The following is a 288,358-nucleotide window of genomic DNA, read 5'->3' as shown; positions in this document are numbered from 1 at the left end:
ATCAATCGGGTCTTACGCTCGCGCCTTTACCTCATACGTACTACCTTAAATATTGATTTTATCAAAAAAAAATGAAAGAGATCAAAATTGTACAAAATTTAATTCTCTTCATTTTTGTATAGGTTAAAATTTGTTGTAAAAGTAATAATAAACGAGATAATTCAATAAATCAATAATTATGCTTTATTTGTCACTGTTTTTCCCCATAACTCGGAAAATATGGACCGCACGAAAAAAATTATAATAGACGAAATTATACAAAATCGCATTTTCAACCATTTCAGTTTGTATATTTTTTGTTGAAAATGGCGGAGATATTGAGCAAAAACGCTTCTCGTTTAAAATCAAGATGGCGGCTAACGCAACGGTCAAATTCAGTCGAGATGTTAAATTTATACTACTATTGACCCCCCCCCCTAAAGATTAGAAAAATAAAATTTGGGGCAGCTCCTAATGCAAGGTCAAACGGTATCCCGACTGGGCTAATAGTCCACATCTCGGCCCCGCGTATCATTGTGGGTCTAATTATCGTTTTGTATACTCTTTGTATTACGCGAAATTTCTTTAGCCTGAATTATTTTGTTCATAGGCCCAGCGAATCTATTACTCTTGGTCAGTCTTAACTGAATTTATATTTCTTGCTTACATGTCTGATAGGCAAATACATAATATTCGTTCACCCTCTCAAATTCTACCTCAGATCGATCCACCATGCACCCCCAACTTAAAGTGTCTCATGGTGTTTATTTCTTTTTTCCTCGCAATTTCCATGTACTTTTTTTTTGAGTGAATTTGATGGCCTTGGCCGAGCCAATTAGCCAGACATTTTGTTATTTTAAAAACAAACAAATTTGATTTTTCATCAGAGGAATTTTTTCTGTATTTCTAACTTTAAATACATAACAAACTAACATTATTATCTACAATTATTATCTAAATAATACTCTATTTTGGTTGTTCATTTTTTTTTGTAAATTTTTATTTTTTTTTGTATTTTTTTTTGCATTTTTTTTATATTGTTAATTTGTTTTTTTTTTATTAATTTTTTTATTGTTATTTTTTATAAATTGTTTTTTTTTTTGTACTACGCTAAGACGTAAACCCGATTCATCCTCGCGGAGGTTTACATCTTCTTAGTTTTTTTTTTTTTGCTTTTTTTTTTTTATTTTTTCTGTTTTTTTTCTTTTTTTTTCTTTTCTTTTTCTCTTTTTTTTGTTCTTTTCTTTTTTCAATTATAATATACAATAATTACTTAAATCTACAGGATTATTTAAAACAAAATAACAACAAAACAAACATGTTTGTTTTGTTTTAACAAACATGCCTGCTTTGTTTTAACAAAATTTCTTAAATACAGGGTAAATTTTATTGCTACAATCTATATTTACAATTTTTGATATGTTCGTAAATTGTTTTTAATATATTAATATCTTCAGAAAATATCAAATTGTTCAGGTAGACGGGAAGTGGAATTTTTAATATATTAAGATTATCTTAAAATTTGTTTATATTTACTGATTGATGTGAACATTCGAGGAGAATATGTAGTAGATTACCTTCTTTTCCACACTCACAGTTAGGTGACTCTGTGAGACCCAGAATGTACATATGAAGGGGGGTAAGAGCATGATTACATCTCAATCTATTTATAACTCTTATAAAATGGCGATTTGATACAGAATGAAACCATCTTTTAATGAGAATTTCAGGTCGCATTTGTTTGTAATTACTACCAGTTCTCGTGTTTCGATAATACCTTTGCCAATTTTCTTTTTGGTGTCGTCTACTAATAATATCAATATCCGAAATGGGTAGTAAGTTCATGGGAAGTTCTTCGCCTATTTCTAGGGCGGATTTGGCTAGCCTGTCTACTATTTCGTTACCCCTAATGCCTGCGTGTCCCTTTATCCATGATATAATGATGTTTTTTCCTAAATTTGCAATTTTATTATAAAGAGTCATAATTTCCAGTTCTATATGATTGAGTTGTTGGTACTTATGTACGTTAGTTAGTCTATCAACGACACTCTTACTGTCTGTAAATAGTATGCAGCTATAGGGTTCGTTACTAAATATGTGTCTTATAAAGCAAAAAGTATCGCTATCATTTCAGCGGTGTATATCGATGATTCACAAGGCAATTTGAATAATTTTTTAAATCCACTTTGAATATTTATTATTGCACATCCTACTTTGTTTTGTACTTTGGATCCATCTGTATAGTAAAACTGATAATGTGGCCATTTATGAAGTATAAATGATTGAAAAACGGCTGGATTTAAATTAATATCCATAAAAAAGTATTAATTTGTTTTGAGAAAATTTCTTCTAATACATGGGAATACATAGGTGAAACTTGATTTTCATAAGTATAGAAAGTACTTCGGTATTGAGATATTTTCAAGTAACTATCTACAAGAAGGGGACATTTTTTCTTTGTCCAATATTTATGAGTTAGATCTAAAATTGATAACTTATGTATATCCTGCAGATAGTTTGTATTTTTTCCTATGGTTCTAGTAATAAATTTATCACTTAAAAACTGTCGTCGAAATTCCAGGGGTGGTTCTATCGCCTCAACTTCCATTATATTAACGGGTGTAGACTTCAAATATCCAAGACAAAGTCGAAGACATTTATTTTTTTGTATTTCTAATTTATTCAAATGTGTGTTTGCAGCAGTTCCATACAGATGACAACTGTAATCGAAAATAGGACGAATCATAGTACGGTAAAATAAAAGTGCTATATTTGGATCGGCACCCCTATTAGTTCTACAAAAGGCTCGTAGAATATTCATTGCATTTTCAGACTTTTTTATGATATGATGCATGTGATCCTTCCATAGAAGTTTTCTATCCAAATAAGTACCGAGATATTTTATACAATTTTTAATAGGATATTGAATTTGACCTACTGCCAAATGACCTTGTGGAATTTGACGATTTCTGGAGAAAATGCAAATTTCTGTTTTAGATTCTGATATTGCTAAACCAATATTTTGATAGTGATTAAGAACAGCCTTAATTGAGACATTAAAATTATTTTTACATATATCCAATGATTTGTGGGATGTGTAAACTACTACATCATCAGCATATTGAATAATCTTTGTTGTGCTATTAATACAATTTTCTAAATCAATATTATATAAAATATATAACATTGGACTTAATATGCTACCCTGTGGTAGTCCTATATTTGTAAGACGTGACCCAGGCAACCAAGTGACGTCAACAACGTCGAGGAAACGTCAGTATTTGGTGGAATATATACACGTGGTTGAACATTACGTCATATCGACGTCTTTTGTAGGTGATTTTAAATACGTAAGATTAATGACGTTAAAATAACGTTTAAAATACGTTTTCATTTCAGCCAGCCTAAGTCTGACGTCACGAAATTGGGAGGAGCTTGGAACTTAAAAGTTACAAAACTAAGGTTATGTTTGTATCGTCGTTGTCGTTTCATTTCATTTCATTGTTTGTTTGTCCTAGTATTTAGTATTTTGTTTTGGATTCATTTGGATTTTGTTGGCTGTTTTGTGTGTATTTTTTAAAACTTTTGTTTGTCATTTGTAAATTTTATAAATTTACCACAATGCAAACCGCAGATGTTTTAGAAAGGTAGGTGAAACAATTTTTATTTACTATTCATTTTTCCCTGATATTTATCAATAATGATGAATTTTGCAAGCAATAACATTATTTCTTTTATTGTTTTAGATATTCATTGAAGCTGAAAATAATTAGAGATTTAGATCCATATACAATTCAGTCATCAGAATTGGATTTTACAGTGCATTCCATCAATTACCTACTGTTATAATGCTATTCTAGATAGACTGGTACAGTCTCACACAGCAGATGAAAGCATACAAAAGCCTTCAGGCACATAAAAGCCTTCACAACTGGATTTGTTTTGAAACATTTGATGTTTTGATGATTTCTATATTATTGTTGAAAAGGTAAGTCTTTATTTTATTTATTCACCATTAAGAAATATATGGATAACAGTATTAGTGTCTTTCGGATAAATGGGTTTTAAATATTAGATTTATTTACGTTTATATATCTGTATGAAACCAGACATATTGTCGTCCTAATTTGTAAACTGTGTAACTCCATATTTCTCTGAAAATGAGTTATTACTGCCATTTATTTGAAAAAATCCCTACTCGTTTAAAAAAAGTATGCACATGCATATTTTTACCAGAAGAGTAAATAGTGACATCTTCGTATACACCGTATCTCCCTTGCAGCAAATTTAGTACAAAAAATATGTAACTCCCCAGTTTGTCATACCACACGATTGACCTCACTGTTTAGAAAGTGATATTTTCAAGAAAGAGTTGGTGGTAAATAATATTAATACACTCATTAAACAATATAGGTACAAACGTTAGTACATATCTATAAAATATTCCATTTTAGCATTCTATCTTTTAAAATGGGAGATACGTAGCATTCGCATTAGTCATATTTAGAGAAATAATTTTTTGTGCCTCTGTAAAATTTGGATAAATGGAGTTACGCAGTTTACAGATTAGGTCAATGACATGTAATTGCTATGATAGAAAAGAGAATAATAAACAGTCATGACTCAATCATTGTAAAGAACGCAAATACTCTAATAAAAATAAATTTTTGTAGTTGAAGCATTCCCACAAAGATAAAATATTTTTTTTAGGTGAAGAATTCCCAAAAATCTAAAGCTAAACCACTAGATGCTTGGGTGATAGCCAGTTCCAATGGCATAGCAAATGCACATTGTATGCGGATGGCCGGTAATAGTGAAGTTTGCAGCCATATTGCAGCAATCTTATTTGCATCTGAGTATGCCCACAGCAAGACAGAAGAAGAAGAACCCAATGCATGTACAGATGTTACAGCTATGTACATTCTCTGGTGAAAAACTAATTAGTTTTCAAACTGTTCGGTCAGAGTGCTTGTTGCGCTCTCTAAACGAACTGAAATGATAAGATGGCTTTGGCTTCATGTTGCAGTGATATGAAAATGGTTAGTCATTTTTAATTATAATGTACTTCTTCATCATGAGTATTTATGTATAGGGCTTTTCATTCACAGTCATTTGTTTCGAGCTTCTGTCATGTGTCACATAATATTAATATATCTACGTCATACGTTATTGGTATATACCAATTTATTTATTTATTTATCGTATGGCACCTGACACATTTACATTTACATACACACCAAAGACATATGGCGTAGATATATTAATATTATGTGACACATGAGATGCTCGAAACAAATGACAGTCGATAAAAAGCCCTATTAGTCTTTTAAGTGTGTATTATCAGATATACATGTAAATTGTTTTTATCATTTTAATTTGGTCATTACAGTCCCTTAATCAAAAAATATATTTTTCAGGTGTCTGTGGATCTTTTTGTATGCAAAAATTTGTAATAATTATTTGAAATCGTTTTGAGGATTATAAGAGTATGGAAATATATGTGAGAACACAGACTATTATAGTTTTGTCCTATTTTTTATCATTCAATTGTCTTCTTTAAAACTTATAAATATAAAGCAGATAGTTTTCATTGAAATTCAATATACCTATTGGGTCTTATTTGTATGTATTCATTTTTGACGAAAGGTACGATTCTGATAACGACTGCAGACAGCAACTGCAAACATCAGTTGCAGTTCTCGGCGTTATGGACGTTACTACTTTGCACTATTTATCTGTATGAGACTGATTCCGACATCTGACTGCAACTGCTGTCCGGCAGAACGTCAGTTGCTAATAATTATGCAAATTATTAGTGCAAAATAATGACGTCTGTCACGGTGACAACTGTAACTGCCATCTGCAGTCGTTGTCGGAATCGTACCTTTAAAGTGTGTGGTATAATTATAATAATTATATATATTATATAACTTAAAGACATACCTCGACACCGTAAGGTACAAGAGGGCGGCTTAAGTAAGTAAGTAAGTATATAACTTAAATGGTTTAAACTTAAGTTTGTTATTACATTGTGACTTAAATGTTTAATTTGTTAATAAATGATTTATTAGTTTATATGTTGTTTCACTTTTGACACAGTAAATACTTATAATATAAAAAGTGAAAATTCTATGTATGTTATATATGTTGCATTGAGGATATTGTAATTCTATGCATTTTAACAAGCCTTCCATTTGGTTTTACTTAAATGGAAAAATTGCAATTCTAACAATGCCCATACGAATAATTGAATGGGTCTGCCGAATAACGTTGTAAGCGCCACATGGTTTGTTTTTGAGAAGTCAAAGAAAAAGTTTTAATATTGTGATGATGGTGAGTTTATACATTTTAAGGGTTAGTAATACAGTTTTTAAATACAAAATACAAACTGTATTACTCACCTTTAAAATGTATAAACTCACCATTATCACAATATAAAACTTTTTCTTTGACTTCTCAAAAACAAACCATGTGGTGGACCCATTCAATTATTGTGTATTTCTAAAACCATAAAATGAAAATTAAATCTAAAAAACGACGCAAAATCGACGTAAAAAATACGTTTTTCATATCACGTATTTAAAACGTGATAAAAATGACGTGATTTATGGTGGGACATATTCACGTGATGTTCGACGTCTAAAAAACGTGATAAACTGACGTCGTTTGGTGATAATTATGACGTTTTTTCAACGTTTTATAAACGTTATTTGGTTGCCTGGGGAAGTGGAGATGGAGTTGTTGATTTTTAAAACCGTCCATCTATTAGTGTACAGTGTCCTCAGAAATCTAGCTAAGTTGATGGGAAAACCAATGTCTACTAGTTTTTTATACATAATGTCCAAATTAACGGTATCGAATGCAGAAGAGACATCTAGAAAAGCAGCCATAGTATACGCATTATCAGTAAAGTTTATTAGTATAGATGAGACTAAGGAAGTTATCGCATCTTGAGTTGATTTTGATTTTCGAAATCCATACTGCGATTTTGGGAAAATATCTTCTTGCTCTAACCAGTGTTCAATTCTATTTTTTATTAATCTTTCTAACGTCTTTAGGAAGCAAGAAGCTAGCGATATTGGTCTATATGAACTATAAGAATTTTCTGGTTTTCCAGGTTTTTTAATAGGTATTAGAATATATTCCTTCCAACTCTCTGGAATTTGTGACGTGTCATTCCAAATTTCATTAAAAATATGTAATAATGATATTTTATATTGAAGTGGTATATGTTATATCATGGAATATGAAATATTGTCTTTACCTGGAGCACTGCTATTTTGTTGACTAAGTACTCGATCTAACTCCCACAATTTAGATGGTTGTTCTAAGCCAAACTTATCCCTTGAAACTGTTTCGCTGTATTCTGGAAAATATTGGGAAGGTACCCACTGAGGAGATATTTTATTATGAAATTCATCTAGCCAGCTTGAATTTGGATTTATTGGAAACTTGTTGGACTGTTTGCGGTTTTTAAAGGAGTTTACTTTCTTCCATACTTCACTGATTTTTGTTTTGGAGTTAAGGCTTTCGCAGTACTCTATCCAATTCTGTTTTTTCTTTTGCTTGAAGAGTTTTTTTGCGACAGCATCAAGTCTCTTAAATTCAAATAAATTATTCCTTGTAGGGTTTTGTTTATATTTTCCGTATGCAATTTTACGGTTATCAGCAGCAGTTTTACATGTACTTAGTACTTAAATTTCCATGTACTTAGATTTATTTATATTCACTCGCAGTCCAATCTTAGCGCTAGCCCGAAACATTCTTTTTGCCGTACTTGTCAGTTCTTCTCCACTTCTTGCAATATCATCAGCATACGCCAGGAATTGGTGTTCCTTGTAGAAAAGCGTTCCGGACCTATTTATTCCACTATCCCTCAATTTTTTCCAGTCATATTGAATAACACAGTGGGCAATGTTGAGTCTCCTTGACGAACCCCTTTTTTCACTTCTTTCTTCTGAGACTGTACCATTGAATTTCCCAGCACAAATGGTTTTTTGAGTTTCATTTTTACTAATACTTGTACTGGAATATTGTTCCTCCTAGACCCTTCTCCACATATTTTTTCAGTCGTTTTTTACTAATACAGCAAGCACCTTGTATATTACCTGTAACAAGGATATGCCTCTATAGTTTGCGCATTCAGTTATATCTCCCTTTTTGTCTATGGGCATTATAATGGACTTGTTCTAATTTTTTCGGCTTTCCATACTTCTACGATTAACTCACTAATTTGTTTTCGTAAGGCCTCTCCTCCGTGTTAAGTTCTCTGTCACAATGCCACTCTCACTGGGGCTTTTGTGATTTGTCATGTTTTATTTTTCTTTTGTGGGATTTCCTTTCCTCCTATTTGGGACACTCAGTCATTTAGAAGCTCCTCGAAATATTCTGTCAATCTTTCACATATTTGGTCTTCGTCTACCACTAAGTTTCCTTTTTTACCTTTTACACTCATGGTTCTTCCCTGGTACCCAGTGTATTTTTCCTCTTTGTAAAAATTTTTATCATTTTTCTTGTAGTTGTCTTCAATACATTTTACTTTATCCTCCATATACTTTCTTTTTCGTGCCCTTAGAATTTTCTTTACTTTTCTTCGTTGTTTCGCATACTTTGCTAGGTCGCTTCGTTTTTGTGATCGCTGACATTTTAATCTTTACTCTGATCTTTTTTCAACTCTGTTTTACATTCGTCACCGAACCAGTGTTTTTTTAATCTTCTTTTCTTGGTATATTCTTCGACGTTGCTTCCTTTATAGTTTTTGTCATTTTCAAGAGTTTTGTTCATAGTAATCTTACTCTTTAATAAAATGAATACACATATTGTCAGAACATATTTTTATTGAATTTACGCAATAAATAAATGTTTTTAAACAAACAAAAATATAAAAAATAACTATATTTTATATTGCAAACGTATGGTATTTTTCATGGAATTGAAGTTTAAATGAATGATCGAAATAATATTTAACAACTGTAAAACTTAATGGTGTCAAATCAAATAGTCACATCGAGGACCAATAATTTTGTATAAAGATGCGTATAGATATGCGAGCCGCGCACTTCACGCCGTGTGTTCGCCGCGCGTTTCTGGCGCCGACAGAAGTTGGATCGTGGTGCGCTGTGTACACGCAGTTTGTGTGCCCCTTAAAAACGCGTACAGCTTACAAAGTGCGCGGCGCGTTTATCTACATATACATACCTTTAGCAGTAAAAATAGATTCGTGTTGATCAGCAAACAGTTTTGATATTAAAGAACACAGAAATTACTTTAATATTATTTTTAGTATTATTTAATATTATTTTGGTAGGCAATAGGGAAAGTACTCTCCCGTATAGCGGAAAAATAATCCCTGGACAAATAATCCCGGACAAAAAATCCCGGTCAAATAATCACCACACATTTTTTTGGACAAAATGTCCCCAAGAAATGTTTGCTGCCGAATAGTTTTCAAAAGTTTTCTCGTGAGCACAATCGAAGCAAATGTTTTTCAGCCTTAATGCATGAGAGTATATCAATCGCCCTGAAACCACTTTTATTGCACGAAAATCATGATTAGCAATTATTAAGATTAAACATGCAGGGCCGCCGCTACCATGTGTGCTAAGTGTGCATCGCACACGGGCGGCAAACAATAGGGGCGGCCAAAAGCAGGCCACTGATGATAATACTTTTTTTAAAACGAAAATAAATTGAAATAATTAATAATAATGATTCAAATAATTCTGTAAACTATTATTATTATTACCTGATAATACTAAAATGAGTTTCATTTATCATTTGTAGTTCCTTTTTCATCCCAATCTAAACAAAAATATCAGAAAATATTATTTATTGTATGCACTGCCCTTTTGCAAGTACATATGGTCATAAAGCAGTTCCGGGAATACTTTTTCATTCAAAGCGGCTGGCGGCTTTCGGACTTTTTTAGATATTTTTCTCGTCCCCGTGTGGAGGCGGGCCGCTTAAGTAGAATACCTCCACAGCTTCTCCTGCTCATCGTAAAAGGCAACAAATTGGAGCAGCTGTCCGCTCTCCAATAGCCAAAGTCATAACCTGTCCCTGTGACATAGCTTTAATACTCCCAACTATCATACGACGCCTACCCCTACCCATCACGTACACGTCCCGATACCCAAACCTATACCCGAGGAGAAAACCTCTGAGATCAGTTGAGGAAACCACTAAAACAAACGGATATGCATAGGGATGACGGCTATATGTATCATCCTAATATACCGCCACCCCAACCTCAAGGTGTAACACTATCATGCCGAAGGGGTGATGGCCCAAGGGTAACATAGTGGGTTACAAGCGATGCCTAAGGGAAATAGCGAGCCCGAGTGGAAAATAGCCTTGGAGGGGCAAGGGCGCACTGACCCACTGAACTGAACAGCACGACCCATCTCGTGGGAAGAAAAATGGGACAAAAAAGAAAACAATAAAGGCGGAAGAGAGCAGCGGGGGCGAAAGGGACGAAATTCGAGGGGAGAAAAGCTGGAGGCGAGAAGTGGAAGAAAAGGAATAAATCGGATCTAGAACCAGTGTAATCAAAAGCAATGGAAAAGACAGAGAAGATAAGAGGGAAAAGAGGGAAGGAAGAGAGTAACAGAAAACCAAGAGAGAGGAAGAAAGAAAGAGAACGGGAAGAGAAAAAGAGGGAGAAGAGAACAGACAGACAGACATTTCATTTATTAAAAATAATAGGTGAAAATAGTTTCTACCCTTGTGGAATCGGTACTCACCGGAAGGACAGCATACGTTCAGATACAATTAGCGTCTCTTTGGAAAGACAATGAAGTCGAATTTTCAAAGTAACAAGACATTTACTCAACACATTACTTCTGCACATTTCTTTAAATACTAGTAAGGTACATTTTTCTAAAGTGTTGAAATTGGAAGAGGGCGGCAAATATTAAGTTGCACAAGGGCGGCCAACACCTTAGCGGCGGCCCTGTAAACATGCATTGTAATTTCGAATTCCAATTTCGTACTCCAACTGGTTTTCTCCAGTACTTCAAATTACAGTAAAGAAACTTCGTGGCGATTGATATATACTCTCATGCACTGATAGTCGAGGAAATGAAGCATTTTGGCTCGCAATTATTTCGTCCAGCATGGATTTACTTGAAATTTTCACAGAAGGTAGGGAATAGTCCAAGGATCATTTTCTATACCATGCCACTGTACGCTAAACCCTTGGGGGTGGTTGCCACCCCATCTCGGGGGCGGTAATTTTTTATAACATTTTATCCATGTAAATCGATGTAAAAAGTAATTCTTAAAAAAAAATGTTTTTTACATTTTCTTCGTAAAACTAATATTTTTCGAGTTATTCGCGCTTGAAAGTAACAGTTATTCGATGAAAAAATCGACTTTTTTAGAGGGGTTTTTGAGAATACCTCGAAAAATATGCATTTAATCAAAAAAACTGTAGATATCAAAATTGTATCTTTTAGTAACACAAACCAATTTCTTTTTCTGAAATATCTTTAAGACCAATACAAACCGAGATACGGCATGTTAAAAGTTAGGTTTTTTCGTCAAATGCATAATTTGAAATATTCAAAGTAAAATAACGGAAAAACTTTGCATTTTTCGAGGAAAATTTAAATAATCTGTTTTTAAGAATACAGTATACCCTTTCAAAAAATAATAATAAAAAGTTTCTAGCCTGAAAATTAAGCGACTTATGATCAAAAAAAGGTCGGTACCTGCTTTTCTCTATCAAAAAATCAGTGAAAACAACCCCCTATCTATCCTCCTAATTAAAAATTGGTCTCTACCTTTCTGTAATTCTTTTTATATTTGTATTATCAATACACCCAAGAAGATTGACTTATTTAAAAATCCTAATTTTAAAAAAATTGGAGTTTAAAGGAAAATTAATTTTTTGGAATTTCCCATTTTTTACCTTTTACTTCAAAATATCTCCGAAAAAAATGATGGATTACTAAATTGTAGCTTTTTTAATAACTAAAATTTCTTTGTGCATAGATTTTCGTTACAGTGAACAGTTAGCGAGATATAGCTATTTAAAACCTCTATTTACGAGCAAACACCCTCTGATTCGAGCCCTTTAAACCCACCCTAATTAAAAACTAAGGGATCTCACGGAATTTAGTTTACACAGTCTTATAACTCGTCAAAAATCCTACAAAGTCATTTTTGAAAAAACTTTTTATCGCCAATATAAAGGAGCTATGTTTATAAAACGAATTTTGTTTTTCGAAAAATTCGGATGGTCCTCTTATGGATAGCACAGAACCGGTTCGTATACTGTAAGATGACTAAAAAACTATTCGTATTTGTACATATTTGTAAATTGGTACTTTTGTGTAAATAAATGTTTTTGTAATTCTTTAATTCAATTTTTTTTTTGTATAGATCTATTAAAGTATCTACTTATAAAAACTGTAATGTTTTTATATGGGTGTTTTTTTTAATATTTTTATATGATGGGTGGTTTTTTAGGGTTGAAATATTATGATATTATGTATATCCTAAAGTATAAAAAATCATTATTTAACCAATCAAAACCAAATTTTATCCATATTAAAGTTTACAATGTTTTTATATAATTTTTGACAATAAGGGGTAGTTTACAACCCTAAAAATAATTAACGCCCTTAAGCATAATATAGATAGAATATGAAATACAGGGTAAGATGATCCTAATCCCAAATTTTTATGTAAATCGATGCAAGCCGAAATTATTTTTTTAGGATAAGTAAATTTTTTTTATATAGCTCCAACAAGAGTGGTTTTAAGGGTTGAAATATTATGATAGTGGGGTGTATTCTGTAACACTTCCGTTAAATTTTAGTGGCCTCTAAAATTTTAGCGCCCGCTAAAAATATTTTGGTATTCTGTAAATCATACTTCCGTTAAAATCATAACCTAAACCGTTAAAACTCCCTCTAAATAAAAATATTTTAGAGGATGTCAAAACGTACCCGCTAAATTTTTAGCAGTCCGTTAAATGTGGTTTGATTATTTTTGTTGGGTTATATTTGTATGAATAGTAGTTTGTTATTCTTGTATTATACTGGAGATAAATATTTAAAAATGGAAAATTGCTTTTTATAATGTATTTGGTGAAGAAGTACTTAATAAATAATAATAAAAGGTAAGTCTCATTTTTTACTTTACATTGACACACTACACCTATAAGTAACAAAATTCAAATGTTTGTTTCTTTTTGTAGAGCTGATTTCAGATTATAACATAAACACAAAGTAAATAATTGACCTGAAAGTAAATAACTACAATTACCATTTCAAAGGAAGTAGGTACCTAACTAAGTACCTAGAAATGTTATTGAAAAAGTGTTGGAAGTCAAAGATGTTTGTCAAAGCAATTAAATCCTATTAATGCAGGTAAAATTATTTAAAGTTATTGTGGAACAAAACGTACCAAATGATTACAAAGGTAAAGTTTCAGAAGGTTTATAACCAGATGCAGATTAACCGTAATGTTATTGAAAATAGACCATTTGACCAAAATTAGTGTCGAAGGGGAGAAGAAAAAATAAGATATGCATTTTTTCAGCAGTATTTTAATGTATACCTTTATAAATAAAAATGTTTAATTGGAAACTATGAGTTTTACTAAAAAATAATTAAATATAATAAATATTATTTTCTAGGAAACTGTCATTTTCTTCTTCTTCTTAAGGTTTTTGGCCTCTAACAGTCAGTTTTCGGTCAATTTCTAGGTTAAAAGTAGTTCAAAACGATCAACGTGCGACGTTGCCGTATTTGTTCCAAAACCTTTTAGAGGATTCCTCTAAAATAATATTATTTTAGCGGTCCTCTATAATATGTGTTTACAGAATGACGATCTAACCGAAAAGTTTTAGAGGACCGTTAAAAGTTAAATTTTAGAGGCCTCTTAAATTTAACGGAGATGTTACAGAATACACCCCATCTTAAAGCATAAAACAATCATTATGTAACTAATAAGAACCAAATGTTGGCAATATTAAAGTTTAAAATGGCATTTTATAATTTTTTACAATTAGGGGTAGTTTTCACCCTTAAAAAACCAAAAGCGTACAACGGCTCAATATAGAAAATGAACTAGATGGTGTAATGAGCCGAAACCCAAATTTTTGTACAAATCGATACTGGACGAAAAAATTGCGAGGTTTTGCCATTTTTTCAGCTTCATTTCCTCGACTATGAGGTCGAAAAACATTTGCGTCGATTGGGTTCACGGGAAAATTTTGGAAAATTATTCGGCAGCATAATATATTTCTTGGGGATTTTTTGTACGGAATTTCTTGTGGGGATTATTTGACGGGAATTTTTTGTGTTGATTCCTTGACCGGGGATTAATTATTTGTCTGGAAATTATTTGTAGTGATTTTTTAGGGTTTTTTTTGTCCAAGAATAATTTGTGAACATTTTTTGTTTGGGATTGTCGTAGGTTCGAAAAAAGCGGAACCCGACTCTTTTGAGGGCTAGAAATTAATCACTAACTGTGGAAATTACTAACTGTGGAAATATGGAATATTGGCAAACTTGTATAAACATAAGCCATCAGTACAGATTTTTAAAATAATTAAATCGCTTCGGATATATTGCACATGTAGCCTGAACTAAAGAAATTAATATGACAAGAAGAAAAATACGATGTACAGTAGAACAGGTTATCACTCACTGTTTGCTTCAACCATGAAAAACATTAAGAACTTAATATTACAAATGGGCCATTTCTACATAAAAAACATACGAGGTAATATTATTAGTATCTAGATATTTTCGATTAACAATTGGCAGTTACAAGAAAACTGAAGAGTGTAATTAAATAATGTTAAATAACAACTAAATATTTAAAAATTGTTCGAAAATTATTTTCTTGTGACATTTTAATATTATTTACTACCATTGCTGAGAATAAACCATAATTTGAATCGGAAATTCGTTTATTTTGGCGTTTCGATTTCGGAAATCGTCGGTGGGATCACAGCTCGTTATGAGTCAAAGCCTTCTTCAGAACAATCTTCCATTTTAGTATGGTATAACTAGACCCAAACCCAGACATCCAAAGTGAAAGTTATCCTCCAACACAGAGTTGTTCTATATGGTCCACATAATGTTCAGAAAAGTCACACCATTTTGAGCGTCGGGTTGGGGTGGGGCGGGGGGGGGGGGGGGAAGAGAAATCGGTAAATTCGTAGTTTTTTACGTTTTTCGTCAATCTTTTTAAAACTATGCGGTTTAGCATGAACAACCTTCGATACAAAAACTATACATTAAATTTGAAATAAAAAAGGCCCTATGCATAATCCTTCTAAAATGAACGGTTCCAAAGTTACGGAAGTAGTATAGTATAATTGGACCAAAAAAAGGCCTAACCCAAACATCCAAAGTAAAAGTTTTCTACCAACACCAAATTGTTCTATACGGTCCACATATTGTTCAGTAAGAAGTTACACCATTTTGAGCGTCCGGTTTGGGGGGGGGGGGGGGAGATGGGGGAGAAGTTGGTAAATTAGTAGTTTTTTACGTTTTTCGTTAATATTTCTAAAACTATGCTTTAGCGTAAACAATATTCTATACAAAAATATTCTACATAAAATTTAAAACAAAAAAGTTCCTATCCATAATTATTGTTGTAAAATCAACGGTTCCAGAGTTACGGAGGGTGAAAAGTGGAAGTTTTCGAGACTTTTTTTATTTTTTGGGCAATTTATATTATTACTGATTAAAGAAATTTTCTTCAACAGGATTGTGTTTTGTAATCAAAATTTGCTATTTCAGTGGCCGATGGTATTTTAGTGATAAGCCCTTGAAGAAACGTCAACCTCACCACCCAAAAACATCATCAATTGCCGAAAAAATATAAAAAGTATCGAAAACATCCACTTTTCACCCTCCGTAACTCTGGAACCGTTGATTTTACAACAATAATTATGGATAGGAACTTTTTTGTTTTAAATTTTATGTAGAATATTTTTGTATAGAATATTGTTTACGCTAAAGCATAGTTTTAGAAATAATGACGAAAAACGTAAAAAAACTACTAATTTACCGACTTCTCCCCCATCTCCCCCCCCCCAAACCGGACGCTCAAAATGGTGTAACTTTTTACTGAACAATATCTGCACCATATAGAACAATTTGGTGTTGGAGGAAAACTTTTACTTTGGATGTCTGGGTTAGACCTTTTTTTGGACCAATTATAATATACTATCTCCGTAACTTTGGAACCTTTCATTTTAGAAGGATTATGCATAGGGCCTTTTTTATTTCAAATTTTATGTAGAATATTTTTGTATAGAAGGTTGTTCATGCTAAACTGCATGGTTTTAGAAATATTGACGAAAAACGTAAAAAACTACGAATTTACCGATTTCTCTCCCCTCTCCCCCCCCCCCCCAAACCCGACGCTCAAAATGGTGTGACTTTTTTCTGAAGATTATGTGGACCATATAGAACAATTAGGTGTTGGAGGATAACTTTTACTTTGGATGTCTGGGTTATGCCATCTTTTGGATCAATTGTATCACACTATTTGTCCATGTCTCTGGTAAATCTTCTCCATGCTTTAACTCCAATCGATTTTAAATCGATACATAGACCAACACCATTTACCATTCGCTTATGCACATTTCATCCTCTTGGATTCCTCAGAGCGATCCGTGGTCTGCTCTCTCAGAGATTCACCAAAATGGGTAAAGGGTGTCACATTATATAATAAAGAAAATGTTTGCTTTCCAAAACTAAAAGGTATTGTGGAGAAGTCATATTTTAGTCATTTTATTACACTCTTGAATTATACTTAAAAATATACTTATAAGAATAACCATGAGACCAGTTCTCCTTATACAAGAAAGAAACTAAACAGTTTTCATGTTGTGGAAAAAGTTGTAGTTCTAAAATTGCCGCATATATACAAATTTTATTATCTACGAGATAGGTAAACACACGAATGAAAAGGTGGAAAGCAAAATAAAGGATAAATGGACAAGACAAGGGAAAACCTCATCATAAAAAATGTACGAGATATGACTCAAAAGTAGCGTTCATAAATAACTTCGTCAAAATGTTCCAGCGGCCTCTGTGATGGTATATTCATAAATAAATTACGTAGAGATTATTGTTCTTTTGTGCTACCACAAATTAAAAAAATATTAAAATCAGTTCATTTTTCACTGAGATATTACAAATTTTTCCGAGCTCCTCCGAATTAAAGTTTCGAACTTTATTTTTCTTGAAAAAAAGCTCGGCTCCTATTGGTGTCATAGAAACTTTTTTTAATAGTAGGTCTTGAAGATAGCAAACAATCTGTGAGTGGCAAACTCACAGATTATGAGCAGGGGCGTTCAAGCTCTAAATGTTCATAAAAAAAAAGTTTTAACTATATTTTTAATGTAATAAATAAGTATAAAAACCTTTTTTAGGTTCTGTTTTCAGTTAGGTGATAAGATATATACCCTTAAGAAGGGAATGTACCTTATATTAGATCTCTGATTTTTTTTTTTAAAAACTTATTTACTTTTTTTTATCTTGGGATAAATAAATTATATCTTAGCAACATGTCGTTGGTTTGGAAGAACACTGTCACGAGTCGAAAAGTTCTAATTTTCAGGAGCGACGTTTTAAAATTTTAATGTGCTAGTTTTCATTATAATTTTGGTAAGGTAAAAAATAAGAGGTAAAATCTTTTACAATATTAAAGAGCCCATTATTATCATTTAAACATAAATAGAAAGACCTTTCTTGTTCTCACCTTCCTACATGTAATTAACATTTATTCGTTTCATTCGTTTTTCCCAAAATTTGTTCGAGATGTTAAGGGAAAATAGTAGCGATCAACAGGTAGCAAAAACGCGTTCCAAGATTGCGGCTGTAATTTTAAATATTTTTTCGAGATATTTGGCACACGTATTCGTAATATAATAAAGAATGGCGGTACAGAGCCCGATTTGAAAAATATATTAATATGTGGAAATTACTCTGTAATTAAATACAATATTAAAAAAACGAGCCTGTACCGCCATTAAGAAGAACAAAAAATACCCTTTCTTCAAATAAACTTTTTTATCCGATGCCTAGATTTTGTGTCATTTTGGAACTACTAATGAAATAAAAAATTTTAGTAGTTCCAAAATGACACAAAATCTAGGCATCGGATAAAAAAGTTTATTTGAAGAAAGTGTATTTTTTTGTTCTTCTTAATGGCGGTACAGGCTCGTTTTTTTAATATTGTATTTAATTACAGAGTAATTTCCACATATTAATATATTTTTTAAATTGGGCTCTGAACCGCCATTCTTTATTATATTACGAATACGTGTGCCAAATATCTCGAAAAAATATTCAAAATTACAGCCGCAATCTTGAAACGCGTTTTTGCTACCTGTTGATCGCTACTGTTTCCTCTTAATGTATTGCTCATAATAATTCTATATAAGCGTACGACATATCCTATAAGGAATACTTAGATACCTAAGACGAAATGTAACTGTCTTGCATTAAATATTCAATACAAAAGCCCAAAAAAATACGTTCCCTTTTTAACTTGTAACACTGTTCTCCAAAAAACACGTGGTAACTTCCACAACAATTGAAACACAACTATATTGCGCCGCTCTTCCATAAAATGTAGTGCATGGGTTTGACGAAGTCAAACTGTCAGAAGTCGCCATCTAGCGGAAATTATATGAGTGCAACTTGTGTCAATTTTTCCCATAATAAAGTTTAACATTTAGAGTTGGTTAGAGGGTAAACCTCAAAAATGGCAATTTTTTAGTTGTGACATTCTTCCTCCAAACCAACGATATGAACGGATGCAGTTTTACAAAATCTTATTTTGTTGGGAATTAAAGGTGCTTCAATAATTAAAAATTATTATACAAGCATTTTTACAAAAACAACTGGTTACGGTTATGGCTACATTTTATTAAGTCAAGTACTTTAGCACGTTGACTGCATTATTATTTAAAAAAAGTAGGTCTCCGAGGCCATGAGGCTCACGCGGCTATACTCTCGAGACAACTACGGTGTGTCAGGCGGATGTTATCGAAAACAACATGAGACACAACATTTAGTGTATTTCAAAGTATCATAAATGCTGATTTTCAGAACTGCTTAAAGCACCGATGAAAGGCAAGTACACAGAGTTATTAATGATGTTCAGATACTTTTGAGACTTATCTCATATATTCATTAAACTAATACTAACAATACACATATAAAACCTAAATACGGATTTATTAAGAATATAGAAGTACATAATCATATATGTCACACACACATACCTATATATTTTATACAGAGTGAGTTTTTTGTATGGAACACCTCAATTATCTAAGAAACGGCTTGCACGATTTTTATAGATTTTGGTGGGTAACGGTCTTCTAATGTGGCCGATATTATACTGCTATTTACATTGTTGCCACATCTTCCGTTTTTCTAGAAATGTAATGAACTTTCTTATTTCAAATGGAACACCTTGTATATTTTTTACGTTTTTAAGACAAATACTGATTATTTTTCATGTTATATTCACTAAACCTAAATGCCGTAATTTCTTTACTGTTGAGTTACTACTACATTTATTAAAAAAAAAATTTAAAACAAATTACAAAAATAATTTTCTTTAGGCCCTGGCACACATTATTTTAGGTTCTTTGGATCATTGTTAACAAAAAAGGTCTGTTGTAATTTTTCTCTAAATTGATCGTTTTTTGGTTTATAAACAATTTAAAACTGAAAAAAAAACTGAAATTTATTTTGGAAATTACCAAGCGCTTAAATTCAAGATCAAACCTGATTTTACCAATTCCTGTTAAGTAATTTGAACTTATTTCATTTTACAACATTGTTTTTTAGTTGTTAATGCATCCCGATCGCCCGTCTTCTCTATAAGCGCTTCATTAAAATAAATATTCTAAAGAATAAATGATTTTGAATAAACATGCCAAAAATTCTTATAAGGAATTGATACAGAAGATTTGACCTTGCATTTAGACACTTCGCAATTTAAAAAATTATATCTTTTACTTGTATTTTTAAGCCTTGAAAATCGTCATTTTTCGTTTTTTCCGGTTTTAAATTGTTTAAAACTGAAAAACGATCAACTTAACAGAAAAATTACAAAAGATTTATATTCCCAACGATCCAAAATACCTAAAATAATGTCTGCCCACACAGAAAAAACTAGTTTTTATAATTTGTTAAAATTTTTAAAAATAAATGTAGCAATAACTCTGAAATTACGGCATTTATGTATAGGGAATATTACATGAAAGATATTCAGTATTTCTTCAAAGCGCAAAGAATATAGGTACAGGGTGTCCCATTTCAAATAAGAAAGTTCATTAGATTTACAGAAAAACGGAAGATCTGACAACCATGCAAATACCGCAGTGACGTCAGCCGCGTTACAAGACCCTTACTCACTAAAATCTATTAAAAGCGTGCAACCCGTTTCCGAGATAATTGAGGCATTCCATACATTAAAACTCACTCTGTATAAATTGTTATATGTAAACAGCATAAAAAGCTTTTTTGATGCAATTTGTATTACTTCTACTTTATCGTTTTTGTTTACTGGTATTTAAAACCAAAATAAATGTCGGGACATAAACACAAAAGAAACTTCTTATATTTTACAAACTATACAGTAATATACGAGTACATTCAAGCTTATGATCAAACACACTCTGAAGTGACAGAAACCTAAAAGTAAAGAACGTAGGAAAAATTATAATATTCAAATATTTAATTCTAATTAAACGTAAACATACATTTAATTCTAAACTAATTGCTCAAATATTAGTTCCCATTATTTAAGAAACGTGGTATACTCCGTCCCAAACGCTTTTTTCAGTGCGTCACTGATTATCGAATTCTCTCTAACGCATTACAGTTGGAAGCGACAGAAAAAAACGTACCTCTGTGATTACCTCTGTGATTATTATACATTGAACATAGAAAATTATGTATTCCTTGACGGGTATTTGCATATTTCAACGGATTTATACTTATATATGTATAATTGGTTGGCGATTACAATACTCAGATAACCAATCAATAGGACTTTTCATTCACAGTCATTTGTTCCGAGCTTCTGTCAAATTTCGTATAATCCGTGTATATTAATACAAGAATAAAAAACCGCTAAACGCCGTAAAAATGAGTGGCGCATAAAATATTCCAGCTACAAAAGATCTGATATGAATATTACGTGGCGCGAAAATGGATTTTCATTTGATGCAAAACAAAATTCTAGTTTTATTTTAAAATATTTTTCCATAATATTTGCTAAATTTGAAGTAAACGCGCCACAAAAGAGTGACTTTGATACAGTTTGAATTTTGAAACTCTTTTGTGGCGCGTTTACTTCAAATTTAGCAAATATTATGGAAAAATCTTTTAAAATAAAACTAGAATTTTGTTTTGCATCAAATGAAAATCCATTTTCGCGCCACGTAATATTCATATCAGATCTTTTGTAGCTGGAATATTTTATGCGCCACTCATTTTTACGGCGTTTAGCGGTTTTTTATTCTTGTATCAGGAGTTTTTCAAAGTTATTTATAAATTAAATGCATGAAGTTGAATACAATGTTCCTCTATTACACGTCAAGCTTTAGAAATGGTCACCTTTGTTGCATTATCTCCCAAATGATCTAGTGTCCATCGAATGTACACTAGATTTTTTTTATTCAAAATAGATTGAAAAAAAAATATTGAGATGGCCGGTAAATGAAGTCGGACTGCCCGTTGCCAGATCAAATTTAGCGTCGTAACCACTACAACTACATAAACCATTTCGGGAATAATCGTTAATTGGATTATACTTTTGTAGCTTAATAACTTCTAAACGGCTTAACCGATTTTGATTAGTAAACATGAGTTTGAAACGTATTGACCAGTAATATCTGATGGATCTAAGGTCAAGTATGATAACTGAAGCTATTACAGGAATTATTGAGCTTGAGAAACCGTTTTTCCCACAGGAAATAGATTTTATCATACTTATGAAGCCTATAACCTAAAAATTTCAAATTTTCCGGGATATGAGGTATACACCGTTAAATTCGTCTTGAGTCCTTCTACAAACGCTAAGTTATTGGCGCAATTCGTAGGTTGAAATGTTGAGTAATTGTCGAAAAACCAAAATTTTCAAAGTTTAGTTTTTCAGTTTTTCAGCTATACCGAGCCGTGTGTATGTCTGATCCTGACGGCTTAAACACCATTTGAAAGCTTAAGTCAACACTATTAATTTGATGTATTTGCGGTTCTCCTGGCTCTTCTTGATCCGAATATATATACCCCCAAAACATATGCCGTTTTGTACCTACTAAGTCCTATAGCTGGCTTATGGGTGGTCAAAAGTCACAAACTACACCGGTTCTAAATCGGCCCTGACCCCCTCTTCAAACACAGAGGAAAAATATCAAATCGGTTTAACTTTCACATACGGTTTAACACATACATAATATATATCCACAAACATTTTCCCTTTTTTAAATAAAAATTAAGTCACATTTCTAAGCTCTATAACTTTTGAATGGTATAACCGATTTTCAAAATTAGACATGCGTTGGAAAGGTAATGATCAGTTTTATTAGAAGCCGCAAAGGTTGGATTTAAAATTTTAAAGTTTTTGGGAGTTGTGGGGACGAGAACGAAAAACAGACCCTAAAGAGGAAGGGCCGTAAAATCTACACTCTTTGACCAAAATCGATGGTTGACATATAAATGGGTGACTTTTTTTTCTGAACTTTAAGATGGAAGTTGGCCCAATTTTCAATTCAGTCAGATTTAGAAAATCTAAAATTTCGTGTATATATAGTGTTACGTGTAGGGGGTGTGGGTGTGCGCTACTGGCGAGAACTGCCGTTCTCTGGTAATGTTCAAAATTAGACATGCGTTGGAAAGGTAATGATCAGTACTGTTAGAAGCCGCAAAGGTCGGACTTAAATTTTCGAAGTTTTTGGGAGTTTTGGGGACCAGAACGAAAAACAGACCCTAAATAGGAAGGGCCGTAAAATCGACACCCTTGGACCAAAATGGATGGTTGACATATGAATAGGTGAGTCTTTTTCTGAACTTGAAGATGGGAGTTGGCACAATTTTCAATTCAGTCAGATTTAGAAAATTGAAAATTTCGTGTATATAATAGTGTCGCGTGTAGGGGGGTGTATTTCTGCGCCACTGGCGAGAACTGCCGTTCTCTGGTAATTTTTTCGATATAAAACTAACAGCTTCGATAACCAATAAATCGAAAACTATTAATTTTATCAAAAAAGTGTATAATGAACATTTTTTGCTTATAATTAATATTTTTACCAGCATTTGCGGTCAAAATATAATAAAAAATTTCCACCCTCGAGATGAGGTGGCAACCACCCCATGGTAAAAGCGTCTTTCGGCATCATATAGATTTTGATCCTTGGACTATCCACTACTTGTTGTCAAATTTTCAAGCAAATCTATCCATTCTGTAAAAATTGCGAAGTGAAAAATTTCAGTTCCTGGACTAATTATACTTTTGGAGCTCTATAACTTCTGAACGGTTTACCTGATGTTGATCACTAGACATGAATTTGAAACGTATTGACAAGTAGTATCTGACGCATCCAAGATCGAGTATGATAACTGAACGTATTACAGGAATTATTGAGCTTGAAAAACCGTTTTTCCCATAAGAAATAGATTTGATTATACTTATGAAGCCTATAACTTAAAAATTCGAATTTTCCCAGATATGAGGTATACACCGTTAGACGCGTCCTGAGTTCTTCTATGAACGCTCAGTTATTGGCGCAATTCGTAGGTTGAAATTTTGAGTAATTGTCGAAAAGCCAAAATTTTCAAAGTTTAATTTTTCAGTTTTTTGGCTCTGGTGAGCAGTGTGTATGTCTCAGCTTGATCGGTTAGGCGCCATTTGAAAGCTTAACTCAACCCTATTGATTTGGTGTATTTGTGGTTTTCCTGTCTTTCCTTGAACCTAAGATATATACGCCCAAAAAATATGCTATTTTGTATCTACCTAGTCCTCTAGCTGGCTTACGGGTAGTCAGAAGTCAAAAATTAGACCGGTTCTGAATCGGCCCTCACACCTTCTTGAAACACAGAAAAAAAATTCAGATCGGTTTAACTTTTCCACACACATACATACATACATACATACATATCCACAAACATTTTCCATTTTTTAAATAAAAATTAAGTCATATTTCTGAGCTCGATAACTTTTGAATGGATTAACCGATTTTTAAAATTAAACATGCGTTGGAAAGGAAATGATCTGTGCTATCAGAAGCCGTAAAGATCGGGCTTAAATTTTTGAAATTTTTGGGAGTTTTGGGGACGAGAACGAAAAACAGCCCACTTGAAAATCCACACCCTTGGACCAAAATGGAGAGGTAACATATGGATGGACGAATCTTTTCCTAAACTTTAAGATGGGATTTGGCCCAATTTTCAATTCAGTCAGGTTTAGAAAATCGAAACTTTCGTGTATATATAGTGTCGCTTGTAGGGGTGTTGTGCGCCACTGGTGAGAACTGTCGTTCTCTGTGGATTATACACAGATTATACAACATATGACAGAAGCTCGAAACAAATGACAATCGATGAAAAGCCCTATGAGGCGAGTAAGATAATTTGACACAAAAATAATGGATCATATGGTAATATGACAATAATTGTAATTTCTAGGTTAGAAATTTGTCAACTACGTAAATATATGTAAATATTTTATGTCATTGGTATATTCGGGTGATATTTGGTACTATATTTATTTAATTTTACATTAAACGATTTTAAATATCAATATTGTGGGAAATATTTGTATAAATATTGATGTTTATATAAATATAAATATTCTGACAACTGTCAGTGTCATATTTAACTAAAATGTCATGTAATGATTTGCGACATTTTTAAAATCCTATATGACATCAAAGTTAATGACGCACGAAAAAAAGGGTTTGGGACGGAGTATATACAGTATTTGAGAACTTTGGTTTGCGTTGAAGGACAAAATAGTCAATTCTCTACCAAAATTCTAGCGCAGTTGATTGCAAGTAATAAATCAATTTCAAATCGTTTGAACCCATCCAGCTTCGCTTTAATATTTCCAACCTCAGCTCCTGTGCAGGCAGAAATAATTTCGTTCGATTATAATACAAAAAAAACGCACTTACGCGTCCAACGGCACTAATATATACTTCCCTACTAAACTGAAAGGTCCTAACTGACAAAATCGCAGGTTTGATCCTAACGGTACTGGACCTCGATTTTTGACCCTTCGCTTCGTTATCGAACGTATTCGCTTCGTATCTGTTTAGTGTACAGATAGCGAATGATCGATAACGAAGCGAAGGGTCAAAAATCGAGGTCCTGGTCCTGGGTGGTAGGGAAAAGCATTATTTATCTTCCTTTCAAAGCTGAGCTGTCATATCTATCATTAAACAGCTGTTCTGAAGTAATGTTTGTTGTTCTAAGTTCAAAGTAAAACCTGATTACTTAGCATTACGTCCTATCTGATCTTTACAAAGCTGAAGTGTCCTATTGTAACAGATAGGACAATACTGCAATATGTTATGCTACCCAAAATCAACTATGTCCTAAGTGACAGATAGTACATATTCAGCAATGCACCTTAACACAACAATATCAACTAAAATCATGAGATCTCATAGTTTCAGCAGATCTTCGGAAAGTGATAACGCTTCCAAGAGCAGATATGTTTAAAGAAGTCATTTTTACTAGGCGCATACTTATTGGTTTTAATCAAAGTTTTGTTGCTGTCGGGATAGGTAGAAACGTCCGTCCTTTTGGAATTCTTTGGCACAAAGGAATATCAGCAAGAAAAAAGAAGATATAGTGTCTACTTACTACGCATTCTTCCTAAAGAAACAGGGATAAAGAATCCGTAACAATTTAGTTGGATAATTGCTCGGGACAGAACAAGAATTGGTGTTTGTTCAGCTTTTCTGTCTATATAGTAAATGCTACAGAAGGGGTTACATAGGTCTTGCGGGTAAAAAAAGTGACTATTTAAAAAAATTATATCTCGAAAACTAAAAATTATTTTTATTAACAATTGGAACATGTAAAAGTATAGTACTTAAGGTACTCTCAAAAAAAATAATCATTTTTGTAGAGTTGACTACAATTTTTCGACAACAGCCCTTTTTTTGCGGTGGGCCGCATAACTAAGTCCAGTCTCATCTGAAATCAAAAAGTGTCTTGTAGTTTATACCTCTGGCTAGTGAATGAACGAAGGAATTAAAAAAAAATGAAATTTCAAGATTTTACATAGGTTTAAACATATTTTCGACACCAATTTTTCTCATTTTTCAAAAATGACTGTTTTTAAAGTAGTTTTTTTTATAAAACAAAAACAACTTTACCTAATAAAAATTCCTTCGTTCATTCACCAGCCAGAGGTATAAACTACAAGAAACTTTTTGATTTTTTGATTTCAGATGAGACTGGACTTAGTTATGCTGCCCACCGCAAAAAAGGGCTGTTATCGAAAAATTGCAGTCAACTCTACAAAAATGAATATTTTTGGCTGAAAATTTTTTTGAGAGTACATTAAGTACTATACTTTTACATGTTCCAATTATAAATCAAAATAATTTTTAGTTTTCGAGATATAATTTTTTTAAAAAGTCACTTTTTTAACCCGCAAGACCTATGTAACCCCTAAAGTTAAAACAATTATCCATAAAATCCTTTCAGCGCGGACACAGATTTATGACCGCGGACCATTTTCACCACCAGGTAGAAAAATCATTAAAGAGCGCCAAAACTGTTTGGGATTTTAATGACTATGTTTAATGTGTTCTAAATTCAATAAATCATAGCGATATTGTGGCATTAGAGATTAGAAATTTCTATGAGTGGACAGATTTCAGTTCAAAATACAATTTACAAAAGTTAACACCACGCTGCTATCTCCATAATATTTCGCTCGCAATTTTTACGAGGGCGAGAAAACATTGAAATATAAAAATTCGTATGACAGAAGAGATTTTACAGAACTGAACTTTTTAACTGCGGGTGCATTTAAAACTGGTGTGACACTTCCACCTCCACGAACATCTAACCGAGGAATTAGTCAAGGCAGAAAGCAAAAGTTGCTGAATAACCTGCAAGCTGTAATTCCAGCCAACAGGAGAAACTTTTGGAAAGAATTACCGGTAGGTGACGTAGCTGAAGAAGACGAAAATGGAGAATTTTAAGTTTTTTTTACATTAGAGGGCTATATTAAGTTTTTTGTATATGTAAAACAATGTGTCGTTATAAGTGCAATAATAGTTCGTTATAAAAAATCTTGTCAAATCTGAGATTTTTAATAAAATCCGCTAAACCGTCATATCTATCAAAACTCATGTAAGCTTTAAACTAATTACTTCCGTGGATTATCCCAAAAATTGTATACAGGGTGTTTCATTAATAATTATCCATATAGTAACTGGAGAAACCTTAGCACACAATACGAAGATTTAACCTAAAACACTTAAATAAAATGTGATTCTTTACTGAGTTACAGGGTGTTTTTCTAAAAATTTAAAAACTATTTTTACTTAGCATTTTAAAACTATTTGACGTATGCTTTTCATACTTGGCAGAAAGTGCGACTACTATACACCCTACTAAATTATGATAAACAAAGGTTTCTAGCTACTACCAGAGGCGTACGACAGGTAAAAGAGGCTGGTTGACCCTTCCCAAATTCTACGCCACTGACGAAATTGCTATTTTAGTGTAATTTTTTGATTTTCCAATACTTATTATTATTTAAATAATATACTCTTCATTCGTAACGATAAAATGATTAGTTTTTGAGATATTTGAAATTAAAAATGAAGCGAGACAATACATTAATCAAAATAACCATGTCGTTTCATTTTTTAACTTCAAAGATCTCGAAAACTAATGACTTTATCGTTACGAATGAAGAGTATATTATTTTCACAGAAAGTATTGGAGAATCCAAAAATTGGACTAAAATAGCAATTCCGCCAGTGACGTAGAATTTGAGAAGGGTCAACCATTCATTTTCCCCGCCGTACCCTCTGGTAATAGCCAGAAACGTTTGTTTAACATAATTTAGTAGTCTGTGCAGTAACTATACTTCCTGCCAAGTATGGGATACGTCAAATAGTTTTAAAATGCTGAGCAAAAATATTTTTTAAATTTTTAGATAAAACACCCTGTAACTCAGTAAGGAACCACATTGTATTTAAGTGTTTTAGGTTAAATCTTCGTATTTTGTGCTAAGGTTTCTCCAGTTACTATATGGACAATTATTAATGAAACACCCTGTATACACAAATCAACTTCATTCAAAATTACAGTTTGATATCATTTATATTACGGATGGCGCAGCAAACTAAAGTTAATTGCATTTTTCTCAAAATCGCACAATCGGTAAATAGGACCTTTCAGCTTAGCAGGGCAGTATAGTCATATTTGAACGCCTACCGGAGCTGAAAGGGTTAAGTCTTTTTCAACTAAATCTACAAGTTCAAAAATTTGTGGTTCCATTTAAAATTATGTTACAATATGGAAACTGTCTGCATTTTTTTATGGATTACGCCATTGTGCCATTATTTTAAACTAAATAAAGCCATCGTCCTTTTAAACGGACACTTTATGTCCATAATGTCTGTAATTTGGTTATACTGCTACTTGTTTAAGGCGATAACACATACTATTTTATAATATTTAGCCTTTGATTATGCTACCGCGCTTTTAAAAAGACATACTTTTTTGAAAAAAGTACCACATTTTTAGCAAAATCTCTTCTATACTATACTTTTTTAAGCACTAATAAGTCTAAAAATGAAATATTTCAAAAATTCAACAAAAAACTGGCCTTATCTGAGTTAACCAATAATATTACTGGAAATGAATAGGTTTTCATAATTTTGTAGGTGTCGCTGAAAAGGATTTGAAACGAGCCTTCAAATAATGTATTACTTGCCATATCATTCCAATAAAATCATTACCCGTTCGTCATTTTTTCTGATTGTCACTGACATAAAATAGTCCAAGAGGCAGAGCTGAAAAATCTCTTTGAATTTACTAAAGCTAGATTTTTCACAGTTGATTACTGTGATTGTGTAGAGAAACATACTGCGGTCGGTCAAGCGAAACGTAGAACAGGGGTTACTGAGAGGGTATCAAAGTTGCTTTCCTACGAAGGTAATTAAATCAATTTACTAAGGCTGAAAATCAGTAAACACATTCTAAATTAAATATAAATAAAAGTTATTATAGTCGGTCAGCTGTATGACGGGACAGAGCCGGTCGGTCGGCCCCAGTGAATGTACAGGATTATTCACTATATTTTGACCCCCTTGTAAACTGCTTTATTTAAAGAATTAGAAAAAAATGTAAAATACAAAAGTTATTCGATTTTTAAATTGATTTTTTGACATATATATCGTACTAGTGACGTCATCCATTTGGGCGTGATGACGTAATCGACTATTTTTTTTAAATAGGAATAGGGGTCGAGTGCTAGCTCATTTGAAAGGTTATTCAATTCCCTATTCAGTAATATAAATACTAACATGATTAACTGTACAGGGTGTCCAAAAATTTTTTTTTAAATAAATAATTGTTTAATTAATAATTCAAATTCTTTTTTGACACCCTGTATAAATAATGATCCTAATGTGAATAACCTTTGAAATGAGCTAGCACACGACCCTATTCCCATTTAAAAAAAATAGTCGATTACGTCATCACGCCCAGATGGACGACGTCACTAGTACGATATATATGTCAAAAAATCATAATTAAGAAATCGAACAACTTTTGTATTTTACATTTTTTTCTAATTCTGTAAATAAAGCAGTTTACAAGGGGGTCAAAATATAGTGAATAACCCTGTACATTCGTTGGGGCCGACCGACCGGCTCTGTCCCATCATACAGCTGACCGACTATAATCACTTTTATTTATATTCAATTTAGAATGTGTGTACTGATTTTCAGCCTTAGTAAATGGATTTAATTACCTTCGTATGAAACCAACTTTGATACCCTCTCAGTAACCCCTGTTCTACGTTTCGCTTGACCGACCGCAGTATGTTTCTCTACAGAATCACAGTAATCAACTGTGAAAAATTTAGCTTTAGTAAATTCAAAGAGATTTTTCAGCGCTGCCTCTCCGTCTAAAATCTAAGAATAGTCATTTACGTTTCCAAATAATTGAAGCATTTTACAAGTTAGCCTCGATCTGTAAATAGTAATCACAACTCTTTATATGCATATATTTCATTATTTTACAAATGAAAATAAAACTTAAAGTAATTTAACTAGTCATCGAAAATTTCCAATATGTTAATCTAGAAAAACGTGTCAAAATGGCCCAACATAAAAAGAGCTGCACATTACTCACTTTCTGATATGCGACACACAGTATCCAACGATTTAACAAGAGTATTGAGCTTTTCATCAGCCTTCCTCTTCTTTCTCTTCTGTTTGTCCTTCTTTTTCCTGTTCTTACTGTGGCACTCCATCTTTGACGAGCCTGCATCATCTAGGTACTTTCTTTTTTTAAGATTAATGTCTTTATCTTCTTCAAAGTCAACTACATCCTCGTCATCGCGTGGATCTATATTCAATTGTTGTAAAAATAAAACAGTGGGAGTATTCTTTTTGGCTTCTAATTTTCGTTTCTTCTTTAGTTTTTTTCGTTCTGCTTTTGAGAGATCATTTATGTTAAATTGTCCAACTTCGAAACTTCTGTGGTTGTCCGAATAGTCATTATTATTGTTGTTATTGTTATTATTTTCAATGTCTTGTTCAATACCTAAAAATTTAAACTTAAATTAGACACTTGGTCTTTCCCAATAATTATTGATAGTTTACAAATATATATTTACACTAGTTTACAAATATATATTTTTTCTTTTACCCAAAAACAATTCATACATAATTTGTTTTCTGACTGCCCTCGTATAACTAAAACCTATCTCACAAATTTTTATCACGTCAAGTTTTTGCGATATTCCCCCATGAAGTTTTTCAGTCATTTTTTCCTTGCGTCCAGTTTGATCTTCGCTATTGTTGTATTAAGAGGATGGGTACGTACTTTCGGCTGCAGTGGTATTTAAATGGGGATTCATTTTTTTTCGAATCCTGAGAAAACTAATAAGTATTTTTGAAAAATTTAAACGCAGAATGAAAGATTACGTTCTCACCGAGGGCCGAAAGTCCCTGAAAACTTCTATCTTTATTTTAATAAGTTACAGGGGTGAAAAACTAAGAGAAAATGTAGCGTGATTTTTAATTTCAAATATCTCATTCAAAAGAAACTTTTTATACATTCTAAGGGACTTTCGGCCCTCGGTAATAAAGTAATCTTTCATTCTGCGTTTAAATTTTTCAAAAATACTTATTAGTTTTCTCAGGATTCGAAAAAAATGATTACATTTAAAATACATTAAAAATTTTGACAGGCGTCAAAATGATCCTTTCTTCTTAAAGTGATTATCGACATTTGAATTAATTTCAAAATGTCATCAAAGGAGTGTAAATTAAGCCCAAACAACTTTTGCCATGTTTGTGGTAAAATAATCCTAACAAAAAAGAAGAGACCGATCTCAGAAGCAGTAAAACAGGCATATTTTCAATATGTACTTCCAAATATCGATAAAAAATCTTGATAAAAAATGGGTTCCTGGTGTAGTACATGAAAATTGTAGAAGTATTTTAACAAACTGGGCTACAGGTAATAAAAAATACTTGCAATTCGGAGTCCCAATGTTGTGGAGAGAACCAACAAATCACGCCACGGACTGTTACTTTTGCCTTACAAAAACCTTACAAAAACAAGAGGCTTTAACAACAAAAACAAAAAGCATATACAACACCCTGATGTTGCATCGGTGACACAGCCTATATTGATTCATTTTTTACACTCGCACCTAGATTTTTTTCCTGAAAATCTGGGAAGCGTAAGTGACGAACACGGCGAGCGTTTTCATCAAGACTTGAAGACTTTTGAAGAGAGATACCAAGGCATTTGGGACAAAAATATGCTAGCCGACTACTGCTGGTCTACATTAAGAGAAATTGATACAAATCAGTATAAAAGAAAAAGTATTCTGTGTCATTTTTAGTTTTTTTGTTTAACATAATATGAATAATTATGAAAAACTTAAAAAATAAATATAAAAAAAACTTGACGTCCTAATTTTTTTTCACTATCTAAGGATTGATTATACTACTTATACACGTTGGTTCCATGGCTGGGTAAAAAACGTTGTAAACTAGTGAATCATACGAATAATAAATACCCGCTAGAAAAGCCTACACATCTTAATAAGATCTACCTATGTCTGCTGATAACGAGAATATGCCACTGTCATACTAAATACCGAGGATTAGGTCAATAAAATGAAAGAGCTACTGGATATGAACACCTGCATAAAGAAACCTCACTAAAGCTATGTCCAGGAAAGTTAATTATTGATAGACCATGATAACATCTATTTGCAGTCCTTTTGATGCTCCTTTTTATAATAAAACGAGAAATAAAAAGAGTAAAAAAATCATGACTGATGGAGAAATGTATGGAAAATGAAACACTACAACACAAACATGATGATTTCCAAGGGGAAAGGTAGTTTTTGTTTTTATTTGATTCAGGGTTGGACCACCATCTCCAGATAGCTATTTCTGCCTCTCGGGCGTCATCGGTGAAGCTATCCAGTCACAACTCTGAATCAATCATCAACAAGCCTGCCTTATTTAAGGGAAATTACCGCGAATGCAATAATTCCACCTTTGAGACGCAAATCAGCGACATCTTTCGTAAAACGAGAAAGACGAAAAGTCTCAGATAAAAAGTTTACTGTAATAAAATAATTAAAATAAAATAATAAACAATATTTTAAATCTAAACTTTTAGATTTCCAAATCACAGCTCTTACCAAGCTGTTGAACAACATACTCTGAGACTGGTCACTTACCAAAAGACTGGCTACTATCAATATTCATTCCACTTCCCAAAAAAGCCAACACCTAAAGAAGTAATTTGAACTTACCCTCATCTGATCCGCTGGCAATTGCCTCTAAATGTGGTTCAATGTTATCGCCTCTAACCGAACCAAGTTCACTTTCAAAACTAGTATCAAGATCTACAGTATAAATTGGAGTTACAATAACAGTCTCACTAAAAGACACACTTTTGCGTTTTTTCTTCTTTTTCAGTCCATTTGAGGATGTGCTTTCCATACTATCCTCCATTATCGGGATATATTTTTCTCTAGATTCTTCTTTTTGTTTCTTTAATTTTTTTAATTTCTTTTCTGTTGAAGTCTTTTCTGAATCGTTGTCTGATATAGAAACTTTTCTCATTTTTTTAAGTAATAGTTTTTCTTGTTTTTGTATTCTGGATAATTTCCCCCCTATTAATAGAAACAAAAAATGTAGTGCCTATAATACAATATAAATTTAGTAATATGGACATTTATTCAATTTGACAAGAAAAATGGTACATGGTAGTTTTTAGTGCGATATTGATCGATAATAATTCAATTATTGTACAAAATACATGTTATGTATACAAAAGTTTTATGATTAATCCTTAAACAGTATCAGTAAACAACAGTATCAAAAAACAACAATAGTATCAAAAAACAACAATAGTATCAATAAAAATACACTCACTAGCAAAATTAACCGCACACCTTAAAAATGGGTCATTTTCGATGTCTCGAATTTCCTAAACCTGTTGTCCAATTTAAGTGATTTTTTTAGTATGTTATGGCCTTATTCTTTAAGAACATCGCTGCAATAATATTGTTGCTAAACAGGTACGGTTTGTTCAACAGTAAATGGTTGAGTTCAATTAGTGCGGTCGTAAATATTATTAAATTTATCTGACCTGGCCCATTGCTAAGACCCACCCGGAGCGATAAGCCACCGAGGTAGACAGAGTTCGTCTTTTGCAATTAACACTGACTAGACGGTACTCCCATAATAAAGCCTGAAATAAATTTTACCTGAAACCGGGCCTTTTATACTATTATCGGTTAACCCAGGATGTTTATAGTGGTAACTAATTGAACTCAACCATTTACTGTTAAGCATACCATAAATTTTTATTGTATACCGGGTGTACCAATCAAACTATATTTTTTTCTCAAAGTTGGCATCACTGGGTGGAATATTACAGCTTTTATAAAATACTGAAATTAAAACCCAACTATAGGCTCATGTTTTCTCAACATTCTGTTTTTTGATTCAATCGCTTATGTTGGACCAAAAAAAAAGTTACGTACTTTAACAACTAGCAATGTTTTTCATCAATACAGGCTGTTTTTAAATAAGTATAAGAAACTTTAAGGGTTATTATAGTCCAAGTAATGAAGCTTAAAATAGGACAAAACCTCGCAATTTTAACAGAATGGATCGATTTGCATGCAAATTTGGAATTAAATTGGCCTTACCCTTTACTTCAAACTCTATATTGTGCTGACAAGCGTTTTTTATTTTTTAAGGGTGAAAACTACCCCTTATTGCTAAAACCTATAAAAAAGTTTAAAAAGGGTGAATTTGTTCAGATGCATTACATAACGATTGTCTAATAATATCCTAACCATAATTATTGACTATTTCGACCCTTTAAAAGTTAATTTTTAAGAGTGCAAACCAGTGGCGGCTCGTGACCTCAGTATCCGGGTAGGCGACACATATAGTGTATAATAATATGTACCGGGTGTCCCAATAAGAATAGCTCTCGGCCATATCTCAGGAACCGTTTATAGTAGAGCTTTGAAATAAAAAATTTTATAACAAAAGTTGCCGCAGGAAAAGCCTGGAAATTATTTTCATAATTGTGGGTCCACCGCTAGAGGGCGTAATTGAATATCAAAAATAAAAAAATCTAAATTTTACAAAATTTTCCTAATAAAGGGGCACTGGAAATCCGATTATTGTATTCTTCATCAAATTCTGCGCATATTTGATTTAACAAGTTTAACTCTACCTTTGCAAATAAGAGGTGGGGGTGAGTGGGAACCTTGTTATGAAAAAATGGCTGTAAGTCCGGTTCTGCTAAATCAAATTTTGAAAACTGGGTCTTGTTGAAGACAGATCTTTTTCTTCAATGTAAGCGTGATAATTTTGAACCATCCTAATAAGTAATAAGCCAGCTGGGAGGCGTTATTTAATTTTTTTCAGAAATCTAGTTTTCTTTGGAAAATATTAAATACAAGTATGCATTTTTAATCATACTTTATAAAATTAGATTAAATTAGCAATAGAATAGCGAAAACCGCATGTCGATACCTTTTTTCTATCTCAAGATATCTCGAGAAACGTGTAAATTTTATACATAACTGTTACTATCACCGGTAAACTAAGTTAATGAAAAGTAGTGTGCTGTGGAAAAAAACAAAATAACATTTTCCAGATGTCAACGTATAAAAATATAATTAATTAAAACAACAATATAAAGAGAAGCAATACTATTAAAATTAAATATAACACAGAACAAAAAGAACTACTTAGTGACGACCTAAATATTCAAATTGTTGCCCATCATACACTACTCTAGAATACATTATCCAGAGAATACTAAACGCCATTCAAAGCATATCGAGAGCAGAAATTGAGACTGCTGTTCAATCTACTCTTGAAAGAGTAAATGTTTGCAACGAAAATGATGGGCAAAAATTTGAATGTTTATGTCCTCACTAAATAGTTGTTTTTATTTCTTTGTAATAGGGCTTTTCAACGCTTCTCATTTGTTTCGAGCCTCTGTCATATGCCGTATAATCCGTGTATAATATTAATATACGAGATATGAACGAGGCTCGAAACAAATGAGAAGCGTTGAAAAGACCTAATATACGTTGAGAGCTGGAAAATGTTTCTTTGTTGTTTCCATAGCACACTACTTTTAATGAATTATTTCGTTTACCGGTGACAGTAACAGTTATGTTTTAAAATTTACACGTTTTGTAAGATATCTCGAGATAGAAAAAAGGTATTAACATGCGGTTTTCGCTATTCTGTTGTTAATTTTGTCTAATTTTGTAATATGGTATTAAAAATGCATGTTTGTATTTAATATTTTCCAAGGAACACTAGATTTCTGAAAAAAATTAAATAACGCCTTCTAGCTGGCATATTACTCAGTAAGTTGATTCGAAATCATAACTTTTACATTGATGAAAAAGATCTATCTTCAACAAGACCAAGTTTGAAAAATTTGATTAAGCAGAACCGGACTCACAGCCAGTTTTTCATAACAAGGTTCCCACTCACCCCTACCTCTTATTTCCAAAGGTAGACCTAAACTTGTCAAATCAAGTATGCGTAGAATTTTATGAAGAATACGACGATCGGATTTCCAGTGCCCCTTCATTAGGAAAATTTTGTAAAATTTAGATTTTTTAATTTTTGATATTCAATTACGCCCTCTAGCGGTGGTCCCACAATTATGAAAATAATTTCCAGGCTTTTCCTGAGGCAACTTTTGTTATAAATTTTTTTATTTCAAAGCTCTACTATAAACGGTTCCTGAGATATAGCCGAGAGCCATTCTTATTGGGACACCCGGTACATACCTATATAGGTACAGGGTGTTTGGTAAAGAATGGGCCATAGCTTAACCTTACATTCCCGAGCTTAAAATTGGTCGATTTAAGCTAACTTACCTTAGTACCAAAGTTGATAATAACCGAAATACAGGGTGTCAAACTTAAACTTTTATTTTATTTATTCTTGAATATTTCCTGACAGACATGGGATAACAACACGAAATTTGGTAGGTAAGCGGGTTTTTTTTGGGATTAGAAATCTAAATTTGCCACCAAAAATGATCTATTACCCAGAGGGCGCTACATACGTCTTTCAGCGCTCATTTAATACGTTTAATTTTTTTATCTCCCACGCCACGTAGTTTTTGAATCAACATTTTTATTCTCTTAATATTTTTACTTTAAAAAGGTACACTACATTCATCTCGCTAAGCTCAACTGTTTTCGAGATAAACGCATTTTAAGTCTGCGATACAACATAATTTTTGCATATCATTGTAGTTAGACCCGAAAAATAAACTTGAAACCATAATAATTGTGCCAGTTCTCATATTTATGTCATTGCATCGCAAATTCCATTTGAATAAATTTGAGATACATTTTTGTAAATTTTTATGATTTTAACTTATTTTTCGGGTGTAACTGTAACTACAATGATATGCAAAAAATTATGTTGCCTCCCAGATTTAAAATGTGTTTATCTCGAAAACGGTCGAGTTTAGCGAGATGAATGTAGTATACCTTTTTTAAGTAAAAATATTAACAGAATAAAATATTTTATTTAGAAAGTATGTAGAGTGGGTAATAAAGAAATTGAACATATTAAATGAGCGCTGAAAGGCGTATGTGGCGCCCTCTGGATAATACATCATTTTTGGTGGCGAATTTAGATTTCTCGTCTCAAAAAATCCCCGCTTACCAAATGTTGTGTTATTATCCCATGTCTGTTAGGAAATATTCAAGAATAAATAAAATAAAAGTTTTAACTTTGACACCCTGTATTTCGGATATTATCAACTTTCGTACTAAGGTAAGTTAGCTCAAATCGACACCTCAGGAATCTAGTGTTAAGCTATGGCCCATTCTTTACCAAACACCCTGTATACAGTGTGTCGCATTTAAGATGAAAACACCCTTATATTTCGGCTATCAAAATAAATACAGATTTGAAATTTTGCAGTCATTCATTTTGATGGTTTACACTTTTTAAGATAGTCAACTGAAATTTAAATTTTAAATGCGGCCTACTGCGAATTCACAAACAGGACGAATTTTCAATATTTTGTTTCGCGTTAGAGATATCGCAAAAAGTTATTTGGAAAAATTGTTAGAAATATTATTCTAACCACACATACCAAATTTCAGGACAAAATTCGAACTTTTCGTTTTTTTCAGAATTGGTAGTCAAGATCCTAAAACATGCAATTGGCAGTTCCGAGATGCAGCTTGGCACAACCAATGTCAAAGGCTCAAAAAAATCTAGCCTACCTATAGCCCAAAAATACACGGCCAGGCAAGCGACAATACAACCGCTGTGCTTAGCGTAAAGAGTGAGACAAATGCAAATTCTGTTCGGCTACTTTTTAGAGAGCCTGCCCTAGGGTAAAGCCGTCGTAGTAATGCTACGCTACGGGGAGCGTACAATAATTATTACAACTTCAGAGATGAATTAAAAAGTAGCTTTGTATTATTTTAGATTTTTAGATACTTAGGTATTGTATCAAAATTTATAAATTACAGTTTTGAAATAAGTAATTTATATTAATAAATAATTTATTATTGTACATTTGAAGAGGTTAGCCGGCGCCTACCTTGCCTACCCCGACGGGCCGCCCCTGGTGCAAACTACCCCTAATTGCTCAAATTTGCTTAAAATTGCTCAAAAATGCTTAAGGAGGATACAATTTGATTCGGATGATTTATGTAATAATGGCTTGATATTCTTAATATAATTTCTGAGTATTTCAACCCCTAAAAATTTATTTTTGAATGGTGAAAACTACCCATTATTGCTAAAACCTATAAAAAAGCTTAAAAGAGTGAAATTTGTTCATATGCATTACATAATGATAGTCTAATACTCTATCAATATTTTTATTGACTATTTCGATCCTTTAAAAGTTCATTTTTAAGGGTGAAAACTACCCCTAATTGCCCAAATTTGCTCAAAAAATGCTTAAGAGGATAAAATTTGATTCGTATGATTTATGTAATAATTATATTCATTTATATTCGTCCCGCTTAAAATTTATGGATATAGTCCATTCTTTCACGGTTTTTGCTCTAAATTTTAAAGAACCGCTGGGGGTGACTTTCACCCCCTCTCGGGGGTGAAAAAATATATGTCCAAAACAACTCCGGAAATGGGTAAACTGACTAATTTTAAGTAACTTTTGTTCTATAGAGCTTTTTCGAAAAGTCAACACTTTTCGAGTTAGTTGCGAGTGAATATGTTCATTTTTCAACAAAATAACCACATTTTTAGACGGTTTTTCGCAAATAACTCAAAAAGTAAGTATTTTGTCGAAAAAACCGTTCTTAGCAAAAATATAGCCTATAAAAAAGTAAAAAAATGGTGTACGCGTTAGGTCTCTGGATCTCGTAGAACCAGAGTTATAGCCAATGAAATATAGATTCATATTCACCAAATTTCAAATAGAATATTTCGACGTGAAATATCCAAAAAATTAAGCACTTTTTGGGGAAAACCCATTTTAACTTTTTTAAAGTGTTTAAAAAAAGCTTTATTTCTGTTTTTACGAAAAGTTTCTAGCATTAAATTTAAGCAAGTTACGCTCAAAATAAAGTTAGTCCCTTTTGTTTTTGCAAAAAAAAATCGGGAAGACCACCCCCTAATTAGCAACTTAAATGAAATTAATCGTTGCCGCTCCATAAATTATTTTACTTATATTGTGTTTATATGATCTGTAAGTTTCATCGATTCAAAGTGTTTATTTTTGAAAAAATTTGGTTTCAAAGTAAAATTTTTAAAAATTTAAATTTTGAAAAATATGCTTTTTTTCAAAATAACTTAAAAATTGTTAGAGATACCAAAAGTCTCGAAATACAAAGAAAGTCAGATTTGCTTTTCTGAATATCATGAATTTTTTTGTTTTTCTGTTAGACAAAAATTGATCAAGATTTGGTGTTTCTAAATTTGCATACATTCGTGATCAGTGACTCGTTCAACTCCTTTTAACTACAGACGTTTCAATAATAAGGACTTTGAACCGATGAAACTTACAGATCGTATAAACAATATATACATGAGTCAAGAAACTTGTGAAGTCGTAACGATTAAGTTCATTTAAGATACTAATTAGGGGGTGATTTTCTCGATTTTTTTTACCAAAACCAAAAGGGACTAACTTTATTTTGAGCGTAACTTGTTTAATTTTGATGCTAGAAATTTTTTTTATAAAACCAAAATGAAGCTTTTTTTAAACACTTTAAATAAGTTTAAATGAGTTTTCCCCGAAATGTGCTTAATTTTTGGTTATTTCACGTTAAAATATTTCACTTGGAATTTGACGAATATGAACCTATATTTCATTAGCTATAACTCTGCTTCTACTAAATAAAAAAACGTGATATATTCACTATTTTTTTAAATTTTTTATAGGCTATATTTTTGCTAAGAATGCTTTTTCGACAAAATACTTACAATTTGAGTTATTTGCGAAAAACCGTCTAAAAGCGTGGTTATTTTGTTGAAAAAATGAACATATTCACTGCCAAATAACTCGAAAAGTATTGACTTAGTGAAAAAACTCTATAGAACAAAAGTTACTTTAAATTAGCCAGTTTACCCATTTCCTGACTTTGTTTGGACGAATATTTTTTAACCCCCAAGAGGGGATGAAAACCACCCCCAGGGCAAAAGCACATATCGGCACAATATCACTTTTTTCTTTGACTTGTTAGCTGTGTGTATGCCAAATTTCATGTCAATCCAAGCGGTTCTTTAAAATTTAAAGGTTTTGCAATATTTTACCGTTAATGAATGGACTAATACACGCATAGACAAAATATGTATATGTTACAGTTGAAGTTGATTATCCAGTTGGAGTTGACTTTTCCTAGTTCGAGTCGACTCAAACGGCTGGTTTTAGTAAAAGTTGATTATAAATATAAAATGAAGATTTTTATTCAACATTTACTATAGGGATGGACACAAGCTCGAGCTTAGCTCGGCTCGGCTCGTTTGACGAGCCGAGCTTCGAGCTCAAGCCTGTTTGTTTCTTGCGAGCCGAGCTTCGAGCCGAGCCAAATTTTTTTCGAGCCGAGCCGAGCTGAATTGGAAACGAGCCGAGCTTTCCTTAACGAGCTTGTCAATATTTTAGCTAATACTCTAATATTTTTTCTATTTATTTTTGATACCACTGATACTTTTGTTTGAGAATAAGTAATTTAGACGACAAATATGTATTTGCAATATACAGTGTGTCCGTAATGTATTAAATAAATGGGATATTTCCTAAACTAAAAGTCTTTTGAAAAAAATCTAAAACACGTCGATTTTTAATTTTAATGATCTACATTTTACAACCAAATTTAATTACACAGAGTGATACACATAAAGGTGATGACGCCATCGGATTTTTTGTAAATATAACAGCTTCATACACAATACCTGCAAAAGGTAAATATGTGGGCTAACAATTATCGGACCCTACTTTTCAAAGGTAATTGAAACGAGTCGCATAACATCAGTCTTTAACGGGGTATCTCGCACCTACTTTAATTTATTTATTTCCCAGTAGAATTAATCCTGGAGGTTTTGATGAAAGTTTATGGTTTCAATAGGATATTGCGCCTCCGCATTATGCTGTAGATGTTCCAAGGTACGTAGACGAAATTTTTCCGAACAGGTGGATTGGAAGACGTGGGAGTGTGAAAATTTAAGATAAAGTCATGTATCAATTACTGGATTACTTTCAAATTCTTAGATTAATAATTTGAAATCAATAAAATTTATTTTCATAGCGCATATCTTTGAAATTCTGTCCGTTAGACCCCAAGTATCATACCTTTTTAACATCAGCTCATTTTTTCGATCTAAAAATGTCACAACGTAGGTACAGAGTGTACATTTACCTCATACATATCAGCTTAATGTATATCACCCTGTATAATCAAATTTTATGGTAGAAGGTAGAACATTAAAATTAAAACTCCACGAATTCCAGATATTTTTAAAAAGGATTAAGGAAGTATCTAATTTATTACATATTTTACGGACACTCTGTATAAATTCCTTTTTAAATAATATTCTTGCATTTCGATTATCCCTAATATCGTCACTAAATATTTGAATAGGATTTATAAAATGCAGTTATGTACTTCTCATTTTTACTATAGTTACTCGGAAGAGGTAAAAATTTTAATGAACATATTTTTTTGTTATGGTAAAATGTAAATATTCGCATTCCTAGAAGTTAGTCTTTTTGATAAACAAATTCTTAAGAAGGTTACAAGAGGCAGTTTAAGTTTATGGAGGATTATAAAATTGGGATTCTACCTCGTACCTCCATACTTGAATGGTTTTGGACATAATGATATGAATTTAACAATAGAAATTTACTGTTAATCTGTACAGTTGAATGTTTTATTGTAACTTATTTCTCAGTATAAACTTTGCTAAATCTGTAGGTATTAAGAAAATAATTCCGATTTTAAGAAAACTAGCACGTTTGTATTTTACGGGTAGTAGGAAAGAAATCTAATAGTTATTACAATCTTTTCAGTCTTGAGAAAGAAGTTGAAGTTGCTGTTCGTCCATTTCTGTTTAGGAACCTAATTCCAAATTTTTCGCGTTTTTAAAATGTTTAATTACGATAGTGATGATAGTTTTATGGACACAAATCTTCCTTCTCCAAGTCCAAGTGAAAATAGTGAAGTGTCAACTAAGTCGACTGAAAGCGTTAGCGGCGATTATACTCTTGACGAAACTTCGACATTTCGGAGCAAGTTTACATGCTTTTTTGAGTTTAAAATTATTGACAAAATAAACAAATTAGCGACATGCAAATTATGTAACAAACGAAAAATTAAAAGTGAGTTTAAAGTAAAACTTTCCGTTACAACTACTTTAAAAAGGCACTTATTAAGTAAACATCCAAAGGAATATGGTACTATTTTTCCAAAGCTCTCTCAACCTGGAACTAGCAAAGCTGGACCACTTCATAATTTCTTAACAATTAAGGTAAGAACACATTTTACTATTGTAATGTCAATATTCAAAGTATTAACGCCAAAGTTTTCGATGTGCCAAAACAATGCAAATATTCAAAAATAATATTTTATTATTTTTTTGCATGATGTTTCAGTTTTTATTTATTATTGTTGGAAAAAAAAGTGTAATAAAATTTTTTGTTCATAACCAGTTTTTTTGGGAATTTTCTTAATAAAATTTTGGTCGATGTAATAATCTGATAAATATTTGGCATTAAATAATTGCTTAACGTTAAACAATGTTGTCAAACTGAGTAAAATTATAAAATTTTAAGCTGTTAGTTTTCAGTACTAACAATTGCATTAATTATAATGAAAATTGATATACCTACTTAACCTAAAATGCAAATCCGAGATCCATTGTCTAGTCGCAACAGAGGGGGTCCCGTGGGAAAATTCGAGCTCCCCGTGATTTAATGGTGGTATTATAAGTTTTTTGGGTCGCTGAATCCAATGGAAGTGGTCTGGAAGCCCAAATATGGTCCGTTTAATTGTTATTAACAAATTATGGTAAAATAAGGGCTTTATGAGAAGCCCTGTAAAGAAATTGATAGTATTAAGGTCTTTTTAGATTCTTTGGATAATTCTGAGCAAAAAAGGTCTCTTGTGATATTTGTCTAAAATTAGTTGTTGTCGAGTTATAAGCGATGACCTCTGCCAAACGTCATTTTAAAGAGGAAGGATGAATTTGCATTTTTTTATTATATTTTTTAAAAAACACTTTTAAACTTTAAAAGGTGATAATTCAATAGTAAATTTAATTTCGAACAATTTTGCTGTAGAAATGTATGTACTAAAAGGGCATAGAACTCATACTATGCACCTTAGTTCATAGGGGTTAATTCACCCCTTTCTCAAAAACGCACCCCTGTAAATGGAAGCACTCCGCGGTGTTTTCATATTTAGAGGTCCATTGACCATATGAAACAAGAAACAATAAAACCCCGTGAACGTTGTAGTTCCTTTTAGCCATCTTATTTTGAACATAATCAATAGCCTAATATATTCTCTTCTATTACATCATCATCATTATACATATTTGCCTTTTTTGTCTTGAGCCACATCAGAATAAATATTCTTTACCGCCATGTCATTCCTAACTTTACCATAACGGCTTCTTCTTCCTCTCTTACTAGCTCCAGGTGCGACACACATTTTCGCTTTTTGGATGAAATGGTACCTTTGCGCATTGTACGCGCCATAACCACCTTAAACTTATCTCATTTTATCTTTAATAATTGGTACCACACCCAAACTCCCTTTTATGTTTTTTACCATGTTTTATCACTTTCATTTTACTTTTATAAAACTTTTCCGTCTGCGACAAGTAATTCTTGCCGTTTTCGTCCATAATTTAGTTTTTAATTACTTCTATTTTTGTGTTGTTTGAAACCAAAGCTTACAAAAGTCTGAAAGGAACCAAAAATTAAAATATAAAATACGTAAAGAACATTTAACACTTAACAACCATTGTCTCCTTATTCTTGCTAATATTCTTGTTGGTTCAATTGCCGTAAAGTTGGTAAAAATAATTTTGTTTACCCGCTGGGCTGCTATAATAATTCTAAACAATTAGATAATTTCTCATTATCTATTACTACTTTTCTCAATGATTTAGTTTTTTAACAATGTAAATGATATTGACTTAAAGAACAAATAAAAGTTATAATTAAAATATTTTATATTTCATAATTTTCTAAAAGACTAGGTCAATTTAATTTGTTTATTTATGGAAAAACAAAAAAAAAAGTTCAAAAAATTCAGCGCCCAATTCGGTAATCCCTTTAATGTGCAGTTCATTGTACCTACCCAACGACCTCCAATCCTATTTTAACTATTAGCGGGCTCTGGTAATTTAGTGTGAATTCATGTTGGCTGGGAAATAATAAATAGCAAAATAAATACAATAAAATAATAGCTTTATTTTAAAAATAATTCAAATTTACATTCAAATATCAAGTAATTTACACTCGTTTATGTTTATTGCAGAAATCCGTGAATGAACCTAAAGATGAAAACTTTATCGTTGATTGGGTGGCCACTAAATACCTACCTTTTTCGTTTTTTGACGACGAAGCAACAAGGAACTTCTTCGATCAAATCAAGCCTGGAATAAACCTGCCTGGACGAAAAGCTTTAAAGAGAATGGTTGTGTCCCGTTTTGAACAGGATCAAAAAAAAGTTATGCATATACTACAACAAAACACATCAAGAATATCTTTTACCATTGATGGCTGGACGGCAATTAATGGAAAATCTTATTATGGGATCACCGCCCACTTTATTGATGACCATTGGCAACTCCAGTCTGTAGTTATCGATTTCTCACCTTCACATGGGCTTCATACTGGGAGAGATATTGCCAAGTTGTTTTATGAATCTTTGCAGAGCTATGGCATCACATCGAAAATTCAAGGCATAACTGTTGACAACACTGCAGCAAATACAACGTTCATGCAGGAGTTAAAAAAGCTTATTCCTTCTTTTGATGACGTTAATCAACATTTTAAATGTGTAGCACATATTCTGAACTTGGCTGTTCAAGATTGCTTAAAATCTCTGAAAATAGAAGAAGACGTAGGAGGGGAGGCTGAAGATGAAGAAAGCAGTAACGTAGATGAAGAGGTTGAGTTCGAACACAACGATGTTCTAGATGAAGATATTCAAACACCAACTAACTGTTTGGATAAAATTCGTTATATATTTAAGAAAATAAAAAAATCTGAAAAATTACGGATCCGTTTTAAAAGTGCGTGCCAAACTGCTGGGGCATCTACACAGATTTCACCTATTCTGGATGTTCCAACAAGATGGAACTCCACTCATGATATGTTGGATGTCGCATTAAAGTTAAAAAAGGGGATCGACTGTCTATGTGCAAGCGACAGTGTCAATAAATTAAACAATTTTCGACTACACCAAAACGAATGGCAGATGTTAGCTTCCGTCTGTAAATTTTTAAAGATGTTTAAAATAGTAAGCGAAAACCTTGGAGGAGACAAATACGCAACGCTTCCATCAGTGATAGTCAGTTTAAATATACTGTTAGACAAAATCGAATTACAATCAAAGTTGCTTGACGATAAACCGAATCGTTCCTGTGTAGATGAACAACTTTTAACTGCATTTCAAAAGGCCAGAGATAAAATTTTAAAACATTACAGACAAACAAATTGGATTTACTGTGCAGTACTTATTTTAGACCCAAGACATAAACTTGAAGCATTTGATAACTCACTTTGGGGAAGGGACTTAAAGAACGAATCGTATTCAGTGTTTAAAAAACTGTTAAAAAAGTATGAAGGAAATCAGCAAGCTGTAGAAAATATAACGCAAAGTACATCTGAATCGTCGGTGGTCATGGAAGTACAAGATGAGCTTGAAATCAATTTCGAAAGCTATTATCAATCAAAGGTCATAACAAAACCAAAAGACTTAAGTACTGAATTCTATGACTACATAGCACTCCCGCAAAGTACTGGCAACGAAGATATTTTAAAGTGGTGGCAGGTAAATAAAGGAAGATTTCCTGTTCTTGCTGAAATGGCCAGAGACTTACTAAGTATTCCTGCTACGTCCGTACCATCTGAGCGATTGTTTTCGAAAGCTGGCTTAATTATTCGAAAACAACGCAATAGAATGACTAATGAATCGGCTAAGTGCCTCTTATGTCTAAACTCTTGGGTAGAAAACCCAATTTTGAAAAATGTGTAAAACAATTTTTTTTTTATTTTAATCGTTTAAATTAGTTCTAGGTTTAATTTTATTTATTGTTGAAGTAGAGTCGTATATGTATAATTTGGTAAGAATAGAGTTATAATGTTATTTTTAAATATATACCTACACTTTCCTCCTTTCCTCTTGTAAATGATTTTTATTAACAATGTAATTTTTTTTTAAATAGTATCTCCGATATAAAATGTTAATGGAGATACTATGTACCTATTTATAATTGACTGTAAGTGTACAAAAATATTTTTCAGGTGACACAGGTTTTTTAGTTACTTAAATTAAAAAAAAAAGAGTTACAACTCATCTGTATTAAGTTTAGTGAAAGATTTATTTTATGCGAATCTAGTAATATAAGACAATAAAATACTTGATACTTTTTATTTATATTTTTTATTTATTTATGCAGGCCTTTTAGGTGGTAGGTACTACATTACAATATTACCAATAGTATTATACAGTGTGGCAAAGCCAAATGGAATAAATTCATTATTTCGTGAATGAGCGATTTTGGAAAAAGATCTCAAAACAGGTCGATTTTTATTTTTAAATTACGATTTTTTGGCATATATAATACCTACATATATCATACTAATGACGTCATCCATCTGGGCGTCATGACGTAATCGATTATTTTTTTAAATGGGAATAGGGGTCATGTGCTAGCTCATTTGAAAGGTTATTAAATTCTCTATTCAGTAATATCAATATTAACATAATTATGTATACAGTGTGTCCAAAAAAAAATTCGAATTAAATTAATTAACACAAAAAGAAGAATGTATGTAATTTATTTAATTCACAATACATTTTACTGCTGTCAGAAAACATAAAAAATGTTTATTTGACAAATAAACACAGCTTTTCGCTTAAATTAAATGTTCAAACTACCAAGAGGCAGGTGAGTGGCATCTTGAACATTGAATTTAAGTGAAAAGCTATGTTTATTTGTCAAATGAACATTCTTTCTGTTTACTGACAGTAGCAAAATGTATTTTGAATTAAATAAATTACATATACATTCTCATTTTTGTGTCAATTAATTTAATTAAAAAAAATTGGACACCCTGTATATTATGTTAATATTTATATTACTGAATAGAGAATTTCATAACCGTTCAAATGAGCTACTATCATATACGAGTATATGCCAAAAAATTGTAATTTAAAAATAAAAACCGACCTGTTTCGGATTTTTTTTCCAAAAGCGCTTATTCACGAAATAATAAATTTATTCCATTTGGCTTGGCCACACTGTATGTACATATGAATATTGATATTTAAAAAAATGTTTTCATAAAATATGCTGCTTTTTCCTACTCCGATTATTTATGGATTAGTCTGGTCGTATTAGACTTTACTTTTTATTGTTATTTGTATTATTTATTATCACTACACTATACGAAATCCGGGTGTTATCAAACAATTCATCCACTATCTTGTCATAATACTTAATACAAATATGCCATCTTATTTGAAATTTATATTAAACTATCGTAATATATCTACCTATATAGTTTCTCAGCGATAAAACTATTTTCTTGGCTTCCTTTAAATCCGGTTATTTTAAAAAGACTGACATTATTTCAGGACGAACACTAAAATCATACATTATCATAGTTTTTTAAACAGAAATTAAGACAAACTGTGAAATAAACATTTTTAATTTCTCCTATTTGTTCATTAATCTAAGAAAAAAAATATCTCGCTCTTCTTGTCTCCTAACGTTACTATGACAGAGTATGTAGCTATTATGTGAAAAGCATTTAGTGAATTTCTTATTATTTCTTATATTTGACTATTATAAGTAAAAAAAATTACTACGAATGTTATATTTTACATTCATTATTATGTTTTTGAGCTCGGCTCGGCTCGGCTCGAACTATTCGAGCCGAGCCGGCACGAGCCACGAGCTCAACCTGCAAGCTCGAAGTTCAAGCCGAGCTTCTATCTCGAGCTCGGCTCGAAATTTCGAGCCGAGCACAAGCTTTTCAAAAGCTCGGCTTGGCTCGGCTCGAGTCCATCCCTAATTTACTAGTAAAAGTAGACTCCAACTAGTTAAAGTATACTCTTCCCAATGCCATTTAGTAAAAGTTGATTCACACAAACAACCGATTCTAGAAATTAAATGTTACTGTATATTATGTTCAAATCGTGATATTTATAGTCCAGGCTGTATCGTCGCCCCCGTTAGGTAAATTATTCCAGTTCGATTTTTTTGCACAAACTTACTCAAAAAGAGGTCCTTATAACGAATCCACAGGGTGTCAGGTGGTACCGTAATCGAAAAATTGTTTAAACAATTTTTCTTAAACAAATTCACAAAAAAAATTCACTTCGGACATTTTTTTTACATCATTAATTTGGGTCATTCGGAGCAAAAGAGGTCTTTTGTGATTTTTCTGTAAAATTTATTGTTCTCGAGTTATACGCGATTTAAAATTTGAAAAATGCGAAAATGACCATTTTCAAGTCTTAATAACTCGGTTAAAAATTATTATTATGAAAGTCACCAAATCAAATTTTAACGACCCCCCTACAAGGTACGGAAGAAACATTTGTCATTATTGTATTACTAAGCTGTTATTTTTAATTATTAATAATGAGCGCTAGGAGCGTATTGATGCGGCTGTCAATGTGAGTGCGACTGAGATGCACCATTGGACGGTCGGAATGGAGGATCTTACTCGCACTCACATTGACGGCCGCCTCAATACGCTTTTAGCGCTCATTGTTGATAATTAAAAATAACAGCTTAGTAATAAAATAATGACAAAAATTTCTTCAGGATCTTGTAGGGGGGGCTTTAAACTTTGATTAGGTGACTTTCTGACTTTCATAATAATAGTTTTTAATCGAGTTATTAAGCCTTAAAAATGGTCATTTCGCATTTTTCAAATTTTAAATCGTGTATAACTCGAAAACTATAAATTTTAGAGAAAAATCACAAGAGACCTTTTTTGCTCCGAATGACCAAAATAATCTAAAAAAATTTGTCCAGAGTGAAATACTTAGTTATTTATAAAACACTTCATGAAGCATGCTTTTTGCGCACGCACGCGATGTTTAGAGCACGAGCGGGCCGAGTGCTATACATCGCCTAAGTGCGCAAAAAGTACTTCACGCACAGTTTCATACAATATTTTATCTACCAAAAAACAAATAAAAAAACTGCAACTCTTCGTCACTGGAATACATTCCTATTTTACAATTTTTTAGAACTTTGACATTTAAAAATTCAAACTTCTGTCAAACCACAAAACTGTCAAAACTTTTTTTGTAATTTATTGCTCACATGTATCACCATGACAATGAGAAAGTTAAGGATATTTGATTATATGAAAGTGTGCTAAAAAACAGTGCAAAAAAGTAAATCCCATTTAAAATACATTATTACTTCAGGCACACTTTAAACCCTTCATGTACTGCTATCTATATTTACAATTTTCACAAATAAAAACTTATACATAATGTGAGGTAGAGTAGATAAGAATTATTTTTGTGAATTTGGTTAACAAAAATTGGTTAAACAATTTTTCGACCGCGGTACCGCCTGACACTGTGTATTTGTTATACGGATTAAGGATGTATTTGTTTGAGTAAGTTTGTGCAAAAAAATCGAATCAGAATAATTTACCTAACGGGGGCGACGTTATAGCCTGGACTAATAAGTAGCTGAAACGGTCAAAACAAAGAGACACACACTCATCAAAAATGCACGTGAGATTATACTCGTATAAATTGTATAATCTACTTTTATTAACAAGAGTTAGGAAGAGTCAACTTCAACTAGTAAAAGTTGATTTAAATTTTTCAAATCAACTTTTACTGCTCGTTTCAGTTGGAGTTGACTCGAACTAGGAAAAGTCAACTCCAACTGAGAATCAACTTGAACTGTAACATATACACGTATTCATATGTATTATATAGTTCCATGAGACGAGTATGAATCAATGTATGCGTATACATAAGTTTCTAACGTACACCATACAAAAAACACCGCTAACTTACATTATTATGCTTCCAACTGGATTTTTTTTTTCAAAAAAATATATTTAACCGTAACTTTTTTATTTTCTATCTTAGAAAGTTTGGTAAACAAGAATTTTGTAGGTTTTTACAAGATCTATAAAGCTATTAATATTAAATCCTTTTAAAACCCTCGGTCACAAAAAGAGGCGACTTTCAAAGGGTTGGTAAAGGTGGTTTTTGCATGTTAGTACAAGATTTAATTGTAATAGCTCACTCAATTTGTGTCGTAGAAAAAATGTTTGCAAACCAAGTTCTTGGAAATTAAATAACCTATAATTTCACATGTAAACATTTTTTCTTCACAATTCTGAAGAAAAGGGCATTTTTATCAAACTACAAAAATTCGTTATTCGCTTTTAACTCCAATTTTTTAAAAACTAATCATTCTAGCCAGTCAAACTTCTAGAATCTATTAATAATACATAAATAAAGAAGACTGATTAAGGCCAATGCCTAAAAATATCGCTAAGTTACATTATTATGCTTCCAGTTGGATTTGCCCATTTGTTTTTTCAAAAAAATATATTGGTATTTTAACCGTAACTTTTTTATTTTTTTATCTAAGAAAGTTTGGTAAAACAGTTTTTTGTAGGCTTTTATAAGATATATAAGGCTATTAATATTAAATCCTTCTAAAATCCTCAGTCGCAAAAAGAGGTGACTTTGAAATGGTTGGTAAAGGTGGTTTTTGCACGTTAGTACAAGATTTAATTGTCTCAAATTTTGCCACAGAAAAAATTTTCGCCGCAAACCAAATTCTTGGGAATAAAATGAGCTACAATTTCATATTTAAACATTTTTTCATATCTCTGATGCTAATCTTTCTATTCTGAAGAAAAATGCATTTTTTACCAAACTACAAAAATTCGTTATTCGCTTTTAACTCCATTTTTTTTAAAAACTGATCATTCTAAGCCGGTCAAACTTCTACAATCTATTAATAATACATAAATGAAGAAGACCCAATAAGGTCAATGACTAATTTTAATTAGGGTGGTAATTAGGGGGTTGTCTCCAATCACTTTTTCACTGAAAAAAATAGGGACTGACATTGGTCGCGTTCACCAGAATAATCCGAGTGCAATCCGATTAATTTGCGCTGAAACGCTGACAGTTTTTTTACTAGTGAACGACTGACGTTTGACATTCGATTGAGAGTGTTCTGTGTTCCATTTGTTTATGTTTTTATTCTTTGTTTATATAATTTATAACCTAGACAGTTTTGTCTTTAAATAAAACTGAAACTATGTCTAAGCTAAAATGGATAATATTCTTGAAGAATTTTTGTTTGGGGACGAAATTAGCAAATGCCGTTATACATTTAGCAGATGTACCTGCCTCACAATTATTCCAGAAGGATGAGATGAAATTAAATATATATAAACCATAATTCAATATCCAATTTAGAGAACATTTTCGTATGTCCAGAACTACTTTCCAGGTAAAATTGTATAACAAATTAATAACATCATGTATATTATATTGTTATATTTCCAGGAACTATTTAATTGTATTGGTCATATCCACCAATTTGAAAACAGAATAATTCTATTGGAAAAAATTAATGTTTATGATGTGGATGCTAAGTAAACCAGAGAATTTGTTGCTGGGGATACGTTTGGTTTGCCAAAGAGCTCTGGACATAAGATTTTCACCCAAATAATATAGAATTACAAAAAATTGGAAATAACTAATCTTGAATATCAATGTGTATATTGAGTTTAATTTTATTGTAAATATTCTATAATATAATTTTATTGTAAATATTGTATTAACACATCTTCATATGCAGACAGTAATTTCCCTTTGTAAGTACATGCATATTAGTCGTATCTGCGAATGGGTTAATTGTAAATCGTAATCAATAAAAATTTTTTGTGAATCAATAAAAAACTGGTTTGTTTGAAAATAAATGTAGTACAAATGTGGTCATAATATTTATTTTCATGCTTAGATAAAAACTAAATGTATTGTATATATAACACAACCTTTCATATATCTTCCTCTTCCATTGTTAAGCAGAATTTGTTAACAAGAATTGTCCCTCCATTCTTTTTTTAATAAGAGGAATTTCTTCCTTAGCGTTCCTAGTATTTGGTTGTGGCTCTAAAATTGCATTTGTTTCACTGAGAGCATCTAAAAGGTCTCTCAATCCTTATTTCGTTGGACATAGCCATACTCGTAGAAATAATTCTACCTGTATTGATGGTATTATCAGAGAACAACGAACACATGGTGGTCTTCAGAGTGCTCCCAACCAACAGTACCTTATGCTGCTGCGTTTTCTTTTACTGTTTTAACCCTTATCCGGGCAAGTGGGGCTCAATAGGCCCGAAATGCCATGTCTTTTATATGGAAGTAAAATGTCTTGCCCGGATAAGTATTAAAGTGAGCTTTCTCGTTTCAGAATTTTTTATCGAATACAGCTTCAAGATAACGTAACCATGCAAAATAATTATTTTTTCCCTTTATAGGATGCCAGCAACAACTTTGTAATGTAAGATTGCTTGGAAATGTGCTTCTGTATGAGCATCATAAAGGGATGTCTACTGCATTCCCAGTTTATCTCAAGAGTTAGTTGGTTGTGATCAAAGAATCGTATTAAAAAATAGATTATATCTCCCTCTAGTTCTTTTTTCATAGTACTTATATTAAATTTGGATTATGCCTAATTCCATGAAATGACAACAAATAATATGATTGTAAATAGTTTTGAAAAAGCTGTTTAAACTGTATAATTAAATTTTTTTTAAAACGTCTACTTTTAAAAATTTCGTACCTAGGCCTGGATCCCGCATACCAAAAAAAAGTTGATTAATAGCAAGCTCAAATTTGTTAATAGCTTAACGGTGTCTAGTTGGACACACTTTGATGTATAGAAACACTGGAACAGGGGAAGCCTTAATTGTGGAACGTGCCATCCTGACAAGTTTATGATTGTGAAAACTAGCAGGTTGTTTTTAAGTTTATTCAATAGCAAACTTTGTATATTATAATATATGAAAAAATTTTTGTCCGAAAAATATGTTGGGCAGTTGGCTGAAAGACTTTGGTCGATGGCCTTTTGGTACATTGTATCAATAAAGTATGTCTCTCTCTATGTTGGGCATTTTAATAATTCCGACACGTAGAACATGTCAGAGGATAGGAATTATATTGGTGATAAATAGCAGTCTAATTTTGCATGCTAATGAAAGAGTAGCAAATCAATTGGAAGTTCTGTCCGACACAACACATGAGACGTTTTTGTAGTCTGACGTTCGAAACCTGTAACCTGTTCAACAATTAAAACTTCCCGTTCCAGTGTTTGTTTTAAATTAAAACATCAAAGTTTGTCCGACTAGACACCGTTAAGCTAATAACAAATTTTCAGCTTGCTATTAATAAACTTTCTTTTGGTATGCAGGATCCAGGCCTATTAACTATTTAACTCGAGCAGATTCCATTTTACCAGCGAATATAAATCTCATTCAAAATTCGGCATATCTAGATACTTAACTTAATGAAATCTTACCAGAATAATAAACGTTTACTACAAGAACAAGAAAATTTTGATAATAAATTAAAGATTCGGTCAGCTGTAGAAAGGTTTGAACTAATAAAATGCAAATTTAGAGGATTAAAATTTGATACAGAAAATATTCGATTAACGAACATTGTGTTTTACACAATTTTATAATATAGAAGGCAATAATGTTCTGGATAAATGCAATATTGAGTAGGTATGCTAAATAAAGAAATTAATAACATAACGGTGGGTGAAGAAGAATAAAAAATTGGAAATATTATTGAAAATAACTAATATGGAGTATTATTGTATAGGTACCTACCTACCTATATTAAATTTAATTTTATTGTAGGTAAATATTAATTACAAATAGTTGGTATGCAATCAATACCAATTTTTATAAGATTTGTGAATCAATCAAAAACTGGATTGTTGGAAAATAAATGAGGTAGGTAGGTACCTACTATACAGATATTGTGTTAAGAGGATCGGTACGTATTTTCGGCTGCAATGCTATTCAAATGGGGATTCATTTTTTTCAAATCCTGAGAAAACTAATAAGTATTTTTGAAAAATTTAAACGCAGAATGAAAGATTACGTTATTAGCGAGGGCCGAAAGTCCCTGAGAACTTCTATAATGTTTATTTTAATAAGTTACAGGGGTGAAAAAACTAAGAGAAAATTTAGTGTGATTTTTAATTTCAAATATCTCATTCAAAATAAACTTTTTATTTATTCTAAGGGACTTTCGGCCCTCGGTAATAATTTAGTCTTTCATTCTGCGTTTAAATTTTTCAAAAATATTTATTGGTTTTTTCAGAATTTGAAAAAAATGAACACAATGCCGTGGTTCCAAATCTGTCTTTGTCTTACAACGCACTCAACCGAATATAATATTGTCAGCATATATTGTCAGTAAGACACTGACAATCAGTGACAATTTTAAATATTTGACAATGCATCGGGAATATTTTGAGAAATTGATTAAATATTATTGATATACGCTGTGAGCTCGTACGTAGAAGGGATATTTACAAATTCGCGAGCGCCAGTAGTGACAAGTCTGTAAACGATTACTGGAAATTTGACATAAATGTCAAAGTGATTAATTTAAAATTAAAATTAAAAACATTAATTATAAAAAGTATTAGTTTGTCAAAGCTGTGTTATATATTTTACCTTAAATATACAATACGTTTTAAATACTGAATTTAAGTTTTTTTAATGTTCCATAATATCTAATTATAAATTAATATATTAATCTTACCGCCATCTACATGATAATTGTGAAAGTATCCGAAGTATGAAATCCATATTTTATCAATAGAACGTCAAAATGATTAGCAAAATCTTAAAAAAATCGATTATAATTTAATTACTTTTTTGCGTTGTAAATATTAAGCGATAACAATTAAATAATAAATTTAAAAATTACCAGTGAAAGTTGATTAGTAATCCGCCAGGAGCGACACCAGCGAAGCTCACAGCGTATATAGTGTATCTGATAAATAATTGATTTAAGACGTGAACTTAATAAAAGGTTATTTATTGTGTATTATTTGTAGAAGATCCAAGCAGAGAATACATCAGATATATCCTGTGATCCAAGTATTTTGTTGTTAGAGATGTTCAAAATTGTAAGCGTTCCAAAATAACAACATATTATTAAAAAATCACTTTAACACTTTTCCTCTTTTCTCGATTGATTATTAGTTTTTGTTGTACAAATAAATTATTACAATCACTGAAAACATAGTTAGTGAAAAAATTATCACATTTATTAACTGAATTAATAATTTGCAATTATAAAAATAACAGTTATCCAAGAACATTCAAAAGCCATCTCTTTAAATTAATTATGACATTTTCAAGTAGAATGACATTCTAGTAATGTTTACATATCCACACCAGTGTGAATTTTACTACACGTAATTTGCCGTGTAAAGACAGAAAAATTAGGGATACACGTAAAATATTTGCGAATTATGTACCCATAGCCTTAATATTTCTAGTAACTATATAAATAAAAAAACACAAATATTTCTAACTTAATTTAGATAATAACTATATATAGGATACATATTAATAATACTAAAATAAGAACTACAAATATTTACAATAAATTACATACAATAATTATTGTATTTATATTCAATTTTAATTAAATTATCCATTTTACTTTGAACTTAATTTTAAAGTTGGCGGGATTCAGCTATCACAGCACAATAACAAATTTAAGGCTGAATAAAATGGCGAGCGCTTCCAATCCGATTAATTCAGCGCACCGTTCACTAGTAAAAGAGCTTCCAATCCGATTGCAATCCGATTCCAAGCTCTCTGTTTGATGAACGCAACAATTCTTTTCAGTATAAGTCACCTAATTTTTTGAGATAGAGATTTTTTTATTTTTGGTGATAGATCTTTTTAAATACTTTAAATTAGTTTCCATAAGTTATCCTCGAAAAATGCATAGTTTTCCCGTCTTTTGACTTTGAAACTACAATATGTAGCATTTGAAAGACAATTAAAAAACCCGTTTTGTTTACTTTTTTAAAAGGTAAATTTTTGTTTAGTAAAGTTGTTTTGATAAAACGAAAACTTTTTGAGTTATTAGCAGAAAACTTATTAAAAACATTGATTTTTTCGATATAAAACTAACATTTTCGATAGCGAATAAATCAAAAACTATTAATTTTATCAAAAAAACGTATAGAACATTTTTTGCTTAGAATTAATGTTTTTACCTTCGGTCAAAGTATAATACAAAATTTCCACCCTCTAGACGGGGTGGCAACCACCCCCATGGTAAAAGCGCCTTTCGGCATCATATAGATTTTGATCATTGGACTATCCACTATTTATTCTCAAATTTTCAAGCAAATCGATCCATTCTGTAAAAATTGCGAGGTGAAAACCTCCTGTTCCTGGACTAGTAATTCTGCATGAAAAATAATGACAGTTTGCTTTATAAACGTATGTCCGCAAATGCTTCGTTTCCGAGAGAAGATGTTGAAATTTTACAAAATGATGATTTATTTATTGCTCTCAAACAGGTTGGGATATGCAATTGGGATATGAAATTTGGTGGGTTTTAAGACATATTAATTGCGCATCTTTTGCATTTTGGCATGCAATTTTATGTAAAAAAAACGCTCAATAACTACGTCTTAAAACTCACCAAAATAAATAAATTGTCCGATTGTAAGAAAAATTTCAACATCCCCTCTCGGAAACGAAGCATTTGCGGACATATGTTTATAAAGTAAACTGTCATTATTTTTTCATGCAGAATTACCCCTTAAAGTTTGCCATACTTATTAAAAAACACGCTGTATTGATGAAAAACATGGCTAGTTGTTAAAGTATATAACTTTTATTTGGTCCAACAAAAGCGAATGAATCAAAAAACAGAATGTTGAGAAAACATGAGGCTATTGTTGGGTTTTAATTTCAGTATTTTATAAATGATACAATACTCCACAGGGCGATGCGAACTGAGGAAAAAACACAGTTTGATTGGTACACCCGGTATACAACGAAAATTTACCTGTTTAGCAACAATATTATTACAGCGATATTGTTAAAGAATAAGGCTATCACATATTAAAAAAAAAAACACTTAAGTCGGACAACAGTTCGAGACATCAAAAATGACCCCTTTTTAAGGTTGGTGGTTAATTTTGTCGGTGAGTGTATAACTTTTTCAATAACACCATGGTCTGTTTTTAAACCAGGAGGAGTAATTCAAATTTACAGCACCATAATGCTTGTTTGTAGCTGGTCCAACCTCAGGCCAGTTTAATCCACTGTTATGAAATTTTGACACTAATGACAATTATAAAATTATGACATTCATGGGTTAATTAAGTTATATCAGCGATTTTTTGTATTTTCGGCGTTATTCCTTTAATTTTTTGATTTTAGTCTGCTTTTATATAAACAAACAGTTGTTTTTACAGCTCTTTAGCGACATATTATGGTCTGTTTTTAAACCAGGAAGAGTAATTCAAATTTACAGTGTTGTAATGCTTGTTTGTAATTGGTTCAACCGCAGGCAAGTTTATTCCACTGTTATGAAATTTTGACACTAATGACATTTATTAAATTTTCACACTTCTGGAATTTCATAGGTTAATTAAGTTATATTGGCGATTGTTTGTGTTTTCTGCCTTATTCCTTTAATTTTTAGATTTTTAACCTACTTTTATATAAAAAAACTGTAGTTATTTTTAGATTTTTTTAGCGACATATTAAGCTTTGTTATTAAACCAAGAGGAGTAAACTAAAAAGACAGATTCACACATAAGAAAGTCACTAGAAATATCACCAACTTCTTATTTTTTGGTTGATCATATCGGCCTTTGACGGTAATCCATAAATATTATATTATACTAATACGTTGCTAAAGAGTTCTAAAAACAACTGTTTTTATATAAAAACAGACTAAAAATTTAAAAATTAAAGAAATAAGCAGATAATACAAAAAATCGCTGATATAACTTAATTAACCTATAAAATGCTAAAAGTGTCAAAATTTTATAAATGTAATTAGTTTCAAAATTTGATAACAGTGGAGTAAACCATACACTTATATATTATCATAGATAGAGTGTCATTCAGAGCGAAGTGACGACACCAACTTTTTATTTGGCTTAGTGCTGTTTCACTATTACGCATAGTAAAGTTGCGATAGTAGTCCTCTCCTTCCGTACCTACGCTCACACTTAATGTCATCTTAGTTTAACGATACGATGTGCTATAAAGAGATACCGCAAACCAGTGCAAGAGATCTTGTCGTCAGGAAGCGCGGGGGGTAGGCTCACTCTATGTTAATATTTACCTCTATGGAGCAAACTTGCCTGAGGTTGGACCAATTACAAATAAGCATTACGGCGCGGGAAATTTGAATTACTCCTCTTGGTTTAAAAACACACTATAGTATAATATAATATGCATTGATTACAGTCGAAGGCGAAATGATCAACCAAAAAAGAAGATGTACTTATTTGGTGATTTGTCTAGTGACTTTCTTGGGTGTGAATCTGTCTTTTTAGTTTACTCCTCTTGGTTTAAAAACAAACCCTATATAGTATAATATTTAGATATACTGTACCAAATAATCCGCAACAATTTTGGTTTTACTTTAATTCAGTTAACAAAAATATTGATATACCAGATTTTATGTCTTTTGACAACGAAGATGGTTTCGGTGGTAAATCTATCACCACATTGTTTGCAAAGTGCTTTGCAAATAACTACTCTAACGATAATGTTAATTTGAATAACTTCTCTTTTATATCCAACTCTTTTGTTGACATTCCATTCATATCGTTTAACCTTGAAGAGATTTTTACTGGAATTTGTTCTCTAAAATATAAATTGAGCTCTGGTCCTGATGGCATTCCTTCGTTTCTTTTAAAACGCTTTATTTATTCCTTGTCGAAGCCTTTGCAACTATTATTTAATTGTTCTCTTGAAACTCAACAATGTCCTAACTTCTGGAAACACAGTTATGTTATTCTTCTTGTGGTGCCTATCCGTTACGGATGTTGGACACTCACATGGCTATTCTGACTTTGTTGACTGCTGCCCTGAAAAGTCCGGTAGTGGTTAAGTTAAACCATTTTCGCAGGTTATGCAGCCAGGATATTCTTCTTCGTCCTGGACCTCTTTTCCCATGCACTTTACCTTGAAGTTATGTTATACTAATTCACAAAAGTGGTTCGAAACAAGATGTAAGAAATTACAGACCAGTTTCGATCCAATCAGCAGTTCCGAAATTGCTTGATAAATTAATTGCTCAAAAATTATCTTAGTATTGCAAAAATTTATTCATTGATCAGCAACATGGCTTCGTAAGTGGAAAATCTACAATTTCAAATCTCATATACATATTTACAATCATCTAATTACTTCAGTCGAAAATGGACAACAAGTTGATGTTATATATTCAGATTTTTCAAAAGCTTTTGACCGGGTTAATCATGACTCATGAGCTATTATTATTCAAGTTGGATGTCTATGGATTTCCGTCTTACCTCATATCTTGGTTGCGCAGCTTTTTTGTTGGTAGAACACAGAAAGTCAAAATAGAGAATTATTTTTCAAATAATATACAGGTTTCTTCTGGTGTTCCTCAGGATGCCCATCTAGCCCCGATTCTTTTTAATTTTTCATTAATGATGTTAATTCTATTTTTAATTACTGCTCTTTTTTATTATTTGCTGATGATTTGAAAATGTTTATAACAGTTCAAGACATAACTAGCTGTTTTCATCTCCAGAACGACTTTGATGCATTAAGCAATTGGACATATCTTAACCTTCTCCCATTAAGTCCCAATAAATGTCATTGCATAAGTTTCTCAAGAAAACAAACTCAATTAAGTTACGACTACTATTATGTGAACAATCATGTGTCTTTAATTCGTGTTACTGAAAGAAAGGACTTAGGGATTCAAATGATGAAAGGGTTGCCAATGCGAGTCCATTATACAATTGGATATAGTAATTGAGTCAATACTCGCAATCTTAAGTTTGTATTTTATTAGTTGTTATATAATCATGGGGCAACCGGTTTCGAGTCTTACAATATATGACTCATTATCACGCCCAGTACAAAAAGTCTTCTCAATACAAACTACAAGCTAAAATCACAAAACGAGAGACATGTACATATACATATATAAAACATAAAAAACAACTTTGTCTTGGTTTTTATCACATACAATAAAGCCAAACAACTGTATAGTATTGAACTCTATAGTCTATAAGTCTATAGCATGTAAAAATGAGACACTTTGTCATTGGGAGCGACCAATCTGATGAGAATTGCTTGGTATATAATTTAATATATACTACCATCAATCCTTAACTAGTTAAGGGTTGATTGAGTCTTGACAAGATGGTATGCGATCAAACGACATAATATAAAGTTATTAGTAATCGGTATGTACTTACATAACAGCCACTGAAACTGTTCTACAGCTAAAGATGTACCTGGAAGTCACCAGCCCCATAAGAAAAGTTGACCAGTCAAACAGCCCTTAGTCTCTTAAATTGTTTGTTATGTTCAATGTGGAACCTGGCATAAATTCCTGTGTGGAACCTGTAACACAGGAATTTATGCCAGGTTCCACATTGAACATAACAAACAATTTAAGAGACTAAGGGCTGTTTGACTGGTCAACTTTTCTCATGGGGCTGGTGACTTCCAGGTACATCTTTAGCTGTAGAACAGTTTCAGTGGCTGTTATGTAAGTACATACCGATTACTAATAACTTTATATTATGTCGTTTGATCGCATACCATCTTGTCAAGACTCCATCAACCCTTAACTAGTTAAGGATTGATGGTAGTATATATTAAATTATACCAAGCAATTCTCATCAGATTGGTCGCTCCCAATGACAAAGTGTCTCATTTTTACATGCTATAGACTATAGAGTTCAATACTATTGAGTTGTTTGGCTTTATTGTATGTGATAAAAACCAAGACAAAGTTGTTTCTTATGTTTTATATATGTATATGTACATGTCTCTCGTTTTGTGATTTTAGCTTGTAGTTTGTATTGAGAAGACTTTTTGTACTGGGCCTGATGATGAGTCATATATTGTAAGACTCGAAACCGGTTGCCCCATGATTATATAACAACTAATAAAATACAAACTTAAGATTGCGAGTATTGACTCAATTACTATATCCAATTGGCTTAGGGATTCTTTTCAATTATGATTTAACTTTTAACAACCATATTAACCAGATTGTGAATAGAGGAATGAGAATGTTGGAATTTATAATTTGTAATACTCGGTCCTTGTCAGCTTATGCATCTAAAGTAGTTTTTACAGCCTGTCAGATCTATTTTAGAATATGGGTCTGTTATATGGAACCCACACTATTACGATTCAGTTAAACGACTGGAATCAGTTCAGCATAAATTCTTTAGATATATTGCATTTAAACTTGGATATGCTAGAGGTACATATAGTTACGCAGAATTACAAAATCTTCTGAAACTGACATCTCTGGCAAACCGCAGATTGTCAGCAGACTTAATTTTTTTGTTTAAAGTTATATCCGGAATTGTTGGTTCAGAAGAACTGTTATCCTTGTTTAGATTTCGTGTGCCTTTAAGAGTTACAAGGAACAATGTTTTGTTTGCCCCTAATAGTCATATAACCAACTACGAATACCATGCTCTATTGCCACGGCTCTTGAGATTGGGTAATTGTTATAATCTAGATGTAACAGGGGTTTCTTTAGCGAAATTTCGTAGACAGGTGGACAATCTACTAGATTGACTGTTTTTTGTGTTTTTTTTTCTCTTATTCTTTATGAATCATTAGGTTTGTTCTAGCAAACAGTTGGTCAGTGAGAGAACATAATACAGTCACCAGTGCTATCCCCTCTACTCGCGCTGGTCCACTATTCGCTGATGGTTTCAAACCGTTTGAAACTGATGCTAGAACAAACCTAATAAAATGTATAGTTGTTGTGACATGGTTTTAAGTAGGTTACATTTATTTAAGTAGGTTAAATATTTTTACTTCTAATTGTGTAATTTTTATTACTTTTGACATGTGTAAATATCAAATATTTCTATATGTTCTAATTTAACTATTTTTGTATGTTCTATTTCAGTATTTTATGTATGATTGTAAAAAAAGGTTTTGCCGTTTAATAAATAAATATTTATGGATAACCGTCAAAGGCTGACATGATCAATCAACAAAGATGTATTTGGTGATTTTTCTAATGACTTTCTTGGGTATGGATCTGTCTTCTTAGTTTACTCCTCTTGGTTTAAAACAGAGCTTAGTTGTCCTATCTATCAAATCTTTATTATAGATAGCACTATCATCATAAGCTAATTAAAATTGATTTCAATATATGTAGAGTTACTCACCTAATTTAAGGCCATGCCGAGCACCTTTGTGGGCAGTTCTACCTCCACAAGCAGCAAACAACTCTTCGTCAGTCAATGATTGAAAATTACTTTTGATTTCTGGTAAATTTGGAACATCGTGTATTTTTACATCATTTCCAGTCATTGTGGCAGTTTTAAGAAAGGAACCATATTCTAAGTTACTATTCTGTTTAAAGGCTTTTACTGAATAGTTTTTAGTAGTAATTTCTACAGCATCTTTACATTTTACATTCATTTTTATGTCATTATTGTCATCCATTTGTACATTGACGTTATCAGCTGCATTGTTGAACAATTTTTCCCACCAATTATTTGTGAATTGTTCCCCAACATTATGCCCAACTCCTGAATTGTCAAATTTAAGTTTGGGTTTAATTGCTGTTGAAATTCCATCTTCATTTCTGCCCAATCCTTTGCCTAAAGAAATTATTAAATAAACTATTAATCAACGGGATTGAATTATTACAAAAGCAACAATTATCTAACAACACCACTCAAGTAGTAGTTTTTAATTTTTAACGCCATTGGATAAAATTACTTTTCCTATGTAAAACTGCATTACAATATTTGTGTTATTCCACTAAATTTATAAAATATTCTTCTTTATTCTTTTATATAGGCAGTACTGCCTGTCTTTCTTTAACGGTGCCTTTCATTCTGCCCCTAAATTGTCATTCCATCTTTTCCTTAGGCGTCCTAGACTTCTTCTGCCTAACGCTGACTTGTCCCTGGCTATTCTTACTATCCTTGATTCAGACATCCTGCTTATGTGTTGATTCCCCTCTTCTTTTCTGTTCTTTACCCAGGTATTTATATTGTCTACCCCACATATGCGTCTGATTTCCTCACTTCGTATTCTGTCCTGTAGTCCCTTTCCAACATCCCTTCTTAAGATCTTCATTTCGTTAGTCCCCAGTGTCTTCGTGTTTTGCTTGTATCTGATCTTGTTTCAGCCGTGTAAGTCGTAACTGGCCTAATAACTGACATATATTCGGGCCTTTGTTTCTAATCTTAGGTGTTTGTTTTTCCAAATTGTGTCATTTAGGCATCCGGCCGTTCTACTGGCTTTAATTATTTGGTCTTTTACCTCTTCTTCGATATTGTTGTCGGCTGATAGATTATTTCCCAGGTATTTGAAAGTCATTACTTGTTGTATAATTTGACTGTCTAACTCCAATTTGCACCTTATTGGTTCTTTGGCTATTACTAAGCTTTTTGTTTTTTGGGCTGATATTTTCATATTCATTTCTTTTGCGTTAATGTTGAATTCGTGCAGTAATCTTTGTAGGTCGTCTTCGCACCCTGCTACTACCACGGTGTCATCAGCGTAACAGAGTATTTTTATCTCTCTATCGCCCATTTTGTACCCTCTTTTTTTCTTCACTTGTTTTATTATTGCATCCAACATTATGTTAAACAGTAGAGGACTTAGTGAATCTCCTTGCCTGACTCATGTGTTTGTTTCTATGGGTTCTGTTATTATTCCATTGACTTTCATTTCTGTTTTATTTCTTACATATATGTTTTCTATCAGTTTTATGATATCCAGTGGTAAATTTTTATCATATAGTAGGTGTATCACATCTTTTAATTGTATTCTATCAAACGCTTCTCTAGGTCTATGAAACAGAAAAAGGCTGGTTTGTTATATTCTAATGATTTCTCCGCTATTTGCCTTATCACAAAAACTGCATCGTTACATAATCTTCCACTTCTAAATCCTTGTTGTTCATTCGATATATTTGTGCACGCCATTATTTTCTCCATCAGTATTTTTGTTGTGAGTTTCAGTATAGTGCTCAGTAAATTTATCCCTCTATATTTACTGGGGTCTGCCCTATCACCTTTCTTAAATAACACTATCATTTGAGTGGTTCTCCATTCTTCTGGAATTCTTCCTGTATTTATTATTTTACTTATAAGGATATTCAGTTCTTTGTGAAGTCTATCTCCTCCGTATTTTAAAAGTTCATTAGCTATTCTATCTTTCCCAGGAGCTTTTCGATTTTTCATCTTCTTTAAGGCATTCTTTATATCTGCCTCTTTAATTTCTGTTTGCTCATCCAATTCTAATCCTGGTGTTTCCAGTTCTTCATGATTAGCTGTTTGATACAAGTTTTTTAGGTAAGCTGTCCATGTATTTGTATCAATATGTTTTACTTCTATCAATTTCTTCATCTCTTCTTTTCCACATTTCTTTCTGCATCTCATACAAGTTGTGCTCCATCTCTTTTGAAAATGCTTCCCAATGTTCTGTTTTCTTCTTTCTTAATATTAATAAAATATTAATTTTTAAAATTAATTAATTACAATCAATTAATTCATTACATGTTAATTAATTTTTTATTAAAAAAGATAAATATTACCATTATTACATTTAATCTATTATAAAAACATTTTTAAATAAAAATTACAAACTCTCAGAAATAATAAAATTATTCAGTTTTTTAAAATTAGTCAAAATGACTTGGGCAGTGTTGTTAGGTAAGCAACAAAATTAGTCCAGGAACCGAAGCTTTTCACCTCGCAATTTTTACAGAATGGATCGATTTGCTTGAAAATTTGAGAATAGGTAGTGGATAGTCGAAGGATCAAAATCTATATGATACCGAAAGGCGTTTTTACCATGGGGGTAGTTGCCACCCATCTCGGGGGTGGAATTTTTTTATTATATTTTGACCGCAAAAGTTGATAAAAACATTCATTCTAAACAAAAAATGTTCTATATATTTTTTTGATAAAATTAACAGTTTTCGATTTATTCGTTATCGAAATTGTTAGTTTTATATCGAAAAAATCAATGTTTTTCGATAATACTCATTTACGGTTCACTCAATTTTTGCCGTAGAAAAAATTTTTTCAAACCGAATTCTTGGGAATTAAATAACCTACAAATTCATATTTAAAGACTTTTTCGTATCTCTGGTGCTAATCTTTCTATTCTGAAGAAAAGGGCATTTTTTACCAAACTACAAAAATTCGTTATTTGCTTTAACTCCAGTTATTTAAAAACTAATTATTCTAAGCAAGTCAAACTTCTAGAATCTATAACTAATACATACATAAAGAAGAATGAATAAGGTTTAAGGAATAAGACTAAAGACATCGCTAACTTACATTATTATGCCTCCAATTGGATTTCTCCTTTTTTTTTTTCAAAAAAATATATTGATTTTTTAACGGTAACTTTTTTATTTTTTAACCTAAAAAGTCTATTAAAAAAGAATTTTGTAGGATTTTACAAGGTCTATAAGATTATTAATATTAAATATTTTTAAAATCGTGGGTCGCAAAAAGCGGTGACTTTGAAAGGATTGGTAAACGTGGTTTTTGCATGTTATTACAAGTTTTAATTGTCAATAGCTCACTCAATTTTTGCGGTAGAAAAAATTTGTGCAAACCAGGTTCTTGAGAATTAAATAAACTACAATTTAATATTTAAACGTTTTTTCGTATCTCTGATAGTAGTCTTTCTAATCTGAAGAGAATGACATTTTTTTCCAAACTACAAAAATTCGTTATTCGCTTTTGACTCCATTTTTTTAAAAACTCAATAATCTAAGCCGGTCAAACTTCGATAACCTATTAATAATACATAAATAAAGAAGGCCAAATAAGGCCAATGACTAATTTTAATACGGGTGGTGATTAGGAGGTTGCATCCGATCACTTTTTCGCTGAAAAAAATAGGGAATCACATTCTTTTCATTATAAGTCACTTTAATTTTTGAGCTAGAGATTTTTCTTTATTTTTGGAGATAGATATTCTTAAATTATTTAAATTAGTTTAACAAGTTAACCTCGAAAAATGCATAGTTTTCCCGTCTTATGACTTTGAAACTACAATATTTAGCATTTGACGAAGAAGAGCTAACATATAATAAAGTATAGCTCGATTACTGTTGGTCTTAAAGAAAATTTAAAAAAATGGTTTTGTTTATTCTTTTAAAAGGTACATTTTTGTTAAGTAAAGTTGTTTTGATAAAACGAAAACTTTTGGGGTTATTAGCAGAAAACTTATTAAAAACATTGATTTTTTCGATATAAAACTAACACTGTCGATAGCGAATAAATCGAAAACTATTAATTTTATCAAAAAAATGTATAGAATGTTTTTTGCTTAGAATGAAGTTTTTACCAACTTTTAAGGTCAAAATATAATAAAAAATTTCCACCCCCCGAGATGGGGCGGCAACCACCCCCATGGTAAAAGCGCCTTTCGGCATCATATAGATCTTGTTCCTTAGACTATCCACTACTTATTCTCAAATTTTCAAGCAAATCGATCCATTCTGTAAAAATTGCGAGGTTTTGTCCTATTTTATGCTTCATTACTTGGACTAAATGTAAATATGGTAAATAAACAATTCATGCAAACTGTTAACAATAAACATTTTAACCTTCATCGGACTGGCCAGGGTCTATGTTGACCCCAAATCACAATTTTTGGCTGTTACTTTATAGATCTTAATAATCGGCACTCTTCCGTCTATCTGCAGTTTATATATTTTATTGATAAAAAATCACGCATACAAGAACATTTAACAGTTAGATTCGGTTAGAAAAGATTAAAAAGCGTCATATTGCAGACGTATTCCCAGAACTTTTGGATATTACTGAGCTCAGATGAAACAAAAAAATAAAAGGGAGCAGTGCCATTTGTGTTGTAGAGGCAAAAACAGAAAAACAAGTAGAATATGCGTAAAGTGTAATAATTTTGAATGCCTAGAACACGTGAAATCAGAAACAGTTTCTGTATATTGTACAAATAGTATGTACTCGTAGTTACAGTGGAACGTCGATTATCCGTCTCTCCATTAACCATCACCTCTATTAACCGCCAGGGTCCATTCACAAGTTGTATTGACTACATAAGCAAAAATTTAGTCATCAGTTCATTTTGTTTAGGTACATATTGCTATAAGCCAAACGAAATTCGCTGATTGCTGACATAAAATCATTGAAATGGCAACAGAAGTGGACGAAACAGATTCAGTTCACAAGCTAACACAGACTTGGAATTTGACGGTGGTGCTCGATGATGCTATTGCAACTGACAGAGATTTGCGTAAAAAAGCTAGAGAAGCTGCATCGCACATGCAACAATTCATCCAGTGATATTATTGACAAGAGGAAGCCAATAAAGTAGATTACATGTCCTTAGGCCGATTAAGAAATTCAGTGGTTGCAAAATGTGAGGCAACAGTAAAACAAAAAAAGATTACAGAATATTTTAAACCGAATCGATTAGATTGTACGAATACAAATCCCTCTTATACTGTAGAACAAAGCATGCAAATAAAATTTGAAAATTGTAATATGAATTTTTAATCTTTTTTTAATGCTCTGTTAATCGTCTTTTCAATTATCCGTCATACCCTTGGTCCGGTGTCCTTACGGATAATCAAGGTTTCACTGTGTTTAGTATGTTAGTATCAATCAGTAGAATGTATTTTGTAGTAATGTATATGCTTTAGTCTAATAAATGTTCAATACTATAAAAATATGGTGTTATTGTTATAGTTTTTTTTTCGTATAGGCATAGTTGATGCATTATCAGAATTCAGACGTCAGCCTGTCTTTTGTGTAATATTTTGAGGCGTGTCCGATGAAGGTTAACAGAACAACAAAATGAATACAAGAAAACCAATATGCTGATTAAACAAGGTATTAACCCTAGAAAGATAGTCTGCGTAAAATTGACGCATGCATTGTCAAAGTATTGCTCTCTTTCTAAATAGCACGAATCTGTCACTGAGCGTTTAGGACAGCTAAGTCGTCGCTAGGAGCTCCCAGGAAACGTAGCTGTTGCTAAGGTAAGTGTCACCCATTTTGAAATATGATGACAAAACTATGTATGAGTAACTTTTTTCGTGACCTAAGACCTTTTTCTTTTGGTTATTTGAAATTCTTCCAAAATAACAATGTCCCTAACAATCGTAATGTATTTTTAGATTTAGTTTTTTCTAACGTTAGGGAACTGAATGTCATCAAAGCGGGAGATCCACTTGTTGATCCAAGTTTACACCATGTAGGGTATGAATGTTCCATAGCTCTCAACTTAAATGACACTAACACTACAAAATTGATTTATGAAGATTTTTTTTATGATTTTAGGAACGGTAATTATTTTGAACTGAATAACTTTCTTTCATTCATTAATTGGGATGGGTGTTTGGATAATAACGTTGATGATGCAACGTGTCTCTTCTATGATATCCTTTTAACAGGGATTTCTCTCTTTATTCCTCTGAAAAAATATAGAACATCTACCTTTCCTAAATGGTTCTCCTCAGACCTAAGAAAATTAACAAGGGAAAAAAGGTATGCGCACCTTCCTTATCTTAAAAATCATTCTGACACTGAGTATATGAAGTTTTCACGTCTTCGAGCTGAATGTAAACGTTTATCTGAAATATGTCTTAACACCTATATTAGAGGGATTGAGTCCTAATTAATAATCCTAAATCCTTTTGGAAGTATGTTAATGACAAAAGGTCAGGTCATCATTTACCTAATTCCTTATTTTACCAGGAACATACAGCTTGTAATGGTCTAGATATAGCCAAGTTGTTTATGAATTTTTTTCAGACAGTGTACATACCTAACAACAATCACTCTCAATTGCCTACAATTTCCGAAATTAAAAACTCTAATGTAAGTATTCATACACATCCTATTTCTGTTCCTGATATTTTTAATTGTATTAGCTCGATTCCCAATAAGCTCACTACTGGTCCTGATGGCATCCCAAATTTCCTGCTGAAAAAGTGTGTTTGTACGATTGTTGTACCATTATTTTTATTATTTAATAAATCGTTGGAAACTTCGACGTTCCGATAGCCTGGAAGGAAAGTTATATTGTACCTGTATTTAAGAGTGGTCTGAAGGATAATGTTGAAAACTACCGTGGTATCTGCATCCAATCTGCTATTCCTAAGAAAACTGCTGTTTGACTGCCTTGTAGCTAAGCAGCTTTCTTGGTCTTGTCGAAATTTACTATCTGAGTCACAACATGGTTTTTGCAAAAATAAGTCAACTGCGACAAATTTGGTATGCTATCAGTCTGACCTTCTAACTCAGATCGAGGATGGTAGGCAAATCGATGCAATATACACAGATTTCTCTAAGGACTTTGATCGTGTGGATCATCAAGTTCTTTTGTGTAAGTTGGTCTTGTTTGGTTTTCATGCTGGATTTGTGGAGTGGATAAAAAATTACTTAACAGGTCACAGTCAAAGGGTGAAGATTGGTAGTTATCTCTCCGATGAAATAAAAGTAAGTTCTGGAGTTCCTCAGGGTGGTCATACTTCACCTCTCCTTTTTAACATCTTTGTTAATGATATAACTGACAGCTTTCGTAGTAGTAAGTGTAATGTTTGCTGATGATTTAAAATTCTGGAGAGTTATAGAAACAATTAGAGACCAAGATTTGCTGCAGGAGGATTTAGACTGTTTACATGCCTGGTGTGTTCAAAATAGACTTAATTTAAATACCAATAAGTGCTCTTTCATAAGTTTTACACATAAGATTGGGAGGGTTGAAACGAGTTATACTATTTTAACTATTTAGAATGGGAAATAAGCCACAATATTATTAAAAAATGATTTTTATTAACGTTTTTATTTGGGCGTCGAAACGTTAATAAAAATCATTTTTTAATAATATTGTGGCTTATTTCCCATTCTAAATAGTTAAAATTGTAAAAATGCCACAAGAAAATAACTTCAGAACAACATTGAGTTATACTATATGTAACCAACAACTCAATCGCGTTTCTTCCATTAAGGACTTAGGTGTCATTATGGATGAAAAACTTTCTTTTATAGAACACATTAATTCTATTTCTGTAAAGGCATCTAAGCTTCTAGGTTTTATTATGAGAAATTGTAAGTGTTTTTCTGTGGTAGCAACGAGATTGGTTTATTGCTCAATTGTTAGATCCTTGTTGGAGTACTGTTCGGTAGTTTGGTCCCCTTACTATCAAAACCATATCGATACGGTCGAGAGGATCCAACATAAATTTGTACGTTACTGCGCATTCAAATCTTATCTAACTATAGCTAACCATGATTACTCAACTGTAGAGTCCCATCTCTCTCTACTTCCTCTCAGATTACGTCGTGACATCTCTGGTGCAGTCTTTCTGCATAAGTTGATTAACGCACAAATTGATTGTCCAAGTCTCTTGCGCCAAATTGATTTTAATGTTCCCAATCGACCCCTTTGCTATCATAAAACATTCAATGTCTCTTACCACAGAACGTCCTATGGTTTTCATAGCCCAGTCGATAGGTATATGGGATTATTGAATGTTAGTAATGTTTTCAATATTTCATTGGATCAACTGAAGAGATCTCTGGCTTTATGATGTTCATTGTTGCAAAAATGTCTGTTTCATTATTGTTAATACGCCTTGTTAAATTTAGTGTTGTATGTTAGATATATTTGTTACATCTTATATTTTAGGTATATTGTGATTGCTTGTATTATTGTATTGTATCTTCTTATGTGTACTACTTTTTTGTGTTGATGCTAGTTATTATTATTATTGACTTTATAATTACACTTTTAATGGGGTTTTCCCGTATGATTAATAATAAATAAAATAAAAATAAATAAAAAATAAAAGATTTTGATTTATATAATAAAATTATATTATTTTTATTTATTTATTTATTAACGGGATAAACCCAATACATACAAAATACAATAAAGCAGAGCTTTGTCATAATAATGAAAATATAAAAATTAAATATATGTAAAACTACAACTATAAAACACAAACATAAAAATAAAAAAGAATATAAATTACAACAGTTAAATCTATTTAATTTTTTTTTAATTCCAAATTCAAGACGCCTGAGTTCTTGTTTAATAGAGAAGACTGAAGAACCAAAGAACCAAAGAGATCTATTAGATGACTAAATTAACTTTTATGTAAGTTTATGTTCTTATTATATATAATATACAGTAGAGCGTCGATTATCCAAACGTCGATCAACCAAATGACCCCTTATCGGAACTCCAGACTTCTCATGTAAAAACTCGATTGAAAATTTCTAAATGTAAGCCTATTGTCCTTCCTAAGAAAAATAAACACGAGATCAACAAATGGTTAGAAGGAGGTGAATCTGCAACCAATTTATTCAATGAATACAAAGTTGGTAGGCTGGTAAGACAGATAAAAAAACAAAAGAGGGACATAAGTAACTTTATGTTCCAGCTTAGTTCTTCTGACGGATCCACAAATCGTAATGCGATAAAACTTGCCTTAAACACGGATTTAGATGATGCTGTATATGAGCGGTTTACTCAAAAAAGATCCCGGGAGGAACCTATTTCTCCTCCCTAGATTCCAGAGAGTTTTAGCTTCATTACCTATACTTTCTGATGCCAAACTGACGCCGAAAATCAAATTTCATATTTTTTAATCCATTCTGAAATACTTTCCAGACACATGGTTAAAAAACATGTAACCCAGCCGAACATGGTAGGATTGCTTTGGCAGAAGAAAATTGAAAAAAATCTTCATTTTGTTGCAAATTTGTTTATGTATCGAAAGTAGTAGTGGCGATTAATTGGTAGTTAACTTTCTCAATGTAACTCTCAAGTAAATTTATTATTAATTTGCTGGGCCACAATCACCAAGGAGAAATACAAAGGAGAGGATGTCTTTGTCCCGCGTATTCCGATGATTCCAACAGATTTGCCATTTGATTTCAGATATCTACAATGTGCCGTGCCCTTGACTTTTGCCATGACGATAAACAAAGCGCAATTTTTTGGAACTAAAAAGCATGTGAACTTTAGTAAATTTTATATATTTCTAAGGTGGTACGAAATTCGCCGGGTCAGCTAGTTTATAATAAAAGCTTAGATATTGATTTTTTTAATAAATAAATAATATAAAATGTATTTATTTGTATAATTTATTATTTGTATATGTGTGTAAATCAACGAACTGTCAATACTGATGGAATGGCCCCGTCCCATTCAAACAGTTAAGCGAGATTGTGGCAAACATACGAGAGAGAGGTCCTAGAGAGACAGAGAATTTGTCAGGGAAAATTTGTACAACTACAACCAGAGTTGCCAGATCTGATTTTATAAATCCCACACTTAGAAACTGAAATTCTCTCAAATTGAAGCTCAAATCCCCCAGATTTAAATTTTTGCCACATTTTAATAAATTAGTACCTAATCAAATGTAGAGAACAGTAAACCAAAATTATACTACTTATCAACAGAGGGCCCTGGAAATAATTCATTGGTCCTATCATATTCAATTATATTCGCAAATTTAATTTACGACGACCCCTTAAAATCTTCCATAATTCTCCAACCATTTCTGCTCAGAAGAATTCCCCTAGACGCTTTCAAATTACTCCAAAATTGTGGGAAAATACCCCAATCTGGCAACCCTGACTACCACTATCAATTTTTTTGTTTACGAAAGATGGCGATTAGCTTTCCTCCTTCCCTGACATAGCTCTCTCATCCTAGCCGCATTAAATTCCTTCATGTCCATTCCATCAGTATTGACAGCTCGTTGGTGTAAATACATAATAACGTACAGTTTATTTTAATTATTAATGTATAAACCTCGAAAAATATTGACATTAGTCAATTTTACTCATGCTTATCTTTTATGTACAGCTGGTTCCTAAAAAAACTGATACAACTCTTAGTAAGATTTGATCATTTTGAGGAGTGTATTTGATTGGTTTGACATTATATTATATTTATTATGACAGACAAATAATAAAATAAACAAACAACTGATTACATATGTTATCTAATTCATAAATTGTCATGATTATTAAGGTCTAAATTTTGATATTATTTTGAATTCCTGCATTTATAAAGAGTATATAAAAGGATTCTCTTCTAATCTCTCCAAAAGCGTATGATCTTCATGAGCGGTAGATATTTTTGGTGTTCCAGAACCTTGCTTTCTTTCGAGATTTTCTTGTTCTCTCCATTTTTTATTGATATTAAAAACTGTTGTTCTGCTCACGTTAAAATGGTTCGCTACGGCAGATAGTGACCAACAATCTTCTAATTTCATTACAATTCTTGCTTTTAGTTCTTTGCTAGCATGTGGAGGTTGAGCAGAATAAGTTATCTGACGAATTTTAAGATTTGGCAGTGACAGTGACAGTATGAAAATAATAAGTATTTATCCTTCAAAATACACATAATTTACATATCAGTTTTTTTAGGAACCAGCTGTACATCACAATATGAATATCTTTCTAGGGTTAAAGTCAATAAACAGATATAACAAACTGCAAAAAATGTTGAAGATTGAGAAGACTAGAGATTTTTTGGGGACTATTGGAATATCTAGATTATATGGACATTTGGTTACTATTGGCTAATTTAGTTTATCTATAAACCCATTCTGTATGAAATCTCAGGAAGAGATTCTTCATGTAGTTATAGACCTGGAGACGAATCAAATCCCAATTAACAACCAAATAAATGGGGTAAATACCCCATAGTTTACAGAAACTGTAATAATTAAACATATAAACATTATATCGGATGTATGTATACTGTAGGTAGTATAAAAATTGGTTTAGTGACTAGTTTTTGAAGTATTAAAGTCCCATAAAATAAAAACATGAATTCAATACCTTACCTTCCGACCAACCATACTTTTCTAATTGCTTACGAGCAAAATCCATTTTAGAAAATATGTGTTTCACTTTTTAATTTATTTATCATACTAAAAATATTGTAGTTTTTAACAATTTTTAGTAAATAAAGTCATATGAGATTAAGACATGCTTCTGTCAAACTGTCAATGTCACTTCACCTTCACAATCACAAACTTCTCTTCTTTTAAATCTGTACTGTTACACAGTCTGTGGCGTGGTGAGTCTGTGGCAAACATAACGTATAGGGCTTTTCATTCACAGTCATTTGTTTCGAGCTTCTGTCATATGTCGTATAATCCGTGCATATTAATATTATACACAGATTATACAACATATGACAGAAGCTCGAAACAAATGACAATCGATGAAAAGCCCTATGATCACAACCACAATACAACTGGATCACAATCACAAGTATGATAATAGGACTTTTCATTCACAGTCATTTGTTTCGAGCTTCTGTCATGTGTCACATAATATTAATATATCTACGTCATACGTTATTGGTATATGTATATACCAATGATACAAACCCAAGACGTATGGCGTAGATATATTAATATTATGTGACACATGACAGTAGCTCGAAACAAATGACAATCGATGAAAAGCCCTATACATACATACGGAACACAAACAAAACTGAAAATTTCAGTGGGTTATGACGTTCCAGCCATGATACGCCCAGGACAAAGCTGAAATCAATTTAATCAAGATTTAATTGATTTAATTTAAAGGAATGTAATTTATTTATTGTGATATTTAAAACAAATCAATTAGTCTTTGAGCTTATAATTCTTTGGACGCGATTGGGAAAAATGTTGAGAGTGAATTTTTATAAAATCGACAGTATGAAGTACGCGCATACCAACAGTATGAAGTTAGTTGCTAAATCTTTCGAGTTATGTGTGTATCAATGCAAATAAAGTGTGAAAAAAATATATTGATGTTTTTAATAAATATATTTATTATAATTTTTGTGTCTTTGGATTTGTCTTCGTTGGGAACAGGATTAATAATTATTAGTATTAAAATATGATAAAAAAAATTAAATTTGTGTAGACAATTTGACGTTTTTTAGGTTCGATTCGGTTTAGTTACAATTTATAAAGGGAAAAGTAATTGCGGAGAGACTAACTAAAAAATGACGTATTAAACTTATTTTTAATTTGTGGTATTATTTTAAGTATTAAAATTAGTTTAATATTTAAATAGAAATACAATTAAACTGTTTAAAATATATTTATTTCGCTGAAATCATAATAATAGAAGTATAACTTCTTACGTGCGTACTCACCTAGTGCCATCACAAAACCCATCAAAAGAGGCATCTAATTATTGTGAATAAGATTAGATTCGAAAACGGGATACGTGACGTGTATGTGTATACTTGTGGCTTGTGGCATGATACTATAAATAAATAACTATAACGTTATTTATAGTATCATGGCTTGTGGTAAGGAAGAACAAACATCTGCAGGAACATTCGGCGAAAGAGTTGTAATACGCTGTTCAGTTCAATGTTGCTTTATGCATTGATAGATTTTTACACCAACTACTCTTTTAAAACAGGTTTTGCTGTAACCTGCATAAAAAATGTTCCAAAATTCAGTTCCAAATCCTCTAGAGGATAAATGAAAAATTGTGAAAAGAAAGATTTTACATGCTCAGAAGTAATATTATGTTATAATCAATTTATGGGTAGACCACACTGATTAAATACATAGTAGACTTGTACTTACGACATAGATAAAAATAATTGAAATGATGGCGTAAAGTTTTTTATAAACCGGTGATGACAGCGTAGGTGATGATGAAGAGATGATCTCTTCATAGTGTAGGGTAAGCAGCTACACTAAGGAATACTAGCTGATATACGAGCGTTGCTGCCACTACTAACGGAGAAATCCGTGGCAAATCAAAAGAAGTAAACCTCAATGAAAAATCCGCAATCTCGGTTCGTGATACACAGGGGATGAATGGCTAACATGGAAGATGAAGATTCCACAAACAAACAAATAACTACACACGAAGATAAAAATGGAGAGGATATAATATTCATTATTATCATAGGAACAGAAACATGTGGCCAAAGCGATGATGAGGAAGTAAAAGTCTGTGAAGAAGAAGAGGAGTGTAAAAGTCGAGAACTTATATCCATCAGATAGCACTGGATCTAGTGCAGGAAAAAGACGGATTCTCATGGAAGTCATCCACCCCACAATTTTCAATTTTCTACCTGGCACACCAATCTGGCATCAACTACTGAAAAAAAAAACGAAAATATTTATTAATATTAGAAAAAAAAATACAAAGGATAGCTTTGTTAAGGCTCACCTGCGCAAACAGGACGTCCTAGGTTGTAGCTTTTGCATATCATAGGGATTATCACAAATATATACCTACTTGCAGACGAAAGAAAGATGAAGAGCATACGGCAAGAATAGCCAGGAAAAGAAAGAAGGAGGCACACAATAAGAATGTGGCAACAAGAATGGAAAAATGGATCATTCAGAGCCTGTTTCGAAAGAATAGGCAATGCAAATGGCAACAGTGGCGTACTGAACATGGTTCCGCGGGTTCCGCGGAACCAGGGCCCGGGCCCCGCAGGGGCTCTCTCTAATATGCTTTTTGTTTCTTTTTTTTTATAATTTGATGCGGACATTTTGAACTACACAAGTACACACTAGGAAATGTAACTGCTTACTAAACTTTTATTTTTGTGTAGGTACAGTGGAACCTCGATAACTCGGATTAATCGGGACCGCGGCCGTTCCGGGTTATCGAAAATCCGGGTTAGCCGGAGAATATAATAAAAATTAATAAAATACGGTATACTTACAGATAAACTACGTTATAATTGAAATAACATGAAATATATATGCACAGTACACATCTAAATTACGTATAGTTGTATCCCTAATAGCACAAGGACGTCCAATGGACGTCCATTGGACGTCCTTCACGGACTTTAGGGACGTCCGTTTTCGTCCGAGGAACGTCCTTTATACGTCCTATTTTGGTCCAAATGTCGCGCTACCGAACGTCCATTGGACGTCCATCTAAGGTCCGAGGGGACGTATATTGGACCTTAATCGGACGTAATTTGGACCTTGATCGGACGTCCTAGGGGACGTAAATTGGACCTTAATCGGACGTAAATTGGACCTTAATCGGACGTAAATTTGACCTTAATCGGACGTAAATTGGAGCTTAATCGGACGTAAATTGGACCTTAATCGGACATAAATTGGACCTTAATCGGACGTAAATTGGACCTTAATCGGACGAAAATTGGACCTTAATCGGACGTAAATTGGACCTTAATAGGACGTAAATTGGACCTTAATGGGACGTAAATGGGACCTTAATCGGACGTAAATTGGACCTTAACCGGATGTAAATTGGACCTTAATAGGACGTAAATTGGACGGTAATCGGACGTAAATGGGACCTTAATCGGACGTATATTGGACCTTAATCGGACGTAAATTGGACCTTAATCGGACATAAATTGGACCTTAATAGGACGTAAATTGGACCTTAATCGGACGTAAATGGGACCTTAATCGGACGTAAATTGGACCTTAATCGGAAGTAAATTGGACCTTAACCGGACGTTCTATGGGACGTGAATTGGACCTTAACAGGACGTCCAATTTTGGTCCAAATGCCACGTTGCCAAACGCCCAATGGAGGTCCACTTAACATCCGAAGGGATGTTCAGTGGACGTCAATTGGGCCTTCATAGGACGTCCCAGTTTGGTCCAATGTCTTGCTGCCGAACATCCATCTAATGTCGTGGGAAATAAAAAATATATTTTTTAAGGAACTTATATTACATCTTATATTAAATTACAATTATTGGATATTACATTATTTACATTAAATTACAATACACTTCTCCAAGAAATTAACGCGCCACCTTAAATATGGGATATTTTTGATGTCTCGTATTTCCTAAACCTGTTGTTTCATCTAAGTGATTTTTTTATAATATTATAGCCTAGGCTATAGGTTACCTCCTTAAGCTTGTCATGCACAGGGAGCTATGCTGTAATATATGTACATTATATCATATCGCTCTCTATAGTAATGAGTGAGCCTGCAGACAGGAAACAAATGGAACCGTATGTGCAGGCTCACTCATTACTATAGAGTGCGATGTGATATATATTACAGTATAGCTCCTCGTGCATGACAAGCATAAGGAGGTACTTAACCTATAGCCTAGGGCCTAGGCTAGAATATTATAAAAAAATCACTTAGATGCAACAACAGGTTTAGGAAATTCGAGACATCAAAAATGCCCAATTTTTAAGGTGGTGCGTAATCGGCTGTATATACAGGGTGTAACAAAAATACACGTCATAAATTAAATCACATATTCTGGAACCAAAAATAGTTTGAATGACCTTATATGTCATAAATTTATATATGTCATATAATAGTTTTGAACTTACCTTAGTACAAATATGCACATAAAAAAAGTTACAGCCCTTTGAAATTACAAAATGAAAATAGACTTTTTCGATTATATCGAAAACTATTAGCGATTTTTTATTGAAAATGGACATGTGGCAGTATTATGGCAGGAATATCTTAAAGAAAAATTATGGTGAAATTTGTGCACCCCATAAAAATTTTATGGGGGTTTTGATCCCTTAGATCCTCCCAAACTTTTGTGTACGTTCCAATTCAATTTTATTATTGTGGTACCATTAGTTAAATTCAATATTTTTGTTTCTTAGTATTTTTCAGATAAGGCAGTTTTTATCGAGTTGCGACTTCTTTTTTAACATGTCTACATAAAAATTTTATGGGGGTTTTGTTCCTTTAAACCCCCCAAATGTTTGTGTACGTTCCAATTAAACTATTACTGAGGTACCATTAGTTAAACAGAATGTTTTTAAAACTTTTTTGCCTCTTTGTATTTTTTCGATAAGGCACATTTTATCGAGATCTGGCTTCTTTTTTAATATGGTTCAAAATATACCTAAAAATGTAAAGCATAAATAAGTCTGCATATTATTACCAAGTCTCCATAATCGTACTTAACCATATACAAATATGTGGTTAATTTGACAAATATTCAAAATATTTCGATAAAAATTGACTTTTCGAAAAAGCAATAAGAGGCAAAAAAGTTTTTAAAACGTTGTGTTTAAATGGTACTACAATAATAATTAAATTGAAACGTGCACAAAAGTTTGGGGGGGTTTAAAGGAACAAAACCCCCATAAAATTTTTATGGGGTGTCCAAATTTTACTATAGTTTTTTCGTAAGATACTGCTGCCATAATAATGCCACATGTCCATTTTCAATAAAAAATCTCTAATAGTTTTCGATATATTGGAAAAAATCACTTCATCTTGTAACTTCAAATGAGTGATAAAGGCACAGAGACTTAGATGGCGAGGTCACATTGAAAGGATGCCAAACACGAGGACTCCAAAAATGGTACTAAACTACACTACAGCTTCAAGAAAGAGAAGAGGATGGCCGAAAAATAGATGGAAGCAAGAGGTCGAAAAAGATTTGGAAAGAATGGTGCTACAGGGTCAGAAACGAAAAATGAATAACAGGAAGGAATGGAGAAAAATCACATATCAAGCCAGAGAAGATCTCAGTACATAAAGAAACGTGAAAATGAAGAAAAAAAACAAACTTTTCAAGCCATGGGCCTCTAAAGCCCTTAGTGCTATTATATATATATAACTTCAAGGGGCTGTAACTTTTCTTGTGTGCACATTTGTACTAAGGTAAGTTAGGTCCAATCAAACTATTTTTGGTCCCAAAATATGTGATTAAATTTATGACCTGTATTTTTGTTACACCCTGTATATATCTACATACTTCGTCTAATTTACTAACTGTTGCGCGTCATCCGCGTCGTAGCCTGTGAGGTCGCATGATACCAACACGAAATATTTAGGCGGTAGGTGTGTTCTTTTTTAGAATCACTTTGCCGAGTACACTGGAATTACAGCCACTAGACATATTTTATTATATACGCGTAGAAATATTATTTGAAGATTTCTATTAATGTTAACCTAAAGAAATACACAATAATATGTTTCATTTAATTTGTATAAATGGATTATAAAGCGTTTTTATGAAGCAGATTTGTTCGGATCACACTGTAACTGTAATCGAACGAAGGTAACATTTTAGAATAAATTGGTAACATTTATTTGACAGTTACGGTGATGACACTTCATATTTGTTTATATTCTTTACTATAAGTATCTGTTTTATTTATTATATTTACTGTTTTTATTATTTACTTTACTATAAAAAGATCCTCTACTATAAAAATATAAATTTCACCTAATTTTATAACGACTTGGAATAATCGAGGTATCTGACAACTTTTTTAGTTGTTATTGTAGACATACTTATACAAAGAAACCTACCGGCTTTTTGCCAAGAGTTCGGAGCCGTTTTTTAATTATTAACAATGCAGTGCAAAAACTCTTGCACTGCAAATCTTAAAAGATTATAACTTAATTCTTGTTCTCTATTTCTTAAGTTTTTACTTATTTACATTGAATATTAATTTGTTTTGTTGTATAATCCACGTTTACAATAATTATGTGATATATTTGATTTAAAATGGATTCAGGATCTTTTTATACTTTGGCAACTATGTCAACTTAGATCTCTGGCATAGATAATGACGTGCAACAGTAAGTAAATTAGATGGACTGTAGGTTATATTTGGTTCTTACGACATCAAAGTATATTTTTTAGACATTCCCTAGATATAGTCACTGATGTGACATACCTCCGATTTGTTTTTTCATGAGTTTTGTAAGAGAGACTAAAAACTTTTTTTATAGTCACCTCCTGTTTTCATATATTTTTTGACATGTTTTGTAGTAAATTCAACTATCTATTTACTACAAAACATGTCAAAATTTACATGTGAAAGCAGATGATCCTAAAAATGGTTTTTCGTCTCCTACAAAATTCATGAAAAAGCAGATAGGAGAATTATTGTACATTACAATTCTCTGATGTTTGGGAAAAAGGGCTTAAGTCAGAATTGCACATCGATAATGTTTTGATGATTTCTACAGTACTGTAGTAGATTCTACTGTACATACAGTTTACATCTACAACAGTTTTTTTCTGGTCCAGAAATCATCAAAACATTATCAATGTGCAATTCTGACTTAAGTCCTTTTTGCCAAACATAAAAAAACAATCTGGTCATAACTGACCAATGAGCAATTTTAATTTAACCTAAATTACTACTGTTTCTTAAAATGAAGAGCTTACCCCATAGCGTCTCTTATCTAATCTAACAAGATCGTGCACTATTCTAACATACACAGGCACAGCACACAAGCACTATGCTCCGTTTTTCACTATCACCTATCACTCAAACTAGTTCAAAAGGCTTTGTCCTCTTCAATCTTCTAGTTTGCCCAGTAGTATCGAGGAGCTGGATTTCCTCGATATTCTTGAACTTATGAAGTTGTTGCTCCTGATCCTGCTATCTTCTTGATATTTGTTGATAAAGTAATAACTTATTATGCATGGACAATGTGGACTTTCTTCCAACTAGCCAATACACTTTTTATATCTCTCTTTTGCCTTTCATAGCCACAAGGCTATACATTTCCTTCTTGGTTTTTTTTGTAGGGCCACTTTCAGCTGATTCTAAAAAAAATTAAAATGAACGGTAATTTTTCTATTCTTTACAATTAAAAATCAAAAGAAATACATAGGTACTATTTACAGGTAATAATATGCATGCATAAATGATTCGTTTCATAAAGAATAAAGAAAATTGAAAACGGATTTTATAATACTTACAAAATTGTTTAAACAAGAGATTAAGCCAGAGCCCAGAGCAAAAACTAGGAGACAGTACAGCAAAAAAGCCACTAATTTCCATTTCCCACACCCCCTTATCGATGCATTTTTTTCCAATCAAAATTTTTACTAAATTTTTAGGTTATCGGTTATCTTATGAAAATAGTGATGACCAATGACCACGCGACGCTTCATAGATACTCGCGCGGCAAATTTGAAAATGAACGCAAATTGAACAGTAAATGGCCTCTCTTAAAACCTTGTAATGGAAAATTTTACCCCTCCAGGAAGACATTGTACTATGTTCATAGAATATCTTGTGGTAACTTTCCACCCATAATTTAATCAGATAGATGTTCACGGAATAGAACGGTAGTACCTACCTACATTCCTGGAATGTTTTGTGTTGTTAGGATTAAACTTTTATTTTATTTATTCTTGAATATTTCCTATTGTTAAACATTGTAACCAATAATTTACAAATAAGATTTTCATTACATTACATAAAATCAAAAACATGTTTTGGATATTAAACTATATAGTTTGTTTATAATTCTAATAATTGTATATACAATTTTGAATTAAGATTTAATCTTTTCGATTTAAACTACAGTAAAACCTGTGTTACCGGCCCCCTGCAAACACCGGCCACCTGTACTAACGGTCAGTTTAAAAATTCCCCAAACCAATTACAGTAAAACCTGTCAGTAACGGCCACTAAAAATGAAAAAGCTATTGGCCGATATAGAAAGGTGACCGGTATTGCCAGTTTTTGTAGTCTAAATATAATTGGTTTGGGGAATATTTAAACTGACCGTTAGTACAGGTGGCCGATTTTATCAGGTGGCCAGTAACACAAGTTTTACTGTATATCTAGACTACAAAAACTGGCAATAACGGCCACCTTTCTATATCGGCCAATAGTTCTTTCATTTGAGTGGCCGTTACTGACAGGTTTGACTGTATTTCATTAACGTAAAGTTAACGCGTAAGTTAATATTTTATTGAATTATTTTGCTATTTGATCCCGTAATTGGTATAATGTGTCCAATATAATATATAAGCGTTCATAAAACGTCCGTATTTCGTCCAGTATGGACGTCCAAAGGACGTTCAACGTCGGACGTCCAAAGGACGTCCATATTTATTCCGTCCGAAGGACGTCCAACGTCGGACGTCCAAAGGACGTCCATATTTATTCCGTCCGAAGGACGTCCAACGTCGGACGTCCAAAGGACGTCCATATTTATTCCTTCCGAAGGACGTCCAACATGGGACGTCCAAAGGACGTCCGTTTATAGTCCATGGACGTAAGGACCAAAAATGGACCTATTTTGGACGTCCAAAGGACGTCGTGTGCTATTAGGGATAGAGTATTGTTCATTTCTTGGTAAAAAACTCATGCATAGACAAAAAACACGCAAACACAAACCTATCTGAAGCACGATTACAGAACGGAAGCGAAAAATACGACTGTACTACACACAATACGGTCAGAATCGTAACAATGTTAAGTTATTTAAGAACAGTGGAGACTAAGACCAATGTTTAAAAAAGAATTAAATAGTCTTTTAGTCTTTTTTGAACAATGCTAAGACACTTTGAAATAAATAAAGGAATGCACGTGCCTGTTGTTTCCGATAATCCGAGACAATGAACGACGCTCTGGCGCCGCGTGCCATGATTCATTTTTACTATCGTATAGTTCAAATTACACAAATACACATTATCTCTCAAATATTATATTACATACATTTTTATTAAAATGATTGTCTGATGAAAATCGGTCCGGGTTAGCCGGACTTCCGGGTTATCGGGGGCCGACTTATTGGGGTTCCACTGTACTTATAAATAAAAACGAAGAATACCTATACTATTCATAACAAAATTTGAAAACAACATTTATTAAGAAACACAGGGATTGCTTTTGTAAGGATAGAGATTGTAGGGATCTTCCTAGGGGTTTGATTCCGATATTCATTTTTTAAAAGCTGTTTTAGTTTTCCAATAACGGTTTTTAATTATGACTAGAGATTTAGATGTAGAAAATGTTTGTGTTTCATTGTTTATAAAAACGGCTGGCGTAAAGTGATCAGTCATGTCAGTATGAAAAACGATAGGGTTAATATTAACTTACTGTTTAATAGTACATTGTTTGTTTAAGTGTTTCTAATATGAAAAGTAGGTAAGTTACAATCAAAATAATGTTGCTATCTTTTTTTTTTGGTTGGTAAAAAAAATCGTGAAAATCACCCTATAATTAGCATCCGAAATTAAATTAATCGTTACCGCTTCACAAATTACTTTACTTATGTATTGTTTACATATGTCAGATTTGTTGGTTCAATGGGCTTAAACGAATCACTAATCACGAGTGTATGCAAATTTTGAACAGCCATATCTTATACATATAGTTATTTTTTGTCTTCAGAAAAACAAAAAGTCCAAAATATTCACAATTGCAAAATTTATTTTTTTTTACTTGTTGAGATTTTTGGTATCACCAATAATTTTTAAGTTATTTTGAAAAAAAAATTCAAAATAATTTTTTTAAATTTAAAACCAATTTTTTTCAAAAATGAGCACTTTGAACCGATAAAACTTACAGATCATATAAACAATACATAAGTCATGTAAGTTGTGGAGCGGTAACAATTAATTTTATTTGGGATGCTAATTAGGGGGTGATTTTAACGATTTTTTTAACCAAAAAAGTGACCAACTTTATTTTGAGTGTTACATAATACTTAATATTGATGGTAGACTGCTAACTCAAACACTTGTATTTTTTATATTAGCACGATTCATGAATTAGTTGTAAGTAAATTACAAAGTTGCAGAAATTCGGAAACTGAGATATTAAATGCAAGTTTTATACGGTGGGTCATAAAAATAATCCCAATACAATAGGCTAGATGCTCGATACTCATGTTATACAATGTGAGTTTTAATTGGGCGGGTGGACCCGCATCCCAACTGGAACCAGGGCCCGCTGATCTATCGGTACGCCACTGAATGGTAACTGTGCTGGCTGTGGACTTAATGAGATAGAGCCGAAATGTATATAAAAGTAGGCATATTCAGAGCGCAAGACGGTTATGGGAAGAGTAAAGAACGATCTGCAAGGATGCAAGAACCAGCAAGGATCAATATTAAATCAAAATTTAATATAAAAATTTAAACATAAACATAAATAACAAAACAGAAAATAAATATATTATGGTAGGCTGTGCGAACGATTGAACGGCATGGGAAAACTTGCAACGCGCATAAGCCGAAGGTGGTTTTAGTTGGTAGGCATGGGTACTATCAGTGGCGTAGCTAGGGTGGGGCGGAGTGGGCGGTCCGCCCCGGGTGTCACCCTTTTGGGGGTGACACCCGAGAGACCCGCTCACAAAAGAATGAATCGTTAATTTGTAACTCTACCCACTTTATAATCAAAATACAATTCGATATTATTTTGTATACACACGAAACCGAGAAAAGTCGAGGTCAAAGAGGCATTTCTTTGATTTTTCCGTTAAAAGGAAAAAACAGTTATTGATCTAAATAACGATATTCTCAAGAAGCTTGAAATTGATGATTGAAGCTTGATATATGAAGTGCCGTTCACAGGGATACAATAATGCAGCTGTGAAGAGCGGCGTACATGGAGGAATACAAGCTATTATTAAGGGCGTAGGCGCAAAATTTCGCGCAAATTTGTTTTAAATGTTTTAAAAAACATTTTGTTTCGAGTCCTGAGAAAACGAATAAGTATTTTTGGAAAATTTACACGCAGAATGAAAGATTGCATTATTTCCCGGGGCCGAAAGTCCCTGAAAACTTCTATAATGTTTTTAATAAGTTACAGGGGTGAAAAAAAAAAGAGAAAATTTAGTGTGATTTTTAATTTTAAATATCTCATTCCAAAGAAACTTTTTGGTTATTTCGAAAGATTTTCGGCCCTAGGTACCTAATAATGTAATCTTTGATTACGCGTTTAAATTTTTCAAAAATACTTGTTAGTTTTCTAAGGATTCGAAAAAAATGAATTCATTTAAAACACATTGGCGCGAAAATTTGCGCCTACACCCTTAAAGCAAAAAACAAAAAGAACATTTTCGTTGGATGTATTGATCATACCAATGATTTTTGTGGCCAGCACTCTTTTGCGAACAATACATCCTGAGTAACTTTTATTAGAACTGTAGAGGAAAATTTTTAATTTTTTTTCTGCTTCCACTAGCTGCTGGGATGGGAAGTGCTTATTTAACACAGCAAAGCATCTATTAAACGACTTTCCACAACGCGTTTGAGTACTCACTATGCTGCAGTTAAAGTGTTTGGAGAATATTTTGATAGTTTTATTGCTGCAATTGAGGAACTATGTCATCAAAAAGAAAATTTAGACACCAGAAGTGCATATAGACATACCCTATTGATGCCAGACGTGTGTAATTTCACATTTCTTTGTCATCTTTTCCTTTGGAATGATGTTCTAAGAGGAACCAATTTTTGTCAAATTTAATTTCAAAGTTAAGGCATAACCATTGATCAATCTGCGACCAAAATAGTTGCATTTTACATTGAAGAAAAACGTGAGCATATTATAGATGAAGCAATAGATGTTGCCACGAAAAAATATGAGGACGACGATATTCCCACCGAAAAACGAATTCGACGTCAAAGACGAATGGATGGTGACCTAGCTACCGATACAGGACTGACACTTCGAGTCGAACTTCAACAGGATATGTAGGATTGTTTTGACCTATTCAATTTTGAACTCGAAACCTGATCAAAGTCTATTCATAATGTGGCTTCATTGTTCGATGTTGTGCAGACACACACACTTTGATTTTCACGAACAGTTAACAATTGAAGTTAGCTGTTTCAACATTTTTTGACTTTACCATGAAGAAGTATCAGAAGCAGACCTTGTGCTAGAAATATCAAGGCTCAGAACACATTTACAAGCGACCATTATCACAGCATCTAAATGGTTAGTTGTAGACTTTTTAACGTTCCTTTTGTGGAGTGGGTTTTCATGGAATATCTCCCAAACTTAATGGTCGCATTAAAATTAATATAACCATTTGTGTATCGGTTACTTCATGTGAGAGATGTTTTAGTAAGCTAAAATTAATCAAGAAATACTTGCGAGCAAAACTGGCGCAAACAAGGCTAAATAACCTCGGTTTATTAACTATAATTCTTAATTTTTTCATTATTCAAAACATACGTTTATAGTATTTCCGTTGATTTTAACAATCCTTAGATATTTTTAGGATTTGGGGTGACACCATGGATTACCGCCCCGGGTGTCACCCATGCTAGCTACGCCACTGGGTACTATGGATGCATCTGGAGACTGATCCGGAGGCAAGACTCGCAAGACCTTTCAAAAGGGGACATCCGAGTCGTTGATGTATTCTTTGGTTCGGATGTACTCCACCTACTGAACTAACGTCAGGTACACCTAATAGGTACTGTCTTTAGATTTCCACTCTCACAAACAAATATTAGATTGGAACATGGATTTAATAATCATAGGTATACATATTTCGTTGCATTGGAATAACAAAGTTCTAACTACTTCAGGTGCCATTTTTCGTTATGACTGTTTAAAGTTTCTTTATTATGTATTGATTTTACTACTATGGCTACTTGTATGTTTTAGGAGTGTAAATTAAAAAAATATATATATAATTGAAATAATATGAAGTAAAAGATTATTTCAATACTACAATACAAAGGAGTTCTGATTTGAGAAATGATTGAACTTATTCAATAAAGTTCTGTCTACTATATACAGGGTGTAACGAAAATACAGGTCATAAATTTAATCACATATTCTGGGACCAAAAATAGTTTGATTGAACCTAACTTACCTTAGTACAAATGTGCATATAAAAAAAGTTACAACCCTTTGAAGTTACAAAATGAAAATCGATTTTTTCCAATATATCGAAAACTATTAAAGATTTTTTATTGAAAATGGACATATGGCATTTTTATGACAGTAGCATCTTAAGAAAAAATTATAGTGAAATTTGGACACCCTATAAAAATTTTATGGGGGTTTAGTTCCTTTAAACCCCCCAAACTTTTGTGTACGTTCCAAATAAATTGTTATTGTAGTACCATTACTTAAACACAATATTTTTAAAACTTTTTTGGCTCTTAGTACTTTTTCGAAAATTCAGTTTTTATCGAGATATTTTAAATATTTGTCAAATCCACCACATATTTGTATATGGTTAAGTACGATTATGGAGACTTGGTAAAAATATGAAAATTTATGTATGATTTACATTTTTAGGTATATTTTGAACCGTATTAAAAGAGAAGCCATATCTCGATAAAAGTTGCCTTCTTGAAAAAATACAAAGAGGCAAAAAAGTTTTAAAAACATTTTGTTTAACTAATGGTATCGCAGTAATAGTTTAATTGGAGCGTACACAAACATTTGGGGGGTTTAAAGGAACAAAACCCCCATAAAATTTTTATGTAAACATATTAAAAAAGAAGCCGCAACTCGATAAAAACAGCCTTATCGAAAAAATACTAAGAGCCAAAAAAGTTTTAAAAATATTGAATTTAACTAATGGTACCACAATAATAATTTAATTTGAACGTACAGAAAAGTTTGGGGGGGTTTAAGGGAACAAAACCCCTACAAAATTTTTATGGGGAGCACAAATTTCACTATAATTTTTCTTTAAGATGCTCCTGCCGTAAGAATGCCACATATCTACTTTCAATAAAAAATCTCTAATAGTTTTCGACATATTCGAAAAAATCGATTTTCATTTTGTAACTTCAAAGGGCTATAACTTTTTTTATGTGCATATTTGTACTAAGGTAAGTTAGGTTCATTCGAACTATTTTTGGTCCCAGAATAAGTGATTTAATTTATGACCTGTATTTTTGTTACACCCTGTATACACTAAGCACCAAAATTAACGCACCACCTTAAAAATGGGACATTTTTGATGTCTTGTATTTCCTAAACATGTTGTCCGATTTTAGTGATTTTTTTAATATGTTATAGCTTTGTTCTTCAAAAATATCGACGTAATAATATTGTTGCTAAACAGATAAGTGTAATTGTATACCGGGTGTAACACTGACAGTGTGTTTTTCCTCAAAGTTTAGAACCACCTGTGGAATATTCTGGCGTATATAAAATATTGAAATTAAAACTTAACTGTAGCCTTATGCTTTCTTAACATTATGCTTTGTGTTTCATTAGCTTATGTTGGATAATAAAAAAGTTAGGTACTTTAACAACTAGCCATGTTCTTCATCAATACAGGGTGTTTCTAAATAAGTGCGACAAACTTTAAGGGGTAATTCTCCATAAAAAAATAATGACCATTTGTTTTATAAACATATGTCCGCAAATGCTTCGTTCCCGAGATACGGGATGTTGAATTTTTTCTTACAAACTGACGATTTATTTATTGCTCTAAAACCGGATGAGATATGCAAATGAAATTTGGTAGGTTTTAAGAGGTAGTTATTGCGCATTTTTTAACATACAATTAAGAATTTTATATTCACCATTGGCGTGCATACGGGTCATATTACCCAGTCATATTACCCGTATGTACGCCAATGGTGAATATACAATTCTTAATCGTATGCCAAAAATGCGCAATAACTACCTCTTAAAACCTACCAAATTTCATTTGCATATCGCAACCGGTTTTAGAGCAATAAATAAATCGTCAGTTTGTAAGAAAAAATTCAACATCTTGTATCTCGGAAACGAAGCATCTGCGGACATATGTTTATAAAGCAAACGGTCATTATTTTTTCATGCAGAATGCACTTAAAGTTTGTAGCACTTATTTAGAAACACCCTGTATTGATGAAGAACGTTGCTAGTTGTTAAAGTACCTAACTTTTTTATTATCCAACATAACCCTATCAAAAATTTATATAAATAGTAATAATATTAATAACTTTTTTAAATGTATTAATTATTTAATAGAAATATAGTTGCACCAAAAATTTAAATTTTTAAGATTGCAATTTTTAATTAATAAAAATTTTAATATTTAATATTGCAATAAATAAAATTTATATTTCAATAATTAAACATTGTTTGAAGTGCAAAAACTACCGTAGAGTTTCTCTATACTATGTACAGCATATAAAGTCCTCACGTAAATTATTAGAGAGTTTCAGACGGGCTTCAGACGGGGAAGATCGACAATGGACCAAATATTTACAGTCAAGCAGGTTTTTAGCAAAACATGGGAACACGACATTGATGTTCACAACGTGTTTGTAGACTTCAAACAGGCATACGACTTAGTCGAAAGGAAAAGACTATACTTTGGCTGAATTCGCAATACCACACAAGCTAATTAGGCTCATTAAGGACACAATGGATGAGACTCAGGCATGTGTACGAATACAAAACCACCGGACAGACTTTTTCAAAATTTCGCAGGGACTAAAGCAGGGAGATGGGTTGGCCCCAACATTGTTTAACCTGGCACTGGAGTATGCGGTTAGGCAAATGCAGACTGGACGAGGAAACCTACTGACTGGCCGCTTATGCCGATGATATTATTATTATGAGTAGTGCGTTAAAAACGCAAACGAAAAGGTTGGGTTTGGAAATTAACACAGACAAAAAAACAAAAATAATGATACAGACGAGAAGAAATATAGTCCCACAAAGCATTATACATGAAGATGACATTGAAACGGTTGGAAAGTTTACATACCTGGGAGTAGAAATATATGCCGATGGATTAGAAGATAGAGAAATACGGAGGAGAATAACACAGGCAAACAGAGCTTATTTTGCCCTCTCCCATATATTTCGTTTTAAAAGTGTCCACCGAAATACAAGGATGAGAATCTATAAAACCTTAATTCGACCAATAGCATGCTATGGCAGTGAAGCATGGATCTTGAAAGAAACATCCAAAAACAAACTCGACACATTCGAAGGTAAAGTACTGAGGAGAAAACGAGGACCTGTGAATTCGATACAACAACCAGCTTTATCAACTTTATAAGGAAACGCCCCGTCAAACTTCATCAGAATACAAAGATTGCAATGGGCTGGACATGTGATAAGAATAGGAGAGGTTAGGCTACCAAAAAGAGCACTGAACGCTTGGATGAAGGGAAAGAGAGCGGTTGGAAAGTAAAGAAAGCGCTGGGAAGACACAGTAAGCAGCCATGCACAAGCATTTTTAGGAGTCCATGTATGGAGAGAAGCAGCGACAGATAAACAATGCTGGAGGCGAAAAATAAAGGAGGCCAAGGCTCAATTTGGGCTGTACTGCCATAGAAGAAGAAGAACAGGACGAAAGGACGAACTTCCTTTTTGCACACTGTTGTGGGTTGTAAAATATGATAATATTGCATCTTTTTGTGCCTGGCGTTCCTGTTCTCTTGATTTTTGGTTTTTTCCTTTTTCACTGCTACTTAAATGTTTGTAACTCATGATAATAACGAAACGATTACTTAGTTAAGAAAAATAAGTGTTCAAAGAAATTTAATAAAACGACTATTTAGGTACTCATTAATGAATAGATTAGTTGAGCTAACTTAAAAAGAACAGGACTGAAAACTAATACAAGCAAGCAAAACTTTATCTTTGCAAAAAACGGCATCAAACATCAAACTATATATTAAATTTAAAAGTGCATTTTGAATAAATATTATGACAATAATATATCTTGTAATAGTATCTTGTAATTCGTACCTCTTGTTAATCCTTCGGAGGGGTGTTTAAATTTTGCTTATTTTTAAAATGCCGACAAGGCAATCTACCTACTCCCTACTCTTATTGCAGTTTTATGATAAGAGTGGTTTATGGTTTATGAACTTTATGAATATAACTCTAACCAAATTTGTTATCATTTTCTGTTCTTAAAATTAAATAATTTTGAAATATTAATTTGTTTTTTCAATAAAAATATTCTTTTGGTGATCTATTCGGGCCCCATTAAAATGCGGGCCCGAGGCAGGGGCCTCATGGGCCTAGTGGTAAAATAGGCCCTGACGGTGATAACGTAATCCCACACCTTAATGTAGTTGGGATCAATATATCCCAGCCCTGTTAAGAAATTCGTATCGAGAGGGTTAAAATATATTTTATTTATATACTTGGTTTATAAAAATAAAAATGAAATACAATACAAAGGTTATACTTTTGATTTTGATATGGGTAGCCCACATTTAGGCAATTTACATGGCGTAAAAAACAGTTTCAGAACTACTGAAATAAAAGTCGCGTGAGCGTATGTGCTGCCTACAGATCGCGCCACTAATTTATTAGTCATTCCTTTTTTATAACTGTCACTGTCACTTTTTGTTGGTCGTCCAAAATGATATGACATAGAGGGGTGTTGTTCGGCAAAATTAAGTCAAAAGAATCTGGAGAATTTTGAACGTAGTTGTGTGATTAATATGAACATAGTGTTTTAATCGGAATAGAATTTAACAGAAAAGATTAAAAATGGCCTATTACTATAGAACTTTCATGGAAACGTTTTGGTGTGAGCACGTTTGGTTACCCCCTAACACCACTTGGAAAGACATAGCTCCTGATGCGGATCCTAATGTTCGTCATGCTGATCCAAAACACTTATTTTATCCTTTGCCGATGGCATTTGTACTGTTATTTTTACGATATATATTAGAAAAGTAAGTGAGGTTAATACCATTTTAGAATTAACATAGTAATATGAACTTCTTGTTAGGTACTGGTTTGCTCCTGTTGGAGTATCATTAGGAATAAAAAATAATAGACCAAAAAAGACACCCGATAATCCTGTTCTCGAAAAAGCATATACACAGTCAAAAAAGTGGAAACATAAACAGGTACTTTTTAGTTTTATTTATAAAAACAAAACAACCTTATAAATGACTAAACCATTAACCCCCTCATCCGTAACACTCATACATATTTATTTTAGATTTTAAATTAGTATTTTTTTTTATAAATATTTGTATTAACCCATTACTTAATGCCAAAGTTATTTTTTTTTTCAAATTTCAAAATTATAATTACTTATTACTTTTATCTTCTAAATAATGATAAAGTAATATTGTTCTTAATATGAAACTATTCATTGTTTTATTTATTTGCATTTAATTTTGACCCATCCTATAAGTAGATCACTGGTCCTTAGTTTTATCATAATTGCAATTATGTATGAATGAGCGAAAAACAATTATGGAAGTTCACATTTTTATTTACGTTTAATAAAAATAAGTGTGTGTTTACATTTTATAAATAATGCAGTCACTGAAGGTGGACATGAGCTATTAGCCTCTGATTTCGTTGATCCTCCATCCATTTGCATGAAAATTGGTGAGTAGTTAGAGGATACTTCAAGAAACAAAAGTGATATGGTGCCAACTTAAGCTTTTATCTTGAGGGTGGATCCCACCCCTTCTCAAGGGTGAAAATTATTTTATTAAAAATAACTCCATAAATCAATAGAGGGATAAACTCTTAGCAAAATTTGTTATATCAAGTTATTAAGGCCATCGGTACATAATTCGCAAATATTTTACGGCTATCCCTACTTTTTCTGTCTTTACACTGCAAATTACGTGTAGTAAAATTCACACTGGTATGGACATGTAAACATTACTAGAATACTACGCGAAATTCTACGTCATTCTACTTGAAAATGTCATCATTAACTTAAAGAGCTGGCTTTTGAATGTTCTTGGATAACTGTTATTTGTATTTGCAATTCAGTTAATAAATGTGATAATTTTTTCACTAACTATGAATATAAAAATATATGTGAATATAAAATTCTTAATTGTATGTCAAAAAATGTGCAATAACTATGTCTTAAAACTCACCAAATTTGATTTGCATATCTAAACTGGTTTTAAAGCAATAAATAAATGAGTCAGTTTGTAAAAAAAATTGAACATCCCGTATCTCGGAAACGAAGCGTTTCCAGACATATGATTATAAAGTAAACTTTCATTATTTTCTCATGTAAAATTACCCCTTAAAGTTTGTCGCACTTATTTAGAAACACCCTGTACTGATAACGAACATGGCCAGTTGTTAAAGTGCCTAACTTTTTTATTATCCAACATAAGCGAATGAATCTAAAAACAAAATATTAAGAACACCTGAGGCTATAGTTGGGTTTTAATTTCAGTATTTTATAAATGCTAGAATAGTCCACAGGGTGATGCAAACTTTGAGAAAAAAACACAGTTTGATTCGTACACCTGGTATACAACAACAGTTTACTTGTCTAGTAACAATATTATTACAGCAATATTGTTAATGAATAAGACTATAACATGGTAAAAAATCACTTAAATCGGACAACAGGTTTAGGAAATTCGAGATATTAAAAATGGCCAAATTTTCAGTGGATCGATTTTTTTGCACCTGAGTGTAAAAGGTTAAAAGGACCCGGTCATAAGGTCTCGCAGTAATAAAACTTAAGATTTAAACATTTCTATCTCGGTTATTTTTTATCCTCTTCTTCTTGTTCTTCTAACGGCGCTACAACGCTTTTTGAGTCTTGGTCTGCTTAATGTGCTTAACAATGTTCTTCTATTCTACCCTGTCAGATACTTTTATTCGCCACTGTCTGATGTTCATGTTTTATCCTACAAAAATAAAAAACAAGTAAATTTTTTGCTAACAAAAAAACTCAAATTTCGTCCTCTATCATTTTTTACGTATATAGAGTTTTTTATTGGAGTTATTATCCAAAGAAATTAAAATTACAAAATTTAAAAAATTCTGATTTTTTGAATAATTTTTTTTAAATATGCATTCTAAACAGTGTTGCCAATCGCATTTCTCTAGATTATCCGATGATCGCTCGAAAAATATCCGATATGTCACGAAAAGGTACGCTAGGTCCAAAATTATTCTGTTATTAAAATCAATGTTGCCAATGTTATTCTTTTAGTCCCCTTAACAACCATCAAATAACAAAATCCGTTCGTACGCCAATCAGTTGATTGTAATCAATTATCATTATGATAATTAACATAACTAATTGATTAATTAATTATTAATTATCAATTAACGTAACAATTATTAACATAATTGATTAATTAATCAATTAATCTCATAATTGTAATCAATTATGCTTTCAGCAACCCAATCAAAGTTGACATTGACAGTAATTAAATATTTGATAATGATCAGTTGATTCCATTTCTGATTAGCGTTCGAACAACTGGCCCTTTAATCTGCTGGATTCTCTGTTTCACAGTTTAAAAAATTTCGTTTATAGATGAAAATCTCGTATCCTAGCTGATTACCTAATTCATGTATGTAAATACTATTTACTTACTATTATTATATTATTCGTATTTTGTATTATCGTAAGTGTTAAATTCTAAATAAATAAATAAATCTAAATATTTGATTATTTGGATCGTTATATTTATTATAATTATTTAAGTTTAAAAAAAGCACTTTTAAATATTATTTTATTAAAACGTAATAACTACCTAAAACTAGGTACTAGAAAAATAAATAATAAATAAATCAATACAAAAAAAACTACAGCTACATTAATAGCATAGGCGCAAAATTTCTGGTCAATGCTTTTAAAATGCATTATTTTTTTCGAGTTCTGAGAAAGCTAATAAGTAGTATTTAAAAATTTAAACGCAGAATGAAATATTACATTATTACCGAGGGCTGAAAATCCCTGAAGATAATTTTTATTATAATAAGTTACAGGGGTGAAAGAAAAAGAGAATATTGAGTGTGATTTTTAATTTCAAATACCTCATTTAAAAGAAACATTTTGTTTATTCTAAGGGACTTTCGGCCCTCGGTAAAAATGTAATCTTTCATTCTGCGTTCAAATTTTTCAAAAATATTTATTAGTTTTCTCAGGATTTGAAAAAAAATATGTTTAAAGATTATTTCAAACAGACGTCTACTTAAGCACTGCACTACATAAAATGAAAATAAAACTAAATCGTGCGTGAATTAGCTTTCATAAGTTTAAAGACTAAAAACTAAAAACTCATAAATAACATCGGAGGGCAGACGGTTTCTGAAATTTGGATTGGATTAGTATGCCTTAAGTGGAGGCACTTGTGCATTTAAATTCTAAACAAAAGAATTAGCACATGTCCCTTTTGTCAAAAGATGAAAAGTATCGGATGTCGGATGTCACTAACATTCATCCAGTATTAAAATTTGGGTGGAACCAAAGAAAATTAATGTGTTGTTGGTGTTGGCAATGTATGGATGAGAAAGATTTGGTGGATGGTAGATACACTGAAAAATATACGCAAATATCCGATTTATTTAAAGGTACGAAGAAGATACGACAACTCTCAAAAAGGTACGCAAATCGGATAATTATCCGCCGATTGGCAACGCTGATTCTAAACCATTCAAAATGTTTGTGGTCATTCCTTATGATAAAGTAAAGAGAGTCTTATAGGGATTAGGTACTAAAAATTTTAAGAGAGAAAGAGAGAGAGAGAGAGAGAGAGAGAGAGAGAGAGAATTATTATACTTTATTGATACAATGTACCAAAAGGCCATCGACTGAAGTCTTTCAGCTAATTTACACAATTAATATACATTAATACACTAAATATTTTTTGTTAAGAGTAAACAGTAGCGATCAACAGGTAGCAACAAAATATAACTTCGGGAAATAGTATCATAAACTTTGGCAACAGTGGTAATCTTTGAGATTATATAAGATTAATATTTTGACAATATCATAGTTGCGCTAAATGGAAGTAATAGGAAACGATTTTATTATTAAGAAATAGATATTTATAAAAATAAACCAAAATGGGTGAAAATTTTATGTTAAGATAGGTACAGTAGAACCCCGATTATCCGGGTGCGGATTATCCGTGCTATGATTTTCTATTACTCAAGTTGCGTTTTTGAGGTTTTATCAAAATAGCGTCATCATAAATCACTTGACGGAAACTCTATATGACGAAAGAGAGACTCATAATGAAAGATTTATTTTTTTCTGTTATTTTTTATGGTAGGTACTATGTATGTGTATACGTACATATGTATTATACATAAGAAATACATGTTCGGATTATCCATGCTTTTCAATTATCCGTGCCACCCTTCGGTCCCGACGAGCACGGATAATCGGGGTTCTACTGTACTTAGAAAGGTATTGGCATGAAATATCTAATAATAAAACAATAATAAATAATCATTTTTTGTTGTGAAGAGAAACAAATTTCGATTTTCGCATAATTTTGGCATGGTTTTTAATGGACTTTTTCTTGAAAGGTTTCACTTTATTTTTCGTTTGATTTACTTTTTCCCTTTTGTTAAACTATTGATAATATCTTTACGATATTACGATATATTGATAATATTATCATGGTCACAGTCGAAGTGAGTTGATGTGTAAAAAGTGCTCCTCAAAATCCTGTCTTCTGTTGGTAAATACTTTAAAATAAATATTGATTTTTATATCAAAGGAAACTGTATGAAATTCTGTACAAGATCCATTGTTGAATTTTCCAAATTGTGTCTTCTGTGCATCAATTTGATGTAATTACTTCCTGCAGAATTTATAAACATATAACAAAAACTGTAAAACCTCATTAGCAGACAAAAACTCGATTTATTCAAGTTCCATAGGCCAGTAGTTGAATATAATTAAACAGTAACAATTATGGTCAGTAAATGTTCAACTTGTAAAAATACTTGTGATAGCTGTCATTTAACAATGCATGCCACCGATAATTGCACTGGTCTATGTGCATCAGAATTGAGAGCTGTAGTTATCCAGAAAAAGACTAGTATATTTTTGTCTTGAATGTCGATCGGCATTTAAGAAAATACCTGTTTTATTGCAACAGATTGACAAACTAAACATAGAAGTGAATCCATCAAAAATGATATTAAGCAGTTGAGGAAAGAAAAAGATAAGGAAACCAAGGAACTAAAAAATGAACTTGAAATATTAAAAAGCAATTTAAAAGGGAATAGTTCGTCGGATGAAAATACTCTTGCAGAAATTTATGAACGTCAACAACGCTCAAATAATTTGATGATCTTTAATATGCCTGAATCCAACAACGATATGGAAGCAGTAAAGTCAGTTTTTATGAAAATTACCAATGAGCCCATACCTATTCAAAAGGCTGTTAGAGTAGGAAAGAAGAATAAGTCTGGTAACAGAAGCCTTAAAGTTGTCTTACCCAGTAATTATGATGTCCAAACTATATTAAAGGGCCGTTCAGCATTAAAAGGTTCGCACGTATTCATAACTCCTGATCTAACTCCAAAACAGCAAGCTTATGAGAAAAATATGAAGACGCAACTACAAGACCGGACTTCCAAGGGCGAACAAAATTTAATAATTAAGTATATTCGTGGTGTACCTCAAATTGTTACAAAAAACTAAGTTTTAACCATCTTCGTAAGTCTCCTTTTTCTATCTTTTATCAAAATTGTCGTGGATTGCGCACTAAACTTGTGTTATTAGAAACAATTCGCAGGGAGTTTGTTATGATATAATTATATTTACTGAAACTTGGTTAAATGACCAAATATTTGACTCAGAACTTGATCTTACTGATTATGTAATATATAGAAAGGACCGTTCTCACCTCACTACGCTCATCTATCCCTAGTAGACTGCTGGAATCTTTTCCAGGTATAGAGCAAATATATGTGGCTGTTGGCAGTACTAATTGTCCGCTTATTGTGGGAGCGCTTTATTTTCCTCCTAAGTCTGCTTTAGAAAAATATATCTCTTTCAATAACAGTATCGATAATCTTTCAAATACATTTCCCACCTCTCATTTCTGTATTGCAGGGGACTTCAACCTACACTGTACTTGGTCTCATGATAATTTTTGTTCTATGGCAATTCCTGCTCCAGACATTCCTTTAATCGAAGAAGATGCTATAAATATTATGAATCATATATGTTCCTATCAAAATCTTTTCCAACGCAATAACATCTATAATAATGTAAATTCATTACTTGATCTAGTTTTGGTTCATGATGAAAATTGCATTGTCGCAGAAGCTGATGAGGGATTAGTTGACTCCGATAGTTTCCACCCTCCTTTATGCTTTAATTTAAACCGCGGAGATGTTTTAACTGATGAAATGAAAGCTGACGGCTTTTTCTACGACTTTAAATCAGCAAATTTTCAAGGTATTTCTGATTACTTAGACACAATATACTGGGATGAAATTTTCAGAAACAAAAGTTTAGATGATATGGTCAATATACTTTATGATGTCTTATATGGCGCTATCGATGTTTATGTACCAATGAAAAAGTTTTATACCGGCAATTTTCCTAAATGGTATACCCGAGAGTTAAGAAACTGCATCATTGCTAAAAAGAAAGCTCATAAGAAATTTAAAGTGACCAGGTTACCTCAAGACTATAATGAATTTTCTAGATTGAGGTCGATATGCAAGTCCTTATCAGGTCAAGCATACAATCAGTTTGTAGCAAACGTTGAACATACACTTCCTAGTAACATTAAAAGCTTCTGGAGGTTCGTAAATTCTAAAAGGAACAATAATAGCATTCCGAACACTTTAAACCATAATGGCCAAACCAGTTCCGATGGTCCTACCATAGCCAAGATGTTTGCTCAGTACTTTGCTGCAGTATATAGTGAGGACGAATGTCCTATTCCAAATAGTGCAAGGGCTAACACTAGTTTCAACATTACTGGTTGTGACTTATCTATTTCAGAGGTATATACCAAATTATCCCAGCTAAACATACATAAGGGTCCAGGGCCTGATGGAATCCCACCCAAGTTACTGAAATACTGTAGTTTTAATCTTGCTCGTCCCTTATTCTTTATTTTTCAAAAATCATTACAAACGAGTGAATTCCCTCCTGTTTGGAAAGTTAGTTTTATATCACCGATATTCAAGAATGGAGATAGAAGCAGAGTACAGAGCTACAGACCTATTAGTATCCTTAATACTATATGGGCCATTCCACGAACATACACCTGTTTTGGATTACTTCGACAACGAATATTTTACTGTGCAACATAAGAAGTACGAAAGTAAATGGCGCTAATAATTATTCCAATAAACAACAATGTAATTTGCAATTTACTTTCGGTCTTCTTATTTTGCACAGTAAAATATTCGTTGTCGAAGTAATCCAAAACAGGCGTATGTTCGTGGAATAGGGTATACCTAAACTATTCGAGAGTTTAATATGTGACAAAATTAAGCCTACTATACAAAATGTAATCATTGAACAACAGTATGGTTTTGTTATGGGGAGATCAACTGAAATGAACTTGTTAAATTATACCTCCTTCTTAAATGAAGCATTGGAAAGTAAACAACAGGTAGATGCGATTTATACAGATTTTTCCAAGGCATTCGATAGAGTCAACCATACGTTATTCTTACATAAGATCGAACAGTTGGGTTTCTCTCATCCTCTGCTTAGTTGGATTCGAAATTATCTATTAGATAGAAGGCAGATAGTTCGTATTAAGAATTATTTCTCTAATGAAATTGTAGTTACATCGGGTGTACCTCAAGGCTCCCACTTAGGACCTATCCTTTTTAATTTATTTATAAATGACATAAAAAAAACTTCAATTTTGCTCAATTTCTTCTATTTGCTGATGACCTTAAATTATTTCACATAATTACCTCTGATTTGGATCACTACAATTTGCAATCAGATCTTAATGGTCTTGTGGAATGGTGCTCACTTAATGGTATGGACCTAAATGCAAACAAATGCCATGCTATAACTTTTACTCGACTAAGACACTTTGAGAATAATTCTTACTTTATACGGGACACTAGGTTACAATTAGTTGACTCAGTTATAGATCTGGGTGTTATTCTTGATACTAACTTGAATTTCAACCTACACATTAATAGCATGGTTTCTAAGTCATTGCTTGGCTTTGTTAAAAGATGCAGCTATGACTTTACGACTGGTCGTTGTTTAAAATTTCTTTATTGTTCTTTGGTTAGACCACATTTAGATTATGCATCATGTGTTTGGTCACCTCAATATAACTGTCATATTAATAAAATCGAACAAGTTCAGCGTAAATTCTTACGTTATTATGCTTATAAGATGCATCTCACTGGTCAAAGTTATGAGTCTTTACTGCAAATTATTCGACTTGACTCATTACAGAGTCGTCGTCAACATAAAGATCTTTGCTTCTTATATAACTTAATTCATGGTCATAAATTCTGTATCCCACTTTTAAATAAAATTGGTCTACATGTACCTTCAAGAACCACCCGTTCTGTGACCACCTTCCACGAGGTCATTAACCGCACAAATTATGGTTCAAGTTCCTATCTCTCTAAAACTATTAAATTAGCAAACACATTATCTCCGCAAATTGATTTCTTTGTGAACGACTTTACTGCGTTTTCCACACAATTACATTTATACTTAACTTAATGTTCTTTCAAGACTGATTTGTCAACTACTGTTATTGTCTTTGTTCTAGGATAAGTTGTATTTGTCAATTTCAAAATGTGATCAATTGTTAAATGAGAGCAAGTAATTTTATTCTTTATTATTGTTTGTTATGTATTTACCAATTTTGTACCTACTAGATCTTATTTTTCTAATTTGTGTGACATTTTAATTTAATTGTATCATGTACTAATGGACTTCGGTCCGTAAATAAATAATAAATCTTTAGAATAAAAAATTCTCCTAAAACTTTATATACTCGCATTAGAATTCGAAATATTTTTACGTAAAATATACTTACCTACCTACATATAACTAAAACTCACAATTAACAACAATCTATTCTTTCAAAGAGGCCAACAACTTATACAACAACAAATATATAATAAATTAACTATCAATAAACACTGCTTTCCTATGAAACAACAATAACGAATTCTTAAATTAACACACTACTGCACTGAACAAATATCGATAAAGATGACAGAACAGATTAGAGAAAATCTGACTCAGGTTTGTCAAAATGACAGTGATAATTTCTCTATGTTGCCTAATTAGTTATTTAGTTATAATATGTTCGATTTCTTGTTAAAAATAAAAAATTTTAGTAGTTCCAAGATTACACAAAATCTAGGCATGGGATAAAAAAGTTTATTTGAAGAAAGTTTATTTTTTTTTTCTTCTTAATGGCGGTACAGGCTCCTTTTTTCAATATTTTATTTAGTTATAGAGTAATTTCCACGTACTAACATATTTCTGAAATTGGGCTCTGTACCGCCATTCTTTATTATATTACGAATATGTGTGCCAAATATCTCGACAAAATATTCAAAATTAGAGCCGCAATCTTGGAACGCGTTTGTTGCTACCTGTTGATCGCTACTGTAGCCTTTTAATATTAATACAATACAATAATTAAAAAAAAAGTATTTGTATGTTGCGGTAATTACAATATTATCAGACAATTAGTTACAATAACAGAGGATGATTTAAAGAGAGTTGTTTATTGTCTTGATGTGTAGCAGATTTCTTCAAATAGAGTTCTCCCTGGATATCTAAGGGCACTGTCCTCTGGTATCTTCATAATGTGGGGCTCAATCAAATTTTTGTTTTTGTCATTAATAGAGAAATATTTAAACAACCTATTGAGTCTCTCATTAAAAGGTTCAATTCCAGTTTTATTATCAGGATGACACACTCTAGTAATTTGTAGGAGGCTAGCTGTTTCACCCACTTTTATATTATTTTTGGCAGGACCTTTAGAATCATAGAAAATTGTAGAACCATATTCCACCATGGGCTTGCAAATCATTTTATAAATATTTTCCACGGTTTCAATCATAATTCCCCCATTCTTGTATGTTAAACTTCTGAAGTGTTTTGCTCTAGTTATAATTTTCCTTTTTATAACTGCTGTGTGGTGATTGAACTTCAATTTGTTGTCTATTTTTATTCCCAAATACTTGACAGTTTGGGAGGGCTAATAATATTGTCACATATGTTTATAGTTGGTGTATCTTGGATTCTATGGTTAAATATTATTAGTGTTTTAGAGGGATTTATTGTTAATCTCTATTTATTTGTCCAAGATATTGTGTCATCCACCTGCCTCTGCAATAAGTCAATTGTCTTAAATGTTTTCCATATGATATCACTGCAATGTCATCAGCAAATTGTAACAAATTAGTATTGGTTAGTCTATTGTCACATATGTCACTGCAATAGAGATTATACAATAGAGGGGAGAGTGGTGAACCTTGTGGAACTCCTGGTTGCATTGAAAATGAATGAGAATATGTTTCATTGATTTTAACTATACACCTGCGTCTTTTAAGAAATTCGTAAACAATCCATTTTAGAGAAGGGGATCATTTCATTCTGTGGAGTTTATACAGTGAGCACGTAAAGGTTGGAATAAATTCATTTTCCCGAGAATTGACGATTTTGGAAAAAAAATCCCAAAACAGGTCAATTTTTATTTTTAAATTACGACTTTTTGGCATATACATCATACTAGGGATGTCACCCATCTGGGAGTGATGACGTCATCGATGATTTTTTTTAAATGGGAATAGGTGTTGTGTGATAGCTCATTTGAAAAGTAATTTAATTCTCTATTTAGTAATATAAAAATTTACATAATTATTTATACCGAGTGTCTAAAAAGAATTTTTTTGAAACAAATTTATTGTCATAAAAAGAAGAATGCATGTATTTATTTAGTTCAAAATACATTTTACTGCTCTCAGAAAACAGAAAAAAAATGTTTATTTGAAAAATAGTCATTGCTTTTCGCTTAAATTAAATGTTCAAACTGTAAAGAGGAAGGTGGGTGGCGGCTTTAATATTGAATTTAAGCAAAAAACAATATTTATTTGTCAAATAAACATTATTTCCTGTTTTCTGATAGCAGTAAAATGTATTTTGAGTTAAATAAATTTCACACAGTATCCATTTTGTCAATAAATTTAATTAAAAAAAATTTTTTTTTGGACACCTTGTATAAATAATTATGTTAATGTTTATATTACTGAATACAGAATTTAATTACCTTTCAAATGAGCTATCACACGACCCCTATTCTCATTTAAAAAATATAATCACGCCCAGATGGGTGACGTCACTAGTATGATACATATGCCAAAAAGTCGCAATATAAAAATAAAAATTGACCTGTTTCGGGATATTTTTCCAAAATCGTCCATTCTCGAGAAAGTGAATTTATTCCAACCTTTATGTGCTCACTGTATAATAATCCTTTATGCCATATGGAGTCAAAAGCCTTCTTGATGTCCAAGAAAACTCCAGCGGCCTTTAGTCCTTGCAATCTTGCGCCTGTATATTGGATGTTACTATTGTTGATTGTTGATAATTTTTCTCTGAATCCAAACTGGTGTGCTGGAATATGTTGGTTTAATTCATTATAAAATCTTCCTTGGATCATTTTCTCAAATTTTTTCCAATTACTGGGAGAAGTGTGATTGGACAGTAATTTTGAGGTAGTTGATGGTTAGTATAAGGTTTAGGAATAACTATTACAATACCTGTCTTGATGGTCTATAGTCTATACTATGACAATACCTCAAATGATTCATGATACAATAATTATGTATGCTCATTATCTCCTTATGAATAGCTGGATCTAGTTGTCTAAGGATTTTATGATTAATGGAATCTTTGCCTGGAGCTGTGTTTTTTCCTTTATGTAGAGGCTCGTCATATTCATCTTCTGTGATAAAAATTATGTTTTCACTGCCTTATTCACTCTTTTACTGTAAAATAACTAAAGTATTGGACTGCTTGGATAATCTTGATACTAGTAAAGGCCCTGGCGCTGATATCATCGAACTTGTTTTTAAGGAATTATTCATTTTCTTTGTGTAGACCATTATGGCTTATTTTTAACAGATCCTTGGCAGAGGGCAATTTTCCATCACAGTTTAAGAAAGCCTATGTGAAACCCATACACAAATCTGGTGATAAGTCATTTGTTTGTAATTATCGTTCCATAACAATTCTTTCTGCCATTCCTGAGATTTTTGAAGCCCTGGTAACTGATTTCTTGACGGATAATTTGAAAAATCAACTACATACCGCTTAACATGGTTTTCTGCCTGGCCGTTCTATTTCGACCAACCTTCTTCTTACACGGATCATATTGTAAATACTTTCGTGGATGGTTTACATGTGGATTCCATTTATACTGATCTGTCCAAAGCGTTCGATAAGGTAGATCATTGCCTTTTATTGCATAATTTGGAATGTTTTGGTGTGAGTGGAAAACTTCTTTCCTGGTTGAAAACTTACTTGCGGGACAGATCTTTATGTGTCAAACTGAATGGTTTCACTTCTAATGAGTATTTTCCACTCTCAGGAGTGCCTCAGGGGTCCCACTTGGGACCTTTATTGTTTGCAGTTTTTATTGACGATCCTATTAAATCATTGACTGACTGCGAAGTGTTGGCATATGCCGATGACATAAAGTTGTCTTGTTCTGTTCGGAATTACTCTGATTGTGAATTGGTGTGATAATAACAGATTCGTCATTAATCGTGACAAGTGTCAGGTTGTCCAGTTTCATCGATCAGTGGAAATGGTAGATTTTGTTTACAATTTGGATGGTTTTTTGATTGAGAGAGTCACTAGCGTCAAGGATCTTGGTGCCATTTTTCAGAGAGACTTATCCTTTAATTTGCATATTATACAATATGCAATATGCAACAATATTATTTTCGATTATATGATTGTGAAAATTATAATCCCTAATAAAGTGTTAGCGAAAAAATTTATTTTTTGAGGAGTATCAGCAAAAAACATAATTTCTGTTTGTGGGTTCACGAAAATTATAATTACTAAAAAGTTCTCAGAAATAATTGTTTTCGTCGGCAGAAACAGAAACAGAAAGGGAAATAATTGTTTTCGTCGGCATCTATTATGAACTAAATCTTTTCATTATAAATATTTTGGGAGTTATAATCTTCGCGGACACGCATATAAAAAAAGTTCATTATTTTCACGAAAAATTAAAATTTTTGATCTTTTATAACGCAAACAGTATTGATTTATTTTGAGGTAACAAGTGAGTGGCATTCATCCCCAGGGTCAAAGCGCAAGTTGGCACCATATCACTTTTTTTTCTTAAGGTATCCTCTAACTACTCATAAATTTTCATGAAAATCGATGAAGGTTCAACGAAATTGTACTTCGGTCATTGCATTAAAAACAATGTTTACACAATGTTATAGTACATTTTTCACGATATGTTAGTGCCTTGTCTTTACAATTTTCTTCGGGACATAGTCTCTGCTCTTCACTATTCTCCATGAAATGTTCTTTCCCATTTTATTTTATGTCTGATACTTTAGATGTGGATGTTCTCAATCTTCCTACTATATTTCTTGTAATAAGAATCAAGTTTATGTAGGGAGTTCTACTCTACAGATTGACCAAAATCTAATAAAGCAATATTTGACATATTGGCTCATATTTAAAGAAGACATGAATTCACTAATGTAATCTCAAATCAGTAGTGTGAATATTGACCAATATCACTTCTGAGGTCTGATTTTAGTTGCATATTGTACTATACTTGCTGTTAAAAATAAACATTTTCCTTTGAGTTTGTGATTCCATCTACTAGCTTGTACAGAAGGTTCTATATTATCAAAATTAGATGCTATAGTAACACCCTTATTACAGTTCCATTTTACAAAAAGTATATCTTGTATAGACACTTCTCTAATCTATTTTCCCCCAAGGTTCTTGTTGCTAGATATTCATATTTTTGTAAACGAAATAATAAATCTCTGCTATAGTTTATTTTTTAACCAGGAGGAGTAAACTAAAAAGACATATTCACACCCAAGAAAGTCACTAGAATAATAACCAAATACATCTTCTATTTTGGTTGATCTAGTCGGCCCTCAACGGTAATCCATAAATATTATATTAAATTAATACGTCGCTAAAGAGTTCCAAAAACAACTGCTTTTTATATAAAAGCGTGATGTACCTTATGAGAAAGTTGAAAAACAACTCAATAAATTATTATATCTATTCCAAAATTATAATGCTATTCCAAAATCTAATGGTTGTGTGAAACTTTGTGTTGATTACATTTGGTGTTTGTTTTATAGAAATCCCTTGGATATTCATAGCATTTTCGGTTTTTCTGACGATATGTTGTATATGACCTTTCCACAAAAGTTTTCTGTCTAAGTAAAGTAAGGTCCAAGATATCTGAAACAGTTTTTAATTGGACATTTGAATTGATCACAATTTATATATCCATACGGAATTCTATGTTTTATAGAAAAAAGCAGATTTATGTCGTAGATTCTGATATTGTCAATCCATTTGATTCATGATATGTATGTAGATACTGATAAAATAGCTGATGTTAAATTATATTTATTTAGACAGATGAATTGATTTGTCTGTAGAATAGAGTATAACATTATCTGAGAATTGGAGCATTTTTATGTTAGTTGGCACAATATGTTCCAAATCCATATTATTAAAATATATAAAAGTGTACTTAAAGTACGTACTACCTTGCAGCAAGCCTATATTCGACAGTCAAGGAGATAAAATTTTCTGATTGATTTTTAAATAAATCAACCTCTCTGAGTATAAGGTTTTCAAAAACAGGATGATATCCAACCGACAATAACTTTTGGTCAAGGATATCCAAATTTATATTGTCAAAAGCAGATGATTCATCCAGAATTTATATATTTTAATATTATTAATGTCCGACTGGTATATTATTTGACAAATAATGACATGATTTCGAAGTCAGTTAAGTATGATATAATGCCCTAGGGCGTTATTTTAAAAAATAACGCCCTATTAAATTTAAATTTAAAGTTGTAAACTAGGAATAATTTGTTAATTTGATTTGAAAAAATTTAAAAGAAATAAAATAATACATATATAAAAAAAGGACATATAATAAAATAATAATAACAAAAATAAATAAATAAATAAAAAAACAAAAATAGAAACAAAAAAGAAAAGAAAAATAAAAAAACAAGCAAAACAAAAATAACAAAAAAAATATAATAATATGTTGTAACAAAAAAAAAAGAATATTATAGTACTTACGTTATGAAATAAGAAATTTATGATCTGCAATCAATCACAAACAAGTCTGACTAATTGGCTCTGCCAAAGCCATTTTTCAAGCAAAAAAACTAGTTAAATACTGTCAAGTTGACAAATAACAACCTAAGTAAAACTATGGTTACCACTACCACAATTACGTTACGACTATTGCTGGTAAATGTACTCAGTTGAAAACTAATTAATTTAAAATTCATTCATTTTTTTTTTAATTAAAGAATAATTTAGTCGGACATTAAACGTTGAAGGCACCACGGGTATTATAGATACAGTAGAACCCCGCTAATCCGAACGTTCGGCAAATCCGAACCAACGGAAAGTGAAAAAAATTTAAAAATTCAAGACAAAAACTTAAAAACATGTTTATTATACAGAGCTAAACTATAAAATTGAACAATAGGACTTTGACATTTAAAATTTCTTAAAAATAAATACGTACTTTAATATGTAGTGCTTATACAGGTTAAACATAAACTTACTTTGGTTCTCTCGTAGTCAACTTGAGTCCAAAATTATTGTCCACACTCTTGTGAGAACGTTTTGCGACTCAAAGTCAACGACAATGAAAGCTTTGAATTACCAGTTAGGCTAACTTTCGGATAATCCGAACTTTTCGGAATCCGAACAGGCTGTTCCACCTATTAGTTCGGATTTTCGGGGTTCCACTGTAATAATGCTTTCGGTCAACGTATATCCCTCGGGCCAAAGGCCCTCGGTATATACACCATTGAACTCAAGCGTTATTATCCTGATAATACCCTTGGTACCTTAATAAATATAACAATATTGAGTTATCGGCTCATTGACTATACAGTATTTTTATTTGGAAAACAAAATTACGTTGCTTAGTCATGGACGTAAAATTTTTTGCCAGGGGTTATCAGTAATGTCTGTATAATCATTCTGTTCACATCAATCATCAGTCCATCACGTTCTAACAGGTTAAAATTCGACAAAATATTAAATTTGTATATTTCATTGACTTTTATGACTATTATTCTTGGCAAAAGAAACAATAAGTCTCACATTCTTATAGACAATGAAAAGTCCATGGTTATATTTCATTTCCTTGTCCACTTCTCAGTTTATTTACATCTTCGTTTGTCTATTTGTTTATGTTGTTGATATGTCATTTGTATTTTTTTTTCAATGTGGAATCCATGTGTTGTAAAACCGATCGCAATGCTGGAGATTTCAACTGATTTGCTATGTTTAAACTACCTGCCACCACCCAATATACAGGGTGTAACAAAAATACAGGTCATAAATTAAACCACATATTCTGGAACCAAAAATAGTTCGATTTAACCTAACTTACCTTAGTACAAATGTGCACACAAAAAAAGTTATCGCCCTTTGAAGTTACAAAATAAAAATCGATTTTTTCCAATATATCGAAAACTATTTAAGGTTTCTAATTGAAAACGGGCATGTGGCATTCTTATGACAGGACTATCTCAAAAAAAAGTTATAGTGAAATTTGTGCACCCCATAAAAAATTTATGGGGGTTTTGTTCCCTTAAACCCCCCCAAACTTTTGTCTACGTTTCAATTAAATTATCATTGTGACACCATTGGTTAAACACAATATTTTTAAAACTTTTTTGCCTCTTAGTACTTTTTCGAAAAGCTAGTTTTTATCGAGATATTTTGAATATTTGTCAAATCCACCACATATTTGCATACTGTTAAGTACGATTATGAGACCTGGTAATAATATGCATTTATTTATAAATTATTACAGTTTGAGGTATATTTTGAACCATATTAAAAATGAATCCATATCTCGATAAAAGGTGCCTTATCGGAAAAATACTAAGAGACAAAAAAGTTTTAAAAATACTGTGTTTAACTAATGGTACCGCAATAATAGTTTTATTGGAACGTACACAAACATTTGGGGGTTTAAAGGCACAAAACCTCAATAAATTTTTTTTTATATTTATATGTATATTATCTATATTTATATGTATATTAAAGAATTCTATTTATTATTAATGTAAGATTGACAACGTTTGGATCGTAAATGTATTGAGTAATTATTGTGTATGTTAGAATTTGATTGTGCAGTTGTAAAATGATTATTTTAAGGTCAAAACCAGATCTGTGACGTGTACTGCTCGTGTGGGACTATTGTTCTAATAAGAGGAGTAGGGTGATCGAAAGCTTATTAATTGTAGTTAAAATGCCATATCGGCAGTCAAATAATAAATAGCAATACAAAGTAAAAAAGGTGGATTTAAATTAAATTAAAAATTAAAACAGCAATGTAGGCAAACAAAACATTACAATTTAATGGTGGAGAATTGGAATAGAAATTAAATAGAAATATAACTGTATTAGGAAGTAATTGTTTGTGAATAGCAACTATGTTTTAAGTGATATAAGCTATGGATAGATATTAATAAACTATTGAACCAGATAATGGAAATTGGTAGTAAATTATACTTTCATGGTATACCTACATTGTGCTATAAAATTTTGGTCAATAAATAAATACTTGCTAGTTATGTAAATTCACCTCACATAGAAACACACAGGACAAAGGACGATACAACAAAAAGAGGGATTGTTTAGGTCTGGAGCACTACATTTGATTATTTTACTACATTTATTTTTTAATTTCTTAAAATCTTTCTTCAGGTGTCAGTTTTTTAAATTTTACACAGTCTATGTAAACATATTAAAAAAGAAGGCACATCTCGAATAAAACTGGTTTATCGAAAAAATACTAAGAGGCAAAAAAGTTTTAAAAATATTGTGTTTAAGTAATGGTACCACAATAATAATTTGATTGTAACGTACATAAAAGTTTGGGGGGGTTTAAGGGAACAAAACCCCCATAAAATTTTTATGGGGTCCACAAATTTCACTATAATTTCTTTTTAAGATGTTCCTGACATAAGAATGCCACATGTTCATTTTCATTAAAAAATCTCTTATAGTTTTCGATATATCGGAAAAAATCGATTTTCATTTTGTAACTTTAAAGGGCTATAACTTTTTTTGTGTGCATATTTGTACTAAGGTAACTTAGGTTCAATCGAACTATTTTTATTCCCAGAATATGTGATTTAATTTATGACCTGTATTTTTGTTACACCCTGTATAATTTATTTAGACCGGATACACCAGGGCCTAGATTCCGTGCACTGTAGATATCTACATGTCGCTTTCTATCGATATTTGAATATCAAAATATATGAATTTTTAGCTTTATTTGAATTATTTTCTAGTTTTGCTCTAGTTTATCAATTAGAGTATAACCTAGCAAAACTATAAATAAAATAATTCAATTAAAGCTAAAAATTCAAATATTTTGATATTCAAATATCGATAGAAAGCGACATGTAGATATCTACAGTGCACGGAATCTAGGCCCAGGACTCTTTATCTGACTCTTATGTAACCAATATGGTGGGACGTCTGCCAGTAGGAAGACTAAAGAAGAGGTGGACAACTGGAGGAGAGCAGTCAGGGACAGAGATACTTTGAGAAGGAGCTGGGGGAGACCAGGGTCCGACTTGGGCAGTAGCGCCGTAGGAGAGAGTGAACGTAACCAATAATTGCGAAACATGACAAACGTGTACAACGTACAAAGAACGAGCAGACGGACTATACATTTTGTCTAATTTGATACTAAAGTCCTCAGTGAATTCTTTATACACACAACAAAATAATCGAAAAAAAAATTAAGGAAAACGTTAATGTTAAAAAAAGTTCCAATATAAATTATCATTTTCTTATACATCCTACAAAGATGTTTATTTACTATACTATTTTTACTGGAAATAAGCCACAATGTTACTTTAAAATACGTTCATTTCACGTTTAATAAGAAAATAGCTTCAGAAAAAAAATTTTTATGTGATTTTTTTTAATTTCAGAAATCCTATTGCGTCTTTTAATATTCATCTTAATTTTCTCCAGCGACGGATATCGTCATTTCTTAATGAACATCTGTTGATACTTTTATTAAATCAAATAAAAACTATTAGATAAGATAAATAATTTAATTTAACATCATTTCTTATTAAAAAGATACTAATTAGAGGAGATACTAGGTACATTATATTACATTTTTTTAAACATAAGTATGTCAACAAAACATTACTCAATATTTGAATACTTAAATTATATATATTATAATTTGAATACATATATGTAAGGAAGTCTGACGGTATAATAATTACTATAATTAAGAATTTTTTTACATTTATTACGAATAGTCTAGTCGTAACATAAGGGGTCCCGTGGGAAATTCTAGCTCGCCGTGATTTAATGGTGGTATTATAGGTTTTTTGGGTCGCTGAATCCAATGGAAGTCGTCTGGAAGCCCAAATATTACCCGTTTATTTGTAATTAACAAATTATGGTAAAATTAGGTATTTTTCAGGTATTATTAGAAGCCCTGTGAAGAAATTGATAGTTTTAAGGCCTTCTCTGGTGTATTTTTAGTCACGATTACTCAAAATATGTTCTTATTTTGTTAATAACCAAATATGTAATTGTTTATACGCCGAAAAGCTCAAAATAATGCACAGCAAGTTTGTAGTCTTTTTCATAGTATTTTTATACGCTAAATCAATTGCCACTAGTCGTGATAGCTTAAACCACGTTCCGACTTTGTTATTAATAAATTATTGCAAAAATATCGGTTTATAGTACGTTTACTCACGGTTTTTGCTCTAAATTTAAAAAAACGACTTGGATTGACATGAAATTTGGCAAACACGTAGCTAACATGTCAAACAAAACAAGTGACATTGTGCCGATGGGTGCTTTCACCCTGGGGGTGAGTTTCACCCCCTTTCGGGGTGAAAAAAGACTCCTCTAAAACAATCTAGTCCGGAAGTGGATAAACTGATTAGTTCTAAGCAACTTTTGTTCTATAGAGTTTTTTCACTAAGTCAATACTTTTCGAGTTATTTGCGAGTAAATATGTTCATTTTTCAACAAAAAATCCACGTTTTTAGTGGTTTTATAAGCACTTTCGAAGCGATGTAACTTACAGATCATATAAATAAAACATAAGTAAAGCATTTTGTGAAGCGGTAACGATTAATTTCATTTGAGGTGCTAATTAGGGGGTGATTTTCCCGATTTTTATTACCAAAAAAAAGGAACCAACCTTATTTTGAGCGTAACTTGCTTGTTTTTGATACTAGATACTTTTTGAAAAAACCAGAATAAAGTTTTTTTTAAAAGCTTTAAAAAAGTTTTAATGAGCTTTCCACAAAAAGTGCTTCATTTTTTCGTTATTTTATGTTACAATATTCGATTTGGAATTTGACGAATATGAACCTGTTGTTCAGTAGCTACAACTCCGCTTCTACTGGGTCTAAGGACATCACACATACACCATTTTTTTTCACTTTTTTATAGTCTATATTTTTTGATAAGAAAATTTTTTTGAAAAAATACTTACCTTTTGAATGTTTTTATTTGCGAAAACCGTCTAAAAACGTGGGTTTTTTGTTGAAAAATGAACATATTCACTTGCAAATAACGCGAAAAGTATTGACGTGAAAAAACTATGTAGAATAAAAGTTGCTTAGAATTAATCAGTTTATCTATTTCTGGACTTATTTTAAAGGTTTCTTTTTTCACCCCCGAAAAAGGGTGAAACTCACCCCCAGGGTAAAAGCACATCGGCACAATATCACTTGTTTTGTTTGACATGTTAGCTACGTGCATGCCAAATTTCATGTCAATCCAAGTGGTTTTTTAAAATGTAGAGCAAAAACAGTGAGGAAACGTACTATAAACCGTTTTTTTGCAATAATTTATTAATAACAGTCGGAACGTGGTTTAAGCTGTTACGACTAGTGGCATCGATTTAGCGGATAAAAATACTATGAAAATGACTACAAAATTGCTATAGCGCATTATTTCGAGCTTTTCGGCGAATAAACAATTGAAGACACAAGTGCATGAAATGTGACAAATTTTTCAAAACATGTTTTTTATGTTAAAAGTAAGTTGTTTGAATCTAAAAATCTTTCAAATAAGCCAAACACGTTTTAAAATGTAAGTGCATAAAGGATCTATGTACACTTTTTATATATAAAAAATATATATAATAAATATTTTTTTTAAGTTTTTTTCAATAGTGTTCATAAATATATAAGTTTTAGGACTACCTATCCTATAAATTTAGTCTATTTAGATCTTATAGTAAAAAAGTTCTAGTATAAAAACTTTAACTTCATTTTTCTCAATAACTTGCAAATGTCACATAGACGTTTCACGCACTTGTGTCATCAATTATTTTATTATTAACAAAATAAGACCATATTTTGAGCAATCGTGACTAGTCGCATTCGATTCAGCGACCAAAAATACACCAGAGAAGACCTTAACACTATTAATTTCTTTACAGGGCTTCTAATAATACCACAAAAATACATAATTTTACCATAATTTGTTAATAACAATTAAACTGACCATATTTGGGCTTCCGGACCACTTCCATTGGATTCAGCGACCCAAAATACCTGTAATACCAAAATCAAATCACGGTGAGCTAGAATTTCCCACGGGAGCCCTTATGTTGCGACTAGACTAGAAGAGTTCTTGCAAAAACTGCAATATGTGCATAAAAAACGTTAGCTTTAAAATATCAACAAACCTTGATTATAAATAACTTTTATCTACTCTAATCTCATATTATGTATAAGTTTTTAGTTTGTGAAAACTGTCATAGATAGCAGTGCGTGAAGTAACAATGTATTTTAAATGGGATTTACTTTTTCGCACTGTTTTTTGGCACACTTTCATAATATAATCAAATATTCTTAACTTTTCCGTGGTCATGGTGATGACACGTGAGCAATAAATTACAACAGAAGTTTTGACAGTTTTGTGGGATGAAAGAAGTTAGAATTTTTAAATGTCAAAGTTCTAAAAATTGTAGAATAGAAATGAATTCCAGTGACGAAGAGTTACAGTTTATTTGTTTATCGTATAACTTTTTAATAAGTAGAAGAAAAATTATAACCTTTTTAAACCATTAAAAAACTTTAAAATTCTTTCTTCTAAACATTGTATCTTCTTCTTGTAGTGCCATTATGGCAATCTGTACTTTGCACAATGCTGCTCTGAAAAGATTTGTGGTTATTGCGTTAACCACGTACCGGATGTCCCAATAAGAATGGCGCTCGGCAATATCTCAGGAACCGTTTATAGTACAGCTTTGGGAAAAAAATTGTATAACAAAAGTTGGCTTGAGAAAAGCCTGGAAATTATTTTCATAATTGTAAGTCCACCGCTAGAGGGCGTAATTGAATATCAAAAATTAAAAAATCGAAATTTTACAAAACTTGACTAATGAAAGGGCACTGGAAATCCGATTATCGTATTCTTCATAAAATTCTGCGCATATTTTATTTCACAAGTTTAAGTCTACCTGTGCAAATAAGAGGTGGGGGTGAGTGGGAACCTTGTTATGAAAAAATCGCTGTAAGTCCGGTTCTGCTTAATCGATTTTTGCAAACTTGGTCTTGTTGAAAACAGCTCTTTTTCGTCAATGTAATAGTTATAAATTGGAAACAGCCTATTACGTAATATGCCGGCTAGGAGGCGCTATTTATTTTCTTTTTAGAAATCTAGTTTTCTTTGGAAAATATTAAATACAAGTATGTATTTTTTTCCTGTATTACAAAATTAGACCAAATTAGCAACAGAATACCGAAAACCGCATGTCTATACCTTTTTTCTATCTCGAGATATCTTAAGAAACGTGTAAATTTTAAACATAACTGTTGCTGTCATATAAGTTGAAATATATAGAAGCAAGTAGTGTGCTATGAAAAAAAACAAAGAAACATTTTCCAGATGTCACCGTATATAATAAATCAAAACAAACTATGAAAAACTCTACTACTGGGGTGACGTATTTGGGGATATTTCGTTGCATATATTCTAGCCGCAACAGTTGCATTTCTTATGCATTCAAAGAATGTGGCTATCATGTCAAATGCTTCTTAGTTTGTAAGAATCATCTTGAATTTCACTCTTTATAAATTTTATATAAAATGTAATAGAAACAAACCGCAACAAACCATCAATGAACAAATTTTTATGTTTTACTGATTTGACACATAATTTGACACATGAGGACTTTTTGAAGTTAATACTTCTAATAGTTCTATTTTTTCCATAGCACACTACTTGTTTCCACTTTGACTTCCTAACTTAGTTTACCGGTGACAATAATAGTTATGTATTTATAGTTGGAAATAGGATAATTGATATTAAAATATAATGAAATAAAAATTAAAAATTTGTTTAGAAAATCTGACGTTTTTACATTTTCTAAGATTCATCGAGAGAAAATTAAATGCGCGGAGGCAACAATTCATAAAAATTTACATATTAACGCTATTTTTTGGTATTATTTTAAGTATTAAAATTAGTGTAATATTTAAATAAAAATAAAATTAAACTGTTTAAAATATATTTATTTCGTTAAAATCATAATAATAGAAGTATAACTTCTTACTCGCGTACAAAGTACACACACTCTTTTTTTGTTATATTTTATAATGTTATTTGTCTTATTGTTGTTTTGATTTACTATATACGGTGACATCTGGACAATGTTCCTTTGTTTTTTTTTTCATAGCACACTACGTGCTTCTATATATTTCCACTTATATGACAGCAACAGTTATGTTTAAAATTTACACGTTTCTTAAGATATCTCGAGATAGAAAAAAGGTATAGACATGCGGTTTTCGGTATTCTGTTGCTAATTTGGTCTAATTTTGTAATACAAGAAAAAAATACATAATTGTATTTAATATTTTCCAAAGAAAACTAGATTTCTAAAAAAAAATAAATAGCGCTTTCTAGCCGGCACATTACGTAATAGGCTGTTTCCAAATTATAACATTCCAAATGAATTACATTCACGAAAAAGAGCTGTTTTCAACAAGACCAAGTTTGTAAAAATCGATTAAGCAGAACCGGACTTACAGCGATTTTTTCATAACAAGGTTCCCACTCACCCCCACCTCTTATTTGCACAGGTAGACTTAAACTTGTCAAATAAAATATGCACAGAATTGTATGAATAATATGATAATTGGATTTTCAGTGCCCTTTCATTATAGGTCTGGATCCCGCGTATGAAAAAAAAGTTGATTAATAGCAAGCTGAAAATTTGTTAATAGCTTAAGGGTGTCTAGTCAAATAAACTTTGATATATGGGAACACTGAAACAGGGGCAGTTTTAATTGTGGAACAGGTTAAAAATTTGGAACGGCCAGAGCACGAAAACGGCACATTTATTTTGTCCGACAGAACAGACTTAAACTCTCCGAACAGAGATTAAACTCTCATGAAAAAATCAGACTGCTATTTATTACCTGTCATAATTCCTGTCATTTGACATATTCTACATGTTCCACTCATTAAAACGCCCATTTGGTGATAAATAGCAGTCTGATTTTTGCATGAGAGTTTAATCTCTGTTCGAAGAGTTTAAGTCTGTTCTGTCGGACAAAATAAATGTGCCGTTTTCGTGCTGTGACTGTTCCAAATTTTTAACCTGTTCCACAATTAAAACTGCCCCTGTTCCAGTGTTCACACTTATCAAAGTTTATTCGACTAGACACCCTTAAGCTATTAACAAATTTTCAGCTTGCTATTAATCAACTTTTTTTTCATACGCGGGATCCAGACCTATTAGGCAAATTCTGTAAAATTTCGATTTTTTAATTTTCGATATTCAATTACGCCCTCTAGCGGTGGACTTACAATTATTATGAAAATAATTTCCAAGCTTTTCTCGGGGCAACTTTTGTTATAAATTTTTTTTTCCAAAGCTGTAGTATAAACGGTTCCTGAGATATGGCCGAGAGCCATTCTTATTGGGACACCCGGTCGGGACGGTACATAGATTTTTCAGCCAGTAAATCCTTCGCCATCATGATCATCGTTTTCCTTCTACTTTCCCCTATAAAATTTGTTGCAACAGTCCATATCTCTAGCTGTTCCTCATGATGTAGCTCATGTTTTTATTATTGTTAACAGCTCTTTTTCTTTTTGTATTCTAACGTGGTTGATTTAAGATATTTTCAAGATTCGACGATAAAGTCACATTTCGAAAACCTCAATTTTCTTGCAGGTGTCGTCTGTTAGAGTCCACGACTCAACTCCGTAGAGCAGTATAGAAAGATATAACTTCGTAGTAACCTGATTTTATGGGTATTAATAAATATTTGAATAGCTTAGCCATTTTTTGAAATGCAGATCCTGCTTTCTTTATCCTACATTTGATTTCTAAGAATGGTCCCAATTTTCATATCAGCTTGTCTTTGGTGAATGGATTTAGTGTCCCCAGTCATATAAACCCAAACAAAACTTTGTCTCCACTGTTCCAGTTTTTGTTCTAAATCACTTTCTTTATGTCGTACTAACATGTCACATATCAAGCACTAGGGAATGTTACTCTTCCGTTTCTCTGTTCTGATCTTTACTGATCCAACATTAATGAAAATATCTCAGTACCAAGATCTGATGCAATCCTACTTTCACACGACATTAGTCTCTCCCACTCCTTTCATAATAGTAATATTTTTTCACGGTAATATTTATTTCTTGTTGTCACTGTTGTCAGTAATTTCATATTATTATCATATTATAATACGTAATTGTTCACTTTATATACCTAATAGTTGTAGACATATGAGATAAGGTATGAGTGAGCACGTTACATACACTCAAATTATGAAGATAAAAGTCACATAACTACTATGTAAAACTAAAACGACCAATTAACTAAATATTCTCGTTAAACTAAGATGAGACAAACAAAAATAACAAAGATAGACGATTCTTACAATAAAAAAATTCTAAAGAAGAAAAATGTGTGATAAAACATTTTATCTTAAATTTTGTAGTAATGTAGCTTTTTTATTATTTATGTAATTACAGCATTAAAACTATTATTCACGCAATTTATGTTGATTAAATGAGATAGGTAATTTATATCAATCTATAGTATCTGCAGTATGTATAGTAGTAGTCAATGTGCACGCTTAGACCAGGGCATTTAGCACTAAAAACACCGGAATAAATCTATTTTTAAATACAGCACCTAGAAACTTGCAACTTGTTGCTTATGTTCAGGATGTCAGGAAAAAATCTACAGTAGAGAAATGGGTGGAAATGCATAATTGCAATTTAAACAGCATAAATGCATCCAAAAGTGCATAAACATGTCAAAATAAGCACATTAATGGTCAGATTTTGTTACTCGGGAGGTTTTTGGAGTCGCTGAACCAGACTACGGCATCAGAACCGACCCCCCGGAGCACCTGGTGCCCAGTGTCACTGCTAAGGCACGTCATCTTCTGAAGTTTCTAGGGCTTTCGGCATTAAATTGATGCAAACAGATTACTCAGGAGGTTTTTTGGGATTGCTGATAACGATTATGCCATCAGAACGACACCCAGAGCACCTAGTATCTAGGGTCACGTCATCTTCTGTAGTTTCGAGTGATTTTGGCACTAAATTGATGCACACAGATGACACGGAGGGTTGTTAAGGCTGCTGAGTACGCCATCAGAACCGACTCTCGGAGCACCTGCTGCCCACGAAGGTAGGCACCTGGTGTTTCGAAGGTTTTCGGCACTGAACGCATGCAAATAGATTACTAGGCGGTTTTTGGGTCTTTGAAAACGAATACGTCATCAGAACTGATCCCCCGGGCCACCTGGTTACGCTTAAGATATGTTAGCTCCTGGAACTTGAAGAGTTTTTTTTCTTATGGCGTATTCTTGTTCAACAACCCCAAAAATCACCGAGTAATCTGTTTGCATCAATTTAATGCCAAAAACCCTCGGAACCTCCAGATGACGTGCCGTAGCAGTGAACCTGGGCACCAGGTGCTCCAGTGGTCGGTTCTGATTTCGTACTCGTCTTCAGCGACCCCAAAACCGCCGGAGTATCAAAATCTTACCCTTAATATACTTATTTTGAGATGTTTATGCACTTTTGGATGCAGTTCATGCACATTAACATGCAACTATGCATTTGCACCAATTTTCCTATTGTAGGCTTTTTTCTTAACATCATCCTAAACTCAATGCAAAAGTTGTAAGTTTCTAGGTGCTGTATTTAAAAATCGATTTATTTTGTGCTAAATGTCCTGGTCTCGCTGTTCAACTTTAATCATAATATCCTTACGAGATCAAAAACTTATTCCATTCTTTTTCTTTCTTCTGTTCAGTCATCATTTTTTGCTTTGAAATCTGAAATCACGATCAATTTCCATTGTGTTATTCGAACTTTGCTAAACTTATAGTCTAAGATCCGAAGATAGGTCGATCTGCACCCATCTGCTTTCCGGATGAAACTTTTTTTTTTATTAAATTTCATACATAGACAAATATTTCTAGCATGGGTTGCCTATCAAAATCGTGTCATAGCTATCCTTAAGGGGGGGGGGGCGTAGGGGTTGAAATCAATATTTCAAGCACTTTTTTTTAAGTGGTAGAATTATTTTATTTTTAAATTAAATAGGCATATTCAGTACAATTCATAGATTGTTCAAGAAAAAATTCAAGGAAAAATAAGCCATTGGTGGCAAATTTTTGAAGACACCTCAAAATTTAATGAATTTTGCGATGGACATCAGAACTCATCATTGGATCATGGTAAACAAAAAATTCAAAAAGATTTTATTAGCTTATGAGTTTTTCGAGGTAACGCTATCGAGTTCTTTTAGTTTTATCCACTTTTGACTTTTTGATATCACTCGGAAGTCAAAACAACGAATTTTTTTTCAAAAAAAAAAGGGTGAAAATCGACATATTTATTATTGTTAAATAAAAAATAAGCATAAAACAAAAAATATCTCGACAGCGTTACCTCAACGAATGTCTAAAGAAATATTTACAAAATTCCAGGTGGGTTGGTCAAGTTGTTTTTGAGTTACAATTTCTACAGCCTTTGATTGAAAAAAGCAGTTTTGAGGAAAAAGCGTTTAAAGTATTGTCATTTTTATTTTCAGTTTCTGTTTTGTCTATCAAATCGTAAAATGATGCGCACCGGAATACCTTTTTGAATCGCGGAGTAATTTACAAAAGAAAATGAGAACAACTGTTGACCGTTGTTCAAGCGTGCTGGCGCGAACCTGCTGCAAAGCGAGTCGAAGGTAGGGATATTCAACACTATCTTCGTATCTTCCTACCTCCCTACCTTCGACTCGCTTTGCAGCAAGTTCGTGGCAGCGCGCTTGAGTGTAGTGAAAAACGGTCAACAACTGTTCTTATTTTCTCTTGTAAATTACTCCGCGATTCAAAAACATATTCCGGTGTGCATCACTTTACGATTTGACAGACAAAAAGAAAGTGAAAATAAACGTTACAATACTTTAAACGCATTTTTCTCAAAACTGCTTTTTTCAAAGGCTTTAGACATTGTAACTCGAGAACTACTGGACCAACCCACCTAGAATTTTGTATATATTTTCATTAGACATTCCTTGAGCTAACGCTGTTGAGATATTTTTGTTTTATGCTTATTTTTCGTTTAACAATCATAAATATGTTGATTTTCGCACTTTTTGCAAAAAAATATTCGTTGTTTTGATTTCTGAGTGATATCAAAAAGACAATATTCGATAAAACTAAAAAATCTTGACAGCGTTACCTCGAGAAACTCGTAAGCTAATAAAATATTTTTCAATTTTTTGTTTACTATGATCCAATGATGAGTTCTGCTGTGGGAGCACGCAAAATATAATTCTATTTTGCTGACGTCACAAAACGAATTTCACAATGCAAGAATCGACGGTTCTAGGCAACGTGACGTCACTAAAATAGAATTCTATTTTGCGTGCTCCCACTACTGATGTCCACCGCAAAATTCATTATATTTTGAGGTGTCTTTAAAAATTTGCCACCGTTGGCTTATTTTTCAGTATTTTTCCTTGAATTTTTTCTTGAATAATCTATGAATTGTATTGAATATGCCTTTTTAATAATTTAAAAATAAAATAATTCTACCATACTTTAAAAAAAATGTGCTTGAAATATTGATTTCAACCCCTATAGACTAAGAGCCGCTATAATAGGTGAAAATTCTTAATCATTTTAGGCACGACGGGAACCTATAACTTAAATAGTAGAACCTAAAAGAAAACGTTTGAGCACTGTGCCGTCACTTTTCAGTGGCACATGCGTCTACAGTGGCGCATCAAACTTTCCACTTATGGACGGGATACATAAATTAAAAAATACCCTCCTTCATTACCAGAATTTAATTTTTTTCATTTTTTTAAGTTTTATGTGATTAAGACATAGATTCATCGTAATTTTAACCCACCACCCCCTTCTCCCTGCCGCCACCATCAAAAACTTTATTTTTCGATTTTATTTTTTTTGGTGGGATGCAATCAATTTTAAAATTTCAAAAAATTTACACGCATAGTTAAGGCTTTTATAAAACACGTCTATTTTTCATAGACCTGTAGGTTGAGTGTACATAACCTCAAAAAAATTTTAAAATTTTTTTTTTGAAAAAAAGTATATAACTTTTTTTGGGGATAGCTGGAGATTTAATTTTTTCTTAGTCTTGTGTATTTTATCAAACACTATATTTCTAATTTTTTTCAGATTTTTCTGTGACGTTAGTCACCTTCAAAAATCCAAAAAACTGTTTTTTAAAGGGGTTTTGGGGGGTTTGAACGTGTTTTTCTGATTTTTAAATATTCTAAAGAACTCAGTTACTTCAAGTTACATATAACCTATAAAAACAAAATTGATTTGATATATTATGAAGTCTATAAAATAGGGAAAATCCCCCAAAACCCCCTAAAAAACAGTTTTTCGGATTTTTTAAGGTGGGGAGACTTACGGAAAAATCTGAAAAAAATTAAAAATATAGTGTTTGATAAAACACATAAGATTAAGAAAAAATTAGACCTGCAGCTATTCCTCAAAAAAAGTTATACGCTTTTTTGAAAAAAAAAAAATTCTTTTAATTTTTTGAGGTTATGTACACTCTACCTATGGGTCTATAAAAAATAGGCATGTTTTATAAAAGCCTCAACTATGCGTGTGAATTTTTTGAAATTTAAAAATTGATTGCATCCCACCAAAAAAAAATAAAAACGAAAAATGAAGTTTTTGATAGTGGGCACAGGGGGAAGGGGGTGGTGGGTTAAAATCACGATAAATCCTATGTGTTAATCACATAGAACTTAAAAAAATAAAAAAAAATTAATTCTGTTAGTAGGTTCTGTTAACTTTTAATTTATTTATACCGTCCATAAGTGGAAAGTTTGATGCGCCACTGTCGACGCATGTGCCACTGAAAAGTGACGGCACAGTGTTCAAACGTTTTCTTTTAGATTCTACTATTTAAGTTATAGGGTCCCATCGTGCCTAAAGTGATTAAGAAATTTCACCTATAGCGGCTCTTACGCCCGGTTTCCGAAAGGATGATCATCTCAAAAATTATGTAATCGACGATTAACAATAGATTAAATGCGTCAGAAACGTCAACCAAACTAGTTTTAACAACAGTCGATCACCTGACAAAAGATTAATCGTTAGTTAACAGCCGATCATGAGTGTTTTGAGTCTCTGAAAGGTCGATTAACCAGTTTCGCTTGTCAAACGGCGGTAAAAATGGACTGTTACCTAATCTGCGACTATCCGTCGATTAACGGGCTGTTAAGAGTTTTTTTTAGTTTTTTAATTACTGTGATTAACAAATACCGGGAAAAATTTGTCAAATAACACATATATAAATGATATAAATCATATTGTTCAATAAAAATAAGATTTTTTTATGGAAGAAGTAATTTAAAATATTTATTTAACTTGCAGAACATGGATATCTCGGACATTTTTTATATTTGATTATATAATTTATATTTTTTTCTTTTAAAAATTTAAGATAACAAGGATGCTAGACTCATAGAGCTATTTTTTGAGAGGCCAGAGCTCTAAAAAGCAGAACATAATGATTATAGCGATGTAAATAAGAGGGAAAACGTGTGAGAAATTATAGCAGCTAACTTTGAAGAAAATAAAACAGCCGGTAGATAAATTAAAAATAAATATAAAAAGTAAATAAATAGACCAAAAATAAAAATACGATTATAAAATATTATAGATCATAAATAAACTGTTTTATATCTCCAACTCTCGTCACATTACCTAGCCTCATTTTTAAAATGCTCTCGTTCAATTCTTGCTTCAAACAAAAGTGTCAGTACGTAAGAGAGAATGCACCTTTAGAATCTAAAGATACAAGTTTGGATTTAGAGGTTAATATAATTGAAATTTTGAAGGATAACAGCCAATTGTGACAGTATCGCTACCAAATTGTATGTCAGATCATCGATTACATGATCTATGATCATGCAATTTTACAATAATTGGCGTTTGAGAAACCCATCACAGGTTAACAGTTGATCAAATCTGACAGCCGATTATATGATCGGAGATTTGAATAACGTTTCGGAAACCGGCTGTTAGTCTACTACGGCTCCGCCTTAAGGATAGCTATTTAGGGTGGTTCGAAAAAAACTTTTTTTCTTATTTCAGATCGCTATAGTGCGCAAACTTTGCCATTGGTATAGACTTGAAAAAAGCACTAATTATAATTTTTTTATTAATTTGTTTTCCGGTCGCGCAATTCCATCGAAGTTAGCAAAAATTGTGAAAAACCTAAATTTTCCAAATTTTTTTTAAACAGGCCAGATGGTTTTAATTGCGTTCCTATACCATGAATTAACTAATAAAAGTATGTAAAATCAATATAAATGCACTTATTATACATTTGTTTCATATCTTCCGGTCGCGCAACGTAATACAAAATGAGTAAAATTAGTAGTTTTTCCAAAATTTCAAAGTTTGACTGTTTAGTACAATTTAATCATACGACTTTTAGAGATGCTATAGTTTAATTAAATTACAATAATATATTTAAAATCCAAGCATCTAACTAAGATATATTTTGATATTCAAGTGGAATTAGGTCGCGCAGCTTCGTCAAAAACAGCAGACTACCGAGAGGCGAGGCGAAAGTGACGAATGCCAGCGAAGCTCGCGCAGCCACAAATAGAGATACATGTGGGAAGACCTCTACAATGGAGTATTTGTCTTCTCCATTACAACGAACTGCCATTCCGCCACCTTTTCCAACACTTAGATGGAAATACAACAGGCACTATAGGATATCCGGACCGATTGGAAAGGCCCTACCTGATTGTGAAAGACTACCATTTGTTGTTGATTTTAATCGTTGGCATCGCTGAGCGGTGCAATAATGTGGTTCTAATATAGCCGTCTCTGGAACTGTGTCCACACACTTTACTTGAAGCTACGGTCACTAGTTTAACGCATCTTTCAAATGCCTGTGTATGGCATGGCAAAGTATCTATACTCATAACAGGCTTGAAGTCATTGCTCACACACTGTTTTATCTCTTCATTAGTCAATGTTCTTAGCAGTAGAGGGAAGTCAGTGTACTGGTGTCCCATTTGATAATTTCGTAATACTATTTAGCTTCAAAGTTTAAGTTTGGTGGTTTAAAGATTCTGATAGTCACTTTCAGATATTGCTTGCTTTTTCATCCTGATACGCCTAAAGCCCAGCTCTCGGATATGGTTTCTGTCATCAGGTACCATACCCAAAAGTAAATTTTCGTAATGGGCAAAGTAAGCATTCCGTTGTAAAACGGGATCAACAACTTGAAGAAGCTCTTCTGGTAAGTACCTTGAATATTCAATGATTTTGTAATCATGTCTAGGCCCACCTGTGAATTTGTGGTTTATTTTTGTGCCAAACCACATAGGCATATTATAACAATTGAGAATGAATGTGACAATCTCTCTGACAGGCGAGGCGAAAGTGAGGAATGCCAGCGAAGCTCGCGCAGCCACAAATAGAGATACATGTGGGAAGACCTCTACAATGGAGTATTTGTCTTCTCCATTACAACGAACTGCCATTCCGCCACCTTTTCCAACACTTAGATGGAAATACAACAGGCACTATAGGATATCCGGACCGATTGGAAAGGCCCTACCTGATTGTGAAAGACTACCATTTGTTGTTGATTTTAATCGTTGGCATCGCTGAGCGGTGCAATAATGTGGTTCTAATATAGCCGTCTCTGGAACTGTGTCCACACACTTTACTTGAAGCTACGGTCACTAGTTTAACGCATCTTTCAACTGCCTGTGTATGGCATGGCAAAGTATCTATACTCATAACAGGCTTGAAGTCATTGCTCACATACTGTTTTATCTCTTCATTAGTCAATGTTCTTAGCAGTAGAGGGAAGTCAGTGTACTGGTGTCCCATTTGATAATTTCGTAATACTATTTCGCTTCAAAGTTTAAGTTTGGTGGTTTAAAGATTCTGATAGAGTCACTTTCAGATATTGCTTGCTTTTTCATCCTGATACGCCTAAAGCCCAGCTCTCGGATATGGTTTCTGTCATCAGTTACCATAGCCAAAAGTAAATTTTCGTAATGGGCAAAGTAAGCATCCCGTTGTAAAACGGGATCAACAACTTGAAGAAGCTCTTCTGGTAAGTACCTTGAATATTCAATGATTTTGTAATCATGTCTAGGCCTATCTGTGAATTTGTGGTTTATTTTTGTGGCAAACCACATAGGCATATTATATTTGAGAATGAATGTGACAATCTCTCTCAGATTTTCAGAAGGGTTGGACACACTGATGTATAAACGCAAAACTCGGTTTGCAGTAGTAAGCCATCTTGAATGTGACGTTGGGATAGGATCACGTACCCACTGATACGTTTTCTGAACAAAGTCCTGTCTTTCACAATCAGGTAGGGCCTTTCCAATTGGTCCGGAATATCCTATTGGGCTTGTTGTATTTTCATCTAAGTGTTGGACAAGGTGGTGGAATGGCAATTCGTTGTAATGGAGAAGACAAATACTCCATTGTAGAGGTATTCCCACATGTATCTTTATTTGTGGCAGCGCGCGCTTCGCTGGCATTCGTCACTTTCGCCTCGTCTCTCGGTAGTCTGCTGTTTTTGGCGAAGCTGCGCGACCGAATTCCACTTGAATATCAAAATTTATCTTATATGCTTGGATTTTAAATATATTATTGTAATTAAATTAAACTATACCATCTCTAAAAGTCGTATGATTAAATTGTACCAAACAGTCAAACTTTGAAATTTTGCAAAAACTACTAATTTTACTCTTTTTGTATTATGTTGCGCGACCGGAAGATATGAAACAAATGTATAGTAAGTGCATTTATATTGATTTTACATACTTTTAGTAGTTAATTCATGGTACAGGAACGCAATTAAAACCATCTGGCCTGTTAAAAAAATATATGAAAAATTAAGGTTTTTCACAATTTTTGCAACTTCGATGGCATTGCGCAACCGGAAGACAAATTAATAAAAAAATAATAATTAGTGCTTTTTTCAAGTATATACCAATTGCAACTTTTGCGCACTATAGCGATCTGAAATAAAAAAAAAGTTTTTTTCGAACCACCCTAAAAGCTATACCACGATTTTGATAGGCAACCCATGCAAGTCGTATTTGTCTATGTATGAAATTTAATAAAAAAATGTTTCATCCGGAATGTAGATGGGTGCAGGTCGACCTATATTCGGATCCCGTACTATGTATTATTGTTTTATTCTAATTTCTCTTTAATTCTAAATAACCCATGCAAGTCGTATTTGTCTATGTATGAAATTTAATAAAAAAATGTTTCATCCGGAATGTAGATGGGTGCAGGTCGACCTATATTCGGATCCCGTACTATGTATTATTGTTTTATTCTAATTTCTCTTTAATTCTAAATATTTGAACATTGCAATAATTTCTGGGCTAATTTGGTGGTAACCGTATTGTTTAAATAAAAAGGTATATCACAATAATATCCATTGTCATCCTTTATGATGTTTTAAATTTTAATTAAAAATGGATAAAATGTATAAAATTAATTAGTGATCACTTTTTAATGTTCAATTGTTTCCCAATATACGAAAAGTTGTAGTTATTTATGTTATATTCCCAGATGTAATTTTTATTACATAATTTATTTTGTAATCTGCTCTAATTGTCAGATTAAGGTACGGTAAGTTAAGTACATGCAAAAGAGTGTATATTTCAAAAATGTGACGATTTGGGCCGGGCGTAAGGAAATGGGCGAGTCCCAAAGTTTCACAAGAAAAAAAGCGAATATTTCGCGAAATGAATGACAACTATAGAGAGAACTTTTATAGCGAACTTCAAAAAACATTACAGCTCACAGCATCTAGAGACATAACAGTGATCATGGGTGATTTCAATGCAAAAATTGGCGAAGGAAAATGCTACCCTAATGTAGGGCCATATGGACTTGGCGAACGAAATGACAGAGGGGATCGCCTAATAGAATTTTGCCAGGAACATAATGTTGTAGTCGCAAATACATTCTTTAAATTACCTAAGCGACGCCTTTATACATGGAAATCGCCAGCTGACAAAGACAACAAAATCGTCAGAAATCAAATTGACTACATCCTAATTAAGCACAGATATCGAATCTCAATTCAGGCAGTAAAGGCATATCCAGGAGCGGACGTATCTTCTGATCACAGTCTTCTTATTGCTAGGTTTCAACTTCAACTAAAAAAGACGCAAAAAAGCCGCAACAACAATAAACTTAACATACAGAAACTTAAGTCAGAAGAAACAAAAGAAAATTTGAAATATGAAATCAACACAAATCTAGATAGAAACCCAAGAAATAATTGCAACGTAGAACAACAGTGGGAATTCTTCAAAACCTCTATATTAGAGCCAAGTAAGAAAGTACTTAAACAACCAAATGTAAGAAAGAAGAATGGATGACGGAGGAAATTCTAGAGTTGATGAATGAAAGAAGAAAAAACAAAACAATTAATAAGACTCGCTATAAACAGCTTCAAAACCAAATAAGAAGAAAAATTAGGGAGGCTAAAGAAACCTACTTCTCTGAAAAATGTAAAGAAATAGAAGAACTTCAAAACATATATGACAACTTCAACCTACATAAAAAAGTCAAAGAACTAGCCGGAATAGGAAATAGAAGAACCTCAAATATATTGCTCGACAAAAACGGAAATACTATAATGGAGACAGGACGAAAACTACGACGATGGAAAGAGTACATCGAGGAACTATTTCATGACCAGAGAGAAGCTAGTACATCCGTAGATAGTCAAACCGGAGATGTAGGCCCAGAGATAACCAAATCAGAGGTTAGTCAGGCAATAAACTCTATGAAAACCAATAAATCTGCTGGTCCAGATGAATTACCTAGCGAGCTGATAAAGTTGGTCAACGAGAAAAACCTGGACATAATAGTAGAACTGTTCAACGCTATCTATACTACGGGAATCATCCCTAGAGAAATGTTGACATCAGCATTTGTGTGTTTGCCAAAAAAAGTGAATGCCAAAGAATGCAGTGACTACCGAACCATAAGCTTAATGTCACATACCTTGAAAATTCTGCTGAAAATTATCCACGCCAGAATACACTCTAAACTGGAGCTGGATATTAGTGACACTCAATATGGGTTCCGCAATGGAATGGGCACCAGAGAGGCATTATTCTCCTTCAACGTGCTGACACAGAGATGTTTGGATGTTAACCGTTCTCTTTACGTCTGTTTTATAGACTACAATAAAGCGTTTGATAAAGTAAAACATGACCGACTCATGGAAATTCTAAAAACTAAAAACCTAGATGAAAGAGATTTAAGACTAATAACACATCTCTATTACAATCAGCGAGCAATAGTAAGAATTGAAACAGAAACATCTGAAGAAATGGAAATAAAGAGAGGAGTCAGGCAAGGCTGCATACTATCACCTCTATTATTTAACGCTTATTCTGAAGAGGTAATGCGAGAAACTCTGGAAGATGAAACAGTCGGCATAAGAGTAAATGGAGTCTTAGTTAACAACATCAGATATGCAGATGATACAGTAATAATAGCCGATAATTTACAAGACCTGCAGATACTCATGAGTAAAATAGTAAGGTGTAGTAGGGAGTACGGACTCTCTCTCAATATCAAAAAGACAAAGTTTATGAAAATTAGTAAAAACAACCATAATACTAACGAAATCTTGATAGTAGAGGGTCAGCAGATCGAAAGAGTAAAAAAGTACACTTACCTAGGGACACTTATAACCGAAAATAATGACTACACTGCAGAAATCAAAGTCAGAATCGAGAAAGCACGTTCTTATTTTATGAAAATGAAAAAGGTCCTATGTAGCAAAGATTTAACATTAGCTCTTAAAGTACGCCTAACAAAATGTTACGTATATAGTGTACTATACTATGGACTGGAATCATGGACGTTAAATGTAGAGACAATGAGACGACTTAACGCCTTTGAAATGTGGACGTATAGAAGAATTATGAGGGTTTCCTGGGTAGATAGAGTTACGAACATTGAAGTACTGAGAAGAATAGGTAAAGAGAAGGAAGTTGAACTTACAATTAAAGAAAGAAAACTACAGTACCTCGGACATGTGATGCGGGGCGAGAAGTATGGCATCCTGCGACTCATAATGCAGGGAAAGATAGATGGCAGAAGACGAATTTCATGGCTGAAGAACCTGAGAGAATGGTTTGGATGCAGCTCAAAACAACTATTTAGAGCTACTGCCTCAAAAATTAAAATAGCTATGATGATTGCCAACCTCCGTAGCGGAGATGGCACCTGAAGAAGAAGAAGAATGACAAATCGAAAAACTAAAAAATATGTGCTCAATAATGCTCAATATTTTTTAAAAATCTATCGAATGATACCAAACACGACTTCCCACGGAGAGCTGTGGGGCGTAAATTTAATATTTTAAATACGAATCCCGCGATATTTCGCAAAATGAACATCAAATCGAAAAACTGAAAAATACACTTATTCAGTATTTTAAAAAAATCTGTCGAATGGCACCAAACACCACCCCCCACGGAGGTGGGGTGGGGGGTTACTTTAAAATCTTAAATAGGAGCACCCATTTTTTATTTCAGATTTAGATTCCTTACGTAAAAATAAGTAACTTTTATTCGAAACATTTTTTCGAATTATGGATAGATGGCGTTATAATCGGAAAAAACAATTGTTGGAAATGGAAAATTAAATTAAAAAATGGCAAGCGCCCAGTAAAATGGAAAACTTTACTTAACTTTTTTTGGTTTTAGGACCTACTCTTCACAACCCAATAGGTCCCCCATAACGCTCGAGTGACTTCACATTTAGCATACTTTGCTCCCCTACTATAAGTATATATACATTTTTCTGTCACAAACAGGAGTTCCAAGGTGCTGTTTTGCGCTACAAAAAATAAATAACATCCAAAAATGTACGCAGTACGAAAAAAATACTATTCAATCATAAGAGTCTCAGAAAGAAGAATTCTTAGTACATATATTAGTTAAGGATAACACCACATAGCAACACAGAGTAAGAAATAACCGAGAATTGGAAGAATTATGAACTAAAGTGCATAGAAATGTTTGTTTTAATGCAAAAAGGTGCTGTTTTACTCTAAAAAAAATACTGAAATCCAAAAATGTACGCAGTACGAAAAAAAAATACTATTCAATCATAAGAGTCGCAGAAAGAAGAATTCTTAGAATATCAGTTAAGGATAACAACACAGAGTAAGAACTAACCGAGAATTGGAAGAATTATAAACTAAAGTGCATAGAAATCGGCCCACTTTAAACTTTTGACTGAAACTATTATTTTTGTCAGAAATTATTACTCGGATCAAAAAAATTATATACAAAGAGGGGCAAAATTATGGAACAAATTCATTTTCTCTAAAATGGACGATTTTGGAGAAAAATCCCGAAACAGGTCGATTTTTATTTTTAAATTATAATTTTTTGGCATATATTTCATACTACTGACGTCATCCATCTGAGCGTGATGATGTAATCGATGATTTTTTTTAAATGGTAATAGGGGACGTGTGGTAGCTCATTTGAAAGGTTGTTCAATTCTCTATTCAGTAATATATACATTAACATAATTATTTATAGAGGGTGACCAAATAAATAATTTTTGAATTAAATTAATTAACGCCAAAAGAAGAATGTATGTAATTTCTCAAATTACATTGTACTGCTGTCAGAAAATAAAAAAATGTTTATTTTAGAAATAAACATTTCTTTTCGCTTAAATTAAATCTCAAAGAGCCTCCCACCAGCCTATTGGCAGTTTGAACATTTAATTTAAGCGAAAAGCAATGTTTATTTACCAAATAAACATCTTTTTCTATTTTATGACAACAGAAGAATATATTTTGAGTTAAATAAATTACATACAGTCTTCTTTTTGCGTCAATTAATTTAATTCGAAAATTATTTTTTTGGCCACCCTGTATAAATAATGATGTTAATGTTTATATTGCGGAATAGAGAATTAAACACCCTTTCAAATGAGCTACCACACGACCCCCTATTCCCATTTAAGAAAATAATCGATTACGTCATCACACCAAGACGGATGACGTCACTAGTATGAAATATGTGACAAAAAATTGTAATTTAAAAATAAAAATCGACCGGTTTCGGGACTTTTCTCTCCAAAATGGTCCATTTTAGAGAAAATGAATTTATTCCATAATTTTGTCGGTCTCTGTATAGTTATATAGTTGACTATATATATAATATATATACTGTTTGAAAGATAACTTAATATGCTTAATAAAAGTGTACATGAAAATTTATTTTGACTTTGTTTAACGTAAAATTAATGCATCAAGCAAATTAACTTTTTTATTGCTTACACAAAATTGAAATTGAACAATTAATGTTTTAATAATGGGTATGTCCTCTTCTTGCCTTAATAACTTTTCTCATACGATAATAATGGGTATGTCCTCTTCTTGCCTTAATAACTTTTCTCATACGATTAGGCACAGATTTAATCAAGTTCGGTATTGTTTCTTGTTGGATGTTGAACCAATCTTCTACTGCGACAGTAAGCTCTGGGATCGGGTTTGGGATATGAAGTCTAGCTTGAATTCTTTGTTTAGCTCATCCCATAAAATGTTCTATGGGATTGAGATCTGGACTGCACGCTAGCCATTCTATGACCCGAAAACCGACTTTGGTAATGTAATCTTGCACGATTCTTGAGATATGCGGCCTTGTAGTGCGGCAGATTATAAGAATTGTGAATTTAATGATAGAAGCATATAATTTGTACCACATATACTACACATATAAGGGTTCAAAATAAGATAGGAGGCCATCTCAGATTTTGCCTTTTACAAAAATGGAGGGGATTCAAAATGGCGACTATACATATGTGACTAATAGCACGATAACTTTTGAACGAGACGTCAGATTTCAACCAAATTTGGTGTATAGGTTTTTTTTTTGATGAATAATGCCGAGGTCTTGAACCGGAAGAATCGGTTTACCAGAATTTGTGTTTTTACTGTTTTTTTATGTAAAAATATGTTGTCTCTTTTTCAATTCTTTCACCCTGTATATATTAATTTTTTAAAAAGGTGATACCGGCGTTGAAAAGAGCGTAAAAATATATTTTAGGAAATATTTTGAACTCTTTAGTTATATTAATTACCATTTAATACATGCATAACGTATCTTCACATGTAGGTATCTATGTGCGGCAGATTCGTGCAAATAATAATATAAGAATTATTGTGCATTTAATGGTAGAAGCATATAATTTGGACCACACATACTACACATACAAAGATTCAAATTTAGATATGAGGCCATCTCAGATATAGTCTTTTACAAAAATGGCGGGCCTTCAAAATGAATCTGCCGCCCATAGGTACATGTGAACATACGTTGTGCATTTATTAAATGGTAATTTAATAAATGGCGTTATTACCTTTTTGAAAAATTTATATATACAGGGTGAAAGACTTGAAAAAGAAACAACATACCTATTACATAAAAAAACAGTAAAAACACAAATTCTGGTAAACCGATTCTTTCGGTTCAAGACCTCGATATTATTCATCAAAAAAATAACCTATATACCAAATTTGGTTGAAATCTGACGTTTCGTTCAAAAGTTACCGTGCTATTAGTCACATATGTATAGTCGCCATTTTGAATGCGCGCCATTTTTGTAAAAGGCAAAATCTGAGATGGCCTCCCATCTAAATTTGAACCTTTATATGTGTAGTATATGTGGTCCAAATTATATGCTTCTACCATTAAATGCACAATAATTCTTATAATATTTGCACGAATCTGCCGCATATAGGTACATATGAAGATACGTTTTGCATTTATTAAATGGTAATTAACATAACTAAAAAGTTAAAAATATTTCCTAAAAAATATTTTTACGCTCTTTTCAATGGTGGCATTAACTTTTTGAAAAATTAATACATACAGGGTGAAAGAATTGAAAAAAAAACAGCATATTTTTACATAAAAACCAGGAAAAAGACAACTTCTGGTAAACCGATTCTTCCGGTTCAAGACCTCGATCTTATACATCAAAAAAATAACCTATATACCAAATTTGGTTGAAATCTGAAGTCTCGTTCAAAAGTTATCGTGCTATTAGTCACAATGTATAGTCGCCATTTTGAATTACCGCCATTTTGGTAAAAGGCAAAATCTGAGATGGCCTCATATCTAAATTTGAACCTTTATATGTGTAGTATATGTGGTCCAAATTATATACTTCTACCATTAAATTCACAATTGTTTCACATACCGGCTGCACTATTGCATTGTCCTGCATAAACATAAATTCGTCTCCAATGTAGCCAACCTAAAGTACCACATGCATTAATCTTCTCGATGTATCTAGCATCCGTAAACCACCTCGCTTGTGAAGATGGTTACTCGATACAAATGCAAACAAGGTCGATTCTTCCCCTTATAGAAATTGCACTCCAGGTCATGTAGGAACCACCTCCTTAGGAACTACGCTCATCAATGCAGCATTCTGCAAATCGCTCTCCTCGTCTTTGGTACACTTTCCTTCTTCGGTCGCTACCATAGAAAAATATTCTGGTCTCATCTGAGAACAGAACCCATCCCCATTGTTCCAAAGTCCAATTCAGATGATCCCGTGTAAAACGCAATCGTGCTTGACGATGAGCTGCAGTAAGTTTTTGACCAATCGCAGATACTCGAGGAGTCAGATTATTTTCTTTCAGACTTTGTCTTACTGTCCACTGACTAATGACCACTCCTCTTACTTCACGGAGCTCTTGTTGTACTTGAAGGGCATTAAGGTGACGATTTGTTAATATTGTTGACACAATAAAGTGACCATCACGAGTAATTGTAAATCGCTTTCTACCTGTTCAAGGTCGTCTACTGGTCTAAGAGCTAGCCAAGTTTTCGAGAAAGCATTTTAAGATAGCTGATTCTTTAATATAATGTTCCCTATGCTTCCTCGAACACCGTACCGGCCATCTGGCTGCTGATACAGGTTGCGTTCATTACTGCGCAGCACACCTGTACAGGTAAATATAAAATCAGGGTGATTGATTACTGTGTAGATCCGCTATAGTAATAGATAGCAATAAAAGTTAATAACAAAAATTTTAGCCAACTTTGAGCTTCACATTACAAAATTAGTTAGAATGTTACTGGGTGTTCGATAACATAGTGGCAGACCAAACTTTTGTTTTTTTTTTTAAATGGAACACCCTATATTTTATTTTATATTTGAAATTTTCTTAACTTCCCCATCACAAAAATATAAAGGTTTCTTATGTTATACAGGGTATTTACAAAGTTATAACCAATGTTCTATGAAAATCGTAATAGGTTCAGCTCCCTGTATAAATAAAAATAAGTACAATAGCAATGGTTTATTGATGCCATATTTTTTGTTGGTTGTCAAAATTTATAAAAATGGTTGATATTGCTAATTTTCTTTATATCGAATACATAGTGAGTCAAAGTCAAAACACATGTACATTATTTTCTCAGTAATTTTACTGAACACCCTAATTAATAACTTGCTCTGAAAAATGAAAATATCTCGAAAACTAACAAATTTAGACTTACTTCTATACTTTTCGATGGTGATATAAAATACAGAGTGTTCCATTTAAAATTTCTGAGAAAAGAATGTACTTGCGTTTTGACTCACCCTGTATTAGGGGTCTAGGACGTTTCATCGCCGCCGTTTCGATGCCGCCAGTTCGATGCCGATGTCGGCCGATTCATCGCCAGTCAATTAGTGGCTATCTGATATATTTCCGAATTTTCGACAGTTACAATTATTAGTTATTTTTAGTATTAATTAGAAATTCTAGGAAACGCGAGATATGACGGCGATGAAATGGACTGGCGATGAACCGGCGGCATCGAAACGGCCGGCGATGAACCGGCGGCATCGAAACGTCCCATTCCGCTGTATTAGATATAAAGAAAATAAGCAATATCAACAATTCTTAACAAATGTCACATTCAACAAAAAACTATGGCACCAATAAACCATTGCTGTTGTGCTTATTTTTATTTATACAGGGAGCTGAACTTGTTACTATTTTCATAGAAAATTGGTTATAGCTTTGTAAAAGACCTATATTATAACACAACAAACCTTCATATTTTTGTGATGGGGAAGTTAAGAGGATTTCGAATATAAAATAAAATATAGAGTATTCCATTAAAAAAACATAAGTTTTATCTGTCACTATGTTATCGAACATCTTGTAACATTCTAACTAATTTTGTAATGTGTTTTGTAACAATTTTTGTTATTAACTTTTATTGCTATCTATTACTAAAGCGCATCTACTGAGCTTTATCACACTAATCAATCACCCTGTATTTTGAATTTAAAATTATTTTAGCCGAAAAACTTTTTGGTATTACTTTTTAAACCTTAGAAATGTCTGGCAATTATAATTCATATTTCTAATAATGTTTAAAACGTAATGATAAACAAAAATTTCGTCTTAAGAGGGGGATTTACCTTGTAAATATCAGTATTTGAAACGCTTTCGTAGTCCCCCACTTTTAAAACTTATTTTTAACTTTAGGATGACGAAAAAAATATGTAATGTAGGTAAAAGCCGAATCTGTGTTCCTATGGCGAGATTTTTTTAAAATTTTATTTAGTTTTTTCTAAAAAAATTGGTAAAATGTCGGTTTTTTACCCATTTTTCTCAATTTTTTTTAAGGAAACCTAAATAAAATTTTTAAAAACTCTCTCCACAGGAACACAGATTGGACTTTTACCTACATTACATAATTTTTTTCGTGAGCCTAAAATCAAAAATAAGCTTTAAAAATGGGGGACTACGAACTCTTTGCAATCCAATATTTTGCTTCTATAAAGTGGCTCCGCCGATTGGAAAGTAAAGGAACTAATATTTTTTAAAGATAATAAACTCATTCACAGATGTTTGCATTTTACCGGGAAATGATGAAAAATACTTTTTAATTTTTGCCTTTATTTCTATATATCTTTGGTACCTTCATAAGTAATTTTTGTGTTCTCTTTATATAAAATATTTGTATCGCTACGTATATTTGTATCTTATTTAGTTATTAAAATCTGACATTAGTTTTCAAGTTAAAATATTAGCAAATATTCTAATATATAAAAAAGAATTAGTAATTCAATGCAAAAAATAAAATAATTATTAGGAATCAAATTTTAATAAATCAAATTAACTAAAAACTAAAATTGTTGTTTTTCTGGTGTTGATTTCAAGATTATTTTTTATTGCATTAAATTGGCAATAAAAATAGCTTCAAATGAGGAATCACACTTTGAATTTTGTAAGTAACTATTATTTTTCCCTGTAGAATAAAATATTTGCACCTATTAGGTTTAGTGTCTGACAGTGGTATTTTTGGTATTACAATAGGTCTGTTCCAACCAACAGTCAAACTAGTCAGAAATCGTCAGCAAACAGTTGGCCAGTGCGAGAACATAATGCAGTCATAAGATCGACTATTCGCTGATAGTTTCTGACTGGTTTGACCGCTAGTTGGAACAAGCCTCATAAAAACATCTGCAAGGGATTAAGTATTAATAATATAAATAATCAGCAGGTAGGTACCGAAGGTAATTATATCATTATCTTTCCTGTATTTGAGCAGTAGTGTCGTGTATTTTTCGGACTTATCTTTGTATTTTTGAGTTTTCGAGTGTTATAATTTTGATATTTTTACGATGCCTCTTCGAAAAAGTGCCCAAAAACGATTGTGGATGTCGTCTAAGAGTATCAACGCGATCCCCAAATCGCAAGCGTCAGAAGACATTGAAAGTAAGTAAGAAAAAAGAAAGTAGCGAATAAATTCATATATTACTCAGGTTGTTTCATAAAGAGTTGACTAACTTTAGAGCTGTTAGCAACGTAACTATATGTATACAGTGTGTCCCAAAAGTGTGAAATAAATTCATTATTTTCTAAACTATAAATATTTTCGGGAAACATTATATACCTATAACAATTTAGTAGATAATTGAAATATCCTTCAAACGAGGTAAAGTAATCTTCGCAACTGTGCCAGGAAACGTAATTTTAAGAATTGAAATCAACCTGTTTCAGGTTTTTTGAAAATATTTTCAGTTTATGAAATAATGAAGTTATTCCACACTTTCAGGTCACACTGCATAGAACAGTGGTGACAATGAATATCTAGTGAAATATTGCAGATTTTATTGGTTTTCGAAGGGACTATTTTAATTAATATAAGTAATTATTAATAATCACAGTTGAATTGCTTATTTGTGGCAAAATTTAAAGGAAACCCAAAGTTTTTTTATTAGACAAAAAGTAATTGGTAGGTACAATACATTCATTTAATTTTTTCTTGTAGTTTTAAAAATAGAAATTATACCCAGGTTTAGCTTTGCAGAGTTAGTCAGGTCTTTACAAAGTACCATATAAAACAAAATGGACACAATGAAACGCCCTATATAAAATTTATGCGATTGTAAAAATCTTATTGTCTATGAAAATGAATTCTATCAAAGTAAAATGGAGAAATTATTGATACAAAATAAGGTTATTTCAGGATAGAGCTTCAACATCTGGACAATTACAACTTCTAGAAGTTGAGGACGATTTGAATTTGCAACATAATAATATGGCAAGTTCTACTCCTGCTATTGAGAATTATACCGAAGAAAGCAATAATTTTATTGATGTAGATAATGTAGACAATATTTATAATAGTTCAGTAGACAATTATATGGTAGAAGCAGTTTTACGTGGTGTACAATCTCTGAGTGAAAATAAAGTTGATTTTGATAATTCTCAACTCCGACATGAAGAAAATTCAAATAGCGGAGCAAACCTTTTTGAGAATTCAAATAGTGGAACAGACCTTTGTGACAATTCAAATAACGGAACAGACCTTTGTGACATTTCAAATTATGTAAACAAACAACTCAAACAACTAGTAGTTTCTAATGTTAGTGAAAATATGGACGCTAGTGATACTTTTAATTCCGAACTTGGTCAACTTACAGTTTCTAAAAATGTGAAGAAAAATGAAAAAGTAGACTCTGACTCAAAAATAAACCTCGAAGGACGCAGAATACTTGATATTCAATATTTTTTAGATTCCCTGATTTTAATATCAAACCATGCGCCTCACTTTGGATGTTCTCTTCAAAATTTAAAGGTAACAAAAGAAACAAGATTTGGATTAGCATCTAAAATAACATTTAAATGTAATATGTGTCTTTCTACTGAGACTGTGACAACAGTTGAAGATTTCGAAGAAATCAATAAAAGTGCTGTCTTTGGCATTACTAACGTTGGGTCAGGATATGCACATTTAAATGAATTCAATTCTTCTTTAAATATACCAACATTATCCTGTAAAACATATAAGATACAGGATAACTTATCGGACCTTTGGGAAGAAGCGGCCCTAGAAGAAATGGCAAAAGCTGCCAACGAAGAAAAAATATTAGCAATAGAATGCGGCGAACTAAGTAAAGACGGTATCCCTTTAGTTACAGTCGTTTGTGATGGTGTTTGGGCTAAAAGGTCATACAGAATGAACTGTAATTCATTTAGTGGGGCTGCTGTAATTGTGGGTTTCAAAACAAAAAAAGTACTATTTTTAACAGTGAGAAATAAATTTTGCATCATCTGCAAAAAATATTCCACTGACACACCACAACATAATTGTTACAAAAATTGGAACGGTTCCTCAAGTGCTATGGAAGCTAACATTATTACTGAAGGATTTATTAAGAGTATTGAAATGTATGGATTAATTTTTAATAAAATGGTTGCCGATGGAGATAGCAGCTGCTATGATGCTATATTGCAAAAGGATCCATATAAAAATTTTGATATTTCTGTTCAGAAGGTGGAGTGCCGAAATCACTTGCTGAGAAATTATCTCAGAAAAATAAGAGGCCTGACTCAACAAAAGGATTCTGGGCCTTTCAACTCCGAAAAGAAGTGAAGGTAAGATTGTTTTTTTCTTAATTTTCAAGTTATATTTTTTTTTTTGTAAAGGGCTTTCAGGACATTTTTGATTACAGAAAATAAGCATTTGTCGGTCTTGTGACATGTAAGATTTAGGATACTTAACCTTTTAGTCAGCTTTTGACTTATAATGACCTTTCTTTTAAACAACCTACATTTAGAATTCACAGACATTCTGTTCAAAAAGTTATATCACAAATATTTTCTTTATTTATTCAGTTATTTCGGTTACGTTTACGTACCTTCTAACTTTGTTTTTTAAAATCAGATGTGTTTGTGTTCTATCAACTTGACAACTAATAGCTACCTAATGTGTAAACATTTTATACAGGGTGTTTGGTAAAGAATGGGCCATAGCTTAACCTCAGGTTCCTGAAGTTAAAATAGGCCGATTTAAGCTAACTTACCTTAGTACAAAGTTTATAATAACCGAGATACAGGGTGTCAAAGTTAAACTTTTTTTTATTTATTATTGAATATTTCCTGACAGGCATGAGATATCAACACGAAATTTGGTATGTGGGATTTTTTTGGGACGAGAAAACTAAATTCCCTACCAAAAATTATGTGTTGCCCAGAGGGCGCCACATAAGCTTTTCAACACTCATTTATTACGTTCAATTTTTTTATCCCTCACTCTGTATAATTTTGACATTAAAATTTTTATTCTCCTATTAGTTTTACTTAAAAAAGGTATACTTCTTTTATCTCCCTAAACTCAACCGTTTTCGAGATAAACGCATTTTAAATCTGCGATACACCATCATTTTTAGCATAATATCATTGTAGTTACCCCCGAAAAATAACTTAAAACCATAAAAATTTCCAAAAATGTATCGCAAATTTCTTTAAATGGAATTTGCGATGCAATCACATTAATTTGAGAACTGGCACAATTTTTATAGTTTTAAGTTATTTTTCGGGTGTAACTACAATGATATTATGCTAAAAATGATGGTGTATCGCAGATTTAAAATGCATTTATCTCGAAAACCGTTGAGTTTAGGGAGATGAAAGAAGTATACCTTTTTTAAGTAAAACTAATAGAAGAATAAAAATTTTAATGTCAAAATTATACAGAGATAAAAAAAATTTAACGTAATAAATGAGTGCTGAAAGGCGTATGTGGCGCCCTCTGGGCAATACATAATTTTTGGTACGGAATTTAGTTTTCTCGACCCAACAAACCCCCATATACCAAATTTCATGTTGTTATCTCATACCTGTCAGGAAATATTCAATAATAAATAAAAAAAAATTTAACTTTGACACCCTGTATCTCGGTTATTATAAGCTTTGTACTAAGGTAAGTTAGCTTAAATCAGCCTATTTTAACCTCAGAAACCTGAGGTTAAGCTATGGCCCATTCTTTACCAAACACCCTTTATAATGTATTTTATTTCAATTTTTAGTATGAAATTATAAATCAACAGTATGAAATTATAAATAAATCAATTACCTACGTTACACGTCCATGAAGTGATAATTAAAGTAGGTACTCGTTTAGATGTTCTTGACTCGGCTCCTTGATCGCATATAAGATCTACTCGTATCAGTTCGCATATAAGATCAATTAATGAAAACCACAATTGGTATTATCAAATTCAAGGTCAATTGCATGTTACAAAAATGGATTTTTGCTACCTTTGCGTTTGGACTCCAAAAGGAATAAAAATAGAAAAGAATCCAAGAAACCAGGTATTCTGGACCCAAAAAAATGGAAGAAAAAATAAAAATATTTTATTTGGAGTATGTTTTGCCTGAAATTGTTGACAGCAGGGTTAACAGGGGAATGGCAATTAGAGATAAAGATAATATTAAATAAAGTGTTATTTTTACTGAATGATTTTTTATTTTTATACCCAAGATGGTCAAAAGGGACATGTAAGTCGTTTTTTCTAATTTTGAATTTTTAGGACATAAAAACACAAAACTTTAAAAGAGTGTGATTTTCTAAATTCTGCCTTATTGATAGTACCTAATAATTAAAAAAAATATAACTTTGTCTTGCCATTACATATTGGTACGTCCTGTAATTTTCAAAATAATTCAACTTTTATCTCTGACTGTTAAGATGACAGAGATTTTAAATTTTGTCATAGATAGGTTACTGTGTATATTTTTCCTGTAAGATTTTTTATAAAAGGCAATAATCCGAAACAATATCTCAATATAAAATCATTTAAGAGGGGAATTTACCTTGTAAATATCAGTATTTGAAACGCTTTCGTAGTCCCCCACTTTTAAAACTTATTTTTAACTTTGGGATGACGAAAAAAATATGTAATGTAGGTAAAAGCCCAATCTGTGTTCCTATGGAGAGATTTTTTAAAAAATTTATTTAGTTTTTTCTAAAAAAATTGGTAAAATGTCGGTTTTTTACCCATTTTCCTCAATTTTTTTTAAGGAAACCTAAATAAAATTTTTAAAAACTCTCTCCACAGGAACATAGATTGGACTTTTACCTACATTACATAATTTTTTCGTGAGCCTAAAATCAAAAATAAGCTTTAAAAATGCGGGACTACGAACTCTTTGCAATCCAATATTTTGCTTCTATAAAGTGGCTCCGCCGATTGGAAAGTACATGACAAGGTAATCCTTATTTCCTTATTATTGCAGACTGTGCAAAATAAGTCTTTAAACTTAATACAAAGATTTCAAGTCCCCTCGTATTTATTATACTTAGAGATAAGGGAGATTATTTTATTGTATGAAACGTAATTTATAGTATTTACGCTCCGCCTATCAGTAGCAAAATATCTACCTCCGCCTTTACCGAATCCCCGCAGGTCTTGCTCTTGATAAGGTAAATCCCCCACTCTTGATAAGGTAAATCCCCAATAATTTTAAATTCGATATACTCGTATTTACCTGTACAGGTGTGCTGCGCAGTAATGAACGCAACCTGTATCAGTAGCCAGATGGCCGGTAGTACGGTGTTCGAGGAAGCATAGGGAATAATATATTAAAGAACCAGTTGTCGTAAAATACTTTTTTTCCGACGTTGTTAGCTCTTGGTTCATACGAAAGGATCTAGTCTCCTCATAACGTTGGACCGAACACTCTTCGAAAGTTGTGCGTGTCATATCCAGTTGTACAGCAACAGCTCGATGCCTAAGTCCATTTTATATTAATGTTGTAACTTGGGCGGCTTTCTCTGATGTAGTATCCATTAAACTTATACACAATTGAACACTAATTCATTATGAAAAACGAACAATATGCAATTTTGAGTTGCATACGCCATAATAACAACAAAGTTTGACAAATTTCTTATTATTATTATTAAAGCGTATTAAATTATCATTCAAACAGTTTATCGTCTTTTTTTGATGAAAGTAATGAGTTTCAGAAATAAATTAGTTCAAATCAAAAGTTTAAAGTGCATGCAAGTTTATAACCAGCCAGATATACTCGTAGTAAAAATAATAAAGGCAGAAAGATTGGTTGGCCATGATAAGAGACGAGATCAGCATGTCGTAAAGCTGGTCTGGGAAGAGAACTGTAAGGAAAGGGGCCGCCAGGGAGACCAAGGATGCGGTGGAGAGATAATATTGCAGCAGATTTAAGCGTTATAAATATTGAACAAGCAGAAGAACTAATGATAGATTGTTACAAGAGGAGGCAGATTGTTAAGTCAGCGAAGACCAACTCCGATTTTTGGTGCTAGAGAGAAGCTTCGAAAATTATTTAGAAAAATCATATCAAGAACGGTACTGATTTGTATATTGCCCTTATTACAAATTTTCATTGTAGTAAATGTAAAAAAGTGGTAAATTTACTGTCTAATATTGACAATAATAGTTTTATTGTTTTAAAAGAATATGCAGGTTGACTTGTGTTTATTTATCTTTATAATTTTCTTTGTTTTAGGTACAAGGTCTGGCTAAACAGTTGGACATTAGCGAAAGACAAGTAGAACGATGGTTGAGACTGCGCAAAGCACAAAACAAACCATCAACTTTAGTTAAATTTTGTGAAAATTCGTGGAGGTGTCTATACTACACTCTTAGCTTTATTTATGGTTTAACAATTTTATGGGACAAACCTTGGTTGTGGAATATAAACGAATGTTGGTGAGTAAGGAATTTTATGTAACTGCTCAATATATTTCGTAGATCTTTTGTCAGTCACACGTCTCATTTATGGGTGATTAATTTTAGAAATAAAATTGTTTGCATTAGTTAATTCTAAATAGGGTGACTCATACGTGTAGTTGTAAAAGTTTTACTTGTTTCTATTTAATTTTTAATGAGTATCTAATAATACAACCTATGTATTTCTAAATATTTGAATTTTAAAATACATTTTATTTTGATATTTATCGATTTTTTAAAAATATGTATATTTAAATTTTAAATTATCTATATACAGGGTGATTCATTAAGAATGTCCAATCTCTGAGTTGTAAATTCTAGACCTCAGAATATTAATATTTAACCCAAATCACTTAAATAAAATGTGGCTCATTAATGAGTTACAGGGTGTTTTATTTAAAAATTTAATAACTATTTTTACCCGGTACTTTAAAACCATTTGACATATTCTTATTATACTTGGCATAAAGTGTAGGTACTGTACACTTTACTAAATTATAATAAATAAACGTTTCTGGCTACTACCAGAGGCGTACGACAGGGGACAGGGAATAGTTGCCCCTTCCCAAATTCTACGCCACTGACGGAATTGCTATTTTAGCGCAGTATTTCGATTCTCCAATACTTTCTGTGTAAATAAAATAGTCTTCATTCGCAACGATAAAGTCATTAGTTTTGAGATATTTGAAGTTGAAAATTATTGTGCCCCTTCATTTTTAACTTCAAATATCTCGAGAACTAATGATTTTATCGTTACGAATGAACAGTATATTATTTACTTGAAAAATATTGGAGAATCCACAAATTATGCTAAAATAGCAATTCCGTCAGTGACATAATTTGGGAAGGGTCAACCATTCACTTCCCCTGTCGTACGCCTGGGGTAATAGCCAGAAACGTTTATTTAACATAATTTAGTAAGGTGGACAGTACCTACACTTTTTGGCAAGTATGATAAAGATATGTCAAATAAACTGGCAACTAAATTGACAATAGGTCAAAGTACTGGGTACAAATAATTTTTAAATTTTTAAATCAATATGTAACTCAGTAGCGAGCCACATTTTATTTAAAATGTGGTTGATTTGGGTTAAAAATATTAACTATTTTATCCAGTACTTTAAAAGTATTTGACATATCCTTATCATATTTGTCATTTGAAGAGTGTATAATTTACATAAAAAGTATTGAAGAATCGAAATATTGCGCTAAAATAGCAATTCCTCCAGTGGCGTAGAATTTGGGAAGGGTCAACCATTCATGGTCTCCTGTCGTACGCCTCTGGTAGTAGCCAGAAACGCTTGTTTATCATAATTTAGTGGTGTTCTGAAGCTATTTTCTTGTGGCATTTTTATAATCAAGTATATTCAAATGGGAAATAAGCCACAATTTTACCTAAAAATGATTTTATTAACGTTTCGACGCCCAAGTCGGGTGTCGTTGTCAAAATACAAAATAATACTAAATAAACAAAAATGTTGTTGCTTAGTAAAAAATTCTTCTAATAATTTATTTAATCTGAATGAGATTTATATTTAAATGATATTTTAAAAAAATTATATTTAATTCTTCTAATAATCGAAACGTTAATAAAATCATTTTTAGGTAAAATTGTGGCTTATTTCCCATTTGAATATACTTGATTATAATTTATTGGGGTGTACACTGTGTACAGTAACGACACTATCTGTCTAGTAAGACAAGGATATGTCAAATAATTCAAAGTACTGGGTAAAACTATCTATTAAATTTTTAAAATCACCCTGTAAGCCATTAACGAGCCACATTTTATTTAAAGTCTTGGTTTCCTCGAAAGCGGCACCGACAAATTGCGACCGTAACACTGCGATGAATGACGTCATAAAAAACTGTACCACGCAAAATAATAGCAGTGGTTTCCAAGGATGCCTTGGAAGCCACCGCTTGCTGAGTTTACACATTTCATTGCCGCAGTGAAGAACCTTGCATTTTTCACCGTACACTTCGTCGTCTACAACTATATTGCCGTCTGTACCACTGTCGTGAAACAGATACAATCTCATGATACGTGTATCGCAACTTGTCGCGATACATGTATCCGATCTCAACGTGAATTGAGCTCTTAAAGGCCCCCATTCACGTTGAGATCGGTTTCGATACATGTCGCAAGTATCAGTATCGTGATACAAATCTCATAGTGTATTTGGCTGTCTCAGTATCGCTGTATCAGATCACAACTCTATATCTTCGTCGTCTACAACTATATTGCCGTCTGTACCACTGTCGTAAAACAGATACAAATCTCATGATACGTGTATCGCAACTTGTCGCGATACATGTATCCGATCTCAACGTGAATGGAGCTCTTAAAGGCCCCCATTCACGTTGAGATCGGTTTCGATACATGTCGCAAGTATCAGTATCGTGATACAAATCTCATAGTGTATTTGGCTGTCTCAGTATCGCTGTATCAGATCACAACTCTATATCTTCGTCGTCTACAACTATATTGCCGTCTGTACCACTGTCGTAAAACAGATACAAATCTCATGATACGTGTATCGCAACTTGTCGCGATACATGTATCGATACCGATCTCAACGTGAATGGAGCTCTTAAAGGCCCCCATTCACGTTGAGATCGGTATCGATATATGTCGCAAGTATCAGTATCGCGATACAAATCTCATAGTGTATTTGGCTGTCTCAGTATCGCTGTATCAGTATCACAACTCTCTATCTTCGTCGTCTACAACTATATTGCCGTTTGTATCACTGTCGGGAAACAGATACAATTCTCATGATCGTGTATCGCAACTTGTCGCGATACATGTATCGATATCGATCTCGACGTGAATGGGGCTCTTAAAGGCCCCATTACATACATGTCGCAAGTATCAGTATCGCGATACATCTCATAGTGTATTTGGCTGTATCAGTATCGCTGTATCAGTATCACAACTCTCCATCTTCGTCGTCTACAACTATATTGCCGTCTGTACGACTGTCGTGAAACAGATATAAATCTCATGATACATGTATCGCAACTTGTCGCGATACATGTATCGATACCGATCTCAACGTAAATGGGGGCCTTTAGAGATTGTGCTTATTCCTATAATTTGGAGTAATTTTTTGTGTATCAATTTATTCCTACACCTCACGGTAGGAGGGATTACGATTATACAGTGTGGGCCAAAGAAAACAGTCCACAGGTCGAAACAGGTCGATTTTTGATCTAAGGGGGACACATTTTTACGTTACATACATCTGTCATTTGTCAACCCCCTCCCTTCCACTTCCCCACTCAATATTTTTAAATAGGGAATAGGGGTCGTGTGCTAGCTCATTTGACAGGTTATTCAATTCTGTATATATACAGGGTGTCCAGAAACTCTACCGACAAACGAAGACAGGAGATTCCTCAGATAATTTTAAGACAACTTAACCCAATTCACCTAGTCCGAAAATGCTTCTTAAGGGAGCTAGAGCTCCTTGAAGATGGCGTCATGAAATTAGTTTTTCTTAAATACCTCCAGAACGCTTCTATTTAGAAAAACGAAAATTGGTAGGCTTATTTACTTTTCAGAGATGAATCGATTCCATCCATTGCAAATTTCTATTACCGGTCATAGGCGTCCGCTTTGGGTAGAGCAACGGGTATTTTATCGCATAACTTTTTTGTCCTTAACTTTTATGCATTTTTGACACCGGATTATTAAATTGTGAGGTATTCTAGTACTAAAAGGTACTCTTGTTTTAAGTCGGTAGGACACACCGTTTTCTAGAAAAATCGATTTGAAAGTTTTTCGTTTTTGGAATTTGAAAAAAAAAATTGAAAGAACTTTTCTACAAAAAACGAAGTATTTTACCAACATAAAGTAAGAGTAACTTTTAGTACTCGAATACCTCATAATTTAATAATCTAGTGTCAAGAATGCTCAAAAATTCAAGACAAAAAAGTTATGCTATAAAATAACTGTTGACCTACCCAAAACGGACGCCTATGACCAGTACTAGAAATTCGCAATTAATGAAATCGATTTATCTCTGGAATATAAATAAATGTATCAGTTTTCGTCTTTCTAAACAGTTTTTTTTTGAAAAAAATTTTTTTATTTAAAAAGCGAAAAATTTTTTAAATCGATTTTTCTAGAAAACGGTGTGTCCTACCGATTTAAAACAAGAGTATCTTTTAGTACTACAATACTTCAAAATTTCATAATCCAGTGTCAGAAATGCAAAAAAGTTAAAGATAAGAAAGTTATGCGATAAAATAACCGTTGCCCTACCCAAAACGGACGCCTATGATCGGTACTGGAGATATGCAATTAATGGATTAGATTTATATCTTGTAGATAAATACGCGTACCAATTTTTGTTTTTCTAAATTGAAGCGTTCTGGAGGTATTTAAGAAAAACGAATTACAAGACGCCATCTTCAAGAGCTCTAGCTCCGTAAGGAAGCATTTTCGGACTAAGTGAATTGGGTTAAATTATCTTAAAATTATCTGAAGAATCTCCTGTCTTCGTTTGTCGGTAGAGTTTCTGGACACCCTGTATAATGTATAAATGTAATTATTTATACAGGGTGTCCAAGAATAAAAATTTTTAATTCAATTAATTGACACAAACAGAATAATGTATGTTATTTATTTAACTCATAATACATTCTACTGCTGTCACAAAACAGAAAAAATGTTTTTTGATAAATAAACATTGCTTTTCGCTTGATTTCAGTGTTCAAGCTGTTACCCATCTGTCTCTTGGTAGGTTGAATATTGAATTTAAGCAACAAACAACGTTTATTTATCAAATAAACATTTTTTTCTGTTTTCTGTCAGCAGTAGAATGTATTTTGAGTTGAATAAATTACATACATTCTTCTTTTTGTGTCAATTAATTTAATTCAAAATCATTTTTCTTGGACACCTTGTATAAATAATTATGTCCATGTTAATATTACTGAATAGAGAATTGAATAACCTTTTAAATGAGCTAGCACACGACCCCTATTCAATATTTAAAAATAAGGAGTGTGGTAAGTGAAAGGGAGGGAGTTGACAAATGACAGATATATGTACCGTAAAAATGTGCCTAAGATCAAAAATCGACCTGTTTCGGCATTTCTTTAAAATCCCATAACTACTGTCAAATATCGAGGTGGACTGTTTTCTTTGGCCCACACTGTATATATTTTTGGTGTATCAAATATTTTATGTATTACAATTAATAATCCTTACTTGTCCTACACAAGTGCTGTGTAATTAGTAGGTACATACGAATGCAGAATTAATTACAAGGTCGAGAAATTTTATTTACTTAAAAATTTATTTCGTTAACGAATGCATACAATACAATTCTACGAAACAGGTGAACGTACTGTACAGTTATTATAACTGTGTACAATATACTAAAAATATTCAAAGTTTTTTTTAAGTAATAACCCAAGATAATGAACAATTATTATATAACGGCTTAAAAATGATAGTAGTTTACATTTTACTTGAAGGTCAGATGAACATAAAAAATAATGATATTGGTCAATGCGGGCCATAAAAGTGTTACTTCTAATATGATTTCATTTAAAACGTTAAAATTACATTATGTAATTGAATGGAATTCGTCCATGCACATACAGTATGGTGCAAATGTCTGGAATAAATTCAATATTTCGTAAACCGAAGACTTTAAGGAAAAAACCCGAAACAGGTCGATTTTTATTTTTAAATTACGATATTTTGGCATATACTTCATACGACTGACGTCATTCATATGGACGTGATGACCTAATCGATGATTTTTTTAAATGAGACTAGGGGTCGTGTGATAGCTCATTTGAAAGGGTATTCAATTCTGTATTCAGTAATATAGATATTAACATAATTTTTTATACACGGTGTCCAAAAAATTTTTAAATTAAATTAATTGACAAAAAAAATGTATGTAGTTTATTTAATTCAAAATACATTTTATTGCTGTCAGAAAACAGAAAAAAATATTTATTTGACAAATAAGCATTGCTTTTCGCTTAAATTAAATGTTCAAACTTCCAAGAGGCAGGTGGTTGGCGGGAGCTGGTTTGATCATTGAATGTAACCGAAATACAAGGCTTATTTGTCAAGTAAACATTATTTTCTGTTTTCCAACAATAGTAAAATGTATTTTTAATTAAATAAATTACATACATTCTTCTTTTTTTGTCAATTTATTTAATTTAAAATAAATTTTTTGGACACTGTGTATAAACAATTATGTTAGTTTTTATATTGCTGAATACAGGTTGTCACACGACCCCAAGTCTCATTTAAAAAATCATCGATTACGTCATCACGTCCATATTGATGACGTTACTCATACGAAATATATTTACAGTCGGAAAAATGAAAGAATACCCATGAACGATCACATCAATCAATTATATTGTATTTGCTGTCTTTTTCTATAAATAACAAACCTTTGTTATAGAAATAGACAGCAAATACAAAATAAGTGATTGATGTCATCGTTCATGGGTAATTTAAAAATAAAAATCGACCTGCTTCCGGATTTTTCTAGTCGCCGGTTTACGAAATATCGAATTTATTTCAGACATTTGCACCATACTGTTTACAGGATCATCAATCGAGTATTGTAATCCTTAGTGTATTTTCAAAACATGATTTCGAAATTGTCAAAAATTTCGGTTCACGTGGTCAATGAAAAGAATTCATAAAACTACGAGTATACAAATGTATTTGTGATAAAAAATGATAAATATTTTACAATTAATTTTTATTTACTACTCTCCAAGTTTTTTTGCTAAGTTGGCCTTGACGTAACAAATTAGCCGTCCTTTTTTTTAATTAACGGAGTAAATTTAATATTTAGAAATTCAAAGTCTGTTTATAATTATATATGTTTTCGAGATACACGCATGTTAAATCTGAAACACAATATAATTTTTTGCATAATATCATTGGAGTTAGACCCGAAAAATAAACTTGAAACCATATTTTTATGCCAGTTCTCATATTTATTTCATTGCATCGCAAATTCCATTTGAAGAAATTTGCGATACATTTTTGTAAATTTTTATGGTCAAGTTATTTTTCGGGTGTAACTACAATGATATTATGCAAAAAATTATGTTGCCTCGCAGATTTAAAATGCGTTTATCTCGAAAACGGTTGAGTTTAGCAAGATAAATGTAGTACCTATACCTTTTTTAAGTAAAAATATTAAGAGAATAAAAGTTTAGATTCAAAAAGTATGTAGAGTGGGTAATAAAAAAATTGAACCTATTAAATGAGCGCTGAAAGGCGTATGTGGCGCCCTCTGGGTAATACATCAGTTTTGGTGGCGAATTTAGATTTCTCTTTTAGATAAAGTTAAATTTTGACACCCTGTATTTCGGTTATTATCAACTTTCTTACTAAAGTAAATTAGCTTAAATCGACTATTTTTACCTTAGAAATCTAAGGCTAAGCTATGGCCCATTCTTTACCAAACACCCTGTATATTAAATTTTTTATTTTTTACACATTTTAACATATATTATGTAAAATTGCAGAAAAACGTATCCCAATTGAAAACTTTTGAGGTTGTATTCAGCTTTAGCTGAAATAGCAACAGCATTAAATTAATTTTACGGGTAGATATTTATTGTTGATCAATGAAAATGTATATTTTTGGTGACCTATTGAATTCCGTTTCTGTAAAAATACTAAAAATAACGGTCGTTTTCAAAATTTAGTTCAGTTCCGGTTCAATATACCGATTACAGAAGAATGTTATCCAAAAAATTTTGAGATAACATTATTTTCATGTACTTAACTACATCCGGAAATTTTTCAATAATTTTGACAATAAAAATCTACCTGTGCGGTACCTGATGTTATTATAGGGATATGGTTGGACTCATGGACGTATAAACACAGATGGACTCAGCAATACCATACCTTGAATACACACTGTTTTGAAGCTTCGGTACTCCTGGGCCAGAGGGTAAAGGGGAGTAAAACGGGTATCGATAGAATGTGACGCTTCCTCAATGAGCATAAGCGTGCTTGAATTATTACTCGTGGGGATAATAATTCAGGCGTTAATAATAATTGGAAGTAGTAATAATTTATAAAAACACGTTCAAAGAATTTAATTAAAAAAAACAGAGTATAAATATTAACAATCACGTTTTTATAGAAAAAATAAAAACAATTTTATTTGTTATTAAAATTAATATAATGTCAATATAGTTAAGCTCAAGTTAATTTTTTAATACGTATCAAATAATACTATGATAAAACAAATCAATTAAAAAACATACATTGGTCAAATTAAAGTACCTACCTACATTTATTGTAGTCCAGTCGGGTTAGACGAATAACAAGCCTAACCTTGCATTAGGAACTGCCTCAAATTTTATTTTTCTAATCTTTAGGGGGGTCAACAGTAGTGTAAATTTTAAATCTCGACTAAATTCCGCCGTTGCGTTAGCCGCCATCTTGATTTTAAACGAGAACCGTTTTGGCTGAATATCTCCGTCATTTTCAAATTTTCGATAAAAAGTATGAGAACCAAAATTGTTAAAAATGTGATTTTCTATCATTTCTATTATCTCGAATTATCTCGTTTATTATTAGTTTTACGACAAAAATGTACCTATACAAAAATGGAGAGAATTAAATTCTAAACAATTTTGATTTCTTTCATTTTTTTGCTAAAATTAATATTTAAGGTAGTACGTATGCGGTAATCTCGCGAGCGTAAGACCTGATTGATTTAAAAGCAATTGTTTTTGTTCAGTATCTACGCCATTTTCAACTAAAATTTTCCAAATATGATTTCCTACAATTTCTCTTTAACATTTTTTTATGCGGTTGATATTTTCCGAGTTAAGTGGGAAAATAGTAAAAAGTGGTGGGGGGAGCATAATTACTGAATTGAATCTTGCTTCCGAGATGCACCAAATTTTATAATTCTCTCCTTTAGGGGAGATTAATATTAGTGTAAATTTAAAATCTCGACTGAATTCCGCGGTTGCATTAGCCGCCATATTGATTTTAAAGGAGAACCGTTGTTGCTGAATATCTCCGCCATTTTCAACTTTGCGACAAAAAGGTAGGAACTAAAATTGTTGGAAAATGCAATTTCCTACAATTTCTTTTTCACAATTTTTTTATGCGATCAATATTTTCCGAGTTAAAGGGAAAAATAGTGGAAGCGGAGGGGAAGTATAATTATTGAATTGTCTCATTTATTATGAACTTTACGACATCACTGTATATAAACAAAAATAAAGAGAATTATATTTTATAAAGTTTTTGAAATTCCCAATGAAACACCAACCAAAGTAAGTACATAAGAGACATACATAATAACAATAACTTATATGCATTAATGTCACTTAATTTTATTAACTAGCCGGTTTTATGGGTTGAAGTTGCCTGTCGATATTTTAAGTTTCATTTCAGCTAATATACAGTAGAACCCCGCAAATCCGAACTAATTGGGGGGACAGCCTGTTCGGATTCCGAAAAGTTCGGATTATCCGAAAGTTAGCCTTAACTAGTAGTTCAAAGCGTTCATTGTGATTTTGATTAGCCAAACGTTCTCGCAAGAGTGTGGACAATATTTTTGGACTCAAGTTGACTACGAGAGAACCAAAGTAAGTTTGTGTTTAAAACACTTTATAAACCTATATATTAAAGTATAATATTTATTTTTAAGAAATTTTAAATGTCAAAGTCCTAGTAATCCTACATTGTCCAATATTCTGGCTTTACTCTGTATAATAAACATGTTTTTAAGTTTTTGTCTTGAATTTTTAAATTTTTTCACTTTCCGTTGGTTCGGATTTGCCGAAAGTTCGGATTCGCGGGGTTCGGATTTACGGGGTTCTACTGTATTTTTATATTTCAACATTTTTTTTTAAATTTTGGGCTCTGTTGGGGGAATTTCCTCATTTCCCCCCACGTAGACCCGCCACTGGTTCTCTCGAAAAGTTGTAGTAAATCGTAATTGCAACAATTTCAGCCCTTACACTTTTTGTCGAAATGTTGAAAATGGCGGAGATATTGAACAAAAACAATTGCTATAAAATCAATCAGGTCTTACGCTCGCACCTTTACCGGATACGTACTACCTTAAATATTGATTTTATCAAAAAAATAAAAAAAATTAAAATCGTACAAAATATAATTCTCCTCATTTTTGTATAGGTACTTATTTGTTGTAAAACGATAATAAACGAGATAATCCAATAATTCATTAATTATGCTCAAACTGTCACTATTTTCCCCCCATAACTCGGAAAATATCGACCGCACGAAAAAAATTATAATAAACGAAATTATAGAAAATCGCATTTTCGACAATTTCAGTTTCTACACTTTTTGTCGAAAAGTTGAAAATGGCGGAGATATTGAGCAAAAGCGGTTCTCGTTTAAAATCAAGATGGCGGCGAACGCAACGGCGGAATTTAGTCGAGATTTTAAATTTACACTACTATTGACACCCACTAACAATTAGAGAAATAAAATTTGGGGCAGCTCGTAATGCAAGGTCAAATGCTATCCGGACTGGGCTATTTGATAATGTATTAAAACATACTTTTCAAATTTTTCACCAAATAAGTATCATATAGACCTTTCAGACTCTCTTTACAGACAACAAATCCTAGAAATCCAGTTTTTCTTCTGGTTTCTAAAATATTAACTAACCTATAGGATAGATTGATTATATATTCTTTAAGAACATCTAAATAACTGAAAAACTGTTCTTTTGTTTTAGGGGATAATGGTTTTTTGTATAAATATTTAGGAAATATTTTGAAATCTTTATGTTTTCTCCTAAATTTGCTACCCAAATAGTTCGATCGTCAATATTATTTGGAAACCTACATAGAAAAATAAATAATTTTTTATTCATTTCACTAATTGATTTGAATGCATGAGAAATATCAAATTAAAAAGCTACTAAACAGATCTTTTTAAATCAGATGATGTCTACTTACAATTTAAAAATATATAATTTAATGAACTAATATCTTGTTCAATACATTAATATGAAGGACCCAATGGTACGCCTATGAAAGACATATTTCAAAATGTAAACAGACTTCCTCATCCTTCTATAATGTAAATTGTAAATAAACAGTACTTACAAATGAAATGAAAGATCCGGATATAAATGTTTAGTTTTTTTTTTGCAAATGCAACACTGTAGCACCATTATTATGTATGTTTATTTCACTTTTCACAAAATATCACTCAGAATATAGCCAAAATAGCGAAAAACAACTTTTCCTCAATTACCTTAAAAAGTAAACAAACATGGAATATTTGACATGGACGTTTGTAGACAGAAATGCAAACACCGTTGCCATTTATTTATAGTTTCAATGCTTCTACATATACAATAATTGGTTGATATCTATTATTCAATGATATGAACACTTGATATTTTAATTACCATTCAATATGTAAATTAATATAACTGAACAATTATTATTTTAGTTTGATAGCATCTGTAGACACGACATAAAAGAGTAACATTTTCAGCGATACGCGAATAAGAAATTTTAATAAAAATACGTGACAACATGTGAAGGTACTTAGATTGTGACCTATTCAAATAATTTTGGCTTCACAATTTTATGTAAATAGCTGAGTCCATCTGTGTTTATAGGTCCATGGTTGGACTCCATAGTTGGACTGTTGTTGCTGTTTATCTTTAAACAAGTGAGAGTGACAAGCTGACAAGATAACAAATAGAAATACACTACCAAGCATAAAATTACAGTCACCCATAATTTGAAATTATTTCAGGAATTTTTTAATTTTTAGTTTACTGATCTCTTGCAAAAACAATTTCTGTTATTTATGGAAAGTAATATGAATTAACTATATAACTTAAATATGTTTCTCGTTGATACAAAATAAATTTGAACGACCTTTTGACAGTTTCTCCACACAGAGTGGGCATCCAGGTCTTATCTAGGTTCCGTCTCCTTGTGAAACTTACTACATACTACTGTTTTACTAGGATTAACAGTTTTTCACCTTTCGCACCACCTAGTAAGGGTATTTAATTTTCTTTGTGAACATGTAGAACATTACCATATTTCCCTCTTACCCTAATAGGAAACTTGCACATTTTTTTATTACATAATAATGTTCAGTTTTGTTTAAAAATGAGGTTTCCAAAATTTCACGCTTCAAAAACTCATAATAACTTAAAAGTACAAATTTAAAGCCTGCGTATTTAAAATAGTTTAAACGACCCGTGACGTCACATAATTATACTTTATTTATGTTTATGGTTATATTTATATTTTAATGACATTTATCGTAAGTATGTCATTGTAATAATATATGTACACCATTTTGTTGAGGTTGGAAAATCTATCAAAACTCTTATAAAACTGAGTGTCAGTGTCAAAACGAATGCCAAACCCATTGAATTACTGGCGAGGACATCCAATTCTACAATTATATGACGTCATGGCCAATGAGGGCGCGTTTTGGGCTGGCTGGTATAATTTGAATTTTTAATCGTCTTTAGGGGCAAAACGAAAGACAAAAAAATTTTTTTTCTTTGATATAATTATTATGTTTTAAATTATGTTCTGTTGTGATTTATATCATGTTTTTCGAATTTAAAATATTATGAAAGTTCCCTATTACTAGATCATCCGCATAGGCCTGCACTTCTTCCCCCTGCACGCCATGGAGCGAGATCAAATCATCCATCAGGAGTGACCAAAGGAGGGGAGAAAGCACTCTCCGTTGTGGGCATCCCTAGCTGTTTTGGCCGAAATCTCCTCTCCTTGCAAGTATGTCAGGATCAGCCTATTTCCAGAATTACTTTGATCCAAGTGCATAATTTCTTTTAATGATGCTGCCACATCATCAGGAGAAATTTGGTACTCCTAAAAAGGAGATTAATGCCCTATTTCCAATATTAATGGAGTGACTAATTTTCTGAAGGACATTGCTCGTTTTGATTTGTTTCAAGTTAGATATTTTAATTATTGTTGCAATTTCAGTTTTGAACTGAAGATTCTGAACTGAATTTTATATTTCCCTAATACATGTGTTTATGTAAGTGTAAAGGTCGCGTCATATTATAATGCACGTCGCGTTTTCGGCACGTAGCGTTTGCAGACCGTCAATCGGACTGCCCATTCACATACATAGAACGTTTACGTTGGTTTCAGTTTGGTGTGGTGCAGATGTGTTTATTGTCACAACACATGTTTACATGACAAATTGCCTCGAAAACTACTTTTTAAATTAGACCGGGCAGTATCGTCGCCCCGGCTAGCGAAATTATTCCGATTCGATATTTTTAAACAAACTTACTCAAAAAGAAGTCCTTATAACATATCCACAGGGTGCCGGGCGGTACCGTGGTCGAAAAATTGTTTAAACATTTTTTTTAAACAAATTCACAAAAATATTTTTTTCATTTTGAGCAATATTTTTTTAGATAAACTGGGTCATTCTGGGCAAAAAAGGTCTCTTGTCATTTTTCTCTAAAATTGATTGTTGTCGAGTTACATGCGATTAAAAATTTGAAAAATGCGAAAAGGCCATTTTCAAGGCTTAATAACTCGATTAAAAGTATTATTATGAATTTCAATAAGTGACCAAATCAAGTTTCAAACCCCTTCTTCAAGGTCCCAAAGAGATTTTTGTCATTATTTTACTACAAAGCTGTTATTTTTAGTTATTAACAATTAGCGCTATAGTCCAACTGTATCGTCGCCCCCGTTAGCGAAACTATTTCGATAAGATGTTTTTGCACAAACTTACTCAAAAAGAGTCCTTATAACAAACACATCCACAGTTTCCACAGGGTGCCGGGCGGTGCCGTTGTCAAAAAATTGTTTTAACAATTCTTATTAAACAAATTCACAAAAATTATTTTTTCATTACGAACGATTTTTTTTTAGATAATTTGGGTTATTCTTAGCAAAAAACATATCTTGCAAAAATGCGGAAATGGCCATATAACTCGACAACAATCAATTTTAGAGAAAAATCACAAGAGACCTTTTTTGCCCAGAATAACTCAAATTATTATTAATTTGGGTTTAATTAAATTATTAATAAAAAATTATTTTTGTGAATTTGTTTAACAAAAATTGTTTAAACAATTTTTAGACTACGGCACCGCCCGGAACACTGTTGATGTGTTATAAGGACCTCTTTTTGAGTAAGTTTGTGCAAAAAAATCTAATTTCGCTAACGGGGCGACGATAAAGTTGGACTATAGCGGTAATTGTTAATAGTTAAAAATAACAGCTTTGTAATAAAATAATGACAAAAATCTCTTCAGGACCTTGAAGAAGTTGTTTGAAACTTGATTTGGTCACTTATTGAAATTCATAATAATAATTTTTAATCGAGTTATTAAGCCTTGATTTTTCGCAATTTTAGAGAAAAATGACAAGAAACCTTTTTTGCTCAGAATTACCCAAATTATCTAAAAAAATATATTGCTCGAATGAAAAAATATTTTTGTGAATTTGTTTAAAAAAGATTGTTTAAACAATTTTTCGACCACGGCACCGCCTGGCACCCTGTGGATATGTTATAAGAACCTCTCTTTGAGTAAATTTGTGCAAAAAATCGAATCGGAAGAATTTCGCTAGCGAGGGCGACGATACTGACCGGTCTAAATACTCGGTATCAAATTCAAAGAAATACCTACATAAACAACAAGGGGAAAACGACCCGTATCTGTCAACATCCGAAAAATATTGTTTTCGAATGAACCGAACGCAGACGTAACGTGTCTTATACGCTACGTTACGTGTCTTATACGCACAATATGAATGGTTCAATTTAAAAACCATTAAATTATATTTTTCGCAAACGAAACGCTACGTGACGAAAACGCGACGTGCATTATAATATGAGGCGACCTTAAGAGATTTATAAATAGTCCGTTAACCCTTTCAGCTCCGCTTTAATATCTCCAACCTCAGCTCCTGTGCCGGCAGAAATAATTCCGTTTGAATAGTTACGTTCCATGGGCGCACTTACGCGTCCACGCGGAGTCTAGGACGTTTCATCGCCGCCAGTTCATCGCCGCCGTTTCGATGCCGCCAGTTCATCGCCAGTCGATTCATCGCCGGCCGATTCATCGCCGGCCGATTCATCGCCGGCCGGTTCATCGCCAGTCAGTATATCGCTAACTGATATATTTCCGAATTTTCTACCAATTTTCGACAGTTACATTTATTAAGTATTTATTTTTAGTATTAATTAGGAATTCTAGGAAAGGCGAGATATGACCATTCCCGTTGCCATACTTAATCTTTTACCTTTTAACACTACAAATTGAGTACTATCTAGTATAAAATTTAGGGGAAGTAGAACAGTAAATATAATAATATTTTTTATCTTTTTAATTGTTTTGAACTGAATTTAACGTCGTGTCGTGTCACCTCCCATAATACAAAATCAACTGACTAACTGGCGATGAAACGGCCGGCGATGAAATGCACGGCGATGAAATGGACTGGCGATGAACCGGCGGCATCGAAACGGCGGCGATGAAACGTCCCATTCCGTCCACGCGTAATCTATAGTCATATTTGGATGCGCGTACCCGTCACCGGAGCTAAAAGGGTTAATTAATTAAAGACGTAAACAATGAAATGGCCACTGTCCAGACAACAACACAAAAATAGGTGTTCCGATATTTAATTCGTTATCGGGTAATATCGAACTAAATTGGTGAAAAATTGTAGTGAAAGTGGTATTTAACGGGTAAGGTAGACTCAGAATTATTATTGGTTGTAAAAGAAACTGTTCTACGACGAATAACGTGATTTTTTAACAGTGGGTAGAGGTTAGTTATCCGCAAGGTTGAATTGTAACTAACTTCTGGCGCTAGCTGTGCGAAGCTGTGTAGGCAACCAGTAATTCACACCGAACCCAGTGACGTGGGAACTAGTAAGTACAAATTGTGAGAGTACTTCTTAAAGATTAGGCAACCAGTATTACAGTAGCATCCGTTTTAAATTGAATTTAGCTTTATATTTTGATAAACTCCATTAATGTTAAAACTAATTATCAATAATTAAAAGAACGAAAGTTAACAAAAACTGTTAAAATTTGTAAATAATGGTAGACCTGTAGAGGTGGGAACGAATAATTTTAAAAGTTACAAAATAACTACAATAAGAATTGATATAATTAATTATTAAAAATAGAATAAAAATTTTTTTAATTACTAAAAATACACAGAAATTACTACTACTTTTTAAAGGGTCGACCTGGATACCAGTTTCTATCGCGGTGTAATCAAAATGTATGATTCCGATGACTCAACTACAGCAGATGAATCAGGAAAAAGAAAAGCTACAGATGTCTTGGATGCTTTTCAACAATCTAAAAAAACCACCAGATCTCCAAAGAAAGATGACGGTTCCAACAAAGAAATGCTAACGCAAATTATGTCTATGTTAAAAAATCTTAAAGAGGACACAGAAGAAATAAGAAAACAACAAAAAGAACAAGATAAGAAAATGAAGGAGATTTCCGAGGAACTAAAAGAACTCAAAAAAGAACAGATTGGAAATTAAAACGAAATATCTGCAATGAAGAATAATAATGAAAAAATGTTAAAAGAAATTAATAATTTGCAGAAAGAAATAATGAGTTGCAACGAGAAAATTCAATACCTTGAAAGCGACAAAAGAAGGAAAAATATAGTTATACAAGGCATCCCGATAACTACAAATAATCCAAAGGTATTAAGAGATTCAGTAAAAAATTTTATCGACAAGGAAATTGGTATAGAAGTAAAAATAAATGAAGCAAGGAAATTGGGAGATAAAATATACTTAGTCGAACTGGATAGCAAATACGAAAAGATGAAAATAATGAAAAACATATATAAACTCAAAGAACTGCCGAACCGCATATACATAAATGATGATCTAACAAAACGTGAAAGAGAAATACAATTCAAAATTAGAGCAACTGCTAAAGAAGAGAAGGCCAAAGGGAAAATTGCTAAGGTGGGATATCAAAAGTTAATTTTGGATAATGAAGTATGGAAATGGAACAGAGAAAGAGAAAAGTTGGAAAGAGTAAATTATAACCGCTCAAAAAACTAATAAGCAATAACGGACAGAACAATACTATAAAGACGACACGGCAAAGAAAAAGGAGACAAGAGGGAAAAGACGAAACAAAAAAGAAAACAATAAAATCAAACGAAGTAATACGTATGGCGACATGGAATATAAGAGGAAGTCACAAAGAAGGAAAATTAAAACAAATGGTACTTGAACTTAAAAGATACAGTTTTCAGATCGTCGCATTACAAGAAACAAAGCAATTAGGGCAATACAGTCAGGAAATAGAAGATTACTTATTCTTTAATAGTGGAGGGCAAAATAGAATGCTGGGTACAGGCTTTTTAATACATAGAAACTTTAGAGCATCAATTGTAGAATTCAGAGCAATATCCGATAGACTTAGTGTTCTTAGAGTAAAGGGAAAATTCCAAAAAATTTCATTTATAAATATTCATGCACCTTCAGAAGAAAAAGAAATAGAGGTAAAGGAAGAGTTTTATAACCTACTGGACCAAGTATATGAAAGCATCCCCAAATATGATCTCAAAATAGTCCTTGGAGATACCAATGCCAAAATAGGTAGAGAGGACATATTTAAGCCTACTATAGGAAAATACAGCTTGCATCCAACCACTAATCAAAATGGACACATACTCATCGACTTTGCAAGAGAAAAAAACCTTTTAATAAAAAGTACCTACTTCCAGAGAAAGGAAATACACAAGGGCACTTGGAGATCGCCGGACGGTCAAACGGTAAACCAAATAGACCATGTTTTAATAGAGAAGGATGTAGAAAAAAGTATAATGCATATACGTACATATAGAGGGCCAGATATAGATTCAGACCACTTTTTAGTGGGAATAAAAATGAATCAAATAATACCTATAAATAGAAACAGAAACAGAGAAAAACGCATGATGAACAAGCTAGTCAGGTTACAAACAGAAGAAGAAAAAAAGGTATACCAGTTGACACTTAACAAGAAACTGGAACTTATTACAGAAAATGACAATGTAGAACAAACATGGGACTTAATTAAAAATACTTTAAAAGCCGTAGCAGATGATACTGACAAGCCAATCAAGAAACAACAAAAGGCATGGTTCGACGATGAATGCAAACTAGAAATAGAGAAACGGAACAAGCTACGATTAGAAAGTCTAAGACTGAAATCAAAAACAGCGGAAACACTTTACATAGAGCAAAGAAGAAAAACCAGCGCAATTTTACGAAATAAAAAGAGAAAATTTTACGAAGATAAGTTGAAAGACATTGAAGAGAATTACAAAAATAATCTTATTAGAAATTTATATCAAGGCATTAAAAATCAAAAAAGAGAATATAAACCACAGCCCATTTATTACAAAGATAAAGAAGGAAAAATGATATTTGATGACCAAGAAATATTAAAACGATGGAAACAATATTTTGATGAATTGTTAAACGGGGAGTACACAAATAATCACAATGAAGAAGACACAGATGATGGAAATGAAGAACACATAAATCACGATAATGAAGGATACACAGACGAAATAATGAATATGCAAAGAGACAGTACGGAAGATATAGCACCATCCCTAAATGAAGTTGAAAGTATTATTAAGAATCTAAAAAACTATAAATGTCCTGGAAGTGATTCTATAACAGCGGAAATGTTAAAATATGGAGGAGCGCAGCTGACAGACAAAATACACAAATTACTAAAAAACATATGGGAAAAGGAAGAACTACCAATGGAGTGGAAGCAAGCAGTGATATGTCCTCTTTATAAAAAGGGGGACAAAGCAGAATGTCAAAATTATAGGGGCGTGGCACTATTAAATGTAATATATAAGATATTAGCAGTCCACATCAAAAACAAGCTAGCAAGAAGTCTTAACAATAGCATAGGTGAATACCAGTGTGGCTTTAGAAAAGGAAGAAGTACTATAGACAACATCTTTACTTTAAGAGAAATACAAGCTGAGAGCTATGAATATAATAAACCAACAATGGCACTCTTCTTAGATTTTAAGCAAGCTTTTGATAGAATAAAAAGAAAAGAAATATATAAAGCATTAAAAAATCTAGAAGTTTCACCAAAAATAATAAGAATGATAAAGCTTACACTTACGAAAACAGAAAATAAAGTAAAAGTAAATAACAAACTAACAGAAAATTTCGAAGTGAAAGAAGGAGTACGACAAGGGGATCCGTTGTCATCACTGCTATTTAATGTAGTATTGGAAATGATAATAAAAGAGGCTAATATTAACAGATCAGGACATATATATCACAAAAAACATCAATGTTTGGCATTCGCGGATGATGTAGTAATTCTATCCAGAAGCAAGGAACAATTAAAAGAGGTAGTAGAACGACTAGAAAAGGCAGCTCGAGAAAAAGGACTTTATATAAATGAAACAAAAACTAAGTATATGGAATGGACCGACAAAAAATTTGAACAAGGGCAATATTTAATGATAACAACGAATGAAGGAACAATGTATAAATTTGAAAAGGTAGACAGATTTGAATATTTAGGGACCTTATGGTAGTAAACCAAACATCCGGGATGAAATACACAAAAGACTAATGTCAGGGAATCGTTGCATGTATGCACTCAATAGAATACTCAGAAGCAAAAATATATCCAAAGCAGCTAAATTAAGAACGTATAAAACTGTGATACGACCAATAGTTACGTATGCATCAGAAACTTGGACTATGACAAAAACCGAGCAATCAATGTTACAAGTATGGGAAAGAAAAATAGTTAGAAGGATATTTGGGGGAAAAATAATCAACAATCAGTGGACACGAAGAACAAACAAGGAATTAGAAGAATTGTATAAGGAGCCTAATATAATTGCAGTTGTAAGATCACAAAGACTTAGATGGTTAGGACATGTCCAAAGAATGGCCCAAGTTAGAATGCCTAAAATCATGTTAAGCGCTACAATAGGTGGTAAAAAGAGAAAAGGAAGACCTAGGACCAGATGGAGCCATGAAGTTAATGATGACCTGAAGTATCTCAATGCAACCAATTGAAAAGAAAAAGCGAAGAACAAGCAAGAATGGAGGAAGATTGTAAACCAAGCCATGAGCCTGCTTGGCTCGAAGTGCTAATGTATATATATATATATATATATATATATATATATATATATATATATATATAAACAATGAAATGTTGCAATAAGTCATAAAGCATTATAAATTTAAAAGAGAAGCACACTTATCCTATGAAATGTTGCATTTGGCAGGTGTTACGTCAGCATCGAAACGCGCCGTTTGCATCGCGATAACGACGGGAAGAAAAAATTCTTCGACGCTAAGCTGTAGATGCGCTCATCACAAAGTCTCGTTTAGTTCTGCTCTGCTTGTTTGGTAGCAAGCAAGCAATTTGATTCAACCCGACCCGTGAGACTTGTTCACCCCTAAGAAAGTACGTTCGGGTGTATCAATTCATTGGGGCGAGGTGTATTAACCCGAGTCTAAGACAGGAGTCACTCCACAGCGGTCCAATGCTCTAGGCCATCCCTTTCCTCCCTATAGCACGCTGATGCTCGATAGGGGCACAACTATCAGCCAAATGCTCTTCACGTGGGAATCCTGGGTAATAGAATTCCAACGTGGTGCCCTAATCTATTTGCAAATCAGGCCCTCGTGAAGCGCTATATGCCTGTTAGCTTCTTGTGACTTGTCCGTGGTACTAAAATTGCTTGTTTGGGCCCCAAGCCTCTGAATCGAGTTAAGCTCGGTTCAGCGACTCGGTTGGGTTGGACCCTACTTGCCCGGGTTTTTGTGTTTTTGTTTTGTTAGAATTTGGTTCGTTTGGTTCTGTCTTGCTTAGGAACGAACCCCTCTTTTTACATGGATTAGATTATTCTTAGGGCCGGTACTTTATGTCCCGATTAAACCCCGGTTAGCTAATACGAGCCCTAAGAATAACAGGCTTAATAAATGCAATTATAATAATTATTATAATTATAGGTAATAATTATAATTACGTTTATCAAGTCTGTTATTCTTAGGGCCGGTATTTTCTGTCCCGATTAAACCCCTCTTACCCCCCTTAAGTACCGGCCCTTAATCTTTAAAGCTGTTATATCAAGCTTTTGTACAAAATTGCATATGCATCCCGTTTTTGCAAAATCGATCTTTTAACAGCGTTTCTTCTTGAGTGTCTTCAGTATTTGGCAGTAAGTTAATATCTTTCACATAAAAGCGTGAGTAATTTGAGACAAGTGGTACATACCCTGTTTTGATAAAAAAATATGAATTGGCCAATTTTAACTTGAGAAATTTTAAGATGAAATTAGCAATTTAAGTAAGGTCATATGTTACAAATAATAAGAGTTATAAAAAAATATACAGGGTGTTTGGTAACGAATGAAAGTTGATAATACCCGAAATACAGGATGTCACAGTTAAAGTTTTAAGTGGGGTTTTTGGGACTAGAAATCTAAATTCGCCACCTAAAATTATATATTACCCAGAGGGCGCCACATACGTCTTTCAGCACTCATTTAATACGTTCAATTTTTTTATCCCCCACTCTACATACTTTTTGTGTCAAAACTTTTATTATCTTAACTGTTTTACTAAAAAAACATATACTACATTCATGTCGCTAAACTCAAAACTTTTTCAAAATAAACGCATTTTAAATCTGCGATGCAACATAATTTTTGCATAATATGCATTTTTGGCTAGAATGAATGTTTTTATCAACTTTTGCGGTCAAAATATAATTAAAAATTTCCACCACCGAGATGGGGTGGCAACCACCCCCATAGTAAAAGCGCCTTTCAGCATCATATAGATTTTGATCCTTGGACTTTTCACTATTTACTCTCAAATTTTCAAGCAAATCGATCCATTCTGTAAAAATTGCGAGGTGAAAAGCTTCGGTTCCTGGACTAATTAGTCCATCTATTGTAAGTATGCATTTCTCAACATGCATTCGTTGTTCATCGTTCAATTAACTGGCAACATTCAGTGCTGGTTTTTTATTGCTTTTCAGCTATATTAGAATCTGCAAGTAAACTAGTTACATGATTTAAAATATAGAGGGCTCTTAGAGTTCCTCCTCTTTCTGAAATCGATTACATTATTTAATTGTGCTGCTGTGATTATATCGAAAAAGGAGTACAACCGTCTAAAAAATACAATATGTAGTTTACTATGCAAACTCAGGTTTTATTAGCATAACTAATTTATTGTAGATAATATTAATTATGCAAATTTTAATGAATAACTAAAATTTTATTACACGAAATATTCAACACATTTATTTTTTTTTGTAAACTTCCGTTACTCGTTTAAGCGATTATTTATTATTATTCACTCTTTGATTTTGTTTGATCTAATTCTACACGTTACGAAGAGACGTTAGTAGAACATATAATGAAGTTTTTTTAGGTTGTTCTAGAAGCAAACATGTGAATAATGTTTTTTTTTAATCCAATTAATGTTTTGAGTTTTTGTATATATATACAGGGTGCTTCATCTTATTCGCCTCGGTCTCTGTACGGAAAACCACTTGATATTTTAAAAAAATTTCTTCACAGAAATATACAGGGTCTTTAATACTACAACCTAAAAATAATGTGAATTATACAGGGTGTTCCAAAAAAGAGTGGTATGTCAAAGTTATATTTTTTCTTATGGAACGCCCTATATCTGATGACATTATTGAATTGACCTTAAAAAATAAGCTATACTTTCATAAGGGTTCCCTATACCTAAATATAGGGTGTTTTGATTTATTTCGATTTTTATAAAAATGTAAGGTTTTAGAAAAAAATAAATATCTACGAATCTAAGAAGCAGTAACAAATTCTTTCTCAGATCTTAATAATAGACTATTTAGCATACTTAAACAGATGCTTATTGCAACAAAATTTCTTACAGGGTGGTCAAAATATGAGATTGTTCTATTAACAAATTCAAGCTGTAATAACTTACTTATTTTAAATAGAACACCCTGTATCTTACTAGTCTATCGCGTAGAAAATTTACTTAGCTTTCAATTTGTATTAGGGTTTCCTATACCTATGTTTTTACAGGGTGGTCAAAATATTAGATTGTTCTATTAACAAATTCAAGCTGTAATAAATTACTTATTTTAAATGGAACACCCTGTATCTTACTAGTCTATCGAGTAGAAAATTTACTAAGCTTTCAATTCTTATTAGGGTTTCCTATACCTATCTAGCTTCATTTTTTAAATATTTAAAGATTTCCTAATTTGTAAGCTTTAAAAATTAGAATTACGTACCTATGTCGTGGTTATGTCCAACACATCACCAACACCGGCAATATACTTAAATATTTTAGTCAAGATAGTTTCATTAATAAAATTCACATTTTTATCATTTAATCACACAGAGTGTTCTTATTTTAAATGACATACTCGATATTCTATTCTTTATAATGGAAGATATTTAAAATCTCTTTAATTTCATGTTAACATTCTCAATACACATATTATTCTGTAAATATAAATTCCCATGTTTTTCTGTAAATACCTATTTTTACATATTTTTGTACAATAGGCTCGTTTTCGTCAAAGTAGCCATCGCATTTAATTGTTTGTAATTGCGATTTAAAGATTCAAACAAAAAGTGGCGTTCTTAAATTTACTTAATAACCGTTGGGTTAAGATATGGAAAATACTTATACGGAATGAAATATAATTTAAATATCTTCCAGAATACGGCATCTAATATAGGGTATGCAGTTTAAAATAAACATATTTTTCAATTTCACATGTAGGCCAAAATTAACTAAAATAATACAACACTCTGTGTGATTACATGATAACAATGAAAATTTTATTATTAATGACAGTATCTTGTCTAAGTATATTGCCGGTGTTGGTGATGTGTTGTACATAAACACGACATAGGTACTTATGTAATTCTAATTTTTAAAGCTTACAAATTAGGAAATCTTTAAATATTTAAAAAATGAAGGGAGATAGGTATAGGAAACCCTAATAAGAATTGAAAGCTAAGTAAACTTTCTACTCGATAGACTAGTAAGCTACAGGGTGTTCCATTTAAAATAAGTAAGTTATTTCAGCTTGAATTTGTTAATAGAACAATCTAATATTTTGACCACCCTGTAAAAAGATAGGTATAGGAAACCCTAATACAAATTGAAAGCTAAGCAAATTTTCTACGCGATAGACTAGTAAGATACAGGGTGTTCCATTTAAAATAAGTAAGTTATTACAGCTTGAATTTGTTAATAGAACAATCTCATATTTTGACCACCCTGTAAGAAATTTTGTTGCAATAAGCATCTGTTTAAGTATGCTAAATAGTCTATTATTAAGATCCAAGAAAGAATTTGTTACTGCTGCTTAGATTCGCAGACATTTATTTTTTTCTAAAACCTTACATTTTTATAAAAATCGAAATAAATCAAAACACCCTGTATTTAGGTATAGGGAACCCTTATGAAAGTATAGCTTATTTTTTAAGGTCAATTCAATAATGTCATCAGATATAGGGCATTCCATAAGAAAAAATATAACTTTGATATACCACTCTTTTTTGGAACACCCTGTATAATTCACATTATTTTTAGGTTGTAGTATTAAAGGTCCTGTATATTTCTGTGAAGAAATTTTTTTTAAATTTCAAGTGGTTTTCCGTACAGAGACCGAGGCGAATAAGATGAACCACCCTGTATATATATATATATATATATATATATATATATATATATATATATATATATATATATATATATATATTTAAAAACATAAGATGTAGATCTGTGAAACACACTCAGTGAACCAAAGATCCAAGGTTATTGGTTTAACGACCACTCGTACGAAATCAAATAGATGAAATAGAGAATGTGGAAAAATCCCCTTACGAACAATTCACACATCCACCATTTCGGGCTGGGAAAAATTTTTCGAATAGAATCAAAGATCCAAACACCAGTTCTTAGAAATGTGTTTCGCCCTCTATATATATATATTTCGTATAGATAATTGAATAACCTTTCAAATGAGCTAGCACAAGGCCCCTATTTTCATTTAAAAAAATCATCGAATACGTCATCACAATTTGTCTCCAAAATCACTCATTCTTGAAACAGGTTTATATATATGTTACGGTCAATGTGATAAGTCCGGTCTGTATTAATAATAACCGGTCTGTATTAATAATAACCTTAGCAGTTGGTCAATGTGATTAATAATGCCTTTATAATTAGATTAACCGGTTATTATTAATACTATCCTAACAGCTCCGGTAAATGTAATAAAAACGCATTTTGGACTTCGCTACTGTTTATTTATGAAACTTGGTAATAAATTACACACTTAAACAGAACTTATTAATCAAAAAACCTAACTAGACATGTAATAAGTAAAAACAGACTCGAATTTGGTAATAAAGTTAAACGCCTAAACATAATTTATCAATCAAAAATCCTAACTAGACTTATATTTGGTAACAAACAAGTAATAATTAGTATTTGGTAACAAAATTAAAACACTTAAACAACATTTATCAACCAAAAAAACCTATTTAACTAGACTTGTAGGTATTTGGTAACAAAGTTAAAACACTTAAACAACATTTATCAATAAAAAAACCTTACTAGACATTTAATAAGTAAAAACAGTTAAACACTTACGGGGAAAGGCGCAAAATGTCGAATGTTAAAATTTTCAATGTGTTTTAAATTTATTCATTTTTTTGGAATCATGAGAAAACTAATAAATATTTTAAAAAAATTTAAACGCAGAATGAAAGATTACCTTATTACCGAGGGCCTCAATCAAGTCCATCAGAATAAAAAATTTCTTTTGAATGAAATATTTGCAATTAAAAATAACTGTAACTTATTAAAATAAACATTATAGAAGTAATCGAAGTCTTTCATTCTGCCTTTAAATTTTTCAAAAATATTTATTAGTTTTCTTAGGATTCGAAAAAAATAAATACATTTAAAGCACATTGAACATTTTGTCAGGCGACATTTTGCGGCTATGCCCTTAAACAAAATTATCAATCAAAAATCCTAACTAGACATGTAATAAGTATGTATTAACAAACTCGTATTTTGGCAATACATTTAGACAGTTAAACAGAACTTATCAATCAAAAAACCTAACTATACTAAATTTGCAATCAAGATGCAGTAGAAATTTACAAACCAAGACATGTTAAATACTACTAGGAGCACTCCCGAATCATAATTTACAATGTATAAACTTTGGAAATCATGATTTAGGATTTACAATGTATATGGGTACATTGTAAATTATAATTCAGGAGTACTTCTAGTAGCATTTAACGTGTCTCGGTTTGTTTATTTCTACTGCATCTTGATTGTAAATTTAGTATAGACATGTAATAAGTAAACCCTCCACCCAACAAGCTTCTAAGAACTTATTGGCATTCAACATTTATCACGTTTACCGTTTGAATACGGGATTTATTAATAATAACCGGTCAATGTGATTATTTCTGGTATATTTATTACTTTTACCTAGCTATTCGGGTTGTATTAATAGTAACCGGTAATTATTAATAATTCCCATTTAATCACATTTACCGTAACATATACACATATCGGAAAATGAAGTACAACCGTCTAAATTACAATATGTAATTCACCAAGATAGAACAAAGGTTCTCGGTCAAATTGTGGAGTATTAAGAAAGGATATTGGCTACCTCATCCTTTATTGAAAAAGTTTCGTATATGAATCCATACACATTATCAGTTGTTGTTGATCTAAGATTAGTTAAATGAGCATACATCAATAGAAGAACTTGTAAAACATTGTATAATTATTAATGTGATGGTGAAATCTCATCAATCAAATCTTCAATTGAAACTGACAATTGGAATTATGAATGTTTATTGACTATTTCGGGGCCCTTTAGACTTACATCACTCTCACTTAATCCCAATTTGACTATTATAGATAAATAACATACATACTTAAGCACATAGTATCCTGACCGAATCATAATATAAAACTACTCATCGCCGGCTAAAGTACAGAAGAAAATGAAATAGAAAAATAATGAAATTTGGAATTAAATAGCTATATAGTTAGTTTAAAAAGTTGTAGCTTCCCAAAACGTTAAGATGGAAAAGAAAGAAATACATAAGCTTTTTACTACAAGCAACTTATTTAGTAGTTCACAGCAGGACAGGGAGTTATTTTGAAACAGCTGCGTAAGATCTTATTTGAATTTTTTTTTAAAACTAGAAGCAAACACGAAGCACTAGGTGCTTGTTTAGAAAAGCTTTGTAAGGCTTTCGAAAGCCTAGATCATGTTTTTTTATTACAAAAATTATATCGTTATGGAATACAAGAACCGGCATTGGAATGGATAAAATTACTTCTCACATATAGACCACAACAATAATTATGCTTGGAGAAACAGGTGTGTAAGGTTTACTCTGAACCCATTAAGTTAGGCATACCACAGGGGATCTTCTTGGGGCCTTTTCTCTTTTTGGTCTATATACGTATATCCACAACCTGATCAACGCAGGGTTAGTGGTTCCTCAAACCTTATAAATTAGAAATTGTTAGAGAAGCATTAGAAATTATTAGAGAAACACAGTGGCAGAGCAAACTCTAAGCAAGACTGAATACTCATTCAGTGGAAATAGGCTGTTGCTTAAAAAACCGTTTTTGTTTACTTTAGAGCCAATCAGTCACGATAACAGGGCCTAGATACAGTCAAATTCTGCCACAAAAGACAGAACCTGCTAGATCAGTCATTTTCTTGGTCTTCATACTGGCCAGAACCCAAATTGGTGGAAACAAAATACAAAATGCGGCAAAAAAACTGAATAGAGGCTGCTACTCATTACGGGTACTGAACAGCTATCTAGACCAGGGGGTCTTACTATTAATATATTATGAAAACTTTTATTCAGTTAGGCAATATGGAGTAAGCTTCTGGGCCCTTTAAAATTTTACTTTGTTTTATCACTAGCTTCCAAATCATGAGTATAATACAAGAAACCGTAATTTGAATTTCCCACTTCACAGACTGTCTCTAATGCTGGCCACTCACTTACGGATATCGAAGAGGCCTTGGCATGCAGGACAGGACTGAAGGCCGTTATTTGAGTAGTTAAGTTAATGAACTGTAGTTGAGACGCCACACACATGCAGTTTTGTGATCGAGCGTGCCAACGCCTTTACGAAAACTGCGTGTATGTGGTGATTTTGGCTTCAATTAACCGCCTGTCAGTCGCCCGGCCTCTTCGATATCCGTAAGTGAGTGGCCAGCATAACAGAGAGAAGTCCTTTCAAGTCCTAGTCCTAGTTTACGATCTAACATTCAACGGGAAAGAAACTAAAGCTTTTAAAAGAAAGGTTTTTCGACACTTAATATTGAGCCCTGTACTGTGGCAGAGTGCCTGACCTATCCTTCTCCTTGATCAGCTCATTGCGGTTACCTTGTCTTGTTGTGACTTGTAACTTTGTTTATCGCGTGTGTGTAAGATTGTATTCCGTGTGTATTTTAATATTTTTTTATTTTTAATTGTTAAATTATTTTTAATCTATAATAATAATGTGATATGACATTGTTTGCCTAATTATGTACAAAAATGTATGCAAATAAAAATTTACTCATAATCGATGCAGAAATCGGATACGTAATATTATATTATATTTATATATTTGGGCCACCAACTTATATAGGTCGAGATAACCAAATCTGCGAAATTAAAGGACGAATAAAATAATTAGCATACGATATGTAAAGCCAATATACCGGTATGTCTGAAAAGGAAGGTTTTTGAACAATGTGTGGCCCAGTGTTGAGTTATGGTGCAGAAACTTTACACTTCCTACTGAAAAGTTTGTGGAAAAAAAAACAGAGTGACTCAGCGAGCCATTGTGTGGATTAGCACTAGTCCACAGTTGCTTAGTCCACACCAATAGACACGTTGTGCGATTTTGGTCTCATCAACGTGTCTTAGGATGTCTCAGTAGACATGTCTCTAGACCAAAATCGGACTACGGGCCGTTTCGAGACCAAAAATCGCATGTCTAAAGTCTCCCTATAAAAATGGGAGACTTGATGCAACGACCTGCAACGTCGGTTAATTTTTGACAAACTCAGATATTAAAAAGTTTCTTTTTATAGAAAATATTATTAATCTTGTCATGTCATTCTCTTTGCCTTATCCCTATGCGGGGTCGGCTTCCCTAATTGCATTTATCCACACAATTCTATCTTGGGTCATATCAATGTTAATCCCCTTTACCAACATGTCCTGCCTTATCGCCTCCCCCCAGGTCTTCTTTGGTCTTCCTCTCCTACTCCTTCCAGGAATCCGCACTTAAGCTATTCTTCGTATTGGGTGATTAACATCTCGACGTTGAACATGACCAAACCATCTTAACCTATGCTCTCTCATTTTGGCATCAATTGGTGCCACACCTAGACTTCCCCTAATATACTCATTTCTAATTTTATCCTGCTTTGTCACTCCACTCATCCATCTAAGCATTCTCATTTCCGCCACATGCATTCGTTGTTCCTCTTTCTTTTTCACTGCCCAACATTCAGTTCCGTACATCATAGCCGATCTTATGGATGTTTTATAGAATTTTCCCTTCAGCTTCATTGGAATTTTTCTGTCACACAACACACCACTCGCTTCTTTCCACTTCATCCATCCAGCCCTAATTCTACTGCATGCATCTCCATTTATTTCTCCATTACTCTGTAATACCGATCCTAGGTACTTAAAACTATTGCTTTTCACAATCATTTCACCATCCAAAGATACCATTTTATTTGTAGTAGCTCCATCTTTAAATTAACATTACAAATACTCTGTTTTTGTCCTACTAAGTTTTAAACCTTTTTCCTCCAGAGCTTGTCTCCACTGTTCCAGTTTTTGTTCTAAGTCTCTTTCACTTTTTCCTACTAACACGACATCATCAGCATATATTAAGCACCATGGAATGTTACCCTGTAGTTTCGCTGTTATCTGGTCCAAAACTAATGAGAATAAATACGGACTAAGCACAGAGCCTTGGTGCAATCCTACTTTCACATGAAATTTATCAGTCTCTCCCACACTTGCCCTAACACTAGTCGTTACCCCCTCATACATATCCCTCACAATCTTTACATATTCACCAGGGACTCCTTTCTTATTGAGTGCCCACCACAGAATCTCTCGAGGAACTCTATCATATGCTTTCTCAAGATCAATGAATACCATATGAGCGTTTGTTTCTTTACTCCTGTATTTTTCCATCCACTGCCTTATAATGAAAATTGCATCTGTTGTTGATCTACCCTGCATAAAGCCAAATTGATTCTCAGATATTTCGGCCTCTTCACTATCCGTCTATCAATTACTCTTTCCCATATTTTCATGGTGTGGTTAAGCAGTTTTATAGCCCTGTAGTTTGTACATTGTTGTATATCTCCCTTGTTTTTGTAAACAGGTATCAGTATACTGCTTCTCTGGCATTCTCCATTCGACTGGCATTTGTCCGACTTCCATAATTCTATTAAATAGACCTGCTAGCCACCTTGTTCCTTTCTCTCCCAATGCTCTCCATACTTCCCCAGGAATATCATCTGGTCCTACCGCTTTTCCTTTCTTTATTTTTTGAAATTCATTTCCTTTTTCAAGAAATTCTACAATGCAATACGAGAAAAAAATTAAAATGTGTATGAATATCACAACAAAAAATAATGAAAAACTTTGATTTGTTAATTTAATTTATTTTTTTAAATTCTGTTTGGTTAAGAACTGTTATTGTTTTTTATGTTATGAAAGATGTACAAAAGTCTGTTATTTTAATTTTATGTAAACTATCCAACATTTTTTTATAATTTAAATTTTGGTAAGTCTTAGTACAGATTATTACCAAACACAGTCATTCCGCACAAACCAATGTCCGCTATGATTGTTGACGAAGATGAGACTCAAAAATTAACATCACAATGCGGACGCTAGACGAGACAAAGATCGGTGTTTCTAGACCAGGGGTCACTAATATGTAAGTTATTATTTTTCAGGGTGGCCAAGTGTCTAAATTGAAGTTTAAATATTCAATTTCAAGATTGTGATGAGTAATCGAGGCTTATTTCAATTTAGACCGTTGTTTTTAATTGATAATTATGCGCGTCCATCCGACCCTTAAGCCACCGCAGCGGCGCATCACACTTTATGGTGCGTATCGCACTATATGATTGGTGTATTTAATTAGCGCATTGGCAATAATTAATTGAATAAATAAATTATTTAAAAAACTATGTAATGGTATATTATAAAATTTTAATAAATGTCAAGTATTTGTTGGAAATTTTTCGCATAAGTACGTTTAATATGTATAGGTACGCGCGACAGAGACGTACCATAAACTGCGACGCGCGACAATTAACAATTAAAAAACAACGGTCTATATTGAAATAAGCCCCGCTTACTCGTTAGAATCTTGAAATTGAATGTATAAGCTTCAATTTAGGGTCAACCTGAACGCTAATAATTTACACACGAGTTTTGAAGCCTAAAAAATGCGTATGCGTATTTTCGCATTTTTCAGATTTTAAATCGCTTATAACTCGAAAACTCGCTTATAACATTTTTCGAGACAAAAAGGTAATTTTGAATTTGTTAAAAAAATAGTTTCCTCTGTAAAATAAATGTACAACCTGTCTGAAGCTTGGAATGAGTTTAATGCAACTTACTAAGGAAGTAAAACTTCACTTGTAGGTAGATGGTATATAAATTTATTTTATAAATATTTATTTATTTTATATAATTTTATAAATTTATATACCATCTACCTACAAGTGAAGTTTTACTTCCTTAGTAAGTTTTTTATTATGGTATACAGCCAATGAGAGGAATCTTTTCCTTTATATTTAATGCAACTGATTCTCATTAGGGAGTTGAGATATTCATCTATTAGCTGAGATCTGTATCGATTTTTAATAAAGGTCATTCTTGAAAAAGCTTCTTCGCACACATAAGTTGAGTCAAACATAGTACACAATTGCGTGGCCAAACATTTCCAAAATTGCAAAACACTATATTCTGAATTTAATTGCGGCCCGCACAAAACTAGCTTACGGTCCGGATGCGGAACGCGGTCCGCCAATTGGCGACCCCTGCTCTAGACCATGTCTATGTTTCAAGTTTAGACTGTCGCGAGACCGTTGCGAGACGGTGGCGAGACCGTCGTTGAAAAACCCTCTTAGACAAGGCGAAAACGGCGGGTTCGTTAGAAAAAATATTCCCATGAGATTTTTTGCATAATCACATTCGTGAGACATCCCAGAACAAGGTTCAAAAAGTCGCCCACGTGAAAAGCGGTCCAACTTTTTTTACCAATTTTTTTTTATCAAATTGCAAAAATCAATATTTTTGGCCCCTACAAATTTTTGTTAAGTTTTTTGGACTATTCTGGACAAAGTAAAGGTCTCTTGTAATTTTTCTCTGAAGTTGATCGTTTTCGAGTTATAAACAATTTCAAATTGAAAAAAAAAAACGAAAAATGGCGATTTTCAAGGCTTAATAAATTGGTTAAAAGTTATTATTATGAAAGTCAGAAAGTGACTAAATCAAATTAAAACCCCCTGCAAGATCTTGAAGAAATTTTTGTCATAATTTTATTACTAAGATGTTATTTTTAAGTAATAATAATGAGCGCCAGCACGTATTAGGCGACCGTCTATGGTGAGTGCGAGAGGGGTGCCATTCCGGCAGTCCAATTGGCCATCTTACTCGCACTCACATATTTACAGCCGCGTCAATACGCTCTTACGGCTTATTTTTAATAATTAAAAATAACAGCTTAGTAATAAATTAATGACACAAATTTCTTGAGGATCATGTAGGCTTTAAAGGCTTTAAACTTTGATTTAGTCACTTTCTGACTTTCATAATATTAATTTTTAACCAAGTTATTAAGTCTTAAAAATAGCCATTTTTGCGTTTTTCAAATTTTTAATTCCTTATAACTCGAAAACCATCAACTTTAGAGAAAAATTACAAGAGACCTTTTTTGTCCAGAATGGTCTAAAAATCCTAAAAAAACTTGTCCAGACAAAAAATAACCATTTTTGTAATTTGATTAAAAAAAATTGTTAAAAAAAAGTTTGGACCACTTTTCCCGTGGGCGACTTCTTGAACCTTATTCTGGGTGTATTACAAATGTGATTATGCAAAAAAATCTCGTGGGAATATTTTTTCCAACGATCCTGCCGTTTTCGCCTTGTCTATCTGTAATATTACCCTGAAATGACCAGAAAAAGTCTGTGCCCAAAAGAAAATGTGTTCAAAAATTTTTTGTTTATAACTTTTTTTTCATTTTAAGATAAAAAATAATAGGAGTAAAGTTGTAAACAATTAAATTCGCTGCAAATAATGCCTTATAAAAATTTCTGTAAAGTTGCTAGTTTATGAGAACCCAACCTTGAACTTAAGCTTTTACAAACCCCCTAGACATAAAAAAAATAAAATTTGGTCTTCTGAAAAAGGCACGTTACGCCCTAAAAAATGTATCATTTCAATGGATTATAAATTAAAGATTATTTCTATATTTTCTTATAGGGCAGTCAATGAGGGTATTTGGCTCCGAATTCCATCCTACTACATCGATTTACTTGATATTTTCACAGTAAGTAGGGAATAGCCCAAGAAACAAAGTCTACCCTATGCCGATGTGCGCTTTTATCTTGGGGGTGGTTCCCACCCCTTCTCGGGGGTGAAAAATGTTTCGGTTAAAATAGCCACGGAAGAGTCTAGAGAACCTAATTTTAAGCAAAAACTGTTCTATAATTATTTTTTGAAAACTCAATACTTTTTGAGTTATTCGTGGTTGAAAATTGGCTATTTTCATTGAAAAATGACACCTTTTCGGACGGATTTTGCGAATACCTTAAAAACTATGCATATAACAAAAAAAATATATAAAATATTTCTGTAAGTTATAAAAAAACAAAGAGATTCGTTCCTTCATAAATCTTCTAGTGAAAATACAAAGAGGGATATGGTAGGTAAGAAGAATTTGTTTTTTTGCTGCATGCTCAAATCGGTGTATTCAACTTGAAATAACAGAGAAATGGTCGATTTTAGGTGTATAATGATACAAATAACTTTTGTAGTGCTTGAAAAGACCTTTAAAATGATCAATACTAAATGTCGATTACATTCAAACTAAGCGAGATATTCTGCAAAAAAGTTGATGACTAATGTATTTTAAGAAGAAATGAGAAGTATACTTAACCCCTCATCCATCAGAATTTAAATACATCGTTTTCCTTCTAAAATACTTTTTATTATAGTGTTAGTTTTATGTTCAAAAGTTGGACTGGTTTGAAATGAATGGTTTTTGAAAAAATAAGATCAAATTATAGAACGCATTTTTAAATTTTCTTAAAAATCATCCTTTTTCTCCATGTAACTCGAAAATGATACGAGATACGAAAAAAAGATACCACACAAAAATGTAGGGTTTTTTCAGATAAAAATTTCCTTTTTATAGATAAAAATTTCCTTTTTATTTTTAATTACTGTATATCTTATCATTTTCAAGTTACATGGAAAAAAAGGAAGATTTTTGAGACAATTTAAAAATGCGCTCTATAATTTAATCTTTTTTTTTTTCAAAAAACCATTCACTTTAAACACGTCCAACTTTTTCAAAATAGAAATAACACTATAATAAAAGGTATTGTAGAAGAAAAACGATGCATTTACATTTTGGTGGATGGGGGTTAAAATTACTTCTCATTTTTTCTTAAAACACATTAGTTATCAATTTTGTTTGCAGCATATCTCGCTTAGTTTTAATGTAATGGACCTTTAACATAGCTCATTTTAAAGGTCTTTTTAAGCACTACAACAGGTATTGGTAGCATTATACACCTAAAATCGACCGTTTCTCTGTTATTTCAAGTTGAATACACCAATTTGAGAATGTACCAAAAAACAAACTATTTTCACCTACCTTATCTCTTTTTGTATTATAACTAATAGTCCATTCTTTAACGGTAAAATATTGCAAAATCTCTAAATTTTAAAGAACCGCTTGGATTGACATGAAATTTGGCATACACATAGCTAACAAGTCAAAGAAAAAAAGTGATATTGTGCCGATATGTGCTTTTGCCCTGGGGGTTGGTCGTCCAAAAAAAGTCAGGAAATGGATAAACTGGCTAATTTTAAGTAACTTTTGTTCTATAGAGTTTTTTCACTAAGTCAATACTTTTCGAGTTATTTGGCAGTGAATATGTTCATTTTTTCAACAAAATAACCACGCTTTTAGACGGTTTTTCGCAAATAACTCAAATAGTAAGTATTTTGTCGAAAAAACATTCTCAGCAAAAATATAACCTGTAAAAAATTTAAAAAAAAATGGTGTATGTATCACGTCTCTACACCTAGTAGAAGCAGAGTTATAGCTAATGAAAAATAGGTTCATATTCGTCAAATTCCAAATGGAATACTTTAACGTGAAATAACCAAAAATGAAGCACATTTCGGAGAAAACTCATTACAACTTATATAAAGTGTTTAAAAAAGCCTAATTTTTGTTTTATAAAAAAAATTTCTAGCATCAAAATTAAACAAGTTACGCTCAAAATAAAGTTAGTCCTTTTTGGTTTTGGTAAAAAAATCGAGAAAATCACCCCCTAATTAGTATCTTAAATGAACTTAATCGTTACGACTTCACAAGTTTCTTGACTCATGTATATATTGTTTATATGATCTGTAAGTTTCATCGGATCAAAGTCCTTATTATTGAAAGGGCTGTAGTTAAAAGGGGTTGAACGAGTCACTGATCACGAATGTATGCAAATTTAGAAACACCAAATCTTAATCAATTTTTGTCTAACAGAAAAACAAAAAAATGCATGATATTCAGAAAAGCAAATCTGACTTTTTTTGTTTGTCGAGATTTTTGGTATCTCTAACAATTTTTAAGTTATTTTGAAAAAAAGCATATTTTTCAAAATTTAAATTTTTAAAAATTTTACTTTGAAACCAAATTTTTTCAAAAATAAGCACTTTGAATCGATGAAACTTACATATCATATAAACAACATAAGTAAAATAATTTGTGGAGCGGTAACGATTAATTTAATTTAAGTTGCTAATTAGGGGGTGGTCTTTCCGATTTTTTTTTTGCAAAATCAAAAGGGACCAACTTTATTTTGAGCGTAACTTGCTTAAATTTAATGCTAGAAACTTTTTGTAAAAACAGAAATAAAGCTTTTTTAAACGCTTTAAAAAAGTTATAATAGATTTTCCCCAAAAAGTGCTTAATTTTTTAGATATTTCACGTCGAATTATTCTATTTGAAATTTGGTGAATATGAATCTATTTTTCATTGGCTATAACTCTGGTTCTACGAGATCCAGAGACCTAACGCGTACACCATTTTTTTTTTACTTTTTTATAGGCTATATTTTTGCTAAGAACGTTTTTTCGACAAAATACTTACTTTTTGAGGTATTTGCGAAATACCGTCTAAAAATGTGGTTATTTTGTTGAAAAATGAACATATTCACTTGCAAATAACTCGAAAAGTGTTGACTTGGCGAAAAAGCTCTATAGAACAAAAGTTACTTAAAATTAGTCAGTTTACCCATTTTCGGACTTATTTTGGACATATATTTTTTCACCCCCAAGAGGGGGTGAAAGTCACCCCCAGGGCAAAAGCACACATCGGCACAATATTACTTTTTTTCTTTGACATGTAAGCTATACATATGCCAAATTTCATGTCAATCCAAGCGGTTCTTTAAAATTTAGAGCAAAAACCGTGAAAGAATGGACTATAAAAGAATTATGAAGGCAAGTGTCTCTTTGTTTTTTTTTATAACCTACAAAAATGTTTAATATAATTTTTTTAGTTAGATGCATAGTTTTTAAGGTATTCGCAAAAAAACCGTTCGAAAAGGTATTATGTTTCAATGAAAATGGCCAATTTTCAACCACGAATTACTCAAAAAGTATTGTTTTCAAAAAAAAAAAATTATAGAACAGTTTTTGCTTAGAATTAGGTTCTCTAGCGAATTCCGTGGTAATTTTAACCAGAAAATTTTCCACCACTCAGAAGGGGTGGGAACCACCCCCAAGATAAAAGCACACATCGGCATAGGGTAGACTTTGAATTAGGAGATAAGTAGAGACTAGGCCCAAAATGTCATTAAAATCCATGCAGTAGGATAGAATTCGGAGGTAATATCCTATTCTTGCTCCCATTGACTGGCGTATTACTGTATGTACCTACTTTTATTTTTTTATAAAATCATAAAAATAAAAGTTACTAAGGTGAGAATCTTTAATATATTTCTGTTTACATTATGAGATCAATGAGTATAATATTCTAAGTGTTACAATATAAAGTCAGTCTTATAAATACAATATTATTATGTGATATTAAATATTATGTCATTCCTTTTTTTCTTGTGGTCGACGACTTGTCGAGCGTACTTTTGCTTCTCTTGATTTGTCTGTCCAAATATACCATCCTGTGCTTTTCTTCGTAGTTTGGTTTTGGTTCAAATTTTAAATTTTGTGCAGGCTCCAACTGATTATCAATCGATTTCAAACGTATTGAATTTTTGTCTACGGTTTTATTTTCTAACTTTATAATTTGTTTATTAAAAGATAACTCACGGTTTTCTCCAGATTTCTCCCTCAGTTCTTTAATTAATTCGTCAAGGTTGGTTGTGTCTACATGTTGAGTATTCAAGCTTAGTCTATTTCGATGTTTATGTTCACTTATTGCTTCTAGTGTGATCGGTTTCACCCTCGTCAAATGTTCCGATTCCGACAAATCAAACTCGTCTTGTTTTTCGGGTTTCTTTTTTCTCATTATAAACGATTTTGCCCTTTTTAACATCGTAAATGGAATTTCTTCCACAAGTGAATGGTACAATGTGATTTATTGTAATAAACTACAACAAATTTCGCTTTTATCAACGCGATAAGCCTTTATCTTGAAAATTTTGTGATACAAATGCTCCTTTATTTGTTCCTTGTAATAGATAAATCCAATACTTTATACGGTATCAATAGAAATTATTCTGCGAACATTTTATTGGGACTTAATCTTAGTAACAATTAAACGCTGCCAAATATTTGTTGAGATGCCCGGTATAGCGATAAAGTGAAATTCTGTAGTGTTCTGAAAGATAGGGTTTTTTTGTTTATTTTATTATTCACTAATCATTTTGCATAAACTTGTATTTTAATATTAAACGATGATTAATCAATAAAAATTAATCAATAAAAAATATTATACAATAATTATGGGCGACATTAATGCGAAAATGGGTTTTAAACAACATGATGCAGAAGTAGCAATGGGCAAGTATGGGTACGGCGAAAGAAATGAACGAGGACAAAGACTGCTCAACTTCTTACACCAGGAAAATTTATCCATGATGAACTCTTTTTTTCGATAAAAAGCCTCATAGACATGGATAAGCCCAGATGGCAGTGTCAAAAATGAGATAGACTTTATCATAACGAATAGAAAAGAAATAATTAAAGATGTTGAAGTACTTAAACAAATTTTCGATAGGAAGCGACCACAGATTAATCCGAGCAAGGATACAATTAAATGTCAACTTGAAAAGAACAAATATGATCTTCAAAACACGAAAGAAGAAATGGATTCCCCCAGAAAACAACGACCTCTATGCAGACATACTAACCAGACGTATACAAGCCTTAGAAAACGAAATAGAAGACATCGAACTAGCAAATAATCTCATAACGAAGGCACTAAAAGAAACCGAAAGGGAGTGCTGCCCGACGGTCGTGGCATATAAAGAAAAATTAAGCCAAAATACCAAAGAGTTAATAAATAAAAGAAGGCAACTGACGGAAAAATACGACTCCAACTACACAACACTGATGAAATTAAATAAAGATATCCACCGATCAATCCGAAAAGACATAAGAGAAAACAATACAAGAGAAATAACTCAAATAATCCAAGAAAACAAAAGTTTAAAAGTTTTGAGGCGAAATACATTGGCAACAAAAATATGTACAGAATAAGAAACAAAGACAACAACATTGCTACGGATAGAGCCGAAATCCTTAAGGTTGTCGAATCGTTTTATCGCGAAATGTATGAGAGCACCAACGCAAGGCAAGATCAGCCCCTGTCCAAAAATCACAAACCAGGGATCCGAATTAATGCCAGAAGTAACACCATACGAAGTTAAAAAGACACTTTCAGAAATGAAAAATAATAAATCCCTGGCGATGACGGAGTAGTGATCGAGGCAATCAAACAAGGTGGAAATAAAATTATCTAGGTTTTGGCCAAACTTTTCACTGAATGCATTGACCAAGGAAAAACCCCTTCTCAATGGAACAATGCAGTCATTGTTTTATTGCACAAGAAAGGTGACATAACAGATCTAAAAAACTACCGTCCTATCAGTCTGCTATCACACATATATAAACTTTTCACAAAAATTATCAAAAAAAGACTGGAGGCTAAGTTAGACTTCTATCAGCCTAGAGAACAAGCTGGGTTTAGATCCGGATGTAGCACTAACGACCACTTACTGGTAATAAAACACTTGATAGAGAAGTCGGCGGAATACAACAAACCATTGGCACTGATATTCGTGGACTACGAGAAAGCGTTCGATACCATAAACCAGCAGAAAATGTTAAAAGCATTGACAGAATGCCGAATAGACCATCGCTACACTAACATGATAAAATATATCTACCACAATGCAACGGCTAGCGTAAGACTCTCTGATCAACAAACTAATAAATTCTGTATGCAGCGAGGAGTACGGCAAGGAGACACCATCTCACCAAAGCTGTTCACAACCCTTTTAGAACACACTTTTAAGAAGGCAGATCTGAACGAATATGGTATCAATATAAATGGAGAGAAGCTCAGTCATTTGAGATTCGCAGATGACATCGTCCTTATAGCCGATCGTATGGATGATGCAATAATAATGTTGAACAAGTTATATCACGCTTCCTTAGAGGTCGGACTAAAAATTAATATCAACAAGACGCAAATAATGACTAATCTGGTGCTAAATCGTAATATTGTTGCTGATGGAATGGATATTGAGCAGACTGAATCTTATAAGTACTTGGGACATGAAATTCGGTTGGGAAGAGATAACAAGACGTGCGAGCTCCCACGTCGCATAGGATTAGCCTGTAATCTTTCACGTCGCATAGGAAAATCTTTGACCAGTGTGTATCGCCTGTACTCATTTATGGAGCGGAAACATTAACACTCACAAAAAAGGTAGTGAACAAGATTCGCATAACTCAGAGGGCTATGGAGCGCCAGATGTTGGGTGTCTCCCTGAGGGACCGAATCCCAAACGAAGAAATACGTCGTAGAACAAAAACAACGGACAACGTCGAAAGAATCGCGTCGTTTAAGTGGAATTGGGCAGGACACGTCGCCAGATTGTCAGACAACCGATGGACAAAACGTATTGTCGAGTGGAGGGTACGAAAAGAAGCACTGCGGAGCAGAGGACGACCACCAACCAGATGGGCTGACGATCTGAAGCGTATTGTCGGCAACTGGATGCAAGCCGCACAAAACAGAGAAAGATGGAAAGAGCTGAGGGAGACCTATGTCCAGCAGTGGACGAGTACGGGTTGATGATAATGAATCAATAAAACCAAAAATAGAAATTTCTTCATTATATAACAATAAAACACCGAAAACTCTTGTTTTCAGTACTTCCACAACTGTTTCGACAGTGTGCCTTTCTCAAGTGATATATTTTATTGTGTGTCTTTACTTTATAGTCTTTAACTGAATAGGTTGAGGAGGAGGAGCTTAAGTTGTTGTTTGTTATAAACAAATACATTAAGAATAACAAGAGCCAAAAGAAAAAGCAATAACACAGTCGTGTATACAAACTTGCATGTGGTGACTGTCCAAAAACATACATCGGTCAAACTGACAGAACCTTTAACAAACACATAGCAGAACACAAAAAGGCTTTCAATAATAGAAAATTAGATTCTATGTACGCACTTCACCTTCTAGATCAGGGGTTCCCAACCAGTCTAGCAACTGCGTACCACCTGAAATATTTTGAATATTTCGGCGTACCACCAAACACCGGGGGGGGGGGGGGGGGGAAGGGGTATGAAATGGAACAAAGCTCTCCCCAATCATAATTTTTTAGAAATATTTCTACTAATTATTTCTAATTCTTCTCGGTGTATGACACAATGTGTACTTCGGCATTCAGGAGCAATTTTCTTTATTTTTGCTGCTAGCTCTGTCAATTTACCTGACATATCAGTTCCTCTGTAGTGTTTTATTCAAGTAGTTTGCAGAACAAAACCTCTTCTATAACTTCTTCATAAAAATCAAATTGTGCAAATTCGAGTAGCTGTGCTATGTTTGTTATATCGGTGCGTCTACTTGAAGTGCAAAATATTTGCCTTCTTGAAGTTTTAAACAAGGTTGTGCTTCAATATTGGAAGCAATAATATCACTAATTCGCCTTTTCACTATATTATTTGACAATGGTATTTTTTAAATTTCTTTGATTGCCTTTTCTCCTAACACGGTTTAGGCCATTTTCACAACGGCCGGTAGTAAAAGGGTCTCACCTATTGTGTGAGACTTTCCATCCTTTGCAATTCTACATCTAGCAAGGTAGGATGCCTTTATTAAGTTAGTATCATATTTACCAAGCTAGTCATGAATTAGTTTTGTTTTTTAAAAAATTAGATTCTCTTTAAAAAAATTCATCATTTGAAAAAGCAAGCAACGCATTGAGCAATAGGATTGTCACTATTTTCTGTGCCAGACTTTACTATAAAACCACACTGTAAGTAGCTTTAGTGGTATTTCCGATTGGCCTGCAGTTTAGGTTTTTTAACACCATCCTTTGAAGTCCCATGATTCACCAAAAACTTCTTCTTAGCTTCATATGGAAGCACAGCAACTGCGCTGGCACTTTCGCAGACAGAGTCCCAGCGTAATCGCTTATTCCACCCACGTGACGCGTACCACCTGAAATCTTCCCGCGTACCACCAGTGGTACGCGTATCACAGGTTGGGAACCCCTGTTCTAGATCATAAAATCCTTTATAAAAGGTATATTTGTTAAAATCCCTATACAGGGCTACATCACAGAACAGAACTAGTTTTCAATCGGTTGACCGATCATCATCAGTGTTTGCGTGAATCTAACATGCTAACCACCAAAGTAAAAAATATTTGGGTAAAGACCCTTTACAATTAATCAGTCCTAGAAACTTGGAAATAAAGTGTGATATTAAACATGGATGTTTAAAATATCCAATGTTTCATGCTCTAGGTACCATTGAGCTCGAATATGACTTGTTCACATCATGACTTTATGGTAGCTTTAAGTCACTTACTACCATAATAATAACAGGAACAAACTGACCAACAGGAAGGAGGAAGAATCGAATAGGCTCAATCAAGTAAAATCCAAATACACCTACATATTAAAATTTAGTTAAAATTCTACTGGTTTACATTTTGTGATTCTGGAAAAGTGGTTGGTAGAGAAATAGTTTAAGAACGTGCTCTTCTGGAGGAATCATCTTGTGAACCTAAGGTTTCAGCAATTTTAACTAAATTTTATTGTGTATGTAACCAACAGGAAGGAGGAGGAATCGATTAGGCTCAATCAAGTAAAATCCACATACACTTATATACTTCCACAAAATTTATTACATCTATGTGACTACAGCTGTTTCGGCAGAGTGCCTTTCTCAAGTGATTTAGTTTACTATGTGTTTGCCTTTTTAAAGTCTTCAATGAAGAGGTTGAGGAGTGGGGAGCTGTTTGTCTCGAGTTGGTCATTCAGAATTATATCTGTATTTTTCAATTTATCAATTTCCATAGATTCTAATAAAGATAACTTAATGCCTTTATTTTGAATATGCAGAATTTGAAACAGTTCATTAAAAGAATGATTATGATCTAGAAGGTGAAGTGCGTATGTAGAAGTGTCTGTTTTTCTATTGTTGAAAGCCCTTTTGTGTTCTGCTATCCGTTTGTCAAAGGTTCTGCCAGTTTGATCGATGCAAGTTTTCGGACAGTCACTACAAGTTAGTTTGTAAACACCACTCTGTACTTATTTTCTCTTTCGGCTTTTAGTGTTCCTAATATATTTGCTTAAGTTGTTGTTAGTTCCAGTGCCGGATTTCGGGTACTTGCGGCCCTAGGCCAAATTACCCCGAGCGGCCTCCAATAACTTCACGATTATGTAATTAACCTTTCCATGACCAACCTTTTTCTGTTACACGGATGACCAACGGGGGTAAAAAATGACCCCAGGTTAAAAATGACCTGGAATGAATGTTTTCAGCATTTAAATCTTCATCTAACAATACATCCTCGTTTTCTGATACTATTTCATCTTCTATATCATCATAAAAATCGCTAGCAGTAACAATTTCCTGTAACTCAGCCTCAGTAAGATATTTGCGGGCCATATCTTATATGTACACAAAATACTAAGAAACTATAATAATATACGCCAGGAAATAATAATAATGACTAACAACTGTAGCAGACAGGAATGTCATGATTCGTACATAACAGGCACCACAGTCTAAAATAGATTTTGATAATGCGCAGTGTAAAACTACTTGGAATTCCACATAATAGACGGTATTTTACTAAACATCAACTTTAGAATATATTTTTTATTCGTAAAATATAGGAAATTTTTTTTATTTCAAAATATGAGGATATCTAGAATGATATTAAAGTCGAATAAAAAAATGAGTTAAAAATTGAAAATACTTTTGAATTTATTAAAGAAAAACATACGCTGGTGTCAAAATTTACCCCCCTTGGTCATCCGAAGGTTAAAGCATAAAGCACATAATGTAGGTAATACATAACGTTTATTTTAATTTTACTTTTTAAAATTGGTACAACATTGGTACTACAAAAAGTACATTGGTAAATCACATTGAACATTTTGACAGGCGACATTTTACGCCTCTGCCCTTAATTGTTAAAATTAAATAGCATTTGTTTCATCCGGTGGAAAAGTAGATGCAGGTGACAGCAAAAGACTAAAAAAAGCCGAGTTGAAAAGACATTATAAGTAAAAGAACAAGCAAAATAATATGAACATATAACAGTAATAGGCTACGGTACTGAAAAATAAAAATATTAAGAATACCAGAAATAAACTTTTAGATCGTTAAATTGTCACATTATTCCCTTATACTGAAAAACGTCAATGTCATGTTCTTAATTTGGATAACGTTGGATTATAGATTAACATTGACACTCACTCCACTCCATACTCATAATAAATCTCATATATAAAATCTAAACACTCAATTTTTTAGCTTTCTTGGCTGCAAAATCTTCAATCAAATCGTTAAAGTCCAAGGCTTGAAAAAGCTCTTATCATTTGAAACAAAACTAACGAAACTAGACAATCTAGAATCTTCGTCAATGTTTGATTCTTTTCAACACGTTGAATGATCTTTCCCCAGATGCATTAGATGTCATCATGCATAGTAGAATGCGCAGAGCCGTGTCCATATTCGGACAAGGCTTTTTTTACACATTTTTTTTACCAAAAAAGTTTTTTTAAAAAACGCTGCGGCCCCCTTTTGCTTGCGGCCTAGTGGTAAATCCGGCACTGGTTAGTTCTGAAAGCTGGTGTTATTCCTTTCTTTTTTATGTATCTGGCTATTTTTGTTGTTATCTTGCCAGTATATGTGATAGATCACCTTCTAGATCATAATCATTCTTTTAATGAACAGTTTTTCAAATTCTGCATATTCAAAATAAAGGCCTTAAGCTATCTTTATTAGATTCTATGGAAATTAATAAATTGAAAAATACAGATATAATTCTGAATGACCAACTCGAGACAAACAGCTCCCCACTCCTCAACCTCTTCAGTTAAAGACTTTAAAAAGGCAAACACATAAACTAAATCACTTGAGAAAGGCACTCTGCCGAAACAGCTGTAGTCACATAGTTGTAATAAATTTTGTGGAAGTATAGAAAACAAATGTTTTCAGTGTTTTACTGTTACATTAAAATTTAGTTAAAATTGCTGAAACCTTAGGTTTACAAGATGGTGAAGAGCACTTTCTTAAATTATTTATCTGCCAACCACTTTTCCAGAATCACAAAATGTAAACCAGTACAACAATTTTAACTAAATTTTAATATGTATGTGTATGTGGATTTACTTGATTGAGTCTAATCGATTCTTCTTCCTTCCTGTTGATCAGTTTGTTCCTGTAATTGCTGATGATGGCTCGTGTTGGGCCGAAACGCGTCCAATATTTTAACCTTTAATTGTTTTTGATAAAAATTATTGTGGTTCATCTAAGAGTGAGTACTTCATTACCTCTAGACCACATTTGAGAAAAAATGGATACTTCCTTTCCTAGTAATTTTTTTTAGTTAAATACATACGCTTATTATGCTTAGGGAACATCCATAAACTACGTCGTAAAATTTTTGGACTTTTTAATACCCTCCCCCCCTTCCATTTAGTGATTTTTTTTAAAACTCCATGTTATTTCTGGATTTTTTAAAGTTAGCTCTCAATGTTTATTTACGAATGTATTCCAATCAGTATTACTATGTATATCATTAATTAGCTTCATTAGGACAAAAGACAATACTTTTATGGGAGTTCCTATGCTTTCTTAACTGCATCATATAAACCTTGATACTTATTTTGTTTTGATTTCAATACCATTTCTTTTATTAAGTATAAATACAATGCACTAACTAAATAAAATAGAATATTTTATTTCTATTCATTCTGGTAGAATTGTTTCACTCACAGTATTCAGTAAATAAATAAACAGTTTAATATTTATTGCTTCCAGGCCTTGTTCTGTATAGAAGCGTTTGTTTAAATACATAGAACCATATTTTATTGTTTGTTATTCTGTACAAAACTGCTAGCAATATTATTAAGGCTGTGGGTGATAAAAACGAAATGAAAAGTATGCGATAAAAGTAATATACCTACTAATTCTTTTTAATCCTACAATAGGGTATATTTTTTTATATTCGTGAACATAAACGACGTCGGATGTGCACTCATGGCCCCCTCTCCCCTGTCGTATACCGTCGTAATAAGCAAAGACCCCCCCTCCCACTTTTCAACGACGTATTTTATGGATGTTCCCTTACTAAGTATATATTATTACACGTATTATATTTACGTTTTCTTTTTCAGGACTGGTTTTCCACATCAAGACGTCACTAATGATATATGGTGGTACTATATGATCTCTATGTCATTCTATTGGTCGCTGTCAGTGAGTCAATTTTTTGACGTTAAACGCAAAGACTTCTGGCAGATGTTCATTCATCACATTGCTACTATAGTACTAATGTGTTTATCATGGATAGTTAACGTATTTCGAATTGGTTCGCTGGTTTTAGTTGTACACGATTGTGCTGACATATTTTTAGAAGTAAGTTTGTATGCAGTCTTTTATCATTACCTACGGCGCACTATCATTACTGTCATGAATTTTACGCGGAGATGTCATTTGAACGTCCATGTTCCCAGATCATTCATATGACAGTTAGATATAAACAATAATGTTGGTTTTTTCCTATTCTACTGCTATCTTTTTCGAATCTATTGTTGTCATCTAAACCTAGATTACATTCTCTAGCCTGACCCTTCTTAAAAGGTTAACTTCGCAATTAAACCTTCCATACAGCTCTTTGCCGGTGGCTTTTCTTCGCCTAATGCAAAGAAACGCACATTTGCTAGGTTGTCATCCAGACATAAAAATGTGGTCTGCTATTTCTTCTTCCTGGTGACAGATTCTGCATTCTGGTTCTTGTCATCATCATCTGCCAATCATACCAGCTTTAACTGCCTATTTAGCTTACAGTGCCCTCTGGCAAGCTTACTATGGCTTTGACTGTTTTTTTTTGGTTGCTTATTAAGCCTGCCGTAAATTTTGGCGAATATTCACCATTCCAGAGATTTGTGGGCTACCCGTGGACTTTTCTTCTTCTGTGGATCCAACATACTTTTGGACAGTAGTCCTTATGAGTGGGTTGGTTACATCTGAAGAAGGTTTGTACCTCTTCCTGAAATGTAGGGAAGTTTTTCTCTGTTTTACTGAAGCGAGTTGCTACTGGATTTTCCTAAGTTTTTGTCTTCCTTTCCTTGGATCGGAAAGTTAACTGTCCCACTCCGAAAAAGGGGGACATATGGAGTTTCTGGAGCTCTTCTCGAGATTCATAATCCATTGAGAAGGTCCGTAAAACCCATTTGTCTGAAGATTTGCTACCCCAGACTGTTCATATGTGCCGTGAGCTCGTGGTTACTTTTCCTTGTACTATTAAGGATCTTTTTGGACTTAAGACGTTTCCCATCTTCATCCTGTACGAAGACAGTGCATGTACTATCAAATACCAAAATTGTAGAAAGTGACGCATACTTTACCCGTCGAGTCATGGGCGTGCGGTTATTATTAAAAAAAGAATAAGAATTTTAGAACGAATTGATCGTCATAAAAATTATTTTCTTATTTTATAGATTTCTTATATGAAGAAAACGGTGCTACTATAGTATGCGGTCTACCCTGGGGATGCGATCTGCCTGTGAATATCATTATAGTGTTTTGTGGCTTCTTCCCAACTAAAATAGTAAATTGATATGGCAAAGTATAATTTATAAAGTTAAAATAATAATTCTTCCGATTTATGGGTTTCATTTACTTGGTAAAAAATTTTTTGTCGGCACAGTATACCTGTGCCGCTAAACGATAATCTTTTCTCAGAGAAGAGTTTTACACACAATAATGAAAATCTTTACAAAGTGAATAAAATTCATAAATCAGAAGAATTATTATTTTAATTTTCCAAATTAATACTGTGTCATATCAATGTACTATTTTAGTTGAGAATAAGCCATACAATTAGCTTATTCCCAACAAAAATAGTAAATTAATATGACAAAGTATTAATTTGTAAAATTAAAATAATAATTCTTCTGATTTATGCGTTTTTATAACTTTGTAAAGATTTTATACCGGCACTTTAATATAATACAGGTTATACCCCGCAACCAACGGTAGACCGCGAGGTATAACAGAAACGCGAAGATAGACCGCATATTATAGTAGCACCAAGCAAGCAATTTGATTCAACCCAGCCTGAGAGACTTGCTCAGCCCTTGATGACATTCGGGTGTAACAATTCATTGGAGCGAGGTAAAACTCGAGTAAAACAGGAGACACTCTGCCGCGCTCCAATGCTCCAGACCATCCCTTTCCCCCCTATAGCACTCTGATGCGCGATAGGGGCACAACCATCAGCCAAATGCTCTTCACGTGGGAGTTTTGCGTAACAGAACTCCAACGTGGTGCCCTAATCGATTGCAAATTCAGGCTAGCGTGAGGCGCTTTAATCCTGTTTCATCTAGTGACTTATCCGCGTAACTAAAATTGCTTGCTTGGGCCCCAAGCCTCTGCTCTGGGCTAGGCCCGGATCAGAGACTTGGTGCTCAAGGGTTTGGGCCCTACGAGCCCGTGTTTTTTGCTGTTTTTTTTTGTTAATTTTTTTGGCGGCTTGCGCCGGTTTTTGTTAGTAATTTTTTAATTTTTTTGGAGGCCGAAGCCGTTTTTTGTTTTTTTTTTAAATTTTTTTGGTAGTATGTCTCTGAAAAATAAAATCTGATTAATGGGGCCTAAACAGTGTTGCGCTTATCTACGTTGATAGAGATAAATATAAAAAATATGTTCAAATAAAAACTTACGTTATATATCACCTAATCTGAGTCATCTATGTCGTCTTCAGATTCATCACTAGTATCTTCACCTAGATGCACAACTATTGGTTCAATGGTAATTTCAATGAAGTTATCAAGGTTCCACATTTTCTTTTCTTCTTTCACTACATGTTCGATACATTTTATCCACGATTGTGAGGTCACATTGCTGACGGCACCATTAAGTAGATTTTTAACATCATTTAATTTATAAGTAAAATTGTTCCTTGCTACTTAATTTTTTATTTGAGCCCATATAAGTTCTATTGGATTTAATTCGCAATGGTATGGCGGCAATCGAAGTACAATTACGCCTCGTTCTCGCGCCATTTCATCTACTACATATTTAATATATTTATCTTTATGACACCGTGCTAAGTTTAGTAATTCGGTCTTCAAATTTTGTTCATTGAATTTAATATTTTCTCTGCTTTTCTCCATTTAGTGGTTGGTAACTGTTCTACACGCCGGGAGTGATATGGAGCGTTATCCATAACAATAACAGATCCTGGTTGAATTTTTAATAGAATATCTGAAAACCATTTTTCATAATGATCTGCATCCATTTCCTCATGGTAATCTATAGTTTTTTAGAAACAAATGCATTTAAACCTCCTTCAACAAATCCAGAGTCGCTACCAATATGGGTAATAATACGGCGTTTTCCCTTTCCAGATGGGGCTTTTAAACCTGTCGACAAACCATCTAGGAAGGCTTGTCGTTTGTTTTTCACATTTAAATCCTGCCAAATTTTAGTCACTGTATGTCCTTCATTTAACCATGTTTCATCTGTATAGTATATCTTTTTTCCATCTCTTCGAAATTCTGCAATTTTTTTCAGGTACCGTCTGCGCCATAAAATGATTTCTTCTTTTTCAATAAGAGTACTATTCCTCTTTCTCTTTAAATACCTAAAGTTCATTTCACGTAAAGTACGTAACAAAACACGTCTTGATATTTTTGGAATATTTTCATTAGATTGAAGGGAAAGAGCAATTTTTTTATAGTTGGTAATTCGTTTTTAAAATAAAATTCATGTACTGCACGACGAATGGTCTGTTTCGTCGTATCATCCAATTCTATTTGTTTCCTTCCTCTTGTCTCAACCTTCAAAGTATTACTATCGTTTGTTTTATCGACTGTTTTAATGACTCTGTACACACTAGCTTCCGAAACTTTTGTTAAAATACTACATAATGTAACTACATCGCTTACATTCATATTTTGTTCTCTGGCTCGAAGTCCTTCAAATACATTTCCGATCATAGCGTTTTCTTCAGGTGTTAAATTGTGGCGTTTCTTTTTAATACACGGTTCACTACTACTACTGTCAGACATATTTATTATTTGTCACTACTTAAATTGAATTAAACTAAATTACTCACAGTTCAGTAAATGTAAAATCACCTTCCACTAATAACACTACAAATAATAATTATATTTTAATTCTTATTTGTCACTAAATTGAATTAAACTAAATTACTCACAGTTTAGTAAATGTAAAATCACCTGCCACTACTTAATAACACTACAAATAATTCTGTTTTTAATTATTATTTGTCACTACTTAAATTGAATTAAACTAAATTACTCACAGTTCAGTAAAGGTAAAATCACCTTCCACTAACACTACAAATAATTATGTTTTTTATTATTATTTGTCACTACTTAAATTTAATTAAACTAAATCAGTCACAGTTCAGTAAATTTAAAATCACCTTTTACTAATATCACTACAAATAATTCTGTTTTCAATTATTATTATTTGTCACTAAATTACTCACAATTCGCAAAACGTAAAATCAGCTGTCTGGTTTATGAAATACCTTTCAGCGCGCTCATGAAATGACTTACAGAAACACACGTACCCTTGAACGCTGCCGCTGTTGCCAGTTACATCGCCTTAATCTGCGACGACATTGTCGATCTCGGACAGTGCCTAAGCCTAAAGCCACGGTTTGTTAGAACAGTGAGCGACGCACAACTCACAGTCAGTCGACCGCCGCGCACGTCAGTCCAAATCAAAGGAATGGCTTCTGTATGTTAACGGATTGTTAGGTTCTGCTGAGTTGCGCGCTCTGAAGACCAACAGCAGTGTACGTCGACGGTGTGCGCTGGAATCAGCTGGGTTTTGATTTGGACGCAAACGTTCAGCTGAACTCACGGTGTACATAGTGTACAATATGGTGGTAAACTAATTTCATTCAAACAAAAATAAGTTTAGATGATTTGATATATTTTAAATTGCACAACGTAAATGAAAAAGTCACTTGTATTAAATTGATATTATTAGTATTTAATTGGTATTTAAATTAATTGGTATTATTACTATTATTTATTAAACTGAGGCATGCATTATAATAAAACAACGTTGGTACAAAATAAAGTGTATCGTTATTATTCAACACGTAACACAATTTTTTTCTTGCCATATTATACAGATCCCTGATCACTATTAAAGTATGCTTTGATTAAATATATTATTTATTAATATTCTATTTTCATATTTTTAAATATGTACATATATAGTTCTCTGTTAATTGACCTGTTTTCAGGTCAATACTTTGGGTAAATATTCAAAGAGAAAAGCAGGTTGCCTTTAACAAAAGATACTACTATAAACCTTTCAGTAGTGCCCTTCAAAGACACCATATGCTTCACGGGAAGCGAACATCTAATTTCTATTACTATTGTATTATACGATTTATTTATTACTCCTGGTTCCTGTCGCCAGGAGCCAGAAATATACACTTGCTAAGTCTCTTTACTTCGAAACCATTTTGGTCAATGTAATGGTAATATAAAATACAAATGGTCAATAACTTCCACATAAGAGAAATTTCCAAGAAATTTCTGACATTTACATTTCAGTCTGACAAGGAGTCTCCTAATCGAAAACAGTCAATGTCTAAAAACAGAAATTTCTCATTAATGAGTGAATTAAAAATGGGACGAGAGGAACGAACCGCTTTGATTGAAAAACTTGTTAAAAAGTCGGAAACATCATCGACATTGGCTCAAAAATCAGGTGATCCTTCTATACACATGTTTTTTGAAAGTGGGCTTCCACAGTATGGAAATTTCTTACGATTGAAAAGGCAAGAATAAAAGCTGAACTCATGAATATTGTTTCGCGATATGAAACTGAGCTGGCTGCAAATTAATTAGGTATATGAATTGGTTCTATTCATAACATTGGTTCCTATACATATCAAATATTTCTTGTGACCAAAAAATTCTTTGGAACCCAATATAGGATCTCAGAGCGTGCATTCGTTTGTATTTTCGCCAGAATCAATTTATAGCAATGCAGAAATGTAAGATACATGTATGATATACATTTTTAAGAAGTTTTCTTTTTTGTACTTAAACACTGTATTTTTATTTTTTCTCTAAATAAATAAAAACTTAGGTACTTCAAAGTTACGCTTAATTTTTCTTCTGCAGAAATCGGATGTTGTCTTCTGTTGTAAGGTTTTTTAGTAATTTCATCCCTTATAAATTATAATACAGTTTCAAATAAATCCCTGGACAGTCTAAATCTAAAATATTCTCGAAATTTTTCCTCGTTCTGAAACAATCTTATTTCGACTGTTCATTTAAATGCACATGAAAACATTTCGTTTACATTTTTATTTCTTTTATTTAAATGTAGTATTATTAACTCTTCTTCCGCCTCCTCTTCTAGGAGTAATAAAATGATTGCTTTGATTTTGTCAGAATTCATTTTTCTACGTACATATACCCTTTGTGAGAACAAACGTCAAACTGAAAACTGAAACTATTTTGAGAGCGACAGAATATGCTAACAAACCGACCCAGTCAAATCTGCCGTGCGTCGAGTACAACAGATTTTGCTGTACGCGTATGCCGTGCGTCGCTCACTGTTCTAACAAACCATGGCTTTAGGTTAGATAAAGATATAAACTACGACCTTGCAGATAACGTCAGTTAAATTATATATGCTGGCAACGTTCAATATTCTTAGAACTGCAATCTTGTCAAAAAGGTTTTAAATAGACCAGTCAAATTATTATTAATGTATTTGATATAAAATGAGATCTCTTCTCTCGGAACGTATATTCTAAACAGTCAGACAAAGAAGGTTTTTGTCAATTTTTAAGCGATTAAACAGATTCTGCAATAATCGACTAATTTGTTTATTAAATAGTAATTAAATTTTCTTATTTTGTCGATTTTCCGACAACAAAAATATTTTTTTAAAAAGGGTAAACGTCTAATTTTACTTGCCTATGAAAAGTTATTAAAACATGACTCACTTTCTACAATTGTGGTATTTGAGAGTACACTTCCCCCGCTAAAACCCTGAGAGATGCATCCTCCCAAGGCCTTATGGTTGTAATCCCCTCCTTTAGTCGCCTCGCACTTGTGTCATCCGCATAGTTAAGTTCTAGGAAAGCCGGCTTTGGGTACTCTTCAGGAAGCGAACCTAGGTCCTGCTTCCGGAATTTCTTCATAGGCTACCAAGATGCCTTTTTGGACTGCCTTAAGCTTATCCACATCCATCCTGGGAATTCTGTTAGTACTGCCGCAACAGAAGCGGCAGCTTCGCTGAAAGTCACCCCTTCGGTTCTGGGCACTTTCCTTTTGCCTTGACTTCCGGATGGTGTGCTTCCGTCTGACCTAGCCTTTTTGGATCTTTGACCTTCCGAGTTTGTTTTTGCTTTGTCATGGCCTCTAATGGCTTTGACGGCATCTCATTTGCCCTTTCAGCGGCCTTAATAAAATTGGTCTCGACTAAATCCCTTTTGGGTTGTATGTAATCTTGGCCTTGTTTCACCAGCTTACTGATTTTGGTTTTAGAAATGCCACACGGTGTTCAAGAGAAAATCTAAATAAAAGTTGACCGAGCACCCTATTTTTTTGCTTTTATGCTTGCAGTATCCCTTGTAGACCAAAAATACGTCAAAATTAAAATCGGTTACGGGGCACTCTTTGGCGCATGCGTAAAAGAAGATTTTTCTATATTTCTTTTTTTTTATTTTTGTGTAGTATACAGCGCGGTGGAATAAGTGTTGCCCCCCCTGTTAACTTATTTATTTTAAGAATATAAGCAAAACGCTCGGACAGGTCGATTTTTAAACTAACCATAGTATATTATAGCATCAACGTTTCGAACTTTACGCGATCCCTCTTCAGGTGACAGCCATAATTTTGATTTTTTTAAATGGGAAAGTACATCATGTGACACCTCATTTAAAAGCTCTTAAAATACTGATTTCAAAAATGTATAATACTTTTTTCCTGTTTGAGAGCGTAGGCGCAAAATTTCGGTCGAAATCTTTCTAAATGCAATCATTTTTTTCAAATCCTTAAAAAACTAATGAATATTTTTGAAAAATTTAAACGCAGAATGAAGTATTACAGTATTCTCGATGGTCCAAAGTCCGTGAGAACTCCTATAATGTTTATTTTAAGAGGATCGGTACGTATTTCCGGCTGCAATGCTATTCAAATGGGGATTCATTTTTTTCGAATCCTGAGAAAACTAATAAGTATTTTTGAAAAATTTAAACGCAGAATGAAAGATCACGTTAATAGTGAGGGCCGAAAGTCCTTGAGAACTTCTATAATGTTTATTTTAATAAGTTACAGGGGTGAAAAACTAAGAGAAAATTTAGTGTGATTTTTAATTTCAAATATATCATTCAAAATAAACTTTTTATTTATTCTAAGGGACTTTCGGCCCTCGGTAATAATTTAGTCTTTCATTCTGCGTTTAAATTTTTCAAAAATATTTATTGGTTTTTTCAGGATTCGAAAAAAATAAACACAATGCCGTGGTAATATTTTCCAAATCTATCTTTGTCTTACAACGCATTCAGCCGAATATAATATTGTCAGATATTGTCAGTCAGACACTGACAATCAGTGACAATTTTAAATATTTGACATTGCAACGGGAATATGTTGAGTTATTGATTAAATATTATTGAAATATAGTGTATTTGATAAATAATTGATTTAAGACGTGAACTTAATAAAAAGTTATTTATTGTGTGTTATTTGTGGAAGATCCAAGCAGAGAATACATCAGGATAATATATTCTGTGATCCAAGTATTTTTTTGTTAAAGATGTTCAAAATTGTAAGCGTTCCAAAACAATATATTATTATTAAAAAATCACTAACACTTTTCCTCTTTTCTCGATTGAGTATTAGTCTTTGTTGTACAAATAAATTATTACAATCACTGAATACATAGTTAGTGAAAAAATTATCACATTTATTAACTGAATTAATAATTTCCAATTATATAAATAACAGTTATCCAAGAACATTCAAAACCCATCTCTTTAAATTAATGATGACATTTTCAAGTAGAATGACATTCTAGTAATGTTTACATATCCATACCAGTGTGAATTTTACGACACGTAATTTGCCGTGTAAAGACAGAAAAAGTAGGGATACACGTAAAATATTTGCGAATTATGTACCCATAGCCTTAATAAGTCACAGTGGTGAAAAAAAGAGAAAATTTAGTGTGATTTTTAATTTCAAATATATCATTCAAAAGAAACTTTTTGTTTATTCTAAGGGACTGTCAGCCCTCGGTAATAATCTAATCTTTCATTCTGCGTTTAAATTTTTCAAAAATAATTACAGTGAAACTTGGATAATTCGAATCTCAGGGGACCGTTAAAAAATTCGAATTATCCAAAAATTCGAATTAAAAAATAAATCTACAAAAACAATGATTACGTACAAAAACATCTGCAAATGATAAATATCAGTAGTTGATCAGCAAAAAAACAGTAGTTGATCATTTTTATCGCTTGGAGAGGTTTTTGTTCCTATTCATGCCCGAGTTTTGTCAACCTAAAAAAATTGGCTAACAAAATTCGGCCAAAAATACCAATTAAAACATTTGCAAGCTATAAAAAAGACAGACTTTATTTTTTTCCAAAGAGATCCGAAATGTTTAGCTGCTTTTTAGAATTTAGCTTCTCAGTAATGGCAAAAGATTCTAAGATATTCAGAAAAGATAGTAGAAAAGTTCAAATTATCCAAAATATAATTCGAATTATTCACGACGTTTTACCATTACTTATATAGGAAATGCTAGGGACCAGAATAAAAATTCGAATTAAAGATTTCAAATTATGGAAGTTCGAATTAAGCAGGTTCCACTGTATTAGTTTCCTCAGAATTCGAAAAAAATAAATGCGTTTAAAAAGAGTTCGACCGAAATTTTGCGCCTACGATTTCAAAAAGGATTAAAGTATTATACATTTTTGAAATCACTATTTCAAAAGCTGTTAAATGAGGTGTCACATGATGTACTTTACCATTAAAAAAAATCAAAATTATGGCTGTCACCTGAAGAGGGATCGCGTAAAGTTCGAAACGTTGATGCTATAATATACTATGGTTAGTTTAAAAATCGACCTGTCTGAGCGTTTTGCTTATATTCTTAAAATAAACAAGTTAACAGGGGGGGGGCAACACTTATTCCACCGCACTGTACATATGTATATGTTACCGTAAAAACCCGATTTCAGTTAAAACCCGAATTTACTAGGAAAAACTAGTTTTAACTATGCGCCTTAGATAATTCTAGTTTTAACTAGTCAAAACTAGATTTGACTGATTAATTATTTATATGGGAAATAAGCCACAATTAAAATGAAAAAAATAATTTTATTATTAAATAAAATTATTTTTTTCATTTTAATTGTGGCTTATTTCCCATATAAATAATTAATCATAAAAATGCCACAAGAAAATAGCTTCAGAACAACATTAGATTTGACTGCTAAATTCAGTTAAAACTAAAAATCTCGAACACATTTCATTTAGAATAGCTTATACTAGTTCAAACTAGTTTTTACTGGAATTACTAGTGAATACCAGGTAAAATAGTTGCGAGAAGAGACAAAAAATACGATTTGGCTTGTTCGGGATAGGGTTAGTGACGAAGGCGGCTGGTTGGTAACAAACTAGTTCATTTTTAAATAGGAGGAGTAAACTTAACAGACAGATTCACACCCAATAATGTCACTAGAAAAATAACCAGATCCATCTTCTTTTTTGGTTGATCATATCGGCCTTCGACGGTAATCCATAAATATTATATTATACTAATACGACGCTAAAGAGTTCTAAAAAGAACTGATTTTTATATAGGTAAAAGTTGACTAGCAATCTAAAAATTAAAGGAGTAACGCAGGAAACGCAAAAAATCGGCGATATAACTTAATTAACCTATTAATTTTAAATGTCATTAGTGTCAAAATTTTATAAATGTCAAAATTTCATAATTTAGTGTAGTAAGCTTGCTCGCGTCTGGACCAATTACAAGCAAGCATTACAGCGCGGTAAATTTGAATTACTACTCCTATTTAAAAAATGAGTTATATTGGTTTATTGGTTATATTACACTATTGTGTATTATTCACCGTGAGTGATAATGTCGAAGATCAGGTTGAAAGCAGAGATATAAGAGCATGGAAATAACGTTTTTTGGAAAACATTTTACAGAAGGAACAGAGCGAGAAGAAAGAAAGTCACTACAATGTTGCGACCAAAAGCATGTATAATAAATTAATGGCCGAAGTACAAGATGCGGAATAATTGTCTGCCAAGAAACCTCCAAAACGATTTAGAATTTTGTTGAAGTTGGCGAAATAAAAAAGTTGGCTTCTAGAACTGAACCCATCAAATATTATGTACCTGCTGAAGATATCTTTGACATAATTGAAGCAGCCTACGTTGGTATGGGTCATGGAGGTTGAGATAGATTAAAGACTGAAACCGCCAGAAAATACGCAAATATGACAATTGATATGTTCAATAATTTTATATCAATGTATAAAACCTGCTAACGGAAGAAGAGTAAAGCGAAGAATGGTCTTGTGTCGAAACCTATATTGCATTCAGAAATGAATAGTCACTGTTAGGTAGATTTGATCGATATGCAACCACAAGAGGTTCCAATAATGGCCGTGAGTTTGTTGATGCAGTTATAAATGAGGTAATGTCATACTGACCTGAGGCAAAATTAGTTCATGAAAAACCAAGGCACAGCAAGAGTCAAGGTTCAGTCGAGCGAGCTAACCAAGTCGAGAAAATGTTAGCAGCTTGGATGCAAAACAATAGCACAACAACGTGGTCAAAAGGACTGGCATTTTTTACGTTTATGATATTGTCCAGTATTTTACGTTTTAGAAAAATTATTTGCAAACAACCGCGGTAGCAAATTATTTACTGATTTTTTTTAATCTGGAAATTACTTAAAAGTTTAGTAAAAACTAGTTTTGACTGAATTATGTTTAGTGTCAACTAGAATTAACTGAAAATATTTGATAGTTCTAGTTTTCACTAGTTAAAACTAGAATTGTCTAAAGCCCATAGTTAAAACTAGTTTTTCCTAGTAAATTCGGGTTTTAACTGAAATCGGGTTTTTACGGTAACATATACACACTCATAGATACACACACATACACACAGACAGATATACACATACACACAAATATACCGGGTGTTGAATCGTCGAATGGTCCATAGGAAACTCAATGGGAAATTTTAAACTGTTGAATTCCTGCTTCCCTAATTATCCCTATTACATCAAAAGTAATGAGAAACTATTTGTAGAGGTCTGCAATCTATATTAAAAATATATTTTAAAATTGTTAAAATTGTGAAAAAGAATTAAACACATTCCAAAATTTTGCAAAAATGTAAAACAATTGCCAGAGTATTATTAGTCCAACCGACCTCTAAAAGTCAGATTTAACATCTAAAAAGCATACAAACAAGCTGAATTTTGCTGAGAATGATCATTTTGGGACCCCAAAGAAGATGCAAAAAAGTTTGCTACTACTACCCCTTGGCTTCCCCCTAAAACCACCAAAACCGAAAACGTCGTATTACCAAGAATATGTTTACACCGTATAAAAAAATGTTATAAACAAGAAATGTAGCTGAGATTCTGAACAAAAATGTTAGCTTTTTTTGTGCAGAATGAACCGTTCTCTCAGAAACAACGTTTGAAGCGACCGGAGATTTTAATGTCAGTTAAGCCGGCGAAATCAATTTTTTAAATAAAATTTGTATCTACTCGACTTAAATAATATTTAGATTTTGAGTTTTGGCAACAAATATGAGGCGTTTGAAATATGCCTAAAACACGCTAAATTTAAAATATCACATTACAAATGAAGAGTACAGTGGAAAACAAGGAATGTCACTTTTTCATTAATTTTGGTTTTTTTCGCCATGGGGTAGCAAAAACTGAGTACTATCGACTAGGCTATCGATTCAGGACAATAAACAGAAAGATCAGTATATATAAATTTTCTAAGAATTTGTATCCAGGCCAAGGACCAGGATTGTCCGCACGCCACTGGACAAAGATAAGAAATGTTTAGCAGTTTTTTGGTACAATATTAAATTAATAAGTTAATATATATATTCATATTATATTAAGATTATAGGATAAGAATTGCTATAATTCTGCCAAGAATCTCTTAAGTCGTTTTTAGATATCATAAGAATTAAACCTTTATTTAAGTTTTTAAGATTATGCTCTAAGAATGCTAAGAATAAGTTTTTAAGATTATGCAGTCAATGGAAATAATAAATTTTATTTATCTCATGAGAATCGTAAAAAATGGCAAAAATCGCGTAACGTTTATTTATTTAACAGCTGTATAGAAACTGACTTCATTTGCTACAAAATGCAAAAATTTGATACCAAAGCTGCACATTTTTTTATCTTTAAAACGCATTTTTATATTTGTCGATAGAACACTCTGATAAAAAGATATCGAATTTTTACCGTCGAGTTGGACACAAATTTTATTTAAAAAATTGATTTCGCGCGCGGAACTGACATTCAAAATCGCCGGTCGCTTTAAGCGTTGTTTCTGAGAGAACGGTTCATTCTGCACAAAAAATGATATCAAACATTTTTGTTCAAAGTCTCAGCTACATTTCTTGTTTAAAACGTTTTTTTATACGGCATAAACATATTCTTGGTAATACGAAGTTTTCGGTGGTTCTACCACCCATCTACGTGTGGTGGTTTTAGGGCGAAGCCCGGGGGATGTGTTTAATTCATAGAACAATTTTACTTACTTAGTCCTAAGCCTTTCTACCTTTAGGTGTAAGGCTGGTGGAGTTGAGTTTGGCATTGTAGTCTCCATGCTTTCCGATCTTGCGTTAGGTTTCTTGCACTTTCCAATGTCAATTCCTTCTTCTCGATTTCTTTCCTAATTTCATCTACCCACATAACTCTTGGTCTCCCTCTTTTGTTTTTCCCCTGCACTCTCGTTTCGAACACTCGTTTTGTTAGCCTCTCGTTCGACATTACACACGTGCCCGAACCATCTAAGTTGTTCTTCTACTATTTTTTCATTGATTGGTTCTAGTTTTAGGTTTTGTGTAATTGTTTCGTTTCGTATTTTGTCTGTCCTCTTTCTGTTTGCTATTTTCCTCAGGAACCTCATTTCCATAGCATTAACTCTGGATTTTTGTCTCCCCGTCAATGTCCATGTCTCGCTGCTATACATGATTGTTGGTCTAACTACTGATTTAACGACTGCCGTTTTTACTTTTTCCGGTATCTCTTTTTTCCCAAAAAATGTTGTTTTCATAGTGTTAAATAAGCTTCCTGTTCGTCCCATTCTCTCGTCTATTTCCATGTCTTGTTTACCATTTGATTCGATTATTACTCCTAGGTATTTAAAATATTCCACTTGCTCTAGTTGTTTCCCGTCTAATTCTATTGCGTGTCTCTTCCTCGTATTTGAAATTATCATTGTTTTTGTTTTCTCTGTATTAATTTTCATATTTATGTTTGATAGTTCTTCTTCTAGGATTTCAAGATTGTTCTGTAAGTCTTCTCTGTTTTCTGCTATCAATACCATGTCGTCTGCAAATAGTAGCTCCGATAGCTGAGTCTGTTTCATTTGCCAGTATCCTAATGTTAGTTTTCTCATTCTTCTCTTGGCTTTCTATATCGCTTCATCCAGTACCACTGAGAATAGCAGTGGACTCAGCACGCATCCCTGTTTGACGCCTTGACTTGTAGTAAATTCTCTGGATTCCTCGTTATTGGTTCTTACTGTATTTGTATTATTTTTGTACATATCCTTTATTAATTCTATTATGTGTCTGTCGACTCCCCTTTTTTTTAGTGTCTTCCAAACGTCCTTTCTTCGGATTCTGTCAAACGCCTTTTCCAGGTCAATGAAGCACATATGTATCTCTCTATTCTTCTTGATTACCTTCTCACTTACTTGTCTTAATGTGAATATTAGGTCTTGCGTGCTTCTGTCCTTCCTGAATCCACACTGTGTGTCTTCCATAGTTGTTTCTACTTGGGTTTTTATTCTTGTCTCTATTATTCTTGCGAATACCTTCCCAGGGATACTTGATATGGTGATACCTCGGTAATTATTACAGTTTCTCTTGTCTCCCTTTTTGTGTATTGGTAATATTTATAATGTCTTTCTTCCAGTCCTTTGGTAATTCTGCTCTATTTATGATATCATTCATTAGTTCTTTCATGCTATCCATTCCCTCTGTCCCCATGAATTTTATCATTTCCGGGGTGATATGATCCTTGCCTGGTGCTTTGCCCAGTTTTACTCTTTCTATTGCTTTATCTAATTCCTCTCTTGTTATGGATTCCACTTGTTGTTCTACATTCCTTTCTTGTGTCTCCCCTATGTTGTCCTTGTCTACATCAGTTAGCTCTTTGAAATGTTCTCTCCATCTTTCCATTATTTGTTTTTCTTCTGTTAGTACGTTTCCATTCTTGTCTTTTATATTCGGCATAATGTGCTCTTTCTTTTGTCTGAGTTGTTTTAATGCACCGTAGAAGAGTTTTTGGTTTTCCCTATAATTTTTTGTCATTTTTTGTCCAAATCTCTCCCATGACTTTTCCTTTCCTGCTTTCACCGCTATTTTAACCCCTTTCCTTTTTTCTTTATATGCTTCGTAATTTTCCGGGTGTTTTGTGTTTAGGTATCTCTTCCATTTGTCTTTTTTGTTCTTTATTTTCTCTCGTATTTCTTCCGTCCACCATTCTGTTCTCCTCATGTTAGTATTTGCTATTTTTGCTTTCCCGCAAGTTTCCTCAGCTGCTTTGATTATGCTGGTTTTTACATTTTAACATTTGTTTTTAATACAGATTTTAGTCCTCTACAAATACTTTCTGAAGACTTTTGATGTAAAATAGTTAGAGAAGCAGGAATTCAACATTTTAGAATTTCCCATTGACTTTCATATGGCCCGTTTGACGATTCAACACCCTGTATATTTGTGTGTATGTGTATATCTGTCGGTTTGTATGTGTGAGTGTGTATACATATCATATAATATTATACAGGATAGCGAGAAAGTATGGAAACACAATAATTTCTCGGAAAACGCTGAAACGATTTTTATAGATTTTGGTGGGTAAGGGTTTTCTAATACGGTCGATATTGTAGTGGCAATTACATTGTTGTCAGATCTTCCGTTTTTCTGGAAATCTAATGAACTTTCTTATTTAAAATGGAACACCCTATATATTTTTTGCGTTTTGACGTCCTTAAGAAATACTGATTATTTTTTGTGTTATATTCCCTATACCTAAATGCCATAATTTCTGAGTTATTGTTACATTTATTTAAAAAAATTTTTTTTTTAATTTTAAAAATCAAATTTTTCGGCTCTGATAGACATTATTTTAGGTTCTTTAAGTCATTGGAAACAAAAAAGGCCTTTCTTAATTTTTGTCCAAAGTTAATCGTTTCCTAGTTATAAACAATTTAAAACTGAAAAAAATCGAAAAATTACGGTTTTCTAGACTCAAATCCAGAAGTAAAAAATATTATTTTTGAAACAACGAAGAGCTTAAATTCAAGTTCAAACCTTATTTTATCAGCTACCGATAAGTAATTTGGGCTTATTGCATTTTAAAACACTCGTTTCTAGTTGTTAAAGCAGCCCACCGCCCGTCCTCTCATATGCGCTTCATTAAAAATTGAAAAAAAAAAACAACGTTTTAGAATAAAACGTGCCAAAAATTCTTATAGGGAGCTGATAAAAGAAGGTTTGAGCTTGAATTAAGGTTCTTCGTAATTTCAAAAATTATTTTTTACGTGTGTTTTTGAATCTTGAAAATCGTAATTTTTAGATTTTTTTCAGTTTTTCATTGTTTATGACTCGGAAACGATTAACTTTAAAGAAAAATTACAAAATATCTTTTTTGTTCTAATGATCCAAAGAACCTAAAATAGTGTCTATCCTGGCCGAAAAATTTGATTTTTATAATTTGTTTAAACATTTTTTTTTAATAAATGTAGCAATAACTCCGAAATTATGGCATTTAGGTATAGGAAATATAACACGGAAAATGATCAGTATTTCTTAAGGACGTCAAAACAAAAATATATACAGGGTGTGTAATAAGAAAGTTCATTAGATTTCCAGAAACACGGAATATTTGACAACAATGTAATTACCACTATAATATCGGCCGTATTGGAAAATTTTTACCCACCAAAATCTGTAAAAATCGTTCCAGCGGTTTCCGAGAAATTACCGTGTTTCCATACATTCTCGCTACCCTGTATACTAACACATAATAAAATATATGAAAAACCGATTATAGAGATAAAGAAAAATAAACAAAAAGAAAAATAAATAGAAAAAAATCTTCTTTTTCGCATGCGCAAAAAAAGTGCCCTGTAGCCGATTTTAATTTTGACGTATTTTTGATCTACAAGGGATACTGCAAGGATAAAAGCAAAAAGAATAGGGTGCTCGATCAACTTTTATTTAGATTTTCTCTTGAACACCGTGGCCAGATAGCTTTTCAGCCCTAAGTCGCGTTTACACGATGGCAATTGGCGAGACAATTGTGATTGGACAATTGTCATCACGTGGTTGCGGATTGTCTGAGGCCAGTCCAGTTGAAAGAGAAGAAGTTTACACGGGGCCAACTATTGCCATGGCAGTCGACAGCTAAAACATGGCCGACTGCTCGTCATCTAGAGGGAACTGGCAAAAAACAAGACAGCACTACTGGCCTACACCGTTCACACGGCGCCAATTGTCGCGACAATTGAGATTTCGAGTGGTAGGGGGCTCACTGGGCGCAGCTCATTGTCCTCAGTCTACTCCCGGAGACAACTGAATTTTGGGCCAATTGTGAGGGCAGTTGGCAAGGCAATTGCCCTGAAGTGTTTACACGAAGACAATAATTTCATGCCAGTCAGTTGTCTTCTGACAATTGTCTCGCCAATTGCCATCGTGTAAACGCGACTTTAATCTCTTTGTCTGTCATGAGATCAACGTCTTCCAACGCTGTTAGTCTGACAGACTTTGTGGTTCCTTGCCTTTTCGCTTGGGAGATTTCTTCCTTGCCTTTCGGTGTTCAAATTTTCTATAAAAGTTCTGTCATTCGGCTTTAGGAACCGAGGTTTTGGCTTTAAACTTCCTTGGCGTTTCGGCCTCGGGTACCCTTGGGCCTTGAGTTTTTGTTTGTTCACCAACTTACCTCGACAGTCCACTTCTCGCAGAGCTGCTTTTGCGAGGGTACGGTATAAATACCGATCTGTTTCCCCAAAGGAATTGTTTTCGACACTCACCCTAGTAGCTTATATAGTCTGACGGGTTGGCTTGGGGATTGATTATTAATGTGTCCAATCTGGATCCGCTGGTTACAGTTTCAACAGGGTCACCTCGACAAGGGTGCAATCGAAGATTACTCACCTCCAATCATTGTTGGGAGTATCCAGTGGACTTGGAACGGCTGGAAGATATAAAGTGCTAAGCCTCTCCGGGCAAAATTCGTCTTCTGGGATTAATTCTTTCTCCGCTGAGCTTTACGCTCATTAGAAAAGGCACACATCCCTCGGGCCCATATACTGACATTACTACACTCAGGGCGTGTTTTGTACATCACTATGAACAACCAAATAATAAGCAGCTAATTAGGATCTTTCACAACGCTGATTCTAATTAAACTAAAAATAGTTGGAAAACACATTCCAGTGATAGGTTAGATAGGTGAATAGTGGAAATAGTGAAAATATATTGGCATGGGAATTATCTGGCGTACAAAATACGCCAGCAGGTGAAGTTAAAAGTGAAATAATATTATAATAATTTATTCAATATTTTAGGCAGCTAAAATGGCGAAGTATTCAGGATATCAGAAAATTTGTGATATAATTTTTGCTGTGTTCACAGTACTTTGGATAGTAACTAGAATAGGAATATTCCCATTTTGGATAATCAGAAAGTAAGTGCTAAGTATTATATTATATACTTTTATTTTCAGGAAAACATTAAGGGAAACTTTTAACTATTGGGAATTGTTGTTTAAGATAAACTTCGCAAATTTCGTCACAAATTTAAAAAAATGTATTAGCTTTGCTATGATTCTAATCATCTATTGCACACTACACGCTAATAACAAAAGTGTTACACACTCCAGTCAAAATAGGAGATATTCTTACTATCACTTGGGGTCAAAATCTGTATTTTTTTGATCTTTAAACAATCTTCTTACGAATTGGTCTGTTGAGCATAAAAGAACTATCACCTGGCATTAACTATATTTACTGTTATAAATGAATATTTGAAGCAAAATATGGTCTGAAAAAGAAATTCCAGTGAAATGAGATCAAGCTCTAATTTGTTCGATACATACGATAATATAAATAACGAACTAAAATAAGTTAAAATAAGGATACATGCTGGTGTGTTTACTACCGTTGCTTCGAAGAAATTATCTGAGGACTCTAATTTATACAACATACTGCCGATGTGGATTTTGTAACTGGCAAGAAAACAGACATAATTGCAGATTTACTAACCAATTTAGCCGTTTGGCCCATCAAGATTCACGGTTATATGGTGATGGTCACATAATTCAAAGAGTACCCAGTTTTAAATATCTTGGTTGCCATATTACTGAACAACAACTAGATCCAGATAAAGAGATAAAATGTAGAATCGAGATAGCCCGCCCATTTTTAAAAATGAGGTCATTCTTCTGTAAGGATAACTTGCAACTTCAACTTCGAAAGCGCATGATTAAATGTTATATTTGGTCAGTCCTCTTGTATGGTGTCGAAGCATGGACATTAAAAATATCCACCATTAATCGTTTGGAGGTCTTTGAAATGTGGCTGCACAGACATACACTGAAAATACCATGGACGACTATGCTGACAAATGTGGCAGTCCTTAAGAGAGCAAATGCTTCCCGCGAGCTCCTTGATAACACCAAATAAAGAAAGATGGTCTATTTTGAACACGTAGTAAGGGGACACCGATATAATATATTTCAACTTATTACGGTGGGTAAAATCGAAGGACGCAGAGAAACTTTGTAGAAAGCAGGCTTCTTAGTTGAAGAGTATCAGGGAGTGGACAGGAATAAAGAAAGCAGAACTAAATAGCTCGAGACAGAGACAGTTTCGCCATGTTAATCGCCAACGTTAAGGGGACTTGATAGGGCACGTTAAGAAAAAGAACTAACCAATACAAAATAAATGCAAATTAACTAAAACTAAATGTGAACCTACTTCTTGCTGCAAAACACTAGAAAATGATAAACACAAAACGTTATTAGAGTGTAGCTTTAAAACGATCAATAAGTATAATTTATGGTTTGACAGTATAAATCCCGATGCACGTCATAATCAACGTCAGAGATCAGAGTTGGCATTGTTGCTAAACATAAATTACAAAAAAATTCCTGAATTCATTTTAAATGAAATATTATATAACATAATTATTGCAGAACCAGATTATACAACAAAACAAACTAATATTCAATGTAAATAATTAAAAACAATAAACTGTAAAACATACAAAATATTCAATATAGTAAATAACAAAAACAATTCTGAAGAGTCAACACCGCAACTGTCAAATAAGTGTTACCAATTTATGCCAAAATGTCACCTTCGTTCGATCGCAGCTAAAGTATGATCCGGACAAGTGTGCTTCGTAAAAATGCTTTATAATCCATTTATACAAATTAAATGAAACAAGCTATGGTGTATTTATTATACAAGGTGTCCCAAAAGTAACGGGACGGTCGAATATTTCGCGAAATGAACATCCGATCGAAAAACTGAAAAATGCGTTTCCAATATTTTTCAAAAATCTATCGAATAATACCAAACACGGACCTCCCACTCCACCCCCTGGAGGTGTGGTGGGGGGTAACTTTAAGATTTTAAATAAAAATACCCATTTTTTATTGCGGATTTGGATTTTTTCGAGACATTTTTTCAAAATGTGGATAGATGGTGCTATAATCGAAAAAAAAAACGATTTACCCAGATACACTAAGTAAATTATAGAAACGGTCTAATATGTCAAGAAATACAGTTCCAAATGAAAAACCAAAAAACACGGGTTTAATATTTTTCAAAAACCTATCGATTAACACTAAACACGACCCCCCACTTCATCCCATGGAGGTGGGGTGGGGGTAACTTTAGAATCTTAAATAGGAACCTTTATTTTTATTGCAGATTTGGATTCCTCCTGAAAAAATAAGGGATATTATATTCGAGACACTGTTTTAGAATTGTTGATAGATGGCGCTGTAATTGGAAAAATACGATTTATTAGCTCTATCTATCAACAAATCTAAAAAATGTCTCGGATAAATGTTACTTACTTTTTTACGAGTTACTCAAATCTGTAATAAAAAATATGGGTCCCTCTTTAAGTTACCCACAACCCACCTCCATGGGATGGAGTGAGGGAGGTTCGTGTTTAGTGTTATTCGATAGGTTTTTGAAAAATATTAAACCCGTGTTTTTTGGTTTTTCATTTGGAAGTGTATTTCTCGAGATATTAGACCGTTTCTATATTAATTTACCTAGGGCACAGTATATATAGAGGTTCCACAGTAAAATCACTCCTCTGTCGGCGCTTTGATCTCAAGAAGTAATACCGGCAGTACGCAATTGGTAATTCACCAGTGGTGGATGCGGGTTTTCCCTGTTAAAATCCGTACGTTTCTATGCGACTAGCAATGCGAGAGTGGGGCAAAAGCGACTACGAACATTGCGCGGTCGCCATGCGCGACTACAGATTTTACTTCCAATTTTTCGGAGAGTGGTTCTACTGTCCCTCTTTATACTGTGTCTAGGGTATCAGGATAGATTTTTCAGATTATAATGGCATCTATCCACAATTCGAAAAAATGCCTCGAATAAAAGTTACTTATTTTTGCGTAAGCAATTCGAATCTGCAATAAAACATGTGGGTTCCTATTTAAGATTTTAAAGTTACCCCCCTCTCCTCCTCCAGGGTGTGGAGGGGGTGTCGTGTTTGGTGTCATACGATAGATTTTTGAAAAATATTGAAAAAATATTTTTCAGTTTTTTGATCCGATGTATATTTCGCGAGATATTCGACCGTTCCGCTACTTTTGGGACACCCTATAAATAAAAGTTTGCATTAAGGGGATGGGTACGTAGTTTCGGCTCTAATGCTATTTAAATGGGATTCATTTTTTTCAAATCCTGAGAAAAATAATTATTTTTGGAAAAATTAAACGCAGAATGGAAGATTATGTTCTTACCGAGGGCCGAAAGTCCCTGAAAACTTCTGTAATGTTTATTTTAATAAGTTACAGGGGTGAAAAACTAAGAAAAAATGTAGTGTGCTTTTTAATTTCAAATATCTCGTTCAAGAGAAACATTTTATTTATTCTAAGGGACTTTCGGCCCTCGATAATAATTTAGTCTTCCATCCTGCTTTTAAAATTTTTAAAAATATTTATTAGTTTTTTCAGGATTTGAAAAAAATGGAAACCATGTCCGTGGTGATATTTTCCAAATCGAACATTCGCCATCTTTGTCATACAACGCACTGAGTCAAATAGAATATGATGACAAGACAGTGAAAATTTTAAATATTTGACATGGCATCGGGAATATTTTGAGTTGTTGATTAAATATTGATAGTGTATTTGATAACTAATTGATTTAAGACGTGAACTTAATAAAACGTTAATTGTTTGTTATTTATGGACGATCAAAGCAGAGAATCGACCAGGATATATTCTGTGATACAAGTATTTTGTTGTTAAAGATGTTCAAAATTGTAAGCGTTCCATAGTAACAATATATTATTAAAAATCACTTTAACACTTTTCCTCTTTTCTCGATTGAGTATTAGTTTTTGTTGTTGTTCTGAAGCTATTTTCTTGTGGCATTTTTATAATCAAGTATATTCAAATGGGAAATAAGCCACAATTTTACCTAAAAATGATTTTATTAACGTTTCGACGCCCAAGTCGGGTGTCGTTGTCAAAATACAAAATAATACTAAATAAACAAAAATGTTGTTGCTTAGTAAAAAATTCTTCTAATAATTTATTTAATCTGACTCATTTATATCGGCAATTCAGACACGTATTATACATTTTAAAGTAGACGACTTTAAAATGATATTGCCAATATTGATGAGTTGCGTTCCTGGGACGACTTTACTAAAAGATAGTTCATTCGATTACATGAAATCAATCCCAACTCAAGAATATCCGCCACAAAAAATCATAGCATGTGATCTGTCTTTAAAAAGACAACCAAATGCAACGGTGGCACTGAAATTCTCGCGTTAGAGATTCCATAGTAAATCACGAGGGAAAACCAGGAAAAACCTCGTGATACTATCCCGACATCGTAAGTATTTGGGTTTACATTTAGTTTACTCTCAAAACTAATACCGAATTCTGACTTGATATTTTAAATTTTAAATAATACTAAAATACTCAATGTACTAACTCGATATGTTACTGATTTACTAATTGTGGTATTTTCTTTCTATTGACTTCCTCCTTTAATATGGGTAACCACATCCTACTGCATTCTACCGAGGAATTTGCGACACAATTGGTTTCATTTAGCATAATTAGAGCCGCTTCTTTGATTTTTCTCTTTTTACTATCTGCTTCTTTTAGGACTATACTTGAATCTCTCCACTGGATATGATTTTTTGTGGCGGATATTCTTGAGTTGGGATTGATTTCATGTAATCGAATGAACTATCTTTTAGTAAAGTCGTCCCAGGAACGCAACTCATCAATATTGGCAATATCATTTTAAAGTCGTCTACTTTAAAATGTATAATACGTGTCTGAATTGCCGATATAAATGAGTCAGAATAAATAAATTATTAGAAGAATTTTTTACTAAGCAACAACATTTTTGTTTATTTAGTATTATTTTGTATTTTGACAACGACACCCGACTTGGGCGTCGAAACGTTAATAAAATCATTTTTAGGTAAAATTGTGGCTTATTTCCCATTTGAATATACTTGATTAGTTTTTGTTGTACAGTATATAAATTATCACGATCACTGAATACATAATTAGTGAAAAAATTATCATATTTATTAACTGAATTAATAATTGGCAATTATACAAGTAACAGTTATCCAAGAACATTCAAAAGCCATCTCTTTAAAGTTAATGATGACATTGTCAAGTAGTAATGTTTACATACCCATACCAGTGAGAATTTTACTACACGTAATTTACCGTGTAAAGACAGAAAAAGTAGGGATAGCCGTAAAATATTTGCGAATTATGTACCTATGGCCTTAATAGAAAACTTCAAATATTATTTCTACGCGTATATAATAAAATATGTCTAGTGGCTGTAATTTCAGTGTACATGACTAAAATATTCTAAGAATGAACAGACCTATGACTTAAATATTTGATGTTGGTATCATGTGACGTCACTTGCTATGACGTGCATTGAGATTTATACTGTACGAACTATAAACATATTTAATCAATAATTTATCTTACCGATCCATTACGTTAAACGTCGCGTATAACTATTGAGGAAATACGCTTGATTAACATTTCTTACAATTAATTTAAAGTTTCAAATTAAAACATGGCTCAAATTTCATTGCATTGTATTGTCCGCTTTCTTTGTACAAACAAACGACTACATCTTCCCATTTTTGGGCGCTAAAACTGCAACTAAATCTTGTTATATGTCTCTATCCATTAACACTGTAATCGCAAGAATATAAGGTATATTAGACAAGGAGCCAGTATAGGTGAAATTTACTAATCATTTTAGACATGATGAGAGCCTATAACTTAAATAGTAGAACCTAAAACAAAACGTATGAACACTGTGCCGTCACTTTCTAGTGGGGACATGCGTCGACAGTGGCGCATCAAACTTTTCACTTATACACGGGATAAATAAATTAAAAGCTACCCTCCCTCACTCCCAGAATTCAATTTTTTTCATTTGTTTAAGTTCTGTGGGATTAAAGAGTAAGACTCAGCGTAATTTTAATCCACCACCTCTTTCCCCTTCCCCCCACCATCAAAAACTTCATTTTGTGTTTTTATTTTTTTAGGTGGGATGCAATCAATTTTAACATTTAAAAAAAATCACAGGCATAGTTGAGGCTTTTACAAAACATGTCTATTTCTATAGATCCGTAGGTTGACCGTATATAAAAATTTTTTTAATTCTTTTTTTTTTTTGGAAAAAAAGCGTATTTTTAATTTTTTTTTTGGAAAAAAGCGTATAACTCTTTTTGGAGATGGCTGGAAGTTTTTTCTATTTTGTGTATTTTATCAAATACTATAGTTTTAATTTTTTTTCAGATTTTTCCGTAAGGTTCGCCACCTTCAAAAATTCAAAAAACTGTTTTTTAGGGGGTTTTTGGGGATTTTCCCTAGTTTATAGACTGCAAAATAGATCAAATCAATGTTTTTTGTACGTTATATGTAAATTGAAGTAACTAAGTCCTTTAGAACATTTAAAAATGGGAAAAACACGTTCAAAACCCCCCAAAAACTCCCTAAAAAAACATTTTTTTGGATTTTTGAAAGTGGCAATCCTTACGGAAAAATCTTTAAAAAAATTAGAAATATAGCGTTTAATAAAATACACAAGACTAAAAAAAATTAGACTTGCAACCATCTCCAAAAAAACTTAAACGATTTTTTCCAAAAAAAAATTATTTTTGAGGTTATGTACACCCAATCTACGGATCTATAAAAATAGACATGTTTTGTAAAAGTTTCAACTATGCATGTGAATTTTTTAACATTTTAAAATTGATTGCATACCACCTAAAAAAAATAAAAACGAAAAATAAAGTTTTTGATGGTGGGGGAAGGAGGTAATGGGTTAAAATTACGCTGAGTCTTATTTTTTAATCACATAGAGCTTATAAAAATGTAAAAAATTTAATTCTGGGAGTGAGGGAGGGTAGCTTTTAATTTATTTATCCCGTCCATAAGTAAAAAGTTTGATGCGCCACTTGTGACGCATGTACCACTAAGAAGTAACGGCACAGTATTTATACGTTTTCTTTTAGGTTCTACTATTTAAGTTATTGGCTCTTATTGTGCCTAAAATGATAAGCAAATTTCGCCTATACCGGCTCCTAGTCTATATTTGTATTGTTTATACAGTGGTGAGCACGCTAATAGTAGGCAAAATAAGCTCAAAAGATGGAAAACATAATACATTGCGAAAAAAAAAGAGATGAAACTAGTGGATGTGGAAATTGTCGTTATAAACGTCTAAAATAATATTACATTACATAGTTTCCCACCTTTAGACGTCTGTGACAGGAGTATTTTATAAAATTCTACTGTCACAGTGACAGTTGTTATACTTCTCTGATACGTCTAAAGGTAGGAAACTATAGTACGTCCGCTATAACTTTTCCCATGCGGTACGATTCATTTTCAATCAAATTAAGTCAAAACATAAATTGAAACGAACTTCGATGTGTATATACATTTTGTATACTGTATACTATATACTACACACATCGGCGTACGTTTCACTTTCTGTTTTGACTTAATTTGATTGAAAATGAATCGTACCGCATGGGAAAAGTTTTAGCGGACGGACTATATGTAATGTAATGTTATTTTAGACGTTTATAACGATAATTTCCACCTCCAATAATTTCATCTCTTTTTGTGTCGCAATGTATTATGTTTTCCATCTTTTGAGCTATTTTGCCGGTTATTAGCGAGCTCATCACTGTATTGTATATTTGTATAGTAAACTTTAAAATATGGAAATATGCATTATAATTTTATAGTGCAGTATCATGTATCATGTGTATTAATTGTACTATTGTACGGCGGCCTAAGATTTTCGTGAATGTTTATTCACTTCTTCAGGGTTGAAATAAATAAACTATCAGTTAGCCGTATATTCTATGTAAAATATTAGTTGCATCACCAGTACGTTGAATTATTCAAGTTCAAGTTGAATTATTCAACGTATTGGTGGTACAACTAATATTTTTACATACGACTATACGGCTAATTGATAATTAATTAATTAAGAATCATTCAACGTTTTGGTGATACAACTAATATTTTACACAGAATATACGGCTAATCACCAATACGTTGAATAATTCAACGTATTGGTGATACAACTAATATTTTACATAGAATATAGGGCTAATTGATTATTAATTAATTAAATCATAATTATTCAACGAATTGGTGATGCAAATAATATTTTACACAGAATATACGGCTAATTGATAGTTTATTTCTTTCAACCATTGTAAAGTTGTCTTCAGGAAAGAAATTATCAAAAATGATATGTAAAATGGCATATTTTTTTGTAAATGTTATGTTTATATTGGATTAGCCACAGTTTGTTGTAATGATAATTACATTTTTACCTAAAAATTATTTAACGTTTCGATTTCCATTCCGGAAATTATTTTCAAAAAATTAATGAGAAAATTTGTTGAAACAAAAGGTGTGTATAACCGCCACTTGTTGAGATAAAAGTATGACTAAGTGATACGAATGCAAACAAAAGAAAATGCATCTCGTTCGAATAAGTGAAAATTTATGAAATATTATTTATCCTTATTATTAAAAAAAACGCCTTTCTATAAATTGTCGTTAATCATATTCAAGATTGCAAACGATAAGATGAAAATGTTAATATTAAAACTAATTTTATCGCGTATATCTTAATATACACAATAATTATACTCACCTAGAATAATCTAAATCTTAATGTTTTTATACAAAGAATACAGTCATCCTCTATTTATACTTTGGTAGAGAATTAAATGATTTAGGTCCAGTTTCACCAAAAACAAATAAATCAATGAATAGTTATTCATCGAATAACATTTATTTTATATTTTTATTTTGTTTCAATATAATTTTGATAATTTAGAGTTAAACTGACGAATTTACTTTCTTGTAGATATTTACAGCGAGATTAACTTGCCAATTTATCAAAAGAGTAAATATTTATTTGATAAATAAATTAAATAAGTCTTATTTGACGTTAGTAAAATCAAGAAATGTCAGTTTATTGGTCGAATAACTTTAATCATAGAATAAAATACTATTTGTCGTTGGTGAAACCGGCCATTATTGGATTTCACGGTATACTCAGTGAAGAGTACAAAATGATAGCGGTTTAGATGGGTAAACTGCTGATGCTTTAGTGGAATAGATTCCTATCATCGCCCAATGGCATGGATATGATTCGGGTTCACAGTTCACTTTAATCTTTATCGACACCCACTTCATCTTTCCTCGTTAGAGGTCGCTAAAGGCATTCGTTTGTAGAATATTTAAATATATTTACCAACCAGTCGCAGTCGGTGCGTTTTGATTCAGTTCAGTCTTCTTACAGAGCCTCTTTGATAACGGGTAAACCTAGGAAAAAACGTGCCAGAGGATGGTAAGAGAGTCGAATTGAATCAAAACGAAACCGTCTATTTTTATTTAAATTACATGATTATTTTTTAGATACAGCTTCTTTATCTCCTTAATACACTGGCGGGCAAAAAATTTAGGTCACTTGATGAATTATACACGTTTGATGCCTCGAATTTCCTAAACCTGTTGTCCGATTTAAGTGATTTTTTTAGTATGTTATAGCTTTATTATTTAAGAATCTTAATGTGTTAATATTGTTGCTAGACAGGTAAATGTCATTGTATACCGGGTGTAACAATCATACTGTGTTTTTTCCTTAAAGTTCGGAACACTCTGTGGAATATTATAGCATAAATAAAATATTAAAATTAAAACTCAATTATAGCCTTAGACTTTCTTAACATTTTCTTTTTTGATTCATTTGCTTACGTTGGATAATAAAAAAGTTAGGTACTTTAACAACTAGCCTTGTTCTTCATCAATACAGGGTGTTTCTAAATAAGTGCGACAAACTTTAAGGGGTAATTCTGCATGAAAAAATAATGACCGTTTGCTTTATAGACATATGTCCACAAATGCTTCATTTCCGAGATACGGGATGTTGAATTTTTTTCTTACAAACTGACGGTTTATTTGTTGCTCTAAAACCGGTTGAGATATGCAACTGAAATTTGGTAGGTTTTAAGAGGTAGTCATTGTGCATTTTTTGACATGCAACTATTTTTTATTCACCATTGCCGTGCATACGGGATGTATCTAAAATATTTATACCAGTATGCACGCCAATGGTGAATATAAAAATATTATTTGTATGTCAAAAACTGCGCAATAACTACCTCTTAAAACCTACCAAATTTCATTTGCATATCTCAACCGGTTTTAGAGCAACAAATAAACTGTCAGTTTGTAAGAAAAAATTCAACATCCCGTATCTCGGAAACGAAGCATTTGTAGACATATGTTTATAAAGCAAACAGTCATTATTTTTTCATGCAGAATTACCCCTTAAAGTTTGTCGCACTACTTTAGAAACACCCTGTATTGATGAAGAACATGGCTAGTTGTTAAAGTACCTAACTTTTTTATTATCCAACATAAGCAAATGAATCAAAAAAGAAGATGTTAAGAAAGCCTAAGGCTACAATTAAGTTTTAATTTCAATATTTTATTTATGCTATAATATTCCACAGAGCGTTCCGAACTTTAAGGAAAAAACACAGTATGATTGTTACACCCGGTATAAAATGACATTTACCTGTCTAGCAACAATATTAATACATTGAGATTCTTAATAATAAAACTATAAGATACTAAAAAAATCACTCAAATCGGACAACAGGTTTAGGAAATTCGAGGCATCAAACGTGTATAATTCATCAAGTGACCTAAATTTTTTGCCCGCCAGTGTATATAAATAGTAAAGGACCCCGCAGAAACCTTATGGGAAATGGCTCTCTGTCAAATGCTCTGAAACTTTGGGTTCTGGTAGTCCTTGATGTGTAGAACAAAAGACTCAATGGGCGCGTAGCTCCAAAAAATCATGGTTTTAAGATATAAGCCTCTGAAGTTATAGGTACAGTGAGGATGTTTGAGTGGGAATAAATTCATTTTCTCGAGAATGAGCGACTCATGGAGATAAATTACGAATCAGGTCGATTTTTATTTTTAAATTATAATTTTTTGGCATATATATCATACTAGTGACGTCATCCATCTGGGCGTGATGACGCAATCGATGAGTTTTTTAAATAAGAATAGGGGTCGTGTGATAGCTCATTTGAAAGGTTATTCACTAATATAAACATTAACATGATTATTTATACAGGGTGCCCAAAACATTTTTTTTAATTAATTTAATTGTGACAAAAAGAAGAATGTATATAATTTATTTAATTCGAAATACATTTTACTATTGTTCGAAAATATGAAAAAATGTTTATTTGATAAATAAATATTGTTTTTCGCTTAAATTCAATATCAAAGCTGCCACCCACCTGCCTCTTAGCAGTTTGAACATTTAATTTAAGCGAAAAGCAATGTTTATTTTTAAAATTAACATTTTTTTCTGTTTTCTGACAGCAGTAAAATGTATTTCGAATTAAATAAATTATATACATTCTTCTTTTTGTCTTAATTAATTTAATTCCAACATTTTTTTGGGCACCCTGTATAAATAAATATGTTAATGTTTATATCAGTGAATAGAGAATTGACCTTTCAAATGAGCTATCACACGACACCTATTCTTAATGTTGTTCTGAAACTATTTCCTTGTGGCATTTTTATAATAAACTATTTTTAATGGGAAATAAGCCACAATTTTACCAAAAAAATGATTTTATTAACACCTATTCTTATTTAAAAAAATCATCGATTGCGTCATTACGCCCAGATGGATGACGTCACTAGTATGATCTATATGCCAAAAAATTATAATTTAAAAATAAAAATCGACCTGATTCGTAATTTATCTCCAGAGTCGCCCCTTCTCGAGAAAACGAATTTATTCCAACTCAAACGTCCTCACTGTACCTATAACTTCAGAGGCTTATATCTTAAAACCATGATTTTTTGGAGCTACGCGCCCATTGAGTCTTTTGTTCTACAAATCAAGGACTACCAGAACCCAAAGTTTTAGAGCATTTGACAGAGAGCCATTTCCCATAAAGTTTCTGCGGGGTCCTTTACTATGTATACGATTTGGCGGTCAAATTAATGTTTATTACCAATTTTTACGTAGAATGAACCTTTCTCCTAGAAACAACGCCTACAGCGACCGGCGATTTTGAATGTCAGTTACTCGCGCGAGATTAATTTTTTTAATAAAATTTGTATGAACTAGACGGTAAAAAGTCGATATCTTTTGATCAGAGAATGCTATCTACAATGGTCAAAATGCGTTTTAAAGGTGAAGAGTGCAGTTTTCGTATGCAATTTTTGCATTTGCAATGAAGTCAATTTCTATAAAGGTGTTAAATAAATCTGCGCGATTTTTGCCATTTTTTATGATTCTTATGAGATCAATAAAATGTTTCACTTCCATTGACTGGATAGTATGGAATTTCCATTGTTACAGCCTAATCTTTAAAACCTGAAAGAAAACATGAAATTTCGATTTTGAGTTTAGGCAACAAACATGAGGCATTTGAAATATACCTAAAAACGCTGAATTTAAAGTTTCCCATTACAAACGATCTAAAACGTTTAAAACTGCGTCTTTTCGATTGCACAAGTACATACGTTTTACGAAACTACACAACTTCCGCTAAAAATATCACTCAATGCCGTCTTCGTGGAAGCATTTCCCGTGAAGTGAGATCGTTTGTAATGTGAAACTTTAATTTGGCATTTTTAAGGCATATTCAAATGCTTGCATATTTGTTGCCAAAGCTCAAAATCGAAATTTAATGTTATACAGGGTGTTTGGTAAAGAATGGGTCATAGCTTAACCTTAGATTGCTGAGCTCAAAGTAGGTCGATTTAAGCTAACTTACCTTCGTACGAAAGTTGATAATAACCGAAATACAGGGTGTCAAAGTTAAACTTTTATTTTATTTATTCTTAAATATTTCCCGACAGGCACGAGCTAACAACACGAGATTTGGTAAGTGGGGGTGTTTTGGGACGGTAAATCTAAATTCGCCACCAACAATGATGTATTACCCAGAGGGCGCCACATACCTCTTTCAGCGCTCAATTAATTAATACGTTCATTTTTTTTATTCTCCACTAAATACTTTTTGAATCAAAATTTTTATTCTCTTAATATTTTTACTTAAAAAAGATGTACTAAATTCATCTCGCGAAACTTGACCGTTTTCGAAATAAACGCATTTTAAATCTGCGCTGCAACATAATTGTTTGCATAGTATCATTGCAGTTACACCCGAAAAATAAACTTAAAGCCATAATAATTTCCAAAAATGTATCGCAAATTTCTTCTAATGGAATTTGCGTTGCAATAATATAAATATTAGAACTTGCACAATTATTATGGTTTTAAGTTTATTTTTCGGGTGTAACTACAATGATATTATGCAAAAAAATATGTTGCATCGCAGATTAAAATGCGTTTATTTCGAAAACGGTTAAGTTTAGCGAGATAAATGTAGTATATCTTTTTTAAGTAAAAATATTAAGAGAATAAAAATTTTGATTCAAAAAGTATCTAGAGTGGGGGATAAAAAAATTGAACGTATTAAATGAGCGCTTAAAGACGTATGTGGCGCCCTCTGGGTAATACATCATTTTTGGTGGCGAATTTAGATTTCTCGTCCCAAAAAAACCCCGCTTACCGAATCTCGTGTTGTTAGCGCATATCTGTCAGCAAAAATTCAAGAATAAATGAAATAAAAGTTTAACTTTGACACCCTGTATTTCGGTTATTATCAACTTTCCTACTAAGGTAAGTTAGCTTAAATCGACCTATTTTAAGCTCAGAAATCTAAGGTTAACCTATGGCCCATTCTTTACCAAACACCCTGTATAGGGTAATTTTTAATTACAGTAATGCAGTAATAGGGCAGTCAATGAGGATATTTGGCTCCGAATTCCATCCTACTACATCGATTTACTTGATATTTTCACAGTAAGTAGGGAATAGCTCAAGAAACAAAGTCTACCCTATGCCGATGTGTGCTTTTATCTTGGGGGTGGTTCCCACCCCTTTTCAGGGGTGATTCCCACCCCTTCTCGGGGGTGAAAAATATTTTGGTTAAAATAGCCACGAAACAGGCTAGAGAGCCCAATTTTAAGCAAAAACTTTCATTGAAACATAATACCTTTTCGAACGGTTTTTTGTGAATACCTTAAAAACTATGCATCTAACTAAAAAACTATTTGAAACATTTTTGTAGGTTATAAAAAAACAAAGAGACACTTGCCTTCATAAATCTTCTAGTTATAATACAAAAAGAGATGTGGTAGGTGAAAATAGTTTGTTTTTTGGTACATTCTCAAATTGGTGTATTCAACTTGAAATAACAGAGAAACGGTCGATTTTAGGTGTATAATGCTACCAATGCCTTTTGTAGTGATTGAAAAGACCTTTAAAATGAGCTACAGCAAAGGTCCATTACATTAAAACTAAGCGAGATATGCTGCAAACAAAATTGATAACTAATGTATTTTAAGAAAAAATGAGAAGTAATTTAACCCCCATCTACCAAAATGTAAATGCATCGTTTTCCTTTTACAATACCTTTTATTATAGTGTTATTTCTATATTTAAAAAGTTGGACGGGTTTACAATGCATGGTTTTGAAAAAAAAAATAAGATCAAATTATAGAGCGCATTTTTAAATTTTCTTAAAAATCTTCCTTTTTTTTCCATGTAACTCGAAAATGATAAGAGATACGAAAAAAGATATCACACAAAAATGTAGGGTTTTTTCAGATAAAAATTTCCTTATTATTATTCATTACTGTATCTTTTATCATTTTCAAGATACATGGAAAAAAAGGAAGATTTTTAAGAAAATTTAAAAATGCTCTCTACAATTTGATCTTATTTTTTTGTAAAACCATGCATTTTACACCCGTCCAACTTTTTAAACATAGAAACAACACTATAATAAAAGGTATTGTAAAAGGAAAACGATGCATTTACATTTTGGTGGATGGGGGTTAAAATTACTTCTCATTTTTTCTTAAAATGCGTTAGTTCTCAATTTTGTTTGCAGCATATCTCACTTAGTTTTAATGTAATGGACCTTTACTATAGCTCATTTTAAAGGTCTTTTCAATCACTACAAAAGGTATTATACACCTAAAATCGACCGTTTCTATGTTATGTTAAGTTGGATACACCAATTTGAGAATGTACCAAAAAACAAACTAATTTCACTTACCACATCTCTTTTTGTATTATAACTAGAAGATTTATGAAGGCAAGTGTCTCTTTGTTTTTTTATAACCTACAAAAATGTTTAATATAGTTTTTTAGTTAGATGCATAGTTTTTAAGGTATTCGCAAAAAATCGTTCGAAAAGGTATTATGTTTCAATGAAAATGGCCAATTTTCAACCACGAATAACTGAAAAAGTATTGAGTTTTCAAAAAAAAATTATCGAACAGTTTTTGCTTAGAATTAGGTTCTCTAGCGAATTCCGTGGTAATTTTAACCAAAAATTTTTCCACCCCTGAGAAGGGGTGGGAACCACCCCCAAGATAAAAGCACACATCGGCATTGGGTAGACTTTGGATTACGATAAATTACTTTTAATGAGAAATAAGCCACAATTTTACCAAAAAAATGATTTTATTAACGTTTCGAAGCCCAAATCGGGTTTCGTTGTCAAAATACAAAATACTACTAAAGTAAACAAAAATTGTTGTTGCTAAGTAAAAAAATTCTTCTAATAATTTATTTAATCTGACTCATTTATATTGTCAATTCAGACGTATATTATACATTTTAAAGTAGAAGACTTTAAAATGATATCGCCAATATTTATGAGTTGCGTTCCTGGGACGACTTTACTAAAAGATAGTTCATTCGATTACATGAAATCAATCCCAACTCAAGAATATCCGTCACAAAAAAATCATAGCATGTGATCTGTCTTTAAAAAGACAACCAAAAGCAACGATGACAGTAAAATTCTCGCGTTACCGAGGAATTTGCGACACAATTGGTTTCATTTAGCATAATTAGAGCCGCTTCTTTGATTTTTCTCTTTTTACTATCTGATTCTTTCAGGACTATACTTGAATCTCTCCACTGAACTCTATGTTCATTATCCCATGCATGTTGACATATTTGAGATCTATCAAATTCTCTATTTTTAATATAAGACTGATGTTCACTTATTCTAACGTTTAATGGTCTTGATGTTTCACCTAAATAAAATTGTTCGCATTCACAAGGTATTTTATAAATACAATTCTTTGTTCTTTCTTGTTCACTGTTAGGTTTAGTTTTAGATAGAATAGATCTCAATGTATTTGTTGTTTTGAATGTTGTTGAAATGTTGAATTTATTTCCTATTGTTTTAAGTTTCTCGGATAGTCCTTTTATATATGGTAGTGATATTATATAGTATCACGAGGTTTTTTCCTGGTTTTCCCTCGTGATTTACTATGGAATCTCTAACGCGAGAATTTTACTGTCATCGTTGCATTTGGTTGTCTTTTTAAAGACAGATCACATGCTATGATTTTTTTGTGACGGATATTCTTGAGTTGGGATTGATTTCATGTAATCGAATGAACTATCTTTTAGTAAAGTCGTCCCAGGAACGCAACTCATAAATATTGGCGATATCATTTTAAAGTTTTCTACTTTAAAATGTATAATATACGTCTGAATTGACAATATAAATGAGTCAGATTAAATAAATTATTAGAAGAATTTTTTTACTTAGCAACAACATTTTTGTTTATTTTAGTAGTATTTTGTATTTTGACAACGAAACCCGATTTGGGCTTCGAAACGTTAATAAAATCATTTTTTTGGTAAAATTGTGGCTTGTTTCCCATTAAAAGTAATTTATTATAAAAATGCCACAAGAAAATAGCTTCAGAACAACATTTTGAATTAGGAGATAAATAGAGGCTAGGCCCAAAATTTCATTAAAATCCATGCAGTAGGATAGAATTCGGAGGTATTATCCTATCCTTGCTCCCATTGACTGCCCTATAAGACTATTACCCTGATTTTATGGTGAATTTTTTTTTTAATTGTAAATAAGCTAGTACAGTTTTCACATGTAAATGATTTTTTCTTAATGCTTGTAAATAGTTAGCTCTTTGGCTTTATTAAGTGGAAGTAGATATTGTGGTAGAGTAACATTGGCGCAGCTGAATGGCCTGCACTACACCAGATTTGTTTCCATTGAACGTTTTTGTGGGGTCATTTAAACACAAAATTGTATGCACCATAGCCCGGATCATTACAAGACTTGCTGCAAATGCATCGGACACGAGTGTAACAATATTACATACTTCTAAAATGTTCCACAAAGTTAGAGAACACTTTGTGGAGGTTTGTGTGGGATATATCTAATAAACTGAGTGGCCAGTTGTGTAACAGTCAGCAAAATAAGCAAAACCATCCAAACTTAAAATACGAGATGCCGTTGAAAATAAAAATAAATTAAAAGTTACACGATATTCCTTTTCTTCTGGACAAGAGCTATAGAAGAGGGAGGACTTAAGGTTCGCAGGATTGGCAGGTAATGATTGGAGAAAACTAGGATGAGTAGGCGAATTTAAATACCTTGGCTCCTACATATCGGAGAATGGGACACTAATCTGTGAAATTGTCCATACAGACTGGTGAAATTAACTGGAAGCGAATGATCGAGGTACCATGTGATCAAAAAATCGAGGAATGACTGAAAGTAAAGATATACACGAGTATGGTGAGATCTGCGTTGGTGTACGGCGGTGAAGTGTTGCCTATAAAGAGGGTTAGGGAAAAGAAGATGGAGGTAGCGGAAATGAAAATCTTACGGTGGGTGTTCGATAAAACTATAAGGGACAATGTCAGGAACGACGTGATTAGGGAAACAGCCTGGGGACAGTGTAATGCTAAAGAATCAGTATGGCCACTCTCAATTTCGACGGTTCCAATTTTGCAATCCACTCCTGAGACAAAATTTTGAATGCGCGACGATAGCAACCAATCACGGCAAGTGCGCGACGGTAACGACCAATCACGGCAAACGTAGGATGCCGTTAACTGTCATTCATCTGCGCAAAGGACTAAAATTTTTTATGAATTCGGAGACGACGTCACCAAAATGGAACATCGAGAAAAAAGGATTTTTCGCGGAGTGACCTTACTGATTCGTTAGCATTATACTGTAGCCTGGATGTCAACAGTATCCAAAAAGATTAAAGAACAAAGACTGTAATGAGTCGTAATCACTGTAAATGAGAACTATGTAGGACGAAGGATGGAGCTGTTAGAAGTTAAGGGAAAGAGAGGTAGAGGAGAGGATGGAAGGACTGTGTGGCAGGATACTTAAGAGCGAATGGTTTAAATGAAGTAGATACGATGTACAGAAATGAGTGGCTAGGAGTAACGAACAGCGGCCTCTGAAAAGGGAAAAGCTGATAATGTAAATCATGTAAAAGAAGATAATGTAAATGTTATCATTTCTAATGTATGCGTTGGTGGAAACTTACATGCTTCATAGACACAATTGTTTAAAAGTCATTAGGTTTCGAACTTGCAGTTCAAAAGACTAATCTAAACTTTAAAATCCATGCATTTTTGTCATTTCTAAATTGATTTTTTAGACTAATAATGGTTCTTATTAATATAGGTAAATTTCATACTTCCTACAGTTATTTCTACTATTCATAGGTTTGGTATATGACTTGAGATTTTAAAACCTTTTATTTCATTGCAAAAACGAATATGATCGTTCTATTTACTAACGAACTAGCATATAATATTGTAGGTAAAGGGTGCTTACTCTAATATTCTACACAGCCTTTTGTATCTTATTCACGCAATGCTTTATATGTTTGTTTTCCCTACCAATGTTATTAATATGATATAAGAGCTAGTGTAAAAAAAACATACAACTTGTGAATAATAGTGTTATTACACTGTTGCCTGATATGAAATATTTTTTAACTTTTCAAAGTCGTGGAAAATAAACAAATCTTGTTGCTATACTCACTTGTCAATGTCAGTGCAGGATATCATGTGTATACAATCAATATAGAAAATGCTTTTACAAATATCCACAACAAATGCAGACGCCATTTTATTGAACGAAATACAGTGAAAAAAAACAAGTGAAGAAATTAACACATTAAACGCCACGTGATTTGTATTTAACTCACACCCTGTTTGTACCAGAGATTCCGAACGTGGAGCCTGAAGGCAAAAACAAAAAATTTTAATGTGGCGGTTAATGTGTTAAAAGACGAATAAACCTTACAAATTAATAGAGCATACTATGGGCTCAAAAAATAATTCCACTCAAGAAACATCCAAAGAAGAACTGAAATTATTATATACAACACACTGCTGAGGTCGGTCCTCATATATGGAGCAAAAACATGGACCCTAAAGGGTGAAAAGGCAGAAACTTGAAAAACCTGAATATTTGAGCGTAAAATAATCAGCAAAATATTTGGGAGCTATAAGCGACTACGGGCAGTGACACAAAAGATGTAACTTTAAATTATGCCAACTCTTTATTGAACCAGACGTCGTAACGCTGATTAAAATACAGCTACTTAGATGGGTTGGACACATGGTTGGATATAGTTGAGACAGACTTGTGGAATTAATAATCAGAAGATGAGAACAGGTCGCCAGAAACCGAACAGAATTGCGACGAATCTTCGTGCAGTCCAGGATACAGAGAGGATTGCCGAGACAAAGATGGTGATGATGAGAGAAATGGAGAATAATGCTGTCACTATTTTCAAACTTGCAGATTTCAAGAACACACATTCGCGGTATAAAAGTTCCAATTGGTTTTCCCTTTGATAGCCAGGAGACTTATCGTAGTTGAAGGTTTCTATATGTTCGATTAAGGACGCTGTTACTGTGAAGTGAACACAAATGAATGAAAGCTAAGGTTGGCCCGGTTCCATGACATCTCGTAACGCGACAGTTCGTAACCGGACAATTGGTAACGGACAATTCGTGACAGCGACAGTTCGTAACGGCGACAGTTGGTAACTATACAAGTTCGTAACGGACAATTCGTAACGTCCAAATTGAATTATGCTGTTTATTTTTGTTAACGTGTAAACTACTGTTATTACAGTTATAAATGAAATTATGTTGATCAATTTAACGAATTAGTATCAGGATAAACATTTTAAGACATTTCATATTTTATGTTTCAGAATATAATAAAAGTATTTAAACACGCAAATAAAAATTATTTAAATAAAATACTTTACTTAGAAAAATGTTTACTTAGAAAGTTAGGAATGTCTAAAGACGTTGGTCGGCTTAAAGATTTCACGAATTACTTCATTATTCCTTTGTCAAGTAGGTATATGCAAATTTAAGGAACAATAATAGGGGTAAACTTTTAAAAATATTGTTAAAAGTTTGTATGTGTTTAAAGACTTTTAATATATTCTGAAACACGAAATATAAAATTCAATTGTAACTGTAATAACAGTTATACTAAATTTACAATCAAGATGCAGTAAAAATAAACAAACCAAGACACGTTAAATGCTACTAGGAGCACTCCCGAATAATAATTTACAATGTAATACATTGTAAATCCCAAATCATGATTTCCAAAGTTTATACATTGTAAATTATGATTCGGGAGTGCTACTAGCAGCATTTAACGTGTCTTGGTTTGTTTATTTCTGCTGCATCTTGATTGTACTTTTAGTATAGTTTCGACGTTAACAAAAATAAACAGATTAATTCAATTTGGACGTTACGAATTGTCCGTTACGAGTTTGTATAGTTACGAACTGTCGCTGTTACGAGTTGTCCGTTACCAATTGTCCGGTTACGAACTGTCGCGTTACGAGATGTCTGGTCACGGGTTGGCCCATCTCGGGTATCAGGCCATATCCAAGCTTGATTAGTGTTCAACCAGCATACGGGGCTCTGCCAGAAATGATTACTCAATCCCTAGCTTCTCGTGGGGCAAGAATGGATCAGGAACAAACACACAATGCTGCTTAAGTCTTTCGGAAATTATGAAACTGAATTTATTTAAAGGCCGTACTTCCGAAAATGCAGATGCACTCTGAAAACTAGTCGGAGAAAGCTGCGATGAAGCTCAACAGCGCCGAAGTAGTCACAACTGGCGAGCATCAATACGTACTATCCGTTGCAAGATAATTCGGATGGAATTCCCCAGATAGTATGGTATAGTTAGACCCAAACCCAGACATCCAAAGTGAAAGTTATCCTCCAACACCAAATTGTTCTATATGGTCCACATAATGTTCAGAAAAAAGTCACACCATTTTGAGCGTCGGGTTTGGGGGGAGAGGGGGGAGAAATCTGCAAATTCGTAGTTTTTTAAGTTTTTCGTCAATATTTCTAAAACTAAGCGGTTTAGCATGAACAACCCTCTACACAAAATTGTTCTACATTAGATTTAAAATAAAAAAGGCCCTATGCATAACCCTTCTAAAATGAATGGTTCCAAAGTTACGGAGGTAGTATAGTATAATTGGTCCAAAAAAAGGCCTAACCCAGACATCCAAAGTAAAAGTTTTCCTTCAACACCAAATTGTTCTATATGGTCCACATATTGTTCAGTAAAAAGTTACACCATTTTGATCGTTCGGTTTGGGGGGAGATGGGGGAGAAGTCGGTAAATTATTAGTTTTTTTACGTTTTTCGTCAATATTTCTAAAACTATGCTTTAGCGTAAGGAATGTTCTATAGAAAAATGTTCTACATAGAATTTAAAACAAAAAATATTGTATACATAATTGTTATAAAATCAACGGTTCCAGAGTTACGGAGGGTGAAAAGTGGAGGTTTTCGATACTTTTTATATTTACCGATTTCTCCCCCCTCCCCCCCCAAACCAGACGCTCAAAATGGTGTGACTTTTTTATGAACATTATGTGGACCATATAGAACAATTTGGTGTTGGAGGATAACTTTCATTTTGGATGTCTGGGTTTCTGTTATAGTTACATCATAAATATTGCCCAAACAATATAAAAAGTATCGAAAACCTCGACTTTTCACCCTCCGTAATTCTGGAACCGTTGATTTTATAACAATTATGTGTAGAACATCTTTGTTTTAAATTTCATGTAGAACATTTTTGTATATAACATTGTTTACGCTAAAGCATAGTTTTAGAAATATTGACGAAAAACGTAAAAAAACTACTAATTTACCGGCTTCTCTCCCATCTCCCTCCTAAACAGGACGCTCAAAATGGTGTAACTTTTTTACTGAACAATATGTGGACCATATAGAACATTTTGGTGTTGGAGGAAAACTTTTACTTTGGATGTTTGGGTTAGGCCTTTTTTTGGACCAGTTATACTATACTACCTCCGTAACTTTGGAACCATGTATTTTAGAAAGATTATGCATAGGGCCTTTTTTATTTCAAATTTAATGTAGAACAATTTTGTATAGAAGGTTGTTCATGCTAAACCGCATAGTTTAAGAAATATTGGCGAAAAACTTAAAAAACTACGAATTTACCGATTTCTCCCCCTCCCCCTCCCCCCCCGCAAACCCGACGCTCAAAATGGTGTGACTTTTTTCTGGACATTGTGTGGACCATATAGAACAATTTGGTGTTGAAGGATAACTTTCACTTTTGATGTCTGGGTTATGCCATCTTTTGGATCAACTATACTATACTAAGATTATTTTGTGCTTGATATCGGCCCAGTCTCTTAATCTGGGGAATTCCATCCGAATTATCGTGCAACTGATAGTAACGATTAAATGTTTAAGTAGGGTATACACAAAAGATCTTTCATGATTGCAGTGTGAAAAGGTCTGTGAGGCCAAACGAGTTTGACTTTATCTACAATTTGTATGAATATCGTTCCAGAAGGATGAAATCATTATTTAACGAAAAAGATGAGAACATTTTAGTATAAAATATGTTCTTTATCTCTTTTAATCCTTAAAGAATCCTACCCAACTATCAACCACACATACTTTCTTTGGGAGTAAATTTTGGGGAAATATAAATAGTGACAAAGACTATAGCATGATCTTCTATCCTACTCACCACTTGCAATCAATAAAAGAAGCAAAAGAGATGACTTAGCAAAAATCGTCAATAACAAAATGCTATCACATTCAGATGAAGGGCGAACGTTTAAATAGAAAAATAGAGGAGGATATTGACAGCTTTTAATAAAATCAGTCCATAAAAATTGATATATCCCCTGTATAATCTTGACACGACTTCAATTGCTTGAGAGTAATGTTTAAAATATACTGAGTGACATAAAAAGGTAAATGTATGTTTATTAGAGGTAATTAATTTTTTACATATCGACTTATCTTGCCATGAACAACAAGTAATAACATTTTCAGGTTTATTTGTTGTCTTGGTTGTCTCAGCTAAGTAACTTTAATAGGGGTTGAATTGTCGGGTTTTTCGTGAAGCCAGTTAATCGATAAGAGGAGTTTCTAGGGCGACCAACAGATTCTTACGCATTATACTGCAGTGTGAACGAGCGTAGCCTCAGGAAGGCGTAGGACACCGAGAGAGGGGTTCTGGACATCGCAGAGGGATCACAGAGCGACAAGATCGCCGGCTAAGACTTCTGGCTCTAAGAGACAGATTCATTAGTACTCGCAAATCATTGATTTGAAGAGCTTAGAAAGATGGTTGGTATGCGTGCGGATATCGCCGAATACGACATCTTATATTTTGTCTTATGACCTACATTAGGTGCTATCCCTCACATGGGACCGAGAATAGAATCAAGTAGTTTCCGCTTTTGTCTGGGATGCGCGATGGTCGTGTAAGTCCGCGTTCAGAGTGGACGAGCAAAGAGCAAAGAGCAAAGAGCAAAGAGCAACGAGCAAAGAGCAAAAAGTGCACGTTCAGAGTGGACGAGCAAAGAGCAAAGAGCAAAGAGCAAAGAAGTGCTAATAGCGGGTAGTTACGCTAGACGAGAGTTTAGTTCTTTTCCACTCGGCAGTATGGATAGGAGCGGTAGGATATTTGCTCTTTATTCTCACAGTAGTCCATGTAGTGAGACCGCTCCCGTCTGAAAAAATTTCCGATTCGGTCTCTTTGTGGATTCCTATCTAAAAATATTTTAAAATTTCCTTTAAACAAATCTGAAGGGTGCCGGGCGGAATTTTTGGACAGAAATTGTTTAAACCATTTTTTTTAAACAATTACAAAAGATCACGTTTTTTGCTCTGGAACATATATTTTTAAGTTTTGTGGGTCATTCTAAACAACAAAGGTATCTTGTAAATGTTCTCAAAAATTTATAGTTTTCGAGTTATAGGCAATTTAAAATCTGAAAAATGCGAAAATACGCATTTTCGAGGCCTAAAAACTCATATTTAAATTAGTATTTTTGAGGTTGCCAGATACTTAGATTGAAGTTTAAACATTGAGCTTCAAGACTCTGAAGAGTGATCGCGTCTAACCTTAATTTATACCGATGGTTTTTAATTGTTAAATATGCGTGTTTATCCAATTTTTTTGCCGGTGCGGCGCGCTCTATTTCAAAAATCTCCTATTTTCCTCCGAAAATTATTTTTTCTAGATTTTTTTTGATTTTCTAAATAAAATAAGGTTCTTGACATTTTACTCAAAGGTTTGTACTCACAGTTTTAAAGTTATAAGCGATTTAAAATCCAAAAATGAGTTTTTTATTAACTTATAACTTTAAAACTATCAACTTTTGAGAAAAATGTCAAGAAACTTATTTTATTTAGAATGTCCCAAAAAATCTAGAAAAAATAATTTTCGGAGGAAATAGGAGATTTTTGAAATAGAGCGCGCCGCACCGGCAAAAAAATCGGATAAACACGCATATTTAACAATTAAAAAACAACGGTATAAATTAAGGTTAGACGCGATCACTCTTCAGAATCGAAGCTGAATGTTTAATCATCAATTTAAGTATCTCTCAACCTCAAAAATACTAATTGAAATATGAATTTTTAAGCCTCGAAAATGCGTATTTTCGCATTTTTCAGATTTTAAATCGCCTATAACTCGAACACTATTAATTTTTGGGAAAAATTATAAGATACCTTTTTTGTTTAGAATAACCCAAAAAACCTAAAAATATATAATAATAAAAATGCGAACTGAATAAAAATGGTATATAGTATTTTTACTACAAAAACGTTATTACGTAGGCCAAAATTTTTGACGTAAGAGAACTGTCAAAACATTAGAATGTGACTTTTCATTATTGCTATGTTTATTATAAACACGGCAATAATGAAAAGTCACATTCTAATGTTTTGACAGTTCTCTTACGTCAAAAATTTTGACCTACGTTATAACGTTTTTGTAGTAAAAATACTATACATTTTTATTTTATAGTCGTATTACTCCGTAGAGTAAGTGCACACCTACATTGGATCCGATTTTCTCCGATCAGATCAGATCAGATCAGATCAGATCCGATCCGATCCGACAGGCGGTGCCTACATAGGGCTTTTCATTCACAGTCATTTGTTTCGAGCTTCTGTCATGTGTCACATAATAATAATTTATCTACGTCATACGTTATTGGTATATAAACAATACAAACCAAAGACGTATGGCGTAGATATATCAATATTATGTGACACATGACAGAAGCTCGAAACAAATGACAGTCGATGAAAAGCCCTATTGGATCCGTCTTTCTCCGATCAGATCAGATCCGATCAGACCGGTTTTCCGGCGAGGGTGCCTACATTGGTTCAGTAATCTTCCGACCACCGACCACCGACAATAAGTTGCGATGAAGTGTTGAGATGATGACATTGAATATAATATTTAAACATGTTAGCTTGCAACCCCCAACTTGCAACCAACTTGCAACCAGTTTGCAACCAGTTTGCAACCAACTTGCAACCAGTTTGCAACCAGTTTGCAACCACCTTGCAACCAGTTTGCAACCAGTTTGCAACCAACTTGCAACCATCTTGCAACCAACTTGCAACCAATTTGCAACCAACTTGCAACCAACTTGCAACTAAAATTGCAACTCAACTTGCAACCAATCGGAATGAAACCAAACACTTCTCGATGAGAATAGGAGAAGCTACTCCCGACGTCGGCCGATATCGGATCTGATCTGATCTGATCGGATCGGAGAAAAACGGATCCAATGTAGGCACTCCCATTTAATACTATGGGTTTATTTTTTATTCCGACGTCGGATCTGGGCCTAGATTCCGTGCACTGTAGATATCTACAGTCGCTTTCTGTCGATGGCAATTGTCATGAAAATATTTGAATTTTTAGTTTTAATTCAAATATTTTCTTGTTTTACTAAAGGGTCGTTTAAACACAACGATAAGTCACAGCAACTAGTTGTGATGACAAGTTGAAACGCTGTTTAGACGCTGCGATTCAATGCGATACCACCTTCAACCCAACTCCAACTTTGATAAGTTGTGCGATGCACCGTTTACACACAGTGATAAGTTGCAACAACTCGATTGACCTTGATAAGTTGTTTGATATATCGCTGTGTTTAAACGATCCTTAAGTGTCACTTCAGCATCAATTAGAGTATAACCTAGCAAAACTAGAAAATAATTCAATTAAAGCTAAAAATTCAAATATTTTCATGACACGTGACATCGATAGAAGGCGACTGTAGATATCTACAGTGCACGGAATCCAGCCCCTGGGCCTAGATTCCGTGCACTGTAGATATCTACAGTCGCTTTCTGTCGATGGCAATTGTCATGAAAATATTTGAATTTTTAGTTTTAATTCAAATATTTTCTTGTTTTACAGTGTCCCTTCAGCATCAATTAGAGTATAACCTAGCAAAACTAGAAAATAATTCAATTAAAGCTAAAAATTCAAATATTTTCATGACACGTGACATCGGTAGAAGGCGACTGTAGATATCTACAGTGCACGGAATCCAGGGCCAGATCTGATCTGATCGGATCGGAGAAAAACGGATCCGATGTAGGCACCCCCATTTAATACTATGGGTTTATTTTCGAAGTCGGCCGACGTCGGATCTGATCTGATCGGAGAAAATCGGATCCAATGTAGGTGCGGCCTAACTAGGTGCATTTTTCCGTTGGAACTTTACCAGCTGCAGACGGGGGATGTGAATTGCATAGTGTAGAATTCCTTCCCTCTCGTCTTCACTGCAGCATCCATTTGACTTGCAAATTGTAGAAGTCTTGGAGGTGTCACCAGGAAAGTGTACCAATAAGTTTTCAATTTAAAAATCTTTTAGTAATATTTTTAATATTTTCAATAATAATAACTTACTATTAGGATTGAAAACTACTTCGTCTAAAAATATATGTTCCGGAGCAAAAAAACGTGATCTTTTGTATTTGTTTAAAAATAGTTATTTATGAAACAGTTCGTGAAGTATGCTTTTTGCGAACGCACGCGATATTTAGAGCACGAGCGACAGCGGAGCGAGTGCTATACATCGCGTAAGTTCGCAAAAAGTACTTCATGCAAAGTTTCATACAATATTTTATCTACTCTACCATAAACAAATAAAAAAACTGAAACTCTTCGTCACTGGAATTCATTTCTATTCTACAATTTTTAGAACTTTGACATTTAAAAATTCTAACTTCTTTCAAACCACAAAACTGTAAAAACTTTTGTCGTAATTTATTGCTCATTATGTCATCACCATGACAACGCCAAAGTTAAGGATATTTAATTATATGAAAGTGTGTTAAAAACAGTGCGAAAAAGTAAGTCCCATTTAAAATACATTGTTACTTCACGCTCACTTTAAACACTTCACGCACTGCTATCTATAATGACAGTTTTCACAAACTAAAAACTTACACATAATATAACATAGAGTAGATCAAATTGTTTAAACAATTTCTGCCCAAAAATTCCGCCCGGTGCTCTTCAGATTTGTTTAAAGGGGACATTTTTAATAGGAATTGACAAAGAAACCGAATCAAAAATTTTTTCAGACGGGAGCGGTCTCACTACATGGACCAAAGAAATCAAACTTGATTGGTTTCACCGCTTTGCTCTTTGCTAGCACTCTGTGCACCTCCGTTTGCCAGTATGAGTTTGATTTCTCCGCTTTGCTCTTTGCTCTTTGCTCTTTGCTCTTTGCTCGTCCACTCTGAACGCGGACTAAGAGTGAAAGGGCGACTTGGTGAAAGACGTGATCCACAATTTGACTTAGGGCGGCACGTTCACCACATCACCACACCGTGGGAGCTTAGTATGTGGCTTATGATAGTAGATTACCACTAATTTTGCTCTCGCAAATAACTCGAAAAATATTAATTCATTTAAAAAACTCGATAGAACAAAGGTTACATAGAATTAGTCAATTTATCCACTTCCGGACTTATCTTGAACGTATGTTTTTTCACCCCCGAGAAGGGGTGAAACTCACTCCCAAGTAAAAGCAACCAACGGCACAATTTCAACTTTAAACTGGAGGGTAGGTAGAATCTAACTCTAAATTTTTATGTAATTCGGAGTTGACCCCGACAATTATACTCATAAAAGGTCGTTTACTGGGCTATATGGCCGCCACGATCGTCTGATCTGTCTCTAGTAAAGCGTCGTTTAAACACAACGATAAGTCACAGCAACTAGTTGTGATGACAAGTTGAAACGCTGTTTAGACGCTGCGATTCAATGCGATACCACCTTCAACCCAACTCCAACTTTGATAAGTTGTGCGATGCACCGTTTACACACAATGATAAGTTGCAACAACTCGATTCACCTTGATAAGTTGTTTGATTTATCGCTGTGTTTAAACGACCCTTTACGCATATCTTGCAACACCCCATTTAGCAGATCAGTCTCACGAAATTACAGTAGTCTGGAATGGGATACCCCAACAGGACATCGACCAGTTCATTAGAAAGGTGCCCAGGCGTGTCAGTGAGTGTATAAGAAATAGTGATTTCTCAACACATTATTGAACTAGCTTCTGCAGTAAGTTGACGAATCAAGCTGAAAATATAATAATTTTATTATAGTAAGGGACACTGAACATGTATACCAAAATTTATTAAAATCGGAAACATAAATATGTAGGTGTTTACCTTTTTTTACCACTCAGTATAAATTGGATTCATGGAATTAAATTGAAATCAAGAAGATTTAACAAATATATTAAATGTTTGAATCGATATTTATACTTTGTATCGATGAGTATATTAAAATGTTTAATAGAAATATATACTGGCTCTTGCATCATAAGCTTTCTTTTAATATTCATATAGCTTCTCTTCCTTAGTCAATCGCTATTTCTACAAATAATGGTGCTATTACATACATGCAAACATTGGAAAAAAAATTATTTTTTTTTATTTTTGATTTACAGTACGTCCATCGATGCTGCCGACTATGTGCCAATGTTCCCAGCGTATTATATATTTAACAGCCTGCTTCTAATCTTGCTTGTTTTACACTGTGTGTGGACCTATTTTATCTTACGAATCTGCCAAAAATTCGTTTTATCTGGTCACATGGAAGGAGACGTTAGGTCGAGTAGCGGTGAAGTTTCAGAATAGGTTATTTTTATACTTGAATTATGTACCTAATAGTAATATTTCGCTGTAAGATATCATTGAAGCAATAATTTTTGTTAATAATTTTTGTTAATTTACTATACCATTCAATGATTATCATTCATACTGAGTTTTATATTGAGAAATTCGGCTAGTTTAGGACAGAAATGCGAATATTTTTGAATGCAAAGGCAAGATTTTTGTATATTTTAAGCAGACCACAAAAAAACTATATTTTACATTTTATTTATTGTTTATTATGTAATTATGTTGTGAAAAATATAAAACGCAAATAAACTGATATTTTGTTATTAATTAGGCTTGATATATTATTAAAACGTATATTATACGCATTGATTTAACCGTAAGTTTCTGGCTAATTGGCTCCGTCAAAGCCATTAATAAAAAAAAAACCGTAAGTTTATAAATTATAAAAAATGGAGTATATAACTTACAGACGAGTATATACGTAAATACAGGATAAACTCTTTCTTTCGAATACCAAATAGTTACGATCAGCAATAATACTGCTACACTACCTCTAACTACTATAATTAGATCGTCTGCGTAGCCCACAGCACAAAATGTTTCTCTTTTTAGCTTTGTTAAAAGATTGTCAACCACTATGGATCACAGTAGAGATAATACGGCTCTTCCTTAAAGACAACCTTTTACTGCTTTTATAGTGGCTGACTGATCTTTTAGGTTGGTAATTATGTTCCTAGTACTGATTATGGATTGAATCCATTTGATAATGGATGGTGGGGAGATACCTTTTTCGGTTGTGGCTGCGTTAATAGAAGCCATTGAGGTATTATCAAATGCTCCTGTGTTTATAAATGCACATAATGCCACGTCTTTTAATGAGATGGTCATTTCGAGATCTTTAACAAGACAATGCAATGTATCTATGGTAGATTTTTCTGGTTGATAGGCAAATCGTGAAACCGTACAGAGTATTCACTTCTGTGTTCCGTATTTTTTATATACTCTTTGGAGTTAGAGGAAAGGAGGTTAGGCTAATAGGTCTATAGTCTATGTTACTTTAGTTCCTCTGGAGGGGGGGGGGGGGCGTTTTTAAATAAATTTTTAAATTTATATATTTAATTTTTATCTCGTAATATTTACAACGCAAAAAAGTAGTTAAATTTTAATCGATTTTTTTAAGATTTTGCTAATCATTTTGACGTTCTATTGATGAAATATTAATTTCTTACTTCGGATACTTTCACAATTATCGTGTAGATGGCGCTTAGATTAATTTATAATTACATATTACGAAATATTAAAAAAACTTAAATTCATTACTATTTAAAACGTAAGTATATTTAAGGTAAAAATATACACCATAGCTTCGACCAACTAATATTTTTTCCTATAATGTCACATACTTAGGCTCCCTGATCACCAAGGAAAACGTCATGACAGAAGAAATCAAGCGAAGGATAATCCTAGCGAACAAATGCTATTTTGGACTGAGTAGACATATGAGAAGCAGAAACTTAAGCCAAAAAACAAAAATAACCATATACAAAACCCTTATACAACCAGTGTTGACATATGGATCGGAGACATGGACCATCTCCAAGGCAGATGAAAACCTTCTGCTTATATTTGAACGAAGGATCCTGAGAGGCATATTCGGTGGCATCTGTGAAAATGGTATTTGGAGGAGGAGGTACAACTACGAGGTATACCACAGATATAAACATATATTTGGTGGAAAAGACATAGTATCTCTTATAAGAATAGGACGACTAAGATATGCAGGACATCTAGCAAGATCACAGCATAACAACCCTCCTAGAAGAATCCTTATGTCACAACCTGTGGGAAGTAGAAATAGGGGTAGGCCAAAACTTAGATGGAAAGATGGTGTAGATGAGGATGGGAGAAAAATAGGCGCAGCAAACTGGCAACGGTTGGCAATGGATAGGACTGACTGGCGTAATAGACTTGGGAAGGTCGAGGCTCTTTCATAGGGCTGTAGCACCATTGATGATGATGATAATGTCTTTAATTTCAATGTTTTAAATTAATCACTTTGACATTTATGCCAAATTTCCAGAAAAAATTCACTGACTTGTTACTACTGGCGCTCACGAACTTTTAAATATCCCCTCTACGTACGAGCTCGCAGCATATAACAAACTTTTCTTATTTATAGAAAAAGACAGCAAATACAAAATAAACGATTAATGTGATCGTTCATGGGTAATCTTTCATTTTTCCGACTGTAGGTAATAAAAAGAATTAAAACAATAATTAAAAAAAATAGAACAGACCTAAAATAATAATTAAAAACATGTATCATTAATCATTAAACAAAATAGACCTACTTTAAAAATAGAACGGTAATATACACTTTTAAAAATAGAAAAATGATACCTTCCCATCATTCTCTCTCGCTCCTATTAATTTGTACTATCTCTTTGTTAGACAAAACAATTCTCACTTCCTTGTTAACTTCTGGGACATAACTCATCTCGTAATGGTAAGCGATACATCACACGGAATTTACGTTAAAAATTATCGACACAATTATAGTCTATTGATTATGTATTTTAGAAAGGAACTACAACCTTAACGTCGTTTTATTGTTTCATATAGACAATGGACCTCTAAATATGAAAAACCCGCAGAGTGCTACCATTTAAAGGGGTGCGTTTTTGAGAAAAGGGTGAATTAGTCCCTAGACACAGGACGAATTAGGGTGAGTTCTATGCATTTTTGGTATGGTTCTTTTCATGAGCATTTTTCAGTGCGTCACAAATGATAGAGAAAAAGGTTAGTCCGTGATAAATACACATTTATGACATTTATTCTAACATGACATTTTAGTTAAATCTGACAGTTGTCACATTTTATTTGCAATTTGGTATAAAAACAAATCAATTGTGTTTATTGCATTTATAAAATGGTATTTTCTTTGATTTGTATAGTCTTATAAATTGTACAGATTAAATTTTTTTATATAGAATAATATAATATTTAATATTATATTATTAGCGCCATCTATTGACAACTAGATTAAATGTTATAAATGTCACCGACGAAATGTAATCAGAGACGTGCGTTTTTTTCTGTCACATACAATTTAATGCGTTAGAGAGAAATCGAAAAACTGTGACGCACTGAAAAATGCTCGTGAAAAGAACCACACATCTACAGGAAAATTGTTCCAGGTTAAATTTACTATCGAAACATCACATTTTAAAGTCAAAAATATTTTTTTTTTACAAAAATATACTCAAAAGAAAAGCAAGAAAAATACACAAAATATAACAATTTTGTTTTTTGGTCCATAACTTTTTTCCACGGGGATATAGGTATGGGCATTGCTGTACAGAAAAAAATCTTCCATCCTTACTCTTTAAAACGAAGTTTGGTAGAAGTCTCTATGATTTACAGTTTCCAAAATATAATTTTTCAAAATTCGCCACTCCCAGCGATTTTGGCCCATTTTCCTTGTTACTTCTCAAACATTGTTCTGTAACTTTTTTCTACGTAGATTTAGGTATATTCAATGTTACATTTAATAGGAAGAAAAGTCAATTACCTTTAAAATGGTCTATTGTATAAGGTTGTGTGACTATTTTTGAGCAAGTTATGCTTTTTCAAGGTTTTATATTTTTAATGATTTTTGATATATTTTACGATTATTTTTATATTTCTCATTATAACTTTTTTTATTGTATATTTAGGTATATACATTGTATAACAAAAAAGAAAGCTTATTTTCTTTACTTTAAAATGGTGAATTGTAAAAAATTCTAGGACTATTTCTAAACAATCTATGCTTTTTCAAAATGTGACTTATACACATGCAATAGGTCCCACTAAGTTGGAACCATATGGAAAACTTTTTTATTATTAACTTATGATAAAAAAAATTCTTTATAAAATTCTCTGCATAGTCTAAAACTTAAGATGCAATCATCAGATATAAAATGTTATCAATAGTGTACGAGGTATGTTAAAAAATATGAATTTCGCTCAAGAGTAAAGTACCTTTATATTTCATAATATCGAAAAGTGTTATTAAGAAAAATTATTTGGAATTAAAAATTATGTTATAATATGCAATTCTAATTGAAAAAAAAATAAAAAAAATTTAAATTTTTCTCAAATTACGGATACCCTTGGCTTTCATACGGATATCTTGCTTAAAAATAGCCCTAGAATTTTTTGCAATACACCATTTTAAAGTAAAGAAAATAAGCTTTTTTTTATTTCACAATGTATATACTTAAATGTACAAGAAAAAAACATAATGAGAAATTTTAAAAATAATCATTAAAAATATCAAAAATCATTAAAAGTATAAAACCTTGAAAAAGCATAACATGCTTAAAAAGAGCCGTATAACCTTATACAGTAGACCATTTTAAAGGTAATTGACTTTTCTTTCTACTAAATATACCATTGCATATACCTACAACTGCGTAGAAAAAAGTTACAGAACAATGTTTGCGAAATAACGGAAAAAAATTGCCCAAAAATGCTGTAAGCGGCGAACTTTGAAAAATCCTATTTCGGGAACTATAAATCCTATAGACTTTTACCAGACTTCGTTTTAAAGAGGAAAGATGGAAGTTATTTTTCGCTAAAGCAATGCCTACACCTATATCCCTGTGAAAAAATTTTATGGGGCAAAAAGCAAAATTGCTTTCTTTCGTGTTTTTTTCTTGCTTTTCTTTAGAATATATTTTTGTACAAAAAAAATATTTTTGACTTTAAAATGTGATATTTCGATAATAAATTTAACCTGGAACAATTTTACTGTGGACGTGTTTGTACCAAAAGTGCATGGAACTCACCCTTATTCACCCTGTGCCTAGGGACCAATTCACCCCTTTCTCAAAAATGCACCCATTTAAATGGTAGCACTCCGTGGTTTTTTCAAATCTAGAGGTCCATTGACCATATGAGATAATAAAATCCCGTTGTAGTTCCTTTTAGCTTTCTTATTTTGAACATAATCAATAGCCTATTATCTGTCAGAGTTATTTAACAAATTACTTCAATGATACATCACTGTATACCATGTAATAACGAGGAGGGCATCTAAATTAAAAAAAAAGAAATATTATAAATGTGCTAAATTTGGCGAAGTGCATACGTAATGAATATAAAAAAGTATAATACTCATTGAGAGTGTCATGAGAACTTTAAAGAATTGGTGGAATTGTAAAACATTCCCAGTGTATGTAAAAAAACTTGAGGCTCATTAAATTAAATTATTTACGATTATATCGATATCTCTTATTCATTCTAATTTATACACATTTTGTTACTGCATCCGCAATAATAATTTAAACTTGAGAGGGAGGGTACTTTAGTATTCATTGAATAATCTGTTCCCAATCTTTGAAAATTTTACAGTGTTAAACACACAGTGAAAACGAGTTTTTCTTTCGTTTCGAAAAAAAGACGTTTTCAAATAACCGTGGTATTATGGTTAGATGGAAAATTAGATGATACGCACATACTATGAAGAGGTGTTTTTTTGTTTCATAATCATTTTTATTATTTACTTTTTTTTACTTAGTTTTATTATGAAAAAAAATTTCACTCTCACATTCAAGACATGATATTCTATATATTTATTATAAATTCTCTTAACAATCTATTAGTAAATATAGGAATCATTCGCGAATATACACTATGATTTTATGGTCGCTTAATTCAATATATTTATTGTATGTTGTTTTTTTTTCAAATAAAATATCTAATTTTATTGTTTGTTTTAAATATTTTATGTGTTCCTTTAGTGGTTTTGCACCTTTTTTATTGTTGCAATTGCCTCTTAAATATATTAATAATTAACTAGAAAAAATGCACTATTGTATTTCTAAGGCCGCTCTATACAATGTGTCACAAAAAAATTTTCGTCATTCATCATACTCTGATATATGGGATGAAAATAAATAATTTAAATCCAATAAGAGTGCGTATAAACAAAACAGTGGATATCTATCATAGAAAGTACTAATGCTTTGCACTTGCTGATTACATACCAATACCTATAGTAAACAAGAACTAAAACAAACAATACAAATGTTGAGAAAAAAACAGGAAAAAGGGATCAGGTACACATCGACGAGTTGAAGACCAAATTCATAAAGATTTTATACAAACAAAATTCAAAACCAAAAATACCTATAAAGTTCGAAGAAACCTAGATATTTGAATATCGTGGAAATATAATTTGAAAACTCGGCAACAGGGGAGAAATTAAAAAAAGGAAAATGGCTGGAAATATATACCTATGTGCTTTGAATACACTGATTTAAAATAAAATGTATTAAATGTATTACAAAAAAGTATTCAATGTATTACAAAAAAGTGAAAGACTGATAATTTCATATGAAGTTTTATAATATCAAGAACATACCATGATAGATGTAATAAATCATTCGCGAATATACACTATGATTTTATGGTCGCTTAATTCAATATATTTATTGTATGTTTTTTTTTTTCAAATAAAATATCTAATTTTATTGTTTGTTTTAAATATTTTATGTGTTCCTTTTGTGGTTTTGCACCTTTTTTATTGTTGCAATTGCCTCTTAAAATATGTTAATAATTAACTAGAAAAAATGCACTATTGTATTTCTAAGGCCGCATCTATACCATGTGTCACAATAACTATTTGTATAACAAGGGAGGAAAGTGCTACTTTTCCTCCCGAGAATGAAGTTTACTGCCCGACGCGTAGCGGAGGGCAGTAATCATTTAAGGGAGGAAAAGGCACTTTACTCCCATGTTATACATATGGTTTTTCCACCTTCCTCAAATAACAAGTTATTTTTTCATTTTTACTTCATTTATTTATGTAACTAACCAACAAAATTTATTAGAACTAAAACTAACAAGTAGGTACAATATAACTGTCAACTGTCAAATATAAGTCAAATTATTAATGTAAACATTGTTAAATCAAAATAACAATTTACTGTTTTTTACCATTCTTCAAAATACCGAGTGTTTTTAAATAAACGTTAAAATGTATAGATACGTACGTAATAGAAAATACATATTGTACAGGGCGTCAATAAGTTATATTTCATGAATGAAATACCATGACGTCACTTTTACTTTCCTCCCTAGGGAGGAAAAGTACAACTTTGCTCCCTACAATCAGGTCCGGAAAAGTATACTTTCGGTAGAGGTGGGTGGAAATAGCTATTTGTATAACAAGGGAGGAAAGTGCTACTTTTCCTCCCGAGAATGAAGTTTACTGCCCGACGCGTAGCGGAGGGCAGTAATCATTCAAGGGAGGAAAAGGCACTTTACTCCCATGTTATACATATGGTTTTTCCACCTTCCTCAACTAACAAGTCATTTTTTCATTTTTACTTAATTTATTTATGTAACTAACCAACAAAATTTATTAGAACTAAAACTAACCAGTACGTACAATATAACTGTCAACTGTCAAATATAAGTCAAATTAATAATGTAAACATTGTTAAATCAAAATAAAAATTTACTGTTTTTTACCATTCTGCAAAATACAGAGTGTTTTATAAATAAACGTTAAAATGTATAGAAACTTACGTAATAGAAAATAGATATTGTACAGGGCGTCAATAAGTTACATTTCATGAACGAAATACCATGACGTCACTTTTACTTTTCCTCCCTAGGGAGGAAAAATATTTTCCTCCCTAGGGAGGAAAAGTACAACTTTGCTCCCTACAATCAGGTCCGGAAAAGTATACTTTCGGTAGAGGTAGGTGGAAAAAAAATTTTCGTCATTCATCATACTATGATATATGGGATGAAAATAAATCATTTAAATCCAATAAGAGTGCGTATAAACAAAACAGTGGATATCTATCATAGAAAGTACTAATGCTTTGCACTTGCTGATTACATACCAATACCTATAGTAAACAAGAACTAAAACAAACAATACAAATGTTGAGAAAAAAAAAACAGGAAAAAGGGATCAGGTACACATCGACGAGTTGAAGACCAAATTCATAAAGATTTTATACAAACAAAATTCAAAACCAAAAATACCTATAAAGTTCGAAGAAACCGAGATATTTGATTATCGTGGAAATATAATTTGAAAACTCAGCAACAGGGGAGACATTAAAAAAAGGAAAATGGCTGGAAATATATGCCTATGTGCTTTGAATACACTGATATAAAACAAAAATGTATTAAGAGGTGCAATAGTATACAAAAAAGTGAAAGACTGATAACTTACTAGACTAAAAACTAACATATCATGATAGATGTAATAAAAGCTCCAAGTTTAAAGTAATTGGGATATAAACCAATAATTCCAAATAGAAAATACCTAGAAAATTCTAAATAGAAATAAAGAAAACTTATACCATTTCCATAGGATGAAAACAAAGAAGATACCAAGCAAGGATGGCGTGAAACAGACAAAAACACGTGATTTAATGAGACTAGTGATCATAAACTGAAAAAAGAAGGGAGTAAATAACATCGAATATATGCAGGTAATCTTCAGTCAATAAGAACACAAGACAATAATATTTACTGAGGTCTACATAGAAATTACTCAGAAATGAAATACTCATGTCAGCAACTGGGACAATTCAGAGCAAAGTGACCATCGAATTATAGAATAATTGGAAATTCCAAGTATAAGAACTTCACAAAATAAGCCTATGTATATGGCTTGTAGCGCTAATATACTCTGGGCTAATTAGCAAAATACAAGGAAAATTTATTTACCAGCAATTTTATTGCTGGAATCGAATCTTATTATTGTATGTATTAATAATATAGATATGCAAAGTCCTCAGATAGTGTGCTACTTTTTTTATAAACAAAATGGCGCCCGAAAATCGTGTTTTTTTCAATTTTTGCTCTATAACTCCGAAGATTTTAACTTTAGACCAAAAACACTCAAATAAAAATTCACCGCAATTAAATTCTGCATAGAGACGTGTTTTTTTTTTCGATTTACTTCGACGAAAACTTTCCCCGGAAAAAGCGGGTTTTTCCAACAAAATCTTTAATTTTCAACTAAACTTTTAGATAAGTAGTTGTTAATCAATAATTAAATAACTTGGTAACGTAAAAGCCCTTTCCGTATATATTATAATTCCAGAAGTCTATGGAAATTTAATGAACAGTTTAGCAACAATTAAAATGTTAATTAAAAATTTACGGTCTCTATAATAACGACAATAATTATGATGCATAAGAATAACTATGATTTTTTCATAAAAAGACACTATACCTATCTAGTGTACTTTACAGAGTTGAAATTGGACTATTTAAGCGGCCTCAGGAATATTTTAAAATTATAAACAATTTTTTGGTTTATAAACAAATAGAATATCTCGGGAAATATTAAACTAAATTAAATTGTAAAACCGGTATTCGAAAGACAGCGGCAGGACGCTTCTTTTAAAAGAAAAAACATTTAATTATGACGAGTGGTTCCTGAGATACAACCGGTCAAAGTTGACTGGAATTTACGGCAAAGATATAAACAATATGATCATAATTTTCAAACCATCACCTTTTTATTTTTTTTCCTCTTTCTCCACACCAATTTTTATATCTTTAAAATCCTCGTAACATATATTATTATAATAAAAACTATCGATAATACGTGTGAAAATTGCCAAAAATAGCAAAATTCCAATCAAAAATTAGGTTGGAGAAAATGTAACCCTCAAAGTTCAAAATCGGTATACGTTAACAAAATGCATTTTCTCGGCTTCCCATGGAGCAATTTCCTTCATTCTTTTTTTGTTCCCTAATAACTCAACTAGAGCCATCGAACTAACGCATTATTAAATGTCAAACTTGCTTTTGTTTTGTTATAATAGATTAATTTATTTATAAGAACAAAAAATTACATATTTTTTCCAGTTGTAGGCTTTTTTAGATAAACTTACTACAAGTGTACCTTTTAAAGTTAAAAACATAAATATTCTTATTTGAAAGCTGTATAATTATTTAAACAATTTTTATTTAAACAAATTAAAATATTGTTATAATAAATAAATTAATTTATTATAACAAAACAAAAGCAATATTGACATTTAATAATGCGTTAGTTCGATGGCTCTACTCGAGTTATTTGGGAACAAAAAAAGAATGAAGGAAATTGCTCCATGGGAAGCCGAGAAAATGCACTTTTTTAACGTATACCGATTTTGAACTTTGAGGGTTACATTTCCTCCAACCTAATTTTTGATTGGAATTTTGCTATTTTTGGCAATTTTCACACGTATTATCGATAGTTTTTATTATAATAATATATGTTATGAGGATTTTAAAGATATGAAAATTGGTGTGGAGAAAGAGGGCAAAAATAAAAAGGTGATAGTTTAAAAATTATGATCCTATTGTTTATATCTTTGCCGTAAATTTCGGTCAACTTTGACCGGTTGTATCTCAGGAACCACTCGTCATAATTAAACGTTTTCTCTTTTAGAAGAAGCGTCCTGCCGCTGGTGTTCACAATTTAATTTAGTTTAATATTTCCCGAGATATTCTATTTGTTTATAAGCCAAAAAATTGTTTATACTTTTAAAATATTCCTGAGGCCGCTTAAATAGTCCAATTTCAATTCTGTAAAGTACATTAGATAGGTATATTGTCTTTTTATGAAAAAATCATAGTTATTCTTATGCATCATAATTATTGTCGTTATTATAGCGACCGTAAATTTTTAATTAACATTTCAGTTGTTGCTAAACTGTTCATTCAATTTCCATCGGCTTCTGGAATTATAATATATACGGAAAGGGCTTTACGTTACCAAGTTATTTAATTATTGATTAACAACTAATTATCTAAAAGTTTAGTGGAAAATTAAAGATTTTGTTGGAAAAACCCGCTTTTTCCGGGGAAAGTTTTCGTCGAAGTAAATCGGAAAAAATCTCGTCTCTATGCAGAATTTAATTGCGGTGAATTTTTATTTGGGTGTTTTTGGTCTAAATTTAAAATCTTTGGAGTTATAGAGCAAAAATTGAAAAAAACACGATTTTCGGGCGCCATTTTGTTTATAAAAAAAGTAGCACACTATCTGCGGACTTTGCATATCTATATTATTAATATATACAATCATAAGATTCGATTCCAGCAATAAAATTGCTGGTAAATAACTTTTCCCAAAAATGACCTATTCTCCGATAATCAGCCCAGACTAATACCCATATCAAATAATTGGAGGGAGGGGAGCCCAAGCGGGGATTTTTGCAGTTACTCGAGCGCGTCAGATTATCACATGGGGAGAAACCTTTTACCCTGTAAATTTACCTCTACCATAATATTGGCTCTTAATACAGGTGAGTTCGTTAAGGGGGGCCCGAAAAAAATCTATCCTTAGAAAATTCGAAATAGATTAAGATGAGGTAAGTTGTGAATATTTCAAAAATCTGATGATTTGAGCGTAAGGAAATAGGCGAGTCACAAAGTTTCACAAAAAAAGATTTCGCAGATCGAAAAACTAAAAAATACGCCTTCAATATTTTTCAAAAATCTTTCGAATGATACCAAACACGATCCCCACGGTGAGGGGGGGGGGGTAATTTTAAATACAAACCCCGCGATATTTCGCGAAATGAACATCGGATCGAAAAACGGAAAAATACACGTATTCAATATTTTTGAAAAATCTATCGAATGACACCAAACACGACCCCACACGTTGGTGGGGCGGGAAGTTACTTTAAAATCTTAAATCGGAGCCCCCATTTTTGAAGTTATACTTCTTTAGGTTCATTGGGAGTAAATTTATATGTGCGCGAATTCATCAAAAGTCTTGGTCCTGGGCGCAGCTCAAACGCTATACGTGCTCTGATTGGTTAGTTACAATGACCTGTCAACAATTGTTCAATATGTCGGTTATTTTATTAATACGTCAATGGTTATGGGTAAACAAATGTTGTGTATATTAGTTTTTATTGTTGTGAGGACGCAGACAAAAGCAAGTTTATAATTGTAGTGACTTTTTAAATAGTTTTTAAAAGCAACAGGTACGTAATTGTAAATGTTTCAGTATTGTAATAAAAAATAAATTACATAGGTAGGTACCTACCTATTTGGAAAATGGAAAATGACCTACCTAGTAAGTAATGTTTTGATTTACATAATTTAATTACCAACAAAATTTCTACCAATCTTCACCTAATATATTGGTTTCTTACTCTATGTTTTGTTGCATTTTAATATTTTAATTCCACAAAAATCAAACTAATTTGATTAAATTCAGAACTGTCAAACAGTAAAACGTTCAGTTGGCCTATCTTCCCACATGACGGATATGTGTAAGTGGGTAAATGAGTAGAGGCTTGGATTACAATATTACAAATCTAAGCACCCTAACATGCGCGGGTTTGAACCCCAATGCAAGTTTTTATTTTTTTTATAGATTTTATGATTGTAAGTATATTTGTTATATAATTTTTTTGAATGGGAAGAAAATGTACGGCACATCATGAAAGATAGAGCCACCAAAGAAGACGAATGGATGGACAGAAAACGATGGCGGTCGAAATGCGAGAAGCGGCAGAGGCTGTAGGAACCTCGCTGATAGATAGATAGATAGAATTTTTTTTTTCAGAAAATGCGTATTTAGTTAAAATTTTTGCCAACAATAATTATTGTTTGGAAATCATATCTTTGTGGCATTTTTCAATGTGTTTGTGTCTTTTATTCTTTTATTTTTTTAATTTTTGGTATTTTAATAAAGATTTTTGGAAAGTAGTAAGTATTAAGAGGAAACAGTAGCGATCAACAGGTAGCAAAAACGCGTTCCAAGATTGCGGCTGTAATTTTGAATATTTTTTCGAGATGTTTGGCACACGTATTCGTAATATAATAAAGAATGGCATTACAGAGCCCAATTTGAAAAATATATTAATATGTGGAAATTACTCTGTACTTAAATACAACATTAAAAAAAAACGAGCCTGTACCGCCATTAAGAAGAACAAAAAAATACTCTTTCTTCAAATAAACTTTTTTTATCCGATGCCTAGATTTTGTGTCGTTTTGGAACTACTAAAATTTTTTATTTCATTAGTAGTTCCAAAATGACACAAAATCTAGGCATCGGATAAAAAAGTTTATTTGAAGAAAGTGTATTTTTTTGTTCTTCTTAATGGCGGTACAGGCTCGTTTTTTTAATATTGTGTTTAATTACAGAGTAATTTCCACATATTAATATATTTTTCAAATTGGGCTCTGTACCGCCATTCTTTATTATATTACGAATACGTGTGCCAAATATCTCGAAAAAAGATTCAAAATTACAGCCGCAATCTGGGAACGAGTTTTCGCTACCTGTTGATCGCTACTGTTTCCCCCTTTTTTCTATTCTCATACTATAATATATCAATTATGATGTCACTACCTGTATCATAATGAACTTCATTATGATACAGATTTTCATTAAGATACATATTTTTAACCAATAGAATCGCGATATGGCATTCGCGATAAAGGTGGTACACGCGCAGTGACCAATGGAGAGTCAAATACATACGCTTTGACAGTTCTCAATATGTAAACAAACAGTCAAACTGACCAACTACTGAATTTATTTGTGTTACAAGATTAATAAATTTGAAAATATTTTTTGTTGTGAATGATCATAGAAAAAATAGTGCATACAGCTTGCATTTAATTATCATTATAAAACTCATACTCTATTATACGAAACTCGCCGCATACGGCCCGTTTCGTAACCATCATACTCACTTCATAATGACCATCATTAAATGCTCGTTGCATAATATACTATATAAATAAACTGTTTAAAGTACATATATTAATTTCTCACAATAAAACACTGAAAAACGTTTGTTTTTCTATACTTCCACAAAATTTATTACAACTATGTTATTACTACAGCCGTTTCGGCAAAGTGCCTTTCTCAAGTGATATATTTAACAATGTGTTTGCCTTTTTAAGTCTTTAACTGAAGAGGTTGAGGAGTGGGGAGCTGTTTGTCTCGAGTTGGTCATTCAGAATTATATCTGTATTTTTCAATTTATTAATTTCCATTGATTCTAAAAGTGATAGCTTAAGGCCTTTATTTTGAATATGTAGAATTTGAAACTCTTCATTGGAAGAATGATTATGATCTAGAAGGTGAAGTGCGTATGTAGAAGTGTCTGTTTTTCTATTGTTGAAAGCCCTTTTGTGTTCTGCTATCCGTTTGTCAAAAGTTCTGCCAGTTTGACCGATGTAAGTTTTCGGACAGTCACCACAAGTTAGTTTGTACACACCACTCTGTAGTTGCTTTCTCTTTCGGCTTTTATTGTTTTTAATATGTTTGCTTAAGTAAAAGCCGAAAGAGAAAGCAACTACAGAGTGGTGTGTACAAACTAACTTGTGGTGACTGTCCGAAAACTTACATCGGTCAAACTGGCAGAACTTTTGACAAACGGATAGCAGAACACAAAAGGGCTTTCAACAATAGAAAAACAGACACTTCTACATACGCACTTCACCTTCTAGATCATAATCATTCTTTCAATGAAGAGTTTCAAATTCTACATATTCAAAATAAAGGCCTTAAGCTATCACTTTTAGAATCAATGGAAATTAATAAATTGAAAAATGCAGATATAATTCTGAATGACCAACTCGAGACAAACAGCTCCCCACTCCTCAACCTCTTCAGTTAAAGACTTAAAAAGGCAAACACATTGTTAAATATATCACTTGAGAAAGGCACTTTGCCGAAACAGCTGTAGTAATAACATAGTTGTAATAAATTTTGTGGAAGTATAGAAAAACAAACGTTTTTCAGTGTTTTATTGTGAGATAAAATGAACTTCCATCAAGTAACGGTCGAATCCATCAATTATATTAATTTCGTTGAAATCACATAATAGAAGTATAACTTCTTACGTGCGTACAAAGTACACACACATTCTTTTTTTATTGCAGATTTGGATTCCTTGCGTAAAAATAAGTAACTTTTATTCGAGGCATTTTTTCGAATTATGGATAGATGGCGCATTAATCGGAAAAAGGGATTGTTGGAAATGGAAAATTAAATTAAAAAATGGAAACTTTATGGAAAACTTAACTTTTCTTGGTTTCAGTACCTACTCTTCACAACCCAATAGGTTTCCATAACTCTCGAGTCACTGCAAATTTAGCATACTTTCCTCCCCTACTACAAGTTTCAATATAAATTAGATTTCGGATAAACTGGAAACACTTAGAATTGTCTATTTTAGAAATAGTCCTGTCCCCAGGGGGGGGGGTACAACGGCCTCCTTAATTCAGATGGACTTACCCAAGTTTTTTTTATATATTTTGACCCGTAGAATACGAATTTTTTGGGTAACAGTTGATCCGGATGTCGATAAGATTGTTATAGACAAAGAACTTGAGGAATTACACAACAGCGATTTCTCGCAAAACAAAACATCTTTTTGTATTTTTTGGGTCATTTTAAGCAAAAAATATTCCTACAAGTTTTTTCGTAGAATGCATAGATTTCGAGATAACCGCAGTTGAACTTTCAAAAAATCGAAAAATTGCAATTTTTGAACCCGAATAACTTTTGATTAAAAAATAAAGTAGCAATTCTGCTAACCGCATTTGAAAGTTTAAGTCAAGTTATATCGGTTTTGATTATTTTCATTGCTAAAAATTAATTTTTTTATTGTTAAACTAATCTATAAACACATAGTGTTTCCCGTGCCTAATACATGCGTTTTAACGCATGCTACGTAGAAAATGCCTCGCTTGCACTTGTAGCTACTCTACCTACTCGTTCGATTTTAAATGAGAAATCATAGAAAACATCACTCACATACTAGGTGATTATAGCTTTGTTTAACAATAAAGTAATAAATTTTTAGCAATGCAAATAATCAAAACCGATATAATTTGACTTAAACTTTCAAATGCGGTAAGCAGAATTGCTACTTTATTTTTTAATCAAAAGTTATTCGGGTTCAAAAATTACAATTTTTCGATTTTTTGAAAGTTCAACCGCGGTTATCTCGAAAACTATGCATTCTACGAAAAAACTTGTAGGAATATTTTTTGCTTAAAATGACCCAAAAAAGTCAAAAAGATGTTTTGTTTTGCGAGAAATCGCTGTTATGTAATTCCTCAAGTTCTTTGTCTATAACAATCTTATCGACATCCGGATCAACTGTTACCCAAAAAATTCGTATTCTGCGGGTCAAAATATATAAAAAAAACTTGGGTAAGTCCATCTGAATTAAGGAGGCCGTTGTACCCCCCCCTGGCGACAGGACTAAAATATGCAATAAAAATAATAATATGTAGTAGAAATAACTGCAAGCTATATTGCAGTGTACTCAGTGGCGTACTGAGCATGTTTCCGCGGAACAACAGACCGGGCCCCGCAGGGGCTCCCTCTAATACGCTTTTTGGTTCTTTTTTTATAATTTTTGATGGGTACATTTTGAACTACACAAGTATACACTAGGAAATGTAACTGCTTATTAAATTTTTATTTTTGTGTAGGTAATTATAAATAAAAACGAAGAATACCTATTTGTCAACCGTTATCCAAGGTTTTATTTTTGCTATTTTTCCATTTAAGATGGAAATATTAGATTTTAGATTTTTTTTTTTTTTTTATTTAAACAATATAAATACACCTAATCTACAAGATTAATCAGTATTTTTTCTTTAACCTAATTTCCCTAAAAAATGTTTGTAAACTAGATGTCACCTTGTCCATCCTAGCTTTTTTTTACATGAAATGTCCACTTCTTTGTTGTGGCTACACAGCACAGCACTGACTCTGCTTTTCACTAATTGCTCACGTATTTGTTGTGGCTACAATACAATGCACAACACTAACTAAGCCCGGCACAACTTCACACATTACACGAGCTCGAACGGTTTAGTCCTCTTGAGCCTTCGCATCTGGGGTTCGTTGACAAGAAGCTGAAGTGCTTCATGGTTGGGATGCTTATGGAGCCTGTCTATGGAAATACCGGCCGGTAAGGGCCGGTATTTCCAACCTCACTTAAGCCAAAGCTTACTTTAAGCCTTTGCTTAAGCTTAGATGCCTGTATTTCCACTTCAATTTGAGGCTTAAGCCTATGCTTAAACCAAATAATTTTAAGCTCGCACGGGAGTTGGTTTAAGCCTTTGCTTAAAATTTGTTTTCTGTTTTTTGAGGTTATTTCTATAGATTATCAATTATAGAGTTATTTTGAAAACCAACTTTTGAGTAGTAACGTTATTATTAGATTATTAAATAATAATCTAATAATCTATACATTTATTAATCGTAATAACGATTAATAGAATTCTTACTACTTTTGGAAGGTGTAGGCACATAAAAATTATTTATTTCTACCATGCTTGGTAGGTATATTTATTTTACAAAAATAAACTTACATTCCAATTTGGCATTTCCTATATTCCTATATATGCAATAAACAAAATTACAAAGACGGATCTATTGCTTATGCAACATAACAATACAAATATAACCAGAGAAAATATAGACAATAAACTAACAACACATGTACCATGCACACAAAATTAAGTGAAGTAAATGACATTGATACAGATGACAAGATAAAATAATTAAATGTCAACAGTAGTGGTTTTTACCCACGGTTCTTAGACATTACTACGGTTGCCTAAATCGACTAACCAATGAACATTAAGGGTGAGATTACGTCACGAGAGTTTACTGTCATTTGAATCGTAATATGATTTTTTTCGAATCCTGAGAAAACCAAATATTTTAGAAAAATTTAAACGCAGGATGCAAGATTACATTATTACCGAGGGCGGAAAGCCCCTTACAATAAACAAGCAGATTCTATTGAATGAAATATTTGAAATTAAATATCACACTTCTCTTTTATTTTCAGCCCTGTAACTTATTAAAATAAACATTATAGAAGTTTTCAGGGACTTTCAGCCCTCGGTAATAATGTAGTCTTTCATTCTGAGTTTAAATTTTTCAAAAATATTTATTAGTTTTCTCAGGATTCGAAAAAAATGAATACAATTAAAACACATTGAGAATTTTGACATGCGTCAAAATTTTGCATTAACTTAATGTAAAATTCTGAACTGTTGAATTCCAGCTTCCCTAATAATTATTGTACATCAAAAGACATTAGAAACTATTTGTAGAGGATTGAAATCTGTATTGGAAATAACTGTTAAAATTGGTCTACATATTCCAAAATTTTGTAAAAATGTAATACATTTTAGTTTTCAGCCCAAACTTAGGCCACACACATTGCATAATGTTCACATTTTTGAACTGTCAATATTTTTATTTTATCATCTATTGTTTAAAAACCATACAGTTGATAAGATACCCTCAGTTGCGGAGAAAGGATTAATAATAAAAATTTTTTTATTCAGTCAATGGTGTGAGCACTGTCAGTTAAATAGTAACGTGTGGCCTTACTTTTACACGCATACCTATTGTGGCAAATGTATCATATTTTTCAAAATTTTGAAATGCATTTAAATCGTAGAACAATTTTAACTTTTGATTTTAATACAGATTTTAATTCTCTACAAGTACACTCGCGATCATAAAAAGAGGGTCACTCGATGAGTTATTCAAGTTAGATGTCTCGAATTTTCTAAACCTGTTGTCCGATTTGAGTAATCTTTTTAGTATGTTATAGCCTTATTCTTTAGCAATATCGCTATAATAATATTGTTGCTAGACCGATAAATTGTCATTATATACCGGGTGTAACAATCATACTGTGTTTATTCCTAAAAATTCGGAACACCCTGTGGAATGTTTTAGCATAGATAAAATATTGAAATTAAAACTCAACTGTAGCCTTAGGCTTTCTTAACATTTTCTTTTTTGATTTATTTGTTTACGTTGGATAATAAAAAAGTTAGGCACCTTAACAACTAACCATGTTCTTCATCAATACAGGGTGTTTCTAAATAAGTGCGACAAACCTTAAGGGGCAATTTTGCATGAAAAAATAATGACCGTTTGCTTTATAAACGTATGACCGCAAATGCTTCGTTTCCGAGATACGGGATGTTGAATTTTTTCTTACAAACTGACGATTTATTTATTGCTCTAAAATCGGTTGAGATATGCAAATGAAATTTGGTAGATGAAAATTGGTAGGTATGGCGCATTTTTTGACATACAATTAAGAATTTTATATTCACCATTGGCGTGCATACGGGATGTATCTAAAATGTTTATACCCGTATGCACGCCAATGGTAAATATAGGATTATTAATTGTATGTCAAAAAATCCACAGTAACTGCCTCTTAAAACCTACCAAATTTCATTTGCATATCTCTATTGGTTTTAGAGCAATAAATAAATCGTCAGTTTGTAAGAAAAATTTCAACATCCCGTATCTCGGAAACGAAGCATTTGCGGACATATGTTTATAAAGCAAACTGTCATTATTTTTTCATAAAAAATTACCCCTTAAAGTTTGTCGCACTTATTTAGAAACACCCTGTATTGATGAAGAACATGGCTAGTTATTAAGGTGCTTAACTTTTTTATTATCCAACATAAACAAATAAATCAAAAAAGAAAATGTTAAGAGAGCCTAAGGCTACAATTGAGTTTTAATCTTAATATTTTATCTATGCTAAAACATTCCACAGGGTGTTCCGAACTTTTAGGAATGAACACAGTATGATTGTTACACCCGGTATACAATGACAATTTACCGGTCTAGCAACAATATTATTATAGCAATATTGCTAAAGAATAAGGCTATAACATACTAAAAAAATCACTCAAATCGGACAACCGGTTTAGAAAATTCGAGACATCTAACTTGAATAACTCATCGAGTGACCCGCTTTTTATGATCGCGAGTGTATTATCTCAAGACTTTTGATGTAAAATAATTAGGGAAGCAGGAATTCAACAATTCAGAATTTTACATTGAGTTTCCTATGGCCCTTTTTACGATTCACCACCCGGTATAAGATAAAATGTGTATTATTTGTCTAATTATTTCATAATAACACAAATAATACACATATATACACAATAACACACATTCAATGATCGAAAATCATTTAAAAATATGGGAATGTAAACTCTTGTGACGTAAAGTCAAAAATATAATTCTCCCCACCACCGTCGGAAAAGACAACCGTAATAAAGTCTAATAACCGTGGTTTTTACCTCAGAACAGTTAGTTCTGGCATTTTGACGTATTCAGAGGTACCAAACCAATTAACTTTACAGTTGAGCATCAGTTTAGTTAAGGAAGTGATGGAAATACGGCACCCAGCTTAAGCTTCTCCTTAACTTTTGACATAGGCTTAGCTAAGCAAAAGCTTAAGTAGCTATTGAAATACCGGCCCTTAGTAAGATTTGATCATTTTGAGCAGTGTATGATTGGTCTGATATTATATTATATTTATTATGACAGATAAATAATAAAATAAACAAACAAACAGCCATTTTTTGAGGTTGAAGTTATCTGACAAATTTTAAGATTTGGCAGTGACAGTATGTAAATAATAAGTATTTATCCATCAAAATATAATAAATTAAATAAAATTAAACTCATATTCATTATATCACACCTCATCAAAAGCTTTTTACAAGAACATATTCAGCGATTTTGATATCGCTTAGAGCCAGACTACATTAAGATCGCCTATAAATCGTGCTGGTAATTGCCTTGCAGCGAGACCAAAAACAAAAAGAAGAAGAAAGTACACTGATCAATTTTCTACAAAATACGCTTTAAGAGTCGTATCAGTTTTTTTGGAACCAGCTGTACATTTCGCGAGATATTCGACCATCCCGCTACTTTTGGGACACCCTATAGAATGTAGGTAACTATGAAACATAAATCTATTTCTACATCAGCTCCAATCGTTTTCTATCAATATCGCTTTAAAATGATCAGAACACAATTACCAATAATAAATTACTATAATGTTTCTTACCTCCTTCCAATATATGTCACATAATACTGCAAGTCTTTCCTCGCTCTTTTTTATTGTGCACTAGTAACACCTCACTATTTCTTATTTTGCACTGATTATAATTTTGTCAAAAACAGAGTACCAAGTAAAGTTTATTTCGTAGTAACGGTCCGTAAGTTTCACCAATTCACAAACGTTAAAATTTTTCACTTACGTACAAAACAACCGTAATTGTGGTAATTTTAGTGTAGAGTAATAAAAGTTATCGACATTATAGTTTCGTCCGTGCTCAATCGGCTAGATTTAGACTAGTACGTTTATAAAATTTACATCGATGTTTGGGTGTCACGTTTTTATCAAATAGTTTTTGATTAACTCTAAATTTTTACAATAAACCATCTAAAAAATAACAAAACTCCAGGAATTGACGGTATACCTGCAGAACTTATAAATGTAGATGGTCGATAGTCTTATGTCCAGTTGCACCAACAAATAAACGATTGATTTTTTGATTTGGATTGCCCGTTTATTTTAAAATATAATTTTAAATTTTTAAAAAACTGTCAATTAAAAACAGAAATTTTAATGAGTCTCCCGAAAAATATTAAATTTTTTACCATCAAATTTAATAACAGAACACTTTTCTTTCGAAAAAGGTTAAATTTAATATTTTTTGGGAGAATCATTAAAATTTCTGTTTTTAATTTGACAGTTTTTTGACAATTATATTTTAAAATAAACGGGCAATCTTTTAAAATAAACGAGCAAGCGGTAAGTACTGTAGACTAGCGTGAAGTTTCATACTATGTTTTCTGTATTTTAAATATTTTTTTCTACAACCGTGTTAAAAATGCAATTTATCTACTCTGTCATATTATGTATAAGGTTTTAGTTTGTGAAAACTGTCATTAGAGATAGCAGTGCGTGAAGGATTTAAAGTGTGCGTGAAGTAACAATGTATTTTAAATGGGACTTACTTTTTCGCACTGTTTTTAACTTTCGCGTTGTCATGGTGACAATCCTTAACTTTCGCGTTGTCATGGTGATGACAATATGAGCAATGAATTACAACAAAAGTTTTGACAGTTTTGTGGTTTGAAAGTAGTTAGAATTTTTAAATGTCGAAGTTCTAAAAATTGTAGAATAGAAATGAATTCCAGTGACGAAGAGTTACAGCTTTTTTTATTTGTTTATCGTAGATAAAATATTGTATGAAACTGTGCGTGAAGTACTTTTTGCGAACTTACGCGATTTATATCTAAAAATCGCGTGCGTTCGCAAAAAGCATACTTCACTAATTGTTTCATAAATAACTATTTTAGCACTCCATACGAGCGTTAAAAATGCTACTTTAAGGCACTAGTGCTTTAAAATATTTTTAAGGCACTGCAGTTCGTATTGACCGTATAGGCAATTTTGATGTAATGTCAAAAAAATATAAAAATGGAATGTCAGTCAAGTTTAAGTAAAAGTTTTTGTAGATATTGTCCTGTAATTACGTTTGTAGAAAAAATATTGTATGATATGCGAGTTAAAAAGCACATTTTTAAGGCACTCATGTGAATTGCAGAACTCGCTATCGCTCATTCCGCAAACTTTCACATGCGTGCCTTAAACGTGTACTTTTAACACTTATATCATAAATAACTATTAAAATTGAATAAAGTCACTTTATTATTTATTTATTATTTTACGTTTTCGATCTCTCATTAAGGACGTAGGCGCACAATTTCGCGTGCATTCATTTTTTTCGAATACTGAGAAAACTAATAAGTATTTTTCAAAAATTTAAACGCAGTATGAAGATTACATTATTACCGGGGGCCGAAAGTCCCTTAGAATAACCAAAAAATTTCTTTTGAATGAGATATTTGAAATTAAAAATCACACTAAAATTTCTCTTTTTTTTCACCCCTGTAACTTATTAAAATAAACATAGTTTTCAGGGACTTTCGGCCCTCGGTAATAATGCAAAATGCGCTTTAATTCTGCGGCTAAATTTTTCAAAAATACTTATTAGTTTTCTCAGGATTCGAAAAAAATTAATGCATTTAAAACATTGATGCGAAATTTTGCGCCTACAGTATCATTTAAGAAATAAAACGGCAAAGGAAACAAAAGAAATGCTGCATAAATATTGTGACTAATGCTCCTTCAAACTTCTCTGTCAGATTTTGGTTAAGTGAATTCCGTAATGGCCTTATATCTACATTGGATGAACCACGTAATGGACGGCCCAGCGATGCAGTTACACTAAAAAATGTGAAGAAAGCCCACGAAATGGTTCTAGCTGATAGTCATATTTTGAGCGGATTTTTTAATATGAAAACATTATCCTTCCGATGGGTGCCGCGTTTACTCACCAATGACTAAAAACATAATCGTGGTTTTCAGCATTGTTTGGACCTTATGAAGCGCAATCAGTCAGACTTTTGACGTCGATTGGTAACCGTTGATAAAATCTGGATCCACTATTACACACCATCATTCTCTTTGCCTTATCCCTATGCGAGGTCGGCTTCCCTAATTGCATTTCTCCACACAATTCTATCTTGGGTCATATCAATGTTAATCCCCTTTACTAACATGTCCTGCCTTATAGTCTCCCCCCAGGTCTTCTTTGGTCTTCCTCTCCTACTCCTTCCAGGAATCTGCACTTCAGCTATTCTTCGTATTGGGTGATTAACGTCTCGACGTTGAACATGACCAAACCATCTTAACCTATGCTCTCTCATTTTGACATCAATTGGTGCCACACCTAGACTTCCCCTAATATACTCATTTCTAATTTTATCCTTCTTTGTCACTCCACTCATCCATCTAAGCATTCTTATTTCCGCCACGTGCATTCGTTGTTCCTCTTTCTTTTTCACTGCCCAACATTCAGTTCCGTACATCATAGCCGGTCTTATGGCTGTTTTATAGAATTTTCCCTTCAGCTTCATTGGAATTTTTCTGTTACACAACACACCACTCACTTCTTTCCACTTCATCCATCCAGCCCTAATTCTACTGCATGCATCTCGATCTATTTATCTATTACTCTGTAATACCGATCCTAGGTACTTAAAACTATTGCTTTTCACAATCATTTCACACCATCCAAAGATATCATTTTATTTGTCTCTAGTAACTTCATCTTACCCCCTCTGTGGCGCAATGGTAAGAGCGTCTACCTTTGAAACGAAAGGTCGGGAGTTCGAATCCTACCAGGGGCAGAAATTTTTCATTTATTATAAATTAATAAATGAAAAATAGTTTCTGTCCGTGTGGAATCGGTACTCACCGGAGGGACCGCAGACGTTCGGAAACAATTAGCGCCTCTTTGCAAAGACAATGACGTCGACTTTGCAAAGTAACAAGACACTTACTCAACACACACACTACACATTACTCCCCTGACTTAGTGATAAGTTATACAATTACGTGGCTAAAGGCTCTAGTTCTAAACCAAAGCCAAAATCAGAGAAAAAAAAAACTTCATCTTTAAATGAACATTCCAAATATGTACTCTGTTTTTGTCCTACTAAGTTTTAAACCTTTTTCCTCCAGAGCTTGTCTCCACTGTTCCAGTTTTTGTTATAAGTCTCTTTCACTATTTCCTATAAACACTACATCATCAGCATACATTAGGCACCATGGAATGCTACCCTGTAGTTTCGCTGTTATCTGGTCCAAAACAAATGAGAATAAATAAGGACTAAGCACCGAGCCTTAATGCAATCCTACTTTCACCTGAAATTTATCAATCTCTCCCACACCTGTCCTAACACTAGTCGTTACTCCCTCATACATATCTCTCACAATCTTTACATATTCGCCAGGGACTCCTTTCTTATTGAGTGCCCACCACAGAATCTCTCGAGGAACTCTATCATATGCTCTCTCAAGATCAATGAATACCATATGAGCGTTGGTCTCTTTATTCCTGTATTTTTCCATTCACTATTACATCCACTTTCCATCCATTTTCCATCCACTATTACACACCAAAAAAGAGAATGAACGCACGGCAGTGGACTGAAACCGGCAAAAGTACTTCGAAGTGACAAAGTGTCGATCAATGGGTCGGAAAGGTGATGGCCACTGTATTTCGGGCTTGCAAAGGCATAATTTTAATTATCTTAAAAAAGGTAAAACTATCAATAGCCAATATTATTGTGCATTATTGGACAAACAAACAAACGCAGGAACTGTTAGAAACGGCCCCATATCGATGGCTTAGTGTGAAAACCTCGTATCTCATTAAATTACAATTTTACAGGAGAGACAAAAAACTGATTTTCTGCATAATATAACCTAAAAACAAAAATTACCGTTACGTATTTTTAATTCGAGCACATTGAGACAAATATCTGATATTGGCCCAGAGCTAAAAGTGTTAAATGTTACTATTTATGAAACGTGTGAAATACACGTAAAAATATCTTTGCAGTATATTAGGGCAGTCAGTGGCTCCGAATTCCATCCTACTACATCGATTTACTTGATATTTTTACAGTAAGTAGGGAATAGCTCAAAAAACAAAGTCTACCCTGTGCCGATGTGCGCTTTTATCTTGGGGGTGGCACTCACTCCTTCTCGGGGGTGAATTTTTTTTTTGATAAAATAGCCACGGAAGAGGCTAGAGAATCTAATTCTAAGCAAAAACTGTTCCGTAATTATTTTTTGAAAACTCATTACTTTTGAGTTATTCGTGGTTGAAAATTGGCCATTTTCATTGAAAAATGATACCCTTTCGGACAGATTTTTGCAAATAACTTAAAAACTATACATCTAACAAAAAACTATATACAATATTTTTTTAAGCTTAATACAAAAAGGGATATGGTAGGTGAGAAGGGTTTGTTTTTGGTGCTTGCTCAAATCGGTGTATTCAACTTGAAATAACCGAGAAACGGTTGATTTTAGGTGTATAATGGTACTAATAACTTTTGTAGTGCTTAAAAAGGCCTTTAAAATGAGCAGTATTAAATGTCAACTACATTCAAACTAAGCGAGATACGCTGCAAAAAAAATTAATGACTAATGTATTTTAAGAAGAAATGAGAAGTAAACTGCGCGTCATAGAAAACGGGCACCCTAAAAAATGGGTAATTTTTGAGGTTGCGTATCTCTTAAACCTGTTGTCCGATTTAAGTGATTTTTTGAATATGTTATAGCCTTATTCTTTGTCAATATCCCTGCAATAATATTTTTGCTAAACAGGTAAATTTTCATTGTATACCGGGTGTACGAATCAAACTGTGTTGTTTTCTCAAAGTTCGCAACACCCTGTGGAATATTCTAGCATTTATAAAATACTGAAACTAAAACCCAACTATAGCCTCAGGTTTTCTCAACATTCTGGATTCATTCGTTTGTGTTGGATAATACAAAAGTTAGGTACTTTAATAATTAGCCATGTTCTTTTTCAGTACAGGTTGTTTCTAAACAAATGCGACAAACTTTAAGGGGTAATTCTGCATTAAAAAATAATGACAGTTTGCTCTATAATTGTATGTCCGCAAATACTTCGTTTGCGAGATACGGGATGTTGAATTTTATCTTACAAACTGACGATTTATTTATTGCTTTAAAACCGGTTGAGATATGCAAGTGAAATTTGGAGGGTTTTAAGACGTAGTTATTGCACATTTTTGACATACAATTAAGAATTTTATATTCACCATTAGAAGAATATAAAATTCTTGATTGCAAGTCAAAAAATGTGCAATAACTATCTCTTAGAACCTACCAAATTTCATTTGAATGTCTCAACCGGTTTTAGGACAACAAAATAAATTGTCAGTTTGTAAAAAAAAATTCAACATCCCGTATCTCGTAAACGAAGCATTTGCGTTAAGTTTATAAAGCAAACGGACATTATTTTTTCATGCAGAATTGCCCCTTACAGTTTGTCGCACTTATTTACAAACAACCTATACTGATGAAGAACATGACTAGTTGTTAAAGTACATAACTTTTGTATTATCCAACATAAGAGAATGAATCCAAAAACAGAATGTTCAGAAAATCTGAGGCTATAGTCGGGATTTAATTTCAGTATTTTATAAAGGCTAAAATATTCCACAGGATGTTGCGAACTTTGAGAAAAAAACACAGTTTGATTCGTACACCCTGTATACAATAAAAATTTAAATGTTTAGCAAAAATATTATTACAGAGATATTGACAAAGAATAAGGCAATAACATATTCAAAAAAAATCACTTAAATCGGACTACAGGTTTAGGAGATACGCGACATCAAAAATGACCCATTTTTTAGGGTGCCCGTTTTCTATGACGCGCAGTGTATATTTAATCCCTCAACCATTAGAATTTAAATGCATCGTTTTCCTTCCAAAATACTTTTTATTATAGTGTTATTTCTATGTTCAAAAAGTTGGACTGGTTTAAAATGAAGGATTTTTTAAAAAAGGTAAGATCAAATTACAGAGCGCATTTTTAAATTTCCTTAAAAATCTTCCTTTTTCTCCATGTAACTCGAAAATGATTAGAGATACGAAAAAAAGATATAACACAGAAATGTAGAGTTTTTTTAGATAAAAATTTTGTTTTTATTTTTCATTACTGTATCTGTTATCATTTTAAAGTTTTTTTTTCATTTAATGGCATAGACATTAGTCATTCAGCCAGTTGCAATAAAGAATATACAATCCTATCCCTAATACAAAATTAAACAGAAACAATATAGTGATACAATATATAATACAATACAATAAAAACAATAATGGATCTCTGATAAAGTGATATAACATTTATGATAAAAAAGGATGCAAATCTGAACTTAAATCATAAAAAATATCATGCCCGAGTACAAATCTTGTAAAACCATGCGTGTATCTGACAAGAAATTTATAATGATATTGTATATTTGTTGTGAGCCTGTAGCCAGCAGAGACTGGATATTGAATGGTGCATGCATATGCATATCAAGTTTAATTAAATTTTAAAGTTACATGGAGAAAAAGGAAGATTTTTAAGAAAATTTAAAAATGCGCTTTATAATTTGATCTTATTTTTTCAAAAACCATTCATTTTAAACTCGTATAACTTTTTGAACATAGAAATAACACTATTATAAAAGGTATTGTAGACGGAAAATGATGCATTTATATGCTGGTGGATGGGGATTAAAATTACTTCTCATTTTTTCTTAAAATACATTAGTTATCAATTTTGTTTGCAAGATATCTCGCTTAGTTTGAATGTAATTTACCTTTAATATTGCTCATTTTAAAGGTATTTTTAATCACTACAAAAGGTATAGGAAGCATTATACATATAAAATCGACCGTTTCTCTGTTATTTCAAGTTGAAAACATCAATTTGAGCATGTAGCAAAAAAACAAACTCTTTTCACCTACCATATCTCTTTTTGTATTATAACTAGAAGATTTATGAAGGCAAGTTTGTCTTTGTTTTTTTATAACCTACAAAAATGTTTTATACAGTTTTTTTAGTTAGATGCATATTTTTTAAAGTATTTAAAATTGAGTTTTCAAAAAAAATTATAGAACAGTTTTTACTTAGAATTAGGTTCTCTAGCGAATTCCGTGGTTATCTTAACAAATATTTTCCACCCAGAGAAGGGGTGGGAGCCACCCCCAAAGATAAAAGCACACATCGGCATAGGGTAGACTTTGAATTAGGAGATAAGTAGAGGATATTCCCAAAATTTCATTAAAATCCATGCAGTAGGATATAATTCGGAGGCAATATCCTATTCTTACTCCCATTGACTGCCGTATATAGAGCCTTTGCCCAAGTAACTATTATGATAACCTCGTATATCTTGATATACGTGCTTTTCATCTAAAATAAGGTTGTGTTTATTATTATTTACGAGGTTTTCATTTTTCATAGCTTATTGCACACCTCCAAATACTAGGTTGATACAGTACAAATATTTTGATTTAAGGTTCATAAAATGTTTCTATATGCAGGACTACCTTTTATTGTTCACAAAAAACATTTCTCCAAGTCGAATCTCTCAAACAAACACTCCAAATTAAGTATCAAATTCTTGGTTATAAATATACGTGGTAGTCACACTAAATCAAGAGAGCAATTGATATACGTGGTTTCTTTTTTCGGCTGTAGAAAATAGTCTAGTGTATTTTGATTTTTTCTAACAGTTGTAAATCGTGAGATACAAGGTTTTTAAACTAAAACCACCAAAATGTCATTTTCGAAATAAAACATGAGATACGAGGTTTTCACACTAAGCTAATGATATGCAGAAGGAAAGTGTTGTTTCTCTAAGACAATGCACCGACTCACAAGAACGTTGTGATAATGGCAAAAATTCATGAGTTGAGCCTCGAACTGCTTTCCCATGCGGCTTATTCTCCTGATTTGGCCACCTCCAATTGTTATGTGTTCCCAAATCTGAAGAGATGAATCGCAAATAAAAAATTTAGCTCGAACGAAGAGATAGTTGAGATAAAACAAACACCTATTTTGAGGCCACCTAGCTTCCAGAATCGTATTATTCGGACGGCATAAAAAGTTGGAAAATCGCTGGAATCGTTGTATTGAGCTAAAAGGGGAATATTATCAAATAAAATAAAATAATTTTCTGTAAAAACGTATTTTTCATTTAAAAGGAGGTTATTTATCAGACCATCTAGTATTTGTTTAATTGATGAAGGCGCTAATTTCTATCTTTTTAATTTTTCAGTACATCAATCGATGCACCAAAAATAGTACCCATGTTTCCGGCCTACTACATATTTAATGGTCTGCTAATATTATTGTTGTTCCTTCATTGCTTTTGGACTTATTTAATTTTAAAAATTGTTCACAATTCGCTGAATGCAGGCCAAATGGAAGGTGATATCCGCTCGAGTAGCGATGAATACAGTGAAGACTCCAATAAATCACAATGAAATTAGTCCAAGTGACTAGTTAGTATAAGTTTATTTTCGTACAGGTTGTTTCTGAAATGTATAGATATGTACTTATTTATGTATTCTTCGTGTGTTCTAGCTGTTTGTTAACTTTCAACGACCGAAGGTGGCATAATTAGGAAATGGTATTTATTGTGGTTGAAGTATTTTTGTAGGAATTAATTTCCTAAAATTAAGAAATTGAAGACAGTTATTCAAGAAGTGGTAGTAAAATGAAGTTTTTACTAATTTATTTATTTAGTATTTAGCATAAAATCATATTTTTATTTGAATTTGCTTTTCTATATTACTATTATGTTAAAATTATTAGAATTAAAAAAATCTCACAAAATGTTGTACCTTATAATGAGGATAGTTGTTGCTGCCAAAATATTAGTTTCATTGCCAATTGCGGCATTTTTTAGTAAAACTTTTCAATGTTTTTGCCGGAATCTCTTCTAGACTATATATCTTATCAATTTCTTGATCATGATTGGTGTTTTTAATTTTAAATTCATTCATACTCTATATTTTCATCTTATAACCATACTGCTACTTATTATGCTCAAATAAATGCAATCCTGTTATTCTAGTATATACGATACATTTACATCGGAAAACAAAAATTTCCAGTTGCTATTCGCCAAAAATCCATCAAAAGTGCTGATAGACGCATATTAATTATATTTTGGTATTTTTTGTCTTTTATATTCTTCCTTTGAAACTTATTCCTAGTCCTTTTGGTACTATGTATGTTTCTGGATATTTATATTTGTATAATCCTGCTCTGCTCATGTTTTCTCTGCTATACAGATATATATTTTTGTGTTACTAACATTACGCATTTAAAGACAAAACCATAAGAGAAAGAAATGCAGCAGGTAGAAAAGCCATTACAATGTTAAACTGTATTTTATGGGACCAATCCATCAGCAAATAAATAAAAAAAAATGATATGAGACTATAGTGAAAAGTATACTCTATCCAGCTGTAAAATATGGCAACTGAAAGAAGGAACATTGGCAACGCTGCGCGCTGAGAGCAACGGAATTGGATTTTTGGAGAAGAGCGCCAGGAAGATCTAGGAGAGAAAGATTAACAACGAATATTTTAGAGAAAGACTTCAACAAAATAACTTACCTGGGTCGGACATACACAAGGAATGAATGAACAACGAAAACCAAACGAAATACTAAAATGAAACCCAGAAGGCACAAGAAAACGAGGCAGACCGAGAAAAAGATGGAGAGAAGGAATAAGACAAAAGGTGAAAGAAAGAAACATAGAAGAGCACCTATATGGAACGAGCGGAAGAAGTGGCGATTGGCAAGTCGGAAAACGTCGGGACACGTTATAGACGGACATGTAGTAGTTACACATGACAGGTTAAAACCGACACGTTAATTAAACAACGATTAATATTGTTATCGTTTATTTTCATTAATCCTTATAGGGCCGGTTTCACCAACAACAAATAAATCACTAAATAGTTATTCGTCTAATCAAATTTATTATGGTTCATTTTTTAAATAGGAGGAGTAATTCAAATTTACCGCGCCGTAATGCTTGCTTGTAATTGGTCCAACCGCAAGCAAGCTTACTCCACTAAATTATGAAATTTTGACAGTTATATCGGTGATTTTTTGTGTTTTCTGCAATATTTCTTTAAGTTTTATATATTTAGTCTGCATTTATATAAAAACACTTGTTTTTAGAACTCTTTAGCGACATATTAGTATATAATGTTTATGGATTACCGTCGAAGGCCGATATGATCAACCAAAAAAGAAGATGGATCTGGTTATTTTTCTAGTGACATTATTGGGTGTGAATTTGTCTGTTAAGTTTGCTCCTCCTATTTAACAAATGAACCATAGTCGATTATATTTTTATTGTATTTCAATACAATTTTGATCCTTTAAAGTTAACTGACGAATTTTCTTTGTTATAGATATTTAAAGCAAGATTAACTTGTCAATTTATTCGAAGAGTAAATATTTATTTGTTAAATAAATAAAATAAGTAGTATTTGACGTTAGTGAAACGTGGATGTGTCAGTTGTATTGATCGAATAAACTAATATTCGTCGTTGGTGAAACCGGCCATTAATCGGTTAAGTGTAATTAAAAAAGTTTGTAAAGCATCATTTGTCTTAACCAAATTTCCTTTGTATTCATTGTAGTTCATCTTTTTTATTTTGTAATTTAGTCTTTATCCAAATAAAGTTAATGTTAAAAAAATTTGCTCGGTGTTGGAAACTAGCAAACAGGAAATCTAAGTACTAACTTTCATTTTAGAAAAAACCTATTTATTTTCGATAAGTAACACTTTTGTACATATTTTTGTAGTTTTTGTTATAATCTATTGTGAAAATAAGGCATATTATGTACCTTGTTCAATCCAAAGATTTAGATAATTTGCAAAAAATGTATCTACTTATAACAATAAAAATAAGAGTAATTTGCCAACTAATCGTTAAACACTTTATTCGCTATGTGCAAGTTTGGAAGAGCGACACCTAGTGTCATAGATCAACGAAATTTTTAGCACTTACAATACAGAGCGAGTTTTATGTATGGAAACACTAAATTATCTCGGAAACAGCTTGCACGAATTTTATAAATTTGAAAGGGTGTCCTATTTGAAATAAGAAAGTTCATTAGATTTCAGAAAAAACGGGAGATCTGACAACAATATAATTACCACTGCGGCCGCATTAGAAAACCCTTAGATACCAAAACATATAAAAATCGTGCAAGCCGTTTCCGAGATAATTGCGTGTTTCCATACATAAAACTCACTCTGCATATTAGTGGTATATAAACTACAAATAAAATGACTTAAACTCGTTTATTTAACACAAAAATCAGTGTAATTTATATCAGTAATTAACATTTTAATGAATTTTTAACTGTAATAATGGGTAAGTATAATTTTTACGTTTAGATTTCATCATTTGAACATCTAAGATAGAGGTTATTAAAAGGTATGGTCCTTATCATGAGCATTTTTCATGCGTCACAAATGATAAAAAAAAGGTAAGTCCGTGATAATACACATTTATAACATTTATTCTAACATGACATTGTAGTTTAATCTAACAGTTGTCACATTTTATTTACAAATTGGCATAAAAACAAATCAATTGTGTTTCTTGCATTTATAAAATGGTATTTTCTTTGATTTGTATAGTCTTATAAATTGTACATATTATATTCGTAGATATATTATTTAATTCGTAAATAATTTTTTTTTCGATTATAGCGCCATCTATCGACATATACAATAAATGTTATAAATGTCTGTAATCACAGACGTGCCTTGCCTTTTTTCTGTCACATACAATTTAATGCGTTAGAAAAAAATCGAAAAACTGTGACGCACTTAAAGATGCTGATGAGAAAAAGAATAAACATTGTATTAGTAAATACAGTTAATGATTAAATTGCATTGTACAATAATATCCACTGTAAGATACAATTATTTAATTAGATTCACTTTAATAATTGCACACCATATCAATATTTTGGAACAATAAGCATGCAGAATTTAGGTTATGTTACTTACTTTTGCTTTATTGTGATAGAAATTCATTTTTCTCTTTACATTAATGTGTGCTTATAATTTGGAAACAAATAGAACTTGAATTGACTAATTCTTGTTGTATTTTACAATTTATAACACAGCATTTGCGAAATCTCATTTTCTTCAATGATAGTACTTATGAAATGTGCTAAAAAATGCAAGGTTTCGCCTCTTCACGCGCACGATTGTTTATCTTATCCCCTCGTAAGTACTTGCACACAGCGAATAGAAATAAATAAACAACATAAGGGCGCGTCCTTAGTGCACGCTGGTTTCCGAGTCAGACAGCGCCGAGTCTGTGTGCGAATTATCATTCGTATTTAGTTGTCAGCGCGCTGGTGCACTTGGGGCAGGCTCATTTAAATACGAAGGATTTAGCTACACCGACTCGGCGTCGGCTTTCTGACTCTGAAACCAGCGTGCACTATGGACGCGCCCTTACATATTTTATTTTAATCCGATTTTCTTAAAATTATATAAAATTGTTATTGGTTCTAGGTGTATGTTAGCAGTAAAAATCAAAATATTTTATGAAACCACTTATCTTTGTAATAGTATACTAAGTATGGAGAACGGTAAGGGTTTTATACCGATCGAAGACAATTGTTTGGAGGAGGAGCGGAGCGACGACTCCAATTATTGTCTGAGATCGGTTACCCTTAACGTTCGACATGCTTATAACGTTTTTTGCACGATTGATACCATTATAAATTATAAAATTAAACATTTTCGTCATATTGACTAGTTTCATTCATTTTATCAAGATAGATACTTGGGTTGTTAGGTAGTAACTAGGGTGCATAACAACAATGGAGAATTGAGTTTTTATTTAGTTGTCAATAATTTTAAGTACAATTTTGATTATTATAAATTAAAATATGAGCGAAAGTGAATTTGAAGAAATTGAACGGGCTTAGGAAGAAGGGTGTTCCGCAATTATTCCCGAAAAATCCAAAATCCGTTATCAAAATACCTACCAAAGTTTTAAAAAATGGTGCGAAGGCAAGAATTTAAGAATCGAAGAAAAGACTCTATTGGCATATTTCGTTTAAAGACATATGCAGTTAAAAGCTCCTGGAATTTGCCGAAAAAATATTGTGCAATACTAGTAATACTACTAATGTATGAGATTCTGCAGGAGTTTTTGTTAGAAGTGAAACCACAGCCCAAACAAGTGGGATTTCATTAAATAATTTAACAAATTGTACCATAAGTTTCAATATTAATAAATAATTCGTTAGTTTTCTTTATTCTTTCAAAAAATAAATTAAAATTAAGAGGATCGGTAGTTTTTTCGGCTGTAATGCTATTCAAATGGGGATTCATTTTTTTCGAATCCTGAGAAAACTAATAAGTATTTTTAAAAAATTTAAAAGCAGAATGAAAGATTGCGTTATTAGCGAGGGCCGAAAGTCCCTGAGAACTTCTATAATGTTTATTTTAATAAGTTACAGGGGTGAAAAACTGAGAGAAAATTTAGTGTTATTTTTAATTTCAAATATCTCATTCAAAAACTTTTTATTTATTCTAAGGGACTTTCGGCCCTCGGAAATAATTTAGTCTTTCATTCTGCGTTTAGATTTTTCAAAAATATTTATTGGTTTTTTCAGGATTCGAAAAAAATGAACACAATGTCCGTGGTAATTTTCCAAATCTATCTTTGTCATACAACGCACTCAGTCGAATAGAATATTGTCATTCAGACACTGACAATCAGTGACAATTTTAAATAATTATTTGACATGAATCGGGAATAATTTAAGTTGTTGATTAAATAATATTGATGTATAGTGTATTTGATAAATAATTGATTTAAAAGGTGAATTTTATAAAAAGTTATTTATTGTGTATTATTTATGGAAGATATAAGCAGATAATACATCAAGATATATTCTGTGATCCAAGTATTTTGTTGTTAAAGATGTTCAAAATTGTAAGCGTTCCATAGTAACACATAACATAGTATTAAAAAATCACTTTAACACTTTTCCTCTTTTCTCGATTGAGTATTAGTTTTTGTTGTAGGTACATTTAAATTATTACAATCACTGAATACATAGCTAGTGAAAAAATTATCACATTTATTAACTGAATTAATAATTTTCAATTATACCAAAAATAACAGTTATTCAAGAACATTCAAAAGCCATCTCTTTAAGCTAGTTATGACATTGTCAAGTAGAATGACATTCTAGTAATATGTACATATCCATACCAGTGTGAATTTTACTACACGTAATTTGCCATGTAAAGACAGAAAAGGTAGGGATAGCCGTAAAATATTTGCGAATTATGTACCCATGGCCTTAAGAGATTTTTTAACTCGACGGTAAGTGAATTACTTACCGTCGATTTGGAGTACTTACCATCGAGTTGGATTACTTACCGTCGAGTTGCTAGTAAATGTCACCTACTGACGTAAAATCTGTCACGGTAAACAGTCAAAAATGATCAATCGTGCAAAAAAGTGTTTTATTAGCTTTAAGTTAAGAATATTTAATAAGTTAGGAGATTTTTTTGCAAATTAACTGCTATTTTATCGGCACTCATACATATTATTTTTGAGGTAAGTATTGTCTACCTCTTTCTAGTGAAATACATGTATCCTGTTTGTACGATATAAAGATATCCTAAAAACCAGATTTTTGCATTAAACATTCCAAATGTCATGTAGCGCATATATAAAACATCAAGTTGGTAAAAATATATAGTTTAATAAAGAATTTACCTTTATATTTCTAGAGGAAATTGCTCTTTTTTTATACCAACCCTAGGATACTTAATTAACATACTTATTTGACTTTCTGTCACGATTGTCATCATCAATTATCCTACATTTCTCCACTACTGAAATTAGGTCTCCCGTAAAATTGTCCACATATCCTCTGTCTTGAGCTTCTTGCATCCAATTTGTGGTGATGCGCTTTATATCGTCCGTCCATCTAGTCCAGTGATACTCAACTAGCATGCGGCCCTCTAGCGTTTTTATGCGGCCCGAAGGCTAACTAAAGGGCCCTGTGATCAAATTATTTGTCAAATTTCACGTGTTTTTCAAATTATTTGATAGTGTGCCAATGTGTTTGAGGCGTGTTTGGGCGCGAGGCAGACAATTTAATGACTTTAATTTTAAATTATATTGAAATTTTTAAGAACTCTGATTAAAAAGCAAGGTATTATGAACTTTTAATAATAAATTATTAAAGTTAATGAACAAATACTTATTTTAAAAATAATCAATACTTATTTACTACATTGCAACAACCCATTTAGTAATCACAAGAAAAATTCAGGTCCGGATTAACAAAAAAAAAGAAGAATTTAAAGTAATTGTGACCTTGAAACAACACCCTATATATTGAAATTTTCAAAATTCTTCTGCACATTTGAAAAGAGCACAAAAAACTAAGTTTAATTGATCGCTTCAATTTTTTTTGTGCAAATAATTTAATGACATTAATTTTGAAATTATATCGAAATTTTTGTTTTGAAAGGCAGAGTTCTTAAAAATTTCGACATAATTTCAAAATTAAAGTCATTGAATTGTCTGCGCAAAAAATGGAAGCTCCATTACAGCTCTTTTCAAATGTACAAATGGGTTTTGAAAATTTCAATATACAGGATGTTGTTTCAAGGTCACAATGGATTTATAATTTTGTTTAATCCGGACCTGGATTTTTCTTGTGATTATGGTTTGTTTTTAAACCAAGAGGAGTGATTCAAATTTACCGCCCTGTAATGCTTGTTTGTAATTGGTCTAACCGCAGGCAAGTTTACTCCACTGTTATAACATTTTGACACTAATGAAATTTATTTTGACACAATTGGCATTTCATAGGTTAATTAAGCTATATCCGCGATTTTTTGTATTTTCTGCGTTATTCCTTTAATTTTTAGATTTTTAGTCTGCTTTTATATAAAAAGCAGTTGTTTTTAGAACTCTTTAGCGACGTATTAATATAATATAATATTATGGATTACCGTCGAGGGCCGTCATGATCAACCAAAAAAGAAGATGTATTTGGTGATATTTCTAGTGACTTTCTTGGGTGTGAATCTGTCTTTTTAAGTTACTCCTCCTGGTTAAAAAATAAACCATAGTAGTTAGACGGTTTGGGTTCTAAATGTGACATGTGTACCAAATATCAAAAAAATATACAAGGTGGTTCTAAAGTTATGGGTTCACAAAGAAATGGGCAAAATCGATAAAACACCCTGTAACTCGGTTATAAAATCGGTGGAGCAATAAATGTAGTATGTCTGGAACCACCTCATTTACCTCTATTCACCATTCGAGTATTTCCGTTTCCCAATGAAACACCCTGTATACTACTTCATCTTGATTGAGGGCTCAAGCTGTGGCAATAGCTACTATGTGGCTCAGGAAAGAAACAGGTTGAGTATCGCTGATCTAGTCGGTGGTCGTCCTCTGCTTCAATATGTCTCTTGTCTTGGTCGCCATTCCAGAATCTTTCTGTTCCATCTATCATACGTCAATCTGGCAAAATATGTCCGGCCCAAGCCCATTTAGCCATGGATATTCTTCCAACTGCATCCGTGTCTCCTGTTCTTCTTATTTCTATGTTTGGTACTTTATCTCTGATGGTAATACCTAACATTGATCGTTTAATGCTGGTAATAGTATGATATAATTGATCCAAAAGATGGCATAACCCAGAAATCCAAAGTGAAAGTTATCCTCCAACACCAAATAGTTCTATATGGTCCACGTAATGTTCAGAAAAAAGCCACACTATTTTGAGCGTCGGGTTTGGGGGGAGAGAGGGGGAGAAATCGGTAAATTCGTTTTTCGTCAATATTTCTAAAACTATGCGGTTTAGCATGAACAAACTTCTATACAAAAATGTTCTACATTAAATTTGAAATAAAAAAGGTCTTGTGCATAATCCTTCTAAAATGAATGGTTCCAAAGTTACGGAGGTAGTATAGTATAATTGGTCCAAAAAAAGGCCTAACCCAGACATCCAAAGTAAAAGTTTTCCTCCAACACCATTTTGAGCGTCCGGTTTGGGGGGAGATGGGGGAGAAGTCGGTAAGTAAGTCGTTTTTTACGTTTTTCGTCAATATTTCTAAAACTATGCTTTAGCGTAAACAATGTTCTATCCAGAAATGTTCTACATAAAATTTAAAACAAAAAAGGTCCTATATATAATTGTTATAAAATCAACGATCCCAGAGTTACGGAGGGTGAAAAGTGGAGGTTTTCGATACTTTTTATATTTTTTGGGCAATTGATGATGATTTTGGGTGGTGAGCTTGACGTTTCTTCAAGGGCTTATCACTAACATACCATCGGCCACTGAAATATCAAATTTTATTTACAAAACACAATCCTGTTAAAGAAAATTTCTTTCGTCAGTAATATTATAAATTGCCCATCAAATATAAAAAGTATCGAAAACCTCCACTTTTCTTGAATATTTTCAACATGTTATGAGAGGATCAAGATACAGTCTGCTACAGTTGATTATGGAATTAAAAGAGAAGAAGAAGACGAACCCGTTAGTTGCGAAATAGTGAGGGAATGATGTATCTTGAGCTGCATCCAATTTTTAGAGTGCAGAAAAAAAGCGAATCGTGAAAATCAAATGATTGGTACAAAATAGAAACATACGAGGCAGGGAATTTATATTTCGTTGAATATACAAGATTCCAGATTAGAAACTGTATTGGGACCGTGCACGTTCTAAAGAGCGACACCTGGTTTCATAGCTCAGCAACATTTATAGTATCACAGGGTTTTTATCACAACGTCGGGATAGTATCACAGGGTTTTTCCTGGTTTTCCCTTGTGATTTACTATGAAGTCTCTAACGCGAGAATTTTACTGTCGTTGCATTTGGTTGTCTTTTTAAAGACATATCACATGCTATAATTTTTTATGACGGATATTCTTGAGTTGGGGTTAATTTCATGTAATCGAATGAACTATCTTTCAGTAAGTCGTCCCAGGAACGCAACTCATAAATATTGGCAATATCATTTTAAAGTCTTCTACTTTAAAATGTATAATATATGTCTGAATTGCCAATATAAATGAGTGAGATTAAATAAATTATTAGAAGAATTTTTTTGCTTAGCAACAACACTTTAGTTTATTTTAGTAATATTTTGTATTTTGACAACGGCACCCGATTTGGGCGTCGAAACGTTAATAAAATTATTTTTTTCATTTTAATTGTGGCTTATTTCCCATATAAATAATTAATCAGCAACATTTGTAGCACTTTTAATTGTATTGGCCAATTGTATTATTCCTGGTTACTGGATAATTGTCAAGACCATAGCCCAAAAAATAATAAGAAAAAAAGTAAGATTGAGGTTATGTTATTAAAAAGTAAACATTGTACGGAAATCCACTTTTCTCTTTGTATTAATTTGTGCTTAGAAGTTGGAAACGAATAGAACTTAAACAGACAATTTTTTGTTGTATTTTACAGTTTATAACACATCATTTTCAATTTCAATTGATAATATGAATTAAAGAAAGTTACATTACAAGATTTCTTCGCTACTCGCGCACGATCGTTTCTCGTATCCCCTCCAAGTACAGCGAATAGTGGTTGATAATTATCTTCATGAGTTTTGTACATCAAACGACTTTGTTCAGACACAGTGAATATGGGCCATTCCACGAACATACGCCTGTTTTGGATTACTTCGACAACGAATATTTTACTGTGCAACATAAGAAGTACGAAAGTAAATGGCGCTAATAATTATTACAATAAACAACAATGTAATTTGCAATTTACTTTCGTTCTTCTTATTTTGCACAGTAAAATATTCGTTGTTGAAGTAATCCAAAACAGGCGTATGTTCGTGGAATAAAGTATACAAAGGTGTTTAAGTTTACCTGCTTAGAAGCCTACAATAATATATTTACTGTATTTATTGTTTTGATTATTAAACATGTGATGTTTTATATTTATGATCTACAGCGGCATAAATGCATAGTTGTCAACAAAAAACAAGAATTTTCACAAAGTGCTTTGTTCTGCCTTTGTCAGTTCTAGAGTCAATTATTAAGTTCCCCATGCTTCTTGTATGGCTACATTACTTTTAGTAAAATATTCAGGTGGTATAAAACATTTTGTCAAAATTCGACTCTAGCTCTTGGGCTACAATTTAATGGTTTATAAATAATTCTAAACACATTTTTTGTGGACGTTTGTTGTACAGTTTTCTAAATTTTAATAGACTATCAAAAACATACTTATCAACACAAATTTTTTTGTTTTATTAAAATTGTATCTTTTTAATGTTCATAACTTCAAAGCATTTTTAAATATATATGGAAGAAATACAGAAAAAGATACAGAAGAAGAGGATGTCTAGTGGTCTGATAAGTAACTTCTTTCGCCGATTAGGGCACTGCAATCTCAAAAAATATTGGTTCTAGAAAGTCGTAACAGTCTAACCTTTTTAGACAAACATGTCAAATTTTAGCTCGATGCGGCCATAGGGCTATGCACCGCTTCTCATTTGTTTCGGGCACTTGTCATATGCCGTATAATATTAATATACCTACGGCATACGTCTTTGTTACGTATAAATTGGTATATAGTACGACATAGATATATTAATATCTCACAATAAAACACTGAAAAACGTATGTTTTCTATACTTCCACAAAATTTATTACAACTATGTTATTACTACAGCTGTTTCGGCAAAGTGCCTTTCTCAAGTGATATATTTTACAATGTGTTTGCCTTTTTAAGTCTTTAACTGAAGAGGTTGAGGAGTGGGGAGCTGTTTGTCTCGAGTTGGTCATTCAGAATTATATCTGTATTTTTCAATTTATTAATTTCCATTGATTCTAAAAGTGATAGCTTAAGGCCTTTATTTTGAATATGTAGAATTTGAAACTCTTCATTGAAAGAATGATTATGATCTAGAAGGTGAAGTGCGTATGTAGAAGTGTCTGTTTTTCTATTGTTGAAAGCCCTTTTGTGTTCTGCTATCCGTTTGTCAAAAGTTCTGCCAGTTTGACCGATGTAAGTTTTCGGACAGTCACCACAAGTTAGTTTGTACACACCACTCTGTAGTTGCTTTCTCTTTCGGCTTTTATTGTTTTTAATATGTTTGCTTAAGTTGTTGTTAGTTCTGAAAGCTGGTGTTATTCCTTTCTTTTTTATGTATCTGGCTATTTTTGTTGTTATTTTGCCAGTATATGTGAGAGAGCAGAAGGTACTGGGTTCTTTCTGTGGTGGTGGATACACTAATTTCAAGGCTTTCTTATGGAGTTTTTGGTTTAAAATGTTGTTAACTGTTTGTTCGTTATAGCCATTGTTTACTGCTATTTGTCTAATGATATTTAGTTCTGTCTCGAAGTTATTTTTTGTCATATGAATTTTTGTCATGAAAAAAAAATAACTTCGAGACAGAACTAAATATCATTAGACAAATAGCAGTAAACAATGGCAATAACGAACAAACAGTTAAGAGGAAACAGTAGCGATCAACAGGTAGCGAAAACGCGTTCCAAGATTTCGGCTGTAATTTTGAATATTTTTTCGAGATATTTGGTACACGTATTCGTAATATAATAAAGAATGGCGGTACAGAGCCCAATTTGAAAAATATATTAATATGTGGAAATTACTCTGTAATTAAATACAATATTAAAAAAACGAGCCTGTACCGCCATTACGAAGAACAAAAAAATACACTTTCTTCAAAAAAAATTTTTTATCCGATGCCTAGATTTTGTGTCAATTTGGAACTACTAAAATTTTTTATTTCATTAGTAGTTCCAAAATGACACAAAATCTAGGCATCGAATAAAAAAGTTTATTTGAAGAAAGTGTATTTTTTTGTTCTTCTTAATGGCGGTACAGGCTCGTTTTTTTAATATTGTATTTAATTACAGAGTAATTTCCACATATTAATATATTTTTCAAATTGGGCTCTGTACCGCCATTCTTTATTATATTACGAATACGTGTGCCAAATATCTCGAAAAAATATTCAAAATTACAGCCGCAATCTTGGAACGCGTTTTGGCTACCTGTTGATCGCTACTGTATCACCTTAACAACATTTTAAACCAAAAACTCCCTAAGAAAGCCTTGAAATTAGTGTGTCCACCACCACAGAAAGAACCCAGTACCTTCTGCTCTCTCACATATACTGACAAAATAACAACAAAAATAGCCAGATACATAAAAAAGAAAGGAATAACACCAGCTTTCAGAACTAACAACAACTTAAGCAAACATATTAAAAACAATAAAAGCCGAAAGAGAAAGCAACTACAGAGTGGTGTGTACAAACTAACTTGTGGTGACTGTCCAAAAACTTACATCGGTCAAACTGGCAGAACTTTTGACAAACGGATAGCGGAACACAAAAGGGCTTTCGACAATAGAAAAACAGACACTTCTACATACGCACTTCACCTTCTAGATCATAATCATTCTTTCAATGAAGAGTTTCAAATTCTACATATTCAAAATAAAGGCCTTAAGCTAGCACGTTTAGAATCAATGGAAATTAATAAATTGAGAAATACAGATATAATTCTGAATGACCAACTCGAGACAAACAGCTCCCCACTCCTCAAACTCTTCAGTTAAAGACTTAAAAAGGCAAACACATTGTAAAATATATCACTTGAGAAAGGCACTTTGCCGAAACAAGAAATACAGATATAATTCTGAATGACCAACTCGAGACAAACAGCTCCCCACTCCTCAACCTCTTCAGTTAAAGACTTAAAAAGGCAAACACATTGTAAAATATATCACTTGAGAAAGGCACTTTGCCGAAACAGGTGTAGTAATAATATAGTTGTAATAAATTTTGTGGAAGTATAGAAAACAAACGTTTTTCAGTGTTTTATTGTGAGATAAAATGAACTTCCATCAAGTAACGGTCGAATCCATCAATTATATATTAATATTATATGAAGCAAATGAGAAGCGATAAATAGCTCTATTAGTGTATTTTTGTTAGCTGCATAAAGTTGACTCGTTTAAAAAAATCACGCATATGGAGGAAAACAATATTCGATTTCTCATTAAACATTAGTTGAGAAATAAAACGGCGAAGGAACCAAAGGAAAGCTAGGTAATTATTATGGGACTATTGCTCCTTCAGACTACACTGTCCAATTTTGGTTCTGTGAATTGTGTAATGGCCGTATATCTACACTGTATAACCCATAGACATATAATAGGAATAGACTAGGTAAGGTATGGGCCGCTCTGTGCATCGAGCTGTAACGCGAATGTCAAGGACGTCATTGGCCAATATTCACATTGAATGGTCTAGCCATCTTTGTCTTTCACATGTGTGGTAAAAAGAGATAGATAGACCACCGATCGACTGCCCGCGCGTTACACTATTTTGCTCAGTATGCCTAGTCTATTCTTATTATGTTTATGGATGAACCACGTAGGTACTTTATAGCCCACCGATTCAGTTACACCAGAAAATGCCAAGAAAGTCCGCGAAATGCTTATAGCTGATCTTGAAATGAAGGTGCGTGAATTGTCAGAGGCCACAAGAGTTAGTAAAGAGCGCACTCTCATATTTTGAACGAAGTTTTAAATATAAAAAAATATCTTGCCCATGGGTGCCACATTTGCTGACCATTCACTAAAAACATGATCGTGTAACCACTTTTCAGCAATGTTTAGACCTTATAAAGCGCAAGCCGTCGGACTTTTGGGGTCGAATGGTAACCTTTGAAGAAGCCTAATCCACTACTTCACATCAGAGAACAGAATGAACGAACGGTAGTGGACTAAAGACAGCAAGAGTGCTTCTAAAAGTGGATCAATGATCGGAAAGGTCATGGGCACTGTGTTTCGGGAGTGCAAAAGCATAGTTTTAATCGACTATCTTGATAAAAGTAAAACTATCGATAGCTCATATTATTGTGCATTATTGGACTCACTAAAGTAGGCACTAAGTGAGAAACGGCATCAGTGTAGAAGAAAAAAGGGTTCATTTCTTCAAGACAATGCACCGACTCATAAGAGCGTTATAAAAATGGCAATAATTCATGAGTTAGGCTTCGAATTGCTTTCTCATCCGGCTTATTCGTATTCCCAAATCTGAAGAAATGGCTCTTAAACAAAAAACTCAACGGCTAAAATTACACAATTTTCTGGAAAGACGTGTTTTTTTTTTATTTCAAGTGAGGTTACTTATTAGACCATATAGTATGTACCTACTTATTATTAATATTAAATTTAATATTGAATGGTTAGTGATAATCAAACCAACATAACAGATGTCTATTTGGTCGATAATATTTAAAATTTACGTTATTAAGCATTAATTTTTTACTTGCATCTGAAAAAAAAAGGAATTTGGGAAAATATCAGAGCAAAGATAGACTTTTGCCGGAGATTTGTAATGGTACATTGTGTTAGTTTTTTCTAGCCTTGGTCTCAGACTTTCTCATGATGCTGGTTGATTATACACTCATGCTGGTGTTGTGCTAAGATTCTATCTATTCGATATGTAACTTTAAGATGTGAATGCTTTACCTTTATTTCTCGTTGTTGATTGCTATTAGCTGTACTCTGTCTTGAAACATCAAGATCTCTTGATGTTGAGAATAAACGTTGCTTGTGTCCCAAAGATTTTTCTAGATGTTTGAAGTAGGACTTCTTAGTCGAATTCTAAAGACTGACGTGCAATTTTCCCCAGATCAGTTTGTTAATAAAATCTGTAGTATTACTGGAAATATGTTGTGGTAAGACAGTGACAGAATAGATTTATGTTTTCTGAGAACTGCTGACTGATACAATCTAATGCTTTACCAACTTATATCATAGAAAACAATGAAACTACGTCGAAACTTATTAATAAATTATCCAATCTTAATGTGATGTCCCTTAATTTCTGGATTAAGTGTGTAGAATCACTGACGTATCTTTCAAATTGGCCAATGGATGGTTTTAGTAACGTCATTATAATATATTTTTTGACATTGTATGTAGGAAAAAAAATTGAACTCAGAATTTATCCCAGTCTGGAGGGACTATAATGTACCATTACAATCTAGTTCAGATTATGAAAATTTAAGTATTAATGCGCAGATGTAATGTTAAATTGTAAAATGTGTGCGTTAGATGTATAGGAAAGAAATGGTTACAAGAACTAATTTAAACGGATTGATATGGTCCGAGCATGAAATTTGTTTTTAGCTCTTTTGTGTTTCACAAAATTTAAGAAATTTTGTAGCGGACTTTCCTCTCAACCTACTATATACATACGAGCCATTCGAAAGTTGTTATAACTATGTAGAAAAACAGTATCTTATATTATACATTCACAAAAGAATGAATTATTTTTTCATATATACATATTACACTTTTCAACTTTCTAAATGTATGTCACCTGCTAATAAGCAGTTATAAACTATAAATATATTAATATATTCAAATCTATCTAACCCCAACAAGTTCCTGAAACCTTTCTCTATCGGCTGCTGCGCGAAATAATTCATCTACCGTGGAATTACACCATTGTCTAATATTACACAACCATGAAAGTTTTTTTCGACCAATTTATCTCTTTCCCTCCATTTTTCCTTGTATTATTGAAGTAGATGGTATTTAGTTAGGTTACCATAATTTATTAAAGCCAAATCCGGACAGGGGTAGTCCAAGGGGTTGTAGAAAATCGGAATGGGACGTTTCATCGCCGCCGTTTCGATGCCGCCGGTTCATCGCCAGCCCATTTCATCGCCAGTTAGTCAGTTGATTTTGTATTATGGAAGATAATAACACGACACGACGGTAAATTCAGTTTAAAACTTATGACAAAAAGATAGAAAATATTATTATATTTCCCCTACTGTTCCCCTGTTCTACTTCCCCTAAATTTTTGTACAGAAATTTTGGGTTCTTTTCGAATTTAAGAAACAGTTTCTCTTGGTTGGAAATGTTGACCGTGAAATTTAAAAGATTATCAGTAGTAATTGCACAAGAGCTCTAAAATTCTATATTAATTTTAGAGATCTAGTGCAATTTTTTGCGATTATTTCATGAATAAAACTGTTCAAAACCAAAATTTTATTGTAATGTATATATATATATATATATATATATATATATATATATATATGCAAGTACAAATTAGTACAATTAAACAAACAGTTGTTATAAATATTAATTTGACGGTTGAAAGTCATCACTTTTATAATTTTTAAAACATTAATTGTCAATAATGTCACTGTATGTATTTTTTCGTAGCAACGAAGGGCATCTGACGTAATATACTTGACGACGGGAAATTATCAAAAATTATCGATTTAATTTAGATTTCTGTAGCTTTCTATTGGTCAGAATCTCCTATGAATGAAATAATCATTATAATATATTTTATATTATAAAAGTTTAAAAGTCTATTAAAAGATTAAGTATGGCAACGGGAATGGTCATATCTCGCATTTCCTAGAATTAGAATTCCTAATTAATACCAAAAATAAATAATAAATGTAACTGTCGGAAATTCGGAAATATATCAGATAGCGGTTAACTGACTGGCGATGAATCGGTCGGCGATGAACTGGCGGCGATGAAACGTCCTAGACCCGTAGAAAATGTAAAATGTGAATTTGACTGTGTTGCTACCTCTACATTGTACATATATGCGAAATGCATATGGCACAATTAAAAATACAGCTGTTTGCTACAATGTGCAAGTGCAACTAACATCGAAAATCTCTGCCAGTTTAAAATACATATACTTACACTTATGTTTTAACATGACAAGCAGTGCGACCAACTTCTAGGTGCTGCGCAGAATGAAATTTCCCACATTTGGGCCAAGTGTTTGCCATTTTTTTTAGTAAAGAAAAAAATCCGGACATTTCTCATATCCGGACGCCAATCCGGACATGTCTTTCAAATCCGGACTGTCCGGACGAAATCCGGACGTATGGTAACCCTATATTTAGTTTCTCTAATTATATGGCCGAAGTTTTCTGTTTTTCTCCCCTTTATGATGTTTATGAGTAGACGTTCTAAATTCATTATTTGGAGAACATCTTCATTGGAAGTGTGCGAAACCCACGATATCTTTAGGATTCGTCGATAGCACCACAATTCGAATGCTTCTAATTTATTTATCATTGTGATTTTTAACGTCCACGTCTCACAACCATACAATAATATAAATCACACATAGCATTTGAGGACCCTCTTGCAAATATTGATCGACTTGTTCGGTTACATAAAACTGGTTTCCAGGTCACAAAAGCCTTATGTGATATTTCGATCCTGGTTATATCTTCATCCGAGTCGCAATTTACATTTAACCAGCTACCAAGGTATTTAAAATGGTTTACTCGTTCTTTCTCCTCTCCATCAAGAGAAAGCACACCTTGGTCTACATTAATCTTTCCAACTGCCATCCCCTTTGTTTTTGAAATATTGATTTTTAGGCCTCTCCGATAACTTGCTTCACTGACTAGATTTACTAATGTCTGGAGATCTTGTAAATTTTTTTGGAAAAATGGCTGTTTTCAGAGTATTTGATATTGTTGATTAATTCGTTGGCATCTACAGCATGCCATAAATTTTAAGTCAAAAATGAAAACGGAATATTTTAATTGTTTAATAAATTTCGGTTGAGAATCGCACATTTTGGGTTTTCAGTTCAATTAAAGAGAAATGTTTATGTGGAGTTCAGTTGATTTTATAAATATAATACACTAGTCTGTGATAAAGTTCAACCTAAATTTAATTGCATTTAAAATATGCTAATAAAATTTAAAAGGCTACATAGCGCGTCATCAAAAACGGAAAACGCGGGCCAAGATTGTGGCTTTAATTTTGAATATTTTGTCGAGATATTTGGCACACATATTCGTAATGTAGTAAAGAATGGCGGTACAGAGCCCAATTTCAGAAATATGTTAGAATGTGGAAATGACTCTATAACTAAATACAATATTAAAAAAGAGCCTGTACCGCCATTAAGAAGAACAAAAAATGCACTTTCTTTAAATAAACTTTTTCATCCCATGCCTAGATTTTGTGTCACATTGGAACTACTAAAATTTTTTATCTCTAACAAGAAATCGAACATATTATAACTAATATTGTTCATCCGCTATAACTTTTCCCATGCGTCACGATTCATTTTCAAACAAATTAAGTTAAAACATATAGTGAAACGTACGCCGATGTGTTTAGTAGGTATATATTATACAGTATACAAAATGTATACACATCGACGTTCGTTTCACTTTATGTTTTGACTTAATTTGTTTG

At 32.5% G+C, this 288,358-nt stretch overlaps 2 protein-coding genes and 2 long non-coding RNA genes across 5 annotated transcripts; 3 read left to right on the top strand and 1 right to left on the bottom strand.

Moving 5' to 3' along the window:
• Window positions 1-3,220: 3,220 nt before the first annotated feature.
• On the top strand, window positions 3,221-6,325 carry LOC126887887 (uncharacterized). The gene is made up of 3 exons (XR_007699267.1): window positions 3,221-3,626; window positions 3,726-3,967; window positions 4,690-6,325. It is a non-coding gene; the product is annotated as an uncharacterized LOC126887887 (long non-coding RNA).
• A 23,903-nt stretch (window positions 6,326-30,228) lies between these two features.
• LOC114332388 (G patch domain-containing protein 4) lies at window positions 30,229-74,812 on the bottom strand. Its single transcript, XM_028282176.1, has 4 exons — window positions 74,611-74,812; window positions 62,942-63,379; window positions 33,025-33,387; window positions 30,229-30,785 (listed from the first exon to the last, which is right to left on the bottom strand). The coding sequence occupies exons 1-4, from the start codon at window positions 74,654-74,656 to the stop codon at window positions 30,364-30,366; spliced, it is 1,269 nt and encodes a 422-aa protein (XP_028137977.1). The 5' UTR covers window positions 74,657-74,812; the 3' UTR covers window positions 30,229-30,363.
• Window positions 51,574-52,451, top strand: LOC126887886 (uncharacterized). Its single transcript, XR_007699266.1, has 2 exons — window positions 51,574-51,964; window positions 52,021-52,451. It is a non-coding gene; the product is annotated as an uncharacterized LOC126887886 (long non-coding RNA).
• Window positions 74,813-92,763: 17,951 nt separating the features above from the next.
• Window positions 92,764-275,846, top strand: LOC114332390 (ceramide synthase 6). 2 transcript variants are annotated; one of them, XM_028282178.2, is made up of 6 exons: window positions 92,764-93,116; window positions 93,173-93,293; window positions 144,830-145,032; window positions 191,339-191,579; window positions 210,043-210,161; window positions 269,306-275,846. In XM_028282178.2, the coding sequence occupies exons 1-6, from the start codon at window positions 92,929-92,931 to the stop codon at window positions 269,511-269,513; spliced, it is 1,080 nt and encodes a 359-aa protein (XP_028137979.1). In that variant the 5' UTR covers window positions 92,764-92,928; the 3' UTR covers window positions 269,514-275,846. The 2 variants fall into 2 exon arrangements, with proteins under 2 accessions (XP_028137979.1, XP_028137980.1); XM_028282179.2 differs by lacking the exon at window positions 269,306-275,846 and adding an exon at window positions 239,544-240,045 and having other exon boundaries at window positions 92,766-93,116.
• Window positions 275,847-288,358: the final 12,512 nt, after the last annotated feature.

The sequence above is a fragment of the Diabrotica virgifera genome, chromosome 7 (genome assembly GCF_917563875.1).
Source record: "Diabrotica virgifera virgifera chromosome 7, PGI_DIABVI_V3a".
Taxonomy (NCBI): domain Eukaryota; kingdom Metazoa; phylum Arthropoda; class Insecta; order Coleoptera; family Chrysomelidae; genus Diabrotica; species Diabrotica virgifera.
Note: the sequence above shows the minus strand (reverse complement) of the source record. Positions and strands in the feature narration are given on the sequence as shown.

Coding starts and splice junctions, on each gene's coding strand:
- LOC114332390 (XM_028282178.2), top strand. CDS start 92,929: ATGGCCTATTACTATAGAACTTTCATGGAAACGTTTTGGTGTGAGCAC. Junction 191,580..210,042: donor GTGCTGACATATTTTTAGAA/GTAAGTTTGTAT, acceptor TCAATATTTTAG/GCAGCTAAAATGGCGAAGTA. Junction 210,162..269,305: donor CCATTTTGGATAATCAGAAA/GTAAGTGCTAAG, acceptor TTAATTTTTCAG/TACATCAATCGATGCACCAA.
- LOC114332388 (XM_028282176.1), bottom strand. CDS start 74,656: ATGGATTTTGCTCGTAAGCAATTAGAAAAGTATGGTTGGTCGGAAG. Junction 33,388..62,941: donor TCGGCATGGCCTTAAATTAG/GTGAGTAACTCT, acceptor TTCTATTAATAG/GGGGGAAATTATCCAGAATA. Junction 30,786..33,024: donor TGCCAGCGGATCAGATGAGG/GTAAGTTCAAAT, acceptor TTAAATTTTTAG/GTATTGAACAAGACATTGAA.